Source organism: Pongo pygmaeus, chromosome 10, assembly GCF_028885625.2.
Source record: "Pongo pygmaeus isolate AG05252 chromosome 10, NHGRI_mPonPyg2-v2.0_pri, whole genome shotgun sequence".
Lineage (NCBI taxonomy): Eukaryota > Metazoa > Chordata > Mammalia > Primates > Hominidae > Pongo > Pongo pygmaeus.
This window is the reverse complement of record NC_072383.2, coordinates 92,576,781-92,865,138: the sequence shown is the minus strand read 5'-3', so window position 1 is coordinate 92,865,138 and position 288,358 is coordinate 92,576,781. Positions and strand designations below refer to the sequence as shown.

The 288,358-nt window shown below is 41.2% G+C and overlaps 2 protein-coding genes, 1 long non-coding RNA gene and 1 pseudogene across 21 annotated transcripts in view; 2 read left to right on the top strand and 2 right to left on the bottom strand.

Annotated features, from left to right (window-relative positions):
- CEP83 (centrosomal protein 83) overlaps positions 1–116,865 on the top strand; it is a 154,947-nt gene extending 38,082 nt beyond the window's left edge. For 5 of the 17 annotated variants that reach the window (XM_063646574.1, XM_063646575.1, XM_054442106.2 and 2 more), the window contains 15 exons: positions 16,051–16,324; positions 16,792–16,942; positions 25,369–25,461; positions 27,638–27,769; positions 49,674–49,925; positions 52,672–52,803; positions 58,644–58,758; positions 60,483–60,627; positions 60,741–60,890; positions 89,440–89,515; positions 91,470–91,627; positions 93,304–93,433; positions 112,115–112,218; positions 115,050–115,239; positions 116,236–116,865. In XM_063646574.1, coding sequence (XP_063502644.1) covers positions 16,152–16,324; positions 16,792–16,942; positions 25,369–25,461; positions 27,638–27,769; positions 49,674–49,925; positions 52,672–52,803; positions 58,644–58,758; positions 60,483–60,627; positions 60,741–60,890; positions 89,440–89,515; positions 91,470–91,627; positions 93,304–93,433; positions 112,115–112,218; positions 115,050–115,239; positions 116,236–116,340 — 2,106 coding nt within the window. In that variant the 5' untranslated portion in view covers positions 16,051–16,151 and the 3' untranslated portion in view covers positions 116,341–116,865. Of the gene's footprint in view, positions 1–16,050; positions 16,325–16,791; positions 16,943–25,368; positions 25,462–27,637; positions 27,770–49,673; positions 49,926–52,671; positions 52,804–58,643; positions 58,759–60,482; positions 60,628–60,740; positions 60,891–89,439; positions 89,516–91,469; positions 91,628–93,303; positions 93,434–96,810; positions 96,914–112,114; positions 112,219–115,049; positions 115,240–116,235 lie in introns of those variants that run through there. The other 12 variants (XM_063646576.1, XM_054442108.2, XM_054442109.2 and 9 more) reach the window with 5 other exon arrangements.
- Positions 116,866–117,483: 618 nt separating this feature from the next.
- On the bottom strand, positions 117,484–276,350 carry PLXNC1 (plexin C1). Of its 3 annotated transcripts, XM_054442098.2 has the most exons (31): positions 275,283–276,350; positions 256,071–256,211; positions 243,945–244,079; positions 239,070–239,170; positions 215,695–215,809; positions 205,192–205,339; positions 201,048–201,135; positions 198,647–198,749; positions 198,114–198,200; positions 187,557–187,696; positions 184,696–184,875; positions 181,320–181,407; positions 177,241–177,444; positions 176,935–177,120; positions 173,831–173,933; positions 170,482–170,583; positions 170,074–170,177; positions 166,084–166,122; positions 165,726–165,850; positions 164,134–164,332; positions 159,727–159,873; positions 145,511–145,688; positions 142,776–142,879; positions 130,634–130,688; positions 127,960–127,991; positions 127,757–127,864; positions 126,380–126,543; positions 124,086–124,233; positions 121,254–121,394; positions 121,099–121,173; positions 117,484–119,970 (listed from the first exon to the last, which is right to left on the bottom strand). In XM_054442098.2, exons 1-31 carry the CDS (start codon positions 276,342–276,344, stop codon positions 119,866–119,868), a joined length of 4,707 nt encoding a protein of 1,568 aa, XP_054298073.1. In that variant the 5' UTR covers positions 276,345–276,350; the 3' UTR covers positions 117,484–119,865. The 3 variants fall into 3 exon arrangements, with proteins under 3 accessions (XP_054298073.1, XP_054298075.1, XP_054298074.1); XM_054442100.2 differs by lacking the exons at positions 117,484–119,970; positions 121,099–121,173; positions 121,254–121,394; ... (3 more) ...; positions 127,960–127,991; positions 130,634–130,688 and adding an exon at positions 135,272–136,886; XM_054442099.2 differs by lacking the exons at positions 117,484–119,970; positions 121,099–121,173; positions 121,254–121,394; ... (3 more) ...; positions 127,960–127,991; positions 130,634–130,688 and adding an exon at positions 135,273–136,889.
- Positions 122,635–133,747, top strand: LOC134737611 (uncharacterized). The gene is made up of 3 exons (XR_010122663.1): positions 122,635–124,446; positions 129,701–129,839; positions 130,463–133,747. It is a non-coding gene; the product is annotated as an uncharacterized LOC134737611 (long non-coding RNA).
- A 7,467-nt stretch (positions 276,351–283,817) lies between the features above and the next one.
- On the bottom strand, positions 283,818–287,310 carry LOC129010759 (REST corepressor 2-like; annotated as a pseudogene).
- Positions 287,311–288,358: the final 1,048 nt, after the last annotated feature.

The following is a 288,358-nucleotide window of genomic DNA, read 5'->3' as shown; positions in this document are numbered from 1 at the left end:
CATATTCTAGGAATTGTTTTTCTGATTTCTTTATGTTATTTTTCAGTATTCTCTTGTATCTCACTGAGCTTCTTTAAAATCAATATTTTAAATTCTTTTTCCAGAATTTTGTGAGTTTATTTTTGATTGGGATTTGTTGCTGGAGAATTATTGTGTTACTTTGGAGGTATGATATTTTCTTGCTGTGATGTTAGTAGCTGGGTGGGTGAGCCCAATCTCAGGTTCCTGGGAAGAGTCCTTAGTTGCCAATGGCAGCTGAGTTGTGTGATCTCCAGGCCTCTGGATTGTGTGCTCTGGCATGGAGGGGTGGGCGAGGCCAGGTGGGCTTGTCTTTAGACTCCCCAGTGGTGCGTATAGGTGCTGGCTGTGTTAGGAAGGGGTGGGGTGATCCTTAGGCCCCTGGCACAATGTTCATGTTGTGAGAGGCAGTGTCTGTGCTGCAGCCCTACTGCTGGGGAGGGCAGAGTTGCTTTCAGTGATACCAGCTATATGCAGGCAAGTATTAGGAACATGCATTTCACTTGCATTTTAGCCCTGGTGGTGGCAGACCATACTTGGCTTGTGTTTCAGCCCTGGCGGTGCAGCCTGTGTTTCACTCACATTTTAGTCCTGGTGGTGGCAGCTCATGCTTGGCTTGTGCTTTAGCCTGGGCAGTGGAAGCTCATGCTTTGCTTATTCCTTAGTCCTGGTAGCACAGTGATGGCAGCTGTGGGTGAGGGACTCCGGACACATGAAAATGAGTGGTGGCTCCACTGCTGGAAGCAGTGGGTGAGATTGGAGCCAGAGGCATGCACTTTGGCCCCAGCATCAGGAACCAGGCATGGTGGTAACTGTGGGCTGGGTATGTCAGTGGGACTCCAGGGATGTGAAGAGACAGGTGCTGTTAAGCCCAAGCGCAAGGTGCAGTCTGTTGGGACTGGGTTCTCAAAATGGTGTCTTACTATAGCTGCAGGACTGGGATGGAGAGTGGAGAGGTTGGTGTGCCCCAGCGTGAGCTCCCTCTCTGGAGCAGTGCTGTTGTGCACTCTTCATGCAGCTCCCTTTGTTAGTTTCAGGGCCTATGAGGGTCCAGGGCCTCTACTGTGGCTAGGATTGCAGGTATCCATGGTGGGAATGTGGACCCCTGGGCATCTCTCATTTACCCTTTCCCCAGATTGGGGAGTCTCTCCAGGCTCTTAGCTAATCTCAGATAAGCAGGCTGCCTCACTTCTCTCTCCTTCCTTGATTTAGGTGTTTCCTGTTACCTCTTTGTTGAATACCTTAATGTTTTACAACTTAAAAACTTTTTGTATTTATGACTTTGAATAGGTAATATGTGCACATGGTAAAAAAATTTTAAGTCCAGAAAGTTTAAATAGTCCATTTTCTCTCATCCTTATTCAGTCAGCAATTGTTGGTTAACGAGTATATTCCACTGACCATCATAAACTCCTTGAGGACAAGGATTTTCTTTTATTTATTTGTGTATTCCTGTATCCAACAAAGTGTCTAGCATATTAAAGGTACTTAGAAAATATCCATGGAGTACTCTGAATATGGGCAGGCTCTTCTTTCCTCATGAGAAGTGTGCTTGACTTGATGGTCTGTATATTTTTTTATATCTCTCAAAACTCTTTTACTATAAGTAGACCATTCAGTAAATATGGTATAGTAGTCACTTAATAAATATTGGTTGTTTAATCAGTTTTTAAAAGTATATGGTTTTAACATTAACCTGTGTGTCTTGAGGATGGCTTTTATTTATCTCCTTTTTCTGGCTGTGAAAAATTTTATACTTGCTTTGTGACAGATTCAAAATAATGAAGAGAATGTTTGTGTTAACTGCAGTAAAATATCAGTTAAACTCAGTTTTAAGTATCAATTTATCTTTAACTTTTCAGATTAAGGCATAAATCTCATGGAAATAAAATTAAATCAGTATTTACTTAAAAAACAATTTTCAGGATATGCTGTTGCATCAGTAGACAATCTTTATTGTGTATTAGCAGCCATATTATGGGTAGCCTTTTCTATTTCAGAAGAAAGGTGGGACTGTGAGCAAAGAAGAATATACAACTCACACAGAGGTGCTAAGTGCTCATAAATCTTCTGGAAAGTCCCCATGTTATTGTAACAGACCTTACATTAAGAAATGTTAAAATGAATTCGGACAAGAATCATTTTTGCCTTTCAGATCACAACTTTCAGAGACTTTGGTAATTTACACTAAGCATTTGAGGTTGACTCATTACTATGTCCTACTTTCTAGAATTCTTTTGTGTGAATTAAGCTGTGCAGAAGCAGACAGTATAATCGTAAAAATAGAATAACATTTTAATTTAGAGTGCTTGGTGGTTGATTGCTAACCACTTGAATACATATCTTCTTCCTTTTCTCATTCCTTGCTCTCTCTTGTTTCTTTCTAAATCACAATTACAGAGCCTGGCACCTTACCAGGGCTTTGAAGGGTCTGCTCCCAGCTGCACTTCAGGTTCTGGCAGGGCGTCAAGTTGTGACTTTTTTTTGTACGCAAGACATCCTGGATGGCTATCCAAAGGCTGTTTGGGTGACTAGTGCAGGATTATCTCTGGATTTTGAAGAAATTCATTTCTAATGTTTTGTTTATAAGTAAAGTAAATGCCTGGTGTAGGTCCTCCCTAGACTTTTAATGTTGTTTTTAAAAAACATCATTCACTTTGAGGGCATGTAGTATTTAAAACATTGTTTTGAAATATTCAAAGGCATAGCATGTGCTTTTAATGGAATGTGTTTTGGAAGCTTTCCATGAGCATCAGCAGCTGTGCTTTTTTGAATATTTTGAATTACCGTACTTTGGGGCAGACATTGTACTACTCACTGCTTAAAAAATACAGTGCCTATGCAAAATAAAATGTCATATAGAGGTCTGTAAAGCTGGGACTAGTCAAAAGAAGTGGTAGGAAGGACACATGGATGCGATTATGTATTTGTAATGGTTGCAAAGAGGAGATGAAGAATTTGGAAAAAGGTTGTACTAGTCTTTTAAAAACTGCCTTTCACTGAGACTAGCCCAACAAGTGCTCACTGATTAACAGGCTGATTGAGATAATGTTTCACTTTTTTTCGCTTATTACTGTTTGAACTTTGTACTTTACTTTAAAAAATTTTCAATATGAATTTCTGTATTTAGTAAACTCTGCACAGTAGGAGATGTTTTATTGTGTATTTCAAGCATCTAATGTATGTGTAAGTGTCTTGCAGGTAATTGTTAGCTGTGTATTGACTGATTGAAATCAAAGAAGTCTAACCATGGTAGGAATTTAAAATTGTGTTAGAAATTTTGAGTTTGATAAACCTTATTGTAAGTAAATATTAATACAAGAGAAAGCCATTGTATTAGTTACTTGTGGCTGCTGTTACAAATTGCCATATAATAGGTGTCTCAAAACAACAAAAAAAATTATTCTTTCAACGTTTTAGAGATTAGAAGTCAGAAATCAAGTTGTTGGCCAAGCCACGTTCCCTCTGAAGGCTCTGGGTTAGAATCCTTTCCTTGCCTTTTCCAGCTTTTTGTGCCTGTAGGTTTTCCTTGACTTATGGCTACATCTTTCCAGTCTCTGTCTCCGTGGTCACATTGCCTCTTCCTCTTCAGTCTCAAACTCCCTCTCCTTCTCTCTTAGAAGGATACATGTGATTGTTTTGGGCCCACTTATATAATCCAACATAAGCCTCTCCTCTTAAGATCCTTAATTTAATCACCCCACCCTTTTTTTAAAACTATATAAGGTAATATTCATAGCATCCAGAGATTAGGAAATGACATATTTTGAGGGGCTAGCATTCAGCCCACTATTGTTTGGAAGACTGTTTCTGAATTTGGAGCAGAAAAGTGAATCGAGGCTAAAGTAGCATCAGAATGGTGAGCACATTATTTGTTCATTTGTTATTTTTGAGCTCGTAATATGTGCCTGTGGTTTTTTAGGTGCTGGGGTTATGAACATGAGTAAGACATGTTCCTTGTCATGGACAAAGTTACATTCCATGTGTTATGTATACTAAAATGCAAGATAAAACACAGAATAATGAACTATATATGTTTGGGAGGGTCTTTACTTCATGGAGGAAGTAATGCATTCCTGAGCTGGGTTTTGAAGGCTGAATAGGAATTCACTAGATCAGAGTACAAAGAGATGGAAAAAGCGTTCTGAGCAAGGAAATTAGCATTTACAAAGCCATGGCGGTAGAAAACAGCATTATGTGCTCAGGAAGCTAAATGGTAATTAGTACAATGAGGCAAATTTTAGATTTGTTTTCATTTCTTTTTTTTTTTTTGAGACAGAGTCTCGCTCTGTCACCTGGGCTGGAGTGCAGTGGTGTGATCTTGGCTCACTGCAAGCTCCGCCTCCCGGGTTCACGCCATTCTCCTGCCTCAGCCTCCTGAGTAGCTGGGACTACAGGTGCCTGCCACCATGCCCGGCTAATTTTTTTTGTATTTTTAGTAGAGATGGGGTTTCACTGTGTTAGCCAGGATGGTCTCAATCTCCTGATCTCGTGATCCGCCCGCCTCGGCCTCCCAAAGTGCTGGGATTACAGGCGTGAGCCACCACACTGGCCTGTTTTCATTTCTTATATACACATTAGCTGTTAAAATCTCCCATTTTGCCAGCTACAGCATAAATATTCTTTGCTGTGATGGTTCTTAAAGCAAAAATCTTTTCATAGATTAAGACGGTCTGTGAACAGCATTAAATACATGAAAAAGTGCTTCAGGAAAATGTAAATTAAAATAATAAGGAGATACCACTTTGTGCCTCCTAGAAGGGCTACAATTAAAGGGACTCACAACATCACATTATTACTCACATGACAGGTGGGTTTGGTTGTTTGGCAGGTATCATCAACTCAGTGCTCACAACCAAAGAGGATTTAGCATGAGAATTTTATTACTTGCAACAAGTAAGGAGAACATGGAGATAGTTCCCAAAGCAGGGGCCTGAGTCAGGTTTTATAAGTGTAGGATAACAAGGCATGATCTGATTGGATCTTGCAATGAGGTGGTACTGGAGGCATGATCTGACAGGATCCCACCATGGGATGATGCCAGAGCTTGATCTGATTGGATCCTGGATCCTGCCATGCAGTGTCTGCTTCTTAATTCAGTCCCCATTTCTTGGTCCAAGCACTTAGGTTCCTCCTGAGATTGCAGTCTTGGCTCATCTGAGCATGCTCAGGTTATGTGAGCTGAGGGTCCATGGCAGCTGAAAAATAACTCACAATTTATTACATAAAAGTTGAACCAGATTGGTCTGGTGCAGCTACAAGGTATTGGGAAAAATGTGGAGCAAACAGAATTATCAATATGTTGGCTGGGCATGGTGACTTACACTTGTAATCCCAGTACTTTGGGAGGCTGAGATGGGCAGATCACTTGATGTCGGGAGTTCGAGACCAGCCTGACCAACATGGAGAAACCCATCTCTACTAAAAATACAAAATCAGCTGGGTGTGCTGGCACATGCCTGTAATCCCAGCTACTTGGGAGGCGGAGGCAGGAGAATCACTTGAACCTAGGAGGCAGAGGCTGTGATGAACTGAGATTGTGCCATTGCACTCCAGCCTGGGCAACAAGAGTGAAACTCCATCTCAAAAAAAAAAAAAAAAAAAAAAAATTCTTGTATGTTTTTGGTTGGAATAGAAAATGGTACAACCATGTTGGAAAAAGATTTGGCAGTTTCTTACACAAAGTTAAATATAAACCTGCTCCATGACCCAGCAATTCCACTCTTAAATGTTTACCACCACCCACCCCCAAACTGAAAATGTGTCCACAGAAAGTCTTGTATAAGAATACTCATAGCAGCTATATTCATTGTAACCAGAAACAACCAAATGCGCATCAGCAGGAGATTGGATAAATAATATGTGGTATATTTAAATGATGAAATGCTATTCAGCCTTAAAAAGGAACAGACCACTGAGATACACAAAAACATAGGTGAATCTCACAGCTATTTGGGTGAAACAAGGCAAATACATGAGAGTACGTACTCTATGATTTCACTTTAATATATTCTGGATCAGGTGGAACTATGGTGAGAATAACCACAAAAGTGGTTGCCTCTTGTGGGTGGGTGATGGGGAAGGAGTATGAAGGAACTTTCTGGAGTGATGGGACTGTTTTATATCTTGATGTAATTGAGGCTTTCTTGAGTTCTTCCTTTTGTGAACTCATGAAATTGTGTACATTCATGTGCTGCATATAACCACATACACAACAGTGGTACCATAAGATTATAATGGAGCTAAAAAATTTCTATTGCCTAGTGATTTGTGTTACAGTTGCTGTTGGAAACGGGTATTCAGTGTTGCAGAAATCAACACTAAGATAAATGATCTCTCAGCAAGGCTAATTTACTTTCTGCAGAAAGGGTGCCACTCACTAGCAGTCTTGCCATGAGAGCACACACAAGCAAAGGAGACAGGGTCATTTATAATCTAATGCGCCCACCCTATGGCTGTGTCCAGTTTCCATTGGCTGGAATGGGACTTCACATTCTGTTCTTGTCCCGATTGGCTAGCAACTTAGAACCTCCCAAAAGAGGTAAAGGTAGAGGAGAACAAAGGAAAGGAGGAAGTAACTTGTGGAATGCTGAGAAAGGCCAAAACACCTCCAAATAAGGAAGAGGAACAGGCTATAACCTAACGCTTGCTTGGGCCTATATAGGCATGCCAGGGCAAATATCTAGGCCAAAAGGTGGGGGCAAAGAACACAAAGTATATTGCTTTCTTTATTACGGCTAGCAGATATTTAAGAATATTACCACAGGTCTTTGAGTAAATTTTGCTTCTAAGAGAGGCTACTATTTATTCTCAATTAGACTGGAAGGAAAGTCCCTTTGAAGAGGAACCTCTACTTCATTTTGTACAGTTGCCTCCAACATTTAGTACAGTAACATGTTGTACAGGTTTGTAGCCTACAAGCAATTGGCTATATACCATATATCTTAGGTGTATAATAGGCTATATCATCTAGGTTTGTGTAAGTACCGTACATTCTTTGATGTTCACACAACAATGAAATCACTTAACAATGAGTTTATCAGAGCATATCCTTGTTAAGTAATGCATGGAGATAATATTTGTGCATTTCATTATATGTAAATTTTACTTAAAGGACTATAAACAAGCACATGAATAAAAGAGAACTAGTAGAATAAATTTTTTAAAAATGAATATTACATATCCATGTGGTAGCCTCACAACCATGAGGAGAATTAAGCCAACAGGATTTGTTGGAAGAAAAATGAAAAGGACTACAGTCCTTGACATGATGCTGAGCCCAATTTTTGAATCACTCTCCCTTCCAAGTCCCTTTTTAAAAAATTGTGAATTATAAGGTTGGTTGCTGTGGCTCATTCCTGTAATCCTAACATTTTAGCAGGTCAAGGTTGGAGGATGGCTTGAGTGTGGGAGTTCAAGCGGAGCCTAGGCAACATAGTGGGACCTTGTCTCTACAAAATAAAAATAAAAATTAAAATAAATAAAAAAATTTTTAAAAGCCAGGCCTAATGACATGTGCCTGTAGTCCCAGCTACTTGGGAGACTGAGGTGACTTGAGCCTGGGAGATTGATGGTGCAGTAAGCTGTGATCATGCCATTGCACTCCAGTGTGGATGACGGAATGAGAATGTCTCAAAAAAAAATTATGAATTATAATATACATATAGAAAAGTATACAACAATGTACAGCTGAGTGATTTACAAAGCAAGTTACAAAGCAAACCTCCATGTATCCACAAAAATCAAGAAGTAGAACATTACTAGCCTCATCAAGTAATATTTTCCTGACTTTAATGATAGTTAGTTCCTTTATACATGCTTATACCTAAGCATGTATCCCCTATATACTATAGTGCTTGTTTTTAATTTTTAAACTTTATATATTTGTAATAATCTATTTGTAATAATTTAGTGTATATTCTTTTATGTTTGGCTTCTTCTGGACAATATGTCTGTAATAGTCACCCTATGTATAGAGTATCTATAGCAGGGGTGTCCAGTCATTCGGCTTCCCTGGGCCACACTGGAAGAAGAATTATCTTGGGCCACACATAAAATACACTAACAGTAACGAAAGCTGATGAACTAAAAAACAAAACAAAAAAAACACGCAAAACAAACTCATAAGGTTTTAAGAAAGTTTATGAATTTGTGTCGGGCTGCATTCAAAGCCATCATAGGCTGTATGTGGCCCATGGGCTACAGGTTGGACAAGCTTGATTTATAGCTTATTTTTATTGCAGTATAGTACTAGTTCCATTATACCACTATTCATTTCTTCAACTGTTGATGGTCATTGGATTTGTTTCTAGGTTTCAGTTGTTAGGAACAATACTGCTATGAACAGTATCATATAAATCTTTTTGTGGACCTGTGTATACCACATTTCAAGTGGATATATGCCAAGGAGAGGAATTACTGAGTCATAGTATATGTATTTTTTTTAACCTTAGTAGATAATGCTAGTTTTTTTCCCAAAGTGAATATGCCAGTTTACATTACAACCTTTGTTTCCTCTCCTCTCCAGACTTATCGTCAGTCTTTTTGGTTTTCTCATTGAGATTTAAATATTATGAATAATTTTTACAAATTAGTAATTAAAAAGACAATTCAATAGAAAAAATTGGACAAAAGATGCAAATGGATATTTTATAAAAGAAGATATCTAAATGGCCAGTAAACAAAGAAAAGGTGCTCGGTCTCATTATTTATCTCGGAATCACCTTTTAGATTTTAGACATACTATTTTTCCTGCCTTGAGTTACTGAATATTTTTTCCTATATTGTGGCAACTTTGTGCTTCTGCTTTTCACATTTAGATCTTCAGTCCAACTAGAATTAATTTTAGTGTGTAATAGAAAGGCGCAAGTTTCTTTTTTTCTACAAGGTTATCTAGTTGTCCCAGTGGCCTTTATTGAAGACTCTTCTCCTTATGGTTCGGCAAAACCACCTTTCTTCTGAATTATCTTATATGGGTAGGTCAGTTTATGGGCTGTATCCTGTTTACTGTATATTTATAGTAAGTATTGATATATAGTAAAGTCTTCTCGTTTTTTTTCTTTAAAATCATTTCCACTGTTGTTGGCCTGGTCTTTTGTATTTCCACATAAATTTTTGAATCAGCATGTTAAGTTTCTCATACATAGAGACACACTCATTTGGATATTAATTGATATCACATCATCTGTAGATTGGGGAGAATTTGTCTCTTTAGAATGTTTTCTAATCCATACACCTAGTCCATATCTCTATTAGGTCTTTTTTAGTTTATTTCAGTAGCTAGCCACAGTTTTCCTATAATTAATAGTTTGCACATCTTTTTACCTAGGTTTTTGATATTTTTTGTTATTAAGAATGTCTTTAAACATACTTTGTTGTTAAAGAATATCACTATTGAAAAAAATAAAAAATATTTTGTTGCTGGCATATGGAATTCAATTAATTTTTGTATATTGCTCTATCTGCCAATCTTGCTAACTCACTTTTTCTAATTATTTTTCTGTAAATTTGTTTAGATTTTCTACATACACAATCAGAACGTGTGTATATAAAGATTTTTTTTTTTTTTTAGTTTTTATACCTTCTATTCCTTTGTTTTGTTCCAGTTCTTCAATACAATATTGAATAAAAGTGGCAATAATGTACTTTCTTGTTTTGATCACATTCTCAGAAAAAGATGTTTTAAGATTTTAAAGTCAGGTATGGTGTTTTAACATACTCTTTTTATGTACACCTTTGATAAGATTGATGCACTTCTAAGTTTCTAGTTTGCTAGGTTTATTTTTCTCTTTTTTTATTGAGGTGAAATTAATATAGCATAACATTAACTAGTTTAAAGCATATAATTTAATGGCATTTATTACATTCACAACATTGCGTAACAACCACCATTATCTAGTTCCAAAACATTTTACCACATCAAAGAAAACCTTGTACCCATTAAGCAGTCAATTCCCATTTCCCCATTCCCTTAGTCCCTGGCAATCATCAGTCTACCTTCTATGTATTTATCTATTCTGGATATTTCATATAAATGGAATCATACACCAGGAACAGGAATGGTAGGTATTTTCTGTTAGTTCTGACAGTCCCTGAACTGCTTATTTATTTTGTGTGTCTATTTTCTGTCTATTGTTCAGCTGAGTAATTTCTGTAGTTCTATCTTCCCAGTGCATTAATTCTTTTCCTCTTCCTCTCTATTTCTGCTGATGAGCTCATCTAATATTTTTATTTTGGTCATTGTATTTTTTTATTTTCTTTTTAAAGACAGAGTCTCAGTCCGTCGCCCAGGCTGGAGTGCAGTGGCACAATCTTGGCTCACTGCAGCCTCTGCCTCCCGGATTCAAGCAGTCCTCCTGCCTCAGCCTCCTGAGTAGCTGGACTACAGGCGCATGCCACATCACCTGGCTAATTTTTGTATTTTTGGTAGAGACGGGGTTTCACTATGTTGGCCAGGCTGATCTCGAACTCCTGGCCTCAAGTGACCCACCTGCCTCAGCCTCCCAAAGTGCTGGGATTACAGGCATGAGCCACCAGGCTTAGCCTGTATTTTTCAGTTTTAAAATTTCCACTTGGTTCTTCTTTTTACCTTCTTTTCTGAGACTTGTATTTCTTTGCTGTGACCCTCTTTTCATTTATTTCAAGCTTGTCATTGTTTGTTTAAGCATTTTTATCATCAGTGCTTTAAAGTCTTGTCAAATAACCATAACATCTCTGTCATCATAGTGTTGGCTTTCTATCTTTTTTCATTCAGTTTGAAATCTTCATTCTTGATATGATCAATGGATTTCTTTTTTTTTATGTATGTATGTATGTATTTATTTACTTTTGAGATGGAGTCTCCCTCTGTCGCCCAGGCGGGAGTGCTGTGGTGTGATCGCAGCTCACCGCAACCTCTGCCTCCTGGGTTCAAGCGTTTCTCCTGCCTCAGCCTCCTGAGTAGCTGAGATTACAGGCGTGCACCACCACACCCTGCTAATTTTTGTATTTTTAGTAGAGATGGGGTTTTGCCATGTTGGCCAGGCTGGTCTCGAACTCCTGACCTCAGGTGATCCACCTGCCTTGGCCTCCCAAAGTGCTGGGATTACAGGCGTAAGCCACTGCCTGGCCAACCAGTGGTTCTCTATCGAAACTTGGACATTTGGGATATTATAATATTGTGGATTCTATCTAAACCTTTTGTTTTAGCGGGCTTTTTCTGACACTTTTCTGGTAGAGGAAAGAGGGCATACTACCTTGTTTTTGCCAGGTGGGGATGGAAGTACAAGGTTTTTTTTTGTTTGTGTTTTTGGTTTTTTTTTAAGAGGTGGGAATCTTGCTTTGTTGCCTGGGCTAGAGTGTGGTGGCATAATCTGTTGCCTGGGCTAGAATGTGGTGGCATAATCATAGCTCACTGCAGCCTTGAACTGGGCTTAAGCAATCCTCCTATCTTAGCCTCCCAAGTACCTGGGCATATAGGCACATGCCACTATGCCCAGCTAATGACTTTTGTTTGTTTGGTTTTGAGGCAGGGTCTCACTGTGTTGCCCAGGCTGGTCTGGAACTCCTGGTCTCAAGCAATCCTCCCACCGCACCTTCTGAGTGGCTGGGATTTGCAGTCACAAGCCATAGTGCCTAGCAAGTTGAGGTTTCTAAGTTGGCCTCTGTTGACACCTTAGTTTTTTTTCGGAGGGAGGTTGCGGGAGGGATCTTTGTTATTGCCAGGTAGCTGTAGTTCTGGCTCCCCATGTGATCTTCACTGATACCCTGGAGAGGGTAGCCTCATTACTGTTGGTGGTTCTGCCTGTCCTAACTCTCCACTAGGCCTTCTGTGCCAGCATTGCAGTGGGGTGAAGGAGGTCCTCTTTGTTACTGTTGGTGGGGGTGAAAGTTTAGGTTTTCCATGTGGTCTCCTCTGACATTGCAGGATCATTGAGCTTTATTACGGTTCAGGAAGCAATGGAAGTTTCTGTTTTCTAGTGAGCCTTCTTGTGCACCATCTTGGCCCAGTATTAGGGTATTTTATTACAGCCTCGCTTGGCTTCCACCTGATCTTTGCTTGTGTGGATGGAGGTGGAACTACAGTTTTTTTTGTGTGTGTGTGTATGGTATTTGGATAGAGTAGATTGTAATTGTCTACATATTATCTTGCTAGGCTCCCTCTTTTTTGTTCCTTTGGCTAGAGAGTAGGCTTTTTTGTTCGAGACTTATTTGTCTGAATTAATTGGTGTTTCCTGGTTGCCAGTTTCTTCAGCTCTGTGTCTGAGATATATGAAGAAGAAAACCCAGGGAACTAAACTCACCACTGTATTTGTCCTTACATTCTCAGGTCCATAGCTGGTTGGCCTTCTAGTCTCCATTATTCATAGTCTTATGTTTGTCATATACCTAAATCCAGGACTCTTAGTTGTATTAATGAGTATAAAAGGAAAATGTATATCTGCTCCATCTTCCTCAAAGTAGAAACCTTTATTCCATAAGTTTTAAAGTGGAGTATCAATTTTCATTTAGTACTACATATTTTCTAATTTCTATTTTGACCTTTTCTTTGATTCATAAGTTATTTAGAAATGTATTTCTTCCCTTGTAAGCATATGTGGCTTTTCTGGTTATTTTTTGTATTGAGTTTAGTTTAAGAGCATTGTGGTCAGAGAAGGTATCTTGTAAGATCTTCGTCTTTTAAAATGTTTGAAATGTTTTTTAAATACCTGGCATGTGGTCAATATTTATAAATACTATGTGTATACTTGGGAGGAGTGTGTATTCTGTAGTTACAGGGTATAGTCTTCCATATGTCAGTTAGGTCAGCATGGTTAATTGTTGTTTAAATTATCTGTGTTCTTACTGATTATTTTTTTAAATCTTCTTGTCTCATTAGTTACCAAGAATAGTGGTGAAATTCTCCTCCTATCATTGTGAATTTGTCTATTTCTCCTTATAGTTTTGACAACTTCTGCCTTACATATTTAGTGGCCATAGTAAGTGCATATAAATTTAAACTTGTCACATCTTTCTGGTGTATTTAACCTTTATCATTATTAATTTCTCTCTCCATTTTAAATAGTGGGGGTTTTTTGCCTTTTAAAATCTACTTTTATTATTTTTTCATTGAGAGCAATCAATAAGAAAATCTTGTTTTAAAAGAGAAGATCAAATTTTAGTTTTGTATCAGTGTACTTTTGATATGAGGAGTCAATTTTAAGACAAACCTATAAACAATTTACTTTTCATTTTAGCCAATTTGTTCACAAATAAAATTTCTTTCATAAGATTCATCTCTCACAAACCTTTCATAATTTGCCCAGACCTTCTACAGCTTGCTCAATCCTTTAGTTTTGTCTTATATTTCTCTTTTTTATATTGAAACAATCATTTTACCTTAGGACAAAAATTTACTTCCCTTTTTTTCTGTCATTTCAACCACATAAGATTTTTTTATACAAAAATTACTGTCATTCTCTTTTCTTACCAAAAATACGTTCTCATAGTTTTTTGTGTCTGTTTTTTACTTGTTCCTTTCTGCCTTGTTTTCATGTTTTTCCAAATTCATATTTTGAAATAATCTTTCAATAACTTCTGAATTAGACAAATTACTTTTTAAATAAAAACACATTTTTATGTCGTTTAAAACAATTTTTTCACCAAAAACAAATTTTGTTTTTTTCTTGTACACTTTGCATACAGAATTCTATGTATTAACTAGAATTTTAACTCTTAGTAATCTTAATTTTTAGTTAAATCTTAGTAATCTTAACTTTTAGTGAAAACCTAGGAAGTAAGCAATTTTGAGCTGTCACATATCAACATTTTATAAATACACATTTTATAATCTTTAAAAATGTATTTTTCCATAGAATAATTTTTAATGTGGAGCCAAACATATTTATTAACCTCCAAATATTTTTTCTTCCTATAAAGCTTTAGAAGCCAAGAGTAAACCTAAACTTACATTTAGGAATTAGTGTTTCTTTATTTTAACTTATTTGGATTGCTCCTACAATAAAGCAAGTCACATGAATTTTCTGGTTTCTCAGTGCATAGAAAAGTTATGTTTACACCATACTGTAGTCTGTTAAGTTTACAATATAATTATGTCTTAAAAATGTAGATACCTTAATTGGAAAGTACTTTGTTGCTAAAAAATGCTATTGATCACCTGAGCCTTCCGTGAGTAATCATCTATTAGCAGGTGAAGGGTCTGGCCTTTCTGCTGATGGCTGCTAACTATTTAGATGGTTGCTGAAGGTTGGGATGGCTGTGGCAATTTCTTAAAATGAGACAACAATGTAGTTTGCCACATCAGTTGACTCTTCCTTTCATGAAAGATTTCTTTGGAGCATGAGATTCTATTTGATAGCATTTTACCCACAGTAGAGTAAAAATTGAATGCCAGTTTTATGATGCAATTCATTAATTCCTTGGCAAATGTATACTTTTGGCAGGATAATTTTGTGGTAGCTGCTACAGATAGCGCATGCTGTATTTACAAAGATTGAATCCCACTGCATGTTAAACCTAAGAGTAAGGAGTATAGTGTTCTTGAGGGACTTTTCCCTCTCTATTAAAATATAATTTCAGAGGAAACCAAAACAACTGCAATTGTAGTTTAAAGATTGTCTTAAGTAATACGTAGATATCACACTAATTTATCAGAGATGGTATAATTCAAGCAAGGCTGAATAATTTAATGATTGGTTTGCATAGGACAAAGATTTTTTTTGTTATAAGAAGTGATTTGTAATAACCCATGACTAAGGAAGATTCTATCAGGAAAAAAATATGTATGTATATGTGTGTGTGTGTGTGTGTATGTATTATGGAACTAGAGAAAGAAATTAAAGGAGACAACTATTTTAATTAAAATTTTTGTTCTTAGTTATAAGAACACTTTGAAACATCATTTTTTATTTCTAGATGAAATAAACAGTGACGTTCGTAATACTGAGTCAGTGCTTTTGGAGATAGGTGAGATTTAGTTTTCTCTTAACACAGTGTATAACATGTAGGAGTTGATCAATATTTATGTGTTGACTAATTTCTCATGTGAATCTGCAGTCTGGGTGCAGCTTGCCTTGTGTCAAGTAAAAGACCCTTCAAAGCATTAATCATAGGCATATTACTTGCTGAAGGTCACCTTTTGAAGACCTTGATTCTCCCTAGCCAGTTACCAAGTTCCAAATAGCTTTTCCTCTGATTTGGGAGTATGGATTTTGTACCAGGATCTGTACTTGAAGCTTACTGCAGTAGCTTCAGGAAACATGACTCTGGTTTGTGAATTTAAGACTACCTAAACTGGGAAAGTCTGTGCTTCTAGTGGAGCTAGGTTAATACTTGAAGATGTGATTTTGATGGTCACAGAAGCTGTATGGAAGTAAAGAAAATTGTTCAAAAGCTGAATTGTGATTCAGCTTTATATTTGTGTTTTGTTTTATGAACAATTAAAATCTGAGAATTGGGCTTTGTAATAAAAATGATAAGGAGAGGCTGGGCATGGTGGCTCACACCTGTAATCCCAGCACTTTGGGAGGCCAAGGCAGGCAGATTGCCTGAGGTCAGGAGTTCAAGACCAGCTTAGCCAGCATGGTGAAACCCTGTCTCTACTAAAAATACAAAAAATTAGCCAGACGTGGTGGCGGGCGTCTGTAGTCCCAGCTACTCAGGAGGCTGAGGCAGGAGAATGGTGTGAACCTGGGAGGCGGAGGTTGCAGTGAGTCAAGATAGCGCCACTGTACTCCGGCCTGGGCGAAAGAGCGAGACTCCGTCTCAAAAAAAAAAAAAAAAAAAAAAAAAAAATTAGCCGGGTATGGTGGCAGGCGCCTGTAATCCCACCTATTCAGGAAGCTGAGGCAGGAGAATTGCTTGAACCTGGGAGTGGAGGTTGCAGTGACCCGAGATCGCACCATTGCACTCCAGCCTGGGCAACAGAGCAGACTCCTCTCAAAAAAAAAAAAAAAAAAAAAGGAGAATAATAAAAGTGATAAAAATATGTAACATTAAAGGAAGCTTACATTTACTGATCGCAGATTATGTAATGATGTTTATTTCTCTGTGCAGGTATAATTTGGCCTCCTGAGATTCTGCCTTAGCAAGAAAGGAGTGGGAAATACCCTTGGAAAGAAAACTAAAACAGTAAGAAAGCCAAAACTTATTTTTACATGGTTGCCAGCACATTTACCGATATGGACACTTTTCCCAATAATTTTCCTCCTGCTGGAGACAGTGGATTGACAGGTTCTCAGTCAGAGTTCCAGAAAATGTTAATTGATGAAAGGTTACGATGTGAGCATCATAAAGCTAATTATCAGACGCTGAAGGCTGAACACACAAGGTAAATTACTTAAATCTAGAAGTGGGGTTTGGTTTTAAAAAGTTATTGGCATTATCTTGGCTGAATGTTTGCTATAGAATATAGTATACTTTTGTTATTTTGCAATGTATACATTTAAAACTTTTTTAATACAGTAAAATTTTTACTTTAAAATTATTTTGTTCCAAACTAAGTATATCAAGTGGGTTATGAATTTATAAGCCTTATTTTGAAAGTAGCAAGACATATAAGATTAAATGTATCCGGATGGCTAAATGTGTTCCCCATCTCCCACCAAAGTAAAATTGCATTCCAAAACTACAGTGTTAATAATTAAATGAAACTCTGTAAAGAAAAGATACTTTTGGGCTTAAAGGAATGTGTGATATTGGACTTGTTTTTCTGTGGTGTTGATTGACTTTACATAAAGTAATGCAATTAGAAAGAAAGGATTTACTCAAAATTGAATTCTCTTTAAAAAAAACCAGGTTGCAAAATGAACATGTAAAGTTACAAAATGAACTCAAGCACCTGTTTAATGAAAAGCAAACTCAGCAGGAAAAACTTCAGCTCCTGCTTGAAGAACTAAGAGGAGAATTAGTAGAGAAAACTAAAGACTTAGAAGAAATGAAACTGCAGGTGAGAAAATATATTTGAGTTTTGAGTTAGTATAAAAGCAGTCAGATACGTAGTGGAAGTAAGTAGTTTTGGTGAATTTGGCAATTTCTGTCTATATCCTTAATGATTACTTTGCTGTATCTCCAAGTGGCACAATTTAATCTTCTTTCATATATCTTAGAATGTTAGCTACCATGTAAGGGAGCCATGAAACTGTTATTTGATGTAAATTGGTATTATATTGCCTATTCTGATATAAATAATATTTAACCATTAAGAATAATTAGGGAAAAAGTGAGTTTGAATTGATAAAAATTCAGAATTAAAGAATTTTTTTAAAAGAGTTACTAATATTTGTATATGCATTATAACTGAAAGCTAAAAAAAGACAGCTGTTCTTAAGGAGCTTCTTAAAAGAGACTGTAAAAACAGTATGTGCACATAATTTATGTGTACATTGTAAAGCAAATGGGTTTGTAAAGCAAAAGATAGTTGTCTCCAAAGTGCTGAAGTACAGTTTCTTTAAATCATTTTCACGCTATTCATTTTTTCATTTGTCTGGAAAATAGAGCAAAGCCAGACTTTAAACTCCAGTCAGATTTCCTGTAAATTTCAAATTAGTGGGTTCTCAGGAACAATATTTTCCCGTATTTATTTAATCTCTGAAGAGCACCAGCTATTTATTTCTGCCTAACAATCTGCTTGGTACAAATAATAAGGTATTATTAATATTAGAGTCAGAAGTTCATAGAGTAAGAAGGCATCTTTCAAGTCACCTAGTCTGGCATATCACCCAACTCTTAGATATCCTTTGACGGAAGCCTTGTAAGTTTGTCATTCAATAACTTTTTCAAATCTACCATTGCTGGGAACACCACTAAGCCTGGCTTGGAGCCTCCACTATGCTCACTGTTTCATTCCTAGGTATATTTAGGACATTTAAATATACAAATAGAAACCTCAGAAATGTAAATTGAAGAGGGAAATGTAATTTAAGCCTGTAGAATCAGTGCATTAATTTGTTTTGCAAAAATTTAGAGCCCTGTATGAATGGAAGCTGTGAATGCTGAACCCAAGATATTTGAGAGATTGTTCAGGTATTGCAAATTTAATTATTCTGTTTCATGAGAGTGACATCTAAATGTGATTATTTGTACCAAGCACATCCAGAAAGTAAGTAAAGCACATCCAGAAGGCTGGAGTAGTTATATTAATTCAGATAAAAGAGACTTCCAGACAAAGAGTATCACTAAAGATAAAAAGGACGTTTTATAATGAAAAAAAAGGGTCAATTCTTCCAGAAGATGATACCTTCAACAAGTAACTACGTCTCTATGCCTAGTTTTCACATGTGGTAAAGGGGATAAAAGTTTCTGCTTAACAAGAGTTGTGAGGACTAATGAGATAACATCTACATTTTTACTACCATACTTGCCACATAGTAAATATTCATAAATGATGACATGTTTATTTGAATTCAGGCTCCATGAAGGCAGGAATTTTTTTTCAGTGTGTCTTCAGTGTTTAGGATAATGCCTAGTAAACATCTGTTTGTTGAATGCATGACGTGAAAAATTGAAATAAATGAATGAATTGGGATTGTTGTTCATATATTGCACTGTCTGTGTCAAACATACCTACAGCCTCAGCATCTTAGAGTTGGTAATCATCTAGTTTTTCTTTGAATCTATTATGGGTTGAGTTGTATCCCCAACCAGGATATTTTGAAGTCTTAACTCCTAGTACCTCAGAAGGTGACCTTATTTGGATGTAGGGTCATTACAGATGTAATTAGTTAAGCTGATGAGGTCATATTGGAGTATGATGAGCCTTTAACTCAATATTACTGGTGTCCTTAAAAAAAGAGGAGAAGAGAGATGGAGACAGATGGGGTAGAGAGGAGCACTATGTGATGGTAGAGGCAGAGATTTAAGTGCTCCAGAAGCTAGAAAGAGGCAAGGAAACTTTCTTCCCTGCAGATTTTAGCGGGAGCAAGGCCGGTCAACACACCTTGATTTCAGACTAATAGCCTCCAAAACTGTGAAAGAACAAACTTCTGTTATTTAAAGCTGCGTCGTTTCTGGTATTTTATTATGGCAACCTAGGAAACGAATACACTGTCCAAAGCAGAATCCTTTTTAGAACATCTTTCAGACAGGACTCTCTTCATTCTCTGCTTCAGTGCTTTCAGTGCTAGAGAACCTGGTGAACTTTTTAAAGTGATCCAATTGTATTTATAGATTAAAGTATGTTAAACATTTTCTTTCTCCTATTAAAATGAAGTCATCTACCCTATAGCCTCCCTGTTGGTAACTTTGGATGTTCCTCCATGTGAAAACTTCCCAAATGTTTGCTCACAAATATAATTTATCTAGTAAGGCTTCTGTTTTTTAAGATAAACATATCTAGTAAGGCTTCTGTTTTTTAAGATAAACATATCTAGTTTCTGTGTGATATTTATTTGGCAAAAATAAGCTAAAGATACATCATGTATACATATAAACACACATTTTGAAGCAATTTAGCTATTTGTTTAATGGATGCTTGCAATTTGTACAAATTGTAAGTTTAGAAAAGTAAATTCAACAAAGATCAAGAAATATTTCAATGAAGGTTTATGAAAGATGATTATTTTTAAAATATACATGCATTATCTAGTCTGCCTATAAAAATGCTTTTTCTAAGATTTAATGTCATCTCTTTGGCTTTTATAGGAAAAAGATATAAGAGGTATTCGTTTAAAGAACATTTCTGCATCAGTAGTGAATGGGAATGATAATAGTGCCTAGCTCATAGGATGACTATAAGGATGAAATGAGACAGTGCATAGAAAGTGTTAGTTCAGGCTGAGCATGGTGGCTCCCACCTTGAGAACTTCAGGAGGCAGGAGGATCACTTGAGGCTAGGATTTCAAAACCAGCCTGGGTAACATAACTGGGTAACTCTGTCTCTAAAAAATGAAGTAAAATAAGTTAGCCTGACATGGTGGCATGCACCTGTAGTCCCAGCTACTAGAGAGGCTGAGTGAGGAGACTTGTTTGAGCCTAGGAGTTTGAGGCTTCAGGGAGCCGTGGTTACACCACCACACTTTACCCTGGGCAACAGCACGAGACCCTGACTCAAAAAAAAAGTATTAGTACGGTACTTTGATCTAGTAAGTGGTCAGTACATGTTGTTATTGTGTTACTATGTACCATGTTAGCAAAACCTTTTTAAATATGGGGATCATTTGATATATTCTAATAAAACTAAATGGAAATTACTTTACCAATGATTAATATGCTCTTTTTGTGCTAATGAAAACTGTATAACCTAGTATACAGTTTCCCATTTTGTTTTGGCTGCTGGGAAGCTCAGATCAAAGTATAATACTCAGTTTCACTCATTAATTTATTAAGAATTTTTGGCATAGCAGTATTTGCCTTCTTAAAGTATTCTTTGTAAAAGATTGGCCTATTTTAGATTATTAAATGGCAAGTACTGCAGTGTTAAAGATTTGTTTTTATAGATTTAAAATAGGTAATGACACCTAGACTGTTGTATGATAAAGCATTCTTATGTTTCTTTGGAGACAAGTAGTGGCAATATTCCATTAGAAGTCTAAGACACTGCTGGGTGCAGTGGCTCATGACTGTAATCCCAGATCTTTGGGAGGCCGAGGTGTGTGGATCACCTGAGGTCAGGAGTTCGAGACCAGCCTGGCCAACATGGTGAAACCCTGTCTCCATTAAAAATACAAATATTAGCTGGATGTAGTGGTACATGCCTGTCTTCCCAGCTACTCAGGAGGGTGAGGCATGAGAATTGTTTGAACCTGGAGGCAGAGGTTGCAGTGAGCCAAGATCATGCCACTGTACCCCAGCCTGGGCGACAGAGCAAGACTCTTCCTCTCTCCAAACAAACAAACAAACAAACAAGTAGCCTAAGAGAGAATATTTTTTCCTAAAATGGGATGGGAAAAATCCTCTAATTCAGTCAGTGTCTTGGTTTATGTGTGCTTTGGAGGTATAGGGGATAGGAGAGGGAGAGATGGGGAGAGAGAATTTATTATGTGTGTATTTGTTTTTAATAAGATTCCTAGGAGGTAAGAAAAAGTTAGAGATCCTTTGTCAGAGACCTCAGATCAGAAGACCCCTAAACTGTTGTATGCTGTTAGATTGCACAGGCCAATGGTGAGGTGCACACTATTACAGGATTTAAAGCACTGTTGTTTCCAAGAGGCATCTGTGATGTAATTGAACATATAATACTGGAAGCTGCATGGATATTGTGCAGCTGCATCACTCTACAGGGTAGTGAGCACAGGTTATCTTTGTTCTTTGCAATGCACTTTGTCTGGTTTTTTGGCTGCTGTTCTCTTTATTGCTGGTTTTAAGCAATTTGATTGACATACTTTGCAGTTTTCTTTATATCTGTAGTGCTTGGGGTTTATTGAGTTCCATAGGTCTATGGGTTTACAGTTTTTATCAAACTGAAAATTTTTGGAGATTACTTCTAAAAATATTTTCTTTCTCCTCTTTCACCTCCTTTGGAGACTCTTAATTACATTCTAATATTAGACCACTTAAAGTTCTCCCGTAGCTTGCTGATGTTGTTAATTTATTTTTAGTATTTTTTGTCTCTGTGCTTCATTTTGGTTAGTTTCTGTTGCCATGTTTTCAGATTCATTGATTTTTTCTTCTGCGGTATCTAAGCTGCCATTAATTCCATGCAGTGTAATTTTCATCTCAGAAATTGTAGTTTTCATCTCTGGAAGTTCAATTTTTTTTTTTTTTTTTTTTTTTTTTTTGAGACAGAGTCTCTCTGTGTCGCCCAGGCTGGAGTGCAGTGGCGCGATCTCGGCTCACTGCAAGCTCCGCCTCCTGGGTTCACACCATTCTACTGCCTTAGCCTCCTGAGTAGCTGGGACTATAGGTGCCCGCCACCACGCCTGGTTAATTTTTTTATTTTTTATTTTTAGTAGACATGGGGTTTCACCATGTTAGCCAGGATGGTCTCGATCTCCTGAGCTTGTGATCTGCCTGCCTTGGCCTCCCAAAGTGCTGGGATTACAGGCGTGAGCCACCTTGCCCGGCCTTAGTCTTTTTATCTCTATCCAACATGTTCAGTCTTTTCTCTAGTTCTTTGAACATATGGAATTCAGTTACAGTAACTGTACAATAAAGTTTTAATGACACCTGTGTCATTTCTGGGCCTGTTTTAAGTTTATCCCCCCTGCCCCCACCACACACACACACACACTCACTCTCACTCTCTCTCTCTCTCTCTCTCTCTCTCATGCTTCTCTGCATGCCTGGTAAATTTTTATTGGATGTTAGATACTGCGAACTTTCTTTTTAAAATGCTGGATTTTTGTTGTTGTTGTTGTTGTTTTTGTTTTGTTTTGTTTTTGAGATGGAGTTTCACTCTTGTTGCCCAGGCTGGAGTGCGATGGAGTGATCTCAGCTCACTGCAATCTCCACCTCCCAATATTTTTATATTCTGATACATGTTCTTGAGCTTTATTTGGGGACACAGTTAAATTATTTGGAAACAGTTTTATCTTTCTGGGTCTTGCTTTTAAGATTTAAGTGGGAGCAGAGTAGTATTTAGTGTAGTGCTAATTATTTCCCACCACTGAGGCAAGACTCTTCTGAGTACTGTAACAATTTCTTTATGAAACAAAGGATTTTAATCTGATTTTGGGGAACAGAAACTATTCTTAGGTCTTTGTGAGCTCTGTGTATTCATCCTTCTAATCCTTTCAGGTGTTTCTTTGCCTAGCCTTAGGTAGTTTCCTTGCACACATGTGTTAATCAGTACTCTACTGAATGAGTCAAAATTTTTTGTAGGTCTTCATAGTTCTCTTTCTGTGCCCTCTTTTCTCTGCTACCCTGTCTTAGGACTCTAACCATCCCACTGTCCTTGGATGCTCAGTTTCATCTCCTCAACTCAGGGAGTCCATCATGACTGCGTGGGTATCCTTTCCGGTGCCAGGTCCTGAAAACTCTCAGGACTCATCTTCTATGTTTTGTGTCTCTCAGGGATCTGCCTTTTGCTGTCTTATGTCTAGTGTCTTGCAAACTGTTTAATTTTTGTCTGTTCTTTTGATTGTTTCAGGCAAGAGAGTGAATCTGGGCTCTTATTCTATCTTGGCTGAAAGTGGAAGGCTTTTTACTTTCAGTTAACTTTCGGTTTTGGAAATCTCAAACATGTAATGCATTCTCACATACCCATCATCCAGCATTAACAATTATTCATTCTGAGCCAGGCTTGTTTTATCTACTACTTTCTCCCACCCACTTCCACTTTTTTCCTCAATGTTTCTGGATTATTTTGAATCAAATAATATTATTTCAATAAATAATTGAGTATATATCTCTATAACAAATCAATGCAGTCTGTCTTAAAAGCATAATCACAATACCTTTGCCATATTTAAAATACTTATTCATTAATACCTTTTAATATCCCACCTTTGTTCAGATTTTCTTAATTTTCCCATGGTTTTGCTTGCCTAGTTTTGAAGTTCGATCGTTTGAAACAGGAGCCATGTAAGCTTTACCTATTAATCTCTTCCTTTTAATTGCTACCTCATCTTAGTTTGGACTCTTGATGTTGTCACCCAGACTTGATACTTGATACCGTAAACCAGATTATGACGTGAGCTTTCTATCTGGTTTCTTTGGCTCCATTTACTGCCTCTTCTTCCCACAGCTACAGCTACTCTCCCACTAAAGCTTTTGATTCATCTTGCTTCTTCGTAAAATATAGATATGGTAGTGTCACTCTTAAGCTTAAAAACCTTCAATAAATAAGGTACAGAAAAATATATGTACAATATCCTTTTTGTATAGAAATCAAAAGTGATATACATGCTTGTGTATCTGTAGATTGTTTTAGGAAGGGTACATAAGTTATTAACAATGAGTGCTTCAATAGAAGGAAATTGGATTACTGAAGTGAGAAGAATTTTAGTCTTTTGTTTGAATTATTTTATTTATGTAATTGTATATATTCATTTTAAATAAAATAAATTTTTAAAGTAAATACTATTGAATACTGAATAAATAATAAGAGTCTAAACCTGGTATTCAGGAACCTTTCACTCTTTGGCTGCAACCTATTTTCCTTTTGTTTCCAGCCAGAGTGCAGCCCTCCAAGGTGGCATTTGGAAATGTTACAGTGTTTAGATATTTCTACCAGTGTGAATATGGGGTCCCACGATTTTAAATTTTCTATAGTACTTAATGTGGTCCCATTCAAAATGGCTTTAACTCACCTTTGAGAATCACTTTTCTCCCATACAGTCTCTGACACCCAGGCAAATTAAAATGTTACCTGGCTTGAATTTGGGTTCTATAAGCTTTCTGTATAAGGGTTCTATATAAGCTTTAGTTTTCCCATTCCTTTGATGTGTCATGCCTTCTATCCTAAATGTGTTTTCTCTTTTTTACCTGTCTGGTAAGCCTGTATTGCCTACTTTTATAGTTATTTGTGTGTATGAGTTATTTTTAACACCAGAGTTTGAAGTTTTTATGGGGAGATATGTGCTTCATGTGAGTTTTTGTGATCTTTATAAGGTTATTTAGATACCTTGTGTGCCTCAGCGTAGCTATACTGTGGCATTGTTGTAGGAATTAAATAAAGTAATGCATATAATGTGCTTAGAACAGGATGGTATGTAGGTTACAGTGCATTGTACAGTGCTTTATATATAGTAAGCTCTCCGTTCAGTAAAATGTAATATTTTGAATACAATATTTGGACTATTCATAAAAAAGGAAACTGAACATTATCATTTTTATAGAAATTAATATTAATGCAAACTTTAGATTTTTTTTTAACAACTAGTATTTGTTCCTCCTTCATTCATGAAATAGTAGTTGAGTGGTTCCTGTGTGCCAAACATTGGTGGGAGGTATTGGGAATACAACGGTAAATAAAGACTGTGTCTTCCCATGTGAGACTTACATAAATATTTAATTACTTATTAAAATACGAGTTCTATAAAAGAGTGTGACAAGGAGAAGCCTAAATTAGGTACAGTGTGAGAGTAAAAATGAGCCTTTTCTAATTGAAAATAAGTCTGAAAGGTTCTCTTTGGTATAACAAATTGTTACACCTTTATTTTGCCTGCTTTGGAAAATAACTAGACTATTAGCCATTGTATACAACATGATAGTCTTAGCTGCCAACATAGTTATTCCTAACAATAGCAATAATAATCAGTAATTGTCTTTACTTCATGTTAATGGAATTTTTGACATCTCCAAGAGCCTGAAATTGAGATTCTTAAAGTATTATTTCAAATGATGATTCTATTTGTATAGTGATCACTGTAAAAATAACTATATTGCAAAAACTTTCATGAATTCCATTGTCATAATTAGGAGAGAGGCTTTGAAATATGGAGAATTCTTGATTTTAATGTGATTTTATATTGTTCGCATTTCTCTACATATTAGATATTAACTCCACAAAAATTGGAATTGCTAAGAGCCCAAATACAACAAGAATTAGAAACTCCAATGAGAGAACGTTTTAGGAATCTAGATGAAGTAAGTAACTTACGTTGTTTACTATGTATTTATCCTCATGGGATCAAAGTCTTGATGAAAAGCATCATTCCCCTACCCCAAAACCCTGCAGTAGTTCCCCCTTTTACTCAGTCATTACAGTGGCCTCTAAAGCTTCACAGGATTGAACTCCCATTACATCTCTGATCTCCTTTCCTTTTTCCACATTGGCCTATTGATGTTTCTTTGGCACTCCAGAATTGGTGCATTTCTTTATTTTTATTTTTAATTTTTTTGAGACAGAGTCTGGCTCTGTTGCCCAGCTTGGAGTGCAGTGGTGTGATCTCGGCTCACTTCAACCTCCGCCTCTCCGGTTCAAGCGATTCTCTTGCTTCAGCCTCCCAAGTAGCTGGGATTACAGGCACGTACCACCGTACCTGGCTAATTTTTGTATTTTTAGTAGAAACGGGGTTTCACCATATTGGCCAGCTGGTTTTGAACTCCTGATCTCAAGTGATCTGCCTGCCTTGGCCTCCCAAAGTGTTGGGATTACAGGCCTGAGCCACCATGCCCAGCCTAATTGGCCCATCTGTTTTGCCTTGAATACTCTCCCTCCAGATATGTCGTGACCAACTTCATCTCTTTTAAGTCTTTGCTAAAATGTCACTTTCTCAGTGGGGCCTACTTTGACTGCTCCCATCTACCTATTTAATATTGCAACCTGCCTTTCCCATTACTGCTTAGACCTTTAGACCTCCTTACCTTGCTCTGTTTTTTATTTTTTTTTTCTGGTATACATACCTTCTACTGTGCTATATAATTTGCTTATTTATTGTGTTTATTTTCTGTTTTACCACCTCTAGAATGGAAGTTGCATGAGAGGAGGAACCTTTACCTGTTTTGTTCATTGTTATATTCCAAGTTCCTAGAACAGATTTTGGTATACAGTAGGTGCTCAATTAATATTTGTTGAAAGAGAGAATGAGTTTCATGCCACTTCATAAAAGTAAAAATCTGTTACAGTTTTATTTCAGGTTGAGACTAGTCTCCTTTGGTGAAGTGTTGATATAATATGACTAAATGCTTAATGAAGGGGACAGGATAAGACTGCAGATAATAAGTATATTAGATATTTGGTAGACATTTTATATATGTTACCTTATTTAACAAATATACCTGGCCTTATACATACAAATAATTATTGTCCCCTTCAAAATGGGCCCCTTTGGAGAGCTGTAGTCTAGTGATGCGGTAATTGCCCAAAACAGTTGTAGAATCGTCTTTTATAATGGCTTACTGGCTTGATAATATGATCTTTCTAATACACTCCTAGTGGCAAGCCATTATGGTTTGGGAGTAGATTTAATTTTTGTAAATAAACAAGATCAGACCCAAGATAAGTGATCAAGTTCAATAAAAACTTTTTTTTTTTAAATCAAAGCAAAGTATATCTGCAGTAAAATAATGAAACCCATTTTCTTGGTTTACAGACTGGCTTAGAAATCTTTGAACTAAAGATTTATGGTGAGCTGGGTATTTTAGGAGACATGCTTTCCTTGTTATCGAATTTCCTGTTAGTGTCTCCTGTATCTTTCTGCTTTGTTGCCTGAGTTTCTTGTTGGGTATTCAGAATGCCAGCAGCTTTCATAGAGTACTGTTAGGAAGCAGGATGAGAACACTCCAGGGAATTGCATGTGTTCCTGGTTAGTCAGTAGAGATGATGCTGCATGTATTCTTCAGGTTGGTGTGTTGAGTTAAACTATCATTGTAATATTTAATTCAATGTTAAAATGCTGTACTAAATATTACAATAACCTTTTATCTCTTTTGAATTTGTTTTACTTATACTAAATTATACATTTAAAAAATCTGTATTTTGAAAGGTGTGCTACATTCTTACATGTTATTTTAAGTCCAGAGATCAACACTTTCCTCATACTATACACTTTTATTATAATGAGAACCAGTGAAGAAATAAGATTAATTGAATGGTAATTTACTTTTTGGATATCTTTTCAGGAATGTACTAATTCTTTATGTAGGTACTTGTTATGAAGACTTTTCCAAATTCATTTGTATTTCTGTTAAATTTATTTTTTACTTTTAGAGTGGCTGTCATTATAATGTAATTTAAAATTATATTTGTAAAAGTGATTATTGGAGTGAGTACAAATTTTGTTTATAAATCTATGATAAATGCATTCTCCCTTTAATTTAGGAGGTGGAAAAGTATAGAGCTGTGTATAATAAGCTTCGCTATGAACATACATTTCTCAAGTCAGAATTTGAACACCAGAAGGAAGAGTATGCACGTATTTTAGATGAAGGAAAAATAAAATATGAATCAGAGGTAATTGATTATACGAGTTTCTTCATTATTGTTCTGGTCAACACAATTTTATAATTATTTTAAAAAATTTCAAATTAGAGTTGATTGTATAGTTTTATTAATTAATGGTGGAGTATTCGTCATGATTTTCATCAGCTCCATATCAACAGTTTTCTTGTGAAAATTCTGTTTTGGCTGTAGATTTTTTAAATTCTATTTATCGTTTATTTTGTCCAGCCAATGGAGATAGACAACTTTGGGGAGTTTCATTATACAAAGTCTTTTGTCTCATGTAGCCACAGAGATGGACTTCTCTCTGCAAATATAGTTAGTGTGATTCCTTACTTAGCATTGTTCTTTCTGCTTCTTGGAACCAAACCACATATAGGAAAGCACTAGCTGTCAGCCTGTTCACTTTGATATAAACAAGGGGTTTATACCTTAAAGTGTACCCATCAACTTCAAGAAATAGACTTTGTTTTTTCTGCCATTTGCAACTGGAATGTTCTCTCTATGCTGCCTACAGCATACATTCCCACTTCATCTCCATTGCTTTTGGCAGCCTTTCTACTCGTTTTGTGGTTTGTCTCCTAGTTTTGCCCAAAATGGGGTTTCTGTTTTTCATTGGTCGTGTTGCTTTTGGAATACTTTTCAAATGGAAAGAGAGGAATACTAATTTTATCCTGCCATATTCATAAAAAATAGGTTGGTATCTATAGTTATGTGAAATATTCTGTTTACAAACGTATCTACATTTTAAATTTATTGCATTGTCTTTATTTAGAATTAAGAGTTAAAATATACTTACCTTCCTTTACCAATTACTAAATATTTACAGTGTTCTAGGCATCTAATAAAAACTAAAACTGTTCTGTTTGGATCGGACTGATTTATTCTTATTAGTGAGCAAAGTGCCATGAGTGTTTCATCTGTAAGAAGCTATATGAACCTTAGAACATTTGTGTCCATTGACAGTGTAGTACCAGAACACTATAAATATTTATAATAGTTTTTCACGTTAAAAAAACTCTTTATAGCTTTAAGGCTTTAAGTGCTTTATTCACATATTATCTCACTTCTATTACAATAGTGAGATGGGGCTGAACTGTCTTATTTTCTTTGATTGATTGATTGAGAGGAGGTCTTGCTCTGTGGCCCAGGCTGGAATGCAGTGGCACAATAATAACTCACTATAACTTGAGCTCAAGTGGTCCTCCTGCCTCAGGTCCCCAAGTAGCTAGGACCACAGGCATGTACTACCTCACCTGGCTAATAAAACAAACAAATAAACAAAAAATACAAAAACTCTTGTAGAGATGGGGTCTTGCTGTGTTGCCCCAGCTGATCTCGGACTACTGGCCTCAAGTGATCCTCCTGCCTCGGCCTCTCAAAGTGCTGGAATTAGAGGCATAAGCTATCGTGCCCAGCCCTTATTTTCTTCATTTTACATGAAGAAACTAAGGCACAAGATAAGTGAATTTATTGGGGGAACCCACCCCCAATATTTCAATGTAGGTTCTTTCTATTTTCCATAAGTGTTGGCTGGCTGAGAAATAGAGAAAGAGTACAAAGAGAGGAATTTTACAGCTCGGCCGCTGGGGGTGACATCACATATTGGTAGGACCGTGATGCCCACCTGAGCCTCAAAGCCAGCAAGTTTTATTAAGGATTTCAAAAGGGGAGGGGGTGTAAGAACAGGCAGTAGGTCACAAAAAGATCACATGCTTCAAAGGGCAAAAAAGAGAACAAAGATCACAAGGCAAAGGGCAAAAGCAGAATTCCTGATAAGGGTCTATGTTCAGCGGTGCATGTATTGTCTTGATAAACATCTTAAACAACAGAAAACAGAGTTCGAGAGCAGAGAACTGGTCTGACCCCAAATTTACCAGGGTGGGGTTTCCCAATCCTAAGAAGCCTGAGGGTACTGCAGGAGACCAGGGCGTATTTCAGTCCTTATCTCAACCGCATAAGACAGACACTCCCAGAGCGGCCGTTTATAGACCTCCCCCCAGGAATGCATTCCTTCCCCAGGGTATTAATTATTAATATTCCTTGCTAGGAAAAGAATTTAGCGATATCTTCCTTATTACACGTCTGTTTGTAGGCTCTCTGCAAGAAGAAAAATAGGCTCTATTTTATCTGACCCCGCAGGCAGTCAGACCTTATGGTTGTCTTCCCTTGTTCCCTGAAAATCGCTGTTATTCTATTCTTTTTCAAGGTGCACTGATTTCATATTGTTCAAACACACATGTTTTACAATCAATTTGTACAGTTAACACAGTTATAGTGGTCCTGAGGTGACGTACATCCTCAGCTTATGAAGATAACAGGATTAAGAGATTAAAGTAAGATAGGTGTAAGAAATTATAAAAGTATTAATTTGGGAACTGATAAATGTCCATATTAAAATGAAATCGTCACAATTTATGTTCCTCTGCCATGACTCCAGCCGGTCCCTCCATTTGGGGTCCCTGACTTCCCACAACATGAATTGTTCAAAGTCTCAGAGAATGTCAGCAGCCAGGTTATAGTAGAACTCAGATATACCAACTCCCAGCCCACAGCATGTTTTATTTGTTTTAGTCAGTTCCCTTATTGTTTTTATTTAATGCCATTATATTATATTGGCATATGCCATAACATTTACAAAATGCCTGTTCTCTCCAGCTTCAGCTTAAGAAGGAGTGGGGGAGACCATACATAGACTAAGTCCATGTTCAATGTTGTACTCCTACACTTTGCACAAAGAAGAATTTGTAATCTCCCACCCAGACCCTCAAACCCACAAACCAGTCCACCACTCATATTCCATATGCCCTAAACCTGGGTCTTGACAATGTGTGGTCAACACAAAACCTGGGCCTTACTCATTCGAAGGTGACCGGCAGTTTGAAGTTGCCACTCTGATTATGGGCCATCCAGCAACTGCAATTTTGTTAAGTAGCCAGTAATACATACGCTACATGTGATATAAAGGGTTTTGAATCCATAATTATGATAGACTTAAAGGAATTGCATGTAAAAATTTGTGGAAAATAGGAATGATAAAGATTTCTAGCCTAAAACGAAGATTTAGTATATTGAAGAGAAAACCCTAACGTTTCATATAGTGGTGCTTTATTTTATATTTTCCTTTTAAAATCTAATGATGATATTTATCTGGTAAGGATTATTTGTATTCTCTAGTTCCTTAGTTTTGTTGTTTTTGAAATAATGAAACCTGCATTTGAAATCTGATGACTAATCTATTTTTCACTTATGAAGGACTAAGTGATATTCATTAAAATTTTTAAGGGGTTGGTATAGTCATTAATTTATCATTATTATTATTATTTTTGAGATGGAGTCTTGCTCTGTCGCCCAGGCTGGGGTGCAGTGATGCAATCTCGGCTTACTGTAGCCTCTGCCTCCCAGGTTCAAGTGATTCTCCTGCCTCAGTTTCCCGAGTAGCTGGGATTGCAGGCGGGTGCCACCATGCCCAGCTAATTTTTGTATTTTTAGTAGAGATGGGGTTTCACCATGTTGGCCAGGCTGGTCTCAAATTCCTGACCTCAAGTGATCCTCCCACCTCAACCTCTCAAAGTTCAGGGATTACAGGCATGAGCCACCACACCTGGCCATCATTAATTTTCATATGTGATGTTTTATGATAGTCTTAAGAATCTGAAGATAAACTGCAAGCTAAGAAGCCATAATTAGTAGAGAGTGGAAAAATAAGACTGAAGTTTCTTTCATTTTACTTCCCAATTAATTATGTAGGAGCAGTATTACTGAGTGGATAATTGTGGATTTACTTTTGTTCAATCACCTTCATACTTCATTTTCTATATACAAAAACAGTAAAACCTGGTGAGATGATCGTGGATCATGAAACAGCAAATAGTTTCAGATATACTTTATAGAAACAATAAATTTAGTTTGAAAACTTCAAAGTAGAGCTGAATCTTGTCATCTTCCAATTTTACAGTTTAAACTAGTGTAAAAGGGATTCATGTAATAAAAATAATTGGATTTTCTTGTGTTAATTAGGACTTACACAATACTTGCGCATTTTTACTTACACAGATGAAAGTAACAATATTCTTTAGTGTGTTGGTTCTTAGGGGAATACTTTAGGAAGATTTTTAAAGTTTTTCCTGAGAGGGACTCCAGGAATACACATGTCCCTGATATTATAAACTAAAAAGAATATATGAAATAATATGTGAAAGAACATATCTCATCTTATGAATAAATACAGTGTCGGCCAGGTGTGGTGCCTCACATTTGTAATCCCAGCACTTTGGGAGGCCGAGGTGGTAGGATCACTTGAAGACAGGAGTTCAAGACCAGCCTAGGCAACATAGCAAGACCCTGGGTCTACAAAAGAAATATATATATATTTTAATTAGCTGGATGTGGTAGTGTGCAGCTATAGACCTAGCCACTCAGGAGGCTGAGATGAGAGGAATGCTTGATCTCAGGAGTTCCAGGCTGCAGTGAGCTGTGATTGTGCCACTGCACTGCAGCTTGGGTGGCAGAGACCCCCATCTCAAAGAAAAAAGAGAAAATAATGTCACCCGGGTGCTGTGGCTCACACCTGTAATCCAAGCACTTTGGGAGGCTGAGGCGGGTGGATCACGGGGTCAGGAGATCGAGACCATCCTGGCTAACACAGTGAAACCCCATCTCTACTAAAAATACAAAAAATTAGCCTGGTGTGGTGGCACGCGCCTGTAGTCCTAGCTACTCTGGAGGCTGAGGCAGGAGAATCACTTGAACCCTGGAGGTGGAGTTTGCAGTGAGCCAAGATCGTGCCACTGCACTCCAGCCTGGGTGACAGAATGAGGCTCTGTCTCAAAAAAAAAAAAAAAAAAAAGTCATTCTTTTTCATGTGACTGTAAGAACATATTAAGTCTGGGACTTCATACAGGTGAAATGCTGAAGTTGCATATATAGTCATTATTCAAAAGTGGGACTATTTTGTTTTTATTATATTAGGACTCATTTTCTGGAAATAGTAATGACAATACAGAGTTGTAGGCACAGGTAATTATAATGGTAGACTGAGTGAAATAATCAATGGTAATTTAGTGGAGACAAAATATTAAGATCTCGGGAGAGAAGGACGAGGAGCACTACATCCTATGAAAAACCATCAAAGTGACAGTACATAATGACAGGTCACTGAGTTTCTTCCATCATGCTTCGCAAACTGGCTGTGCTCTTCCTTGGCTTTATGTGTCAGGTGAGGAGCCAAAGTTCCTATGGCAAAGAGAGAACTCCTCTGGTTCCCTGGAAATGCTGGGGTTTATTTCTTCTTTTTTTTTTCTTGAGACAGAGTCTCGCTCTGTCCTCCAGGCTGGAGTGCAGCAGCGCAATCTTGGCTCACTGCAAGCTCTGCCTTCTGGGTTCATGCCATTCTCCTGCCTCAGCCTCCTGAGTGCTGGGACTACAGGCACCCACCACGCCTGGCTAATTTTTTTGTATTTTTAGTAGAGACGGGGTTTCACTGTGTTAGCCAGGATGGTCTTGATCTCCTGACCTCATGATCTGCCCACCTTGGCCTCCCAAAGTGTTGGGATTACAGGCGTGAGTCACCACACCCAGCCAAAATATGAACTTTAAGTATGTAAGTAATTTAAGTGATATTTTCTTCATGTAAGGAATGACAAAATATTTTTGTATAAAACATGCCATCATTAATTTAGGAAAAATAAATGATACTACATAAAAGGGAAAAAGAGGAAACTCACTATAATAGTGATTTTTTTAAAATTTGTTACTTTTTCATATGTCTGATCTTTTTTTTATTATAGTTTAAGTTCTAGGGTACATGTGCACAATGTGTAGGTTTGATACATAGGTATACATGTGCCATGTTGGTTTGCTGCACCCATCAACTCATCATTTACATTAGGTATTTCTCCTAATGCTATCCCTCACCCACGCCCCCACCCCTGACAGGCCCCAGTGTGTGATGTGTCTTTATAGTAGCATAATTTATAATCCTTTGGGTATGTACCCAATAATGGGATTGCTGGGTCAAATGGTATTTCTAGTTCTAGATCCTTGAAGGATTGCCACACTGTCATCCACAGTGGTTGAACTAATTTACACTCCTGCCAACAGTGTACAGCATTCCTATTTCTCTACATCCTCTCCAGCATTTGTTGTTTCCTGACTTTTTAATGATTGCTATTCTAACTGGTGTGAGGTGGTATCTCATTGTGGTTTCGATTTGCATTTCTCTGATGACCAGTGATGATGAGCATTTTTACATGTGGCTGTTGTCTGCGTAGATGTCTTCTTTTGAGAAGTGTCTGTTCATATCCTTTGCCCACGTTTTGATGGAGTTGTTTGTTTTTTTCTTGTAACTTTGTTTGAGTTCTTTGTAGATTCTGGATATTAGCCCTTTGTCAGATGAGTAGATTGTAAACATTTTCTTCCATTCTGTAGGTTGCCTGTTCACTCTGATGGTAATTTCTTTTGCCATGCAGAAGCTCTTTAGTTAAATTAGATCCCATTTGTCAATTTTGGCTTTTGTTGCCATTGCTTTTAGTGTTTTAGTCATGAAGTCCTTGCCCATGCCTATGTCCTGAATGATATTGCCTAGGTTTTCTTCTAGGGTTTTTATGGTTTTAGTTCTAACATTTAAGTCTTAATCCATCTTGAATTAATTTTTGTACAAGGTGTAAGGAAGGGATCCAGTTTCAGCTTTCTACATATGGCTAGCCGGTTTTCCCATCACCATTTATTAAATAGGGAATCCTTTCCCTATTTCTTGTTTTTATCAGGTTTATCAAATATCAGATGGTTGTAGATGTGTGGTATTATTTCTGAGGCCTCTGTTCTGTTACATTGGTCTATATATCTGTTTTGGTACCAGTACCAAAAGCTGTTTTAGTTGCTATTGCCTTGTAGTATAGTTTGAAGTCAGGTAGCATGATGCCTCCAGCTTTGATCTTTTTGCTTAGGATTGTCTTGGCAGTGTGGGCTCCTTTTTGGTTCCATATGAACTTTAAAGCAGTTTTTTCCAGTTATGTGAAGAAAGTCATTGGTAGCTTGATGGGGATGGCATTGAATCTAAATTACCTTGGGCAGTATGGCCATTTTCACGATATTGATTCTTCCTATCCATAAGCATGGAATGTTTTTCCATTTGTTTGTGTCTTCTTTTATTTCATTCAGCAGTGGTTTGTAGTTCTTCTTGAAGAGGTCCTTCACATCCCTTGTAAGTTGGATTCCTAGGTATTTTATTCTCTTTGTAGCAGTCGTGAATGGGAGTTCACTCATGATTTGGCTCTCTGTTTGTCTGTTAATGGTGTATAGGAATGCTTGTGATTTTTGCCGATTGATTTTGTATCCTGAGACTTTGCTGAAGTTGCTTATCATCTTAAGGAGATTTGGGGCTGAGATGATGGAGTTTTCTAAATATACAATCATGTCATCTGTAAACAGGGACAATTTGACTTCCTCATTTCCTAATCGAATACCCTTTATTTCTTTCTCTTGTCTGGTTGCCCTGGCCAGAACGTCCAACACTGTGTTGAATACGAGTGGTGAGAAAGGGCATCCTTGTCTTGCACTGGTTTTCAAAGGAAATGCTTCCAGTTTTTGCCCATTCAGTATGATATTGGCTGTGGGTTTGTCATAAATAGCTTTTATTATTTTGAGATACATTCCATCGATACCTAGTTTATTGAGAGTTTTTAGCATGAAGGGCTGTTGAATTTTGTCAAAGGTCTTTTCTGCATCTATTGAGATAATCATGTGGTTTTTGTCTTTGTTTCTGTTTATATGCTGGATTATGTTTATTGATTTGCGTATGTTGAACCAGCCGTGCATCCCAGGGATGAAGCCAACTTGATCATGGTGGATAAGCTTTTTGATGTGCTGCTGGATTCGGTTTGCCAGTATTTTATTGAGGATTTTTGCATCAATGTTCATCAGGGATATTGGTCTAAAATTCTCTTTTTTGTTGTGTCTCTGCCAGGCTTTGGTATCAGGATGATGCTGGCCTCGTAAAATGAGTTAGGGAGGATTCCCTCTTTTTCTATTGATTGAAATAGTTTCAGAAGGAATGGTACCAGTTCCTCTTTGTACCTCTGGTAGAACTCAGCTGTGAATCCATCTGGTCCTGGACTTTTTTTGGTTGGTAGGCTATTAATTATTGCCTCAATTTCAGAACCTGTTACTGGTCTATTCAGAGATTCAACTTCTTCCTGGTTTAGTCTTGGGAGGGTGTGTTTGTCCAGGAATTTATCCATTTCTCCTAGATTTTGCAGTTCATTTGCATAGAGCTGTCTATAGTATTCTCTGATGGTAGTTTGTACGTTTGTGGGATCGGTGGTGATGTCCCCTTTATCATTTTTTATTGTATCTATTTTATTCTTTATTAGTCTTGGTAGCAGTTTATCAATTTTGTTGATCTTTTCAAATAACCAGCTCCTGGATTCATTGATTTTGAAGGGTTCTTTGTGTCTCTATCTCTTTCAGTTCTGCTCTGATCGTTGTTATTTCTTGCCTTCTGCTAGCTTTTGAATGTGTTTGCTCTTGCTTCTCTAGTTCTTTTAATTGTGATGTTAGGATGTCAATTTTAGATCTTTCCTGCTTTCTCTTGTGGGCATTTAGTGCTATAAATTTCCCTCTACACACTGCTGTAAATGTGTCCCAGAGATTCTGGTACATTGTGTCTTTCTTCTCATTGGTTTCAAAGAACATCTTTATTTCTACCTTCATTTTGTTATTTACCCAGTAGTCATTCAGGAGCAAGTTGTTCAGTTTCCATGTACTTGTGTGGTTTTGAGTGAGTTTGTTAATCATGAGGTCTAATTTTATTGCACTGTGGTCTGAGAGACACTTTGTCGTGATTTCTGTTCTTTTGCATTTACTGAGGAGTGCTTTAGTTCAATTATGTGGTCAATTTTAGAATAAGTGCAATGTGGTGCTGAGAAGAATGTATATTCTGTTGATGTGGGGTGGAGAGTTCTGTAGATGTCTATTAGGTCTGCTTGTTGCAGAGCTGAGTTCAAGTCCTGTATATCCTTGTTAACCTTCTGTCTTGTTGATCTGTCTAATATTGACAGTGAAGTGTTAAAGTCTCCCATTATTATTGTGTGGGAGTCTAAGTCTCTTTGTAGGTCTCTAAGGACTTACTTTATGAATCTGGGTGCTCCTATATTGGGTGCATATGTATTTAGGTTAGTTAGGTCTTCTTGTTGAATTGATCCCTTTACCATTGATCCATTTACCATGGCCTTCTTTGTCTCTTTTGATCTTTGTTTTAATGTTTGTTTTATCAGAGACTAGGATTGCAACCCCTGCTTTTTTTTTTTGCTTGATCTACCTTTGCTTGGTAGATCTTCCTCTTTCTCTTTATTTTGAGCCTATGTGCGTCTTTGCACGTGAGATGGGTCTCCTGAATACAGCACACTGATGGGTCTTGACTCTTTATCCAATTTGCCAGTCTATGTCTTTTAATTGGTGCATTTAGCTCATTTACAGTTAAGGTTAATATTGTTATGTGTGAATTTGATCCTGTCATCACGATGTTCGCTGGTTATTTTGCCCGTTAATTGATGCAGTGTCTTCATAGCATCGATGGTCTTTACAATTTGGCCTGTTTTTGCAGTGGCTGATACCGATTGTTTCTTTCCATGTTTAGTGCTTCCTTCAGGAGCTCTTGTAAGGCAGGCCTGGTGGTGACAAAAATCTCTCAGCATTTGCTTGTCTGTAAAGGATTTTATTTCTCCTTCATTTATGAAGCTTAGTTTGGCTGGATATGAAATTCTGGATTGAAAAATCTTTTCTTTAAGAATGTTGAATATTGGCCCCCACTCTCTTCTGGCTTGTAGGGTTTCTGCTGAGAGATCCGCTGTTAGTCTGATGGGCTTCCCTTTGTGGGTGACTCGACCTTTCTCTCTGGCTGCCCTTAACACTTTTTCCTTCATTTCAGCCTTGGTGCATCTGACAATTATGTGTCTTGGAGTTGCTGTTCTCGAGGAGTATCTTTGTGGCATTCTCTGTATTTCCTGAATTTGAATGTTGGCCTGCCTTCCTAAGTTGGGCAAGTCCTTCTGGATAATATCCTGAAGAGTGTTTTCCTGCTTGGTTCCATTCTCCCTGTCACTTTCAGATACACCAATCAGACGTAGATTTGGTCTTTTCACATAGTCCCATATTTCTTGGAGGCTTTGTTCGTTTCTTTTTACTCTTTTTTCTCTAACCTTGTTTTCCTGCTTCATTTCATTAATTTGATCTTCAGTCACTGATACCCTTTCTTCCACTTGATCAAATCAGCTATTGAAGCTTCTTGTGCCATGGTGAAGTTCTTGTGCCATGGTTTGCACTCCATCAGGTCATTTAAAGTCTTCTCTACACTGTTTATTCTAGTTAGCCATTCATCTAATCTTTTTTCAAGGTTCTTAGCTTCCTTATGATGGGTTTGAACATCCTCCTTTAGCTTGGAGAAGTTTGTTATTACTGACCTTCTGAAGCCTACTTTTGTCAACTTGTCAGAGTCATTCACTGTCCAGCTTTATTCCATTGCTGGTGAGGAGCTGCCATCCTTTGGAGGAGAAGAGGCACTTTGATTTTTAGAGTTTTCAGCTTTTCTGCTCTGGTTTCTCCCCATCTTTTTGGTTTTATCTGCCTTTGGTCTTTGATGTTGTTGACCTAAAGATGGGGTTTTGGTGTAGATGACCTTTTTGTTGATGTTGCTGCTATTTCTTTCTGTTTGTTAGTTTTCCTCCTAACAGTCAGTTCCCTCAGCTGCAGGTCTGTTGGAGTTTGCGGGAGTTCCACTCCAGACCCTGTTTGCCTGGGTATCACCAGCAGAGGCTAGAGAACAGCAAATATTGCAGAACAGCAAATGCTGTTGCCTGATCCTTCCTCTGGAGGCTTCGTCCCAGAGGGTCAGCTGCCTATATGAGGTGTCTGTCGGCCCCTCCTGAGAGATGTCTCCCAGTAACGCTACATGGGTGCCAGGGACCCACTTGAGGAGGCAGTCTGTCCGTTCTCAGAGCTCAAACGCCATGCTGGGAGAACCACTGCTCTCTTCAGAGCTGTCAGACAGGGATGTTTAAGTTTGCGGAAGTTGTCTGCTGCCTTTTGTTCAGCTGTGCCCTGCGCACAGAGGTGGTGTCTAGAGGCAGTAGGTCTTGTTGAGCTGCGGTGGGCTCTGCCCAGTTCGAGCCTCCTGGCCGTTTTGTTTACCTACTCAAGCCTCAGCAATGGGGAACACCCCTCCCCCTGCCAGGGTGCCGCCTTGCAGTTCGATCTCAGACTGCTGTGCTAGCAGTGAGCAAGGCTCCGTGGGCGTGGGACCCACCGAGCCAGGCATGGGAGAGAATCTCCTTGTTTGCTGGTTGCTAAGACCTTGGGAAAACACAATATTTGGGCGGGAGTGTCCTGTTTTTCCAGGTAGTCTGTCACAGCTTCCCTTGGCTAGGAAAGGGAAATATCCCGACCCCTTGCACTTCCCAGGTGAGGTGATGCCCCGCCCTGCTTCAGCTCACCCTCTGTGGGCTGCACTCACTGTCCAACCAGTCCCAGTGAGATGAACCAGGTACCTCAGTTGGAAATGCAGAAATCACCCATCTTCTGCATCCGTCACACTGGGAGCTGCAGACCGGAGCTGTTCCTAGTTGGCCATCTTGGACCACCCTTCTCCTATTGTTTTCTTAAGTAATATAAAAAGTTAATGTAACAATTTAAAAACTAAGATCTGGGAACTTGAAACTTCATGTGCAAAATACTTACCATAATGCCTGACACATAGTAGATACTTAATTAATGGTATTAGTATCATTCATACCTAACAGTTATTATCATGGTACCAATTAACATAATAAATATACAGATACTTTTAAGTTGATTTCAGATTTGTAAATCAGAATTTACAGAAGTTGAAGAAGTGAAAGAAAGAAATAGAGACAGGAGACCCATTTACCTTTAATTTATTGAGTGAAACACTTTATATATAGTTTAAAGATTATTACATATTTATTTCATGGCATTTTCTTTCTTTCTTTTTTAAGACAAAGTCTTACTCTGTTCCCAAGGCTGGAGTGCAGTGGCGTGATCTTGGCTCACTGCAACCTCTGCCTCCTGGGTTTAAGCAATTCTCCTGCCTCAGCCTCCTTAATAACTGGGAGTATAGGTGTGCATCACCACACCCAGCTAATTTTTGTATTTTTAGTAGAGGTGGGGGTTTCGTCATGTGGTCTAGGCTGATCTTGAACTCCTGACCTCAAGTGATCTACCTACCTCAGCCTCCCAAAGTACTGGGATTACAGGCATGAACCACTGCACCCCGCCACATTTTTTTTCAATTTAGCAAAATCACTATACTCTTATAAAGAAGCTTTTTACATGTTTGTTTTCCATTAATAATAACATGTAGAATTAAAATGCAATTGTATTCAAAATGTAAAAAGTGAAATGTATTTTCATCAAAAGCACAAATTAAAGTCAGTGTAAAAAAGTTTCCAAATTATTTTCTTTTTTCACTACTTACAATACTTTATTCTACTTAACTTTTTTTAAAAAATAATTTCAAGTTTTATTTTAGATTCAGGGGCTACATGTGTAGATTTGTTACACAGGTATATTGCATGATGCTGAGGCAGAACTTTGGGGTAATAAAGATTCCGTCACCTAGATACTGAGCATAGTACCTAATAGGAAGTTTTTGAGCTCTTTCCCCCTCATCCTCTCCCCTCTCTGGTAGTCCCCAGTTCTATTGTTCCCATCTTTATGTCCATATGTAGTTAGTGTTTAGCTCCCACTTATAAGTGAGAACATGTGGTATTGGTATTTGGTTTTCTGTTCCTTTGTTAATTTGCTTTGGATGATAGTCTCCAGCTGTATCTGTGTTGCTGCAAAGAACACGATTTCATTCATTTTTATGGCTGCATAGTATTCCGTGTGTATATGTACCACGTTTTCTTTATCCAATTCACCATTGATGGGAACCTAGGTTGATTCCATGTTTTTGCTATTGTGAATAGTGCTGTGATGAACATATGAGTGTGTGTGTCTATTTAATAGAAGGATTTACTCTCCTTTCAGTATATACCCAGTAATGGGATTGCTGGAATGGTAGTTCTATTTTTAGTTATTTGAGAAATCTCCAGACTGTTTTCCACAGTGGCTGAACTAATTTATATTGCCATCAATAGTGTATAATGTTCCCTTTTTTCTGCAGCCTTGCTAGCATCTGTTATTTTTTTTTTTTCCTTTTAATAATAGCTATTCTGACTGGTGTGAGATGGTATCTCATTGTGTTTTTTAATTTGCATTTCTCTGATGATTAGTGATGTTGAGCATTTTTTTTCATGTTTGTTGGCTGCTTATATGTCTTCTTTTGAGAAGTGTCTGTTTATGTACTTTGCCCACTTTATTATGGGGTTGTTTTTTCCTTGTTGAGTTACGTAAGTTCCTTATAGATTCTAGATATTAGAACTTTGTCAGATGCATAGTTTGCAGGTATTTTCTCCCATTCTGTGGGTTGTCTGTTTACTCTGTTGATAGTTTGTTTTGCCAAACAAAAGCTCATTAGTTTAATTAGGTCCCAGTTATCAATTTTTGTCTTTGTTGCAATTGCTTTAGAGCAGTGGTCCCCAAAGTCCCTGGTGGCATTTGACACTGGGGACTGGTTTCGTGGAAGACAATTACTCCATGAACCAAGGCTCTGGGAGGAATGGTTTCCAGATGAAATTGTTCCACCTTAGATCATCAGGCATTAGGGCATTAAATTCTCATAAGGAGCATGCAACCTAGATCCCTCGGATATGCAATTTGCAACAGGGTTCACACCACTATGAGAATCTAATGCCACTGATCTGACAGGAGGTAGAGCTCAGGCAGTAATGGTTGCTCACCTGCTGCTCACTTCCTGCCGTGTGGCCCCATTCCTGACAGGCCATGGACTGGTAATGGTCCATGGCCTAGGGTTTGGGGACCCTTGCTTTAGAGGGTCATAAATTTAGTCATAAATTTTTTTCCAAGGCTAATGTCCAGAATGGTATTTCCTAATTTATTTTGAGTTATCTTTTGGGTGTGGTTAAAAGTAGAGATCCAGTTTCATTCCTTTGCATATGGCTAGCCAGTTTTCCCAACACCAATTATTAAATAGGGAGTCCTTTCCCCATTGTTTGTTTTTGTCAACTTTGTTGAGCATCAGATTGTTGTAGATATGCAGCTTTGTTTCTGGTTACTGTATTCTGTTCCATTTGGCTATATGTCTGTTTTTGTACCAGTATCTTTATATATATTTTAAAAAAATCATCTCAACAATGCTAGGAGTTAGATAATCATCTTCATTTTATAAATGAGAAGATAAAAACACTGAGAGACTGGCCCAAGGTCACACAACTAGTATATGGTCAGGATTCAAATCTAGGTAGTCTGGGGATTTCTGCTTCTGGCTAGGATGGAATAGGAATGGAATTTACTTTAAGGTGTTTACTGAAAACTGGGACAAAATATAGGAAACCACGGTTTTCAGACATTGGAAAATAGGCAGCACAGGGCAGATCTGAGGGAAGGAAAACAAATGATAAGAGCTCTATGATTGCCCCATCTTAAGTTCTGGAGAGAGTTTCCAGGCCACCGTGCAGAGATAAAAAACCTAAATTGAGCTACATGATCTTTGAGCTGAGGAGTTGGAGTTCAGAATTTGAGAGGCCAAGGAAACTAGAATTTGAAAAGCAGAGTATTGGAGAGCTCCAGAGTTCTGCAGAGGGTAACTTTGCAGTATTGATTAGCGCGTGTGTGGACGAAACTACACAAGGCCAGAGAAAGAAAATTATTTAGGTGGGACAGTCTCTAGAGTTCACATGGGACTGAGAAAATTTATTTTTCCGTTAGACGGAGTGGAAAGATACTCTAATGCATAGTACTTTGAGTAGAAATCTCGGAAGGATTTTGCCTCAGTAGCAGGGCTAAATTAGCCATAGACTAAAGGCTATTCTGGTTCTGGTTAACAAGAATAAAAGTAAGATTTGAAAAGATCAGACTGTTTCTAAGTACACTAACGTGTTGCTTAATGACAGGGATATGTTCTGAGAAATGTGTCATTAGGCGATTTTGTCATGTGCAAACATCATGGACTATACATATATCCACCTAGATGGCACAGTATACTACATACCTAGCCTATATGGTACAGCCTATTACTCCTAGGCTACAAACCTGTACAGCATATCACTGTACTGAATACTGTAGGCATTGTAACATAATGGTTAATATTTGTGTACCTAAACATCTAAACATAGAAAAGGTTTAAACAGTAAAAATACAATATTATACTCATGGGACCCCTGTCATATATGTGGACTGTTGTTGACTGAAACTTCATTATGTGGCTCATTACTGTATCTTAGCTGCATTCCAGAATGAAGATTCAGAAATAAGTAAAGGAAAACAAAGAACCCAGCTCTGAAAAAAACATTAAATTCACAATGTCTGACGTCCAATCAGAAATGACTGGGCAGCCCAGGTGGGTTCATTGGTGAACTCTATCAGACATTTAAGGGAGAATTTATGTTAATTCTCTATAGTCTCTTCCAGAAGACAGAATCAGAGGAAATGCCTCCTAACTCATTCTACAAGGCCAGCATTATCCTAATACCAAAACCAGACAAAGACATCTTCACCTGGGTAATAAGAAGGGCTCCCATCCTCTGGTGTCACTAGAGACAGTATGAGGAGCTTGGACATCCACTCTCAACTGGCAGTAATGAGGTACCCTGCCCTCATCCTGCTTGGGTCATGTCAGAGGAGGCCTAGTACAGGGTCAGGACTTTAACCACTACCCAGCTGTGTGTTGTCAATGGAGGCCACATCTGGCCCTGTGGTATCAGTAGAGGTAACATGAGGAGCAATAATAAATTACTCCTATGCTTCCCATCCAGGGAGGTTGTCAGTTGAGGCCTAATGGGGAACCAGAACTCCCACCCCTGTTCAGCATGGGTATCATGAGGAGCCCTCCCACCTCGGGTATCAACAGAAGTAGAGTGGAAAATCGGGACTACTACCTCCTCATGGTAGTAATGAGGTGGTAACACCACCCATCCCCTACCATAGCAATATCACAAAAAGCCAGCTAATACAAACTTTGTTTAAGATCTGGAGTCTCATAACTTAATTCCCCAAATGTCCAAGTTTCCGTTGAAAATTGCTTGTCACACCACGAACTAGGAAGGTCTGAAACTGAATGTAAAACACACTAATAGATGCCAACACTGAGATGCAGAGGTGTTAGAATTATTTGACAGACATTTCAAAGCAGCCATGGTAAGAATGATTCAATGAGCAATTACAAACGTGGTTGAAACAAACAAACAAAAAAAGCAAAAGACTTAGCAAAGAAACAGAATAAAGAGAAGAAAATTGGAAATTTTAGAAATGAAAAATAGAGTGACTAAGAAAGCCTGAGTTGCCAGGCTCAACTGCAGAATGGAAGGGATAGAGGAAAAAATTACTGAACTTAAAGGTAGAACGTTAGAAATTACCCAATCTGAACAGACTAGAGAAAATAGATTTAAAAAGCAAATAAACAGAGATTCTCAGTATCCTGTAGGACTATAACAAAAGATCTAAGATTTCTGTCCTTGAAAGGAGAAAAGAGGGCAGGGTGAAAAGGTAATGGAAGAAATAATGACTGAAAACTTTCCAAGTTTGGTAAAGGCACAAACATGTAGCTTCAAGAAGCTGAACACATTCATAGCAAGAGATACCATAGTCAGGTTTTAAAAAACTATAGGAAAATCTTGAAAGCAGCCCAAGAAATTATATCTTACCCATTGGGGAAAACAATTAGAAAACTAGCTCATTTCTCATCAGAAATCATAGAGGCCAGAAGGAAGTAGCACATTATCAAGTGCTGAAAAATAAGGACTGTCAACTCATAATTCTATATCCAGCAAAAATATCCTTCAGGAATGTAGGGGAAATCAAGACATTCTCAAATGAAGGAAAATGAAGAGAACTTTTTGCCAGTAGACCTATCCAAAAGAGAAGTTTGTCTAAACAGGAAGAAAACAGTAAAAAGAAGGAATCTCAAAGTATTAGGAAGGATAAATGTACATGGTAAACAGAACTGTGGGTATATGTAATAGACTTCCTTTTACCTCATGAATTTTCTAAATTTTGTTTGGTGGTTGAAGGAAAAATTTTAACTCTGATGTGGTTCTAAATGTATAGAGAAAATATTTTAGGTAATTATATTATAAATGAGCAAGGGCAAAGGGATATAAAAGGAGGTGAAGTTTCTACATATCACTCAAACTGACAAAATGAATTCAGTAGACCATGATAAGTTACATAAATATAATAACAAAAGTGACTTAACATATCAATCATAATAAATGTAAATGGTCTGAATACATGAATTAAAATACAGATATTTACAGTGTAGATTTTTTAAAATGACCTAACTACTGACAGTCCCCAGATTACAATGGTTGAAGTTGAATGATTTTTCAACTTAACAATGGGTTTATTGGGATGTAACTCCATTGTAAGTCAGGGTGCTCCTTATGACATATGGTTTCTACTAAATGCATGTCACTTTATACCATTGTAAAGTTGAAAAATTGTAACTTGAACCATCATAAGTCAGGGTCCATATGCTGTGTTGCCGGCATAAACTGCATTTTTCACTTTTCATGAGTTTATTGGGATGTAATTGCATCATAAGTCAAGGGGTAACTGTATGATGTCTATAAGAAACTCCAAGTATAACAGTATAGGCAGTTTGTAAATAAAAGGATATACAAAGATATATCATGGAATCATTAATTAAAAGCAGGAGCATCAGTATTAATATCAGATAGAGCAGACTTCAGGGCAAAGGAAAATACCAGATTTATATAGAAAGAGATTATATAATGACAAAAGAGGTCAACCCAGCAAGAAGACACAGGAATACTATATGTGCACCAGAGGTGCAAAATGTTTGAAGCAAAAATTGATAGAACTAAAAGGTGAAATAGACAAATCTATAATTATAGTTGGTGACTTCATACCCCTCTCTCAACAAGTGATAGAACAATTAAAAACCAGCAAGGATAAATAAGAACGCAATAACACCATCAACCATCAGAACCTAAATAACATTTATCAAACATGCCACCCAAGGAGAACACCCAGACATATTCTTTTGAAGTATTCACTGAATGTATATAAGTGCTTACTGAACATACACAAGATAGACCATATCCTGGGCTATAAAATAAGCCTCAACAAACTTATACAACTTGAAATCATAAGGAATGAGTTTTCTGACCACAATAGAATCAAACTAGAAATTAATAACAGAAAATAACAGGGAAATCTTCAAACACTTGGAAATGAAATGACATACTTAAAAAAAATTTATGGGTCAAGGTGGAAATTTCAAAGAAAAACATTTCAATGAGATTACATTTCAAAAAATACATTGGATGAAAATGAAAATGCAGCATATCAAAAATGTTAGGACACAGCTAAAGCAGTGCCAAGAAAAATTTATAGCACTAAATACATGTGTTAGAAATGAGGGAACAAGTCAGTAATGTAAGCTCCCACCTCAAGAACCTAGAAAAAGAGAATCAAAAGTAAAGCAAGCAGAAGGAGGGAAATAATAAACATAGCAGAAATTGAAAACAAAAATAATAGAGAAAATCAGTGAAACAAAGAGCTGGTTCTTTGAAAAGACAATAAAATTGACCAACTTTTAGCAAGACTAACAAAAAAGATGGAAGATACAAATTTTACCTATCTCAGGAATGAAAGAGTGTCACTCATGACCTTGCAGACATTAGAAGGGAAGTAAGATAATCCTTTGAACAACTCTACTCTAATAAATTTGACAATGCAGGTGAAATGGATCAGTTTCTTAAAAGGCACAAACTACCACAACTCATTTAATGTGAAATTGGCAGTTTGTATAGACCTATTACTGTTAGGGAAATTGAATCTGTAATTTTAAAACTCCCAAAATGAATAGTTAACTAGAGAATTTTACCAGGTGTTTAAAGAAGAATTAGTACCAATTCTACATAATGTCTTCCCCAAAAATGGAAGAGGAATGTTACCAATAGAGGAATCTTGGTTAAAGGATATACAGGATCCCTCTATATTAATCCTGATAATAATTCCTTGTGAACCTACCATTATCTGAAAAAGTTTAATTTTAAAAGAAGTAACTGAAGAAAGAAAAGACATCTTATACAGAGGAAAAAATAATGACAACAGACTTATTTTTACAAGTAATACAAGCCAGAAGACAGTAAAGCAATATCTTTAAAATACCAAAAGAAAAAAGAAACCTAGGCAGTTTGATTCTAGAGCCTTTTCTCTTACCCATATCCCTATGTTATATCGTAAAGGTAATAAAAACAAAGAAGGATGGAGTAATTAGGTAACACTACCTTTCCCTCTCGTGTGCCTTGGGGAATTGAAGTGCTATCATTTTTTGAAAAGGAAATCAGTCACTATTCCTAGTCCCTATTGTTTCTGTTTAGTTTCCTTTACTTCAATAACTTTTTAAAAAGTAATATTAGTTAACACATTGTTTTATCTGTCAAGTAAGTTTATATTTAGAATAGAATAGAGTAAATGTAGTGGTAACTGCAATACAGGCAGATTTAAATAAAGTTTATAAAAGAGAAATTTAAACAAAGCCCTTTGGAAATTTAGAGGAAAGATTGAGAGCACAAGAAATTGAGGACATCAAGGAAGATGACATGTGAGTCTGATTGAGAATGGCAGAAAAGGAAAGAGCTGAGGCTGTATCCAAGATCTGTGCCAAATGTCTGGGACACAAGTGGTGTTATGGCAGTGATTGAATGTAATAAGCTCTGCATCAGCAGAGGTTTTGTGTTTGCTTATCTACTGGGTTGTATCCTTACTACCTAAAACAGTGTTGGGTACTTAGTAAGTACTCAGTAAATATTTGTTGCCTGAATAAATAAATGAATAGCAAAATTAGATGGCAGTTTTGTAAGAATGATTTGATACGTGTGGTTTAGGAGTTATAAACATGGAATCTAATTCTCAGTCATCAGCTAGCTGTCATCCAGTCTCATAGCTTCAACTATCACTTCGGCTGTCACACAGATGCCTCCCAAAACGTGGAAAGAAAGCAATAATATAGGAAGTATGCAGGTCAAGAACATTGTGAACTGTGTGACCCCATGTGTAAAATGGGGACTACAAGAAAAATTATTGTTAATGTCGATTTTACATGTAGAGCACTTAGCTCAGTATTTGATCCATAGTAAGTACTCAGTAAATGGCACCATTGTCTGAACTTGAGTTACACATTGACTCCTGACCTTAGATGAGCCATCACACCTCTAATATAGCACATTAAAACCATATCAAGTTACCTCATGTAAAAGGTAAACAGTATCTTAAAGATCAGCTAGCCCATGTTCTTCATTTAAACCGAATTTATATGACAGAATACAGTGGATAAAAAGGTAATCCGGGACCAAACCAGGAAGTAATAGTTATTTGTAAAGCGCGGGAGGAAAAATAGGAGAGAAACACTAATTAGCTGGGCTTTTGAGGGCTTAACTCTAAATGCCACAGCTGCCTTCAAGGATAAATTTTATTCTCTGGAAAATAATATTTGCCTGCTGGATAGCTCTACCTATATTTCTCATCGGCATTTAAATTCAGCATGTCCAAAAACAAACTGGAATCACCATGTGTTAAAACTAAAAAGGTCGTTAGAGTGCATCTAATTCAGTTTCCCATTTTACAGGTGTGGAGAACACATCCTGCCCTGGGGTGGAGGTCTTGAACTTTTTAGATTCGTTGGTAGTGCTGTGATCAAACAGTTGTTTCTTGGACCACTTTTGCCTAGGTTTTGGAGCATTTCTTTAGGTTTTTTTTTGTTTTGTTTTGTTTTTTTGTGAGGCGGGGGGGCTTACAGTGAGCCTTTGATGTTCATCCTGGCTACAAACAACCTCTTGTCCTGTTTTGAGCAGTGGTTTTCAACTTCTTCTTAAAAAACAAAAAACCCAGCTGAATCATTTACTTAAGTTGAATCATTTGAAGAAACCCCAAAAGAGACTAAAAATAGAAGCTTATGGTTAATGCCAGAGATTTGGTGGGGGTGGTGGCAGGGGATAGATAGTTGGGGAGATCAGGAAAGGGAAAGAATGAGTTCTAGACCCTGATTGCTTGCCCCGGGTCTCCAGAGGTGAGGAGCTTCTGAAATACCTCAGAGGTTAGGAAACAGTTTGAAACCCACTGATTTGGAGGCCCACGAAGTCCAGCAGTGATAATTGGCATGAATGACAAGACCACTGGTGTCTCTGCTCTGCAAGTTCCCCAGTGACTTTAACACTTGCCCTGGAGTAATGATTTTTCAATTCTTCCTTGAATCTAAGAACTAAGATCTAGGCCGTCATTACAATTAGGACTTTAATAAACTCTCAGCTATCATTTAAAAACTCTCATCAATCACATTTGCTTTTATGTACACAGACAGGCAGTTTTTGTGTGAATTAAGTTGCCCTGACATAGATAATTTTATTAGTATAGACTAGCTCAAGAATTACAGTCATGTGAGGAAAAGCTTAGGAGTAGTCAGAGTTTTGGTCATGAACCCCTATAATGTTATGACGAATTTTAAAATACCTGATGTATTTTTAATACTTATTTTTATAGTATTATAATTTTAAATTTTAGTCAGCAACTGATTAAGCCCTGTTCTAGACACCACGTCGAGGTACAGGGAAAACAGGACACAGTCCTTGACCTCACATTTGAGTCCCACTAAGAACAAAAAGATAGTGATACTTAAAATTTTTTCCTTTATACTTTGTTTCAGCACCTGAGCTTTGATTTTGTGCATTTTTTAATTTTACTGACTTGTAAAGCATGTTCATGACTGAAAATTTAATAATTTAACCTTGTATGCTTTCTTTAAAATTATTATTAGATTGCAAGACTGGAGGAAGATAAAGAAGAACTACGTAACCAGCTGCTTAATGTTGATCTCACAAAAGACAGCAAACGAGTGGAACAACTTGCTCGAGAAAAAGTCTATTTGTGTCAAAAATTAAAAGGTTTAGAGGCTGAAGTAGTGGAATTAAAGGCTGAAAAGGAGAATTCTGAGGCTCAGGTGGAAAATGCCCAAAGAATACAGGTGCGGCAGTTGGCTGAGATGCAGGCTACAGTCAGATCCCTGGAGGTACGATTCTAATTACTTCCCAGTAGAGTATGGCATACTTTTTTAAAGTGCAGTTGACAAGCCTTTGATTTTTAGAGCATAAATATATGCTCTCCAAGCTAATGCTGATGCATTTGTGTAATCCCAAGAGTATTTATTCTTTTAGTAAAGAAGAAAGCTATTGATTCATAAGCAATACGTATGCTACCACATTTACAAAGGGATATTTATTCTTTGGGAATCAAGTCACCTATCTGAAGTGTCTTAACTCTTAAAATGCCACATAATAGAATATGCAAAATAAAAATATATGTATTTGAGTTTCTGAGAGTAAAGTCATCTCAAACCAGAAAGAATAATTTCTTTCAAGATAGTACATTCCTTACACTGGGATTTGAGGTCTTAAAGTCACAAATCCTGTTTGAACAGAAATACCACACTGATGTATCTTATGACAGCTTCTTGCCAGAGTAGTAAAATCTAACTGTAAAGGTATACATGCCTTTACAGAATTATTTCCCTGGGTTCATTAGAGAAAGATAAGTGTTGGCAGACCTGACTGGTACTCCTACGGGTATTGCCTTATGAAAATTCTTGGTTTCCATTTTATTCAGATACACTTATTCTTCTTAGTTCTTAGTCCCTAACTTGTAGCAAACATACCTGTTTAATTGTTTTTATTTATTTTGTACAGTTCAAAGTGTTTCTTTTTCCTTTGGAATAGTTATAAAATGATTTGGGTGGGGGGGACATTAGCGGGCGTTTATTTGTAGTTAAAATCAATATCCAAATCCAAGATGGTGATTTTTTTTCCCCAGCCAGTGGTACAGGAGTACATTGGTACGTTTTGAAGAGTAGAAGTTACTTTTTTATTTTGTTACATGACGATCTGTCAGTATTTACTGGTTTTCTGAATTAAAAGTTGTCAGTATCATTGTGCCTTAAACATGAAGCAGTTCATTGTGAGATTATGTTGCCATCCTTCCATCCTTAATGTATTTGACACAGTGACAGAATAAGTGAGATCATTGCAGTTGAATATAGCATACAGTCCTGATGTGAAACTTTCCATTGAGGTCCTTTAGAGTGATTATTTTCAGGGCAAGTTGAATGATGACAAAAGATTTATTTGTGACATTTTCAGAAGAGCCTATATTTAATTTTATCATTTGTCAGATGAAATGAAAATAAGCATATGGCAGCAAGCATTTCTTTCTTCTTTAACTTTCTTGGCTATCATTGTGCCCAGAGAGTATTATTTCATATATGAAGAAAATAGTTTTTTTCCTTAATTGTTTGTCGAATATAGTCCTTATCGTATTTAAGGTAGATGTTCCCCAACTTAAGGTGGTTTGACTTATGATTTTTTGACTACACGATAGTGTGAAAGCCATATATGCATTTATGTACTTTGAATTTTGATCTTTTTCTGGGTTACTGATATGTGGTGTGATACTCTTAATGCTGGGTAGCTGCACTGAGCCACAGTTCCCAGTCAGTCATGTGATCATGAGGGTAAATAACCTCTTTACAGAGTACTGTGTTGCCAAATGATTTTTTCCAACTGTAGGCTAATGCATGTGTTTTGAGGATGCTTAAGTTAGGCTAGTCTAAGTATGGACTTAGATATTTTCAATTTGTGATGGGTTTATCAGGATGTAACCCCATCATAAGTCGAAGAGCATCTATATGTATGAAATGAGATGTTATAAAACTGAAATTTATCCTTTAAATGCCAAAATGTTTTCATTTTAATTATGTTGAGGTCGGGTGTAGTCGCTTACGCCTGTAATCCCAGCACTTTGGGAGGCTGAGGTAGCTGGATCACCTGAGCTCAGGAGTTTGAGATGAGCCTGAACAACACGGGTGAAACCCTGTCTCTACAAAAAGTACAAAAATTAGCCAGGCGCCATGGTGTGCACCTGAAGTCCTAGCTACTCAGGAGGCTGAGGCAGGAGAATTGTTTGAGCTCGGGAGGCGGAGGTTGTGGTGAGCCAAGATCGTGCCATTGCACTGCAGCCTGGGAGACAGAGCAAGACCTTGTCTCAAAAAAAAAAAATATATATATATATATATATGTGTGTGTGTGTGTGTATAAATATATATATTTTGTTGAATAGACATGTTTTTTTAAAAAAGATTTTAGTTCCCCTCCCCTCATGAAAGAGTACTATTGATATTACCATACAGAAACTTTTTTGACAACCTACAGACTTCATTAACAATCTTAATTGTGTCATGAGATCAAGAGCCTCTTTGCTCATACTTAAAATGTCTGCAGATCAGCTGAGGATTTTGAAATCATATCTTTCCCTGTTTCTTTTTTTAAAATCATTGATTTTAGATTTTCAATTTTTAGTTGTTACTATCAATGAGCCCTGTCTTCTACTTTCTAATACGCTTTTTCCTATCTGTTGTAGACTGGAAACTTCCAAAATGTTTGAAATAAGTCAGTGTTAAGAGTAAATAGACATCAAATGAATGCCTTAGGTACTTTCTCTCATGAGAGAAGTATATAAACTTTATTTTGTTGATGGTCATTCATATGTTGTTTGTCTAGATACCTTTGTTGCATATTTCCTGGAACACTATCTTTCGTTTGAATTCTACCAATTAGTTTGAGAAAATTTTTGTTACATTGATATATGTTAATGTTGAGGTTTTGAATAATTTTTGTATAATTATAAATGTATTTTAAATAGTGCTTATTTGATTTTGAAATACTTGAAAAATGAATGAATTTTAAAATATTTTGTTTGAATGAAAGGCTGAAAAACAATCAGCTAATTTACGGGCAGAACGCTTGGAAAAAGAGCTACAATCAAGCAGTGAACAAAATACCTTTTTAATTAATAAATTGCATAAAGCTGAACGAGAAATAAATACATTGTCCAGTAAAGTAAGTTGTTTTATGTTTCTGTTTCATTCTTTAGAATGTTTGTTACTATATAATGATAAATTTTATTTTTAATAATTGATTTCTTTATACTGAAATGTTTTATTTTATCATTCTACCTTCTAAGAAATAAATACATTGATCAGTAGAGTATGTTATGCCTCTATTTCATTCTTTAGAATGCTTGATACTGTACAGTGACAAATTTTGTGTTTAGTTCTCTGTATTGAAATATTTTTAATCCTTTCATTCTACCTTCCAAATACATGCAGAATCTGATCAATTCTTACCACATCCACTCTGACTATTCTAGTCCAAGCCATGATTTTTCTAGGCTCAATTTCTGTGCTAGGTTGCTAACTGGTCTTTCTGCTTTATACCCATTCAGAGCTCTGTATGATCTGGATCCTGCAGTCTTTTCACAGCCATGACCATATATTTTTCCTCCTGTTCACTTTGCTCCCTTTGGCCTTCTCATTCTTTGAGCAAACTCACTTCTTGCTCAGGGTTTCTGCACTTGTCTGAGCTTGGCTCAGTCTTCCCTCATGTATCCACATAACTTGCTTCCTCACCCCCTAGATGTTGCCTAACCAGGGAGGCTTTCCTTGTCTTCACATTGTAAAACAGCATCTTCCTTCTTCCTCTGTCTTTCTCTCTATCTTCCTTACCTGCTTCATAGCTCTTAATACTATCTGATATAGTTATTTGGTTTTTATTTTTTGGTCTCTACTTTTCTTTCCCACCACCTTCCCCTCAACCCAATGTAAGCTCCAAGAGAGCAGGGACATTGTTTTCATCACTACTGCTTTTCCAGCTTCTAGAATGGTGCTGGCACATAGTAGGTACTCAATAAATATTTCTTCAATGAATAAATTAGTAGTAGCAGCATGATCTACATTTATATTCTCCTTAACAGACTGGATTCAAATTCTGATTTTTCCGTTACTAAAAAAAGCTGTGTGACCTTGGGCAGTTCACTGTCTCTCTGAAACTTAAGTGCTTTTGTCTATGAAATGGGACTAATACCTACCTTATAGAGTTGTGGCAAAAATTAAATGTAGCTGATGATGAAAATGATAATAGCAGTGATTATACACTGATGATATCCTTAAATAAGAAAATATTGTAACATAAAGAATACAGAATTTTTAGTCCATTGACTAGTCTGTATCTCACTGTCTCAGTAACTATGTGTAACCTTAGGCAAGTTACCTAATATCATTAGGATCCAATTTCCTTATATCTGTAAGAACCCTTCCAGTCTACTAAGACTGTGTAAGAACTACTAGGAAATAATTTGATTGCCTCCTGATTAACTGTAAGTAGATTTTATATTCAACAGATACACATTGAACGCTTATAACTATAGAGTATACAAAAAAAATAGATATAAAACACAAGTAAATTCAGGATATAGGGAGTTTCCATGCTTTTCTTCCAATTCCAGTATAAATTATTTTCAATTTTGTAAAATAATATTGAGTACCTAGTATTTGCCGCACATTGTTCTTGACCTGAGTAGCCAGACTACACTGCTGGAATAATTGGAACCACAGATGTCGCAATAGGACATGGGATGTGCTGGCTTCTGCTGTGGCTTCTCTCTTGGGGGGTCACCAAGTATAATACTTTTCATGCAGTACATTTTACCTGAGCTCCCTAGCTCACCTGTGTGCTGACCCTGATTTTTCTTCATTTTTTTCTGTATATATACTCTTCCCTATTGCTCTTTCCTTTTAGAGTTAGAGCATAGGTGATTTCTCCTACTCCGCTGAAGAAAGAACAGCAATCTAGTATAGTATTTATTTCTCTGTGCTTGTTTATTAATACATGTGGCTAAGAGTTGCCTGTCTTTTTAAAGGCACACTTGCATTATTTTGCGTATAAATGGAGTATTAAATACCATCCTTCAACTTTAAACAAACCAAGTTTCATTTGAAATCTTGTATGTAAAGATTCCATTGGAAGGGTAAATTTTAAAATAATATTTCAAACATGACTGCCACAGTTTTCTTTGCAACTTGAAGTTTTCATCAACATTTTGCAATTCTAGCAAATGGTTGTTTGCAGTGCAAAGGAACACCCGGGGTGTGTTTGTCTAAGTTACTCAAATTCGTAAATGTTTGTCAGATTTTAGAACAAAGTTATGTCAGTGTGAGTATCAGTGTCTTGGATTAAAAGGTATTACCAAAGATGGCCTGAAAATGATGACCTTAAAGAGATTTCACATTCAGTGAGGTAAATTCTTCTAGTTCCCTCATAAGGTTTTTCATTCTCAGAATGCCAATAAAAGGTAGTTTTAAGGAAGCCACCCAACAGAGTTGTCCTTATTTACCTAAATTAAGTGGGTAATTACATCTCAGAACTTTGAAAAAGATCAAGATTTAAGTACCGTCTCTTTGGAATCTGTATCCAGAGCTTCTTAGGTAATACATATTGTCAATTATATTTCCATTTCTTGCTTATTTATACTGTGCTCTTGTGTGTCTTTCTGTGAGTATGTGTACTTTAACAGATACTGACCCCCTGTAAAATGCCCAGTATTGCCAGTTTTGACATTTATTAAAGTTTTGTTAGTAATATCTGAATACTTCCATTGTGTCAAAAACATAAAGCAAATTCACAACATGAAGGCCAGAATCTATATGGCAGACGTTCTGTGAAGAACAGGGTGACTTGGTCCAGTGGAGCTTCAGGAGACCATGAATTGCTTGAAATTTTATGCAACATTTTAACATGAGCATTTTATTTAAAAAAAAAATCCCTAATTTTCCTAGGATTTGGGACTTGATCGCAAAGAAGATTAAGAACCAAGGATCTAGGGGCAGAAAGAAACTTTATTGTAACATTTGGAATTTGGTTCAGATTACTCATAGAAAAGTGCTATTATTTGTCATTACTGGGTAATAAACTTTCATACGTTATTTTAAGTAAAATTCCTTTTAGTATATTTTTAGGAAATTAACAGTGTTCGTATAAGTGATGCATCAGTGATGTTAGGATAATAGAAATAAGGCAATAAAGAAAAACTTAAGATCCATAAATGAGTACATTTGAATGCAGAGAGGACAGGTAAATTGCTTGAGCATATACCACTGGTTTAACAGCAAAAGTAGGCCTGAAGACAGACCTCACTTGTTGCTTGACTTCCTATTCGGTGTTCTTTCAGTTTCAATAATTATAGTTTAGTTAAAAATGTCTTCTCATTTCAGTAAATTTCAGGGTGAAATGAATAAGAAATAAGTTTTTGTAGATCTTGAAGTTACCATGAGATGAATCAACTTCCTATGAAATAAGATGGCTCTAATTTTCCACCTCATGCAGCTATAGTATGTTTGTTAATGAAATGCTGTGTCATTCTTAACCTTTTACAGTTAGTATATAATGGCAGGTTATAATTACATTTGTCATAGTGATTGGATTTTCTTTGTAATTGTATTTCTTCAAAATTTTAAAGTATTTATAATTTAAATTCTATCTGTCCATGAAATTATAATGTAGTAAAATCCAATCTACAGAAAGTTTAAGTATTAAAACAAATTATCAGCTGCTTTCATGTAAACATCATTTTATAAAACTTACTTTTATAGAAAATAACTTCCAAAAGGAAATTAAAACTACAGGCCAGGTGTGGTGGCTTAACGCCTGTAATCCCAGCACTTTTGAAGTCCGAGGCGGGTGGATCACGAGGTCAGGAGTTCAAGACCAGCCTGGCCAAGATGGTGAAACCCCATCTCTGCTAAAAATACAAAATTTAGCCAGGTGTGGTGGTGCATGCCTGGTAATCCTAGCTACTCAGGAGGCTGAGGCAGAGAATTTGCTTGAACCCAGGAGACGGAGGTTGCAGTAAGCTGAGATTAAGCCACTGTACTCCAGCCTAGGCGACAGAGCGAGACTCTGTCTCAAAAAATAAATAAATAAAAATGCAAAACTGATGTCAGCACAAGGTCGCCATTTTATGTACGGTCATTTAAAAATCTACGAGTTAATTTGGAGGGATGTCTTATTGTAGTTACCAGTACATAAGGCAGTACTCACTTTTCTGTTTATTTCCTTTGGATGAGGATTTTGCATGAAACTATTCCTTGAAACATTTTCAGGACCTTTTGTTGATGGAGTATCTTCCAGTAAGACACTTCTATTTCTTATCCTTGCCCTCTTTGGCTCTAGGAGCTCTTTTTGATTTGTGTCTGACTCCCAACTCCAGTATTTATGGGGTTTTATTGGACTCTTAAGTAAATTGTCTTTTACTTTCCTGTTTCTACCATCTCACATTTTCTATATTTGACTTGTATGTATTTGTAGTTTCCTACTCTGATTCCATACTTTTATATATTTGGATAATATATCAGAAAACGGGTTAATCTAACCTTTGTGTTTGTATTGATTAAATCCTTATTATATGACTATATCTAATTTTAGAAACTCCTTACCAAAGAGAAGGGCTATGAAAAATGAATTTATATGATTTATACTTGTTCCTGCCCCCATCCCCTACCTAATACTTGTGCACATGCACACACAGACACAATCTATACACATACACTGTCACCAGATTCAATTGATTCTTCCTTCCCCCCTCCGTTTATTCATTTCTTGCCTCTTAATTGATTTATTTACCTTCAATTTCTTAAGCCAACGGACTCACGTTAGTTAATTGTGCCACCTTCAACAGCTAACCTGAAAAACAACCCTTTTGTATGGTATATAAAGTTTATTCCCTGCCATTCCTCCACAGATTTCACATCTTCCAGTGCTCTACATGTAATACATAGCTTGTTTTAAGAGCAGACCATGTGATGTTATACATATAATAACATTTTGTATGCTGTTCCTTCTACCTAGAGTACCTTCTTTGTCTCCAACACATTTTTTATTCTTAATTTTAATTTTTTTTAGAGATAAGATCTCACTCTGTCACCCAGGCTGGAGTACATTGGCACAATCATAGCACTGCAGCCTCAAACCCCTAGACTCAAGTGATCCTCTCACCTCAGTCTCCCCAGTGGCTGGGACTAAGGGGCATGTCATGTCTGGCTAATTTTTAAATTTTTTTTTAGAGAAAGGATCTCACTATGTTGCCCAGGCTAGTCTCCAACACGAGGCCTCAAACACTTCCTTCTGCCACAGCCTCTTGAGTAGCTGGGATTTTAGGTGCAAGTTACTGTGTCCAGCTGTGGACACTTTTTAAAAGGAAGGTTTCCGGCCAAGTGCAGTGGATTACAACTATAATCCTAGCACTTTAGGAGGCCAAAGCAGGAGGACTGCTTGAGGCCAGGAGTGTGAGACCAGCCTGGTCAACATGGCAAGACCCCATCACTACAAAAAAATTGAAAAATTACCTGAGTTTGGTGGTGTGCACCGGTAGTCCTGACAGCTACTTGGAATGCTGAGGAGAGAGGATCACTTGAGCCCAGGAATTTGAAGTTAAAGCGAGCTATGATTGTGCCACTGCACTCCAGCCTGGATGACATAGCGAGACCCTGTCTTTTAGAAATATTAACAAATTTTAAAAGTTTCAGGATTTTTTCCCTGCAGATTTTTCAATCATTGAGTATTTGATTTTAGATACTTGTAATTAAGTCTTTAAGGCAAGATTAAGCCAAAGGACCATACACAGATATTCGTAAAGAAATGCCTCTCTTCTGTTAGGAAAGAACAGTGTTTTCTTGATGTCTCCTTATTTGAAGTACTGTTGCAGGCACTGACACTCCTTTCTTTTGGAAGATACTTAGACTCTACTTTACTACCAAAGCGTTTTCTTGTTTCCACTTATGTTTTGGGGTAAGTATTGAATGGCAAGAAAATGACCAATAGTAATTTCAGTTTTTAATTATCAACAGGTAAAAGAACTTAAACATTCAAACAAACTGGAAATAACAGACATCAAACTGGAGACAGCAAGAGCTAAGAGTGAGCTAGAAAGAGAAAGGAATAAGATTCAAAGTGAACTGGATGGTAATATGTGATTTCCCTTCCTGCTGCTGCTGCTGCTGCTTATTTTCAGATGTGAACTCAAATTATTAAAATAGTTGAACCTGAATTTTTATTTCCAAATTTTCAACTTAATTTAGTTTTAATTTTGGAGTACATATGAAATGTTTATTATATGTTGAGTGTTTTGTTCATTGTAAGATTTAATAACTTTAAAAAATCAGTCTTATGTTTTTATCATAGTTATTGGATACATAAATGAATTTTGTAATTGGGATGCCATACTTCCTGATTTATAAGTTTTAAATCTATTTATGGTGTCGTTATTAGTCCCAGGACACTTTAAGTCTAGAGAATGTGAGAAAGATAATTGGGTTCCAGGCTTAATTTTTTTCAATTAAAAATTTTTTTTTATGTAGACCCCAGGCCAGTTCATTGTAGCCTAGTGCAGAGTAGGCTTATTTATTTATTTTTTATTTTTGAGACGGAGTCTCGCTCTGTCCCCCTGGCTGGAGTGCAGTGGCATGATCTCGGCTCACTGGAAGCTCTGCCTCCCAGGTTCACGCCATTCTCCTGTCTCAGCCTCCCAAATAGCTGAGACTACAGGCGCCCACCACCAGGCTGGCTATTTTTTTGTTTTTTTAAGTAGAGACAGCGTTTGACTGTGTTAGCCAGGATGGTCTTGATCTCCTGACCTCGTGATCCGCCTGCCTCGGCCTCCCAAAGTACTGGGATTACAGGCATAAGCCACTGTGCCCGGCCGAGTAGGCTTATTTTTAAGTTCCAGTTTAATCTTAGAACATCCGTCTCATCAGATTTCCTCATTATTTATGTTGTTTCTAACTTGAAGTATTTAAATAAGCTTACCTTTGGCCTGTAGCTATCCTTGAGTTGATCTGTAGTTGAACTCATTTCAGAGTTTATGATGAATGCCTTTCATGTTTTGAAATGGGGTCTTACCTTGTTGCCCATGCTAGCCTTGAACTCCTGGGCTCAAATGGTCCTCCTGCCTAAGCCTCCTCAGTAGCTGGGACTACAGGTGCTAACGCCGTGTCTGGCTGCTATGAATGATTTTTTCCAATTATTAATTTCTATTTGTTGACTCTTGATTTCCATAGAGTTAGGGAGTAAATTTTTTTAGGAACTTAAAGAATGCTGCATTTTGTTTTTACGTTGAGTTAGATGTGAATTTGCTTTAGTTATTCCATCTGCAAAGTATTTGCCATTTCATCACAAAGATTTCTGAATTCATTGTACAAACTTGAAAGTGTCCATGTTATTTATACTTCTGCTAGAGATCTAGCAATTCTGCTAGAATCAATAGGTTTTGAAGGGTTTTGTGATTTATTTCACTCTGCTATCGGCCAGCTTTGTCTATGATGCTGTCTTAGAGGCTTAGGTCACAGAACCTCTTTAGAGGTGAAGTAAGTAAACCTCTGGTTATCATCCAGGTTGATCTCAACTCTCAATGTTCGAATGAGTAAATGTATACAGCCTTTTATTAAAGTTTTTATATGTGTATGCACTAAATAAACAGTGACAGGAAAATTTGCTCTGAGTTTTAGCCTGTTTCATTCTTATTTTAAGAGTGTTTATTAATGATGTGAGTATTGTTGAGAATATATATTTGTAGAGACTTTCTACATTATTTTAGTTGTCTTACCAGCTTATGAATGCTTGCTGTTAAATGTGATTTTTCATCTTAATAACATTGAATATAGTACACTTTTCTCCTTAAAAAACACTAGGATTACAGTCAGACAATGAAATTCTCAAAGCAGCTGTTGAACACCACAAAGTGCTCTTAGTAGAAAAGGATCGTGAATTAATACGTAAAGTACAAGCTGCCAAAGAAGAAGGTTATCAAAAACTTGTGGTATTACAAGATGAAAAGTAAGTACTTAATTACCTTAGTTTGACTTAAATATCCTTGCAAATGAAAACATTTTGCTGTCATATCATCTTTATTATAGTTCTTGTAACATAATTATGATCTCTTGTTTTAGGTTAGAACTCGAGAACAGATTAGCAGATTTGGAGAAAATGAAAGTGGAACATGATGTCTGGAGGCAATCTGAAAAGGATCAGTATGAAGAGAAATTGCGGGCTTCACAGATGGCAGAAGAGATCACCAGGAAGGAGCTTCAGAGTGTTAGGTTATATATACATATATATTTAAAGTTTTTCATGTTGAAATAAGGTCAGAGTTAACAAAATGATGTACAACTAGTACAAAGAATTCCCATGTGCCCTTCACCCTGATCTCCCAAATACAAATACCTATGTAACCATATTATAATAATCAAGATTAAGAAATTAGTGTGAATATAATCAGGAAATCAGGCATTACTATTATAAAATCTATTAACTGTACTTAAATTTTACCAGTTGTCCCACTGATGTCTTTTTTCTGGTCTAAAACCCAATTCAGGATCACATGTTGCATTTAGATACTTTTAATCTGGAACATATGAACACTTTGACAAATACTTGTCAGTATTTTGTATATCCTCTCTCAATTTGGTTTTGTATTGCATTTTTCATGGTTAAATTCAGGTTAGGCGTTTTTAGCAAAACATCAAAGTCATGTGTCCTCAGTGAATCATATTAGGAGTTTCATGATTTGGCCCCTTAACTGGTGATTTTAACCTTGATCAGTTGGTTAAGGTGGTATCTGCCACATTTTTCCCCTATAAAATTACTATTTTTTCCCTTTGTAATATATAATTATCTTGTGGTTGCCTATATGATATTTCAAGTCTGTGTAAATATTCTCATATTTTGCCTTTATATAATCTTCCATTAATTTTAGTATCCATTGATAATTCTTAACTGAAACAGTTATAACTCTAGCATTTGCCAAATGGTGGTCTTTCCATTTCTGTGATCCTTCCTCATTTATTAGTTGGAATTCTCTTGAAAGGAAGAGCTTTCCCTTCTCCTCTAAATATATTTATATCATTATGGATTTATACATACATTTTTTTCTATAGATTATAAAATTTTGTTATTTTTTTTGTTGCTCAACTTTTCTCGGATTTGGCTATTGGAAGATCTTTCAAGTTGAATCCCATGTCCTTTTGACATAATCCCACCATTTATTGTGACTTTTTTCTGTCATTACAGGATGTTCTGTGATTCTCTTTCACTTTCCCTGCCCCAGCCCCGGAATTAAACATTTCCCTGAGGTGCTTTGATTCCTTTTTAATTGGAGAATGGTATTTAGAAACCAAAATCTCAACTCTAGGTATGCTTATTGGTACTAGAGAGTCATTGCTTCTAGGTCCTCCCAGTGAACTGAAAAGTACATATTTACATCTATTTCTTGATTTTTTCTCTATATTAATAATCTTGAGTTTACACTGATATTTCCAGTTCTGTTCCAGCACCATGGAGTTCATTCTGGCCTTCCTCTTTTCATACTTGCAATTCTTTTGACAGTGAGAAAACTGGCATTCATTATTCATACCATATTTACTTATTTCCTCAGTCTTAAAATATAAAGTTGTTTTAGAATTGCTAACTCATCACTCAATGAAAAACAAACCTATTAACTTACATGTAATATTTGTATATAGTTGTTTTTATCTTTAGCCTTAGAGTATATAGTCAAAATATTGTTTTCCAAAGTTACTTAGGATTTTTCTGACCAAATTCTCCTTTAACGTGGTTTGTTATTCACTTATAAAGCAGGTTTATTCTTTCTATTCTATTCTATTATGAGTCCATACCTCATCCTTGTTTATTTATTTATTAATATATTGGGCATTTGAAATGTCTACATGGTTCTAAAGGACAACTATAACACACCAAAAACAAAAACAAAAAACCAAAAAAACAAAACCCTCAAAAAAGTGCCACTTCCCACATCTACTCTACCCTGTTCCCATTTCCCTCATCTTTTCTCATCTATCCTGCCCCATGTGAGATTAATCTCATTAGTTTCTGGTTTAGACTTCCTACATTTTTTGTTTGTTTGTTTGTTTTTGTTCCTCACAAATATCAGATGTCATTGAATTTTTCCTTCTTTCTTATCAGTGTACCCTGGAAACTGCTTCAGATTAGTTCATAGAGATTAACCTCATTCTTTTTTATGGCTGCATAGCACTCCGCTATGTGTATCTATCAGTGTTTAGTGAAATAGTCTCCTATGTTCATTTAGTTTCCAATATTTTGTCTTTTTTTTTTTTTTGAAACACAGTCTTGCTCTGTTGCCCAGGCTGGAGGGCAGTGGGGCGATCTTGGCTCACTGCAGCCTCCGCCTCTGCCTCTGGGATTCAAGCGATTCTCCTGCCTCCTGAGTAGCTGAGATTACAGGTGTATGTCACCACAACTGGCCAAATTTTGTATTTTTAGTAGAGGTGGGGTTTCACCATGTTGGCCAGGCTGCTCTCAAACTTCTGGGTTCAGGTGATCTGCCCACCTCGGCCTCCCAGAGTACTGGGATTATAGGTGTTGAGCCACTGCACCTGGCCTCCAGTATTTTGTGATTACAACTAATGATGCAATCAATAATGTTGTACATGTAAATATTTTCATTTTCTGGAGGTGTATCTTCAGGGTGAAGAAGTAAATAGGTGGGGCAAAATGTAAATCATATGCAGTTTTGTTGGATATTGCCAAATTTCCATCCAAGAGAATTATATCACTTTGCATCTTAGTGCAGTTTAATTTGCATTTCTCATATTATAAATGAGATTGAACAATGTTTCATGTGTTTAAGGGCCATTTTTATATCATTTTTGTATGTATTGTTTGTTCTTGTCTTTCCCTATTGTACTTGGTTTTTTTGGCCTTTTTTCCCTTGCTTAAATTTTTTTTTTTAAATTACCTTACTTTTTAAGAGTTCTTTATGTATTAGGATTATGCTGCAGATATTTTCTGCCAGTGTGTGTCAGCAGTCTTTTGATTTTGCTTCCGTTATTTTTTTGCCATGCAAAAATTTTTATTATGTAATCAAATTTAATCTGTTATTGCCTCTGGGTATTAAGTCAGAGTTAGTAGTCTCTCCCTGAACTGAGGTTAAAGAGGAAGTCACTTCTTTTTGCTTGTATGATTTCATTTTTTACATTTTGTTCTCTGATCTATTTGAAGTGTATTCTTTTGTGTGTTGTGAGGTATGGATTTAATTAGTTTTTTCTAAATGGCTAATTGATTGTCCCACACTTTTATTAAAAACCTATCTTTGCCCCAGTGATTCATGATGATGCTTTTATTGTATTTTAAATTTCCATATATACTTGGGTATATTTCTGGATTTTCTCTTCTGTTTCACTCATCTGGTTGTCTGTTCATGTGCCATTTTACAATTTAAAAAAAATAATTTTGTTTTAATTTTTATTTAGAGACAGAGTCTTTCTTTGTTGCCCAGGCTGGAGTGAGTGATCATGGCTCACTGTAACACTGAACTCCTGAGCTCAAGCAATCCTCCTGCCTCAGCCTCCCAAGTAGTTGGAACTTTAGGTGCCCATACCATTATTATGATACTTTAATTATAGAGGCTTTATAGTATGCTTTAATAACTGGTTGTGGTACTCAGTCATTATAGTTTTTCTCTCAGTATTTTCCTCGCTATAATTATATGTTTGTTTTTTCATAGCAACTTGAATATTAATGTCTAGCTGCATTAAAAAGTTTGTTTGCAGTTTTATTGGGATTTCATTAATTTTTTTCCAATATTTGAAAATTGATAAAATACATATAAAAATAAAATCTACCATCTTAACTATTTTTAAGTGTACAATTCAGTGGTATTGAATACATTCATATTGTGGAACCATGATTACCATCCATCTCTAGAGTTCTTTTTACCTTGTAAAACAAACTCTGTACCCATTAAACAATAACTCCCCATTAGCCCGTCCTCCCAAACCCTGGTAATCACCATTTCACTTTCTGTCTTTTAGGATTTTTGACTACTATACATACCTTTGTAAGTGGAATCAAACAGTATTTGTCTTATTTATTTTTTTTTTTTGACTGGGTTATTTTACTTAGCATGATGTCATTACTTTTTTTTTTTTTTTTTTGAGACAGCGTCTCACTCTGTTGCCCAGGCTGGAGTGCAGTGGCGTGATCTCAGCTCACTGCAACCTCTGTCTCCCAGGTTCAAGCCATTCTCCTCCCTTAGTCTCCCAAGTAGCTGGGATTAAAGGCGCCTGTTACCATACCTGGCTAATTTTTGTATTTTTAGTAGAGATGCCATTTCACCATGTTGGCCAGGCTGGTCTCGAACTCATGACCTCAGGTGATCTGCCCACCTCAGCCTCCCAAAATGCTGAGATTACAGGCGTGAGCCACCACACCTGGCCTAATGTTCATTACTTTCTAAGGCTTAATAATATTTCAATTCTACATATATACTATATTTATCGATTTGTCTATGGACACCTGGATTTCTTCCACATTTTAGCTATTAATAATGCTGTTATGAACATGTGTGTACAAACATCTCCTTACGACCTTGGTTTCAGTTATTATGGGTATATATCCAGAAGAAGAATTACTGGATTATACTGTAATTCTGTTTTTAATTTTTTGAGGAACTGCCATTCTATTTTCTTCAGTAGCTGCACCATTTTAAATTCCCACCAAAAATGCACAAGACTTCTAATTTCTCCATATCTTCACCAGCACTTATTTCATGTTTTTAAAAAACTTAATTGACACACAATTGTACATGTTTACAGGGTACAGTGTGATATTTTGATTCATGTATACAATGTGTAATGATCAAATCAGGGTAATTAACATATCCAATCACCTCAAACATTAAATGCATTCTTTCATTTGGGAACATTCAAAATCGTCTCTTCTAGCTCAAATATACAATAAATTAGTGCTAACTGTAGTCAGTCTGTAGTGCTGTAGAACACCAGAAATTATTCTTCCTATCCAATAGTAATTTTGTATTTGTTAACCAACCTCTGTCTTCCTTCCTCACTACCCTTCCAGCCTCTAGTAACCACTATTCTACTCTCTAGTTCTATGAAATAAACTGTTTAGCTTGCACATGTGAGTGAGAACATGCAGTATATATCTTTGTGTGCCTGACTTAATTAACAGTTGTCCTCCATACTTGTCCATGTTGCCATGAATGACAGGATTTCATCCTTTTTTATGGCTGAATAGTATTCCATTGTTTATATATGCCACATTTTCTTTATCCATCCGTTGATGGGCACGTAGGTTGATTCCATATCTTGCTTACTGTGAATAGTTCTACAGTAAACATAGGAGTGCAAATATCACTTTGACATACTAATTTACTTTGCTTTGGGTATATTCCTGGGTCCTGTGGTAGTTCTGTTTCAGTTTTTTTTGAGACAGGGTCTCACTTTGTCACCTAGGCTGGAGTGCAGTGGTATGATCTCGGCTCACTGTAACCTCTGCCTCCAGGTTCAAGTGATTCTCTTGCCTCAGCCTCCCGAGCAGCTGGGATTACAGGTGTGTGCCACCATGCCTGGCTAGTTGATTGATTGATTGATTGTTATTTTTAGTAGAGATGGGGTTTCACTGTGTTGGCCAGGCTGGTCTGCAACTCTTGACCTCAAGTGATCCACCTGCCTTGGACTCCCAAAGTACTGAGATTACAAGCGTGAGCCACCGCACTTGGCCTGTTGTTAGTTTTTTTTGTAGAGCTTCCATACTGTTTTTCTTAATGGCTATACTAATTTACATCCCCACTAACAGTGTATTAGAGTCCCTTTTCTCCTCATTCTTGACAACATTTGTTTTGTCTTTTTGACAGTAGGCATTCTAGCTGGTGAGATGAAATCTCATTGTGGTTTGATTTGCATTTCCCTGATGAATAGTTATGTTGAACAATTTTTCATAAATGATCCATTCAGATCATTTGCCCATTTTTAAATAGAATTACTCGGGGCTTTTTGCGGTTGTTTGAGTTTCTTGTTTATTCTAAATTTTAATCCCTTGTCAGATAAATAGTTTGCAGGTGGGCCAGGTGTGATGGTTCACATCTGTAATCCCAGCACTTTGAGAGGCCAAGGTGGGCAGATCACCTGAGGTCAGGAGTACAAGACCAGCCTGACCAACATGGTGAAACCCTGCCTCTACTAAAAATACAGAAGTAGCTGGGCTGGTGGTGTGCGCCAGTAATCCCAGCTACACGGGAGGCTGAGGCAGGAGAATTGCTTGAACCTACGAGGCGGAGGTTGTGGTGAGCCGAGACCATGCCATTGCACCCCAGCCTGGGCAAAAAGAGCGAAACTCTGTCTCAAAAAAAAAAAAAATTAGTTTGCAGGTATTAATGTTTTCTCCCATTGTATAGGTTGTCTCTTTACTCTGTTGATTGTTTCCTTTGTTGTGCAGAAACTTGGTTTGATATGATCTCATTTATCTATGTTTGCTTTTGTTGCCTGTGTTTTCTGTTGTTATAGTTGTTTCATTTATTTTGTTTTTGTATTTATATAAGGGATGGGATTTTGCTGTGTTGCCCAGGCTGGATTGCAGTGGGTATTCACAGGTGCAATGCTACTATTGTTCAGCATAGAGTTTTGACCCACTCTATTTCTGACCTGGGTCAGATCACCCCTCCTTAGGCATTCTGGTGGTCCTCTACTCTTGGGAGGTCATTATCCTGATGCGAAACTTAATGTGAATGCCCGATTGCAATAGCACACTACAGCGCCTACAGCACAAAATTTCTGGACTCAGGTGATCCTCTTGCCTCAGCTTCCCAAGTAGCTGAGACTATAGGCACGTGCTACCATGCCCAACTTGTTGCCTTTGTTATTGAGGTCTCACCCGTAAAATCTTCCCCTAGGGCAATGTCCTGAAGTCTTTTCCTTGTGTTTTCCTGTAGTAGTTTCATAGTTTGGGGTCTCATACTTAAGTCTTTGATTTTTATATATGACGAGAGATGGACCTAGTTTTATTCTTCTGCATTTGGATATGCAGTTTTCCCATAATCATTTATTGAAGAGGCTGTCCTTTCCTCAATGTATTTTCTTGGTGCTTTTGTTGAAAATCAGTTATCTGTAAATATGTGGAATTATTTTTGACTTCTCTATTCTGTTTCATTTGTGGGTGTATCTGTTTTTATGCCAGTACTATGGTGTTTTGGTTACTACAGCTTTGTAGCATATTTTGAAGTCAGATAGTGTGATAGATATCTCCAGCTTTGTTCTTTTTACTCTTTGGAGTCTTGTGACTCCATGCAAATTTTAAGATTTTTTTTTAAATTTCTGTGAAGAAATTCATTGGTAATATGGTAGTAATTACATTGACTGTAGATCACTTTTGGTAGTATGGTCATGTTAACAATATTAATCTTCCAATCCATAAGCATGAGATTTCTTTTCATTTTTTGGTGTCTTCAATTTCTTTAATCAGTATTTTATAGTTTTCCTTTTAGAGAGCTTTTACCTCCTTGGTTGAATTTATTCGTAGGTATTTTAATTTTTATAATTATAATAAAGAAGATTTCTTTCTTTTCCAGTTAGTTTAAGTATGTAGAAATGCTACTGATTTTTGTATGTTGAGTTTTTTTATCCTGAAACTTTAATGAATTACAAATTCTAAGAGCTTTTTGATGGGATCTTTAGGTTTTTCTATATATAAGATAATGTCATCTGAAGTGGACAGTTTTGACTTCCTCCTTTTTTATTTTGAAGCCATTTATTTCTCTCTCATGCCTAATTGCTTTGGCTGAGATTTCCAGTGCTGTGTTGAATAAGATTGACAAGGGTGAACATCCTTGTATTGTTCCAGTTCTTAGAAGAAAAGCTTTCAATGTTTTTTTGTTCAGTATGATGTTAGTTGTGGTTTTGTCATACATGGTATTCATTGTATTGAGGTATGTTTCTTTTATACCTAATTTTTTTTAAAGTTTTTGTCATGAAGGAAAGCTGAATTTTTGTCAGACGCTTTTTCTGCATGTATTGAAATTATCATTTTTTCTTCATTCAGTTGATATGATGTATCACATTTATTGATTTGCATATATTGAACCATCCTTGCATACCTGTGATAAATCCAACTTGATCATGGTGAGTAATCTTTTTAACGTGTTGCTGGATTTGGTTTGCTGGTGTTTTGTTGAGGGTTTTTGCATCTGTATTTATTAGGGATACTGGCCATAGTGCTCTTTTTTTTGTTGTGTCCCTGTCTGGTTTTGGTGTCAGGGTAATGCTGGCCTCGTAGAATGAGTTTGGAAGAATTCTCTCCCTTTCAATTTTTTGGAACAGTTTGAGAAGAATTAGTATTAGTTCTTTTTTAAAAATTTGGTAGAATTCAGCAGTGAAGCCATCTGGTCCTGGGCTTTTTTTCTTGGGAGACTTTTTATTGATGATGCAGTCTTGTTACTCATTATTGATCTGTTCAGGTTTTGTATTTCCTTCTGTTTGGTTCAGTCTTGATAGGTTTTGTGTGTTTAGCAATTTATCCATTTTCTCTAGGTTTTCCAATTTGTTGTCCTACAGTTGCTCATAATAGTCTCTAATGATCTTTAGTATTTCTGTGGCATCAGCTGTAATGTCTGCTTTTTCATTTTTGATTTTATTTATTTGGGTCTTCTCACTTTTAGTTAGTCTAGCTAATGTTTTGTCAATTTTGTTTTTTCAAAAAACCAACATTTTGTTTTGTTGATATTTTATAGTTTTTTAGTCTCCTTTTTGCCGAGACCGGCTCAGTCGGGGAGACCCTAACCCAGCGGCACTAGAGGAATTAAAGACACACACACAGAAATATAGAGGTGTGAAGTGGGAAATCAGGGGTCTCAGCCTTCAGAGCTGAGAGCCCCGAACAGAGATTTACCCACATATTTATTAACAGCAAACCAGTCATTAGCATTGTTTCTATAGATATTAAATTAACTAAAAGTACCCCTTAAGGGAAACGAAGGGATGGGCCGAATTAATTGCAGCGGGAATACGCCCTTAAGACACAGATGCTCAGGGTTTTGTTTGTGGCTTAAGAATGCTTTTAAGCGGTTTTCTGCCCTGGGCGGGCCATGTGTTCCTTGCCCTCGTTCCTGTAAACCCACAACCTTCCAGCTTGGACGTTATGGCCATTATGGACATGTTACATTGCTGCAGAGATTTTATTTATGGCCAGTTTTGGGGCCAGTTTATGGCCAGACTTTGGGGGCCTTGCTCCCATCATCTTTTTGTAAGTTTCTGTACTGATTTTTATGTTTTAGTTCCCCTCTACTAACTTTGGGCTTTGTTTGTTCTTGTTTTTCTTTTCTTTTTTTTGAGACGGAGTCTCACTCTGTTGCCCAGGCTGGAGTGCAGTGGCGCGATCTTGGCTCACTGCAAGCTCTGCCTCCTGGGTTCACGCCATTCTCCCGCCTCAGCCTCCCGAGTAGCTGGGACTACAGGCGCCTGCCACCACGCCTGGCTAATTTTTTGTATTTTTAGTAGAGATGGGGTCTCACGGTGTTAGCCAGGATGGTCTCAATCTCCTGACCTCGTGATCCACCCGCCTCGGCCTCCCAAAGTGCTGAGATTACAGGTGTGAGCCACTGTGCCCAGCCTATTCTTGTTTTTCTAGTTCCCTGGGGAACGTGATTATGTTGTTGATTTGAAGTTTTTGTACTTTTTTGATGTAGGCATTTATTGCTATAAACTTTCACTCTTAATTCTGCTTTTGTGGTATTCATTGCATAGGTTTTGGGTATATTGTATTTTTATTTTTATTTATTTGTTTTTAAGAAATTTTTTGTTTCTTTTTTTTTTTTGAGACGGAGTCTTGCTCTGTAGCCAGGCTGGAGTGCAGTGGCACGATCTCAGCTAACTGCAACCTCTACCTCCCAGATTCAAGCAGTTCTCCTGCTTCAGCCTCCCGAGTAGCAAGGCGTGTGCCACCATACCCATATAATTTTTATATTTTTAGTAGAGACAGGGTTTCACCATGTTGGCCAGGATGGTTTCGATCTCTTGACCTTGTGGTCCTCCCGCCTCAGCCTCCTGAAGTGTTGGGATTACAGGTGTGAGCCACCACACCTGGCCTTCAGTTTATTTTTTAATTTCCTCCTTGACTCATTGGTCATTCAGGAGCATGTTATTTAATTTTCATGTATTTGTACACCTTTCAGAGTTCTTCTTGTTACTGATTTCTAGTTTTACACTGCTATTGTCAGAAAATATACTTGATATATTGATTTTTAAAAATTTATTGAGACTTGTTTTGTGGCCTAACATATGGTCTGTCCTGTGGAATGCTCCATGTTCTGATAAAAAGAGTGAATATTCTGGCCAAGCATGGTGGCTCATATCTGCAATCCCAGCACTTTGGGAGACCAAGGTGGGCAGATCACTTGAGGTCAGGAGTTGGAGAGCAGCCTGGCCAAAATGGTGAAACCTTGTCCCTACTAAAACTACAGGAAAAAATTGATTGGGCTTGGTGGTGCGTGACAGTAATCCCCGCTACTCGAGAGGCTGAGGCACAAGAACCCAGGAGGTAGAGGTTACAGTGAGCCGAGATTGTGCCACTGCCCTCCAGCCTGGGTGCCAGATCAAGACTCCGTCTCAAAAAAAAAAAAAGGAAGAAGAAGAATGAGTATTCTGCGTTCTCCAGCTACTGGATGAAATGTTTTACAAGTGTCTGTGAAGTCCATTTGGTCTACAGTGTAATTTAAATCTATGTTTCTTTCTAGGTGATCTGTTTAATGCAGAGAGTGGGGTATTGAAGTCCTCTACTATTATTGCATTGGTGTCTATCTTTTCCCTTAGATAATAATTATATTTGCTTTAATATATCTTGGTTCTCTGGTGTTTGATGCATACATATTTACTATTGCTAATCCTCTTGCTGAATTGGGGTTTTTTCCATTATATAATGAACTTCCTTGTCTCTTTACGGCTTAAAAACTTTTAAAAAAAAAGAACTGTAAAAAACAGTTCTTTTTACAGTGTGACAAACTGTTCACAGTTTTTGACTTAAAGTTTATCTGATATAAGTAAGTTACTTCTGTTCATTTTTGGTTTCTCTTTGCATGGAGTGTTTTTTTTTTTTTTTTTTTAAACCACTTCGTTTTCAGACTATATATGTCTTTATGGATGAATTGAGTTTTGTTTAGGCAGCTTATATTTGGGCTTTGAGTTTTAATGCGTTTATCCAGTCTATATGTCTTAATTGGGGGATGTAATCTGTTTACATTCAAAGTTATTCTTGGTAGGCAAGGACTTAGTCCTGTCATTTTGTTAATTGTTTTCTGATTGTACTGTAGATCTTCTGTTTCTTTCTTGCTCTCTTAATTGTTTATCTTTGTGGTTTGGTGGATTTGTGTAGTGACAAAGTTTGATTTCTTTCTCATTTGTATATCTATCTGTTCTACTAGTGAGTTTTATACTTGCATGTTTTCATGATGATAGTCATTGTCTTTTCATTTTCAGTTGTAGGACTCCCTTAAGAATTTCTTGTTGAGTAGGTTTAGTGGTGATGAATTCTCTCAGTTTTTGCTTGTCTGAGAAAGACTTTGTTTCTTCTTCATTTCTGAAGGATAGTTTTGCTGGGTATAGTATTTTTGAATGGAAGTTATTTTTCTTTCACTACTTTTGAGTATATCATTCTGTTCTCTTCTTGCCTATAAGGTTTCTCTTGAGAAATCTGCTGTTTGTCTCATGGGGATTTTCTTATATGTGACTTGATGCTTTTTTCTTGTTGTTTATAGAATTCTCTGTTTGATTTGATTTTTGATGTTTGAGTATAGTATGCCTTGGAGAGGACCTTTTTGGGTTGCATCAGTTTGGGGTCTTTGAACTTTTTGGATTTGGATGTTCATCTCTCTCCTAAGACTTGGGAACTCTATAGTTATTATTTTGTTTACAACGTTTTTGATACCATTTCCCATCTCTTATTCTTCTGGAATTTTTATAATGTGAATATGTGTTCACTTAATGGTGTCACATAAGTCTTATAGGCTTTCTTCATCCCTTTTATTCTTTGTTATTATTTGCCTGACTGGATTATTTTAAAAGACCTGTCTTAATGTTCAAAAATTCTTTTTCCTGCTTGATCTAGACTGTTACTGAAATTCTTGATTGTATTTTTAATTTTGTTCATGGAATTCTTCAGCTCCAAGGATTCTGTTTGGTTCTTTTTTATGATATCTATCTCTCTCAAATTTCTCATTCATATCATGATTTTTTTCTGATTTTGTTGAATTTTGTATCTGTATTCTCTTGTATCTTTCCAAGTTTCCTTAACATTGTTATTTTGAGTTTCTTTTTAGGCATTTTTTAGATTTCTTTCTCGTTAGGGTCTATTACTGGAGTATTATTGGGTTCCATTTGAGGTGTCATGTTTTCTTTTTCATGTTTCTTTTTTTTTTTTGAGACAAAGTCTCGCACTGTCACCCAGGTTGGAGTGCAGTGGCACAATTTTGGCTCACTGCAACTTCTGCCTCCCGGGTTCAAGTGATTTTCCTGTCTCAGCCTCCCCAGCAGCTGGGATTACAGGCGCCCACCACCAAGCCCAGGTAATTTTTTGTATTTTTAGTAGAGACAGGGTTTCACTATGTTGGCCAGGCTGGTCTCAAACTCCTGACCTCGTGATCTGCCTGCCTTGGCCTCCCAAAGTGCTGGAATTACAGGTGTGAACCACCACGCCCAACTTTTTTCATGTTTCTTGTGTCCCTATGTTATGGGTGCATCTGGTAGAATAGCTTTTGTAAGGAAGGACTTTTTTCTGTATATTTGTCCTGCAGTATTGTTTGGGTAGTTGCTTTGGCTTTGTTTCTAGATTAGTGCAGTAATGTAGTCTCCATGTGATATCTTTGGCTGTAATTCGTGTCAGCAGTGTCTGCAAGTACCTCAGTGGTCTCTGCTGTGAGTTTTTGTAGAATGAGTCTCATGTCTTTGGTGTTGATATCTAGGTGGAACAGTTCTCAGGCCTTGGGTGTTAGGTGCTCATTGGGTATGGTGGCTTTGCCAGTTGTGGGGTGGAATTGCCAGTGGTGGCTGTTGCCATATGGGCCCATCATTGGTCCCTACAGGTATGTGGGGTGCATTTCTGCTTCACCAGTTGTGGGAATGGGATTGCTGGCAGTGGCTGGCAGCTAGTTCTTAAACCCTAGGGACTGCATGCACCAGCGCCCTTGGTCTTGGAGGTAGCCTCCCTGCTGTGCTAGATTGCTTGTTCCTTTAGGTCTACTATATCAGCTCAGGTTCTGGAGTTTTGGCTTTACTGCTCTGTGTAGCTGAGGTTGTGGTGTTGGACCCTTTTATTTGGTTGTGGTGTGATTACAGTGGGACCCTTCAGATGTGGAAATACCAGGTCTGTTGAACCCCATGGCAGCATGTATTTCAGCATTGGCTCGGTTCTCAAAATGGTGCCATGCTGTAGCAGCCTGGGTCACAGGGAGTGGGGGGACCCAGTGTGCGTTCCTTCTTTGGAGCAATGTAACCATGTGGACTCCAAGCAGCTCCCTGTACCGGATTCAGGGCCTGTTAGGACTCTAGGGCTCTTCTGTAGCTAGGTTTACACATGTCCACAGTGGTATTAGGGATTACTAAGGAACTCTTACCTACCATTTCTCACACAATGGGGAGTCTCTCTTGGTTCTGAGCCAATCCCGGCTGGGTGCTTTGCTTTCTTCTCTATGCTGCCACCTCAAGTCTCCATGATTAAGTGGATTTTTTTTTCTCTTTCATGTGAATTCTGTTGTTCTCCCTTAGAAACTCTACCTGAAGTGCAGTTATTTACTTGTTATTTTGGGCCTTTGTGGAAGAGTGTTTGGTCCTCTAGTCAGTCATCTTAATGATGTCTTCCTCATGTTTTTTTGATAGTAGCCATCCTGATAGGTGGAGGTAGTAAGTATCTCATTGTAGTTTTGATTTGCATCTTTCTAATGATTAGTGATGTCGAGCATCTTTTAATATGCCTGTTAGCCACTTGTGTATCTTTTTTGAAAAACAGCTAGTCAAGTTTTTTGCCCATTTAAAAATTTTATTTTTTATTCTTGTTTAGTTTTTCTCTGTGTATTCTGGATATTAATGCCTTATCAGATATATGATTTGCAAATATTTTCTCCTATTCTGTAGGGTTTTACTCTGTTGATAAGTATCTTTTGTTGCAGAAAAATTTATTTTCATGGAGTTCATTTTGTCTGTTTTTTTTTGTCGTTGTTATTGCCTATGCCTTTCGTGTCATATCCAAGAAATCATTATCAAATCAAATTCCATGAAGCCTTTCCCCCATCTTTTCTTCTAAGAGTTTTATAGTTTTAGGTTGTACATTTAGACCTTTGATCTATTTTAAATTAATTTTCCTATATAAAGAGAGGTCCAAGTTCATTCTTTTATATGTATATATCCAGTTTTCCCAGCACTGTTTGTTGACAACATTGCCCTTTCTTCATTGAATGACCTTGGTACTCTTGTCAAAAATCATTTGACCCTATATGGGAGGGTTTATTTCCTCATTCTGTATTCTATTCCAGTTGCTTATATGTTGGTCTTTATGTCAGTGTCACACTATTTTGATTATTATAACTTTGCAATAAATTTTGAAATAAGGAAGTATGAGTTCTCTAGTTTTGTTCTTCAGGATTATTTCATCTACTTGGGTTCCCTTGAGATTCCGTATGAATTTTAGGATGGATTTTTCTATTTCTGTACAAAATATTGGGATTTTGATAGGAATTGCATTGATTCTGTAGATTATTTTTGGTAGTACTGACATCTCAACAATATTAAATCTTTCAATTTATGAACATGGGATGTGTTTCCATTTATTTATATCTTGTTTAATTTCTGTTAGCAGTGTCTTTTAGATTTCTGTTTATAAGTATTTCAGCTCCTTGGTTCAGTTAATTTTTATGTATTCTTTTTGATGCTATTGTAAATGGAATTATTTTCTTCATTTTCCTTTTCATATTATTCATTGTTAGTGTATAGAAATGCAGCTAACTTTTGTTTGTTGGCTTTGTATTCAGCTACTTTGCTGAATTCATTGTCTTTCTCTTGCCTAGTAGCTCTGGCTAGAACTTCCAGTTTCATGTCAAATGGAAGTGGCAAAAGTGGGAGTACTTGTTTTATTCCTGATCTTAAAGGAAAACATTTCAGTCTCTCACCATTGCTTATGATACTCACTGTGGCTTTTTCATATATGGCTTTATTATGTTGAGGTAGTGTCCTTCTATTCCGAGTTTGTTAATCATGAAAGGGTGTTGAATTTTGTCAAATGCTTTTTCTGCATCAGTTGAGATGATCATGCATTTTTTTCTTCATTCTTTTAATATGGTGTATTATTAGGTTGGTGCAAAAGTAATTGTGGTTTTGGACCATGAATTTTAAGTCGTGGCTCAAACACATCTTTATTAATCAAAATAGGAACCATTGCTGTCAACACATTTTTGCCAATGAGAAATAAGTTTATTCTTGTAGTATAAAAATCCATGCTTCGGGATTCGACAAACTTCTTTTTTTTTTTTCTTTTTTTTTTTTTGAGACAGAGTCTTGCTCTTGTCGTCCAGGCTGGAGTGCAGTGGTGCAATCTTGGCTCACTGCAACTTCCACCTCCTGGGTTCAAGCGATTCTCCTGCCTCAGCCTCCCGAGTAGCTGGGATTATAGGCACCCGCCACCACGCCTAGCTAATTTTTGTATTTTTAGTAGAAATGGTGTTTCACCATGTTGGCCAGGCTGGTCTTGAACTCCTGATCTCAGGTGATCCACCCACCTCGGCCTCCCAAAGTGCTGGAATTACAAGTGTGAGCCACCACACTTGGCGGGATTAGACAAACACTTAGAAAGCATTTTCTGCATCCTGCTCGTTGTGGAAGCATTTTCCCTGCAAAAAGTTGTTGAGATGCTTAAAGAAGTCATAGTCAGTTGGCAAGAGGTCAGGTGACTATGGCAGATGAAGCAAAACTTCGTAGTGCAGTTTGTTCGACTTTTGAAGCATTGGTTGTGTGGCATACAGTTGGACCTTGTCATAGAGAAGAATTGGACCCTTTCTGTTGATCAATGCCGGCTGCAGGCATTGCAGTTTTCAATGCATCTCATCGATTTGCTGAGCATACTTCTCAAATGTAATGGTTTCCCTGGGATTCAGAAAGCTGTAGTGGATCAGACCGGCAGCAGACCACCAAACAGTGACCATGAGCTTTTTTGGCACAAGTTTGGCTTCAGGAAGTGCTCTGGAGCTTCTCCATCCAGCCACTGAGGTGGTCATTGCCGGTAGTCGTATGCAATCCACTTTTTCTCGCATGTCACAATCTGCTTGAGAAATAGTTTGTTGTTGTTGCATAGAATAAGAGAAGACGACTCTTCAAAATGACGATATTTTAAATTTTCACTCAGTTCATGAGACACCCACTTATCTAGCTTTTTCACCTTTCCAAATTGCTTCAAATGCCAAATGACCATAAAATGGTTGACATTGAGTTCTTTGGCAGCTTCTTGTGTAGTTGTAGAGGATCAGCTCCAATGATTGCTCTCAGTTGGTCATTGTCAACTTCTGATGGCTGGCCACTATGCTCCTCCTTTTGAAAGGTAGACCTTTTTCTTTTTAATTTTTTTTTCTGTTTCAATGCTTATTTCCCCTTTGTTATTTTTTGTTCTATACGTGTGCTTTCTTCCTTTCTTTCTCCGTCAAGTCAGCCACTGCTTTGTGTATATATATATATTTTTATTGTGGTAAAATATACATAAAATTTACCATTTTAACTATTTTAAAACATGCAGTTCAGTACATTCATTTAAATTAGGATTTTGGTTTATTAATTAGATCAACTGGTTTCCCATTTTCTAACTCATTAATTTCTGCTTTTATCTTCTGGTTCTTTGCCCTTAAAAAGTTTTTATAGTTTTATTGTTGTCATTTAATGTACCTAAAGTAAAATTCACCCATTTTGTATACAGTTGTACAATCCTCACCACAATAAAAATATGGAATAATTTCATCACCCCAAAAGTTTCTTCATGTCTCTTTATAGTTGACCTCCTTTCCTGAGTCCCAACATTAGGCAACCCAGACTTATCCATGCTCTGAGTGTATCAGTAGCCCATGTCTTTTTATTGCTGATTAGTATTCATTGTATAAATGTAATATGATTTATTTATTCTTTTGTTGGACAAATGTTGGGTTGTTTTTAGTTGGGGGCTATTGTGAATAATGCTGCTGTGAACATTCATTTACAAGTCTTTGTGTGGAAATATGTTTTTATTTCTCCTAGTTAAATACCTAGAAATGGGATTACTAAGTCATATGTTAAGTATATATTTAATTTTATAACCTACAGAAATACTGTTTTCCAATGTAGAAACACTTGACAAAGTTTTTTCATTCCAACTAGCAATATATGAGGATTTTGTTTGTTTTACATCCTTACTGACACTTGTTATTTTCAGTCTTAATAATAATTCTAATTGGATATGTTGTAACATGTCACCTGTGGTCTTAATTTTATTGTCTCTGTGACTAGTGGTGGTTAGCATCTTTTTGTGTGCTTATAAGCTACTTTTGTGAAGTTTCTGTTCAAATATTTTGCCCACTTTTTACATTCAGAAGTTATCTTATTGATTTATAATAGTTATTTATGTGTTACGCATAAAAGCTCTTTCTTAGATACATATTTTACAGATATTTTCTCCTTATCTGTGACTTTCCTTTTCATTTACTTAATTGTGTGTGTGTGTGTGTGTGTGTGTGTGTGTGTGTGTGTGTGTGTATTTGTTAATTTTTTGATACAGGATCTTGCTCTGTTGCCCAGGCTGGAGTGCCATGGTGCCATCTCAGCTCACTGCAACCTCCGCCTCCTGGGCTCAAGCGATCCTCCCACCTCAGCCTCCTGAGTAGCTGGGACTACAAGTGCATGGCACCGTGCCTGGCTAAGTTTTATATTTTGAGCAGAGACAAGGTTTCTCCATGTTTCCCAGACTGGTCTTGAACTCCTGAGTGGTGTTTTGTCCTGTGTTTTCACACCACAACAACACAGAAAACTTCTGTGACCAAATGTATGGATTTCTACCCATCAACAAGCAAGCATTCAGTTCTGCAGTGGACAGCAGTCTGACATCTTCTAATCTAATTTGATTCTACTGCTCTGTACATGGAGATAGCATCAGATCCTGCGGGTTGAAGGCTTGGTCCCACAAGATTGCCACCATTTCAGACACCAGTCTCACTTTCAGGCCTCTGGAACTTCTGATCGACCAGGTTTTTAAGTTGGGGTTTCCATAACCTTCTCTTTCAGCTAAATTTACTAGAGTGGTTCACAAGCTTAAGGAAACACTTTATGTTTCCCAGGTTATTGAAGAGGATTTTTTTTTTTTTTTGAGATGGCATCTTGCTCTGTCACCGAGGCTGGAGTGCAATGGCGTGATCTCAGCTCACTGCGGATACAAATAAACAGCTAGATGAAGAAATAATAGGCCAGGTGCAGTGGCCCACGCCTGTAATCCCAGCACTTTGGGAAGCTGAGGTGGGTGGATCACCTGAGGTCAGGAGTTTGAGACCAGCCTGACCAACATGGTGAAACCCCGTCTCTACTAAAAATACAAAAAAAATTAGTTGGGCGTGGTGGCAGGTGCCTGTAATCCCAGCTGCTCGGGAGGCTGAGGCAGGAGACTTGCTTGAACCTGGGAGGCAGAGGTTGCAGTGAGCCAAGATCGGCCATTGCACTCCAGCCTGGGCAGCAGAGCAAGACCCTGTCTCAAGAAAACAAGAAGAAAGAAGGAAATAATAGGGTGAGGTCTCAAGGGTCCAGAGCTCAGGAGCTTCTGTTCCTGTGAAGTTGGGGTGTGCCATTCTCTTAGCACCTGGGTGAGTTCTTATTTACTTTCATGTAATCCTCCATGAGTTCAGCTGTCTGGAGGCTTGTGGTACCCTGTCCTCTTGTGTCTTTTTTGGAGACTTCATTGGATAGACATGATTGAAGAATGGACAATCGTATGGAAATCTTATTGGACAAAAAGGGCATGATCTAATACTAATAGACTGTGCAGAGAATCGTAACAAGTCCTGTGCGTTTAGATTCTTCTTGGCCCCTCTGTGTAGCATTATTTCCTCCTGGGTAAGGAAGGGGCAGGACCCCTTCAGAAATGCGGGTCTTATGACCTACTGTCAGATAAGGTAATTCAGAGGATTTTTTTATGACCAGTTCCAAGACAGATAGGGGAAGATTGGAGTATATTTTTAGTGTGTGTGGCCTGCCTTGGAGAGAAAAAGGCGCAGGTAAAAGGAGGACAGAAGGTCAGAGAGAGATTCTGTTTTCTGAGGTCTGTTTCTGAGGCCCAGAGCACCCCAGTGTTATAACCAAAGACTGTCTTGCACCTTTATCACTCTGAAGCTGTTCTGAAGCTGCCTCCAGAGCCATGAACAAAGGGCCAAATATGGTAACAAAGATACATGTATTGTTTTAGTCGCTTAGGAAATGTGGACAAGGGCTATGGAAGTTACAAGCCAGGAACCATGAATGTAAAACCATATATATATGTAAACCAATATATATACATCATAATACCACACCACTTTATCATTTTTTTCTTGTTTGTATTTTTTGTGTTCTCTTCAAGAAGTCTTTGCCTAATTCTGTGTTAAAGAGATACTTGTTTTCTTCTAAAAGATTAATATTTGGTTTTTACCTTTAGGTTTTAAGGTCTAATTCATGTTAACTTTTATGTGGTGTAAGGTAATGGTACACATATGCTTTTTATTTTCATGTGGGTATCCAGTTGTTCCAGCACCATTTTTTGAAGACTATCTTCTCCCCCATTGAATTACAGGTGTGAGTCTATTTCTGGACTCTGTTCTATTTTACTGATCTTTGTCTTTACAGCAGTATCATACCATTTTGATTACTGTAGCTTTATAGTAAGTTTGATTCAGGTAGTGCACGTCCTCTACCTGGTTCTTTTTTATCTAAATTCTTTTGGCTTTTCTAGGTCCTTTGCCTTTCAAATATTAATTTTTTAATCAGTTTTTTACCTTTTTTAAAAAAAAATCTTGTTAAAATTTTAATTGGGATTGCATTGGATTTTTAGGTCAATTTGAGGAGAATTGTTACCTTAACAATATTGAGTCTTCCAATCCATGAATATCATACATCTCTCCATTTATTTAGGTTTCGTTTCTTTCATCAGTGTGTTGCAGTTTTCATTGTATATATCATGTTCATCTTTTATTCAATTTTATTTCTAAATATGTTATAAATTGAGTTCATTTGACTTCTTAATTGTTCGTTGCATATGGAAATATAGTTTACTTTTATGTATTGATCTTGAATCCTGTGACTTTGCTAAAGTCATATATTTTCTAATAGCTGCTTTGTTGATTTCTTAGAGTTTTCTAAGGTCATGTTGTATACCTTGGGCTTTCTTTTAGTTTACTTTGTTCATTTGGTTGTTTTTGATTTGAGAATTTAATTTTACTACAGTTTATTCTTTCATTCTTATTGGTAAGAGTATTTAGTGCTAATAATTTTCTTCTCATCACTGTTTTAAGTGTATCCCATAAATTATATAGTGTTTTAATTATTATTTTTAAAGAAATTCACTAATTTTAATTTGCATTTTTCATTCTGCCAAAGAGTTGTTTAACAGAAGATGTAGTAGTTTGCTAAGTCTGCCATAATAAAATACCACAGACTGGGTGATCAAACAACAGGAATTAATTTTCTTACAGTTTTGGAGACTAGAAGTCATAGATTAAGGTATTGCCCGGCTTGGTTTCTCCTAAGACCTCTCTTCTTGACTTGCAGGTAGCCACCTTCTTCCCTCTTTGTCCTCACATGGCTTTTTCTCTGTGCATCCCCTCTTGTCTATCCTTTTTATAAGGACACTAGTCATATTGGATTAGGGCCCACCCATATGACTTTAACCTTAATTGTCTCTTTAAAGGCCCTATCTCCAAATGTAGTCATATCTTGAAGGAACATGTTTCAGTCTATAACAGAAGTTTTTTTAATTTCCAGGTAGGAGAACCTTTTTAAAAAGTTAATTTCTAGTTTTATTGCATTGTGATCAGAATATTGTTTGTACTCTTTCTACTTTGTGGAACACTCTGATGTTTCTTTGTAACCTAATCTATCAAAGGCAGGACTAGGGTAAAGCAAGTGAAGCACCCAGGGTGCAAAATTTAAGGCGACAGTCTCATGTGCCAACTCTGCACTTGCAGGAGTCTTAGAATGGGTGTCTTCTTAAGTTCGCATTCTGGACATGTCACATGCCCAGCGACTATAGGACTATAGTCACTTAGTCCCATAGTATATGTCAGTTAGTGTTACATAAACACATGGAGTCTTATAAGAGTATGAAGTTCTATATATATATACATACACACACAGACATACATACACACATATATACACACATAGGATCTACCTTGTTAACTGCGATGTTTAGGTCTTCTGTATACTTGCTTATTTTTTGTCCACTCGATTTGTCTTGTACAAAGAATGATATATTAAAGTCTCCTATTATTACTGTGTTTCTGTATGTGACTCTTTGTATATCTTGTAGTTTTTGTTTCATAAAGGTGAGTTTCATGGTATTTGATACAGAATATATAAATATTCATAGCAGTTCTGTTTTAAGTGTGAATTGTAGCTTTTAGCATTAAAAAGTGCTTTTTTTGTCTTTTTTTTTGCTTGACTTGTCTGATATCATCACCACTTCTGTTTTCATATAGTTTCTATTTGCCTGATATACTTTTATCCTCTTATTTTTAAATTTTCTGAATCGTTTTGCTTTTTAAATGTGTGTTTTATATGTAGCGTTTAGTTGGGCTTGTTTTGTGGGCCAAATTTTAATAAATTAAACATTTTATTTTAATGGGCGAATTAAGTACATTCACGTGCAGTGAGCCCTTGCCTGCAAAGATTTGCAGGTGGGAATGGGAGAGCTCACTTGCTGGGATTTGGTATTTTTTCCTTCATTTTACTTACAGTTACTTTGAGGTTTTAGGCATTTTTTGTCTGCCAGTTATGCTAAGGGTATGGTTTTGTGTGGCTTTATTTGTTCTCTTTGCTTTTCTGTATTGTTTTTGCAGAATAATATGGATAACACAGAGCTAGACCTCTGCTGTTATCTTCAACACTTGGAAATTCTTTATGTCTGCTTTTCAAATTCTAATATCTTAGTGACGTCTCTAATTATATAAAGTTTGAGTAGCTTTTAAAAATCATGTTCATTAAGTGGTAGGCTATGTTTTGAGACAGGGTTCTTGATCTGCATTACTTAGGAAAGAATTACTTCAGGCAGAGGTATACGTATTATTTACTTAGGTTTTATAACTTTATTTAAATTGTTAGTGGCTGTGATTCTGAAAGCATGAATCTGTAATAGATTTTAAGAACCAATCTTGTCTGTCCTTTTGCTTTTAGGTGGGTACATTTTTTAGGACATATTCAGGACAGGTCGTTTTTAAATCTCTCTTTGACAGTCTCCAGAAAGTGGGGGGAGACCCTCCCCAGGCATCCTACTCTAATGTTTTATTCTATTATAATCCCACAATTTGGCCAGTTATAATCTTTTCTGTTAGAATTTAAGCCTGTTTCTCCTGCTTTGGGTTTCTGTTGCCATAGTGATAAAATGTTCAGCATTCTGTCATTACTTGAACACAATAATGAACTTGACCCTTAGGTTTTGTTTTGTTTTGTTTTTTAGTTTTTTGCTATATAAAACAGCTTTCATTCCTTTAGCTTTTCTTAAATATGAATAATTTTCTATTCTGTTAGTCACATTGATAATTTTTCTTTGATTCCTCTGTAGTTTCACTTATAATGTGTAAATGACCTCAACTTATTTTAAAATAAAGACATAGTAACCAACATAAAATCTAGCAGGATTAATTTACACGATTTGCATGGCTTTTTTTTTTTTTAATGTTCAACAATTGTGGTATTTTTTCCTTGACAGTTATGATTTACTGATTTATAAGTCCAGCTACATCAACCAGGTCTATTTTGATCATTCATTAAAATGGTCATAATTGCAGCACCTCCTATTTAGATAACCCGTGACAGATTGGAGACTTATCTGTGGAGCAAAAGGTCTTATTAAGGAAATGGAAATTATAAATCATGCAAAGCAGAAATATCCATTTATTTACAAATAATATATATCTGTGATAAGTAGATATTAATCTATTACATATTAATCACTGCTTTGACAGATCCTTTATTAATTATATACCAGTCTTTTCTTTTGATGAAAGTGTTTTTTTAAGCACTAGCTTATCATAGTGCCAAGAATAATAAAAATTATTTTTATAAAAGTACTGTATTTCAAAAGGCTGCTCCGCTGCACATTTATTCAATTTGCAAATTAAAACCATGTAAAAATTAAAGGAGTTTAAATATAATAGAATATGTAGTCAACTTTTGGTTATGACAGGAACCCAACTCCAACTAATGCAAGCAAACAAAAGGGACTTTCTTGGTTTACACAATTGTGGGAAAGATAAGGGTTATGCTGGTTTCACGGACACCTGGATCTAAGAACTCAAATGCAATTAGATAATAGTGACTGTTCCCCTCCTTTTCTTTTATTCCTCCTCTCTTATTTTCTCTCTCCTCTCTTATTATCTCTGTCATTTGTCTGCTGTCCTATCTCTGTGATGCTGGGAACATATGTTGAAGCCAAGAGGACAAAGTTCTTGTTAGCAAACTCAAGTTTAAAAAGTCTAGAGTTGAGGCCGGGCATGGTGGCTCACGCCTGTGATCCCAGCACTTTGGGAGGCTGAGGTGGGTGGAACACCTGAGGTCAGGCATTTGAGACCAGCCTGGCCAACTTGGTTAAACCCCATCTCTACTGAAAATACAAAAATTAGTGGGATGTGGTGGCAGCCACCTGTAGTCCCAGCTACTCAGGAGGCTGAGGCAGGATAATTGCGTGGACCCGGGAGGCGGAGGTTACAGTGAGCCAAGATTGTGCCACTGCACTCCCGCCTGGGTGACAGAGTGAGACTCTGTCTTAAAAAAAAAAAAAAAAGAAAGAAAATCTAGAGACAAGTTTGGGTCTAGTTCACATGCTCATCCCTGGACCTACCACTGCGACCGTGGTATCAGGCACTCTGGCTCAGCCAAGGTTATATGCCCATGTCTCTGTGTGGAGTGGGTGAAGGAGGAAGTAAATGATATACAGTTTGATATCAAAAGTAAGGGGAGGTCTTTGGGGAAATAGCAATAACCAAGGGAAAGGGAACCTGAACATTTATGATATCCTGTAGTCAATACCTCCTTAATTTATTTTTTGCGTGGCTTAAAGCCAGGGCTCTTATTTCCCATTTGGGGCTTTCTGTTTTTTTCTTGAGCTTTTAATGAACGTTTAAATTTCATCAGTTTGGATTTCTTTGCTGCCAGTGTTGGATATTTGCTTTTTTAAAAACAAACCAAAAAACTATCATTTACTATATCCACCTTTCTACTTAGACTGCATCTTGAGAAGAATTATATTGGCCCATTGGACACGTTTTCTCCCAAGAATTTAAACTGTGAAGTAAGGGATGAAAGGATATGTGTCAGTGTTTGAAGGACCAGGCAGGGCTGTGGCATGTCTTTGCCTGTGATTCCTGTCAATTATTGTATCCTGGTTTTGGTTTTCTAGTTCTCTTTTGAGTGGGTTCTTATATTCTTTCAGGCAAGTTTATTTTTGCTAATAATGGCCAGTATCAATTTCCAGTGCTCACAAGCAAGAACGATGCTTTCAGAAGGTTGGTATAAGAAGGCCACTGCCATTCTCATGAGACTTGTAGGACTCTTTGACAGTAGAGAAATCACAAATACAACTTCTGTTGTTTGCCCTGTATGTTGCTTCCCCTTGATAGCAGAGACTCACATTAAATGAAGCCAAGAAGTTACATTAGAGCCTTTGCTGCCCAATATGATATTACTAGTCACAGATGACTGTTGAAACCTAAATTTAAATTTAGAATTTTAAAAAATTAAAATTCAGTTTCCTCAGTCACACGAAGTACATTTCAAGTGTGCACTAGCAACATGTTGCTAGTGACTATCATATTGGAAGGCACAGATTATAGAATATTTCCACCATCAAAGAAAGTTCTATCAGACAACACTGTTGGAGTATAAACTCAAGGTAGGCATTCTGTCCTTGGTATTTTCTGATGTATCCACAGCACTTAGAATGGGCTCAGCATGTATAGGTACTCAATAAATATTTGCTGAATGTCAAAATAGCATATATTGGGAGGCCAAGGCGGGCAGATCACCTGAGGTCGGGAGTTCAAGACCAGCCTGACCAACATGCAGAAACTCCATCTCTATAAAAATACAAAAAATTAGCCAGGCGTGGTGGTGGATGCCTGTAATCCCAGCTACTTGAGAGGCTGAGGCAGGAGAATCACTTGAACCCAGGAGGCGGAGGTTGCGAGATCACACCATTGAACTCCAGCCTGGGCAACAAGAGTGAAACTCCATCTCCAAAAAAAAAAAAAAAAAAAGAAAAGAAAAGAAAAGAAAAAAAAAGAAAAGAAATAGTATATATCAGTGTATCAGCTGCCTGCCACAGAAGACCTAGACCATGATCCTTACAGTTGACTTCCCTATACTTTGAAGGGAACTTGAAATAGTTCCATCTTAATGTTATTCCAAAGTTTCCATTTAAACTTATTCATAGCTACATTGTCTGTTGTAACTTGGCCCTCCAGTTCACCTACTATTTCTGCCTTCATAATTACTTTAAAAGTATAAAGTACTTGATCTCATAGTTACTTTTCCCCCAACTTACTCATCCTTCACCCTCTGATTTCTCCCTATCACCTACTCATTAAAACTTTTAACAGTTTCCACTGTAGCCTCTGGAATCCCTTTTCTGATACCAATAACTTTTTTTTTGCAATCTCAACATTTTTTTAATGCCTCTCCCCCTACTGAAAACTGCTTTCTTCTTCTCATGGCATATAACCTGGAACGCTTTTTAAGTAGAAATTACTCTTCCTTCCTCTCTCCTGCAGCAAGAGACCAAGAAGAGAAATCAGCATTTGTAAGCCCCGTTTGTGCTTCCAGTTCATTGTTTGAGTATGGTTAAAGTGATTTTTTTCTTTGATATTTGTGGCATCCAGTTTTATACCTGTCTTTTATCTCTTCCAGTTAATGACCTACAGTGTATTCCTTAACAGTCACTGAGGTCTTTGATATCTGGCTCAACTTTTTTCTGTTTTCTGTTTCTCTTGCCATCATTCTTAGTGACTATGTATTCATATTGTTGAACTACCCAACACCTTAGCCTTATAGTTTATTCTATCTGCACTCTGCCATTCTTTTATCTTTATCCTACTTTAGCATCTTGTACACCTAGACGCTTCTTGGACCTTGTCGTCACCTAGAACTGATCACTTCAAAGACATAAATATCTTCTCTTTCTCTTATCCATGCTACTGTCACTAAAGATACTGAAATTAGTAGTCTTTGGACTTCTCTTTTTCTTCCAGCCTATTAACCTGGCTCCCTTGCTTCCTTTTCAGCTTGGAAACTGTTCAATGTTCTTACTTGTACATAAGCTAAGGATATGAATTTTCTCAACTTCTTGCCATCTTATAATTCTGGTACCTTCATTCATTCTCTCCTCCCTTTCTATTTTGAAAATGTCCTTTTCCCCTTTACTTCTTAAGTGAACAGTGCTTTTAATCCCATCTCTCTACTTCCTCTACACTCTTCGTCACCTGTATCTTTAATTTCTCTATCTCGGACTCTTATTTTTCCTTCAAGATCTAGTTCAAATTGCATCTCTTTTATGTAGCCTTAACTTATCCTCTAATGAAAGTTAATTGCAGTTTTTTCTGTTCCTTGTACATCTATTATAAGGTATATATTCTTTTGACTTATTGTGACACACCTTGAGTATTCAAAACCTAATAAAAAGAGATACTGTACTTTACTCCTAAATTTACAGCACTGTCTTTTGAAACTATCTGCCTTTTTGAACTTTAATACCATTAGTCTTATTCCTATCTTATTTATGATTCATTATCCCATAGAATCCTAAATGTAATGATCTTAAATCATGGACTAATTTTCTCCTAAAAAAAAAATTAGTTTTAGATTCTAACCCAGTACTGCTTCAACAAAATGACCTGAAGGAAGGTCTTGTTGTATATCATCTTCTATAGTCTACCACAATGGTGCTCTTACTTAGTTCATATTTCATTTAGTTTTTTTCCCCATCCTTTCATATTTTAATGAATTTTCAGATACTCTTTACCATTGGTTTCTTTGGTTTCAGCTTTTGTATGTAGGGCACTATTGTTTCTCTTCGTGTCTGTGTAACTTACATAGAAAGCATTAGGCCATAACTTTCTTAACTCGGTCATGTTTCTTGTTAATTTACCAATTGTATCCAGATTCTCAACTGGAGCTAGGATATACTTAGGGCCTAAGTTAGTTCTAACTGTGGACCTGAGCTGGGACCCACAGTGTTCTGTCTTCCATTTTCATCTTCATGATTTTGTGGAAAGAAACCTTTATAAGTCAGTAACCTAAAAGCCCCAAGTTAGCCACTCTGCTACCTGAGAGGCTGAAGCAGGAGGATTGCTTAAGCCAAAGAGTTTGAGGCCAGCCTAGGCAATATAGTGAGACCACATCTCTTATTTAAAAAAAAAAAAAAGGCACCCAGTTGATAACATTCATAAACATTTAGTGGAGGAAGTGCACAGAAAGTTTGAATGAGTAATCATGTAGCTAGAATTATGAAATAAGAATGTGACTGGTACTGACGGTGGAGCAAAAGGAAAAGGACTGGCCCTCTTTAGATTCATCGTTTCTGGCATTTGTATGTAAATGTCTCAGGAAGCAATGGGTCGTATCTTCAGGTTTTTTATGTTATATTATCCAATCATCTCACACATGTAAACAGCTAATCCATGATTTGGGTTGGTTCATTCAGTCTGCCAACAAATGTTTATTGAGTCCTTATTGTGTTTAAAGCACAGACCTAGGGTCTTGAGAGTGTTGTCCAGATAAACACATTCTACTTGGGCAGATAAGACATGCTAATAATACCAAGCTATAAATAGGTGCCAAGTGAATTATATTTGAGATAGGCGTTTGAAGAGTTTTGAAAGGAAGGAGGCTGAAGGGCCTATCCTGCCAAACCTAATTAGTGTAATGTCTTCCTCATGAGGTTACTCATTTGTTCACTAGAACTGCTCTGCGTTTTAAGGCTCTGGCTGTAGATGTATTATTCCCTTTGAAGAGTCTGCAAATGTGTAAGTATTCATTCATCTCAGGGATGAAAAGCTCCATAAGATATTTTATAGAATACAGGATGGTGTGTTGTATTAGTTTTCTTTTAAATCTGTAGCCTTGTAGAATGAAAATGAAGTAGCGTGTGTCTGAAAGAATTTTGTAAATTGTAAAATACTATATGGATGTAAGTTGGCCTCTCCTAAACTAAACTACTTTCTGATACCTTAGAAACACATTCTATAATTTTCCATGAAAAACCACTTTTTCAGGCTGTTCTTTATGTATATCAAAATCCTGCCTGTTAGGTTTTTATCCATGTAGCATTCCCCAGTACCCCTGGACAGACTTGATTTCTCATCTTCTCTATGCCCCTAGTTTGTAGATTTTCCTATCACAATAGCAGTAATTTGTTTTACATTTTTGTTATACGTGAACACAACGTAGTTTCTTGAAGTCTCAATCTTTGGTTGTGTTTGTGCTTTTGCACAGTGTCTGGTGTCAAACAGGCATTCAATAAAATGACTGTTTAATTCAGTGAAATAAATGAATCATGGTTTCTTAATAATGTCTTTTGTTGGGTTGTGATTTTTAGGTTAAAACTTCAGCAACAAATTGTGACTATTGAAAATGTAGAGAAGGAAAAAAATGAAAATTCTGACCTAAAACAGGTATGATTTTAGCAAAGATTTTCCTTTTATTTTTTCAAGTGCTTCTTTAAATTTATGTTTTGCAAATTTTAAAAAAATTTTGCAATCAGTATTTTTAGAATCTAACCACAATTGGTAACATATTGTTGGAGGTGATATGTAAAGATAAAATGTTTTAAAATGTTTAAACTTCTATACTTTAATAAGCTTCTTTGGCTAACTGCTATTATTCTTAAGATATATATATATATATTTGTTAAATGCTGTAGCCCATGATAATTTTTAATTACAGTTATAAGGACAGTATTTTAATATTCAGAATTTTAAAAACTCAATAGAAATATCATCCAGGTTTTAAGTTACTTGTGTGATTGACTTGTAACTTTATATCATGAGGTATTTTTTGCCATATCCCTATGAAATCCAAGATTTGTATTTATGGAAGGAAATTTGTGTTTATAATTAAAGTTATTTGGATTCAGGAAGGATTTGTATAAAGTTGGGTAAAACGTGGAATAGTGATCTTTTCTGAATTCTATTTTCTTTTTTTTTGTTGTTGTTTTCCCTATAAATTATGAAGTAGGATTCCATTTTTAGAATTCGTGCTCATATGCTAGTTGGTACTGCTTTTCATGTGCCGTTATGGTTTCTAAGTCTTAACTAGATGGACATAACGTTTGATACTCAGAGAGAAGTTACTTAGTATCATTAGCATTTGGGCTTTCTGTCATGCTATGCATATGGAGAGGTATTAAGTTCTTTGAAGGTTGCTTATTCAAGCAGCTGTAATACAGATTTAATATTTGCCACTCCAGTTAAAAATAAAGAGTGAATAGTTCTACATGGATAAATTTATTCTAAAATAGAAATCTGAGACATACCGTTTAGTTTTATTCTGCTAAAAATTGCTCTGTGGACATTCAGAATCCTATCTGAATTGTTTTGTTACCATTAGGAAGTAATGAGATTATTACCCATTTATTTAGTTTATTATATAAGAATCTTGTTTCTTTTTACCCTTGAATCTCATAATAGGTTCTTTTGATCCCTGTCTCTTGACTGTCTTTGCTTTGAAATGTCTCTCAGAAAATGGCTAAGAGAGATAAAAGGAAGTGAAAGGAAAATAAGGACTTTTATTGTTTACTAATTGGTAAAATAGCTTGTGGGGGAGGTATGTGTAACTGTCCCAAATAAAGAGATTTGGATATAATTTAGAAGAGGTAAATCTTTCTAGCCTGTTAATCTGTAACTAGACTTCTCATGAGAAAAAGTGCTCCCAGATAAAGGTAAATTGGGATGGAAAAAAACCTTTGAGTGACATTATGTAGTTTGGTAAATGGCTGTAGAGGCCAAGAAATCTGTAGCATTTATTAGATTTCCCAGAGCATCTTTCTTCTGCCCAGCACTGGACATACAGAATGTTTGGAAATCTTTTAAAAACAATGTGAGGAGTGATCCTTCCCACATTTACACTGAAAAATTTTGATTGCTCGGAGAGTAGAACTTCTGGAAGGTTGCTGATCTCAGGGTATGTGGGAAGAGGAGGATGGATTTTTTTTTTAGCTGCTTTCCCAGCTGACTTGCTTTTAAAATCAGTTTTTTTTCCTAGGAGGTGAGGAGAAGGCTAGAGTGGTAAGGAGACTCACTCTAATCGCTGGATTCCCTTTTCTCATCTCACTGCTAATCCCCCTGATAACCCTTCTCTCCATTCCCAATACCTCTCCTGGCCTGCATATTTTGGAAATAAGAGGGAGGGGACTCAGTGACTGAGGAATATAGTTCTTGATAGACTCTGATTATAATAAGAAATGCTCCTGGGTGCTGCTATTTGTTATTTCCTTTAGGGGTCATCTTCAAGGACACACCAGCTTGAGGGAGCATTTGCAAAGGGAGATGCTTAGTATCTTCTGCTTCTCTCATACCTTAGCGCGTTTATTTAGTGGCCTTTAATTTATCTTCTTTCTTCTCTTTTAAGCAAATCAGTAGTTTGCAGATCCAAGTGACCTCACTTGCACAGTCAGAGAATGACTTGCTGAATTCAAACCAAATGCTGAAGGAAATGGTGGAGAGATTAAAACAAGAGTGCCGAAATTTTAGAAGCCAAGCTGAAAAAGCACAACTAGAAGCTGAAAAGTAGAGTTTGCTCTTTATGTACAAACTATTTTTTCTTTTTTCTATATAACATATAGTTATTTTAGTAATGATTCCAATGTTGATTATATTTTAGAAACTAGTTACAAATACACTTTAATAGTGTACAGTGGTCTACTGAGGTAATAATGTACTTTATGTTTTTATAGAATTAACTGACTCTTGAATTGTTTTAAAAAAAAATTAAGACATTAAAATTCTGACAGCATAGTATTCTGAAAAACCTCAGAGAAAACTTTTTTTATTCATTGATTAAACCAAAACATTTCTTCAAAAATCTATTCTTCTGAATGCCAGAGAACAGAATGGGTTTTTTGTTTTGTTTTGTTTTGTTTTTGATGTGCAAAACTTAATTCCTTGAATTAGAACTAGTCTCTTGGATTTTCTTTGAAAAGCTAATTTATTTGTTTATTTTTTTTTTTTTTGGTCTTAAAATTTGTTACTAGTAGACAGTATGGAGTAAAACTGGTAGGGATAAAATGATTGTGGTCATGTTCAAGATCTTATACCCTCTGGAAAAATTTGTGGTAGACGTGGTAGAACACATTTTGTATTTTGTATTTGCTTTGTCTTTATAACATGTTGGCCTTGTAAGTAAGTTTTTATTTTAATCTACAAAACATTATTATTTTCAAATTTCTTCTTCTGAAGGCCACCATGCCACATAAAACTGTATTTCTTCAGTTTTTCTATTATTACATATTCAAAGGTTTGTCCATGCTTTTTTATATGGGGTTGAATTTCAAGAAAAGGAAGTAAGCAAGATAAATGTCCACAGCATGTGACATTTCAGATGATCCAACTTATTTTTCTTTTATTTTGTAAAAAACAGAAGCATGTGCTTGGATTTCTCAAGTGTTTGATTGAAATGAGCTTAATAATTCTAATGACAGTATAACTAGCAAATTTAAGTAATTAATCATTGGTTTCTAAATAATATTCATAGAATTGCATAGAAGAAAATAGCTGGACTAAGGATCAATGGGATGTGATTTTAGTTCTAGCTAAGATACTTAAAATCTTGTATGACCTTAGGCAAGTAATCTAACTTCTCAGGGTTTGTTATTTTCATTAGTACTGCCTATAGTAAGAATACTAAAAAAATCATATAAAGTATGCAGAATAGCTTTAAAAATATAAGTTGTTATGATGTTATTTTAAGATATCATTTATATGCATTTTACTCTAGTCAGAAGACATACTGCATTAAGATTTGATACCAGGCTTGATTTTCTTAAACCAAATTTATGAGGACAGATATTTGTAGTTTGATGGTTATTATACTTCACACCTGGTTATCAAGTGTTTGTCTTGCCATTAACTAGATGTGAGCCCTTAAGTTAGTTAACTGCTCTAATCCTCAGTTTCCTCATTTATAAAATGGACAGAAGTATAAAGGTGACAGAAATACCTAACTCAGGATTTTTGTAAAGAACAGATAATATAATACACATAGTATTCTAAGTCCAGTGCCTTATTCATAGGAAGTGCTCAGTAATGGTGGGTATTTGCAAACAAGTGGCCATACAGGAGGGCCTGCAGTTGGATAATTAAGAATGTGGTCAGACAGGTAGTGAGTTTGCTTATACTTGTGATAATATCTATTTAATCCTAAGAACTTATTTAACTAACATGTTTTACATACATTCTTCTGACAGGACATTGGAAGAGAAACAGATACAGTGGTTGGAAGAAAAGCATAAGCTTCATGAGCGTATCACAGACAGAGAAGAAAAGTACAATCAAGCTAAGGAGAAACTGCAGCGAGCTGCAATTGCCCAGAAAAAGGCAAGTGGTTCTTATTAAAGTGATCTCTGGCCAGGCATGGTGGCTCACACCTGTAATCCCAGCACTTTGGGAGGTGGAGGCGGGCAGATCACGAGGTCAGGAGATCATCGAGACCATCCTGGCTAACACGGTGAAACCCCGTCTCTACTAAAAAAAAATACAAAAAAATTAGCCAGGCGTAGTGGCGGGCGCCAGCTACTCAGGAGGCTGAGGCAGGAGAATAGCATGAGCCTGGGAGGCAGAGCTTATAGTGAGCCTAGATCGTGCCACTGCACTCCAGCCTGGGCGACAGAGCAAGACTCTGTCGCAAAAAAAAAAAAAAAAAAAAAGCAAAAAAGGTGATTTCTATGGAATAAAATATAATTAAATCTTTTTTTTTTTTTTTTTTCCTGAGAGTCTGACTCCCATCACCCAGGCTGGATTGCAGTGGTGCGATCTTGGCTCACTGCAACCTCCATCCCGTGGGTTCAAGAGATTCTCATACCTCAGCCTTTCGAGTAGCTGGAATTATAGGCACGTGCCACCACGCCCGACTAATTTTTGTATTTTTAGTAGAGACAGGGTTTCTCATGTTTGCCAGACTGGTCTCAAACTCCTGACCTCAAGTGATCCTCCCACCTCAGCCTCCCAAAGTGCTGGGATTACAGGCATGAGCTTCTGCGTCCATCCTGATAAACTCTTTTAGGAGAATAAAATATATAGTTGAGTCTGAGATTTTAGTGATATGTTTAATTTGATATATAAGCATGACATTTTGCTGTCAACCTTGCAGAAATAAATTGGGAAAATCCAAACTGTCCAGCAGGTTTGTTTCTAAATTTTGTGTGTAAGTCAGTTGTTTTGAGCTGACATGCATTTTTCCATACAGAAGGTGTTTTTCAGAGTGATAGTTTCCAGGCCATCCCATGGAAGTCATATTTAACACATTCTCCAGTTAAATTATAGTGTGTTTAAGCTTGTTTTATTTATGCCTAATATCTGTTTTATTGCTTTTGTGGTTAAAAGGCTTTTTTGTTTCCAATTCAGAAATACAAGAGCAAGTATTTCTTTGCTCCAGCAGGAGGAACTGGGACTCCCTTGGCTTCTGAAACTGCCACAGTAGTTCCCACAGCGTTGTGATCCTTTTTAAGTTTTACCTTTGCAGGCATACTTTTCTCCAGAACCTAACTTTGTTTTCTTGGAAACAATCCAGGGCATCATGGAAATAATGTATCTATATGGATCTTCTAAATCAGTGACTTACAACTTTTTTCTATTTCAGCAAACCCAAGAATAATATAACAGGTCCCATTAGTAACCATGACTCATGGTGGTGATTAAGGGAGGGGACGGACATGGTAATCTTTTCAACAGGATTAGAGGAAGAGGAGGGACATGATAAAGTGTGTGTGTGTGTGTGTGTGTGTTATATGTAAAGTCCCACAAATGATTTGAGTTGTGTCCATTTGATAAATTCCCTTAATAGTAGCATTTGTTGTGGAGAGGAGAGAAGATCTGAGGTAAGAGGAAAATGCTTCTAGGTGCAGGAACCATTATCTTAATATCTGTTTGTTTATTGGAAAGGTTAACTGTTTATATTTGGATAAGAGAAAATAACTGTAGATCGTTCAGTTATTCTGAATTTGAAAACCACACAGCAGTCCCTAGACCCCTTTTTATGTAATTGGATATCACTGCCAAATGTTGCTGATGGTTGGAGTGACAACATGAGTAGTCTAAAAGTCATTCCTTCTCTACTTTCTTGGTCTCTGAATATTACTTTTATCTTCTCATAATGCTAGAAGTAGTATTATTGGAAAAACAGCATTTATTATATAGGGATCCCAGTGTTTTATACCCAAAATATGCACACTTGTTTGTTTTTCTGTATATGTCACTTTTCTTCCTTTCTGTCGATGTAGGTACTGAAAAGTATATGAATATTAATGGGATTTCAGAGGATTGTTTTATGACCTATGATCTCAGAAATCCTACTGATTTTCGTTTGCACTGTGTTTGAAGCCTAGAAACATCTGAAGCCATGTTACAGCAAGAAATTGTAAGAGCTAAATTTTGAGGCTTTAGGGATAAGTATCTTACAGATAAAATTCTAATTATTGAGGTTAGTTTGGGTTGAATTCTTTTGAAGCAAAAGTGACACCCAGTGGTGAGATTATCAGCTAATCATAAGTATACCAGAAGGAGCGGAGGAGGTTATATTTTTAAAAATCTACAAAATATAGCCAGACCCCATCGCTGTAAAACATGAAAAAACTGCACATGGTGGCACATGCCTGTAGTCCCGGCTACTTGGAAGGCTGAGGTGGGAGGATCGCTTGAGCCCAGGAGTTCAAGATTGCAAAAAGCTGTGATGGCACCACTGCCCTCCAGCCTGGATGACACAGCAAGACCCTATCTCAGAAAAAAAAAAAAAAAAATTAAACAAAAAAACCCCAAAACACTACAAAGTAACATTTCATTAGTATTGTGACAGGATGAATTTTTTTTTCTACTGAAATGTCTACCAGATGATGAGTGTGAAGATAGTAGATAGTCATTTTATTTTTTAAAATGTGATCTATGGATTGTGATTTAAGTCATAGTGAAATTGTTAAGGTCAATTCAGTGAATGATTATGACCTAGAGTTGTCCTACTATGTGGGACACTGCACTAGGAGCTTACAAGTTTACATCAATTAAAATAGAAAAACATCATGCGTAACTTAGAAATACAATTAAAAAGTATATAAGTGTATATAATTTTAGGACTGGAAGGGATCTTAGCATTCAGATAGCTTTACAAGTTAGCAGACTAAAATAGGAGGTACCCAAGATTACTTAACTAGTAAGAATCAAAAGTTGACTAAAATCTACGTGTTTCTGTTCTCAGTCTGGTGCTCTTTCCACTGCACTGTTAGGCTTTAATTTCCTACTTTCTTTGATTCCAAATACTTCACAACTTTTCGCTTAATATAGCTATGGTCCATGTGAGTCGTTTCTTATGTCAGAATAATCACTGTAAATTAAATTAACTCATACCCTTTTCCCATTCAAGTTAAAGATAATGCTTCTATTTGACCATTTTGGCTATCAGGTTACATAAATATAATTCATAAGAGTGCAACAGACTTCTTAGGTTCTTTAATGCCAAAAGTCATAACATTTTTTGCCATAAGACTTAACAAAAGTCACAAATTATGAACCCAGTGCAGAAATAATCCTTTAGAGTTGCTTTCCTGTGAAAAGTTCTTTTTTCCCTGAGGCTGGATAAGATGGCTCACTGCCATCTGTGTTTACTCAGAGCTCCAAGCTCCTAAGCACAGAGATTGTCATTTCTGCTGTTTTTAAGTAGTCTTTGGTGTAAATGATGTTTTGTTGTGTTGATTTGTTTGGAAAAGCTTGACCAGGATCTTGAGTTGGGATGCCCTTCTATGACTGATACATACAGAGAGAGTGTATTCCCCCACCCCCACTGAAGAGAGATCTCTTGAAGTGAACACAGTGAGTTGGGTTTTTCTTTTTTCTTGAGGAACCTGAAATAACAACTTGTTATTTTTATTCTAAGGTATACATCTCTGAAATAATTCTTGGTCAGATACTATTATGAATGTTTTCAAAAAAGATGAATCATAGTCTTGAAGTTGCAAAATATCTGATTGAATATGTTGTGTGGCCTAGATTACGCTATACACTGGGGGGAAATAGAAGCCATGATTACTCCTTGGCTTTGATAACTATATAATCTTGTTGGAGAAATAAGATAACATGCAAGAAACACCTAAATAATCCCACTAGTCACTCCTGGGTGATTTATGCGGACTCTAAAGTTTGAGAACCACTGTGCTAGACAGAAAAAAGTCTGAAGACAAGGAGACCAGTTAGGAAGCTGTTATAGTAAACTTAAAGTGAGGTAAGAAGTCTAGAATTGGGGCTTGGCATATAGGAATGAAGGTAAAGCGTGACTGCCAGAGGTATTCCAAAGGAAAAAATGATTGCAGAATATATTGGTAAATAAGAAAGAAAACTATGAAGTATTTTAGCTGTGAGAAGATGTAAGTGGAGTTATGATAATGGATTGAAGAATGTCAGTTGAGTAGAAAGATACAAAACACATGTCAGATAGGAAATGATGGCGGTGCATCCATGTAGACATTATGTAGACCCTTAAGTAAAGATATTATCTAGGTAACTAGAAATAATAGAATGTGAAGTACAGAGATGAATAATTCAAATTAGAGAAATATAATTAGAAACTCAAGATTTTGCAGATCGCTGAAGAATACTAAGTTTACTTAGAACGAGGAGCTAGGTGTGGTGGTGAACAGAGGTAGAAGATATATTGTGATGTTATGGGAACCAAAGGTAAAGAAAGGTATCAAAGATAAATGGTCATTAACATGATCATTGAAAAAAAGTTAATTGGATTTGACTAGAAGGTGGTAAAAGGGGAATCCCAGCCTTAATTCTTGTATCTATATTGTGTTAATTTTTCTATTAATCCTTTGTGTCATAATGTTTACAACACTAAGGCATCGATTTGACTATCCTGTGATTGTGTTGGACCACTCAAGTAAAAATTAGAATCATTCGTTTCCACTAATTTTCCCTCTGGACTTTTCATTTCTTTCAGTAGAAATTATTCTTCCAGTCACTTAGGCTTCAAACCTGTGATTCATCCTGAGGTCTGCCTTATCTCCAAATTTAGTCAGGCACTATATTAGTTTCCTAGGGCTGCTATGACAAATTACCACAAACCTTGTGGCTTAAAACAACAGAAGCTTATTCTCTCACAGTTCTGGAGCCTAGAAATCTACAGTCAGAGTGCCAGCAGGAGCATGCTTCTTCAAAAGGCTCTGGAGGAGGATGTTTTTTCATGCCCCTTTGTGTAGCTTCTGGTAGTTGCTGGTAATCCTTGGGGTTCCTTGGGTTTTAGACAGGCACATCACTCCAGTCTCTGCCTTGTCTTACATGATGGTCTCCCTGTGTATCTGTAGCTCTGTGTCCAGATTTCACTCCTCTTATGTAAGGACACCAGTCATAGTGGATTTAGGGCCCACTCTAATCCAGTCTAACTTCATCTTAACTTGATTACATTTGTAGACCCTATCTCCAAATAAGGTTACTCTGGGGTGTTTTCCAATACCAGCAATCATTTCTTTGTTCTCTGGATAACAACCAGGTGTCCAAAAATTCAATTCTGAAACTATCTACCTGGAGTTAGAGTCAGATCCCACAAGTTAAACGGCTCAGTCCCACAAGACTGCCCCAACTGCAGACACCAGTTGCAAGTCTGAGTCACCTATATTCTGACTGACTAACTTAGGGGTTCCCATGACCCCCTCCTCCAGTTTGATAATTTGCTAGAATGGCTCACAAAATTCAGGAAAACACTATATTTACCAGTTTATTGTAAAGGATAAAAGGAATAGCCAAATGGGAGAAATGCATTGGGCAAGGTGTTGGGGGTCGGGGATTGTGGTGCAGAGCCTCCATGCCCTCTCTGTGTGAGCCACCCTCCCAGCAAGTCAATGTGGTCGCCAGCCCGGAAGCTCTCAAAATCTCATTGTTGAAGAGTTTCCAGCCGAGTGAACCTGAATGCATTCACCATCTAATCACTTGGTCTTTCTGGTGACCAGCCCCCATCCTTAGGCTATCTAGGGACCTCAACTCTAAGTTACCTCATTAACATCAACTCAGGTATGATTGAAAGGGACTTGCTAAGAATTATACAAAAACCTCTCCTATCACTTACACAATTCCACAGGTCTTAGCAGCTTTGTACCAGGATCTGGGGACAAAGACCAAATATATTTCTTCTTATACCACAGTCACATTCTGGGTGCCCGTGAATTTTTGGGAGACATTATTCAACCTAAAATAAGAACTTATAAAGCCTATGAATTCTTTCTTTATGATGCCTCTCAAATTTTGCCCCACCCCATATTTCTTTTCATTCCTATTACTAACATCCTTGGTCAGACTGTCTTCCCTACAAGGTTTATCTGTATTCATTTATCCAATTTACTCAACATATCTGTTAAGCATCTATTATGTATCAGGTACTTACTCATTCACTAGAATACAGAAGTAAACAAAGACCCTGCACTGTGGAGTTTACATTGTATTTTGTTAGGAGACATAGAATAAAGAAAGAAATACTATCAGATGGAGGTGAGTACTAAGAGGAAAATTGACAGGAGTAGGCTGGGCACGGTGACTCACGCCTGTAATCCCAGCACTTTGGGAGGCCAAGGCGGACAGATCGCCTGAGGTCAGGAGTTCGAGACCAGCCTGGCCAACATGGGGAAACCCCATCTCTACTAAAACTACAAAAATTAGCCAGGCATGGTGGCGGGTGCCTGTAATCCCAGCTAGTCAGGGGGCTAAGGCAGGGAGAATTGCTTGAACCCTGGAGGCAGAGGTTGCAGTGAACTGAGATGGTGGCAGCACATTCCAGCCTGGGCAGCACAGCAAGACTCCATCTCAAAAAAAAAAAAGGGAGAGAAAATTGACAGGAGTAGGGGGTGCTGTTTTATGTAGGTGGTGAGGCAAGGCTTCTCTGGTAAGGTAACATTTGAGCAGAGACTGAAGGAAAGGAGGGAGGATGCCATGTTGTTATATGTAAGGTAAGGGTGTTCCAGACAGAGGGAATAGCAAGTACAAGAGAGGCAGGAATCTGCTTGGTATGTTGAGGGAACACAGGAGGCCCAGGGAGCTAGAATGGAAAGAGGTATGGTAGGAGGCCAAATTTATGCCATGACTTCAGCTTTTATTCTCAGTTAAGGTAGGAACACATTGGAGGTTTTTGAATTGAGAAGTGATATCTGAATTATATTTTTGAAGAATCTCTGGTTGTTGTGTAGAGAGGCAGAATAGGAGTCAGGGAAATCGTGTTTTAGTGGTCCAGGTTACAGATCGGCACTAAAAAAGATGAGTTTAGAACTAAAAAAATACAATAACAATAATTAACTCAATGGATAGATTTAATAGCAAACAACATCACCATCATCAAGAGATGAGCACAAATCAGTGACAGAGACAGAAGATGTACAGTGAGGAAAATAGAAATGCCAAGAGTTGGTTTTAAAAAGATTATGAAATTGATAAAGCCTTGGCAAGACTGATTGTCCTCAAACTCCCCACAAAGTAGATGAGATTAGAGCCACAAATGAACAATGTAGTGAATGAAAAAAGGGATATCTATCTATAGATATTAACTATCTGCATATAGATATTAAAACAAAAGGAATAGTATAAAAACTATTATGCTAATTAATCATGCAATTTAGAATAAATGAATACATTTCTTTAAGAACATCTTAAACCTAATACAAGAAGAATTAGGTCATTTGGATAGTCCTGTATCTATTAATGAAATGAAATCTTTAGTTAAAAACCTTCCACAAAGAAATGCCTCATTTGGCTTCACTGGTAAATTATTCCAAATACTTAAGGAAGAATTAATACAAATCTTAATGCAAACTCTTCCAGATGATAGAAAAGGAGGAAACACATCTCCATTTATAAGGTTAGAACCTGATACAATCAATATAAGAAAAATTGCATTATAAACATGTAAAAATCTTACTAGCAAACTGAATTTAGTGATATAGAAAAATGATAATATAGCATAAGCATTTAGGTTTTATTCTAGGAATATAGGTGGCTTAACATGCAAAATTGTTCAGTGTAATTCAACACCCTAACAGAACAAAGAAGGAAAACTATTGTGATCATCTTAAGAGACAGAAACATAATTTGACAACATTCAGTACCCATTCATGATAAAAACTTTTGCCAAACTGGGAACAGAAGGGAATTTTCAATCTTATAAATGGTATCTATAAAAATTCTGCAGCTAACATCATACTTACTGATTAAAAATATTGACTGCTTCCCCTTACTTACCCAAGGTCAGGAACAGATGTCTGCTATCATCATTTTGTTTAATATTTTATTGGAGGTTCTAGTTAGTGTAATAAGGCAAGAAAAAGAAATGGAGGGGGAGGCTAGCCAAGATGGCCAACTAGAAGCAGCTAGTGTGTGCTACTTTCATGGAGAGAAATAGAAGGAGTAAGTAAATACAGCACCTTCAACTGAAGCATCCATGTACATGCATTGGGATTCATCAAGAAAACAACTTGACCCAGAAAGAATGGAGAAAAGCAATCAGGACAATCACCCACTTGGGAGTGACACAGAGCCAGAGGAGCCTCCTCTTCCCAGGGAAGTGGTAAGTGAGTGAGTGACCCCAGCGACCCACGCTTCTCCCTTGGATCTTTGCAACCCACAGGTCAGGAGATCCCCTTGTGAGCCCACTCCACCAGGGTCTGCAGCCTGATACACAGAATTACGTGGAGTCTCAGCAATGCAGCCGCTCAGATACACATAGAGCCCTGGGAGCTTTGGATACCCAGGTTTCCCATCAAAAGCAACTGCAACTCCAGCCAAGCGGGATGTTAGACCCCTGTACATACCCCTAGGAAAGAGGCTGAATCCAGGGGATACAGCAGTGACAGTCTGCAGGCCCCACTACCATGGCACCTTGCAGGATAAGACCCACTGGCTTGGAACTCTAGCCAGCCACTGGTAGCAGTGTTACACCTCTCTGAGATGGAGCTCCCAGAGGGAGGGGTGGTCTGCCATCTTTGCTGTTTTGTAGCCTTAGCTGTTGCCTTCATTGCCGCCACCCTATGGAAAAGCACCCAGACTGCTTTTTTATGCAGGTCCCAGACCCTGCTTTTCAATGGGTGGGGGACCTCCCGATCAGGGTCACTAGTCACCCTTGTTGGTGTTTTCCAGCTGGCAGTAGTTCCAAGCCTCCCTGGGACAGAGTTCCCAGGGGGAGGGACGGGGCTGTCATCTTTGATGTTTCACATTCTTAGCCATTGTTGCCTTTGGGCTCTAGGGAGTCTGAGTTGGTTAGGGACTGGAGTGATCCCCTGGTACAGAGCAGCAGCTCTAAGGAGAAGTGGTCAGGCTGCTTTCTCATGTGGCTCCTGGATCTCATTTCTTCTCACTGGGTGGAATCTCCTGACTGAGGTCTACAACCATACCCCCACCAGTGTTTTCTGGCCAGCAGCAGTTTCAAACCTCCCTGGAATGGATCTCCCAGAGAGAGGGGTGGGCTGCCAGCTTCACTGTTTTGCAGGCTTATTTCTTTGCCTTTGGGATTTGGAGAGTCTGAAGCAACTGTTCTTGAGGATACCCCCTCACAGCGCAACTGCTCTATGAAAAAGTGGCCAGACTGCTTTTTTACATGAATCTCTAATCCCATTCCTCCTCAGTGGACAGGGCCTTTTGACCAGGGTTTCCAGCCACTTGCACTAGTGTTTTTTGGCTAGCAACAGTTTCAAACCTCCCTGGAACAGAGCTCCCAAAGAGAGGGGTGGACCACCACTTCTGCTGTTTAGCAGCCTTAGCTGTTGTCTTCAGGCTTTAGAGATCTCGTCTGAGGTGACTAGGGGCTGGAGTGGACCCTTAGCAAAGCATGGCTACCCTATGGAAAAAGCCAGACGGCTTTTATATGTGGGTCCCTGATCCTGTTACTCCTCACTAGGTAGGATCTCCCAACCGAGGTCTCTAGCCACCTCCTGTTAGTGTGTTCTGCCGGCAACAGGTCCGTGCCTCCCTGGGACAGAGTTCCCAGAGAGAAGGGCAGTCCTCCATCTTTGCTGTTTCACAGACTTCCTTGTTGATGTCTTCAGGTACTGGAAAATTTAAGATGAAAAGGGATTGGAGCGGACCCCCAGCATACTGTAGCAGCCCTATGGAAAAGTGGCCAGACTGTTATTTGGGTCCTTGATTCTATATCTCCTCATTGAGCAGGTCCTTCCAACCTGGATCTCCAGCCATCCCCACCAGGGCCATCAAGCCAGTAGCAGCTCTGTTACTGTCTGGGACAGAGCTCCTAGTGGGAGGGATGGGTTGCCATCTTTGCTGTCTTGTAGCCCTCACCCTTACTGTCTCCAGGTTCTGGAGAGTCTGTGGGTACCAGGGGCTGGTATGGATGCCCAACACAAAGCACCCACCTCAGAAAAGTGGCCAGACTGTTCTCTATGCAAGTCCCAGTCCTCACTTCTTCTCCCTGGGCAGGGTCACCCAACCTGGAACTCTAGCACAACTACCCTGAGCTTGCCTGACCACTTCAATCAGAGGCAGCCCAGCAGTTAAAGGAACACCCACATGCAGAGATGGAACCATCAGACAGAAGGAATCAACGGAAGAACTCTAGCAACTCAGATGGTCAGAGTGTCAACTCAAATGGCCACTAGTTCTCCAACAAGGGTTCTTAACCAGGCTGAGTTGGCTGAAGTGACACAAATAGAATTCAGAATATGAATAGACATGAAGATAATCAAGATTCAGGAGAATGGCAAAACCCAATCCAAGGAAACTAAGAATCACAATAAAATGATACAGGCACTGACAGATGAAATAGCCAGTATAAAAAAGAACCTAACTGATCTGATAGAGCTGAAAAACACAAGATGTCACAGTGCAATCACAAGTATTAACAGCAGAAGAGAGAGACCAAGCTGAATAATTTCAGAACTTGAATACTGGCTCTTTGGAGTAAGACAGTCAGACAAAAATAGAAGAATAGAAAAGAATGAACAAAACCTCCATGAAATATGAGATTATGTAAAGAGACCAAATCTACAAATCATTGGCATCCCTGAAAGGGTTAGGGAGAAAGCAGACAACTTAGGAAACATATTTCAGGATATTGTCCAAGAAAACTTCCTCAGCCTCACTAGAGAGACCAACAGGAACTATAGAGAACAAAATTCTACACAGGAAGATAATCCCCAAGACACATAATCATCAGATTTTCCAAGGTCAAAATGAAAGAATATTAAAGGCACTTGGAGAAAAAGGGCAGGTCACCTACAAAGGAAACCCCATCAGGTTAATAGCTGACTTCTCAGCAGGAACCCTTCAAGCCAGAAGAGACTGGGGACCTATAGTCAACATTCTTAAAAAAATCTTCAACCAAGAATTTCATATTCAGCCAAACTAACCTTCCTCAACAAAGGAGAAATAAGATCCTTTTTAGATAAGCAAATACTGAGGGAGTTTTAGATAAGCAAATGCTTGTAAAATGGAGACCCATCTCACAAGAGATCTTGACAGGAACACTAAATATAGAAAGATGGTTACCATGATTCTGCTGAGAGAGAGCATTAAAAAAAAAGATGGTTACCAGCCAATACAGAAACATACTTAAGTACACAGATGAGCCACACTATAAAGCAACCACACAAGCCAGCCTAATAACCAGCTAACAACACAATGACAGGAACAAATCCACAACAAATCACTGACCTTGAATATAAGTGGGCTAAGTGCCCCCATTTAAAAGGCACAGAGTGGCAAGCTGGATAAAAAAGCAAGACCCAATGATATGCTGTCTTCAAGAGACCCATCTTATATGCGATGACACCCATAGGCTCAAAATAAATGGATGGAGGAACATCTGCCAAGCAAATGGAAATCAGAAAAATGCCGGGGTTGCAATCCTAGTTTCAGACAAAACATTTTAAACCAACAAAAATAAAAAAAGACAAGGGATTACATAATGGTAAAGGGTTCGATTCAATAAGAAGACGTAACTATCCTAAATATATATGCACCCAACATAGGAGCACCCAGATTCATAAAGCAAGTTCTTAGAGACCTACAAAGAGACTTATACTCCCACACAATAATAGTGGGAGACTTCCACATTCCACTGACAGTATTAAATCATTGAGGAAGAATGTTAACAAGGATATTCAGGACCTGAACTTAACATTGGACCAGATGGGTCTGATAGACCTCTACAGAACTCTACATCCAAAAACAACAGAATATACATTCTTCTCATTGCCACATGGCACATACTCTGAAATTGACCACACAATCAGACATAAAACAATCCTCAGCAAATGCAAAAGAACTGAAATACCAAACACACAGCACAATAAAAATTGAAATCAAGACTAAAAATATAATTGCTCAAAACCATTTACATGGAAGTTAACCTGCTCCTGAATGACTTTTGAGTAAATAATGAAATTAAGGCAGAAATCAAGAAGTTATTTGAAACTAAGAGAACAAAGATACAATATACCAGAATGTCTGGGACACAGCTAAGGCAATGTTACGAGGGAAATTTATAGCACCAAATGCCCACATCAAACAGTTAAAAAGATATCAACAACCTAGCAGCACAACTAAAACAATGAGAGGACCAAGAGAAAACCAACCCAAAGCTAGCATTAGAGCTGAAGGAGATCGAAACATGAACAGCCATTCAAAAGATTAACTAATACGGGAGTTGCATTTTTGAAAAAATTGTTAGGCCACTAGTTAGACTAATGAAGAAAAATGAGAAGATCCAAATAAACACAATTAGAAATGACAGAGGGGATGTTACCACTGACCCCACAGAAATACAAACAACCGTCACAGACAACTATGAACACCTTTCTGCATACAAACTAACAAAGCTAGAAGAGACAGATAAATTTCTGGACACATACACCTTCCCAAGATAGAACCAGGAAGAAGTTGATTCCTTGTACAGACCAATAATGAGTTCTGAAATTGAGGCAGTAGTAAACACCTGCCAACCAAAAAAAAGCCCAGGACCAGATGGATTCACAGCCACATGCTACCAGATGTTCAAAGAAGAGCTGGTACTGTTTCTCCTGAAACTGTTAACAAAAAATAGAGGAGCAGGAAATCCTTCCCAAATCATTCTGTGAAGCCAGCATTGTCCTGATAACAAAACCTGGCAGAGACACAACAATGAAAACTTTAGGCCAATATCTTTGATGAACATTGATGCAGAAATCCTTAACAAAATACTTGCAAACCGAATCCAGTAGCACATCAAAAACCTAATCTACCATGATTATGTAGATTTTATCTTTGGGATGCAAGGTTGGTTCAACATGTGCAAATCAATAAATGTGATTCATCACATAAACAGGACTAAAGACAAAAATCACATGGTTATCTCAATAGATGTAGAAAAGGCTTTTGATAAAATTCACCATCCCATTCTATTAAAAACTCAATAAAGTAAGTATTGAAGGAACATACTACAAAATGTAAGAGCCATCTGTGACAAACCCACAGCTAACATCATACTGAATGGGCAAAATATGGAAGCATTCTCCTTGAAAACCAGCACAAGACAATGATACCCTCTCTCACCACTCCCATTCAACATAGTATTAAAAGTCCTGGCCAGAGTAGTTAGGCAAGAGAAAGAAAGAAATAAAGGGCATCCAAATAGGAGGAGAGGAAGTGAAACTATTCCTGTTTGCAGTCGACATGATTTTATGTTTAGAAAACCCCCATAGTCTCAATCCAAAAAGCTCCTTCAGCTGATCACTTTAGCAAAGTTTCAAGATACAAACTCAATGTACAAAAATCACTAGCATTCCTGTACACCAACAACAGCCAAGCTGAGAGCCAAATCAGGAATGCAATCCCATTCACAATTGCACAAAAAGAATAAAATACCTAGGAATACAACTAAACGGGGGTGAATGATCTCTACAATGATAATTACAAAACACTGCTTAGACAAATCAGAGATGATACAAATAAATGGAAAAACTTTCCATGCTCATGAATAGGAAGAATCAATATCATTAAAATGGCCATACTGTCAAAAGCAATTTATTGATTCAGTGCTATTTCTATCACACTACCAATGGCATTCTTCATGGAACTAGAAAAAAACTTTAAAAATTCATGTGAAACCAAAAAAGACTCCAAATAGCCACAGCAATCCTATGCCAAACAACAACGACAAAAAATGTGGAGGCATCATGCTACCTGACTTAAAACTATGCTATAGAGCAACAATAACCAAAACAGCATGATATTGATACAAAAACAGACACATAAACCAATGGAACAGAATAGAGTAACCAGAATTAAGGCCTCACACCTACAATCATCTGATCTTCAACAAAGCTGACAAAAACAAGCAGTGGGAAAAAGGACACCCCATTCATTAAATGGTACTGGGATAAACAGCTAGCCATATGCAGAAGATTGAAACTAGACCTCTTCCTTACACCATATGCAAAAATCAACTCAAGAAGGATTAAAGACTTAAATGTAAAATCCAAAACTATAAAAACACTGGAGGACAACCTAGGCAGTACCATTCAGGACATAGGAACTGGCAAAGATTTCATGATGAAGATGCCAAAAGCAATCATGACAAAAGCAAAAGTTGATAAATGGGTTCTGATTAAACTTAAGAGCTTCTGCACAGCAAAAGAAACTGTGAACAGAGTAGACAGATAACCTACAGAATGGGAGAAGATATTTAGAAGCTATGCATCTGCATCTGAGAAAGGTCTATCTAGCATCTATAAAGAACTTAAAACTTACAGGATAAAAACAACCCCATCAGAAGTGGGCAAAGGAAATGAACAGACCATTTTCAAAAGACATATATGTGACCAACAAGCATATGAAATAAAGCTCAATATCACTGATCATTAGAGAAATGCAAATCAAAACCACAATGAGATACCATCTCACACCAGTCAGAATGGCTATTAAAAAATAAAAAAATAGCAGATTCTGGCGAGGTTGTGGAGAAAAGGAAATACTTTGATACACTGTTGGTGGGAGTGTAAATTAGTTCAACCATTGTGGAAAGCAGTGTGGTAATTCCTCAAAGAGCTAAAAACAGAACTACCATTGGACCCAGCAATCCCATTACTGGGTAAATATACCAATCCCATTACTGGGTAAATATACCCAAAGGAATATAAATCTTTCTGTCATAAAGACACATGCATTTGTTCATTGCAGCACTATTCACAATACCAAAGACATGGAATCAACCTAAATGCCCATCAATGGAAGATTGGATAAAGAAAATGCAGTATATATACACCATAGAATACTATACAGCCATAAAAAAGAATGAGATAATGTCCTTTGCCAGGTACATGATGGAGCAAGAGGCCATTATCCTTCGCAAACTAACACAAGAAAGGAAAACCGAATACTGCATGTTTTCATTATCATAAGTGGGAGCTAAACGATGAGAACACATGGACACAAAGGGAAACAACAGACACTGGGGCCTACTTGAGAGTGGAGCATGGGAGGAAGGAGAGGATCAGAAAAAATAACTTGGGTACCAGGCTTAGTACCTGGGTGATGAAATAATCTATTTACCTATAAAACAAACCTGCACATGTACCTCTGAGCCTAAAAAAAGTTTTAAGAATAAAGAAATGGACATAAAGAGTAGAAAGGAAAATAAAATTATTCACAGATGTCACTGTGCATGCATAAAAGTCAAACCTATCAATAAACTATTAAAATTAATGTGAATTTTTAAAATTTCTAGGTACGAAGTCAAGTAACAAATAATATTTTTCTTTACACACACAATTAGAAAATATTTAAATGCCATTTGCAATAGCATAAAAATACATAAAATACCTAGGAACGAATCTAGTGAAAGATGTTTATGACTTCTACACTGAAATACAAATACTGCTAAGAAAAACTGAAAAATGCCTAAAGGAAAAACTGTACCATGTTCATGACTTGGAAGATTCAATATTAAGGTGTCAGTTCTTCCCAGATTTATCCATAAGTTGAATGCAGTTCTAATCAAAATCTTAGCAGGTTTCTTTGTAGAAATTAGAAAGTAGATTCTAAAATTCATCTGAAAGTACAAAGGACTAGAATACCCAAAGCAATCTTGAAGAACAATAAAGCTAGAGGACTGAAAACTACCAGATATCAACACTAAATATAAGCTACAGTAATTTAGTGTGGTATTGGTATAAGGATAAACAGGCAAATGGAACAGTATAGAGTCCAGAAATAGGTTTACACTAAAGGTACCACTGCATTTCGATAAAGGATGTTCCTTCAGATAAACAGTAGTGAGTCAATAGATTAAACTCAGTCTAACCTCACAACATAGATAGAAATGAACCATACACCTAAGTGTGACAGGTAAAAAAAAAATAAAGCTTCTAGATGAAAACTTGGGAGAAAATTTTAGGATCTTGGGATAATAAAGATAAGCAGGATGCAAAAAGTTCTTACTATAAAATACATGATTGATGTAATTGATTTTATTTAAATTAAAATCTTTTTATTAAGGGATACTCTCAAGAGGAAGAAAATGACACCATAGGCTGGAGAAGGTCAATCTGCAATACATATATATCTGACACATGATTCATATCTTGAATATATACAGAACTACAAATCAGTAGGAATCAGGTTACTCAAAAGTTTTAATGGACAAAAGACTAGGATGGACACATCACAAAGAAGGGATATCCAGATGACTAACATGCATAAAAAAAGATGCTCAGTACCTTTAGCTATCAGGAAAATGTAAATTAAAACTACAGTGAGATACTGTATTTCACCAAAACAGGATGCAAAAACTAAAAGACCGACCATACCAAGTACTGGCAAAAATGTAGAACAGCTAGAACTCTCACATATTGCTGGTGGAAATGTAATTCGTAAAACTGCTTTAGAAAACTGGCAGTATCTACTAAAGCTAAAACATGTATACACTATGACCCACTCATAGGTATATACTCAAGAGAATGAGGTACTTACATCTGCCAAAAACATGTTTAGGAATGTTCATAAAATATTTATGATATCCCCAGACTGGAAAGAATTTAAATTTTCATTAACAGGAAAATGTATATAATGTGGTATATTTGTACAATGGATGACAACATTACAATGAAAAAGAAGTACTATGACAATACATAACCATGGCTTAGTCATATAGATAAAATGTTGAGAAAAAAGTCCAGATACAAAAGAGCATAAATTTATGATTTCTTTCATATGAATGGGTGGATAGATAGACAGATGGACTCCTTAACTACCTATAAATTCATAAATAAATACTTATGGTGATAAAGGCCAGAAGAGTGGTTCCTTTGCCAGGGTAGACAGGAACATAAGGAAGCCTTCTGAGATGTTGGAGGATGTGAGACAATCAAAGCATGAGAATGAATGCTCGTAGCAGAGTTATTTGTAATAGTCCCAACTGGAAATAATGCAGATAACCCTTAACGGTGTACTGAGTGAATATACTAGGTTATGCAGTAATCGTAAGTGGAATATAATATGTGGGAATGAATGAAGTATATCTGTAAGTAACATAAATCTCACTAACAATGTTGAGTGAAATAAAGTCATTAATAAGAGAATACATACTATGATTGTATGTATATGAGGTTCAAAAATAGGCAAAAGTAAATATAGTTTTGGAAGTAAATTAGTTGGTTACCTTTTCAGAGGATGACAGGGCTAGTGATTGGAAGGGGGAAAGGTAGGGGCCCTTCTGGCATGGCAGTGCTCTTGACCTACAAGGAAATCATGCCAGCATTTGTTTTGTGGTTTTTCACTGAGCTTTACATTTATATTCTATGCATTTTGCTATAAGATTATACTTCAGTTAAAAAAGAGTTAGAAAATACCTAAAAGGTTTGCATCGACTAAATGAGTTTTAACATTATAGGTGTTTTTCTATTAAAAAACAAAAGGCCTGTGTATAAAAACTGAAAAAAATACTACTTTTTTCCATATACTCCTTTTGCATTTTACCTGGACTTTTCCGTATTATTTAATGAAACCATACAAGATTTACTTAGGAATTTTTTCCTTTGTATATTGTAAAGTTTAAATTTTTTCCTTTTAAGATTTAGAAAGGCAACTTTTAAACAGATGCATCCATATCTATCTTAGCTTTCTGATCCTTCAGTTTATTAATTTGGTAGTACTTTATAAATTACAAACATGCTTGTAATTTTGAATTTTGTTTCAGTTCTTTTTTTCTTTTCTTTTCTTTTCCTTTTTTGAGACGGAGTCTTGCTTTTTTGCCAGGCTGGAGTGCAGTGGCGCAATCTCGGCTCACTGCAACCTCTGCCTCCCAGGTTCAAGTGATTCTCCTGCCTCAGCCTCCCGAGTAGCTGGAACTACAGGCACCCACCACCACGCCCAGTTAATTTTTCTGTTTTTAGTAGAGACAGGGTTTTACCATGTTGGTCAGGATGGTCTCAATCTCTTGACCTTGTGATCTGTCCGCGTCGGCCTCCCAAAGTGCTGGGATTATAGGCGTGAGCCACTGCGCCTGGTTCCCCGCCCTTTTTTTTTTTTTTTTTTTTTTTTTGAATGGGTTCTTGGTCTGTTGTCCAGGGTGGAGTGGCACAGTCATAGCTAACTGTAGCCTTGAACTCCTAGGCTTAATCCATCCTCCTGCCTCAGCCTCCCAAAGCACTGGGATTACAGGCATGAGCCACTGTACCTGGCTCAGTTCTCTTAAACACATGCTATCTTTTGGGACAATGGATTGCTCATTATTTCTTACCAGATGTACAGGCAGACTCAGTAGTAAAATTTGACTCCTTCCCTTTGTAGATATTTTTTTTTTGCAGCAATTATTGATACCAGTTTCTTTGGCATTCATAATTAATTGTCACATTGAGAATATTGGATAGATTTGTGGTTTATTATCTTTGCAATTTTCAGTAAGAGCCATGTCTACTAATCTTTGTTTCTAGTATTCACTGAAAACATTCATATCTAAATACAGTTTTTGGTGAGTAAAACATTTTCTATATAGTTTTGTTCAAATAAGAGATTATGTATTAACATACTTGTTCATATTTCTCTTTTTAGAGAAAATCTCTTCATGAAAACAAATTGAAAAGACTACAAGAGAAAGTAGAAGTCTTGGAGGCAAAGAAAGAAGAATTGGAAACAGAAAATCAGGTCTTAAATAGGTAATGTGTTTGTATGTGTATCTTCCCCATGTGGTTATTTTGATGTTATAGAACTTTGTCTCTAAGTATAACGTACCTTCTTTTCTTTTAAAATGTACATTTAAAAGATTTCTAAAACAGCTTGATAACTCCTAATGTACTATCCTTTTTTTACCCCCTAACTGAATGTTTCTTTAAACCAAAAGGTCTCTGTCACATGCCAGGTGTTTGCCTTATGATTGGGACTAACAGAAAATGTCACTGGCTTTGGTAGCAAGGAGTGGTGTTAGTTGTTGCTGCTGAGACAAGACAGTTGTAGCTATTGCATAGTTCTGAAAATTGTGCCTACAACTTTGAATCAAAGGTCAGTTTTGGTTTCCTGGTGTGGAGATATTATTGAGCTGTAGTTTCAGGTTTTGCAGTCACAGCCAAGCACATCTGATAATCAGGATCATCAGCATTTTTAAAGCAGAGATTTGTCATATTAAGTTGTTGGTAGTGGCATTATATGACACATTTGATTCAAGTTAAGAAAAATCTTTTTAATTTAGTGAATTAGTGGTAGCCTTCAGCATCTTGGCTATTCAGATATAGATTTTTCTGTAATGGAAACTGCCTATAATATCATGCAGTGATGTTTTATGATGTGCACTGGTGTTCTTGGGTGCAATTATTACCAAAAGATTAACAATTGTTTTTTAAAGAACATTCTAGAGGTTTCTAGACTGTAGAATTAGTGCCAGCCTTACAATACTCTATTCCAAAGTAGGAGGCCACCTTTAGTTTATTAATTTGGTAGTAATTTGTAAATTACAAACATGCTTGTAATTTTGAATTTTGTTTCAATTCTTTTTCTTTTTCTTTTTTTTTTTTTTTAATATGGGGTCTTCGTCTATTGTCCAGGGTGGAGTGCAGTGGCACAATCATAGCTAACTGTAGCCTCGAACCCCTAGGCTTAATCTATTCTTCTGCCTCAGCCTCCCAAAGCACTAGGATTACAAGCATGAGCCACCATTTCCGGCTCAGTCCTTCTAAAACAGAATTCAACTTACTTCCTCTTCCATAAACATTAATATTGAAATGTTAGCAATTCAAGATTGACCAGTTGTGGTGCAGATCATCTAGAATTTTGAGTGATTTTGAAATTATATTTGATTACTGGATGTCATGTCCAAAAAGATGATGATCTGTGAAGGCCTGGAAAGTTAGCCTTTTTCTCCATGTCATTTTTTCCTAAAGTTGTGTAGCTTCACCTTTGTGATTACCTTTTATAATAGGAAAAACCAGTGTTTTTCCTATTCTCACACAGTCAACACAACATTTCTGACACCAGATGTTTGGGGTTTTTTCCTATACATGGAGTAATCAATTCTCCAGTGGACACGAGCTAGGTGTCCTGTAATTCAGGTCTGATCCTGTCTACCTGGATTTAGCATCAGATCCCACAGGTAGAGGGCTCAGTCCCACAAGACTGCCCCCCACTTCAGAATGTAGCCATAAGCCCCAGGTTGTAACCCGTGCTTCTGACTGGCTAAAAATGGCTATAAATTGGGGTTCCCATGACCTGCTCATCATGTTCAATTAATTTGCTAGAGCAGCTTACAGAACTCAGGGAAACTTACGTTAACCAGCTTACTAGAAAGGATATTACAAAAGATATAGATGAGCAGTCAGATGAAAGAGATACATAGGAAAAGGTATGAGGAAGTGGGCATGGAGTTTCCATGCCTTCTCTGGGCATGCCTGCCTGCAGACACCTCCACATGTTCAGCAACCCAGAAGCTCTCTGACTCCATGCTTTTGGGTTTTTATGGAGGCTTCATTACATAGGCATGATTGATTACATCATTGGCCATTGGTGATCAACTCAACCTTTAGTCCTTTATCTTCCCAGATGTCATGGGGTGGGGTTGGAGAGTGGGGCTGAAAGTTCCAACCCTCTAATCATGCCTTAGTCTTTCTGGTGACCCGCCCCATCCTGAAGCTATTCAGGGGCCCCCAGCCACCAGTTATCTTATTAATATACAAAAGATACTCTTATCACTTCAGAGTTTCCCAGAGTTTTAGGAGCTGTGTGCCAGGAACCAAGGGCAAAGACCAAATATATATTTCTTACTATAATATTACACTGACATTTTAAAAATTAGATTGAACTATGTGAAAATCTCTATATTTGACCATAGTTCACCTATTTAAAAATGGCAATTTTGTAAGCTTCAATTCAGCATTTTCTTTACACTTGACCCTTGACAACATGGGCTTGAACTGCATGGGTCTACTTATATGCAGATTTTTTTTTCGGGCAAACATGGATAGAAAATATAGTATTCACAGGATGTGAAACCCGCCAGTTCGGAGAACCAACTTTTCCATTATGAGGGTTCTGCAGGGCTGACTGCAGGACTTGTATGCACAGGCTTTGATATATGAGGGATGTCCTGGAACTAATCCCATGTGTATACTGAGGGGTGAACTGTATTTTTATTTGATTCTTTCTGTAAGATAAGGCACTCTTTTGGTTTAGAGTCTCCCTTTAGTTTCAGGATTCATGAATGGGGGTGAGTAGGAGGGTAGGAGTGAGTACCAAAGTATCAAAAGATTTTAGATCTTTAATTAGCAAATAAAACTTTATAATGAGTTGATAGTCTGCAATGCTAATGATTGCTAATGATTAAGATGTTATGTCATGTTTCTGTTTATCTTTCTAGGTAAACAGATTTTTTTATCTATATATTATATATAGATCTCATAATTTAGAAATCCTCTTCCAGTTTAAAATTATATTCTGTGAATCATACTATGCTTCAATAGGGTATAACCATGTTAAAGAAACATTTCTTTTTCTTTTTAAGACAAAATGTTCCTTTTGAAGACTATACGAGGCTTCAAAAAAGACTAAAAGATATACAGAGAAGACATAATGAATTTCGAAGTCTAATTTTGGTTCCTAACATGCCTCCAACAGCATCTATCAATCCTGTTAGCTTTCAGTCATCAGCCATGGTTCCAAGCATGGAACTACCATTTCCTCCTCATATGCAGGTATGAGCATTTATTTTAGGGGGAAAAAAAAAGTCATACATTTTTGTAGGTTTTTATGTTTAAATATGGTGATAAAACTCAAATTATAACTTTGGTCAGTGCTCAAAATTCACCACAAAAATGGCATAAACATTTAAAACTAGTTTTAACTTCTTCCCTTTCATTTAGCATAGAAATTTGCTGAATTCAGTTTGAATCATGATCCTTTAGTGATGGTGGTGAGAGTGAAATCTCTTACTGGACGATAGAAAAGAGGAGACTTGATTGAGTCATTGAGTAACCTAGAGTCTGTAGCTTATTCATAATGTTAATACTAATTACTAAGAATTTACTAACGCAGTGAACTGTGCATGTTCCGTGCAATGTCTAATACTAACGAAAATGCTTTGAGGGCAGATATTACTATTCCTAATTCATAGATAAGGGAACTGATTCAGAGTGAAGTGACTTGCCTAAGGTCATAGCTAATAAGTGACAAAGTTTCAAATCTAAACCTGTTGAATCCAAAACCCGGGCTCTTTCTATTGTATCAGGCCCCTGAGGTATTGAAGGAATCAGATTGATTCTTTTTCAGAAGATGGGAGTATTAATAAGTAATTATGTTTTATAACGTAAGCACAGAAGATTTTAATCACTGAATTGAATCTCAGGCCAAGTGCTTTGTTTATAATAAACTGCTGTTAAACACCAGTGTTGTTGGAAAGTTACCATGTAAGTATACCTAGGCCCTGCATTAGTATTTTCTAATTCACTCTCTGGTGAATTTTATACCTAGAGAAGAACAGACTGTGGGTTTTGCTTAAGGCTAGAGCCTGAGGCAGGAGAGAAGCAAAACGAGATGGTAGTTTAGCCCGTGCTACTGTTTTTAGACTGCTACAGTGGTCAGCATTTCCTTGCCAAATGTTATAGGCATATATAAAAGAGGCAGTCCAAGGCTGCTACCTAACAGTTTTTCTAATAGTTTCTTTTGCTATGCTTTCTCTACATCATTTTAAGGAGGAACAGCATCAAAGGGAACTCTCTCTACTTCGCAAAAGACTAGAAGAACTGGAAACAACACAAAGAAAACAACTAGAGGAACTTGGATCTTCTGGAGAATGATGTTCTTGGAGAACAGGCAGATCAAAAGAGGTGAAGTTGGTGACTCAGTAAAACTTGACATTTTAACCTGTGGCATTTACATACTTTTTACTGTTTGCCAAAACACTTGAATGTGCCTCAAGAAAAGGTACCTACTACATGCTGTATTGTATGACTGTCGGGATTTTAAGATTATACAAGTGAAGCATTACAAGAGAAAGTCTCAGAGATATTTAGAATATTTGACAATGGTTTGAGAATGTAAAACAAAAAGGAACTAGTTAGAGTCAAGTTTTAAAATTTTTACTTTGTTGAATTTTTTTGGCATTTTGAGTGAAATATAACTATCATTAATTCTCTCTTCATCTTTGAGATGCTTGGCAATAACAGGGTCCATACACATCTTCTGGTTTACTATATACAAAAATTGTAGTTGAAAAAAGACAAAAGTCAGCATAAAGAATGTAAAGGTATCTATATACAAAAGACTACCTTTTCTAAAATCTGTGTGCACATAATTTATTAAAGAGCTTAATTTTTTTTTAATCGTCTTGTGTTTAATTTTACATCAACCATATAGCATATATTTAGCAATATGACAGTCTACTGATTTTGGCTTTGTTAGAATAGAGAATAAGTGCAAATAATTAAATCCTATGGCTGTATTAACAAGGGGGCCATTGATTATAAAACTTGAAATCAGGTCCCTTTATAAACATTGTTGGTATTTAACTTTACTTTCCATTACTGTGGATCTAACCAAGTAATTATGTGTTTTGTGTCCCTAAGTATGCTCTCATTTTTTTTGGTCTACACCCATTGGAAGCCTTTTTAATGTGACATCTTTTAGAGGAATTCTGCTGGAATAATTTCATGTTAACAAGGCTAAAGCTCAAGTCTCCCAAATTAAGTGGAATGTTCATTATCCCACGGTGTTCATAGTCAAAAGTCCCAGTTGATAGTGAAGAAGGCCAGGACTGTAATTGAGCAGTCCTTAGCACCATTTAGCAAACTAGGTTTACTTACTACATAATATAGCTGCTTATTCACAGCATATACAGTGACACCTTATCTCTGAAAAATAATTTCCATGGAGCCACTTAGAAGAAAAAAATCTATTATAACTAACTAACTAGAAAATTGAAAAAAAAAAACAGGCCACAGTTACATCAAAATGTTTATTTTTTGGATAGAGACATTTAAAACATTCATCTCCAAGAACAGCTTCAATCAGGTATACAATAAGAAATAGACTTTAAATCCTAATACAGAAAAGGTAACAGAATTTTTTAAATGCTGCTGTAGACACTAGTGTTAGAAAAAAAAGTTTATAAATGGTTTTGCACCAAAAAAATATGCAAAGAAACTTGAAAATAGAAATTGTTTGCCATTTGTTGCTCTGGTTGCTGTTTAATATAGACCCAGTGACTGATTGTCTTCAGCACACATCTAATTTGGCCATTTACTGCATTTGGCTAATGTGATCCAAAATGTGATCTAGATAGTGCTTTTCACTGGAGGATTGACAAACACGCTACATACATTAGTGAATCTTCATACCACCTCAGTGAGGTAGCTTAGAAATATTATACAGAAATTGAGGCACAAAGAGGTAAGTGACTTGCCCAAAGTTCCCAACAGCACAGTCCCTGGAAGAGGAGGTAACTCTCCACACAGGACTCAAGTGCCAGAAAGCTGGACAGGGACACCCTCATGTAGCATTTAGTAAATACTTAGATAAAGCTGTAGCTGATCCTTTGAGTTGAGTTTTCAGTACCCTAAAGTAGTAGGGGAAGTCTTTTGGGCAACTCTCCTACCCTTGGCTCTCAACTCTCCTACTGTTGTTCTCTTATGAACTCCTTCGCCTCTTTGAAGACTGTAGCAGCCTTAGATGGGGACCAGACCTCTCACCTTTATTCTGATCTGTCATCTATTTGGTAGTTTTGTTTGTTTGAGGTGTGTCCGTTGGACAGACAATGGTCAAAAGCAACAGGATTGGGAAGGTGCCTATCAGGGTAGTAACTGCTTATTTTCTCTGATCAGTTTGTTGAGGTGTCACCTCTCTTATGCTTTTCCGGATAATACAGAAGCAACAAGGAATTGCCTTTAAGACAAATTCATATTTAAATCCTAATGCTCCATACAGTGTTGGTAGATGATTTCAAGGAATATGTGATCAATGTTATTTGACTTGAAAAAATTTCTTTCCTAGATGGGGGATTTGGAGCACCAAGGGTAAAAGGTGCCTGCCACAAGAAAAGCTCAAGAGTTGCCAATTATGCTGTTTACTTCTTCTGGTTTAATAGAAGGAAAACACAGTGGTATTAAAACTGGTCATGAGCAGCAAAAATTCAGGAATAAAAAATCAGCACTAAAAAGACTACAGTATAACTGGATAGAGAATTCTTTAAAAAGAAAGGCATGAATAAAATGGGTATTTTGAATTCTTTCTCCTGCGAGGAATACTTTCAAAAAGTACATAGTAAGACTAAGATACCAAGTTGTATACTAATATTTTTTAGGCCTTGGGCCTCAAATATATATATTTATATATAATACTCCAGTGTGAACAGCAATTCGATGAAATGTAAAATGTATCTTTTTTTTTTAAATCACACACAAGTATTCATAACCACAGGGTTCACCAGAAATCTAAAGCAAGGAGACACTCATATAGAAATGGAGTTACTCTTCCACAGATCGTTCTGATCAAAGGTTTTGGAACAGAAATGAATTAATGATTTTTTTGTATAATATCCAACATGTCCACTATCAAATACATTTAGTATGAAAAAATAGATGAAGAAAAGGAACATACATTAGGTCAAAGTATCTGGTTAAAATGCTGTTCATTTAAATAAAGCCCACTCTCCTTACTTTAGAGCTCCTTGGTGAAATGGAGGTGAGTTTGATGGAGTGCAGTTGATGACCACTGAAAAACACGAGCCCTTTCAACAATGTTGCAACACTGTTAGTTTTTGGTTTAAACACACACACACACTCACAAATGCTAAGTGTACACTACCAAATTCTGCGGTCGGCTTTTCCAAGAACTACTGGGGAAAGTTTCAATGCTGCAAATCCTCGAGGTTGCCCTAACACCCCCACCTTGTTTCCAAATGACTCATTTCACATTTTGTTTTGAGCACTGGCAGTATCCCTTTACAATGCAGAGGTGCAGTGTAGCACAAGTGCTACATAGCTGTAGTTTTCAAACAAAACCACTTATATCATTGTGCTTAAGTGGAGACTGTAGTTACAATACTGACATTCGCTTACTGGCCCTGTATTCTCTGTAAACAAGGAGGCTGTTTGCAACAACCACTTCAACTCTATTTACAGAAGGGTTCCCACGGTATACACACAGGCACAAGGGTTGGTATGCTTTCTAAAAGCTGTGCATGTGCCTTGGTCTCTTAAAAAGACAGTGCCCAAAGTGGAACCTATGTGCAAACAAGAAATTAACGACACAGAGTAGCTCAAGCAGCCATTTTGCTCCCAAGTCGTCTGAAGAACTTTGCCAGATTAAGCCAGGCCCCAGAGTGCTTACATCCACTTGCATTTCTTCTTTTCATCAAATAAGACTTTTACATGCAAGAGTTGTTTCTGAGCTTCTTCCAGCCCTCGTTCTCTTTCTAGTTTATTTAGAATCTGTTGACAATTAGAACAGTTATTTTAGATATTGTGGTTTTAGCATTACAATTCTGTTTTTTGCATACCTGATGCTATGAGTGGTAAAATCTGTATGAAACAGATGCCAACATTTTCTTCCATCATTTACGTACTCACTTTGCAAGTTGTTTTGCTAACTCCTTATCACAGGATCAACAATACCTTGGCTTAAAATAGAAGCTCGCAAGAAATACCAACTATTTGCTTACAAATATGGGGCCAGGCTTCCAAGGCCCTGCTTTATGCATTATGTCACAGCCATTCCAAGCACAGCAAGCATTCCTGGGCAGCCAACATGCAGGCAAGTATTTCTCCTTAAATGCAGCAGGCAGGGACATCCTGGTCAGAGACAGATCCTTCCCTTCCCTCCCATCTGGGCAGTGTAGTCCCTCCTCGTGCTTCCCTTCTCTCCCCTGACCCCTGGAACGAGGGATGCTTATCATGTTTAAGAACTCATTGCCTCTACCCTACCTTAGAGCTTCACTTCATCTTCAAGTAGCAAATGGAATTGGTGAGCTATTCTCACCATTGACATGGATAGCCTGTCCCAGCATGATTGGGGGGGAATCAGGGAAGGGGGAGTTAACATTTGTTTGGAAACAAAGCATCTGATGAATGTGTCTGTTTGAATTTCCAAAGAAAAAAAACCCAGATTAAGGAGAATTAATCATAAAGGAGAATGGTTTATTGAAATAGTCGCTTAAGTTAGAAATATGTCATAATTTCATATAACGATTGAATACAGAATCTAGGCAATTTAACAAGCTTAGCTTTCGTTTTTAGCAAATTACAATCAAGCATAAGCTGACCCCATTTAATAGAGCCACTACTTACTCATCAAAGTTAACTTGAGTCAGTGTGGCTGTAGGCCCCATGAACTCAAATGTAAATTCAGGCTGGTCCAAATGTAGGCAGCATGATAAAACTAAGAGGGGCAGCCATGTACAGGGTCTGGCTCAGTGCCAGGATCCCCCATCTCAGACAGGCTTCCTGGCTTCCCTTTCTGGCCTTTTGGGATGCCAGAGCTGTTCTGAAACTGACAGAATGCTATAACCACATCCTTATGCCTGATTCAAAGGTTAAAAACAATGTTATTTAAAATCTTACCTCATCAAAATATTTTACGATGTATTTGTAAATTTCTGTCAAGGCCACTTCTTCATTAAATTCATTTTCATGTTTCTAAAAGAAAGACTTGTTGAGAGATTCTGAAATGACTTAAAGTAACCAAATATAAGCTTATTTCTGCTTTCTAATGATACCTTAGATTCCTGAGTTAAAAATTCTTCCATTTCTGAGGATGACAATGGAGGCAAATCCCTGATTGCTTTGTAATAAGATTTTACTTCTTCTTTGTAGGTTGGGATATCCTTGGCATAGAGAAGCTTATTAGTTGGTGCTTCCTGGAAAAAAAAAAAAAAGCAACCATCACCAAAAGAGTAAAAAAAAAAAAAAAACAAAAATGGGGGAGGAATTTATAATATTCCAATGTAGCTGAACCCCCACCACCAACTAGTTTTACCTCTTGCTAACAAGGCTTCATGCAGTAGGCCTTAAATGTTGTTGACTGAATGACTGACTGCCATCTAGATAGTTCTGGTGAGTCACTGTTATTTTCAGGCAGATTAAATGCTAATATATTCTGCCTTCCTCTCATAAAAGAACTAAAATTATTATTTTTGCATGATTTTGAGTTACTGTAACAATGGAACTTATTTCAATCATAGTTCATTACTAATGGTTGTAAAAAGCCTGAATTAAAACATTTGCTCTCATCCTCACCCACCAGTGAATTTGGCATTTATAAAAGACTTGATTGTAGGTCTGATTGAGCCCTTTATATAACCATGAAACTGGTAAGTAATTGGCAGTGGCAGATTTTCCAGCTTGTCCCTTTTATTTCATTAGATTATAAACATCTTCCAGTTTCTTCAAAGAAGCACATGGTCATTAGTATTGGTGGCTCTGATGTGTGATTTTGCAAAGGTCCTCTGGCAGTTTGAATGTTTCTACATAATTATAACTGATATTTAAAAATTAAATATGATTTTTTTTTAAAATCATTATTTTTCACAAAACTTTAAAAAATTCTACTCAGGGAAGATAGGTAAGTTAATGATAGGGCTAATGTCTCAGCCCATGAGGCTGAATCAATGGCTTGATGAATCATTCTTAAGGATGCCTAGAGACTGAGATATTATTGAGATTTTCTCATTTGTGAAATTTAAGTGGAACCCAGAAATTGTGCTATCATTCATTCATTCAATAAACATTATTAGGCACTGGAGCAGGCATTGAGAGTACAATGATAAAGACTAGTGGCTGCCCTTGAGAAGCTTACAATCTAGTTGCAAAGACAGATTTATGAAGTGCTTACTGTGATACAAATAATTAGCAGCAGGAGTTGACAAAAAGAGTTGGACAAATCAGAAATCATAATTCTGCTACTTTGTGTGGTTTCAGGCAAGACTTGTAACCTCCCAGAACATCAATTTTCTCATCTATAAAATGAGGGTAATAATAACTACCTTATTTGGTACTTGTGAGGATTAAGTGAAATGTGTCAAGAACATAATTCAGAAACAACTGTTTTTAGTGTGAATAAACATTTAAGTGCCTTTCAGTGTGCTGCAGGCTAACATGAACTTTATTAGTCAAATGAAGAAAGTGCTGTAGGAAATACATTGGGGAAAATTCACAAAGTAGGCATTTGTAGACTGATCTGAGTCTCCTACAGTTTCTGGTCCTCATTAGGAAATCATATTTGTCGAATGAATAAAATGTTTATGATGAATGAATGGGTAGGATTTTACTAGACAGAGGGATTGTGAGACAGGAAAGATGAGCAAAGGGGTGTGAGAACAAGTTCATGGTGTGAACTTGGGAAAAGTACAAGCTGTAGCACAGTGGGTATGTGGAGTGTGCAAGAAAATAACGAGGCCAGCCAAGAGGGCTGAAGCCCATCAGGAAGCACTATGTGGCACTGTGAAGACTTTAGCTGGTAGGTAATGGGAAATAGTTGCAATTTTTAAGAAGCAGACTGACATCATCAGATTTATGTTTTAGAAAGATTACCTGAGAGACAGTGAAAAGGAAAAGTTTAGAAGGATAGGTGGACAGCAGGGGCAAGGACACCAATTAGGAAGCAGTTATCCCAGTAGGGATGGGATGAAGGGATAAGGCTAAGTGATAAGGCTAAGGAAAGAGGAGGGAGGGACAGACATTTGAGACAGAAGTCAGTGGTAACCAATAGTTTGGGGATAGAGGTTGGAAGGAAGAGGAGTCAAAGATAACGTTGAGGATTCTACCTTGAGAGACTAGGCAATGCTAGGGAAGACGAGTAAAAAACAGGTTTGTTTTGCAGAAATACTGCTGATAAAGAGTTTAGATTATGACTGGGAGTCTGAGGCACCCATGGAATATCAGTCTCCATTCATTCCAGGTACTCTTGAAGTCCTGCCCAAGAACAACTCCTCAGTGTTCAAAGATCCATTAGGCACAGATATTGCTCAGTTTAGTATATTTTGGAGCACTCAAATAAGACCAAAACATCTCTTTCGAAGTTTGCTCTGATTTTTATCTTTCTTTGCGTTCTTGCGACTATTGATCAGCAAAGAAAACCATAGGAAAACAGTACTCATGCTTTGATTAGAAACTGACAAACTGGTATTGTTAGAAATCTTGGGCAAGATTTTCTGTCCCATAAGCAATGTGTTATATTCAAATAGACATTTTATGTATATCAAATAGAATTGATTTAGGCAAATTTCAATAGTTGCATATTTTGGGTTAATAGTTTATCAGTGTCCATAGAATGTTTTTCTAGGAAACAAAATGCATACTTTGTGATAAAGTTTTTCACAGGCAGAATTCTGCAGTCGGGTGGGGCTAATTATTTTGTTTTTCACTTTAAAAAAATTAGATTAAAAATAATGAGACAGATTTTAAATAACAGCAAATTTACAGTGGCCCTTGCTATCTCATTTTAGCTGGTGTAGCTTAGACCAATTGTTTATTATTTGAATGCTTATCAGAAAGACAAGTGTGTCAAACTCATAAGACTACATACAAGAAATACTCAAGCTGGGCCTTACCTTCCCTAGTTGCTGCTCTGTGAGAGAAAATGCATCCATGAATGCCTGAGCAATCACTGACAAACAGCCGTCTATATGTGGTGTCTTCTTAATGTCAAAGACAAACTGAGGGTTCTTCAGGATGTTTACCCAGAAGCGAAGAGGAAGGCTGTTCAAAGAGAGAATAATCTATTTTCAAATAGGGCCATTCATGAAGCCAGTGGTCTGTTTATCGCAGTTTGTAAACGAGTGTTTTTGTCCTTGTTATTGAAGTATACAACTCTGCTTAGCCCAACATACCAAGCAACAGACAGAAGCGTCACTTGGAGAGAAGAAGAAAGGGTTAACTGGCAGAGCTACTGTAAAAGAAGGATAGAGGAGGGTAAGTTTGAATGTGGCCATGGACAAAAATTTTCTCCAGACAGCTCTTGATTATATATCTAATACTCTCTCACCTGGATTATTTCCCATCTCCTGACAGTTTGTTCTCGCATAACTATCAGCAGTCCTCTCAACACAGAATCAGACCATGTCTCTCCTCTGCTCCAACCTTCTGAGGCTCTCCATCTCCCTCTGGATAACACCCTGCATGACCTGGCCCTCCTATCCCACTGCTCCTCACTGCGCTCATTCCAGCTCTCCTGTTCTCCTTGCTGTTCTTCATGTGGGCCAAGCAAGCACGCACCTCACAACTTGTGCTCTTGGCGTCTGCCTGCCTGAAACTTTCTTGCCTCAGGTAGTCTCATGGTTTATGCCCTCTCCTCTTTCAAGACTTGGTTCAAGTGTCACCATCTCTGTGAGGCCTTCTCAGATCACCTGGTCCTGACACATACTAGCCTCCTTTCCTACTTTCTCCACTGCACTCATCATCTGCTAATGTATTACTGTTTGCATATTGCATTTAGTGTCTGTCCCCAACTATTAGAATGGGACCTGGACTTTCATCTGTTTTGTTACTATATCTCCAGCAACTAACTGCTTGGCCCATAGTAGGTACTCAAATACCCGAACATGATCTTGGGACTGGTTCAAAGTCCTTCCATTATCTCCTTTTCAACTCTGGCCTAGCTCATTACCTCCCCCATATGCTGCTAGGTCTCCCAACAGCTTTACTGTCCTGGCTGCTGCCCCTGCTCAGATGCCATAATCTTCAAGGTGGAATGGTGGCCCTCAGCTCCCAGTCTTGATGTGTGGGAGTGGTTGGGAGTGGCAGGGACTGGAGATAAGAGGCTAGAACAGGCCAGGGGCAGTGGCTCACACCTGTAATCTCACTACTTTGGTAGGCTGAAGCAGGAGGATGGCTTGAGTCCAGGAGTTTGAGACCAGCCTGGGCAATGTAGTGAGACCTCATCTCACAAAAAGTTTTAAAAATTAGCTGAGTGCGGTGGGCATGCTCGTGTAATTCCAGCTACTTGGGAAGCTGAGGTGGGAGAATTGCTTGAGCCCAGTAGGCAGAAGTTGCAGTGAACCAAGATCCCACCACTGCACTGCAGCCTGGGCAACAAGAGTGAGACCCTGTCTCAAAAAAAAGAGGCTAGAACACAGGAAGAGAAGGGAGCAAGCCAGCGTAAAGAATTGGGATAGGCCTGGATTAAATGGGAGATTAGACCTAGAGCTCTGGAACTTCAGCTTTTGATACTCATTTAAAGTGACCTGGCTGCCCTCAGTGCCTGGAAAGCCTCGAGCTTGCACTGAGAAGTTCTACTTCATCATAACTCTGAGTCTTATCCAGCCCATGCACACAGCATTTCAAAGAGAGATCATGAGCTACATTTCTTTACTGAGGAGGCAAAATTTGGATGCCTTGCCTGTCCTTAAGGTAAAATATTAAAATATAAAACAGAACACAAACTTTTGGTTAATTCTCATAGTATCTGAGTACGGCACTTGATAAAAAATTTCTGTACAGAATCAGAGTATAGACAGATAGCTTGGAGACTGCAAAGTAACTGATTAGGAACAAAAAATGGTTTATCATAAAATTTTGTCTAACGCAAAAATGATATAAAACCACAAATGTTAATTTCTCATTCTTTACTGGTCAACTTAAATTTGTTTTAACATTCTAGACTAAGTATCATGCACCAAAGATAACAGTTTATCTTCAAGAATAGGATTCTTGGCATAGGAATGGTTTCCTTTATTGTTTAAAAACAGTAACAGAATAAGAAACTACTTTGACATGATAGCTTACCAAGCTCAAAGATTCTGATATAGAGATAAAATGAATCCTTCTGTAACTATCTATGTCTTTCTTTTAGTTAATTTTCTGTCCCAGATTCTTGAAAACAGTCAATAATCACCTACATTCCCACCTGTTTGTTTTCCAAATATGTACGACGTCAGGATCTGTGATTTTTTTGTTTTCAGCCTGGGCGTCCAAAAAGTCAAAAAAGTATTTTATAGCAAATGGAGCTCTGCTGTTGGGTAAACTCCAAATGCTTCTAAAAAGTTTTTCAAGCACAGAATGAATTGCCACCTGAAAGATAGACAACATCAGATTTGGGAGATTAAAAACTGTGGTAGTGGTTTTGAAAACGTAATAGCAAAAGCAAATCCAAATTCAGGGAAAATAATGTACAAAACAGGGAAAAACAAACTGAAGAGAAAAATGTAAAATTGTCAAATGTGGCCAATGCTCACAGTATAGGTCAAAAGTCTTGAAAATCCATGCCCAGGTTTAGATTTGGTTCATAAGCTTCTTGCTGATAACAACATTGTTTAGTCAACTGGGAGGATATCAGAAATCTCTAGCAGTTGAAATGTCAGTTGTTAGGGCTGTTTACATAAACCAGGAAGCCACGGATATTTGGCTTTTATTAGTTATGTTCAGCCTGGAAGAGCTCAAGTGATGCTGCTCTGTTCCCAGAATTTTTCCTGTTGCATGTATTTCTATCATAAGGTTTTATTGTGTACTTTCCAAAGCATTTGAGTATTTTACAAAAGCCAAATAGGCTGAGCTCTGTGGGACAGCTGAGAAAATCAAGAGGCTTGGGCTGTCCTCTGCCCACTAAACAAATCTCCTAAGCTCTAAGCAGATTCTTTGTTACAATCTGAAGAAGCATGCCCATCAAGTTCCTGGGGCCAAGTGTAGATAATAGCATTTATAGTGCTCATCATTCCAGAGGGGGAGGAAAAAAAAGATCACCACAGACTTCTGTTAATTCCACTAAAAGCCAGATAAAGTAAAATTTGCTCTCAGTTTGGTATTCCACCGGCTTTCACATCTGACACTTTTATGTGTGAGCAGAATTCTTAATTTTAAAATGAAAAACAAAAATTAAGATTTACTAGGTTTATAGTCATTGACCCTTCCCATCTCCTTCATTTTATTTGCAATTCAAAAAGGGAGTTTTATTGCTCATCTATAATAACAAGTAAACAAAAAGGAATAATTATGCTGTCAACCTAAAAAATAACAATAATAGTGAAATGGTGGGGAAAGAGACTGGGAACAATATTAAATCCCTGACTGAAGATACTAAAGTACAAATCTGTAAAGTGCTGTTATCTTTGTAGTGTATAAAAAGAAGAGGAACGGGGTAGGAAGTGTTTACAATTTAAACTTTTCATTTTGCTTTGCTAGAAGGCACAAGGGATTTGTAACATTTTCACACTTCAGTGGAAATTAAGTCAAACATATCATACACCCCCTAGGTAGCCATAAAGTGCTCCCAGAACAGTAAGTGTACCTTGGTCGACAGCAGCTTTGTCAGATACATTTCTTTTACTTTGAACTTGTGCTTCCCTCGATGTCTCTTTCCTTGCACATCTTGGAATGCTTCCGAATCTGGTAAAATCTGAAGGGAAGACAGCAGAAGCGTTACCCAAGGAGACCACTCATGCTACCGAAGGCATGCAATTCAGCGGTGAGCACAAGAAAGCCTGAACTCACCAAATGGCAGTGATCATCCGAGTATTCCACATCTGAACGCCAGAGAAAGAGGGAGAGAAAGCAGTCCATTAAAAAAAGCAACCATGGGCTAATCGGCCTTCTCATAAAAGGCCCCATTTGTGCTATATACTGAAGTTACTTGAGCTTTTTGACTTGAGCTCTCCATAGCTACATTTTTCCCCCTGCTGCATCTTAAGATCTTAAGAACAGCGTGAAGATGGGACGGGTGAGGGATTGGAGGAGGAAGTAGATTCCCTAGTGATCTCTGATCTCTTGCTGGTAGGAGAGGCTCAAGCCTCATTAATTTAACAAATGCACCTAGAACACCTCCTATGTGCCAGGGACTACTGGGCATATAGCAATGAATAAGACCTAGTTCCCACCCTGATGGAATTTGCATTCTGGCCAATGAGAGACATCAAACTTCTAGGTACACAATTATTATAACTGTGATAAAGGTTACGAAGGAGAATTATATGCTAAAGAATTAACGAGACCAAATCTAGTCCAGGAGTTTTTGAGGAAGGGATGTTTGAGCTGAATCTAATGAAGAGATAGAGTCAGCTAGGCAAATTGCAGGAAGGTCCAAAGGTAGGAAGGAGCTGACCCTTTCTAGGATCTCAAAGGACAATGAGGTGGTGGTCACAGAGCAAGCCAAGAGTAGCACAGAGTGAGGAAATGTGGCTGTAAAGGGTAAGGGAGTGGTAAATGGAGAGAAGAGAGGAAGTAAGGCATTTGGTTTGTTTTAAAGTTGAGAGAGGCTCAGTGGCTCACATCTGTAATCCCAGCACTTTGGGAAGCCAAGGCAGGAGGACTGCCTGAGCCCAGGATTTCAAGACCAGCCTGGACAATATAGCAAGACCTCATTTCTACAAAAAAATTTAAAAATTATCTGAGCATGGTAGCACACTCCTGTAATCCCAGCTACTTGGGAGGCTGAGGTGGGAGGATCATTTGAGCCCAGCAGGTTGAGGCTTCAGTGAGCCATGATTGTACCACTGCACTCCAGCCTGGGCGACAGCGAGACACTGTCTTAAAGATGAGAGAGACTAGCACATCTTGAAATGCTAATGGAAAATGGGGAGTAGATGGAGTGGGAAAGAAAGTACAGGTGAGAAAAGAGATTACTGGTGGCGTAAGGATACTGAGAAGGTTGGAAAGGATGGTGGACCCAAAGCATAGGTGAGAGACTGGCCTTGAATGGAAGAAGGTCAGCCTGCAAGCATCAAGGAGGAAGGCAGGTGCAGGTAGGTTGGTAGGTTTGGTATTGGCTGTTGAGGGACTTCTGATTAGTTTTCTCTGTAAAGAGGGCAGGGTGAAGTCATCTGCTGAGAGGAGAGCTGTGTGGGTCAAAGCTTTGAGGAGAGAAGGTAGACATTATGGACAACACAGAGCTGAACTGCCCAGAGGAACCCAATGAGAGCAGGCTGTGTGGAGGGCCCTGGTCAAGTTGGGTACCATGAACTTATAGTGACCCCCTGGTGTGCCATTATGTGCCTTTCTTCTGTGGCTCCCTAGCTGTAGTGTCAGGGAAGGATAATCGTTGGGTTCATCCAGGGTTGGGATTTTGACAGAGGGGCTGATGATAGGACAGAGGTACAGGAGGTTTAGAGTATTAGCAGGATGATAAGATGGTGGCTCTCAGTTGCAATGAATGGAAACTAGCAGCAGTGTTGACTGACTGGAGGGCCCACGAAGAGATCCAAACCTAAGATTCTGCTATTCAATCCCCAAATAATAGGCTCTTCAAAAGGCCCAATCTTTGAAACCTGAAAACCACAGCTCTTCCACTTTTCAACACAAAGACACCATCCCCCTTAAGCTGGAATGATAGCAACTCTGCAAGATGGCTTCACCACAGCCCCATGTAGTGATGGAAGGTGGGTTTCCCCAAAGGAGTCCTACCCAATTATCCTGTCTGTATAATCAAGAACCCCACATTCCCTGTTTGCACTGACCAGATGCTCCCTGCTCCTTCTAATAGTGAATCCAGAAGTCAGGAAGCCCTACCTCTGGCTGTGTGTGTGAAAGGAGCCTGTTTGGGAGGAGCTCAGAACCTTTCCAAGGGCTGAGAGCTGATTGTCTTGACTAGGGTATAATTTCTCTGGAGACAAACCTGGAACAGGAATTTCCTGCCCCAGGGCTATCAGGGAAGCAGAAGATCACTTTAGAGACCAGCCTATTGACTTTCCCATAAAAGCTCGCCCTTTAGTTTGTCTCTCTCCAATTTCTGGAAATTTTGCAAGTGCTATCACAGGAAACTGGGACCTTCCAAGTGGACTGTTTTTTTTCAGCGCTTGCTGCGGGGCTCTGTGATGATTATCTGTACTCTTCCCTCTCAGTTTGCCAGGGGGATCTCCTCCGTTAGCCTCCATCCTTCTAAAGGGTTGAAAAAAAGCTATGAGATTCTGCCCTGAGTTTAGGGCTATAAAGAGGCAGCCACTTCCTCAGTGCTGGGCAGTCCAGGCCAACCACCATTTATAGTTTCCTTTCCTTCTTGCAGGAATCACATTCTTAGGACTGGAAAGAGATCAAAATGGCTTTTCTCAACTTTCAGAGAATTACATAGCAACAACTCAGTCTCACCTTTGTGACAATACAGCTGAGAGAGGCAAAAAGCAATACTTTATGAAGCTGGGTGAGAACAAAAGGTTAACAATATTATATGGGTTACCTGAAGTAAAATTTGCTATCTTCTTAAAGACTTTTATAGTAGATCCATTTGATATCTGAAACCAAAGATAAAAGATATATGAGTTTTCAAAATTTAATAGATTTCTCAACTTCACCCAGGAATTAGATGGCTGGATGGATCTTACATGCTCTCACTTATTAAATCAAATATTTATCAAGAATTACTATGTTCTGGGCACTGTGCTGGAGGCTGGGACTAAATGACAAGCAAGACAGTGTCTCTGTCCTCAAGGGGCTCATGGTCCTGTGGAGGAGGCTGATGAGGCCATGGGAGGCAGTGGGGTAGGTAGTACGCAGAAGGTGGAGGCCAGGACCCTGTGGGACAGATGGGAGGTGGGCCAGCCCTGGAAGAGGGGAAGACTGAGCTGTGTTAGGACATTCCCCCCAATTCGCAGAGGTCAGGAAAGACCTAGGCCAGTTTCATTTTTTGAGGTTAAAAAATTGTTACTTGCTATGGACTGAATGTTTGTGTCTCCTCCAGATTCCTATGTTGAAATCCTAATCCCAGTTAGGAGGTAGGGCCTTTGGGAGGTGACTAAGTCATGAGGTTGGAGCCCTCATGATGGGAATAGTGCCCTTATAAGAAGAGACACCAGGGCCAGGCGTGGTGCCTCACTCCTGTGATCCCAGCACTTTGGGAGGAAGAAGAGGAGGATCACTTGAGTCCAGGAGTTTTGAGACCAGTCTGGGCAACATAGGGAGATCCCTCTCTATAAAAAAAATTTTTTAAATTAGCTGGGCACATTGGTGCACACCTGTAGTCCCAGCTACCTGGGAGGCTGAGGTGAGAGGATCACTTGAGCCCAGACATTCAAGGCTGCAGTGAGCCCTGACTGTGCCACTCTACTCCAGCCTGGGCGACAGAGTGAGACCTTGTCTCTAAACAGAGGAGGAAAAAGAAGAGACAGCAGAGCTTGCTGATCCCCTCTGCTTTCCACTACACAAAGATACAAGAAGACGGCTCTCAGCAAACCAGGAGGAGGGTCCTTACCGGGCTACTAGTACTTTGCCCAGACCGTGAACTTTCAGTCTCTGGAACTATAAGGAACAAATGTTTAAGCCACCCAGTCAATGGTATTCTGTTATAGCAGCCCTAACTATGACACTACTCTATTAAGAAATGCTGAAACGGGTTTTCAGAAATTGTGGTATATAAAGTTGGTGTCTACCCTATGACAGAGCCATTTCACATGTAGGTCCTTAGTCCACAGAAATAAGCATAAATCCTGATAGGGAGCTATTTGTAATTGTCCCATACTGGAAACAACCCAAACATCCATCATTAGAATGAATAATTTGGGGCATATTCATACAACAGATTATAAAACAATGAAAATGAGCAAACCACTGTTACACGCCACATGGGTAAATCTTACAATCATAATGTTGAGCAGAAGAAGCTCAACAGAAAAGAAAGTATACTGACTGATTCCATTTACATAGAGCTTGAAAAAAGCCCAGACAGTCAAAACTATCATGTTAGATATTTGGAGAAGAGAGCAGCGGTAGTGATTAGGAAAGCCCAGGAGAGGGCTTCTATTTTTTGACATGGGTGGTAATTTCAGGATATGCTCACTTGATGATAATTCACCCAGCAGTACGCTTATAATTTATTTGTTTTTCTGTAGGTATATACAGGTTGAGCATCCCTAATCCAAAAATTCAAAATGCTCCAAAATCTGAAACTTTCCGGGTGCTGACATGGTGCCACAAGTGGAAAATTCCACACCTGAACTCATGATAGCATGTGACAGTCAAAACCCAATAAAAACTTTGATTTGTGCACAAATTATATAAAATTACCTTCAGGCTCTGTGTATAAGGTGTATATGACACATAAATAAATTCTGTGTTTAAACATGGGTCCTGTCACCAAAATATTTCATTATGTGTATGCAAATATTCTAAAATCCAAGTAAATTCCAAAATCTGAAATACTTTTGGTTCCAAGCATTTTGGATAAGGGATATTCAACCTGTGACATTTTTTCAAAAGCTTGTAAAATCACAAAATTTGCATATACTTTTTAATAAAAGCTTTGAAATGTAAGCATAACGTGGGCCATGCTTAACTTTTGCTAATATTAAGTGTGCAGCTCAATGACTATTCACATTAAATATATACTGGCATAACCACCACCTTTATCAAGACATAAAATATTGCAAGGTCCTGAAAAGTGCTCCCATTGTCCCTTCTGAGACAATGACCACCCCATCTTCATCCAGAGGTAATTACTTTTCTGTCTTCCATCACCATTTATGAATTTTGCCTGTTCTTGGGTATCATATAAATAGAATCATACAGTATGTACTGTGTCTAGATTTTGAGGGTCAATATAAGGTCTGTGACATTTATTCCTGTTGCAACTACAAGTAGTTCATTCTTTATTACTATGTGTTAGTTCATGTAGTATGAATATATTACCAAAAATTGCCATACAATAAAAGGAAAGAATTACCGATACATGCTACAGCATGGATGAACTGCAAAAACATGCGAAGAAGCCAGTCACAAAAGACCACATATTGTATGGTCCCATTTATATGAAATGTCTATAAAGATGGGAGCAGTAGACACAAGGGACTCCAAAAGCGGGGAGTGGGCTGGGGCAAAGGCTGAAAAAGTTCCTATTGGGTACTGTGTTCACTGGGTGATGGGATCAATAGAAGCCCACACCTCAGCATCATGCAGTATACCCTTGTAGCAAACCTGCACATGTACCCACGAATCTAAAACAAAAGAATATATGAAATGTCCAAAACGGACAAATTTATATAGACAGATCGTAGATTACTAGTTGGCTAAAGCAGGGGTGGGGGAAATAAGGAGTGACTGTTAATGAATTCAAGGTTTCTTCAGGAAGGATGAAAATGTTCTAAAATTAGATTGTGGCAGTGGTTGCTCAATTCTATAAGTATACCTAAAACCATTGCATTGTATACTTCAAACGGATTAGCTTTATGGTAATATAAATTATATTTTGGCTGGACACAGTGGCTCATGACTGTAATCCCAGCTCTTTGGGAAGCCAAGGCAGTAGGATTGCTTGATCCTAGGAGTTCAAGACCAGCCTGGGGAACTCAGAGCCCCATCTCACCTCAAAAAAAAAAAAAAAAAAAAGCGCTGAGCATTGTGGCACATGCCTGTAGTCCCAGCTGAGGCAGGAGGATGGCTTGAGCCTGGGAGGTCAAGGCTGCAGTGAGCCATGATTGTGCCACTGCACTCCAGCCTGGGCAACAGAGCAAGACCCTGTCTCAAAAGTTATGCTTCAACAGAACTGATAAGAATTGCCACAGATTTTAAATGTATACATTTGACAAAGAAAGGCCTCTGTATATATTGCCTCTTTTGGAGTTAAAATCAAGTGTTCTCACGTGAGACCTTTTGGTACCATGGAGACCAGGGTCAAGTGGCCTTACAGTGCCCCTCCCCCACACCCTGATGGGCACTCGCACATCCCCAGGCAAGGAAGTGCCCTTCGGGCAGAGGGGGACAAAGATACCAAGATGCTGGGGGCAGGCCTGGCTCTGTGGGAGGAGGGGCTCATTCACAAAATTACGAGACAAAGGGGTGGCAAGAAGGAGGCAGGTCAGAGATCCACAAATCTCCTTCATTCTGGAACTGTTTCTGCAGGACTGACCCTGTCACTTCTGAACCTTATCAGCTAAGTGACTTTTCCTTCCACTCTAAAGCTCCAAAGCTATTCTCAATTCTGATATTAATTTGGACCTTGCCTTCCCAGTTTGGAAAGAGTGGAAACCTAGAATTTCTCTTCTGGCCTGCTGCACATTGGTTATCAGAATGTACAAGCCCACTTAGCAAGCACCAGAGGATTAAAACCTAATCTCCTTCAGGTTACACCCACAGGGAGGAACACAGAGCAAGAGCCAGCCCTCAAGAGGCCCTCAAACACAGCTGTCCAGCCAGCCACTAAGTTTAGGCCAGAGCCCTCCAACTGCTGATGTGCATGATATCTTGGTGGTGGGGTGGGGGCAGCACTGGGCAGGGGCCGGCTGGGGCCATCAGGCCTCTGCAAAGTGTCTCCAGCAGGGATTCTTAACTCTTACTGAGCTCTTTGACCCTGCTCCTATTACCGAGTATCCTCTCCTTTTCCCCTTGAGCTATTCATTGTTTGCTGGCTGATTTTTCAATTCTCCTCCATATTTGATGCAATTAAAGTAAATGCTCTGTGCAGGCACCCCCTTAGCAATACTCAGACACCAAGTTTATGAGAAGCTTTGAACACAGTTACAAAATTCCTCCCCACGAAGAGCTGGATATGCTCTGTTTCTAAGCCAATAAATATATTTTTATAAAAGGAAGCTGGTGATTCATTCTGGGTAATTGTCAAAGAATGAATCCCAAATGTCTCCCATTGAGTGTTGAGCCAATACTTCACTACTGTCAGACGCTTTGTTTTGCCAAAAGCGAGCACCCTTACTCTATAATCACAAACACCGCGGATGGGCCTTCTGATAAGGAGTGCTGCCAAAAGTTCAAATGTCTCTTCAAGAGCTGGCAACAGCCCGCTGCTAGTGCTGTGCTCAGGCATTAAGATAGCATAGACACAGCTTGTACCAAGGAAATTTTACTCTGAAATTATCTCCCAAGAGCAAGTGTAGAAACATTTTATTAGTGGATGAGTTGTGTGTGTGAGTGCATATGTGTAAGTGCGTTTCTAACTTTCACAGCTGCTCTAGAGCTGGAACATTTCACCCATGTGACACTTTAACACGATTATAAAGACAGAAAAATAGTTTATTTACAGATGTTTGTGGGGGAAAGGTTTCCGTTTTCTTTTTAGCACAAGTCAGCTGCTGCTGAGGTAAGGACAGAAATGCCTTTTTGAAAAGTGCCCTGGAATGCAGAGTGTTAAAAAGATGATGCCGTTTGTTCCATCTGAGGAGCTCCAAATGCTCTTCTAAGAGTGACTCATTAATCGTCCCCTAGTCCTGTGAGGCAGGGAGCGTCCTCTGGGCCTCTACTTTAGGGATGAAAGCCAAATTAAATCAAAGAAAGATTAATGTCACTAGATGGATCTGCAGCAGGATTGTTTCTCCAGCCCAGAGCAGAACTGGTACGCACGGCAATTTCAAATTAAATTCCTTCCAGTCTCACAGGGTTCTAGGATTCGATGTGACAACAGGCGATTCCCCTCCAATCATCAATGGAGGGGAATTGGGGCCACCCCACGTTAGAAGTGGCAGAGATAACTGTAGACTTTCCCATCATTAGAATGAGGAGTTGTAACCACTCAGGGAGAAACAGACCCGTATCAACAACTTAAAGTCATTTCTAAAATAAACAGGAGCTACACATCCTCCAAACCATTTGCAAGTGAAGGTAAGATTTCTTTATAAGATACCATGTTTACGGCATAGCTTAGAGAGAATTCCATGAAAAGAGATTTTCTAGAAATGTAAGGTTGAACTTATGTTTAACCTTATGAAACTACCACTTTTGTAGGTAAAAATGGTCACCTATTGACAATTTCATATGGCTCCACCTAAGAGAAATGCTAGCATTGTAGCTATAAATTTTATGAAAAATTATGAATGTTCTGAATATTGTGATAATTTAAAGAAAAAAATCTGAAAACATGAGAATCAAATCACTACACAGAAACTCTGATTGAAATCTCTCATTCCTAAAATCACCTTTTCTGCTGAAACAATATTATGTGAAAACAGAATTCTATTCCACGTGCTGTCCCAGCAGCCACGCGCCAACATTGCTCTCCCTCCGTCAATATCGTCTTCTCCCTCAGCTCTTCTCACTGATGCCCCAAGGCTGGAAACTGATGAAAACAAAATCTTGTTTCTCAGGGCTTGAGGGATAACCTTGCTGAGTCCTGCAGCACAGGGGTTCACCAGTGCATTGGAAGGGGCCGTCAGAACGTTCTCCACAGGCTGGTCAAATCACACAGAAGGTTCTGGACATCCAGGGGAGGGCTTACAGGATGCTGAAAACCAGAGAAAATGCCACAGGGCTCCTGCTTCTCTCTTATTTACTTGAAATTAACCTTCAGGCCACTAGCCAGCTCTCTGCGGCCTATTAGTGATAGCCCTGAGACTGTCTTCCTCCTGAGGGAGTTGGGCCACCAAGAATGTGTGGGAAACTGCGAAGAACTGAACACTTAAGACTCAAGAGTGATCCAGTTGGGTTGGAGTTGTCAGAGCCCGGATGCCTGAGAGAGGCTCCCTTTGGATGAAGGTAACTGTCATCTTCACGGACTGCTGGCCAAAAAGAGGGTTAAAGTAGAAGTAGGGAAGCATTTTGATAAACTCACAGACACGAGATTCACTCTGGGATTTTAAGAGAAGTTACCCTTTATGAATCTGACATCAGAGAATGTAACTACCAGGATTTCTCCTCAATCAGGCCCAGCTCTCTAGCCAGGCTGCCTCGGAGGTTAGGAGCGTGGGCTGAAAGCCTGGATCTGGGGAAGGTATCCCTCAGGCCCTGCGCAGAGCCAGTCTTTAGAGTGCTTATTTCGTCTGCTTTCAGCCTTGAGGCATCAGTGAAGGAGCTCTGTGACTCTGGCCAAGTTTCTTAGCCTCCCTGGGCCTCAGAATGGGGCTGATAGTATTCACCTCATGGAGCGGTAAAGAAGATGGAAAGAGCTGCTATTGGTCAAAGCCCTAGAACAGTGCCCAGTACACAAGAAGCATTATACGTGTTTGTTAAATGAATATCTAAAGACATTCACACTGCAACGGACCTTTAGCGATTGTCCAGTCCCTTTTAGTGTCACAGATGATGGACTTGACCAGAAGGATTGCTGACCTTACTTAACAGACCCTTTGGGACATTCCTATGAGCTTTAAATATCTTTTGAATTACAAATTTGTTAGCAGTGACCACTTCTGCATTAGTACACATCTGTTAACGACAGCGGTTAAACTTTTCTGCTTCTCAAAACCTTGCAGCTCAGAACTTGAAGTGTAATCTTTAGAGAAAATTTCCTGCCCAACGCCTGTCCTGCATACTCGCCGCTACTGCATAGCAGGGTGCGGGTGTGATAACTCAGCCCAGCCAAATGTCACAGCAGGGTGCGAGTGAGAGGAAGAAGGCTGGACCCCAGAGAAACCACCCTGCCACAGTCCTAGGGGACGAGCATGCCCCACTCCCTGAACATGCAGGTGCACATGCCCCAGACCCTGTTGGCACCAGAGCAAAGCACAGTCCCTTTCATAGTCAACACACACAGGATGACATCCAGTTAAGGAAGCGTGCCAGGAGGGTTTAATTATAGGGGAGAAAGACTCCTCTAGCTTCATGTGTAAAGACACGCTTAACCCTTTGTCTGCACAGGACAGAATGACACTGGAACAGAAATGCACCCTCCTCTGTGTTCATCAGATGGAAAATGGGAGTAAGGAAAGCACCTGCCTCCCAGGGTTTTTGTGGACATTAATTGAACTAATGCACGTGAGCAGTGCCAGGCACTGGCTGCCATGGTTATCATCATGGAAAGCAATTCCCTGGTGCTGGGGGTTGCCAAGGGTGTCAGCCCAGTAGGTGACAGGGCCCTGCCAGCAATGTGGGGCTCTGGGGGCTGCATCTAGTCCATGAGATGCTATATTTTTGTCATGCCCTCAAATCCCTTCTAGAAACCTGTTCTTCAAATGTGCTGAGAGTAAATCATTCAGAGGAGACCAGCTACACTCTGTTTGCCCTAAGGACAGACAAGGAAAGAAGAAACAGGCTGGCTCTCCAACAGCAGGGACTTTGTTTAGATAGTAGGAGGAACTGGCCGCCACTACAGATTAACTTTAAAACCTAACTAATATGGACTAATTGGAGGGAGGCGAGTCTGATTCACTTAAAACTCTGAATTAGACCCGATTTTTAAATGAATTTTTTTTTTTTTTTTTTTTTTGCTTTTAAGCACATACAGTGACTCAAACTAGGGTACTTTAGTAAATGAATAAGAGTGATCATTAGTATCTTGTCTCTTTGGAGGGAAATGCTAGCGCTCAAGAGAAAATTTTTTCTTTAACGAAAGGGTAAAAGCAAACTTCAGCCCAGCCCTGTCAAATTACTCCCAAATTTTGAGTCTGCGGAGGCGCTGCTTTATCAAGTATAGATGTAGGTGGCTGAGGGTGGTGGGGGATGATTTTCTCCAAGCAGCCTTTAAAAAACGGCTTTTGAGATGGTCCAGGCATAGAGAACATGGAGCCCAATGACCTCCCATTTCCTTCAGGCTCTCTGGTTTATTTGCCTTATGGCTTAGCTTTTTAAACATAAGGAGAATCCTTTAAGCCTTCATGTCCTAGGCTTGTCATTTATTACCACCATGCAGCAACACTGGGGTATGAGGCCAATAAATCATTTGGACGGGAAGTGACTACAGGCCGGATTAATTTCATTATCATCCTTAAGCAGATAGGTGTCTAGCACGGCCAATGTCTGCAGTGAAGACTGATGTTCTATCTCTCCTGACAGGCCTTCCCCTTGCCTTGCAGACAGCTGTGGTGGTTCTTCATTCTCCCTGCTGGAGAGACTTGCCCTGCCTCCTCCTATTAATGGCAGTGAGTAGCCCCATCCCCTGCCTCTGGGGCCCACCCCATGCCCCACAGTGGCTGAGGGATGCTGAGAAGCCTGGCAGGCGAGGCACAGCTGAGCAAGACAAGAACTCCAGTCAACAGCACCAGAGGAGGGCCTTGGAGTCTGTATCCCCTCCTAACTCATGAAGACAAGCCTGCCACCCAGACACAGGGAGAGGTGCTGGCTTGCAGGTCTAGAACCCTGAACTGATGCCATGATAAGCACTTCCACTCAGCAGGGCAGTATCTCTGACTCCGACCTCCTCCTGGCCATTACCTTCCCTCTGGGGCTGTGTTTTTCCAGATACAGCCAAAGATGCCCCTGATTCCTGAGCCCAAGAATACACACTTTCAGAAAACTCCCTGGGGATTTTTACAAACTCCAAAAGCTAAGAACGACTGCTCTTGGCAAGATGATTCCAGGGTTGGCAAGTCTGAGCTATAGGAGAGTGAGCATGGGGCAAGTTGCTAGCCTGCGGCTTTCTCTGCTAGACTCCCTCCAGCAATGCCACAGGGGCAGCACCTCCTTAGTCATCACCCAGCGCAACCACTTCCAAACTGGGTGACCCACTCAGCCAAAAAGCCCAAGGATGGGTGTTCTCTGTCCCTGGCCATTGTCTAAGAAGCTCTGCTCAGGAACAGTCTCACTTTTTCCTGGGCAAGGGGAGAACCTGGCAGAGTCCTAGGTCCTTCCTGGTGCAGACCTGTCACCCTGGGACTGTACAGCCGTGAAAAACAGGGGGTGCCTACCCTCCCAGTGTGCTGGGAAGCTGCTCCTCCTTCTGTCTTCTCCATCTCTAGGAAAGCACCTGCCTCCAGGCATCTGCACAGTCATCCCCAACTGACATCTTTGACCCCACCCTGATCCTATCCCTCCCATCCACGTGACTTGTGGTGTCCTCCTCCTGAGCATCTGATTCCGTTTGTGTCTCTGTGTCTGTCCAGAGCCACTGCATTATTGTTGGACAGCACCAATCCTCACCAGAAATCCACAGCTTCTAATGGGGCTCCCTATTTCCAAGTTTGCGCCCCTTCTATCTACATCTCACACACAGCCCCAATCATTTTCTGAAATACTAACCTCCCTGCTTCAGGACCTCCCATGGCTTCCCACAGTTCTTGGGATAAGACTCAGAACTCCTGAAGAGGCTACCCCCATCTGTGTGATCTGCATCTTCCCTGCTTGCCTCCCTGCCCCTACATCTTGTAAGAGGCCACAGCATGGACTGGTTCAGCCACAGACCCTCCAGCCAACTATCCAGGTCCGAATCTGGCCTTGCCACGGACTAGCTGTTACCAGACTTCCCGGAGCCTCATCGTACCCATCTATAAAGTGGGGTTAATAATAGTACCTATCTCATAGGACTGCTATAGGATAGAATGGGGTGAAATACTGAAACTGCCATTGCAAAACTATAACAGTGAAAGACATCTGAAAGGTGAACAGTGAAAGACATCTGAAAGGTGAACAGTGAAAGACGTCTGAAAAACACCTTTCAGATGCCTTTCACTGTTATAAGACGGTGAAGCAGATGTGTTAGAAGACAGTGAAGAGATCTGACCTAACCAACTCCATCTTGCTTCTAACCTCCAAGCTGCTCTTGCTCATTCCTGGATGTAGACTGAACTAACTTTGGGAGGAACTTACAGTTTAAAACAAAGACAACAGCCCTTTCCCAAAACCACCTTCTTGCCTGGGGACGAGACTGCCTTCATAGGACTAACAAATTAGCCATAACATTGGGATTATGGTTTAGGAATCATGCAGCTGGAGGCTACAAGATTCTGACTCTCCCCAAATTGCTCCTGGGGATAAAATCACTATTGTAAAACCTAAGACCAGTGCTTGAGATATTTTGCAGACCCTGTTTTGTTTTGTTTTGTTTTTGACATGGAGTCTTGCTCTGTCGCACAGACTGGAGTGCCATGGCACCATCTCAGCTCACTGCAACCTCCGCCTCCCGGGTTCAAGCAATTCTCCTGCCTCTTGAGCTACTTGAGCCAAGTAGCTCAAGTAGCTGGGATTACAGATGTGCACCACCATGCCCGGCTAATTTTTTGTATTTTTAGAGGCAGGGTTTTACCATGTTGGCCAGGCTGGTCTTGAACTCCTGACCTCAGGTGATCCACCCACCTCAGCCTCCCAAAGTGCTGGGATTACAGGCGTGAGCCACCACACCTGGCCCAGACCCTGCTCTTGATGGATCAGTTGGTACCACCCAGATCAATAAACTGGCTCATCTGATCTTGTGGCCCCCACCCCAGGAACTGACTCAGCGCAAGAAGACAGCTTTGACTCCCTATGATTTCATCTCTGACCTGACCAATCAGCACTCCTGGCTCACTGGCTTCCCCCAGCCCACCAAGTTGTCCTTAAAAACTCTGATCCCTGAACGCTCAAGGAGACTGATTTGAGTAATAACAAAACTCCTGTCTCCCGTACAGCCGAATTACTTTATCTCAATTCCTGTCTTGATAAATCGGCTCTGTCTAGGCAATGGGCAAGGTGAACCCGTTGGGCAGTTACATTACAGGGACATGCTGGAAATAGTACCTAGTGTGGTGTAAGTACTTCACAAGCACTGACTATAATCAGCTGTCACTACCCTCCTTCCCCCTCTCCATTGCCCCTCTTAAGTTTTGACTAGTCTAACATGTATGCTCTCCCTTCCCCGCTGGATGTGCCTGCACCCTAGCCCAGTCTGGCTAAATTCTCATTGTTTAGGTCTCAGCTCAGTCATAACCTCCTCCAGGAAGCCTCTTGGATTCTCCAAGCCACACAGCACTATTACACGCAAGGTGTTGCCTCTTTACTTGTCTCTCCGTCCTTTTCTGCACCCCCTCCCCAGGGCTGCAGGCTCTGTGAGGGCAGGGACCTGGTCTTTGCTTCTCTCCCATGCAGCCCCAGCTCTTATCAGAGTGGATATTCAACAAAGATTCAGATAATACTGCTAAGCAAGTGAACCCCAATATCCCAGTGTGTTCAGGAACCTTCCTTGCCTCCTCTGTCTTGTTATGTGCAGGCTTCTCTGGCACTCAGATCTCTGAGAAGTCACGTGCACCCCTCACCGCCCTCGGCACTCACCCAGTATGTGGGTTAAGAGGCCAAAGGAAGTATCGCTCAATATTGCAAACAAACAGGAAATTTAGAACTTCTTCAGGAAGCAAGGACCTACACAAAAGGTTACAAGGTCTACTGTGAATGTTGTGGAGGGAGACGAGGCTTGGGACTTCCAGGGCTTTGTTTAGCATCAACACACTTGTCACCCAGTGAAGGCTAAAGGATAACTCTTCTCTGGCTTTCCTAGGTTCTTTTCTGCTGAACCTCAGGGTAGAGAGAGTTCAGGAGACAGGAATCATAGCCTTCTGAGAAGGGAATACGTGACAAGTACATTGTGAGAGCCCTTCATGGGCTTGTCTGCTCAAGCAACGAAAGAAAACTTCAGCCCCAGACACAATCGATCTGCAAGTTATTCCAGGAAATGGGTGGGAGTCCTGGATGTTTTAAAAGAATGTCCATGGGACTAGGATTGGAGATGAGGAAGGAGACACGGGGTCAAGTCTTGCTCTTACCTCATAGTGGCCAATGGTGTTTAGCTTGGTGATTCCATCTTCAAGAATCACAGAGGAACTGTCGATGTCCAGAAGTTCTTTCTGTCGTGTGCCCACTTGAAGCTCTGAAAAAGAGCATTTTGTTCCTTTTTAGAGAGTTTTAAAATGCTACCACTTTACTTTCACAAATTTACGGATAACTAAAACTTGAATAAAGTGGTAAATCTTTGTTTGAAGGTGTAGAGATGTATCAGCCAGACTGGTAGCCTGAATTCTGAGTTCTGTTTTATTTTGTTTGTTTGTTTAGGGCTCTGATGTTTCAAACCACTTTTTCCCTGATAAGCCTGGAAGTAAAGCCACTGAAGACAAAATAATGCATTCTATGAGGGACGACTAAGCTCTTCAACAAAAATTCCAGAAGCAAATTTGTATATGCTCACACTTGTGTGCCCATGTTCACAAAGAGAGGCGTGATATGAACCATCTCTGTAGGCTCCTGTTCAGGGTGGAGGGGGAGGCATCAGTGTGCAAAGGTCCCAGCACCACAGGGTGCAGACTCTCTGGCCAAGGCTGCTAACCTATGCCTAGGTCAGCATGTGGCGCACAAATGTGATTTTTCTTTTTTTGGAACCTGCATGTTGTTTAATTATTATTTTAGTGTCAACTCAGTGCCAACATTTAAAGATTAAAAGATTGCACATAGGCTGGACATAGGAGCTCAGGCCTGTAATCCCAATACTTTGGGAGGCTGAGGCAGGGGGATTACTTGAGGCTAGGAGTTCAAGACCAGTCTGGGCAACATAGTGAGACTGTCCCTATAAAATTTTTTTTTTTAAGTTTTTAAGTTGCATATAAAAAACTGGATATCTGATTTCTTTAAAAAAAAAAAAAATCGAACAGTCTAGTAACACAATCTGCAGTCCACATGGCAACCACTGAAGCAAATGGCACTGTCCCCTTGGATGGCGAGTCCTTTCCCATTAAGTCAAGCTCCACTGCTTTCTGTAGTCGCAGGCGGCTGACACCCCTTATGTATTTTCTGCCCCTTTGGGCATCTGCATTTTTGAGTCTCTGCTGTAAGAGCTCCAAGCATAGCTGCTTCTGGTGTTGGATTTCTTTTTTTTTGGTTTTCGTTTTTTGTTTGGAGACAGGGTCTCCCTCCATTGCCCAGGCTGGAGTACAGTGGCGCAATCTGGGCTCACTGCAACCTCTGCCTCCTGGGTTCAAGCGATTCTTCTGCCTCAGCCTCCCAAGTAGCTGGGACCACAGGTGTGCACCACCATGCCTGGCTAGTTTTTGTATTTGTAGTAGAGACGGGGTTTCACCTTGTTGGCCAGGCTGGTCTCCAACTCCTGACTTCAGGTGATCCACCCGCCTTGGCCTCTCAAAGTGCTGGGATTACAGGCGTGAGCCACAGTGTCCAGCCTGGTGTTGGATTTCAGTACAGTTGATGGCTGGTTTCTGGAGGTAGTCTGGGAAATCAGCAGGCACGCAGAAGCCTGACACGGCTGATAGGCTGTGTCCCCAGGCCCCCTGCCTGGGGGCCTTGCTCTGCTCCTTGCCTGCCTACTTTAGGAGGCAAGGGACACCCAAACTCAGGAAAAGAGTAAGGATGCTACTACCTGCTCATCAGCGGCAGGACCAAGACTGTCGGGCGGGGTATGCCCATGTCCTTTGTAGTGACAGCCACACATCTGCAAGATGTATGCTCAGGGCAAGGAAGCTGGGGGTCTGGGGTCAGGGTCATGGTGTCCTGGCTGGGGATCCCCCTTTGATCCTGTATCTAACCAAATGAGCTAAAATGGTCCTTAAGTGACTCAACAGTCACCCAAGGAAGGAAGCAGAAGAGGGGTGCCTTAGCAGCCCTGCTTTCTTTAAAGCCACATCACCAAGTTGCCCCACATTTGCATGGTCTCAAACTTCCAAGACCCTGCCTCAAGGCTTTATCAATGGCCTTTTAGCAGGGGGCTGGACTGGGAGGGCCGAGTGGGAGGATTTTAATTGCCTGCTTAGTCAAGGCCTATAACTGTACATCAAGGGGAAGTGAACCTCGTTACACTGTCTGTCAACACCATGATTTTATTCTTCGTTTCTGTCCCATTATCTGCTATAAAATCCCACGACAGTCTCCTGGGAGGACTGCACGGAGCTCAACTTTAAAATGTTGATGAACATTTGAGGGAAGTGGGGCCCTGTTAGCTTGCTCACGCATATGCTCTCCTTTGCAGTATACCAGTAGAGCCCGAAAATGAATTCATAGCAGATGCTGCTGCACACTGGGTGAGGACGGAGCATATACTTAATACAGGATGCGATTAGCAGAGGAAGATGACCTTTCTAGCAGGCTGGAGTTAACACCCAGAGTCTGAGCCACCCACTAATGACCCGCTCATTATCACAACAAACAAATCAAATGCCAGTGTGAAATGCAACACATGCAGAGGGCACTGTGTTGACACCTTTCTGTACTTCATGATGCAAGGTGATTCCGTTCAGTCTCAGGGTTTGCAATCTCATGAATCTGATTTACAGACGTAATATTTAAAGACAACAGCAACAAACGCCATCTTTGAAGGACCGTGCTTCCTTCGAAGAATCAGGATGCCCATGAGAGACCAAAGCAGTCTCTTGGCCCCTAGACATGCCCTCCAGGAACAACCTGGCTGTGTAAGTGTCACTGAACGGAAGCTGGTGGGGGCAGGGAGGGAGGGACACTCATCAGGGCCTGGGACCACATAGCTCCCGCACCGCCTTACCAAGACCAATTTCATTAAGCTGAAGTCCATAAGGAGAGCCATTTTTGCTTAAGAATGCTTGGAAAATCTTTTCTTTGGCTTGGCCAATGGTGTCACAGTCGAGAACATTGACTGAAATATTCCGACAGACATCTGCACTCTCGTTTTCCGGGATTTTTTCAAAGACGACGTTTAATGCCTGCAAGAGTACAAACAGGTTTCCAAGTCTATTAGATAATTGCAATCTGAAAGGCATTTCATAAAAGACACAAACCTTGGCAAGTCCCACTAATACCTCTGACAGCACATTAGCAAACACTGTGTTGCATTAGACTACTTTCATCTTTTCTCCATAATCCATTCTTTTCAGGGATAATGGAAAGGAAAACAGAAAGTTAAAACTCTCATTATAGAGCAAGCATTGAATAAATATATCTGAGAGGAAAAAATATATATACACATAAATAGTCGAAAAATGGTAATTTGGTGATTTCTAATTTCTCCTCAAAAGAAAAAGAAAAAAAAGAATTGGAAGGGTTTCACAGTAGATGAGGCAGATGGGTGATTATCTTTTTTATTAACAGGACCACAGAGTCCCAGAAGTGAAGTTCTAGGTGACAGGGAAGGTTACGAGGTCCCCATATTGACCATGCCAGAGGTCACTTTTTTTTTTGAGATAGAGTCCTGCTCTGTCACCCAGGCTGGAGTGCAATGGTGCTATCTTGGCTGACTGCAACCTCTGCCTCCTGGGTTCAAGCAATTCTCCTGCCTCAGCCTCCCAAATAGCTGGGATTACATGCACATGCCACCATGCCTGGCTAATTTTTGTATTTTTTTTAGTAGAAATGGGGTTTCACCATGTTGGCCAGGCTGGTCTCAAACTCCTGACCTTGTGATCTGCTCACCTCAGCCTCCCAAAGTGCTAGGATTACAGGCGTGAGCCACTGTGCCCGGCCCAAAGAGGTCACTTTTTTAATATGCAGCATTAATTACAGCAACATTCATCTACCCCTCCGCTTTCAACATCCTCAATCAGATGGTTTCCCCAGCCCTCATTAAAGCACTGAGATCCCCACCCCATACTATGATTCTTGCATTAATTACTTTACATTTCAGCACCATTACTTAAGATTTTGTCAGTGAACATTCTCCCAGTGCAGCAAAACTTCAGAATCAGACTAATGGGGGAAGTAAGGCCTTTGTGCACGTGTGAGAAAACAGAACTAGGGAATATTTCAAAACAAACTGAAAAGCAATTCCAAGTTTACTTTGTCTAAGAACAAATAGATCTAAAACAACAAAGTTTTACCTGATACATACCTTCACGGGAATTGATTCAGGGAAGAGCCAAGAGTATTTTGCAAATAGCATAACATAGCAGTTTAGATTCTAATGCACCTTGGTAATCACAAAGTCAGAAAGGCTTGGGTATGGTGTGAAATGCACAGTTATTTAATGTTTTGAGCCTGGCTTAACAAGGGAATGTAAAATGATCAAGTAATGGGAATTTTGTGGGTTTTTTTTTTTTTTGGTTTTAAGGAGCGGAGAGTTTAATAGGCAAGAAGAAAGGGAGAAGACAGAAGGAAGATGCTCCCCCATACAGAGACAGGGGGAGGGGGGCTCCAAAGCTGAAAAGAGGAGGTCCCCAAGTACTGTGGACACCAGCCAGGTATATATACGCAGAGGCTGGAGGAGGCAATGTCTGATTTGCATAGGGCTCAGGGGAGAGATGAAAACACAAATAATATGGAAGATGGGAACCCTCAGGCCTACCTCAACTTAAAAATGGGTGTAATAACAGTACCAGCCTTCTAGCATTGTTACGGAGATTAAATGTGATCATGCATTCAAGGGCTTAGCACAGGGCCAGGCTGCTGGGAAAGGCTTGATGATAATATTGGTAATAAAACCTGTTACTATTGTTGGTATTAGTATCCATTCATTTGCAAACAGATTCAGCCCACATTGAACAGCTAGGACACCCACTCCATGCTCAGTGTCTCTGAGTAAGGAGGAGGCTGCCAGCAATGAACCCAGTGGAACCCAGTAGACTCCTGGCTTTCATTCCAGTCCACCGCAAGCCAGCTGGGTGACCTCTGAGCCCATCCCTAACCAGCTGTGTAACCTCTCTGTATGTTGCTTTCTCATCTGCAAAGAGGGCATAACAGTAACTGCATAGTTCTTAGAACAGCATCTGGCATGTGAGCCTGTGACTTATGGACCACTGATGTGGATGTGGGGCTTCTGAAATTTCGGGAGGTTCTCAGGGGTGTATCTTCTTTAATGCTGCTATGGTCTGAATATTGATGTCCCCCTAAATCCAGGCATTGAAATCCTAACCCCTAAGGTGATGGTACTTGGAGGTGGGGCCTTTGGAGGGGATTAGATCATGAGGGCAGAGTCCTCATAAATGGGATTAGTGCCCTTATAAAAGAGGCCTCAGAGAGCTGCCCTGCCCTTTCCTCCATGTGAGGACCCAGCAGGAAGGCGCCATCATGAGAAAGGGGGCTCTCACAGGACACCAACTCTTGATCTTGGACTGCTCATCCTCCAGAACTGTGAGAAATAACTTTCTATTATTTATAAGCCACCCAGTTTATGGTGTTTATAAAGAGCTGAGACAAACACCACTAAATCTTGCCCTTATAATCCTGTTGATAATTATGCAACAGTAAATTTTGTTCTGGTCTCAACCAAATGATTAAAACTCCAAATCAGTGGAATCTGAACTCTGAGGTTAGCCGGTGATCTCCGTTTGGCCTGTACGAGTTTCCCTCCTACGACAGAGTCACTCCCTTGCCTGCTCTCAGAGAACCTTTGTGTTCTGGGCCAGCCACCCACTAGGAAGGGGTTCAAAGGCCTGTCTGCTCACAAACAAGAAACAAAAAATACCAGACAGGAGAGAAGGCAGGGAGCTGGTGGGCAGAGTGTCTAGAAGGAACCAACATGTGAAGCCTCACACTCGAGCCCTCTCCTCACCTCCCTTTTCTAGAAATGTTTCCTGGGGCCTTTGGGACCAGATGCTCTGCCAAACACATTTCAAGACCTATTTCTCTGAATCCTCCCAACATTCTGGTACAGGAGGTTGTATTATTATTGCCATCCCTGTTGTAGAGTGAGGGAACTGAGGTATGGACGGGCTGAGTAACTTGCTCCAGGAACAGCTCACCAGTGGCAGAACCAGGAATTGAAGCCAGATTTGCCTAACTGCACAATTGGTGCCACAAACCCCTCGGCTATGCCATCCCCGCTTTACCGCCTGCCCTTCCTCCCTCCTCCTGGTTCCACCTATAGCCTAGGAGCCCTCCTGACCCTCCAGAAACCCTGGCTTAGCCCAGGCTGTAAGCAATGTCCTAAGCTAAATTCCCCACACCAGTGGGAGGGGTGGGTGTGAAGGGGTCAATGCTGGTCCCACCACCTATGATCTTGTTGGGGTCTTGCCTTATTTCTCTACAAGGTGATATTCTCATGGTGGGGGATAATTGCAGTTAAGCTACTTCAGTTTCTAAAGGGAAAGATGAATGGGAGGCACCTTTTAATCGGACCTTCAGCAATCTCAGCTTGTTTAATAGTTTTATAAATATTTGTGAAACAGCATTCTATTACTACCTAAAGGCACTATTGTCTTTAACAAAAACACCTTTTTATGAGCAATAAATGTTCTTTTTAAAAACATAACCAAAAGAAAAAAAAAACCCTTAACTGGATGTAAAATAATGTAAATCTGCCACTGCCTCCACAGCTAGATGGGTGGAAAAGAGGTAAAATGGCATTTTACAGAGTCCACAGGGAATTCTGAGAGTAAATTCAGACACAAATTGATATGTGTTCATTTTTTATGCTGCTAACACTTAGTGCTCAAACAGCAGTTTCTTAAGGCGTAAGTACAGTCAAGGCCCTTGGGGTCAGCTTCTTAACACCTCCACCCCCAGGCTGGGAAAGCGCACACGGGCCTCTGCTCTGTGATGGGGAGCAGATGCCTGTGCCATGTCAGACAGTGTGACATCACAGCATCTGCCCTCAGCCACTGTACCCCATCGGGGGAGATACCTCGATGGAAGCGCCATCTCTCCGGCTCCCATACTCCCACCAAAGCCCATTTAACCAGCATGTTCTCCTGCCCTATTTGGTATTAGGGCTGGGATGTCAGAGAGATGTTATGACATAGTCCTTGTTCTCAGATAATTCATGATAAATTTCAGAGACAAAAGCATCACCTGTGGGACAACAGTCACCCATCAGTGACTATCACCCTCAGCAAGTATCCACAGAGGATTCTGAGTAGGGAGGACAGCAGGGGTCAGGGCCCTGAGTTCCAGGCCCAGCACCGGGCCACCTGGACCCTCCCATTCTCTGCTGCTCACCAGCTGAGGGAATGTCGGGAAGTCGTCTAACTTCGCTGAGCCTTAAAATCCTCATTGTTCCTATCTCAAAGGAGTGACAGGATCACTAAATAATGACATATCATAACAGCAAATTAAGGAGTGCTTTATAGGTGCCAGACACTGTTTTAAATGACGTGTGTGTATTTGTATACGTAAATCTCAGAAACAACCCTGTGAGGTAGATTCTTTTACTCATCCCCTTGTGGCAGATGAGAAACTGAGGCACAGAAAGGTTAAATAAATGGCACAAGGTCAGGCAGCAAGAAAATGGTAGAACCGGGTACTGCAGCTCTGTGTTCTTAAACACTCGGTGATCCTGCCTTTCAAAGTACAAGAATGTTTTGTAAAGTAAGCATGGTCCAAATCTATGGGATGGCATAATACTCAGAAAATACCCATGAAAGGCTAAAGAGCTGTGAAATGTACACTGGTCCCTTCCCCAGAAATCTGCCCTCTGTTTAGAGGGACTGCCCTGCCTCTTCCTATTTCCTTGGCAGAAAAGTGTCAGTAAGCTGCGGTGGCAGATCTGGTTTGTCGTCCAGCCAGCAGTCATCCCTTCTCTGCTAACAAAAGCCAGGTCTGCACAGCAGTGTGTCCAGCCTGGGTTGGGAGGCATGATCGGCAGCAACTCCCTTCTCTTTCACCAGGGACTGGTCATGTAACCCAGCTCTGGCCAACACATAAAAGCAAGGGTTTTCTTTCTTTCTTTTTTAATAGACAGGGTCTCACTCTGTTGCCCAGGCTGAAGTGCAGCGATGTGATGATGGCTTACTGCAGTCTCGACCTCCCAGGCTCAGGCAATCCTCCCACCTCAGCCTCCCACGTAGCAGAGACCATGTAGCAGAGGCTACAGGTGCACACTGCCATGCTTGGCTAAATTTTTTTTTTTTTTTTTTTTTTTTTTTTAGAGACAGGGTCTTGCTGTGTTGCCCAGGCTAGTCTTGAACTCCTGAGCTCAAGTGATCCTCCCACCTTGGCCTCCCAAAGTGCCGGGATTACACGTGTGAGCCACCACACCCTGTCGGAAGTCTTCTATCCAAACAAAAGGGGGAGTAGTGCTTGGAGCGGTGGCAGCCATCTTGTGACTAGGATGGCAGGGCCAGGAGGTACTGGGAGATGGTGATGCAGAGCTCTGACACCACGGAGTGTATGGACCGGCTTGGAGCTCCTTCCCTCCAGACTTTCTGCTCTAAGAGGCAAGTCATGCTCTTACTATTTCAGGCATCCTTAGTTCAATTTTCTCTTACTTATAGCTGCATGTGCCAAACTGCCAGAGCTCATTTTGTGGATGCTGAGGTAGATAGATTCGTCTATTGATGACCATTTACTTTGCACCTATTGTGTGCAGGGCACTGTAGGTGATACAAATCAGAACCTGTACTCATCCTGCTTGGGAAGTACTAGCAGACTAGTAGAAGAACTGTGGAGCATATACAACAAATTCTAATGCCAGGTAGAATGTGGGAGGTATAGATGGAGCATTTTAGGGATTTAGAGAGATACCTCTTTTAGATCGGCAGGGGGTTTTCAACAGAGAAATCAAGGAAGGCTACATGGAGGAGGTAGCATTTGAATTGGGTCTGCAAAGAGCTGCAGTTCATGAGGGAGGCCCCTGGACCATGGAGACACTTGGCTTCCAGTCTCTAATTAGACTGGTGAGCAGGAAGCTTCACTCACTCACTCAGGCTATCAGGTCAGGAAGTCTACAGAAAAAAATTCCACCTTCTTTGGGTGGAAGTAGGGGTGGAGGACTTGTAGCCCAGGCCTGCCTTCCAAAACCACCTCCTGCCACCTGAAAGAGAGTCCCCGTACTATTCATAGGAAAAAAATATGATAAAGAAAAGAATATGGTTCTAGATTTGTAATAATAAGGACCAGCACTTATTGCTTACCATGTACTGGGAATGCAATTATAGGTTCATTCAGTCCTCACAACTGCTCTATGAAGTAGGTGCCATTATTAGCCTCATTTAATAGATGAGGAAACTGAGACACAGATTTAGAAGCATGTCCAAAATCATGGAGCCGGGGGGAGTCGTAACTAGGACGTGTCCTGACTCTGAGCTGCAAAGCGAAGAGGCCAGCCAAGGTGATGAGCCTCCCAAGGGCAGTTCCCCTCTGCTTGAGGGCCTCAATCAATGCTCTCCCAGGAGACAGGCTGGACATAAGCAATCTGGTAGAGGAGGCTTGACATCCTCACCCCAGCTTGATATTGAACCCCACAGAACCCACAGAATCTGGAACACCCTGTGCCTCAGGTGCCACCTAAGGACATTTTTACAGAGCTCCTGTTCACCCAGAATAAAGGTGACATTTCCCAGCCTCTGCTGCTGCCAGGTGTGGCCAGTGTGCTCCAGATTCAGTGGGCTCAAATGATCCTCCCACCTTGGCCTCCCAAAGTGCTGGGATTACAGGTGTGAGCCACCACACCCAGTTGGAAGTCTTCTATCCGAACAAAAAGGAGAGTAGTGCTTGGAGCGGTGGCAGCCATCTTGTGACTAGGATGGCAGGGCCAGGAGGCACTGGGAGATGGTGATCCAGAGCTGGCCTCTTGGCTTCGCAGCTCAGAGTCAGGACATGTCCTAGTTACGACTAAGTCCGAGTTATTGACTGAGTCCTGGCCAATGACATTAAGTGGGTATGTTATGTGGCACTTCCTTAAAAGATGGCTGGTGACCATCTGCCCTCCTTTCTACAGCCCTGCTTACATCCTGCTGGCTGGGATGGGGAATGAGGCTGGGGGTAAGGAGACACTTAGAATATGAGGACAAGAGAGGAGCAGCTGCTCTATCAGCCCAGCACTGCCCACCCAGAATGCCACCAGGGAGAGAACTCAGCTTCTGTGTTGCTGAAGCCACAGACATCTTGGGTCTCTGTTCCGTACAGCTGAACTGCATCCTGATTGATTTGGGAATGATGCCTATTACCAAGGAGGGTTATGAGAAAGAAAAGGCTGTTGGAAAATGTATGGTCCAGAAGGCCTGGGAAGAGGGCCAGGCTGGAAGGGCCTGGCCCCTTTGTAGCATGTCAGCCATCAGCCTCTCACAGGTTATCACGGTCGCCTCCTGTTCACATCTGCCCAATGGGATATTGTCTGCCACAGGTTGTAAACACCCCATTACAGGTGTCGTATGTAACATTTTTTACAAGAACATAAGCACACAGGCACCCAAGAAATGCTTTTCATGATGATGGAATCAGCTCATCAACTCCCCCATATCCCACATCATCAATAAATAACCAACTAAAAAGAATACTGAGGGGACACTTTCTGCTTAGCGAAGCTTACAGGAGACAAGAGAAAAGCACACCTCAGACAAGGTAAACTGAATGAAAAAAGAATGAGCACCTACTTCACGCCAGGCAAGATGGGTAGATGTGGTACATGTATTATTTTCTGACCTCATCACAAATATGGGAGGGCAGGTTTTGGTCATTGCCTGTTTACAGAAGAGGAAACAGGTTTCGAGAGGTTGAGAGACTTGCTCAGAGTAAAGTGGCTGAGCCCAGATTCAAACCCAAGACTATCAGACTCCAAACCCCACCTCTTCTGCACACGGCCTGGGAACATGTAATTGCATTCCCCTTTCACTACCGGTTTTACCCATCGTCTCGTCACATGATTTGGTGGTTTTGGGTATTGAGGAGGCAGAGAGGTTAAGGCTGCATGGGGCTGGCAGGATGAATCGAGGGCAGGGAACAGGTCTTTTCCCACATGGGAAGATGATCTGGCTACCTCACTGTCTCCTCAACCATATTCTTGGTTAATAAAAGCAGGAATGTTGCTGCCTCCTTTCTGTAATACCTTATAATGCCTAGAAAGTAATTGTAAAAGAATTTATTACAAACTGGCAACTTTATCACAAAAGGCCTTGGAGGAATAATTGCTTTCATTAAATAAAACTTATAAAATATATTTCTAATTTTATTTCAGGGCCGAATGAAAGTCATGAGAAGAGCCTAGTTCTCATACCAACCTGAATTAAAGAGAGAAGAAACAAGAAAGAAAATTCAGTTTCAGAAGTTCCGTAGAAGCAGCATGAGGCCAGAGTTAGAAGTGCAAGTCTCAGGGAAACTTCTGATCTAAGCTTCTTTCCAAGCCAGAGTCAGCAGCCCTGGGACATTCTGCCTGATGTTCCCCTTTGAGCTGCACTTGCCCGTCCAGCCTCCCCCTCTTCACTCTGCTCCCCTTTTCTTTTCCCCACAAAGATCCATAAATCACAGCTTCCTGGAACAAGGGATCTGCTACCCTAACAGAAAAGTAGGGGGTGGAGAACAGGGTAACGAGAGCCTTTTTCCATTTAAAAAAAAAAAAAAAAAGTAATGGAGATAATTTTCTCAAATTTAGGTTTCTCTCACCAATTTTTCTATACTTGCTAGCATTTGCTAACGTTTTGTCCATCCTAGAATCAAGTATGAAGAGCTGTCTGATTTAGCCCAAGATAACTGATTTCAGTATTCACAGTATTTGCGGGTGCAGGGTGGGGGGTGGGGGTGGGTGTTGTGTGTTGGCAAAGAGCCCCATGAGTTTCAGACTTGTAAATAGTGGCAAGGCATTTCCATTGCTGTGTGCCAGAAGGGGAGGAAAGAGGCCAAGCCTGTTTGTGGGTTTGTGGGAGGGAGGATTCTAGTTCTTATTCTCTACTATGTCAAGCTCTAGATTAAAGGCCAGCAAACTTTCTGCAAAGGGCCAGAAAGTATTTAAGGCTTAAAACCCATATGGTCTCTGCGACAACTACTCCACTCTGCACTGTAGCAGGAAAGCAGCTATAGACAATAAGGAAATGAACAGGTGTTCCAATAAAACTTTATAAAAATAGGCAGAGGGGCCACATTTGGCCCACAGGCTGTTGTTTGCTGGTCCCTGCTCTAGATAACAGTACCTTCAAATGGAATGCTAACTTTGACAATGGCAACAAGACAAATCTGGAAAATGCTTTCTATCTCCGCCATGACTTGTGATAAAATTTACCATTCTCTGAGGGGTACAAATATAAATAATGATCCTAACAATAACATAATAGAGTCACATTTGAGCTATAAAGAAAAAAATTAAATACTTTTATATTTAGATAACTAAATTATTTTCTAATTCCAAGATTACAGGCATGAGAAGAAAGTGTATGAAGAGGAAAGTCATTTAAAGCATCTATTACACGTTAATTTTTCATTTTCCATGACTTGCCATCAACGAGGGAATGACTTACCTAAAATGATTATACAAAGTGGTTTCACTCTTTGATCAGGAAGCTCAGAACACTAACTATGAAGTTAGTAATAGTTTCAGTACTATTGCAAGTCATAATGGAAATGATTTGCACTATGGTAGAAAAAGAAAAAGCTCAAGAATTGTTAATTAACTTCACTGTTTCTCCACAAATGGTAGGAGTATTAAAAACAAGATTGCTGAAGTGCAAACATCAGGATTTAATGAACAATGGGATGTAATTGAAGTAACAGAGAATGACTTAGTCGGGACAGTGGGTTGTTTAATTACGGGGCTAATGATCTTCTGCAAGGACAAACTAAATGGAACAGAAGCAGCCAGCACTGGTAGGCAGAGCACTGTTAAATGAAGTATACTAGTAAGAAACTCCTGGTAGAGACACCTAGGGCTCTGTTATATATGAGATATTTTATTAAACGTAATTGTCCCAAAATGGTAACTGCTAGAGAAAGAGACAGACTGGGGTAGGCTGGCATAAACCTTCAATAAATCAAATTGGAGGCATTAATATTTCTGCAGGCATGTACTTGTGCTTTTTCAAGAATTTCTAATAATCTTGAAAACTTTCTTATAGATAGGAGAATGAAGGCAATAATATTTTTGTCGGAACAGTTTTCCAGGGTGCCAAGATGCTATCTCTCAGATACAGCAGATTGGCAAGCTCGTTTTCTGAGTTTAAGAGTTCAAAAAACCATTTCACACTTAACTTTGATTACAAGTCAACCTTCTCTTGCTAATTCAGCACGCTTGCTACGAGTTATTGGTTTTTCTCATCTCTTCCTGAAAGTGAAGCAAACGTCCCTTCTCCCATGTGAAATCCTCAAACTTTCACTAACTCCTCCAAAGTTCCACTCTTGACAAAACGCAAGCTGAGTCTGAGACACTCCATCAACAAAATCAAACATGTTCAAAATTTTGCAAAGGGGAAAAAAACCCAGCAGAGCAATAGGTCTTATTCTTGGCTGGATGCAGTTGCTCACACCTGTAATCCCAGCACTTCGGGAGGACAAGGCAGGTGGATCACTTGAGGCCAGGAGTTCAAGACCAGGCTAGCCAACATGGCGAAAACCCATTTCTACTAAAAATACAAGCATTAGCCTGGCATGGTGGCAGGTGCCTATAATCCCAGGTACTTGGGAGACTGAGGCAGGAGAATCGCTTGAACCCCGGAGACGGAGGTTGCAGTGAGGCGAGACTGTGCCACTGCACTCCAGCCTGCGCTACAGAGTGATACTCCTTTAAAAAAAAAAAAAAAAAAAAAAAAAAAAAAAGGTCTTATTCTCTTCCAGCTGTCCGATCTGAATTCCTAGATATTAAGGAAAGACTAAAGTCCTGGGTGTGCACAGCCCTACCCCTGGTGCTGACATTAGGGAGAATACAGATATCAGGGCGTTCTATCTCACTGTTGCCTTATTAAACACCAGCCTGGAATGCTTGATAGAGTGGGATGATTTCTTATGGTCCTGGAGGAAGCATGGCTCTAGGGGACTTTGCTTGGATTTTTGGCAAGACAGAGGAATTTTCTTCTCCATATGCAAGAAGAGAGCATTACTTCCCAGGGCCCATTTGTTAGTATCATGATTTCATGTATAAGAAATTGGCAAGATGCCTTTATGTTCTAGAAAACCCCCCACACCTCAGGGAGAACACATCCTCATCTGAGAGGTGTGAAAGCTAACTTTTAGGTTGCTATATGAGGTGCTGCGCTTCTGAGCATTTAGCTGAACACGAGCTTGGGGGCCTTTTTTCCAAACGTGTCCCTGCCTTGGCACCAGGTTCTGTCATTTCAAGTGGTTCGTGAGGATGCTCTTGATTTCTGACTTTCCTTTCCTTGAAAGAATCTGCCCCCAACCTCCCGCCTCCCCAGCACACACAGACACACAGAATCAGTTTGTTCACCACACCTTGGTTTTCAATTACATAAACCACCTCAGGCAAATTTGGGAAATCAAGTCCTAAAATGGCTGGGTGTACATGCTTGGGAGGGGTAGGTGGGGGAAGTGAAAAAGAGGGGGAGAAGGGAAGGGAGGAAGAAAGAAAATTAGAAATATGGTGGTTCAGGCTGGGGGAAATGCCTGAAAGGAAATGAAAAACTTAAATTTTTTATATTGACCTTCTGCTAACAGTTTGTCACACAAGCATAGAACGGATCATGTGCCTTCTCTGTAGTTTCTCATACAACCGCCAACCATGAAAGGGGGGCCAGGCCAGGCCCCATAAGAGGCACTAACAATCATTTTTAAAGGCAAGGCCCCTAGAAACAAGTGGCCCATTCCTTTTCAAGGCTCAACTCTTATGTACCGGCAAATCTGAATTTGAAAAGGAAGATTTATGTGGATTTCTGAAATCATGATTTTCCATTACCCTTTTCCCCAGGGGCTATAAAGAAAAAAAAATTTTAAGAGTCGACATGAATTTCTTCAGCATCAAGTAACATTTTGATGATGAGTTGAGTGTTAACAAATCAGAAACACATGGTCTTAATTGACTGAAATAATGTTTCAAAATGAAAAGGAGAAAACACGTTCAGATGTAAAGCATTAAAAAGGCTTCAAAACCTCAAAAGTTGCCTCAGGCATCTGACTTCTTCCTGATTCCATCCCATCTTCTCCTTTCCTGTCCTTCCTGTTTGGGTCGATGTTGTCTCGCGACTGAAATGCTGGAGGATTCCCCTGACTATATTCATTTGCAAATATTTCTCTTTGGAGACCTTTGGGGCTTCTAAAACGTCTTAAAGGCATGAACATCTTCTAGGTTAGGAATGACAAGCCCAGGATCAGTGAAAGGTGAGTCAACAGGCCCTGTGCAAAGTTTGTCTCTTGTTCTCCAAAGATACCCAGTGGTGTCCAGGCTGAACACACATCAGAGTTATCTGGAAGGTTTACAAAATACATCCATGCCTGGGCTTCCTCCCCAAAGATTCTGATTCAGTCAGTCCCGAGGGAGAGCCCGGGCACTGGTTTATTTGGACCTGCATTTTAAACAAGGGTTCAATGAGATCTGGATCAAATGGAATAAAGTTTTAGGTAGCACTCATGTGCCAGGCAATGTTCTAAGTGCTTTTTATAATACTGACTCTTAATCCTCAAAACACCTCATGAGATGGGTAGGAACCGTGACCATCATTTCCATTTCACATGTGAGGAGAATGAGGCATAGAGAGGTTTAGAAACTTGCCCAACATTACACAGCTAACCAGTGGCAGAGGCAGGATTCCAAAATGTCTGGCCCCAGAGTCCATACTGTTAACCACTCTACCAACAGTTGTCAAGCAGCACCGGCAGCATCAGGAAGCTGGTTAGAGAAGTGAATTCTCAGGCCATAGCCTGGATTTACTGCATCAGAAACTCCAGCATGCTGCCTAGTGACTGGTGTTTAGTGAGCTTTCTGGGCGATTCTGCTAGATGCTCAAGTTTGAGAACCACTGCAGCCCACTCTCCGGCCTCTCAGATGCGGATGGGTATATTGACACAATTCAGAACGCTGAGAAGTGTTGACTTTCAGCTCAGCTTCCCGCTCTCGGATGGCAGTTGCGCATGGTGCCATCTCTGATGGAGGGGTGAGACGCATCTGGCAGTGGCAGAAAACTTGAAACAGCTGACCTACGGACTATTCTCCCACCAGAGGACATAACCATAACACGCTCCGCGGCAAAGTGGTGCCTTCTCCAATTAGGGAATGAATTCTTCCCAGATGATACTGCAGTCCGCACCATCCAGAGTGAAGCCACAGGAGACTCAGCTCTCTTAATGAGCAATTCCCAAACCCCACTGTAATCTTTTCCTCCTCCACTAACGAGATCGTGAAGAAGCCCAGAATCTTCATAAAGCTAAAGATCAAACCAAAACGCAGCAATCTCTTCTCCAAGTCTCTACTAACAGAAAAGCATAGAAAATTCCTAATTCTAAAGTTCCTTTCCCTGCTTGGCTCCCTCTCTGAAATTCCCAAATGTGCCCCAAATTGGGCTTTCTTTCTTTCTTTAGGAAGGGCATGGGGTGGGTGCAGTGGGGATGAATTAAAAAGAAGTTCTCAAGCGGGTGAAACCCTCCAGCAGCTAGGCAATCATCTTCCTGTAGTGATTTACAGCGTTCCTCTAAAAATATCTATGAGATCACAGTACATTAAGTGCATGACACCAAACATTTGTAACTAATCCATGAAAATAAAGGGCGTCACGTTGCATGGGAAACGTGGTGGAATTTGTCTTGTGTTATCGTTCTAAAATAAGACGGCCTCAATTTGGTTGAAATATATCTTCACACATTGTCTTCCCAGAGCAGAGCCATTTGAGAAATTCTGATTGCAATTATAAGTACTGAATAGGGATTACTTTGCATTTCCTTTGACGACACTGAAAGCTATAAGCAATCCTGATATTAAAATCTTTGGAAATTGATGAGTACCCCAGGCATCATTACAATATTTTCTCCCCCAATCTCAGTAATTAAAATCTATTATGTGAACACGTGTTAATATTTTTATCAACTACTGTTTTTAATTAACTAAACACACAGGGCCTCCCGCAGTAGAGATGATACCGTTTCATTGTAAATGACCCACCCCACCCTCTAATTCCCCGCCAGATTTATTTGGGAGTCTGGCTGGGAGCTTTATTGAAAACATACCACAGTACTGAATTCTGGAACCTGCCACAACAGCCAGTCTTCATTAAGTGTGTACAGGGCTTTGCAAGTGATTACATCCACGGGACCCTTGTTAATTTTCTGGTTCAGAGTCGTCACCAGCAAATAGAAGGGCTCTCCAACAGTCTCCTTGGAAAAGACACAAAAGTGACAGTTAGCTTTCTGTGGAATCCACTGTACTTTCCAAAGAATTAAAGTTTCTGTTTATGGCAGTAAGGCAGGAGACAGGGTTTTCTAACACTCAACATGAAACTCCCAAGAAAATACACGTTGCTCCACTTGGGAATGGATGCAAAACTCAGAAAACCGCCTCCTCTCTCCATCGCGAATGCACATCTGCACATGCGCACGCGTGCACATTCATGGCAACGTGCAGTACCCACAGTATCCCTTTTTATGTTTAAACTTACATATGGCAGACTAATGCTCATCAGTGGGTTAATGCCTAGGAACAGTTAGATGTGGAGAGTGTACCTTTGTTTACATTCGTATTTAATCGCCCTTTAGCAAGCCAGAAATAAACGACATTTTAAAAAATGCACAATTATCCTTAGTAACAAGGATAAATGTAAGAACATTTTATACATTTGCCAAATACAATGTTTTTTTGGTGTTAACAGCACTTCTCGAAGGAAGCGGCCTGCCGTTCAACAGTTTGCAGCCTTATCTCCTCCCCATGGGCCAGGCCCAGCTCGGAGAGTTCCCAGACACACACTGCACAGTCCCACCTGGACATGTTTTCCGGTGCCGGGCCAGAGGGACTCCATCTTCTTCCCTGAACCAGAGCCAATTCCATTTCCTCTAAGGTTTTTCCTCAAACACTCGGCCCATCCTGATTGGCTCTTTCTTCAAACTTAAGCCACATGCATTTTTCCTGGCTGGGGGTGGGACTGCCTCCCCTGCTGTGATGGAAATGGCTCACATTGGCAGACACGGATGTCTGCGTTCCAAAGGACTCTGAGCACCTCAAGTGGGAGGCTGTGTGTTCTGTTTCCACGGCATCCTCCCAAGGCACTTAGCCCTGGGTCAGCTGTAGAGTATTTGCTAAATAACGAACCTTCCGTAATCAATGGACATTAGGCCTCTGTGGTGGAGGAAGAACCGTGCTAGGAAGTCAAAGTGCCTTAGTGATGATGAAAGGCCAGCCACGTGGCTGGGGCTCGAAGCGCCAGTTAACAGAGTAAAGCTTGACAAGCGATACGTCCAGCTGGGAAAGGAGGATTCCACTGGGTCTCACCTGCTTTCCCTTGCGCAGGCAAGTTACCTAAGACATCTTAAGTCTCTCAGCATCCCACCCCAACCCTGTCCCTTCCTTTATACTTGCTGCAGGAATATCTGCCCTCCCCAGTCCCCGGGCTTCCTCTTGCCACCTCCTGCCACTCCCTTTCAGTGGAGCTCCCTCCCTGGAGCTCCTTTTTGGCTTCTGTCCCCGCTGTGATACCTCCTTGAGTCCCCTCTTCAGTGCAGGGCAGAAGTGGAAGTTCAGAAATTTCCAAGGTAGGGAGGGCAGCAGGACTATTGCATGACATTTAATTCTCATGAGAAACTTCCTTTATTTAGTGGTTTACAACCTCACCCCTTCTCTTTCCCTCCACCGCCCACCCCCCCCCCCACCCCAAGTAATGCCCTGACCACAAAACTAGAACCTCTTTTCCTCCAGCACAGATCAGAAGGGAGGCTGAGAACACTTGGACAGGGGCTGCGTATTCCCACAGGGGTTGGAGTCGGGGGCCAGGTGAGCTCTCAGGGCTGTGTAAAGGGGCAGTCGTTGACTCAGGAGGCCCATGGTCAGGAATTCTCCAGAACTCTCTGGAGGGTAGCTAGACTGAGCTAAGCAACATCTGGTCCTACACTCTGCCCATGCTCCTGGGTCTAACCCTGGCTAATCACCAGAATCCCTTGGGGGCTCTTGTTAAGCATTCAGATGCCTGGGCCCCACTCTAGACCTACAGAGCTGCCATCTCTCTGAAGAATGAGGCCTGGGTATCTGTAGTTTTCATACCTTCCCGGGGCCGGGGGCAGGGAGGCGGTGGGGGAGGAGGATTCTGATGTGTGGCTGATTTGGGGAATCACAGGGCCATGAGGTTTCTTTGTCACCACTGAACACAACTTTTAGGCGAGCCACAGCCACTGTGTACACGATTCCCCTCCCCCAGGGGCCAGGCTTCGACACTTTAACAGACCAGGGCAGATTCCATCTTTTCAGTGCACAGGGGGGCGGCTAAGAGCTCTCGGACCCTGGTGCTGTCCCACAGTAGCAGTGAGATCTGGGGAGAGTCACAGCTCTTCTGTGTTTCAGTTCCCCCATATACAAAATGGTCATGAAGACACTCAGCTCACAGGACCCTTAAGGGGATGAAATGAGAAAAGATAGGCAAAGCCCTTAGCATGCTGTCTGGCACATTCAATAAATGGCATTATTATTTTACCCACAAAGCCTTGGTGTCTTGGAAGGGGAAGTTACCTGGTGGTCACGGAGCTACTGTCACCCACTAAACGTCTGTGGGGTAGGACAGGAGGACTAGGGCTGTCGGTATCCCAGACCCCCTTGAGCACCTGGTGGAGGGACATCAGACCCCTGCACCAGCGGGAATTATTCCACTGAAAGTGAAAGTATCGCCGACTGGCTGGATGCCACTTCCTCCTGGCAAGCCGAGCCGCCCCCTCACCACTCACAGTGCTCGAGACGCTCTTGAATCAGCACTGTGAAATCTTGACCCAGAATGCTTTGCTCAAGGAGGCCGTTTGGGCTCGCAGCCCAGATTTTCTGAACATCTCACCCCTCTAGTGCCCAAGAGCAGCCCTTGAAAGCTCAGAGTGAAGAATCACAAAATCCAGTAGAAAGAGCTGGAAAGGGATTTAAAGGCAATGCCCACGCACGCCCCTCATTTGGTGGATTGAAAACAGATGCCCAGATGGAACGAGCCATGCCCAGGGACACACAGCTGACCCGGGCTAAGATGGTTCCAGAGCCCAGACCTGCTGCTTCTAACCAAGACCCCTAGTCTGGTGCTCTCTCTACTATCCCAGGGGCTTGTGAAAATCATGGATTACTGGGCTCCACTTCCGTAGCTTCTGATCCAGTGAGACTGTGGTGGGGCAGGAGTTGGCCTTTGAAGACCAAGACCAGGGAACTGGGTGAGAGTCCTGGTGCCTCCATCTAGCAGCTGTTGTGGCTAAAGCAAAGACAGTGGGAAACAAAAAAATATTCGTCCCAGAAATAACTGGCTCAACATCTCCCCAAAGCCTCTGATGATTTATACCAAGTAAACAGAAAAGAAGGCAGATTTCATTAATCTTAATAAATGGGTATTGCCTTAGGGAGAGGAAGGGGTTGGTGAGAAATAAAAAAAAATTGTTGTGCATCTACTTGTAAGATTGCATTAAACATTAAACTAAGCACAGTCTATTTAAAGCACTGCTGTTGGATCTAAACTTAAGTAGCACTGTTAAAACCTGTGGCAAAGCAGTGTATCTTATTCAAAGTTTAATTAGATTTCGGAACTAGCTACAAATACACAATTATGCAGTTTTGCTGGAATCTGGATGGCTGGTAAAATTAAAGGATAAGAATCTTCTGTACCAGGGGCCTCCTCAGAGGGCTGGGTGAAGATTGAGTTCAACAGGACACCCTTATTTTCACATTAATATTTTATAATAGTAATGGCCAACATTTATGGAGGCTTCCTTAGGGCTAAGCAATTGCATATGTTTTCTCATCTGTACTTCAAAACAGTCCTAAAATCTTCTTCCAGTTCTCTAGTTTATAAAACCAAGTAGGTGGTGAAGTCTAGATTCAGATCAAGTAGCGGACTTTAGGGCCCACCCTCTTCACCACTGGAATCTATAGAAAGTTTGCATTTGAAAAGATTTTGAAGTTCAATTAGATGACAACCACATGCACACAGTAACTCCAACAAAGCAAACTCCAGGGGGAGGCAGCTCTTTGGAGAGCTGCTTTAATGCGGAATGACTGGTAGGAATTGACTGCAATTAGCTTACAGCATATTGGTAGGTAATGGGTATTTCTACAATGCTTCAGAGGGCCTGAAACAGTTTGTTCTCTTTGGTGTTTGAAATATTCCCTTTTCTCAGTACATTTTCTTAAATGGGCTGACTGGGCTCTGGGTGTGAATTGATGTGAGAAGGTAAACTCACTTGAAAAGTCTCACCTGAGGAAATTCTAAATGAATTACATTTGCATAGGCCAGTTGCAGCAAAAACAATGTTTACTTTCCCTCTCTGTTCTGGGTCAGGACCAAGATGAAACATGGTTAAATGCTGACACCATCGAGCATTCAGGATTTATCCTGGCAAAGGCATCAGAGTCTGCTAAAAATAACTGCCTATTGTCTTACCTCTGACACTGCTGAGGGATGTGACACTTACCCGGAGAAAACCAGAAAGGCAGACGGACATCCAGTTTGTGAGAAGTTTTTCCACCACGGACTCCGTGCGTCTCAGCATGAGTTTCGGCTGCATGTTACTACACTGTTCCATCAAGTCCCTGGTCAGCACCTCTAGGATGCTGGTCAGGTAGACCAGCTTGGTTTGCAGTGCAATGGTTAGGAAGGAGGCAAACAGACACCTGTTGAAAAAGAGAGCTAGGTGAACCATCGGCTGCAGGCCTAGCTGGACACTCATGGGAGTTTCCATGGAAGCTCACTGGCAGGACAGGGAGCTGGCCTGTTGGGTTGGGAGCTTTTTTTTTTTTTTAATGTTTAGATTCTAACCACTTCTATCTCTAGAACATTTTCTGTGTTTTCAGCATTTAAACTAGAGTGGTAACAAGAAGTGAGTCTTCCAAAGTTTCAGGATGTTTTAAAAATAAAAAATAACACTTCTGCTTTTTTTATTAAGAATTTATGGGCCGGGCATGGTGGTTCACGCCTATAATCCCAGCACTTTGGGAGTCCAAAGCAGGCAGATCACCGGAGGTCAGGAGTTTGAGACCAGCCTGGCCAATGTGGTGAAACTCTGTCTCTACTAAAAATACAAAAATTAGCCAGGCGTGGTGGCACGCTCCTGTAGTCCCAGCTACTGGGGAGGCTGAGGCAGGAGAATTGCTTGAACCCGGGAGGTGGAGGTTGCAGCAAGCCTAGATCGTGCCACTGCACTCCAGCCTGGGCAACAGACCGAGACTCTGTCTTAAGAAAAAAAAAGAATTTATGTGGGTTTTTTTGGGGTGTTGGAGTTTCTCAGGGTTACTTGGGGGTGGGAGGGTTGTGTGTGTGTCTTCAAAATAGACTCTGTATTGGGAGCTGGGGGCAGGAGGCTGAAGCAGCAAGATCGCTTGAGCCCAGGGTTTGAATCCAGCCTAAGCAACATAGCAAAACCCTGTCTCAAATTTTTTAAAAAAGGGCTAGGCACAGTGGCTTATGCTTGTAATCCTTGCGGAAGGGGGTATCGTGTGAGGTCAGGAGTTTGAGACCAGCCTGGGCAATATAGCAAGACCCCATCTCTACTGCAACAACAACAAAACATTAGCTGGGTGTGGTGGCATGCACCTGTAGTTCCAGCTACTTGGGGAGGCTGAGGCAGGAGGGTAGCTTGAGCCCAGGAGGATGAGGCTGCAGTGACCTATGATCACACACTTCAGCCTGGGCCACAGAGTGAGACTCCAACTAAAACAAAAAAAAAAAAATTGTGTTGGGTGGTGTGATCTAAAATGGAGATAAGGCTGCATAAACTCCCAGTCAAATAGCCTTTGGAAAAGTGCATGTTCTCAAGATACCAAGTTCAGATAGTGGTTTGGAAATAAAATATGGGACTCAGGTTTGATTTCTCTCTCTCTCTCTCTTTTTTTTTTTTTTGTAGACACAAGGTTTTGCTGTGTTGGTCAGGCTGGTCTTGACCTCCTGGCCTCAAGTGATTGCCCGCCTTGGCCTCCCAAAATGCTGGGATTACAGCCATGAGCCACCATGCCCGGCCTGATTTTCTCTTCTTAAAGGCTTTTAAAACATCAAAGAATGGACTAATACCTGTCCTTCACAGAAAAGTTCTTCTGCTTTTCAAGGGTGTGGATGACAGTAACAAGAAAGCTTTTATTACAGATTAGGGCATCCAAAGCTGTGAGACTTTCATTCTTGTCGTTGGCGTCTCTGTTCTGATAAAAAGAAAAAAATATATAGTATAATACAAAATCATATATAAGTTTAAAGTTAGAAAGTAGATCCACAATGGGTTTTCCAAGACAATGAATTATTTAATATTGAATTCATGATCCAAAAAAACCCACAATAAAAATTCAAAGTAATAATAATGGAGATGATAATGACGATGATAACACTATGAACATCAGGCAGTCACTGGGCTAAAAATGAAAACGTAGAGACTTACATGCATATCTTCAGTGAAGATGTGAGTGAAGCCACCTGACTGAGAGGAAGGAGACACTTTTGTTATTCATAACATCCAAAGGAAATGAAGAGTGTATTTTTGTTATAATACCCAAGTCCGTTTTAATAAAGTAGAGACACTATTTGCTAATCTGAAGTGCCCCTGGGTTTATGGTGGCTGCGTATTCTCTAATACATAATAAATAATTATTCAGCTTTCAAGAAACGCCACTGAATTCCGAAAGCCTCTAAGAATAATAATTATCATGGCATCAGTCCCAGGTTTGGTAGATGAAGGTATCATCCCACGTTTTAGAAGAAGTGATTTAAGAGTTAAAGAAGGGGTCATTGATGAAGATTATGCAAATATCAGACCCCTCTTCAAGCAATTTACCTTCTAAGATAAAGACTAAATTACGTTGCTAAGTTTTACAAGTCTTACCTAAGTAGCATCTACTGTTTCAATACATAATGATATTGAAAGACAGGGGGTAGTTAAAAGCATAGAATCTGGACCAAACTACTTGGGTTCCAGTCCTGGTTTTAATCACATACTGGTCACATGACGTGGGATGTGTTACCTAACCTCTCTGTGTCTGACTTGCCTCATCTCTGAAATGGGGACAATAATGGTTCCCACCTCAGAGGTTTAGTGTGAAAATAAAATGGGTGCAGAGTAAGTGCCCTGTGTCAGTTATCATTACCGGTTTTATTCCTAATTTATAGCAAACTAGACCCAATGCTATCACCCCACTGGTTTCTAAATGCTAGGTAGCTCTGGAATATAAAAAGAGTTTGTAGTGTATCATCAATCTTATTAAAAATCAATGGTTAAACTTTAAAAGTATGTTAAGCAATACTTTGAGTCCACAGAATGAGATTCTAAACTCAAAACATTCAGGTTTTCCTTCTTTTTTGATAATAATAGAAACTTTGAGCTAATTTTATATCTTGTGAAGTAAATTTCTTCTGTAGAGAATTTTGCTTCATAGTTTCAAATTTGCAAGCCCAAGCAAAAGACCTGAAACTATTTTGGCCATATCCTCCCCTAGTAAAAAGCAAAAAAGCCCCCAAAAAAACGAACCAAAAAAACCCCCACACCCTAGGTTTGCATTTTCTGGTTCTTAATATTTTTCTGCTGAACTAACTTCATGTAAATAGACAGGAGAAACAGGTTGATTCTTAATCGTAAATATGGAAGTGCCGCCCTGGCTCTTTGTTTTTTTTGTTGTTGTTGTTTGTTGTTTTTTTTTTCTGAGATGGAGTCTTGCTCTGTCGCCCAGGCTGGAGCGCAGTGGTGCGATCTCGGCTCACTGCAACCTCTGCCTCCCCGGGTTCAAGCAATTCTTTTTATTTATTTATTTATTTATTTATTTATTTATTTATTTGAGATGGAGTCTCGCTCTGTCGCCCAGGCTGGAGTGCAGTGTGGCGCTATCTCGGCTCACTGCAAGCTCCGCCTCCCAGGTTCACACCATTCTCCTGCCCCAGCCTCACGAGTAGCTGGGACTACAGGCGCCTACCACCATGCCTGGCTAATTTTTTTGTATTTTTAGTAGAAACGGGGTTTCACCGTGTTAGCCAGGATGGTCTTGATCTCGGGTTCAAGCAATTCTCTGCCTCAGCCTCCTGAGTAGCTGGGATTACAGGTGCACGCCACCATGCCTGGCTAATTTTGTATTTTTAGTAGAGACGGGGTTTCACCATGTTGGCCAGGCTGGTCCCTAACTCCTGACCTCAAGTGATCCACCCGCCTCGGCCTCCCAAAGTGCTGGGATTACAGGCGTGAGCCACCGTGCCTGGACCCATGGCTCTCTGTGTTTTAAGGCTGCTTCCTCCTTTCATTCAAATTTCCGTTTTCTTCAGCTTAGATCCTCTGCCTACCCTTATTTCTTCTCCTATTTTATGCAAAGCAAAGAAGAGTCAATATAATAAAAAGCAAGGCTTTAAAAGCCAAAACCAACAGGCAGAGCAAAGAACCCTGGCCTCCTTTGAGAACCTACAATCTCCTCTGGATTTTGCCTGTTGCTTTTTTGTAGGTGCTGAACACCCAAATCCTTCCCCCGCAGCCTCCAACCTCCAGGCCTAGAGGATTTGGCTTCTGATCAATCCATAAAGAGCCTAATTAATACCAGGACTTATCTGCAGCCTGGAATGCATTTCAAGTGGCATTGTCTTCTTATGATGTGTTTCCCTGTTCTATCTTTTCTTAATTATTATAAATTCAATTTTGACTTAGGTCTTCTTGAAAGGGTTCTGACAAATTTATGCATGTTTTTTCCTGGGTTCTCTCCTTTAAACAACTTCTGACTTCAATTTTTATGACTTTCCCAATTGTTTTTCAAGATTATACATAACACTGAGTTAAATCAGTTTGGCTCCTTTGCAACTATCTCTCTTCTCCTAAAATAAGGTAGCATTGTTCCTGGGATCTTTTTTTTTTTTTGGGAAACATTCAACTTGCAACAGTGTTCCTTTACATTCATTACTCTATCTTGTTCTTGATTACCAAATTTAGACGATAAGAACATTTCTTTTTTCAGGCCACAGATGACTCTATTCAGCACTCAAGGGCAATCATTAACTGTAAAAGCCCACACAGCATTCATGCTGATAGTCAAAAATCTCCGTTATTTTATTGCTTTTAAATTCTTAATGGGGATCTCAGATAGCTCGGAAATAGGACTCGTGATGCAACCTTTGCAGAGGCCCCACACAGTCATCCTGATTCGGGGAATCGAATTCCCCTCTCCAGGTGGTGTTCTGCCATAGAAATGGATGAGGTGGCAAATGGCAAATCTCGGTGCCTCTGTACTCTTGGAGGATAAGTTAAAGGAAACAAACTTCACCAGCACAAAAAGCTGAAGTCTTATTTACAGCCTTCTTGATTTATAACACTAAGGCTTGGACCAAAAAATATGGCAGGTGTTTTATGGAGGCATTCCAACCTCCAGACCCCGCATTACATATCATGGTGTCCTCTTCTAAATTATAGAGAAACTGGAAATTGCTTACTGCATGTGTCTGGGTTTCTGAACTCTAGGCTTCTGGCCAATTGTTCCGGAGAAGCTTCTAGTAAGATGATACAAACTCTCCTTTGGCCTGGAGAGATTTCAGCCGTTGCTTAGAAGTCTAGATTGAAATGTGATCATTGGTATTGATGTGTTTAAGAGGTTGGGCCTCTATGTGGTCATCAGACCGCAAAAAAGAAGGGCAATTTGGCGGAGCTGGGGTATCAGGACATGGCGGTGATGATACGTAGGATGAGTGTACCTCGCCAAAAACTTGGGAGGGTAAATGGAGAAGGCTGAGTGAGTGGGTGAGAAAATGGAGGCGTGAGAACATAGGTAAGACCAGCAACCCAAAGGGTTAAGTAGACGACTCCTCAGAGCCCTAGAACAAATGAATTAATCAGTTCGTGCATCTATGTCTACTAAATGAGGACGATACAAACTGATCAGCTAAAGAAAAACTATCAAAGAGAACCATAAGAACTCTAAATGGCTAAAAATGCCTGTTTCCATCCATGTCTACTTTCCTCCCTTTTGACCGGTAGTATTTTTCCTCTCCAATTGAGAAGTAATAGTGAATAATCTAGTCACTGCAATGTAAGTCATGCAGATAAACACAACAAATTGGCTAGCTCACAATTTATTGATTTTTAAATAAACTAGCTCACTTCCCAGCTACACGTTCAGTTCTACATTGGGAGTAAAAGAAAGCAAAAATCATCACTCTGAGCTGCTGTCCCTCCTAGGTTTTTGTTACTGGGCAAAGAATAATCACCAGTGACCCATCACTATTTTATACCCTAATCAATGCAATTAATAATTACCCTCCTCCCTGCTCTGCTCAAACTTAAGCCATTATTTTGTACCAAACACATTATCTATAGCTGCCTTGGAAGCAAACACTCGTTTTGACAACAGCAACAAGCACCTTCATTATTATTCAAGACTCAACCTTCGGAATATGATCAATGCTCTTTTACCTCAGGGAAGAAAGTTCTCAGAGCAAAATGTTTGTAGTCAAGGAAGGGAACAGTTCCAAAACTATCAACCACATCCAATTTATCCATCTGCAGCTCAGCAAAGCCTGCAAAACAGAATCCCAAGAGCAATATTTTAACTAAACAAACAATGGATAAGATCTTCTACTGTTTTGTCTAACACAGAGTATGACCTTGGTTTTCATTAAAGAAGAAACAATAGATAATGACTTGGTTGGCTGCAGAGAAGAACTGAAATAAAACACAAAGCCAGGCCCAGGCCCTGCTGTTCTGTTTTCTTCTATTATACAAACAGTTCTCATTACTGTGGCCCTCTCCATGTAAGGGTAAAAAAATAAAAATATAAATATAAAAGACTTATTTTTCTACAAATACAATTTTGGAGCCTACCGTCACGTATCTCTTTCCGGAGCTCGCTTTCCAGCAATTCTAGTTGTTGACTCTGTTTGCGACTCAGCTCCTTCGATTTGTGCCTGGTCACCCCCACGGCCGCTAAGAGACAGAGACGCTGCATCAGAGGGACATGGTAACTCAAAAACCAAAAATGAAAACAAACAGCAACCTTTACAGTTCTTAAAAACAAAAACAAAAAACAGATAGGGACAGACAGCAAGAGATAGAATGAAACTAGAAAATAGCATTAAAGAGCTGGATCTTATAAAAAAGAAAATTTCCCAGTGAGGGGTCACTCTGAAGAGGAAGATGCTAAAATGCAGCAGAAAAAAACCAAAGCCTTACTCATTCTACAAGTGAAAGCTAAATCAAATAACCTTCACTTGTAACCAAAGATCCCAGTTGGCTGAAATGTAATGAAACAAGCCAAGTTTCTTCCCCACAGCTGCAGCCACTTGCATTGTTCCATTCTTTTTGAATGTTTGTAAGCATCCCTGGAGAAATAAAGTTGTGCTGCAAATGCAGAAAGGAACCGCAGATCCACAGTTGGCTACATGGGCCAAACCTGCATAGAGCTAATGGGGTGACATGATGAGCGAGCCACAAGGAACTCCCATACCTCCATATTGCTTCTAACTGTGCTGCAGAGGCCATAAACCAACCCAATTTGGTGCTTGGGTTCATGTCCTTGCACTGCCATTTACTAGCTATGTGACCTGGGTTAAGTTCCTCAGCATCTCTGTGCCTGGCTGCCTTCTCTGTAAGACTGCCTATCTCACTGTGATGCTGGGAGGATTATAAGAATTAACTCACAAAAAGCATTAAGAATGTATTATTTAAAAAAGTATAGGTATTCAACAGTCAACCATCGTTATTCTAGGAAGCTTCTCCTCACTTATACAAATTACAGCCAGTTGCAGTGGCTCACGTCTGTAATTCCAGCTCTTTGAGAGGCTGAGGTGGGAGCATGGCTTGAGGCTAGGGGTTTGAGATCAGCCTGGGCAACAGAGAAAGATATTTTTCTGTCTCTAAAAAAAAAAAGAAAATTAGATGGGTGTGATGGTGCATGCCTGGAGTCCCAGCTACTTGGGAGGCCGAGGTGGGAGGGTCACTTGAGCCCAGGAGGTCAAGGCTGCAGTGAGCCATGATCGTGCCACTGCACTCAGCCTGGGCAAAAAAGTGAGACCCTTTCTCAAAAAAAAAAAAGAAAAGAAATTACGTAATAGACGGGCTCTGCTACCAATAATGCTGGAGGAAACAAATATGGCTCTTCACTGGACTACTTCATAAAGTCAACAGTCTTAATAACATGCATCGTGCATGTCTAAGAAAGGGTGGAGTATGATGTAGTGATTCCCAAACTTCCTTGACCATGGAACCCCTTTTTCCAGGACAGTCACTTGGGACCATTGTTCCTCAGGCCTCAGTTTGAGCAACACTGGCTCATGCACGCAAAGGCTCATTTTTTTCTAGCTCCAGAGACTTGTACAGTTATCAGCAACATAACAGGTGCTCAATGAACATAGGTAAATAGATGCAGGGATCAATGAGTGAATAAATGAGTGTATGGAAGCAGACACTGGCAACTGCCTGTACTAGCCATCAAATTTCAGAAAGGCAGTACCTATGTTAAATCAAGAAATACAAAGGACTTTTTTTTTGGAGACGGAGTCTTGCTCTGTGGCCAGGCTGGAGTGCAGTGGCGCGATCTCGGCTCACTGCAACCTCCAGCTCCCAGGTTCAAATGATTTTCCTGCTTCAGCCTCCTGAGTAGCTGGGATTACAGGCACGTGCCACCACACCCGGCTAATTTTTGTATTTTTAGTAGAGATGGGGTTTCACCATGTTGGTCAGGATGGTCTCGATCTCCTGACCTCGTGATCCACCCGCCTCAGCCTCCCAAAGTGCTGGGATTACAGGCATGAGCCACGGGGCCTGGCCAAAGTGCTGTTTGTTAGTGGATAAGAGTTCCTTTTTCAAAGAAGGATGAGAGAAAATAGACTTCAAATGACAAGCAGCTCAGAACCAGAGTCACAAACGAAACGGCTGCAGATATCAGGTACATAGATGACTTAAATGGCCTAGGTGGAGACAATAGGGAGTGGTGGCGACTGTGGTCAAAACCTAGGGAGCACATTCCCTCTCTCAAGGGCGTAGCTGCTACTCAGCTCTAATAAACTGATGCTATGGAAATTGGGGATCCAATGATCCAAATCTTTCACATTTTCAAGAGATGTTTCAAAATGTGAATCACTAATTTTTAAATGTTATAAGCTACTTAATAGTTTTAGAAAATGCTACACGGGCAAAACAAAATATATTGGTGGGCCAGATTTAGCCAATGAGCAACCACCGTGGGCTCACTGTGTATGGATGAGCCCGGGACCACTTTAAGAGATGACATAGATCACACTTCTATTTAAAAAAATAATTATTTACTTTTTAGACACAGGGCCTCATTCTGTTGTCCAGGCTGGCATGCAGTGGCACGATCATAGCTCACTGTAACTTCAAACTCCTGGACTTATGCAGTCCTCCCTCCTTGGCCTCCCAAAGTGTTGGAACTACAGGTGTGTGCCACTGTGCCCAGGCATGACCACACTTCTAAAGTGTGGTTCTGCCCAGAAAATCAAGACTAGGATGAGAATGGGGTGATGGGTGGTGGGGGGTGGTCAAGACAAAATAACCAAGTCCTGGGAGCCCAAAATCCCAGAGAAGTTCTTAGGGAATTGCATAAATGAACATTTGTCACCACAATTCGAAGGAATGGAGAAGCAAAGTAGATTATATCCCTCAAATCCCAAGATACCATCTATGTAATCTAGCCTTCTATTAATGAAGCATCCTTAAAAAAAAATTTTGTTTTTTGTTTGTTTGTTTTTGAGATAGAGTCTTGCTCTGTCACCCAGGCTGGAGTGCAGTGGTGTGATCTCGGCTCACTGTAACCTCCGCCTCCCAGGTTCAAGCAATTCTCCCTACCTCAGTCTCCTGAGTAGCTGGGATTACAGGCACCTGCCATCACACCCAGCTAATTTTTGTATTTTTAGTAGAGATAGGGTTTTGCAATGTTGGCCAGGCTGGTCTTGAACTCCTGACCTCAAGGCGATCTGCCTGCCTCAGCCTCCCAAAGTGCTGGGATTATAGGCATCAGCCACCATGCCTGGCCAAAAGAAATGTTTAGAAAGCCCTCAGCGTGTACCTATTATTCGTTTCTCAAAGTTTTGATTTGGGCTTTCACCCATTTATACTTAATTGAAGCAAACAGCCCCTGAAAGCTGAAAGTCTGCCTGCCTGGCGAGAGGCCCCAGGGAATAATTTCTCTGACAAAATTAAACAGGGCACTTACCAAAAATGACAATCACTAGCAAGACAGGGAGCACAATCAGAAAATACCACGTGGAAGGAACTGACTCCTGCTCGACGTAGAGCTCAAGGTTTCCCAGCTTGACCTGATGGGACAAAGAATGTCATTAGACCTAATGAGTTGGGGACTGTATTTATTTACATAATTTCCCCCCTAAAATGGCTTCACAATACAAAAAGAAGCAGTGAGCTGGGTAGGATATCTGAGTTCAACTCTCATTTCTGTGGCAGATTAGCTATGTGTCCTTGGGCAAATCCAGAATATTCACTGTGCCTCAGTTTCCTGAAATGTCAGTTGAGGCGTGCTGGACTAGACCCTCAGAGTCTTAATTTTGGCCCTCTTTGCTCTGGGGGTCTTAAGCTGCAGGAGTGGAGGCAATAAAGAGGCAGTAACCTGTAGGCAAGAAGCCCCTGCCCTTTATTCTAAGGGAGAAACTCAATTTTTAGCATTTTTACAGGCAGGCTTATTTTATTTTTGTTTTAGAGACAGGGTCTTGCTCTGTTGCCCAGATTGGAGTGCAGTGGTGTGATCATAGCCCACTGTAGCCTCGAACTCATCATGGGCTCAAGTGATCCTCCCACCTCAGCCTCCCAAGTAGCTGGGGCTATGGTACACACCACCACACCTGGCTAATTTTTAAATTTTTTGTAGAGACAGGGTCTCACTATGTTGCCCAGTCTGGTCTCGAACTCCTGAACTCAAGCGATCCTACCACCTCAGCCTCTCACACTGCTGGGATTACAGGTGTGAGCCACTGTACCTGGCATCCTATTTTGAATAAAATATTCTGTGGCAAAAACCAGATTGGCAGTGCTGATCAGATCATCCCTGATGGATTTTTCCAGTTTTAGCATTTTTTGGTTATATTTTGTGAAACTTGTCAAGGGAAAAACTCTACAGGAAGCTTAATTATTTCATTGATGTACATACAAGTATTAAGGCGTGTTTCCATCCTTGGACCCATGCTGCCCCCATGGAGGCATTTGAGCACAGTAGCTGGAGGATGGATTTGGACCCGGATAGCTGAAGCTCTCCATACCAGCTCTGCCACCTGCTCTGCTTCTCAGCTATGGAACCCTGAATTAGGTACGCACATCCAGTCATCTTTTTCCTCATCTCTGAAATGGGATGTTGAGTGCCTCTTGGTAGGCTGTCCTGACTAAATTCATGACGTCATCTGAATAAGTCAGCTCATGGCACCCTCCTCAAAACTCTCCCATGCCTTCCCCAGCCCACAAAGCCAAGCCCTCGCCATGGTCCACAAGGTCCTAATCATCTCCTGTTCTCTCCATGAACTTTCTAACCTCAGAAGCCTCTGCTCTGCTCCCTCCACTCCAGTCACACTGGCCTCCCTGCTGCTCTTCAAACACGCCAGGCAGCCTCCTGCCTCAGGACCTCTGCAACCTCTGCTCCCTCTGCCTAGAACGTTCTACCCCAGACAGCCCATGGCTTGTTCCCACTCCTCCTTATACAGATGTCACCTTCACAGGCAGGGCTTTTCTGCCCACCATTGCAAAACCTGCAGCATGGCCCCCCTATATGCTCCTATTCCCACCCCCCCCACCCCCCCGCACTGGTGCTTTTTTTCTCCATAGCAACTGCCACCAAGTAACACAATTTTTATTTATATTCTTCACACTGTGTCTCTTCAGGGAACCTCCATAAAGGCAGATGTTTTTGTCTGTTTTATTCTCTGTCTGTCCCCATCACGGCGTAGGCTCTTAGGAGCTATGTCGTGAATGATAAAGAATGCTAGCATTTGCTCTTCTCAACTAACAGGAAAGGTAGGAACACTGGTTAGTTGAGTTGTTGTTCCTTATTTTTTTTGAGACAGGGTCTTACTATGTTGCCTAGACTTCTAGGGGCTCAAGTGATCCTCCTGCTTTGGCTTCCCAAAGTGCTGGCATTATAGGCTTGAGTTGTCTCTCCCAGGCTAGCTGTTATTCCTGATTTAAAACTTACTATTGGCTGGGTGCGGTGGCTCACACCTGTAATGCCAGCACTTTGGGAGGCCAAGGCAGGCAGATCACTTGAGGCCAGGAGTTCGGGACCAGCCAGCCCAACACAGTGAAACTCCGTCTCTACTAAAAATAGAAAAAATTAGCCAGGCGTGGTGGTGCACACCTGTAATCCCAGCTACTTGGGTGGCTGAGGCAGAAGAATTGCTTAAAACTGGGAAGCGGAGGTTGCTGTAAGCCAAGATCGTGCCACTGCACTCCTGCCTGGGTGACAAAGTAAGACTCTGCCTAAAAAATAAATAAAACTTATTATTAACCCCATTTATCATACAGATGGACAAAGAGAGGCTCAGGAAACTCAAGTGATTTACCTAAGGCCACAGAGCTATTAACTGGTGCCACTGGGACATGAACACATTTTTGTTGTTGCCTTCCAGTCTGAAGTTCTTTTTCATTGTCTTTTATCCAATTATTTATGATGATAGATCAAAAAGAATTTATATAGGCTGTACAGAGCCTCATATGGCATGAACACTATAAAGGGTGACTTCTAATATGTTTCCCTTCTCAGTGGTCTCACATCTTTATTATGGGACATAAATATAGCAGTGATGCGTCCCCCAAACATATCTAGGAAAAGATTAATCACAGAAAGTATGACTTCATGGTGAAGGAAGCAGCCCGTGACCCAGAGATTATCTGGTCTCCATCTGATTCTAATGCTACCCAGAGTGTGCTGAAGAGGCCCTTGTTTGTTTTGGGTTTCTGCTAAGACATGTCACCTCTGCATTTGAGAAAACAGTGACAGCTCATTTGTCAATGGGTCTAGAGATTTTGCTTGCCGATGCTACTGTATAAATGTATGGCTAGAACAAAAGCTATCAAGACTCATTAGGATTATAGACAATGGTGTGTCCAACGCTTTGACATTCAAACAGGCACAGGGATGGATTCAGCCAGCTATTTTGGAGCTATTTTGCTTGGGCTCGCAGTACCAGCTTTGTTTATCTTCTATTTAAAGTGAGGATCTGAAGATCCATGCAAGATTCCATTCTGGCCTCTGGTTTAGCCAAGGAATTATCACAAAAATCAGGTAAAGACAGCAGGTGGGACTGCCAGGTCACTTACCCGAACTTTCTTAGAAGAGTTGGCAATGGTGCTTGCAGTCTTGATGCCTTTAATTTTGCAAAGGATGGTGGTGAGATCTTGATTTCTAGTAATATTTTCAAAACTGCAATTTAATTGCCCATTTTCCCCATGGAAGAGAGTAATTTCAATGTCTTTTTTGGAAATGTTGAAGTTGTCATTTTCTTTCTGTAAAGAACAAAATGAAGATGAAGAAATCAGAGCACGTGTAGAAACTCACAAGCATAAACACACCTTTCCAGTCAAGGGGGCAGGGTGACATCCCACCCAGAAAGAAAACAAACATACTTGAATTTTCACTTCCAATTCTGTGTCCACCTCGGATTCCACCCGATACCCTGTGAATCTGGGGTCCTCCCGATACTGCAGGGTTCCACAATCCAAGTAGGTGTCTTGTACTCTCAGCTTCACAGTGACATTTGTGCGCACTTTTGAACTCTTTAAACTGGGGGCTAAAAACCCGCAGTAAGTTGCCACACAATATTCAGAGACCTGGGAGAAAAGAAAAGAACATTTTAGTAACTTTGTTAATGAATCCCAGCTCTGATCTCTAAGAGCTAAGTGACCTGAACAACTTAACTTCTTGGTGCTTCTGTTTTCTCATGTGTAATATGGAGACCGCAATACTACCTCCCTCACAGGATTGACTTCACGCTACATTACATTAAATGAGGGCTACGTTAAATGAGATTATACTTGCTTAGAACAGGGCCCAGCACACAGTAAGCACTCAAAACATGCTAGTTAATATTATGATTAATATCATGAGTGACAATGAAAGCAGCTGGAAGGTTATGCCATGGGAAAAGAGACTAGGCTGAAAGCAGTAGGCTAGGGAAAGGGGAAGATTCTGACCCAAGGGGCTTAGGTGTCCTTGGGGTCAGCCTGTCTGAGCCCTGGGAAACCATGAGAAAAGAAAAGTGTCCAACCCCCAGCAAGGGCCAGCTCCTGAAGCGCTTGTTGCAGCTGAATCACTCTTTGTTGGGGGACCCTCCTGCAGGGCCTTAGCAGAAGTCACTAGCCACAAGGAGGAAAAGGGTTTTCAGGCGTAACAGAAAACAGGAGAAAACAAAAGTAAAAGGAACAATGCATCTCCCATGAAATGAAGAGCATGAAGACTGAAAACAATGCAGAAAAGGTGGCCTGATTTACAGGATTAAAAAAACAAAACCAAAAACATAAATAGGCTAGGCGTAGTGGCTCACGCCTGTAATCCCAGCACTGTGGGAAACTGAGGGAGGAGGGTTACGTGAGCGCAGGAGTTGGAGATCAGCCTGGGTAACATAGTGAGACCTGGTCTCTCTATATATATATAAAAAATAAAATTTAAAAAGTTAGTAAATACATAACATAAATATATTGTCCTGTTTAGGTGTACGGAAGGACAGGCAGAGGAGGCTGGTGGGTTAAGGGAGGATGGCAAACATTCTACAGAAAAGCAATTATAACTCATAAAAAGAAATTTGTCAGGTGGGAGAAACTATTTTTCCCCCACCCCCCCCCCACCCCCGATACTAGAGCATAAAAAAGACAATAGGAAGAGGCAATTGGTGGGAAAATATGATGTAAAGAGCTGAGATTTGGACAAGCACAACCTTCCTTTCCCTTCACATCTTTCCAAACTATAGCCCTGAATCTTCTGCTCACATTTCCATCCTCAGGATGAAAACCACTGTCTCTACTGCCTCAGCAGCCTTAACTCGCAGGCTGGCTTTTTACTGAAGATGCCTTCTAGAAGGATTGCTGGCGAGAGGATCACCCAACCTCATTATCCTCAAGACTCTACAGTTCCATACTCGTGACAAACTCGCACCATGCGATTTACTCTTTTTCACTGGTTTCTAAGCACTTTCTCGGCCACCTTCACGGCTCATCCTACTGTCTGTCATTCCTTAAAATGAAGCTTTGCCACCAGTCCTAGGTGCTCTTTTCTTCCTCCTCTGTGCTCTCACTCCCATGATGTCACCTCCGCTCTCCCTTTAATGATACTGCTATAAAGACAAGCTGGTCATCTCTAGCTTCACCATGCCCCAGCACTTGAGACCTGCTCTGCTAACCACAGCCCAAAGGGACCTGCTGTCAGCCCAGGGAGACTGTGGACGTCTCAGACCCACCTGCACTGGCATGAGCATCCTCACTGGGCTCCCAGCCTTTCTTCAGTTCTTGCCTCTCCAAACTCAGCTGTGCACCATTGCCAAAATAATAACCGCCCTGCAGGAGGCTCCCCAACAAAGAGTGATTCAGTGGCAACAAGCGCTTCAGGAGCTGGCCCCTGCTGGGGGTTGGACACTCTCTTCTTTTCTCGTGGTTTCCCAGGACTCAAGACAGGACACCGAAGCCTTTTGGGTCAGAATCCTCCCCTGTCCCTAGTCTACTGCTTTCTGCATAGTCTCTTTTTCCATTGGTAACCTTCTGACTGCTTTCATTGTCACTAATTGTCTCGGTCCAGTGTGAGTCCAGTGTACCTAGACCTATGTCACTTCCTGCTCAGAGATCTTCAGTGGCTCCCTGCTGCCTACAGAATTAAGGGCAAAGTTTTCAGCCTGATGCTGCTTTTTGTGGCCCCAACTCAGTTTTACAGCTATCGCTCTTGGTCATTCCCAACCCACCCTCTAGGTTCCCACTAAGCAGGATTGAGTGATGTTCCCAGCACGGGCCTGCGAGGACTCTGTCCTCTGTACCTGAACTCACCTCCCTGCTTCCACCCACACCCCTCCATACTGCAGGCGTACTTAATCCCATCCATGTTTAATTTCTCTTTCATGTGAAAATACATGGTGTCTTCTTGGACTCACAGGGTTTCTAAACAGTTAGGGAACCAGAGGACCTAGAACCTGATGATACTCTGTGCTGTCAACTTTTTTTATTTTTATTTTATAGAGATGGGGTCTCACTATGTTGCCTAGGCTGGTCTCGAACTCCTGGCCTCAAGCAGTCTTTGTGCCGTGGCCTCCCAAAGTGCTGGGATTATAATCGTGAGCCACCACACCCAGCCTCAACTTTCAATCCCAGTGTAGATTTGCTGCCTTCCTCCATGAAGGCAACATGACTATCTCACTTATCTTTTGTCCCTGCACCCAGCAAATGTTTTGCCTGCAGTAGGTGCTCAAAAACTTCAACTTGATTTGGGAACAGCAAGTGGGAGGGAGAGCAAGTCCGTGACAAACTCAGGCAATGCCTCTGGTCAGAGGGTCAAAGTATACGAGTCATTCAACTGGAGGTGTTCACACCATGGAGATGAGGCCTGGAGTCAGATACAGTGTGAGGCTTGGAAGTGGCTCTGAACTGTGTCAGCAGGCGAATGTGTGCACAACAAGGCTGTAAGGACGGCCTATCAGGAGGCCCCCGGAATTTGGGTCTGAACCCACACTGCTCCCGAGGAGGGAGTGTGTCAGCCTTGGCAGGAAGTGGTCAGGTAGGGCCCCAGAGAGGCAGCCACCTCACATATCTCATCAAGGAGAGGGAAAAAGGGGAAGAAAGAATGGGGAAGGGTATTTAGAAGTGTGTGCAAGTACACTTGGAGGCCTGACTTGTATGTGAAATCCCTCATCTCCCCTCCTGGCATCAGAAGCTTCCATCTAGAGCAGCCGTGTCCAGCCTTTTGAATGTGAGGACTTTTTTGCTTATCTGTGGTGGTGGATATCACGGAAATTATGCACAAACCATTTTTTAGCTCATTAGCTATCGTTAGTGTTGGTGTATCTTATGTGTGGCCCAAGACAATTCTTCTTCCAATGTGGCCAAAGGAAGCCAAAAGGTCGACACCCCTGCTCTAGAGGATCCCCATCCGGAGCCACCGGTGGGAGAATTGGGCAAGGGTGGAAAACAGACCCCTCCTACCATTTATCCTGCGGGGAGATGAAAGGTAAGAGAAGGTGACATCAGATGGTAGGGAACAAATTGGGTCGAAGAGAAGGAGAAGCACGTGACAAGATTTCTGGGACCTTTGCAAGTCATCTAATCTCTGTGAACCCAACTCTCTCTGTGCAGTGGGAACAATACCACCTACTCTTCACAGAAATGCAATTCTTTATATCACACCTTAACCATTCACGGAGCATTTTCACACATATTCATAAGCACTGCCTCAGTAGGGTGACTTGCCACAAATCACATAAAAAGAAAATGTCAGGTCTTATCGTACCAAGTTCATTTCTCTTTCCTCATTGCTGCAACTAGAAATACTCAGCTACAAGGATAAGGTCTTATTATTTCCATTCTAGCACGGATAGAATATATGATAGCATAGGTAAAAGTTTATAACACCAAAGTCACAGAAACAAAAAATACCTCCAACATAGCATAGTGTGATGAAAATAGAACCATCCTTGAAAACAACTATTATTACAAAGCAGCTGGAGACTTACATTTATGTTTCCTTTTAATTCATGTGAAATGATTAAGTTGTCAATTACATCAAAATTTCTGCCCATCATGGTTATATTTTGACCACCACTGCAAGGAATAAAAGCAACAATAAGGGTTTCATAGCTAACACACAGGCATTTTGCATTTATGAACAAAGCTATCAATTTATTCATGTTTAATATTAAACCCAATTATGTTTGAGAGCAAATTAATGAATTTTAATTTCAAATACAGGACAATTTTAGAAATCTTTTCAGGATACCAGCCACAAATTCATGGGTTTCAAGATGCATAAATATAAAAATTCAGGTCAGATCCTATTTTAATTCTAGGAAAATGCCCAGATTCTTTGATAGAATTTGAATTTTGTTTGTATCATAATCAGATCAGGAGCTGTACCTTGAAAAGGTTTCACTAAACAGAATTTTGTTTGATTACTGTTTAATCTATATAAAGAGGCTTCAATCTAACAATTTTCAAAATCAAACTCCTAACTTACCAATGGTATGTTATTTAGAGAGACAGGAAACACTTTGGGCAAGGTAAAATTACAGATGACATTAAAAGTGTAAATTCCTATTGGTACGCCATATAAATAGCAGCTACATTCTATCTCTCTAAAACCAAGCCAGATAACTTCGCGTTTCTCAGTGCATATAAGCAAAGCGGTCACTGGGTGTGAAAGAAACAGCTGTCCACAGCTCTGGCTGCCCTTGCACCCCTGTTCACGTAGGTCACCAGACACTCATTCTAGGGGACAAGAGCCTGGGTATGTCAGGTCCAACAGCCAGCTGAGCCCCTGATGACAAGACCAGGAGGTGGGCCTGAACAACCCGATTTGTGTAGGACAGAGAGAAGACACTGATCTCTGAATCCTCCAGCCACAATGGGGAAGGGCTGAGTTGGCCTCATGCCAGTCTGTAGCCATTACTAGAAAACCAAGCCAAGCGTGCTCTCCTGATGGCCAGCATTTAGAGCCACATTCTTGCTCAAGGCACAGTGACCCAGGAGCAGCCAAGACACACAGGCTCAGAATGTCGCAGGTGACAGGATAGTAGGGAGCCTCTTACTTTACAGCAAAGCAGGATACTGCAGTGGCTCAGAGCCCAACCTCCTAGTCCCAGCTGTCTGGGAGGCTGGGGTGAGTTGTTTGAACCCTTTTTCTCCCCCAGTTCCCTCATTTGCAAAAGGGACAAGCCATAGCAGATCTCATAAATTTGTTGTGAGGATTAACCTAGTCAATAGATGAACACACCAGGCACACGGGGCATGCCACATCAATGTCTCCTTTTATATGGAGAATGGAATTGGTCCTAGAGTGGGGGATGTCATGCTAGAGCCTTGGTTTTGAAATTTCAGTTCTCCTTATCTTACTATTATGGATGGAACTGTGTCCCCATAAAATGTGTATGTTGAAGCCCTAACTCCCAGTGCCTCAGAATGGGACTGTATTTAGAGATGTGGGTGGTTAAAGAGGTAAGGAAGGTTAAACAAGGTCACTGGGGTGGGCCCTAATCCTACATGGCGGATGTCCTTATAAAAAGGGGAGATTATCCCAGCTACTCGAGAGGCTGAGGCAGGAGAATCACTTGAACCCGGGAGGCGGAGGTTGCAAGCCAAGATTGCGCCACTGCACTCCAGCCTGGGTGACAGAGTGAGACTGTCTCAAAAAAAAAAAAAAAAAAAAAAGTGGGGAGATTAGGAGAGAGATACAGAGGGAAGACCACGTGAAGACATAGAGAGAAGATGACCATCTACAAGCCAAGGTTAAGGCCTCAGGAGAAACCAACCTTACCCACGCCATGATTTCAGCCTCCAGAATTGGGGAGAAAGAAATTTCTGTTGTTTAAGCCACAGACGCTGTGGCACTTTATGTCCACCCTAGCAGACTAATATAGCCACCTCTCACTTGATCTTAAATAAGAATATTAAAAGTGATTTTTTTCTTCTCTACTTTTTTTCCTTTTTCTCTTCCCCTCCTTTTATTCTTCTTCTTCTTCTTCTTTTTTTTTTTTTTTTTTAACAAAGCTTTGTCTGTAGGTTTACCTAGAGAGTACTTTGAAAATTAGCTTCATACTGTGTCAGGCAAAGAAAATATCGTTAGGATTTTAGTCCTAAAGAGATTTAGGAATAAAAATATTATGAAAGTGAATTTAAATTCAACTAGGGGGAATCTTTATTGCAGCATTCTTCACAATAACCAAGATAGGGACTCAACCTAAGTGTCCATCAACAGATTAGAGGATAAAGAAAATGTGGTACCTATACGCAATGGAGTATTATTCAGCCTACAAAAAAGAATGAGATCCTCTCATTTGCAACAACATAGATGGAGCTGCAGGACATTATGTTAAGTGAAATAAGCCAGGCACAGAAAGACAAATATTGCAGGTTCTCACCCATACGTGGGAGCTGAGAAAGTTGGTCTAATGGAGATAGAGAGTAGAATTATAGGTATCAGAGGCTGGGAAGGGTGTTGTGGTGGGGCCAGAGAGGGATAAAGAGGGGTTAGTTAATGGCTACAAAAATACAATGAGATAGAATAAGATCTAGTGTTCAGTAGCATAGTAGGGTGTCTATAACTCACAGTAATTTATTGCATATTTTAAAATAGCTAGAAGAGTGGAATTGGAATGTTCCTAACAGAAAGAAATGATAAATGCTTGAGGTGATGGATATTCCAATTACCCTGATTTGATGATTACATATTCACTGTATGATCATAGAAAAAACATCACATGTGTCTCATAAACATGTACAAGTATTATGTACCCATGAAAATGTAAAAAATACATAATAGTAATAAATGAAAAAATTCAACTAGGGAGATAAATGTTTTTCTTAACATATTGGATTTATCTGGGGGAGTTTATTTTGGGGTTTCCATCTCCCCCTTAGGGAACATCTTGAAAATGTTGATTCTGCTTTTCATTTTGATAGCTCCCAATATTTCCCCCAAAGAATTCAAAACGCCTTACTAGTTTTCTAATTAGTTAGATAGACTAGTTAGATAGACTAGTATCTAAAGCCTATAAAATGAAAGAGGTAAGAAAGAAGCCTTTTATCACGAGCAGGAGGGACACATAGTAAAGAGTGTCATATATCTATATCAAAAACCTAGGCAAACATTTCAGCTGTGAGTTTCTCAGCAGCCATGGTGAAGAGAAAAAGATGTGCTCATAGCATTCACGATGAGTATGGGAAGCAAATGCCTTGTCAGGTATGCATTTTTCTAGGAGTAAATCCTAAGGAGAACTTGGTGAGAGGAATTTGGAATGACTACTGTTTCTGAATTTACTTGAATAAAATCAATGATCTTTGGGCATATGACCTTTAACCACAATGAGAGAAAAAGATTATGAATCTAGAAAGTACCTGATCCAGGTGGTAGCAGGAAATATAAGGGAACAATGTGGCAGAGCAATGTAGGATAAGGATCCCACAGAAGAGCAGTTCCCACCATCAAACTGGATACACACATCCTTCATTTCTTTCCGGCTTGATGGAAGAGAGAATTTCATGTGGGTGTCATTTAGCACATGGCTAACCTGTATCCTAGAAAGGAGTAGAAAAAGAACTCTCACATGACACAGACACTTAGCACAGTTGATTACCCAAGGTGACAGCAGATGAATTTCACTTGAACTACAACACTTCATGAAGGAGCAGAACAGCTGCAGGCAACTACTGACTCATGAGGGGCCAATGACCCAAGCTGGTATTATTAGGGGCTGGGTTCCTCTTTCTTTAGTACATTTTTATCTTTCTTATTTGCATTGCCCTTAGAAGTGGGAAAGGAAGGAGGTGTAACCATTGCCTTGAAGAAGTACTAATAGAAAGCAGAACATGAACTGGGGGTTACATTATATTAAGAATTATGGATAATTCTGTTGAGTATCATAATGGCACTAGGCTTATCTGTTAGAGAGATACTGAAGTATTTAGCAGTGAAGGATATGGTGTTTGGTTCTCATCATGCCCCCCCAAAAACCCCAGATAAGATAGATGAAGCAAGACTGGCAAAATGTTGATAGGCTTTGAAACCGGGAATGGCTACAGAGAGGTTCATTACACTCATCTCTCGTGTATTATGTTTGAGTTTCCATAATAAAAAGCTCAAGAAAAAAAGCCCTAGTCAAGCACTGAGAGGGTAAAACCCAGCACCAGACAGAGATGGAAATTCTGCTGTTCAAAGGGGACCTAAACCAAGAGCCCAGGCATCTCAGAATCAATCAGCATTGGGGCCAACATGCCCCCTAAGGAGTCTCCAGGCTGGGACTTAGCTGGGGCTGTCCAGGGTGCTCCTGACGTCCAACAGCTGATGCTTGGCGCCCTTTCAGAGTCAGAGCGAAGCTTTCTCTGACATTCCCACTGTCACCTGCAGTTCCTCTGTGTGTCTACAATGACCCTCTAAAGCACAAATCATTAAGCCTGGGTTGTGTCTGAATAATGCTCAGTATAATCATGCTACATGAGAATCTATTATTACTACTTAAAAGCCATGTGCATGATGATTAACTTTAATGCTATCACTAACCCTTTAGGATAAGGCAAATTCAAAAACATCTGAGTCAGTTTGTACTTACACCACCTCAGACGTACATTTTCAGGTTTATATTCAGAGCAAAGCTCTAGGAAATTTATCATAAAGTGGTTGAATATTAAAATTCAAACTTGTTTATAAATTTTAGAAGAAGAGAGGTGAAAATGTAGGTCATTCCACTACTAGTATTTTTCTCTTTAAAATAATTACCCACTTTAAAAGTACCATATTAAAAGAGCCTGGGATTACAGCCTGGGCTCAGGTATAGGATTAACTGAGTATTATGTTGACTGCTTGTGAACTTGGGTTCACCACACAGATGTGGTTACTGAAATGCTACATGCAGAAAGGTCTCCTAGTCATTTAATTTAATAACTGCAGTATCTCAAGACACATTCGGAATTAAAATGAGAACATAAAGAGTCAGAAACAGGGTAATGCTCTGAAAAACTACTTATTTTCCATGAAGTTGATTGCCTTTCAGTGAATACACAGGTGTCTAACTTCACAGATTTCGCTACATAAAATGAAAGTTTTTTGCAATAAGGTATTTAGCCAGGATAAACAGCACAAAAAAACCTATATTGCACAGATACAGCCTCTAATGTGTGTTTGATAATTCTGGCAAATAGCAGAACACAGGCAAGCCACCAATGAGCAGCTTTTCTCATCAAGATCACAGATATTCCAAATTTACTGCTATGAGGGGAAGGGCATGGCAGTGATGTGCAGAAAATGAATTAAAGCGGAAAATTCAGTAAATAAGCATGGCAGATTAGAATGCTGTACAAATCTGTTTTAGTAGTTAAAAATCAAAACATCACGCTTCAGCAGATTGTCTTAAATGCATTTCCATGATGAAAATAAGCTTAGTGTTATACTCTATGTAGACTGTAATATCTTTTACTTCAAATTAGCCCAAACTTATACGAGTTAACAAGCAGAAAACTCAAATAATCTGTTGTGTTATTTAATAACTGCAGTTATCACATCACTTTTTTTTTTTTTTGAGGGGGGAGTAACCATTTGTACAAGGACATCGGTAGAAATCAAAAATTCTTTCTCCAAGTTTCACTGATGCGATGAGTTTGGGAAAGAAGTGACAGAAATAATAATGTTCAAGAGATACATTAGCCAGATATTTATGTTGGGGTGTTCTTTTTTACTACCATTATATGTAGTAGTAATTTCATTTTTGGAGGCTGAAACCAAACCAGTAAAGAGAAGGCTACAAAGAATACAATGTCCACATAAAATGGATCCAAAAGGTTTTGTTTTTTCAACTTTGGGTGGCACACTGGAAGAGTTGCTCCAAAAAATTCCCCATCAAATTTCAAGGTACTCAACTATTTTTCCAAGTGCATCACCTAAAGAATGATGTTTGCTACTCCATATACTTGATTTTGTTACTGAAAATGAATCAAGACCCCAAACAGGCAACATCCTGAAATGACGATATACTGAGATTTTTGGGGAATAACATGGAACAGATTCTCTCACAATGAACTTCAGATCTGTTGTGAAAATTATTTTACGTGTTGGAATTATATTATGTCAAATACTCTGACTAATTGGCCTGCTTTGGTGCATGGCAATAATTTGACTATATAAAGGTTATAATCACACTGATATTCCTTCGGCACAGGTTTGAGCGTTATGTTACCAAGGATAAATTATTAGTATTTCCACTCACACATCCTTATCACAGGTACTGGTTCCTTTCAGGATCATTGTGATGTTCGATGCCTGGGTAAAGTTTGCCCCTGTTACTATCACGTTGCTTTTCCCTAATGTCGATACTTTCTGTGGCTCAATGGACTTAATGTAGAAGACCTATTGGAAAGAAAAGATTAAAACAGGAGATCAAAGCTAAGAAATGGCATCGCTCCAAAAAAATCTGTTTATGCGCTGCAGTTCGAAGAAATCACTTGGAAATTACAACATTTTGCAAACACAAGCAGACGGTGTTTAATGAAATCAATGAATTCAAGGGAGAGTGCTGCAGATTCATGTCTCTCAACATGTGACAGCATGAGGTCAAACCAATTAGTCTTTGTCTCACAAGACAGTTGAAAATACAGTTGAAGAGTCTGATATTCTGTCCGAAGAGTTAGGTATCACTAGAGTTTTGAAAATGTTTACTGCCTTACAGCCTCTGGAGGCTCACAATGTAAGCAAAATCAAGGAAAAGAAAGAGAGTCCATTGACCGTAGGCCTATGACAGACTCATCGTTAAGTTGAAATAAATGTCATTCCAGATAAATTCAATCCCCAAGAAAGCAGTCATATTTTTGTTACAGTGAGGCTATTTGAATCCAGGAGGACACTGCAGGGGGAAAAACCTCAAGAAATCAACCTGTTCAGTCACCTAATATCAAGTAGTTGGATGTCTAAACCACTGTGGCCAACCAAGGTTTGTAGATACCACAACCTCCTTCTTGCTACCCAGTTTCAACAGACTTTATCAGGCCTAAGGTCAAGAACATGTACCTTCGAGTCCCTTGCTACCTAGCTTCATACCATATAGGTGAATGCCACCTTACTTCTCCATTTGTGATGTCTAATCAAATGCTCCCTTAAAAAAAAAAAAAGCCCTTTATTTGATAGCAAGATCATTTTCTCTTTTCAAGATAAAACAATCCTGATTTCTTTCACTTTTATGTTACAGATGCTACTGTCTATCATTCTGATAATTTCACTCTTCTTTTGTAGACCATTTTCAGCAAATCTGTATTCTTCTATAATACGGTGACCAAAACAGGACATAAGATTCTAAGATTCTACCCAATATAAAGTCCAGCAGATCTTCAGCAAGAGTGAACATCATACTCACGCTCTTTTTTCCCCCTATATCCTCTACCATCACAGAACATACTCAGTCTTGATATTTGAAAATGACTCCAAGGTCCAGAGATGCTTAATCACATGACATTTGGTGAAATTCTAAATGCTGAGTGCATCCACTTGGAGGACCAAGTCCAGGAAGAAGCCCCTGAGCCACTGGGAGAACTCCGTGATGTCCAACACCTGTCTAACACCTACTTGTTGAAGCAATTGAGTATCCTCTGCTCCTTTGTGCATGGAACACTCATCGGGGTGGCATTGCTGGGCTACAGGGGCTGCCCATCCTGCTGAAACAGACATTTTCTCATTCTGCTCCTCGGCACACACAGGTGCTACATGGCACAGTGGTGCCCATCACTCATCAGTGCTTTGGATTAGTTTTGCAGATTGAGGTAAATTCATCGTTAATGTCATCACAGCAATGATGTAACGTGACACAGAATTGATTTTGGTAGCAGAATTTATTTTAATCACTTTGTGAAGGACGTTAGCCCTGTATTTATAGAATCACTAAGGGCCTGAAAGGGTCACTTTAATTATTCTGTTATACTTGACTGCATTTTATGGGGGAAATTATCTGCTAGAGTGGTACTTGGAATGGGGGGATTAGCAAAGCCTTCAAGATTGCAAATGTCAAGTGTGTGTTATATAGCAAAAGGCTTACTCTTTGCTCTTACATGGTGACAGCTAAGAGAACAAGTGTTTATTGAGCACCTGCAGGGTCCTTAGGCCAGATGTTGTGGGGGACACATGATCTATGTTTGCACTTGATCAGGAGTTGGCAAACTATAGTCTGCGGGCCAGATCCTGCCCGCTACCTGCTTTTGCATGGCCCACGACAAAATGTCAAAAGAAGAATAATATTTCATGACATATAAAAACACATGAAATTCAAATTTCAGCACCCATAAATACTCGTCTGGGTAGTGTCTCTGGCTGCTGTTGCACTGCAGCAGTCGAGTGGAGTAGCTGCAGCAGAGACCATACGGCCCGCAAAGCCTAAAATATTTACTGTCTGGCTCTTTGTAGAAAACATTTGCCGACCTCTGCTCTAGAGGAGTCCACTGTCTTCTTAGGGGAGCAAGATAGAATTTTGTTTCTTTTTTTATATAAACCTCATTGCAGACTCACATTTACATCCAAGTCAACTATGATTCCCAGGATTCTTTTCTTTCTAGATAGTCCTTCCTGCTTCTTATATTTATACTGTTGATGTCTGCTCAAGCAAAATTTTCAAACATGCCAAGTAAATGCTACTTCTCCATTCTCTGCAGAGGATAAAGAGAGCCTTACAACTAATGTAAAAAAGATTTTTTAAGGAAGTTATATTTTGCTCCTTAAATGGCTCTACGAACACCATCAGACGACTTGCCACATCATCTTATTAACTTTTTATTTCCCTGAGTGGAGACCGCCTTGCTACTCCAAAAAGATTTTAAACCCCTATTGTTTAGAGAGGGTTCTCTTGGCCATCTAGGATGGAATCCAGCCCTGGCCTGTCTTGTGAAAGTGGGTGCTTCCAGTCTGCTTTCAAACAGAGTCAGATTAGTTGTCTTTTGTTTGCTGGTAGAACCTCTTCTAATCTTAATAAATGGGTTACAGAGCTACCAAGAGGACCCTCCTAAATAAATAGTGCAGGTATAAAACAACATTTTTAAAACAAAATATAGGGTCAGCTCTATGGCTGCCCTGTATGGTTGCAACAATTCTTAGAAATACATTCTTTCTTTTTACCAATAAAGATTTTGAAAAATCCAGTACAGACAAAAGAGCAAAGAATCATCTCCCCATAAAGGTTCTACACATTCAATATTTTAGATCAATTTTTGTATTTTCATCAAGAGTTAATTCATAAAACCTGGCATATAGTAGCCAGCCCTATAAGCTTATACATTTTAGAGGGAGTTAATTGTAAAACATAATTGAGCTCAATACAAAGAGACAAATTCTTACAGCCCTATCGTGGGATTCCTCCCTCACTGTATGTCCGAGATTTCTATATATTCAACTCAAAATACCATTGACTATAACCATCACAGCCTTATGTTGTCCAGCAATTAACCTCAGAATAGTCTACTTCCTGTAGGTTACATTTTAAAGACTTCAGCGTTATTTTTAAACGGCTGCACAATTTGAACTTATTTAATAAACTACTATGAGCTCTGGTTTTCACTCCCTGTTTTGTATAAGAAAGCACATTAGAAACTGGTTAATTAGGAGATTTATAGAATACCTGATCCTTTTTATTTTTTATTTTTAACTAAGTCATTATAGGATATTGGAAATAGAACAACCACTAAGAAATAGTTATCTTTCAAAAGGTCTAAGAGGATTACTTCTGACAGTAAGAGTACCTTTTGTGAAGTCTGACGTCAACACAATTCAAATTACCATGACATTAATGGAGAAAATACTGCTATGATTGAAAAGAATATTGGAAAGAGGTGCATTAGGAGGGCTCAGTTTATTAAGGCCAAATTGTACTCTATTAATCTGTTAAAAAAAAATCTGAATATAGCAAAGCTCTCTGTAGGCCTGGACCTGAATCAACACTCAGTAAAACATCGCTCAGATTTTCACTCGTGAAATTAGTTCAAACAGGACTAGATAAAAAGTCACATGGATTCAAAACCAGCTGGAAATCTGAAACCGAAGGACATTAGATAGATGAAAGGTAGCACAACTAATTAAAGGAAAGAGTCCTGTAGGGCCCTACAGGAGTGAGTATTCGGTTCAGGATTATTTAACATCTTTATTAATGACTGAGAAGAGGATGGAACTAACATATTAATGAAATGTATAAATTGTTAAGAGTGGTAACCAGCAGTGGAAATGGCAAAGAGTAAAAGGAGGCGAGATATGGAAAGAAAATAGCAAAATACAGGTCCACTCAAGAAAAATTAGAGCGTGAAATGGAACAAAATGGTTATCCATTTGATGCTTAGCCCCTGGGACAAATGCCTTTTCACGGGGGCCCCTCGGTACAGGCTCCAGGGAACTTGAGATGTGATTTCAGTTGGCCCTGGAAATGCCAATAGTGAGCAATGCCTCTGGACACAGAGCTTGAGACTTCCACGGAGAAGGTGACAGACCAATGCCCTGTGAGAAGAGATCAAGACTCACTTCTCTGAGCTGCAGACTCTAAAAGGAGGCTGACTTGGCTGCCAAGCCCACCCTCTGAACAACCCGCTATTCCTCTTGGCCCTTGAGCCTTCTGAATGTGGCTCCCCAGACCTGGACTGGGTGACCAAAACTCTAGGGCCAGGGAGCGCAGCTCTTCCCAGCCAGTGGAGGGCCCTGATTCCAATTTAAACCCAGCCCCTCAAAGTCCGCCCCTTGGCCAAGATTCGACTCATGCATGAGATTCTTGCTGCTCCCCTCTCCCCAGGGCCTCAGTTGCCTCATTAAGCCTCTTCTGCTCTCCCTGTCTTGGAGCAGATGCCCAGCCATTCTGGGTCTGACTCCTTCCCTCTGACCACACCCTGTCCTTTCTCCCCTTTCTCCAATGTCTTTGAGGTTAATACACTCCTCCCACATCCTGGCCAGGTTGGAGGTCTTGCTCCCACCCTACATGTGTGGCATGGATTGGGGGCAGGCTTTGACAGTCTAATGCCAAGAGAAGCCAGTATTAGAGTCCTTTCCAGACTGACTTTTATTAATATCATCAGTAGTATGGTTTAACCAATGTTTATATTCAATTTAGGGCATACAATGTAGGGTAATGGTTAAAACTCTGTTGAGTCAGATTGCCTGGATTCATATTTCTTACCTACTATTTGCTCTCTCTGAGCTAAAATTTCGTTATCTATAAAATGGGGAAAATAGGTCCATTGTGAGGCTTAGATACTCTGAGCTCAGGGCATGGCACAGGCTCAGCAAATATTAGCTACCACAGTTCATTTGAGTACATTCTGGCATTCTCTCTTGTATCTTTTTCTCTTGTGCACATGCAACTGTTTCATGAAAATGAATCTTATTTCCTCCAAAATATTATAAGTTCTACCATGTAAGCTCCATGCAGCCACACACTTTGCCTGCCTGTCTAGCACATAGTAGTTGCTCAACAAATTTTGAATGAATGAATAAGTGAATGATTGTAAGTTAATTCTACAGTACCTGGCCCTATGCTAGGCCCATAGAAGCTACTCAGCAAGGTATATGTGAAATTTAATTTCATTCTTGAAGGCAAGGTCCCCAAAAGCATTCATTTGGATTACCTGTGAGAGACCAAAAATGCATATTCAAAAGTGATGGAGGGGCCAGGTGCGGTGGCTCATGCCTGTAATCCCAGCACTTTGGGAGGCTGAGGCAGGCAAATCACCTGAGGTCAGGAGTTTGAGACCATCCTGGCCAACATGGTGAAACCCTGTCTCTACTAAAAATTGGAAAAAATTAGCTGGGCATGGTGGCGGGTGCCTGTAATCCCAGCTACTTGGGAGGCCAAGGCAGGAGAATCACTTGAAATGGGGAGGCAGAGGTTGCAGTGAGCCGAGATTGTGCCACTGCACTCCACCCTGGGCAACAAGAGTGAAACTCCATCTCGGGGGGGAAGAAGTGATGGAGGAAGAGAAGAGGAGGTGCAAGGAAGAGAAAGAACCATTTGAATGTAAATTGCCAGGGGATATGACTTTGTATGCTTTATTTCTGCCCTATGGTGATAAGCATATTGAGGGTAATAACAAATATTAGAATGACATCATATCATCAATCTTCACAATCCCTCCTTGAATGCACAAAAGAGAGGGGAGCTATCTCTGGTCTCAGTGAGTGAAGGCACCAGATATGAGAATGTTAAGAAATGGAAGGGGAAGTGGTCAGGGCAGGGTGACAGGGCCAATGGTCCCTGACAAGGTTTCAACTACTAGATATGTGGAGAGAAACAGACAGACGGTCAGACACTGGCCTTTATAGCTTGAAATACTCCTCCTCCAAGGTCATACATAGATTTTTGAGCTCATTTCTCTATTGTGGTCACACTTTTCTGTAACTCAGCCCCCTTGGCAGATGATGCTATACGTTTCAGGGTCAGGACACAGGGGTAGGTCTTGGGGTCATGAAACAGTGTGAGTGCTACCGGCCTAGTAGGGACTGAACCAGGACCCTACCTCATGAGTACCAGATCCTTGGATTAGCAAACTCATACACTAAAAAAATAAAATAAGATACCTTGAATAGCATTCCATTGCCACTGAAGAATAAAGTCAGCACTCATAGGACTGGTATGTGAGGCCCTATATATGCAGGCTCCAGGGTCATTTCGACCTTGTGTCTCATAACTTCCTGCATCCTCTGTGCCTACTTAGGGTTTCCTCTAGCGTGTGTCCTGGAATCTTCTGGCTCCTATCCCCACACTGTGCTTATGCTGCTTCCCCTGCTTCGAATACCCGCATTCATGTGTCTGGATGCTTCTCGTCCTCAAAGGTGGGCTGAAATGCCATCTCCATCAATCAATCCATTGTCAATCAAAGACTTAACCAACCACACTGATTAAGTGTTTTCAACTTCAAGGCACTGGGTTTAAGCAAAAGGAAGGACTAAAACAAAGCCCCGGGCATAAAGAGGCTCTCTGTATACTTTCTTGTACTTTCCCTATATTACTATTTTTAAAATCTTGTATTGTTACTTATGTACTCATGGATAAGATTCTTGAGACTGATGGCCAGAGATGTGCCTGATTCATCTGAATCCTCCTCATGGAATCTGTGGAGATCGGTATAATTGCATCTAATAGGTGTGCAATAAATGCCTCTAGAAAGAATCAACTCAAGTTCAGGATCCTAGGTGCCTAGGACAGTACCTGCTCCATTCCTAGTGCTAGCACACAGGAAGTACTCGGTACATATGTAGTGTGGGCAGATGCATTGAAGCAAAGCTGTGAGTGACTTCTCTGGTAGAAACAGAATCACAAAGACATTGGGTGCTTTGTTCAAGGCCAACATGAAGGCCCAAAGTGGAAACCAGAATGTTACACATTCCACCTGATAATGAAAGACAGCAGTGTTTGACAGAGCACGAGAAATCCCTCCTGTGACAAATAACACTCCATTCCCTATCAAACAAAAGAGAGATTCTGCTCTGAGTCACATATTTAAAGAAAACATGTCAGTATCAACAAAATGTCTTTCTCCATACTTAGAGGGGTAATCCACAGAGAAGCACTGAAAACAGATCTGGGCTTTTGTTTATTTCAGCCTTCTTCTTCTCTTGTGGTGACCCCAGTTCTTTTAACCACACAGTTCAAAGGGTGCACAGAGATACACTGCAGGAAACCAGGATGTAGTGACTTTATGATATTTATCTTTAAAATTAAAGAAGTTTAAAAAGCCGCTGCCTGGACCACGACTCAGCGATAAAAAGGAATGAATTATTGATACATAAAAGAACTTGGATGAATTTCCAGAGAATTATGTTGAGTTAAAAGAGCCAGTCCCCCAAAGGGTACATCTGGATGATTCCGTTTATATAAAATTATCGAAATGATAAAATTATAGAAATGGAGCCGAGATCAGTGGTTGCCAGGCATCAAAGACGGAGAATGGGAGGGAGGAAGGAAATGGATGTGACTGTGAAAGGGCAACCTGGGGAGCCTTGTGACGATAGAGCTGTTCTGTGTCTTGACTGCTGTCAACGTCAATATCCTGACTGTGATGTTGTGCTATAGTTTTGCAAGATAATACTATTGAAGGAAACTGGGTAAAAGATGTTAAGTATTATTGTCTCACAAGTACATGTGAATCTACAATTATCTCAAAATTAAAAGTTTATTATTTTCTAAAACAATCTTGAGAAAGAAGAACAAACTTGAAGAATTCACATTTCCTGATTTCAAAATCTACTTTACAAAGCTACAGTAATCAAACAGTGCAGTACTGCCACAAAGACAGACATAGACCAATAGAATAGAAAAGAACACCCAGAAATACACTCTCACAAATACAGTGAAATGATTTTCAATGAGGGTGCCAAGACCATTCAATGGGGAAAGGACATTTTTTTCAACAAATGATGTTGGGAAAACTGGATATCCACATGCAAAAGAATGAAGTTAGACCCATTTCTTATGCCATATATAAAAATGAACTCAGAATGAATCAGAGGCCAAAATATAAGTGCTACAGACCTTTACAAATAGATGTAGAAAGCAAGTTTCATGACATTGAATTTGGCAATGATTTATTGGATATGACACCAAAAGCATGGGCAATAAAAGAAAAAATAAATGAACTGGACTTCATCAAAATTAAAAACTCTGTGTATTATAGGACACAGTCAACAGAATGAAAAGGAAACCTATGGAATGGTAGAAAATATTTGCAAATGATATATCTGATAAGGGGTTGATATCCAGAATACATAAAGAACTCCTACAACTCAACAACAACAAAAATAATCCAATTTTAAAAATGGGCAAAGGACTTGATTAGACATTTCTCCAGAGAAGATATACAAATGGCCAGCAAGCACATACAAAGATGCTCAACATCATTAATCATCAAGGAAATGCAAATCAAAACCACAATGAGATACCACCTGACACATATTAGGATGGCTACTATCAAACAAAATTGAAAATAACAAGTGTTGGTGAGGATGTGGTGAAACTGGAACCCTTGTGCACTGTTAGTGGGAATGCAAAATGGTATTGTTGCTATGGAAAACAGTACAATGGTTCTTCAAAAAACCAAAAAGAGAATTACAATACAATCCAGTAATTCCGCTTCTGGGCATATACCCAAAAGAACTGAGAGCAGGGTCTCGAAGAAATAGCAGCACATCCACGTTTCTAGTAGCATTATTCATCATAGCTAAAATGTGGAAGCGACCCAAGCGTTAATCCATGGATGAATGGATAAACAAAATATGGTATATACATACACTGGAATATTAGTAAACCTTAGAAAAGAAGGGAATTCTGACCCATGCGACCACACAGATGAACCTCGAGGACATCATGCTAAGTGAAAGAAGCCAGCACAAAAAGACAAATTCACTTATGTGAGGTACCTAGAGTGGTCAAATTCATAGAGACAAAAAATTAGAATGGCGGTTTCTAAGGGCTGAGGGGAAAGAGAGATGAAGAGTTATTATTTAATGAGCATAGAGTTTCAGTTTTGCAAGATGAAAAGAGTTCTGGAGATGGGTTGTACAACGATGTGAATGTACTTACCACGACTAACTGTACACTGAAAAGCAATAAAAATGGTAAATTTTGTTTGTGTATTTTATCAAAATGAAAAAACAAACAAACAAACCCTGGAACAAAAATAAAGTTTAATTAAAAAGAAAAAGCCACAAAGCCACTGTCTCCCTGATCCAAGTCCTTGTCGCTGTGTCTTAGTTTTCCAAACCAATGGGATGAGAAAAGGAGCCCATTACTTAACAAGACCTCAAAGACTGCTAAAGTCTGGAGACACCTGAGCATCAAGCTTTTCTAATGCCTTTACTTAACTTCATAGCCATTTGATTTACATTCCCTCTGCCTGTTACTTAATTCACCTGAAGTTACTATAAACTTTTCAGTCATAATTCAAAATGTGCTGCTTATTTACCTTTGCACTTGACCTTAGGTAAGCAGCAAGTGGAGAAGTCAAAACCACAGATTAGAGAAATGGAAAATGGAGCCTTTTTCTCCCCAGAGCTGTCATTTTTAATTTGTTTATTTCTGCTAGACTCCAAGGTTAGCAAGGGCAGGACTTATCCTCTTTTTGTGTTTATAGAGCATATAGATGCTCAATGAACTTTTGTTGACTGAGTGAAGTTGTAAGCACAGTCACATATGTTCCGCCCAGAAATGTTTACGTTGTCATGTCCCCTCTTTTCAAACATGACTGACATGGGGACTTAGTAATTTACTATGAAGAAAATAAGGGGCATTTCCAAGGAAAGTTCATGGATAAATAACTGCTTGTGAGAAGGCAAGAGAAATACACATTCTATAACAATTCTGGTTTAGCAGTGTTCACTACTGGTTAGATGTCCCTACAAAGTTGAAAAAAACAATGGAATCGAGGTTAGTTTGCACACTTTGCGCAGACCCCCATCCACACACATAACCCCCAGAAACGCAATTATATAAGGTGCAAGTTGAAAGCCCTCAGATGGAATGCTAAAACTTCCTTCCAGCTCTTCCCCAGCGAGCCGCAAAGTCACCTTTACAATTTTATTTCGACCACAGCAACATCATTTTTCATAATTACAGAATTTTAATTTATTTTATGTGAGTGTCCAGCCTTTGATGTATTGAGCTAATTAAGTGAAACTTGGTTAAAAAACCAAAGATAGAAAAGGGAATTTTGGTAGAAAGTAAAATAGAGAATTTTTTTAAGGAACCCAGAGTAGTACGAGTTGTTGTTACGGTCATTCAAAGAGAGGTTTTCCCCTCAACCACACAAAAATAGGGTCTGACCTGTAAAGCCTGGTTGGTTCTGTTCCCCTTGTTCTCCCTGGGTCTTCCTCCTCCTGATGTCTTCTCGACAGCCACTGGACACTGTTCCTGGAATGGAGAACATCCCTTCAACATCCAGATGGGTGGTAAATTCAAAGTGTGCAACAAACATAAAAGAGAAGGTAGGACCAGGCAGTCACAGACATTTATTTTTGGTTAAACCTTTTTTTTTTTTTTTTGAGACAGAGTCTCACTCTGTCACCCAGGCTGGAGTGCAGTGGTGCGATCTCGGCTCACTGCAACCTCTGCCTCCCGGGTTCAAGCGATTCTCCTGCCTCAGCCTCCCGAGTAGCTGGGATTACAGGCATGCGCCACCACGCCCCACTAACTTTGTATTTTTAGTAGAGGCAGGGTTTTGCCATGTTGGTCAGACTGGTCTCGAACTCCTGACCTCAGTTGATCCACCTGCCTCGACCTCCCAAAATGCTGGTATTACAGGCGTGAGCCACCATGCCCGGCGGTTAAGACTTACAATACCAAAAATGTCACTTTACCTGGTTTCTCTCATAATCAGAAGGGTCGCAAGCTGTGAAGGGGTGGATACACCTTCTTGCACTTTTACACCACGCGCAGCCAGTTTCTACGCATGCTGGGCATCTAGCAACACAGAAAACTGACTTAATTCCTGCGTTTTAGGACAATGTTCACATCCTAGAATTTCCCTCTGTGATGTGGCATGCAAGCATTTAAAAGAAGACAAAAAAAAAAAAAAAAAAAAAAATCCCTGGACAGACATTCCTGTGAGGCTTTGTGCCCTGCTCTTGGAAGCCCTCAGGTTGATGGGCCGGAATGGCACCTGCAGGGGTGTTGCCATGGAAACCTGAAGCTGGGTCACCTGCTGGTCTGTAGATAATAGGAACCCAATGAATCTGTTTCTGAATCCAGTTCTGCTATTTGTCTACCCTCAGGTAAGTCCCTCTGGAGATGGATCTCTCTCTCTCCCCGCCTCTACCCACCCTGCCTTCCAAAATCAGGAAGCCCTCACTCACTCCAGCAGTCACACTGCCAACTGCCTGGAAGATGTGAGACAGAAAGTGTTAGCTGGCAAGCAGAGGCAACGAGGTGCCTGTGTTTGCTTTATAATCAAATTAAGGAAGAATTGTGTTTCTACTAATCAAATCACCTATCATGATTGGGTAAACTGTGGAGGACTTGAAAAGCACTTATGAGAAGGAATGTTAAAAAGGGAAATCAGGGTTGATCTGGAAACAGGGCCAAGGGAGGCCAGAGGAAGCCTTAGCTCTAGCAAGGGGTGCTAGCGCAGGGCCGGGGGACCCAGTTTGTTTTATACCTTCTCCAAGAAATGAGGAAACATTCTGAGATTCTGATCTACAGAAACTGCAGTTTCCATGGAAGGAGAAGACACATTGGCTTTTTCGTGGATCTGGCCACCTAAGTGAGCTAGAAGCGGGTTTGTGATTTGCACGCTTCTTCTACCCCCGGGGTGTGATTACTGTACTAAGTGCTTTCCTAACAGGAAGCAGTTACCTATGGAAAGGGCGCTCACCCTCCCCAGGGGACCTAGGTCTGAGGTCTGGTTCTTAATTACCGAGTTGTGGGACCTGGGGCTAGTCGGTTCCTTTCATCTGGCCTTAAAGTGGGCATCAGGGGAGCTATGTTATCTTTCAACTGTCTTTGAGCTATATAATTCTATTTAATTCTCACCCTTTTTTCCTATTTTCATGAACTTCTGAGGCTTTCTGTAGCAATTTTTGTATTTTTTCTCCTTAAATTCATTCTGTTTCTTAGCAATAATTGAAATGGGCCTTGTGTCATCTTCTTCAAAGTGCCTCAGTGGAAGAGATGAGGCCCAGGGGCTCCTGTTCTAATCATTCAAGAGCAGCCTCCCAGCTCAGCTTCAAGTTCAAATTCATTTTCCCCATAGAAACCATGGTTCCCAGGCCAGGCCAAAAGAAACTCCCATTTGGTGCTCACATAACTGGTCAATCAAACCATGGAGTGATCTACAGCACTGCTACTCATGCAGCCTCCCAAGGTGCCCTGCAGGCCTCCGTCCCAACTTCCAATTGGAAAGTCAGGCATCTGAGAAACATATTTCCTCTGTCCTCTTGCTGCTTTAGAAGCAAGGAGTGAGGTTTGGCACTAACTCAGGGGCCTATGTAGCTCAAAGAGGCCAAAGATGGTGAAAAAGGGGGGCAGCAGGAACATGTTCTTTTGGTGAAAGGGACTTCACCTTGTCCTTCTCTAGTATGACTTTTTACCCCTACACTCAAGGCTTCTCACTCCGCCCAAATTTCCGAAGCCATTCCAATCAGAAGAGAACCTAGCAGTGCTCCTTCTTTCTGTTGAGACAATCTCACTCTGTCACTCAGACTGGAATGCGGGGCGCCATCCCGGCTCACTGCAACCTCCATCTCCTAGGCTCAGGTGATCCTCCCACCTCAGCCTCCCAAGTAGCTGGGACTACAGGCACACACCACCATGCTTGGCTAACTTTTGTGTTTTTTGTAGCGATGGCGTCTCACTATATTGCCCAGGCTGGCCTCAAACTCTCCTGGGCTCAAGCGATCTGCCCACCTCAGCCTCCTAAAGTGCTGGGATTCCAGATGTGAGCCACCACACCTGGCTTGTCCCTTCTTCTTTACTTACTTCAAGGCTGCCTCTCGGTCCTGGGAAGACATATTTCCCTGCGGGTATGAACACTTAAGCACAGTGGATCTCTCTCCCTCGCGGCGCCGGCTTACTAGTCGGGGCTAGAATGTGTGAGCAGAGCTTATTAGCTCAGTGGCTCTCCTATCTCCCATTACACCATGCTTCAAAAGGCATTTTGGAAAGTTCTGTCTGACAAAACAGTTCTTTAGGAAATCGAGGAGTCAAACAAATAAGTAAATTAAGACCAACGAGAGAATATTCAAATTTCAAATAAAATCTTACTCTTCTAATGATGAGCAGTTGGTAAAGTTGAATCTGTCTGATAAATTCCAAGAACCGAAGGAGAACATCACATTGACAACTGAAACATCTGGAGGGAAGGGGGGAAAAAGTCATTTATGGTGGAGTCCTGCTATAGTCAAGCATAGCTGTAAATGCAAAAAAAGATAAATATTTTTGCCTCCTCTGCATAGTGGGCGGGAGCGTGCCAGCTGTTTGCTAACATTTCAATCAGTATGTGGTTCCTTCCCCGTGGGCCATTCGCATCAGGCAGCCGAAGTGCACAGCTCAAGCCTCCAAACAGACTGAAGCCACCTCGAGTTCCAAGCCTCCCATGGATAATCACAAGGAAGAAGCCATTTTACAGCTCATTTACATCTCATACTCTCCTAGGGATCACTATCTCAGCTTTTAATTAGCCAAGGCATAAGAATAAAACAAGTCACCGAGCAAGAAGTGCCTAGAACATGAAAACCGGAGCATTAGAAATCCTGCACCTTCAGAAAAATCCATGCTGCAAATATTTACCTAACATACTCTAAAGTGTAGTTTCCATGGGCTGGGTTCCATGATCTTCTTGGGGTCAACTGTCACCAAATCTGTGATAAAGGTTTTCTTATTTGCCTTTGAAAACCTACTCATTGGTTAGAAAACCCCAAAAGAACAAAATAACAAGGATTTCAAAACTACTAAATCAGCATTAGAGAAATGTAGTATTTCCTGTATTTCTTTAAACATACATACTCTATCCAAGGTAGTGATTCTCAAACCCAGTTGTCTATCAGAATCACCTGAGAAATTTACAAAGATATGGATCCCAGGGCCATGCCCCTAAATATTCTGATTTAGCAAGCCTGGGGTGGACCCAGGAACCTGTGGTTGCATTGCTCCCCATGGAATGATTGTATAGAGCCCAGGTTTGGGGCCACAACACAGAGTATCACCTTTCAAATCCCCTTCTGTCCAGGGACCAGTGCTAATAACAAGGTATTAATATCTTTTCCCTTTGGTGAATTAATAGGAATAGGAGGTGGTGCTATTTATTTGTTTATTTATTTTAGTTGAGACGGGGTTTCACCATGTTGGCTAGGCTGGTCTTGAACTCCTGACCTCAAGTGATCTGCCTGCCTCAGCCTCCCAAAGTGCTGGGATTACAGGCGTGTGCCACCACGCCTGGCCGAGAGGGTGCTTTTTAATTCTAAGTCTTGACAAAATAAGAAGGTGGCTTGACTCTGTTGGCACCCCTAATTTTCTAATTGAAATTTTATTAGTGTGTGTTTCCCAAAGTCTAAAAACCCTTATTTTAAGGTCCTTCTCCACAGCAATAACACTCCCTCTGAAAGTCAGAATTCCACATAAAATTCGGTTCACGTACAAAGGGTGTGTGTGAAATGATCATCTGCTGTTCTCAAGACAAAGAGGCTTGGAGGGCTGGCATGACTTCTCTGCAAAAGCCTCTGAACAGACACTTGATACATGTGAGTAGAATGAACACAGGGACAGTCAGCTCAGAGGGACTCCCCGTGAAAATACACTCCAGTGGAATCTATAAGTGTCCGGTGATGAAGACTGCAAAAGTCATACTTTTTTTCAAGCACCAAATAGGCACAAAACTCTATTTGGAAATATCACAAGGAAATGAATATTCATGATTTCTTCTAGGAAAGCATTTACAGTTATTCTGGAAGAGGTAAAATAATTTAGGTGATGACAGCACAGTCAAGGAAACAACCATACGAGTGGTTTCAGTTCCCTCTGGTAACCTGGGTACCAAGACAGGGGTGTGCATGGAGGACCAAAGGGGCGTTAGAATGGCTGAGAAAGTCAGAGCAGAATCCGGCAAGGGCATATGGAAGAGGTGATTTTTCTCCAATGTTTCAAAGCAGAAAGGGAGAAAGGATTTTGTGAAAGGGGGAAGCCATTCTAGGTTTAAAGAAGGCCATGGATAAAGGCTTGGCAATGGTCACTGGCTGGCTGAGTACAAGAGGCTGGGAAGCGAATTTGTTTGCCTGTTCGGGATATGTAAGATATTCAGAAAACGGCAGGTGAAGGGTTGGGTGCAACTGATGGAGGCTCTAAAAGTAACCAGCTAGCTTTACAAGGTGATCTCAAATACTTCAGAGGCATATTTTATAGGTGAGCAAGGTCTGCGTTTTAATGAACAAAATTAACCAGAAATGCATCACAAAGGCTGCACAGTGTGGACAAAGTAAAGTGGAAAATTGAGGTGATTTTCCAAGCAATCAGACCCAAACAGCCACCACCCAGTGGCTGAGAGCATTTTTAAGCTCACATCTCTGGCCTGGTGCATTAAATTGCCTTTTGAAGGATTTAGGATCAATTGGGTGCTATGGTCTGAATATTTATGTCTCCCCTAAATTCATAAGTTGGAATCTAATACCCAATGTGATAGTATTAAGCCATGGGGCCTTTGTGAAGTGATTAAATCATGAGGGCTGCACCCTCATGGATGTGATTAGTGTCCTCACAAAAGAGGCTTAAGAGAGCTCCCTTGCCCCTTCTGTATGTGAGAATACAGCAACAAGCACCATCTGTGAAGTCAGAGGCCAAGCCCTTACCAGACACTGAATCTGCTGGAGCCTTGACCGTGGACTCCCCAGTCACCAGGGCTGTAAGCAATACATTTCTATTGTTTATAAATTATCCAGTCTAAGGTATTTTGTTATAGCAGCCAGAATGGACTAAGATATTGGGTAACTCCAGCTCTCACCACAAAACCCACTCAGCTCCATTAATGATCATCACTCAGTCCTGGAGACCTACTCCATGAACTCAACTCTACTTCTAGTCTTTCTCATTCGAAGAGACTCAGGAGTCCTCAGTCTGCCCACCGTACCTCCTGACCATCTATTGAATCCACTTCTCTCCATCCCCCTTGGCTTTTCCTCCAGCTCTCACTTTCCCTCTCACCTGGACCCTCCAGTAGCTTTCCGCTTTCACTTTCCCTCTCACTTGGACCCCTCCAAGTGACCTTTTGGAACTCAGTCTTTCAGTCTTTCCCTTCTTTGGTTCATTCTCCACCTTCAAGCCATTCACTCATTCAAGAAACGTTTATTGATTGTGAATGCCTACATTGTGCCAGACACTGTTCTAAGCACAGCAGTGAAGATGTCTTCTCCAAGTCCCTGCCTCCATGGGGCTCACATTCCAGTAGGAAAGACAGACAATGCACAATGGAACCTTTCTGTAATAAAAATCTGATTGTGCTGCCAGCCTCCAGCTTAAACCTTTCAGCATCTCATCACAGCTCCCAGGATTCACGGTTCACAAGGCCCTTCATGGTCCCCTGGCTGCCTCCTTTGGTATCTATCTTCCCTCTTTCTCCCCTTTCCACCTTCCCCTACCCCACGTGCCTTGGCCATGTAGAAGCTCTTCTTGTTCTTCAAATAAAGCTTTTTTTCTCCTGCCCATCATGCAGGTTGGTCTCTGTCTGAAATACCCATCCCCGTCCTCTTTGTCTGGCTCAACTCTACCCTCGCCTTGTCTGGACATCACTTCCTCCAGGAAGCTTTCCTTCCCCCTTCCCCCTCCGCCATGTCCAGTAAGGTACATTTTTCATGTGCTTCTCATGGTACTCTATGTTCCCTGTATTTACACACTGCATCGTAATGAGCTACTTACTTCTCTCTATCCCTGTGTACAGTCTTTTTTTAGGGGCAAGGGGGAGTCACTGTATCCCTAGTACCTAGCATAGTGCCTCACATATAGTAGATGTTCAATAAATACTTCCTGGATGGATGTATGAATGCAATGAACTCAAACTGATAGAACATTGGTTGTTAAAATTTCTCATCTCACCCAGGGCATTTCTTGCTTTTCAGATCTCTGAATTATCTAAACTATTTGGGTACAGTCAGCCCAGTGCTATCTGGCTTTTCTGCACTCTCCTATCCAACTTGCCCTCCTCTTGTCATTGTCCAGGCATATCTGATAGTGGGGTCTTGGAGTCAATGAATGAGGTAAACCAGAGTTGAGGAGGACCCAGAGGAAAAGTGGGAACCAGGGGGTAGTGAGGGAGTGAGTCTACAGAGGGGGAACTATTCAGATTCCTTGGGCAAACTAAACTCAGGTGGTTCCCTTGTTTTTTTGACTTTATAACAAAAATAACCCAGAAGAATCCACATACCTTTGTAGGTTGCTCTGGTTGGGATGCTACAGGTGCAGGTCCGGTTGGGCTGACTTTTATTCTGGCAGAGCTCCCTGCTAGAGTCCACATTCTTCACCATGCACTTTGAGTGTCTTGGAGAGAAGCTTCCCACCATAGTCACTGTAGTCTGTGCGGGGAAGATATGGGGAAAAAATGATGATTTTTGCCTCATTTCCATCCATCATAGAGCCTCATATGATCTCACCCTTTGACCTGCCACAGGAGGGAGAATTTCTCAGAAGAGCTGATGTAAAGAATAGATGTTTCTGGGTGACAGAGCAAGACACTGCCTCCAAAATAAATAAATAAATAAATAAATAAATAAAAATATAAAAGAATAGATGTTTTGTTGGCTATTTGGTTTGCTCTTTTGTAAATTGCATATTCTTATTCTTTGACCATTTTTCTGCTTTGTGTGTATATTTTTCTTATCAATTTTCAAGAGCTCTCTGCATGGTGTAGATATTAATCTTTATCTGTCATATTTCTGACACATATTTTTCTCCTAATCTATTGTTTGTCTTGTAACTTTTGCTTGTGGCATCTTTTACCCTTACACAATGTGCTTTTAAGTAATCAAATACAGGGTTTCTTGTCTCGGCTATAAACTGCTTCCCAAACTCTAGCTTACGGACAAATATAAAATTATTCCAACATCTTTATTGCTTTATTTTTTAAGCTTATGTCTTCAATCCATCCGGAATGTATTTTTATATACAGTGTAAGATAAGGTCCAACTTTATCCAGATGGTTAATCAATTATGTCACAGCCATTTATTAAACAAAAACAAACCTCCTTTTCCCACTGAACTGAAATATCATTTTGTCCTATATTAAATTTCCATTTATCTGGAATCTATTTCTGAACTCTGCTCTGTTCTAATAATCTATTGATCTACTTCTATTCCAATGTCATTAAGTTTTTACTCCTGTGATTTTAAATATATTTAGCATCTGATAAGGCAAATCTCTCCTGCTTTATCTCTATTTTCATAATTTTCTTAGCATTTCCTGGACATTATTCATCCATATTCATTTTATCCAAAGGGGTTGAGGGGACTGAGTCTAAATGAAATTGTATTAAATATATGCCTTAATGTTAGAAAAATTTCTATCTTTATGATATTAATTATTCCCATCCAAACACATGACTTTTTTTCATCTGTTTCTCTTTGATCTAGGGTTCATTTAAGACAGCGTGCCTTGATGATCCTAGGTGTGAAGATACATTTGTCAACTATTCCTTATTGCTAATATTGTTAGATGATGATTAAAGAAGGTGGCCTGTGAAATGTGCTTTAGAATTAGTTAAGGTTTTGCTTGCGGTCAAACATATGATCAAAATTGGGTGGAGGGAGTGTTTTTGTGTGTGTGTGTTTGTATGTGTACAGGGATACATCTGTGTGCCTGTACGTGTGTGTGTGTGTATAGTAGGGACACAAAAAGACAATCCTGAAATGTCCCCAAAGTAACTTTTTCCCAAGAAAATGGTCCAAAGGAACAAGGCAGCCAGGTGTCCTGTTCAGAAGGAAAATTATAGGAATTAACATGCCAACAGTGGACTCCTTTTGCATCAGGCGCATGATGGGATCTGGTGGGAATGAGGGCTAAGTAAAAGGAACCTGGGAGTGCAGGAAGTGGTAACCTTATCACCCCCTATGAAGAGCCATAGTCTAGACAACCTGGCAGCTGTCTGTCTTCTGTTATACTTCTCACTTCCTCCCAGACTTAGGCACTGCCACCTAAGACTCTGCTGTCTCCCTGGTTCTTTGATAAGCGTGCTAAGTCTCATCTAGTCCCTGGAGGTCACCCCTATCTTTCCATTTTCAAAAAGTTCTGGCCATATTATCATGCTGGAAGAAGGCAAGTTCTTTCAGTCCACTTCACCTGGACTGGAGTTCAATTATCTTTAGGGAATTCTGAGCACAGTGAAAGATCCCAAACCATTCCCACTAACTCATCTTCAACAAATGCCTGAACTCTCATTCATGCTGAATCTTCAACGCAGCATTTATATCCGCGCCACATATCTTATCTTGTATACATATATGTCTTAAATTGAATTCACACTCAAACGTTATAACAAGATTATCAGAATTTTTTAAAATCATATTTTCACCAACTCTTTTAAAGTTTCCACATTTCCTTCTAGTTCTCACATATGTAGCTTTTACATAACTATAATTATTCCATTTATTTATTCCATAAATATTTATCAAGCTTGCAACATATGCCAAGTGCTGCACAATGTACTGAATATACCAGTGAACCAAACAGCTATGGTTCTTGCCCTCAAAGAGCTTATAGACTAGTAGAAGTATAGAACATTCCACCAGAATAAAACTGGAAGGTCACATGGTATCAAGGAATCATCAAGAAATGACTGAGCTAAGATGGTACAATGGAAAGGGAAAGAACGAGGCAGTCAAGGTACCCCTTAGAAGTGGCATGGGGCAGGACTGGAAGTGGGGGACGTGGATATGGAGGATGCTGGTGAGCAAATGGACAGATGGAGGTACCATACATGGAGATGGGGCATACTGATGGACAGGCAGGTGGGTAGAAGATTCAAGACTTCAGCTTTGGGTGTATGTAGTTCAAGATACTTGTGTGATACTCAAGCAGATGTGTCAAGTTGGGTATAGGCCTGGAGCTCAGAGGAGCAATCTGGGGTGGGGATAAAGGAGACATGAACATACAGATGATTTATAAAGCCATGGAAGTGAATAAGATTGTCTACAGACGAAATGTAGAGTAAGAAGAGAGGAAGAGCCAACACTGGGCCTTAAATGGCTCCAATATTTAGAGACAGGGAGAGAAGGGGCCAGCAAGGCCCAGCAAGGGAATTGAGGCCTGGCCACAGAGAAGGAAGAGCGCATGGAGTGGACATGCCATGGAAAGCGATGGAAAAGGCAGTTTTAAGAATGCTGGCTATCAGCCAAGTTAGATGAGGACCTTATAGTGTCCACTGGAATGGCTGCATGGAGTCCACTAGTGACCTTAGCAAGAACAGGTTCAGGGGAACAGTGGGGCAGAAACCAGGTTGGAGTGGACCTGAAAAGAGGAGACAGTATGTTTTTTTCAGGTGCAGTGGAAGGAGAGAGGAGCCAGTGAGGTGAAGGTATTTTTGTGTAACTTGAGGTCCAGGCGAGTACAGTTAAAAAGCTGAAGCTTTGTCCTAAGAAACCCAGTATGGGACTCCTTACCAGGCTGATGGCTCTTTCGTGAATCAAGCTGGATAAGAGGGAGTGAAGACTTAAAGGGCAGATGGGATGCAGAGGCAGCTGGGGTGTCAATTAGCTGGCAATATCCACAAGGCCAAAGAATTGCTTGCTGCACAACACTCTTACCAGATTGACATAACTTATTTTACTGAATCATTCCTTATTGCTAAACAGTTTCATTCTTTCCAGGTTTCTAATTCTATAAATGCTATGGCAAGAGCATCTTCATGCCTAGGGATTTTCTTCTTTCAAGTTATTTCCTCAGGATTCTAAGGCTGAAATTAATGCTTCAAACGGAATGAATATATTTATGACTTTTGAAACATGCTGCCAAATTGCTTTCCAAAAAGGTTGTGCTAATTGGCATCACCAACACTGGGTGTTAGCACAGCTTATTATCGCTTTAATTTGTATTTATTTGAAAACTAGTGAGGTTGAACATATTTCCATATTTATATCTACTTTCTGAATCTCCTCTTGTGAGAATATATGTGTTTTGGCCCACTTACTTTTTGGTGTATTGATGTTTTCCTTTTTAATTTTTCTTAGTGTTATTACATTATGATGAATATTCTGTTAGTGGCAAATATTTTCCTGAAGTGTGTGCTTTAGTTAACTCTTTTTTTTTTTTTGAGACAGAGTTATGCTCTTGTCAGCCAGGCTAGAGTGCAATGGCACGATCTTGGTTCACTGCAACCTTCACCTCCCAGATTTAAGCGATTCTCCTGCCTCAGCCTCCCGAGTAGCTGGGATTACAGACACCTGCCACCACACCTGGCTAATTTTTTTGCATTTTTAGTAGAGACAGTGTTTCGCCAGGTTGGCCAGGCTGGTCTCGAACTCCTGACCTTCAGGTGATCTACCCATCTCTGTCCCCAAAGTGCTGGGATTACAGGCATGAGCCACCATGCCCGGCCAAGTTAACTCTTATTTTTTGTAAAAGAAAATCATGTATATGAATATTTTTCTTTTGTTATTACACACTATATTGCTTCAGAGGTAAAATAAATGATCATACTTTCAAATTACGTTCAACTTCATTTTCTGTTAGTTCTGTGACTTTTCTTTACATATCAATTTCTTAGTCTAAATTTTATTTTCATATTTAATGTAAAATATGAAATTATGTTTCCATAGTATAAACCAGTTATCTCACACATTTTATGAAATAATTTTTGTTTCCTCTTATTTTATGATAACTGTTCTTTAAAATTTTTACATCTATTTCTGAGCTTTCCACTGTATTCTATGAATCTATATTCCTATTTTTAAACCAGAATCATGGATTAAATTACTGTTGATATCTATCATATCTATCTATCTATCTATCATCTATGTTTGCAATCTGATGGGAGTGGTCTTGCCTAAATCAACTTCTTTTTTTTTTCAAAATATGTTTTAGATATTCTTGATCAGCTCATGACATTCCAAATGAATTTTATATTAATTTTAAATAAACACTAATTCAAAAATCATTGGAATTACATGAAATCAAGAAAAATAGGTGAGGAAGAAGTGACATTTTTGTGAAGTCTTCTCACCAAAAAATGTAGAACATGCCTGAATATGTTCAAGATGTTTTCCATATATTCTAAGAAAATACTTGGTGTATTTTTGTTTTTATTTTTCTTTATGCTTATGTTTTTAATTGATATTTTTGTTTTTATTTTTCTTAATGCTTATGTTTTTAATTGATAAGGTTTTGCTATGATAAATTATAAATAGCCTTAAGGCTGGGCACAGTGGCTCACGCCTGTAATCCCAGCACTTTGGGAGGCCGAGGCGGGCAGATCACCTGAGGTCAGGAGTTTGAGACTAGCCTGGCCAACATGGTGAAACTCCGTCTCTACTTAAAATATAAAAAATTAGCCAGGCTTGGTGGTGGGCACCTGTAATCCCAGCTACTCAGGAGGCTGAGGCAGGAGAATCACTTGAACCCAGGAGGCAGAGGTTGCAGTGAACCACGATCGCACCGCAGCACTCCAGCCTGGGCAACAAGAGTGAAACTTTGTCTCAAAAAAAAAAAAATAGATTTAATACACCACTGCTCTGCTATCTAACTACTATTACAAAGAACGGCTTAAGCTAAGTCGTTCAAAGCAAAATCGCTATTTTTGGTAGCTGATTCCAACACATATCTCTTAGTAAAAATGGTTTTAAAGCAGGATATGTACCTTGCTCTTTAAGTTTATGGCTGAGTAGTTCTGTTGTTTTTATGAATAGGACTGTTTATTCATGAAGTTAAAAGTTTGTTTTATTTAACATGTAGTAAGGTTATTGATATTTAAATATTTATTGAACATTCAGCACTTCATTTAACTTTAATTCATTTGAATAATTTTTAAAGCTAACATATTTAGATTCTGCAGATATGCAGCCACTTAAGATGAGTAAATAATTTTTTTATATTTAATTTGAATAATTATTTGTATTACTTGTTTCTTGAATTACTGCAGTGGACAGAGCTTTACAAATAACGTCAATAGTGTTAGCAACAGTGGAATTCCTTGTTTTAGTTCTGATTTGTAAAAGAATGTTTCTAGGATGGGCATGGCCACTTATGCCTATAATCCCAGCACTTTGAGGGCTGAGGTGGGAGGATCACTTGAGCCCAGGGGTTTGAGACCAGCCTGGGCAACACAGGGAGACCTTATCTCTATAAAAAATTTTTAAAAATTAGCTGGGTGTGGTGGTTCACACCTGTAGTCCCAGCTACTTGGGAGGCTGAGGTGGGAGGATCCCTTGAGCCCAGGGGTTCGAGGCTGCAGTAAATTATGATCACGTCTCTGGACTCCAGCCTAGGTGACAGAGGGAGACCCTGTCAAAAAAAAAAGTTTCCAGTGTCTCTCCTTTAGGAACCATATTGTTTAAGAAATACTTTTATTCCAATTAGCTGGGCGTGGTGTCACGTGCCTGGAATCCTAGCTATTTGGGAGGCTGAGGCAGGAGAATCGCTTGAACCTGGGAGGTGGAGGTTGCAGCGAGCCTAGCACACACCACTGCACTCCAGCCTGGGTGACAGAGCAAGACTCCATCTAAAAAAAAAAAAATGTAGAAAGCGGAAACTGGATCCCTTCCTTACACCTTATACAAAAAATTAATTCAAGATGGATTAAAGACTTAAATGTTAGACCTAAAATCATAAAAACCCTAGAAGAAAAACTAGGCAATACCATTCAGGACATAGGCATGGGTAAGGACTTCATGACTAAAACACCAAAAGCAATGGCAACAAAAGCCAAAATTGACAAATGGGATCTAATTAAACTAAAGGGCTTCTGCACAGCAAAAGAAACTACCATCAGACTGAACAGGCAACCTACAGAATGGGAGAAAATTTTTGCAATCTACCCAACTGACAAAGGGCTAATATCCAGAATCTACAAAGAACTCAAACACATTTACAAGAAAAAAACAAACAACCCCATCAAAAAGTAGGCAAAGGATATGAATAGGCACTTCTCAAAAGAAGACATTTATGCAGCCAACAGACATATGCAAAAATGCTCATCATCACTGGTCATTAGATAAATGCAAATCAAAACCACAATGAGATACCATCTCACACCAGTTAGAATAGCGATCATTAAAAAGTCAGGAAACAACAGATGCTGGAGAGGATGTGGAGAAACAGGAACGCTTTTACACTGTTGATGGGACTGTAAACTAGTTCAACCATTGTGGAAGACAGTGTGGCGATCCCTCAAGGATCTAGAACTAGAAATATCATTTGACCCAGCAAATCCCATTACTGGGTATATACCCAAAGGATTATAAATCATGTTACTATAAAGACACATGCACATGTAAGTATATTGCGGCACTATTCACAATAGCAAAGACTTGGAACCAACCCAAATGTCCATCCATGATAGACTGGATTAAGAAAATGTGCCACGTAGGCCGGGCACGGTGGCTCATGCCTGTAATCCCAGCACTTTGGGAGGCCAAGGCAGACAGATCACAAGGTCAGGAGATCGAGACCATCTTGACCAACACGGTGAAACCCTGTCTCTACTAAAAATACAAAAATTAGCCGGGTGTAGTGGTGGGAACCTGTAGTCCCAGCTACTTGGGAGACTGAGGCAGGAGAATGGCGTGAACCCGGGAGGCGGAGCTTGCAGTGAGCCGAGATTGCGCCACTGCAGTCCAGCCTGGGTGACAGAACGAGACTCCATCTCAAAAAAAAAAAAAAAAAGCAAAAGAAAAGAAAATGTGGCACATATACACCATGGAATACTATGCAGCCATAAAAAAAGATGAGTTCATGTCCTTTGCAGGGACATGGATGAAACTGGAAACCATCATTCTCAGCAAACTATCATAAAGACAGAAAACAAAACACCACATGTTCTCACTCATAGGTGGGAACTGAACAACGAGATCACTTGGACACAGGGCGGGGAACATCACACACTGGGGCCTGTCGGGGGGTGGGGGGCTGGGGGAGGGATAACATTAGGAGAAATACCTAATGTAAATGACGAGCTGATGGGTGCAGCAAACCAACATGGCACATATATACCTATGCAACAAAACTGCACGTTGTGCACATGTACCCTAGAACTTAAAGTATAATAAATGATAACAATAATAATTTTATTTCTGTGTCTTTTCTATTTTTATTACATATCTCCGCTTTCCTTCTCCACCACATCAGTCATTCCACCAGGGGAGCCCATGTTTACAACCTTGTATGAATTCTTCCATATTTTTGCCCATGCTCAAATAATCATATAGAGACATATATACATAAACATATACAGGGACATTTTTTGATCAATATAAGATCACGCTAGGAACACTTTTATGCATCTTGCTGTTTTTACTCAACAAAACCTCACAGAAATCCCTCCAGGACAACTGGAATTGCTCTAATTATTTCTTTTTAATGCTGATCCCATAGTGAGTATGAGGATATACTATCTTTTAATTGTTTTGTGGAAAGAAACAAAGCTTCTGTGAACAGAGGTTCTTATTATATGGAGGTTTTTCTCTGCCTACAAAGTGACTAGAATGTTACTAGGTATATGATAGGCAGGTAGCAAATAGCCTTTGAATAGAGCTAATAGATGGAACCGAACACGACCCTAGACTGCCGTCTCCATAGGTCAGGGTCAGGTTTATTTAAACAAAGACCTGAGATTTTCAGATAAGCCAAAGGTGGCAATAGGGTAGGAAATATTTTGAAATAATGTGATCAAGAGATAGAATCAGATGGCTTATCAACACTATTAAAATAATTAGTCCGAGGTTGGTTTCAAAGGATAGCTTTAGTCAAATTACGAACTTCTTATCTTCTTTGAGAATGGTGGTGAGCTGGAGAGAGTGAGGCAGTGGCTGTGTGGGAAGTCTCTGGGAAGATTAGGGTAAACCACAGTGGGACTTAGGCGAGGAAGAAAACACCAGTGGTTGTTTGGGTGGTAAGCAGTTTTTGAAATGTTCCAGACCAGATATAAACAGTGACTAATTTGTAATAGTGAGCCCCTAGCTAGGTAAGGAAGTTGTATAAGCAGCACTTTTTATTTAATGAACAAGCTACTTCCTCCCACTACATTTAGCTGAAGTATTATCCTTAAATTTTTTTTAGTGACATAAGAAAAAAATCTTCCAGAATCTTAACCACTTATCAGAGTCCTGGGTATATTCAAGGATTATAGTATTCTACTTTCTACTATTCTCTATTAGCGCCAAATTTGGCTATTTTTCAGACTGATGAGAGAAATTAGAATTTGGATATACCTATGTTTAGATGCCTAAGAATCTTTTCCACCAAATCTATTCACTCTGATTCAGGGCTGGTAGAAGTTTGTATGAAAGTTATTATTATTATTTTTTTTCTCCAGGAAGACAACAGAAAGTGACAACAGCCAAATAACTTTAAATCTGTTAGTTCTGATCAGTTACGACTGATTATTTTATTATTTATCACATAATTTTCACTTATAATTTATCACTTATCACAAATTATTATTGATTATTTTATTATTTATCACTCATTAAATACTTTGGCTCTCCTTTATTAAATGTTAAATCATTGTAAGTGGTAAAGTTATTGCTATTTCTCTGAAATGGCAAAGTGTAAGGGAAAAGAGAAAGTGGCCCATTTCCTTGTTAATGTGGCATTCAAACAGAACACAGTGAGCTCAACAGACAGGTCAGCTAGCTGCTGTACAGTTATTCATAACAGAGGACTCCGTACAATTATTCCTAACACATAACATATAATTTATCACTTATTATTTATCACTTATAATTTATCACTTATCACAAATTATTATTGATTATTTTATTATTTATCACTCATTAAATACTTTGGCTCTCCTTTATTAAATGTTAAATCATCATAAGTGGTAAAGTTCTTGCTATTTCTCTGAAATGGCAAAGTGTAAGGGAAAAGAGAAAGTGGCCCATTTCCTTGTTAATGTGGCATTCAAACAGAACACAGTGAGCTCAACAGACAGGTCAGCTGGCTGCTGTACAGTTATTCATAACAGAGGACTCCGTACAATTATTCATAACACAAGAGCCGTCATTAGGGAGAAAATGTCTCCTTATAGCACCACTGAGATTGCAAGGCAGGAATTCTCTTTTCCCGTAGGGCATGGTTGGCATGTGCATTTGAAAATGCTTAAATACTCTCCTTGCTCCCTTCTCTCATCCAGTGACAGGACTGATGTGTTGTCAAGAGTGGTGCTACCATAGCAAAGGCCCACTGGCTTTCCAAAGGACCTCACTTGCGATAGTCACTGCCCATGTTGGTCTTCTCTCCATCTCTACCAAGACGGTTGGAAGCTATGTTCATAAGATGGTTACTGGGGAAGCCTCAACACATTAGGATAAGGGACCATTACACTAAACAAAATTTTGCAATTAAGCCACTTTTAAGGAATCTCGTTGACCATGAATCTGAACTTCTTTTTTCTCTATTTTCAAAAGCAATATGTATTTCTACAACACTAGAAGTCCAACTTTTCTTCCAGTTCAACCATTGAGAGTCATCTTCAGCTCCACAAGATGACAAACTCCACGACAGCAGGCCCATGATGTGACTTGGTTACTGCTATATCCCCAGCACCTTGCAGAGTGGATGGCATCTGGTGGGGACTCAATATTCGTTAATGAGTGCTAAATGAATGGAGTGCTATCACTAAGCATGTTTGATTGCTAACAGATATTTTACACACAGAAGAAATTTAGCATCCGCTGTGCAAAATGAGACAATACAACGAGGACAAATTAAAATCTTTCCTCTTACCTTGTCTTTACTGCTTCGAATTATCTGAATTTTAGGGCACTTTTTTGCTCCAGACGAAATATCCAGCCAGTTTTCTAAGTTCTCTGAATGTACACAATCTCCTTGAAAAGTGCACCTAAAAAAACGAGGCAACAAAACAGCAATCCCATATGTGTGTTAGTTAAAACAGCGACCCCATAAGTGCGTTAGTTAAAACTTTCTTATACTTGGCTTCAGTACAAAATGCCAGACTTTGTACAGTGGATTACTGATTTGAGCGAGAATAGGAACATGATGCTAAAACCATGAAAAGCAACAAGAAAACAGCAGAGCGTTTTTTTTCCATCATGTCTAGGAGCAAAGAACAAATGTAGACAACATATTGAACTTTGACTCCTGAGCCATCTCTCAAGATGACATCGCCAAATATATCCAAAACATATCCTCCCATGGATTCTGAAATAAGGAGCTCCCTTTTAGAAATACCAAGCAAAGAACATCTCAAGGAAGAGTTCACATATTGTATAAATTTTAGGTTTGCTATTCATTCTCAGAATATCAACCTATTGTGTAACTTGATTTTGTTTAAAAAAAAAATAATAGTTACTATTTAGTGCTTTGCAGTTTGATAATTAAATAGAAATATTTCAAGGGCAGAGTCTGCCTAAGAATTTGATAAGACATTCCATAACCATCTGCTACATAACATTTATTTAGACAGATACCAAATTATATCAAAAGATATAGGTGAAACATTTTTCCAAGGCCATTTTCCCAAGTCAGCCAGCTCAGAGGATGACCCAGATAAGTCTTAAGCTGTGGCTAGGGCCAACTACTTTGATAAAGAGATGCTCAGAAGCTGAGTGGTGAGATCACTGGCTTGCTTGATGTGTCAGTCACTCTAGGTCCCACTAACTTGGGAACCCTTGCCTCACCAGACGGGGCACCAACCTGGCAAGAAGAACAAATACCAACAGCATGTTATTGCCAAAAGGTGTTGGACTCCACAGATATTCCATTGAATAGTGTCAAGGAAAGAACAAAATATTTCTAGTACTACACCTCCTCAAGGCTGAAGATTAAAATGCAGGGGTGGTAAACCAGTGATGGTGAATTTTTAAAAGAAACAGAAAACACATGAATCATAAGATTGAAAAGCAACCAAATGATGACCACATTCAGCTACGGGGAGTCCCAGAGGGGATCCGAGCGGAATGAGGAATGGATGGGCCCAAATAGTGTATTTGGCTTCCTAAAGGTTTTATTTTTTCTCCTTTCTCTACTCTCTCTCTCTTTTAATTCTTAAGAATTTAGGCCTCATGGCTTCATCTTTGAGCTCTGTGTTAATTTGAATATGGCAAAAATAGAACAGGAAGTCAGTGAGTTTCACTAAACGTCATCCCCAAGCACAATACCTTTAGCATGTCACCGGCTTCTGACATTCGGGGAACCCTGCTCCCAATAAGCACTCCCACTACATCTGCGTCAGTTTCTTCTCCAACATTATAACCATGGCGATTTTCATCAGCAATTCTCCAAAGCCGTAAATTTATCTGACCCTTGATGGCTAGCTCGTCCGTCATGGACATTAAGTTCAAATTAAACCGCCTCTCAATGTCAGAGAGAGTTTGCAACGGAGAGACAAGCACTGCTGGATTGAAAAACAGAATGACGAAGCTGGTTCTTTCGGTTGTATCTGAAATAGATCATGACTGTCAAAAACTCCCTGCCTCTCATGGGCACTCCGGTTTCTGTAAGGCACTTCCTCTGCCTATAAGAAAAAAAAAATAAGCCAATTCCGAAGAGACTGGAGTACAAATATTTTTGTTGGCTCTTAATGCTGCCTGGGAGTCAAAGCCTAAGGCTGCCAAAAAAACAAGTGTAAAATATTTCATACAAATAGTGCTACAATTTGCCAATTTGTAGGCAGAAAACAGTAGTGCCACTGAGTTATCACTCCCTTTTCTGAACTCCTATAGCATTTCTTGTTGGAAGTACATATTTCGGTATTTAATCATATGCTGCCTTGAATTACAACTTAACTGTTTCATAAGTCTATCTCAGTTCTCCCCAAGTAAGCTCTAAGCTCCTCAAAGAAGGGAGAAGGTCTTTAATATTTCTTTAGCAAATCCCTCAGTGTCTGGCAGCATGATATGCAAATACTAGGGTTTCAATAAATATTTTTGAATGAAAGGATGAAATATGAAATCTCTATGGGTCTTTTCCATTGCTGATTTTTCTTTCTAGAGTTTTAATTCATGTCTGACTCCTCCTTATGCCAAAGAGACTATTTTTAAAATAAGCTAAAAGTTTAAATCTGGGGACCAAATTAGGGGGTGAGGTTTCCATTTTACTTTTTGAAAAAAAAGAGAAAAGAAAATATATAATGAAACTCTCATTTTTTATTCTGCATAAGGCAAAAACAAAATCTAACCATGTTAAGGAACTAAACATAAATTCCTTGTTTTTATATATATATATATAAAAACAACCCACCACCTCTGAACTCCTATTCCTTGCCTCTCACCAGTAAAAATAAAAAATGAAAAAGTAAAAAGCAAACCATGACACCAAGTATGTATAACCAGATGGCCAGCCAACAACAGTATCTTATTACTTCTCAAATACTGCAGATTATAAAATCTTCATGACAGCATATTACTCATACATTTACATTTCTTACAGAGCAGATCTTATAGCTCCCATATTTTAGTAAACAAAGCTAGTTACTCTGAAATAATTCCTTTTGAAAGCTATCACTCTAATTCCTGCGTATCAACAAGAGCAATGGTCAAGTGCATAAACACTTGAGCCACTGCCCTAATTAAATTAAAATCTCATTGTCACACAGGTCTCTTAGTGAGGCTGATTCTTCAGTGATGTACTCTCAGATAGGCTGATATCTTAATGGCTTCATTTCAATTTCTTCAGGCCAAGAATAGGAGGAAAATTGGATTTGGATAAGAATGGACATATTCTAGGGAAACTGGTAGAGATATGTTTGCTTTCTTGACTTATTATTACTTTTGCTCCATCCTCTACTGAGGATCTATCCCAAAGTCCTCAGACTCAGTCAGTATTTTATTTTTCTAGTCCTTGTTTCCAGTTAGAGCTAATACTTTCATGATAAAGCCTGCAGGCAGACACAAGCCTATTTGCAAATTAGAAAACAGAACCTGCCCAAATGCAAAGAAAAGATTGCCTGAAGAAAAAAAAAATCCCCCAAACCAAAAAGTTAATTTAAAAAGACTTCACTTATGTGAAAAACACTGTATGTAGAAACAATTCAGTCAACGAAACTATTTAAGAAAGCTGTTCTTGTTAGTTTGCTATAAAATCTGCTGTAGAGCTTAATGTATTCGAGATAATACTAGAGTTTGATATTGGTGTTCAACTATATAAGTATGTAACGGCCCCCTCCCTCACCCCCAATAGATTTAAAAAAAAAAAAAAAAGTTCCAAACCTACTCCGGCCCCAAGTCATAAACAGGAAGGTCCCAGACACTTGTTCCTAAGTTCACTGTTTGAAACTTAGAAAGTCTTTCTATACAGTGGGTTTGCTTCCTGGGTTCATAGAAATATGTGTAACCCATAATATCCCTGAATAATTACCCCACCACAGACTGGCATGGAGGGAACATTACTGTGTGCCAGGCACTGCTGGGAGTGTTTGCAGTTAGTTCTCACAACAACCTCACTCTTTACGGATGAAACAGAAGCTCAGAGAAGTATAGTAACATATCAAGGCCACACAGCTGCCAAGTGGCAGAAGTCTGATTTCAGAGCCCACAAACTTGGCCCCCTGGCTTCATGCTTTCCTACAGATCCTAACCACCACTTAATAGAGGACATTCATAGTTCCTCCTGGCTTCCTGGGACCTCAACCAGTGGTTGGAGGGTGGTGCTGGGCCAGGATGAGGACACAGGGATGGGGACCCCAGAAACAGAGAAGACAGAAGGTAAGGCAGAGACTGTAGGATGAAGAGGGTAGCAAGGATTTGGGGGAGAACACAGAAGTGGGGATTCTGAGAGGCCTCTAATTTTCCTCTATCACTAGCTGTGAATACAACACAACCACACAACTAGCAAGAGGTTAAAATTTCAGGCGGCCCTGGACTTAGAAATCCATTCTACTCCCAAAAAATTTTTCTTGCAAACCATCTGTTTCTAATATAAAATGCATTTTTCCCCCATAGAAATAATGTTATAAACAGTGATTAGGTTTCCAGGTTAGCCCACAAAACCTACTTATCCATAATGTAACTTTACTACTATATATTTGCAATAAAGAATAGCAGAAAACAATGAGATTGCAGCCATTTGCATTATATAGCAGTTTTCTTCTTTACTTATTTGTGTTTCTGCTCAGCTGGTAGTCTGGGAACAGTGCCCAGCTGGATCGACTTTTAAATTTATTATTACAGTATTGTATTTATACAGCATTTCTATTTTTTTAATGGGCATGGCTTAAATTATTAATTGTTTTCATGCCAACATAAAGAACAGGGAGGCCCTCTGAAAAGGAGCTAAAGTTTCCAAGCAGGTGAAATACCCATGGGCTGGGCTGGGGGACCTTGACTCTATTAGGCTAGAATCTTGCAGTAAAAATTTACCACTTACTCAACCTTGAAATAGAAACTCTGAACTCAGAAATGTAACTTCTACTTCCTGCCACTCAAATTTCATCAGCATCCTCTAATCTAATTGTTCACCAAGAGCAGACAGTCCCTGAAGGAATCTGATAACTACATATCAGGTACGTGGCTTGAATGTGGGGGTTAGTGTGAACTGTTCCAAAGATTCTACACTGATATAATATCAGAAAACTTTTAACAAGGAAACAATCCAGCTTCTCTCTCTCCCAGGAAACAAGAGACTGCATCCATGCTGGGGGAGGGCTTTGCTATAAGAGCATCCCAAGGTCTTTTGCTAAGTGATTTGAAACAGATGTCTGCATTTTTAGGGAAGGCACAGAGCCCAGTGGAGGGGCCAGGTGGTCTCCAGAATTGGGGGACTTTCTTTACAATTGCCAGTCCACGAGATGAGGAAACCAAAGTCTACTGAATGGAAAAGAATAGGAAGTCTGTGACAAACTAAACTTCAAATGAAAGGCCTCCAGACTCTTTAAGAGGGGAATGCCAAAACGTAAGACCAAAATAACTTGCTGGGAAAGCTGAAAAATTGGATCTTCATCACCGAAGCTGAAAGTCAATCTACATGATAAAATTATGCTAATAACAGAGACAATTTAGAAGATTTTTTTTAAGCAAAAACATCTAACATGCCAGGCAATGTCTTTTCACATGATTTGATTCATTTATTATTCACAACAGACCTCTAAGTAGCTGCAATAATTGTCCCTGCTTCACAGATGTGGGAAACTGAGGCATAGCTGGTTCCATATTGCTTTCCTAAGGTCACAGGGATAGTAAGCAGAGGAGCTGACCTACTAAGTCAGGCAGTGTAGCCTCAAAGCCTGTGGTCTCATCAGCTACCTATATTGCCTCTCAGAATAGCTAATAGTGACTGAGCCCATCTGTCTTAGTCTGTTTTGTGTTGCTATAATAGAATACCACAGACTGGGTAATTTATAAAGACAAGAAATTTATTTTTTACAGTTCTGGAGGCTGGAGAGTCCAAGGTCGAGGGGCCTGCATCTGGCGAGGGCCTTATTGCTGCATCATCCCACGGCGGGAGGTGGAAGAGCAAGAGAGAGCGAGGGCATGCGCATGTGAACAAGAGAAAGAGACTGAATTTACAGCCTGAAGCCCTTCTATGATTGGCATTAATCCATTCACAAAGGCAGAGCCCTCATGACCTAAACACCTCTCATTAGGTCCCACCTTTCAACAGAGTTGCATTGGGGATTAAATTCCCAACACATGCTTTTTAGGTGACATTTTCAAACCATAGCACCTTCCTAGTGCCCACAGGCCAGGCACTGTTTCTGGGGACTTCTGGGAATTAACACAGTAATCCTCACAACCAGCCCATGAAGTAGGTGCTATTGTTACCACCTCCATGTCAGAGGATGAGAAACGGAGGTGCGGAGAAGTTAGTTAGCATGGTGTCTGGCACTGGCATCTATCTCTTGCTACTACACCTAATTGCTCAAAAATTTTAAAGGTTTCCAGGGTAGCGACATCACAAATGCCAGCATAATAGTAAGTAGATTCTTCCAAGACATGGCCATATAGGAAAATACAAGTTTTACTCAATTTCTCAGCATTTTTCAAACTGTGTTCCTGGAGTTGTTTTGGGTGTTAATATTGAAGTAGGGTTCTATTGCCAAGAAGCTTGGGAAACACTAGTTAAATAAAATTAAACAAGTCTCTCTGCTGCAGGACTTCTCAGAGCCTTGAAGATGCCACTGTGCTTTGTAACTTTCAGAGACAAGAATGAATGATGTACCATCTTCCAGCTTTTTTGTTGAAGGATGTTCTGAGGGATGAGAAATTGTAGTCACACACGTTGGGAACCACTACCTGGTCTGGTTTAATGAGCAATAATCCACATGGCGGATCAAATTAGAAAACTTTGTGCCTATTTTGGCTAGTTTGGGTAACTCTTGTACCCAAGTGATCATAGCCTATTAATTCTAAGCATCCTCTACAACCCATGCTTACCCTCCACCTCTCACCTGGGTTCCTGCAGTAGCCAAATGAGGCCTCCCCATTCCCACTTCCTGTTCCTGTCATCAACCTCCACATCAACATCTGGGTTACTCTTACGCACAGAGCTGATGATGTTACTCCCTGCTTAAAAATCTCTCATGACACCCTTTCCCCCATACCAGACTCTCCTGTCTACATGCCTTTCAGCACCTCAGCCTGCAATACATGTTTCCATGCTCATCTCTGACCCTGACACTGTGATCTGGCCCCTGCCTTCCTCTTCAAACTCATCCCCAGGTAAGTTTGGTTAATGAGTCTGTCTCTCTATCTAGACTGCAAGCTCCTAAAAACACCCATCCCTGATATCTATTCTATAGTGCCTCCTGGAGAGCAGGCATTTGATAAACACATACAGGGCAAACAGGCCAGGCCCTCCCGAGCTTGTGCTATCCTCACTGCCCTGAACGCCCCTGGGCCTGCAATACTTGGTGAAATCATGTTCCTTGTTCAAGGGCTATTTCAGTGTCCTCCTCTATGATGTTTGCTCAGACTCCAGGCAAAGCAGTCACTCTCTCCTCTGTGTCTCCATGACATTTACACATGCTCCTACTCTACACAGCATACTGCATTAGTTGCTGATTGCCTGCCTGTCTCTCCAGCTACACTGTAAATCCCCCAAAGGGAAAGGCCCACCTTATTCACCTTTGCACCCTCAGGGCCCAGAATCATACCTGGCATTCATTCTACAAATATTAACTGAGAGCCCATCGGACGCCAAACACTCCACTAGGCACTGTAGACACGTCCACGGATAAACCAGTTAAGTTCCTTCTCTTATTGAGCTTACAGTCCAGAGAGGCATACAGACAAAAACCAAACAAACAGACAATCATTTAAAATAATTTCAAATTGAGGTATGTCTTCTGCAGAAACCAAAGATATAGTAGAAAGGAACCCATTTTAGACAGGCTAGTGAAGAAAGATGGCATTTCAGCTAAGCATTCAAGGATGAGAACCATGTAGTAGGGTCAAGAGTAGTGGGAAGAGGCCGGTGCTACTGGCTCATGCCTGTAATCCCAGCACTTTGGGAGGCCAGATCACTTGAGGCCAGGAGCTCAAGACCATCCTGGCCAACCTGGTGAAACCCTGTCTCTAATAAAAATACAAAAAATTAGCTGGGCGAGGTGGTGCATGCCTGTAATCCCAGCTACTCAGGAAGCTGAGACACGAGAATTGCTTGAACTGGAGGCAGAGCTTGCAGTGAGTCGAGATCATGCCACTGCACTCCAGCCTGGGTGACAGAGCAAGACTCTGTCTCAAAAAAAAAAAAAGGAGTGGGAAGAGCATTCCAGGCAGAAGGAACAGCATGTGCAAAGTATCTGAGTGCACTTAAAGCATGGTCTCTGCAAGGAACTGATGAAATAGACCAGCTTGGCTAGAACTTAGTGAAGGAAGGAGGATAGTGATTGTGCCATTTGCAAGCCGGTGACCTCAAGCAAGACATGTGCCCTCTCTTTCAGGCTCTCCATCTGCAGAAATGCAAATAATAGTTTTCACCTGATGAAGTTGGGAGAAAAATGTACATCTGTTCTAAGAGTTTACAGTTATGCCTCAATAAATATTTGTTATTATTATTATACGGGAAAATGGAACAGAAAATTTAGGGAAAAAATTGGATGACATAAGCCAAAGACAAAAACATAGTGATGAGAAAGGGATTTGGGCAATGAGGTTGACCAGATGCCCTTTGGCATTGCTCACATACCAGCTCAATGCCCAACATGCCTTTTCTATGTAAGGAGGCAGACACAATTTGAGGCTTCTTGGAGGATTCTTAATCACAACTCTCTTTCCTCCTAAATATTAAAGGGTTCTTTGGAGTCCTTTCATACTTTGAGTACCAGCTATTAGAGCATTTTGCACAGTGTATTGAAATTATTCCCACACTCACCTGTGAGCTTCATCAGAGTAGACCCTCATTCATCTTTGTTTCCCCCAGGGCCTAGTACAGGACCTGGCCCATGGCTGGGATTCAACAAAAGGTAGCTGAATTGGATTAAGAAGGAAATTTTAAAATGGCTAAATTCTTGCCTGTATTTCAGTGATACCAGCAGAAGTCATTTCATTGATTTTTGTTCACTAGGTTGGCCTGTTCACTGGCGTGGTGGAAAAACAGCCTTTGTCTTGAAACTTTGAGCTATTTAGCACACAAAAAACACATTTGCAGACTGAAACACTCACACAAAATGGGTTTGTGGCCTTTGCTCCATGTGGTTCTTCTGTGGGCGATGAGTGTACTAAAAGTTGGTGTTTATTTCCAAATGCAAACCATGAACTAAATAATTTAGGGGAGCCATTTAAAAAAACAGCAGCATGGAAATAAAAATGGGAAAATGACACCTCTTGAGTCAGAAAGGTCTGGGTTCAAAGCTGCTCTCCCATATACTCCCTGTGTAACTGGGGGCCACATTCCTTAGCCTCTGTGGGCCTCAGTTTCTCCACCACTAAACAGGTGGCAATGATATTAAAACCCGATCCTCCTGAAAGCAATATCAAATCCCACATTTGGCCTATCAGAAACAGTGCACCCTCCATATAGCAGAATAAAAGCAACAAAATGGTTAAAAAGCAAAAAACAAAAGACTGGCAGGAAGGCTTCGAATGAAGACCTGAACATTGTGTTTGGTTATGGAGGAGATGCTGGGAACAGGACAAATACTAGGTCACAGAGACAGATGAAAACATTTGAGGAATATTTAAAGGCCAATCAATACATTCTTATGAAAGTGCATGCTGCCTGAGATAAGGTCATTTCAAAAAAAATCTATTCCATTACAACATATATTTACTAAAAGGGATGTTCTTAATGGTGCTTGTTGGAAGTCAGAGAGCATCCATTAGAGATGGTGCAGGTAAGTAGTATGGAGGCTGAGGTCCGAGAATGTCAGTTACCAGCTCTGCTAAACAAAAAACAAACCCGGCTGGGCATGGTGGCTCACGCCTGTAGTCCCAGCAATTTGGGAGGCCAAGGTGGGGGGATCACGAGGTCAAGAGATCAAGACCATCCTGGCCAACATGGTGAAACCCCGTCTCTACTAAAAATACAAAAATTAGGCGAGCATGGTGGCACGTGCCTGTAGTCCCAGCTTCTCAGGAGGCTGAGGCAGGAGAATCACTTGAACCTGGGAGGCAAAGGTTGCAGTGAGCCAAGATTGTGCCATTGCACTCCAGCCTGACAACAGAGTGAGACTCCATCTAAAAACAAAAAAACAAAAAACAAAAAACAAACCTGGCTTCTGAGCATGGCGAGCACTTTCCTGGTGCCAACTGTCTGGGACACCAAGGGTGGAGAGGTGCCCCTTAGCACTGCTATCCCCTCTTTGCCTTCTGCTTTGAAATACATAGAACTCATAGCTCCTCTCATAGCTGAAAAAGGAGGTGGAGAACCCACAGGACATAGGTTGACTCCCAGACCCCTTCCGGTGTTGGAAAGCCCCCCAAATCCCTTCCAGCATTCGCAGTAACCCAGATGCATGGATTCAGCCCACACCACGGTAATTCAGTAATTCCCCAAGGCCCAAAGAACATATTCCTCTTTGCTCCCCACCGCTTCCACCCCACAGACAGTTGTCCTACTTGCTTCTACACAATTAATCGGCACAATGGGGTCCTCACACGAGAAGGAGAGGCCGTTCCCAATTCCATTATTATCATTATTGCTGTCATTAGAGCCGCACTGGACCATAAAGAAGTGTCACTGCACAGACGTCAAGCTTGAGATCTGCACAAGGACACATCCCGGATTGGAAGGAAAGGAGGAAGGCTCTTCTGTCTCAAATTGTCAGCCATTCCGCTCAATAGTGCAATAGCCTAAGAAGGCAGATAGCCCCAAAACTGAGTGTGTCCCTTCGGGTCTTGGCTCAGATGCCCCTTCTCACTGAGGCCTTCCAGGGCCCCCTGTTTAAATTTAGCGCCCCCTGCCTCCAACTAGCGCTCCCCATCTCCTTTTTCTGCTTTATTTTTCTTCACAGCCCTGTTTACTCTGTGACATGTTCTCTCTTTCCTCATTTATTTTTACACCGTCCATCTTCCCTCATGTTGTGCGTTAAAGAGTGTTCCCCCAAATTCGTCTCCATCAGAACCTCAGAATGTGACCTTATGTAGAAATAGGGTCTTTGTAGATGTAATGAGTTAAGGATGTCGAGATGAAATCATCCTGGATTTAGAGTGTCCCAGTGAATGGGAATTTTCTAGGAGAAAGAAGAGGGAGACTTGGACACACAGAAGAAGGCCATGTGAAGACCGAGGCAGAGATGGTTATCCTACCCCAAGCCAAGAAACACCAGGAGCCACCCGGAGCTGGGAGAGGTGAGGAAGGATTTGTCCGTATAGCCTCCAGAGGGAGCCCGGCTCTGCTGACACCTTGATTTCAGACTTCTGGCCTCCAGAACTGGGAGAGGATAAATTTGTGTTGGTAGTCATTTGGCATGGCAGCCTTGGGAAACTAAAACACCTCACTAGAGGGAACTCCATGACGGCAGGGATTTTTTTTTTTTAATTTTTATTTTCATTTTAAGTTCCAGGGTACATGTGCAGGATGTGTAGGTTTGTTACATAGGCAAATGTGTGCCAGGGTGGTTTGCTGCAACTATCAACTCATCAACTAGGTATTAAGTCCAGCTTGCATTAGCTATTTATCCTAATGCTTTCCCTCCCCCGACCCTACCCCCTAACAGGGGCCTATGTGTGTTGTCTCCTCCCTGTGTCCATGTGTTCTCATTGTTCACCTCCCACCTATAAGTGAGAACATGCGGTATTTGGTTTTCTGTTCCTGCGTTAGTTTGCTGAGGATAATGGCTTCCAGCTCCATCTACATCCCCAAAAGGACATGATCTCATTCCTTTTCATGGCTGCTCATTCCCTTTCATTCCATGGCACATATGTATCACATTTTCTTTATCCAGTCTATCATTGATGGGCATTTGGGTTGATTCCATGTCTTTGCTATTGTGAATAGTGCTGCAATGAACATATGTGTGGAGGGATTTTGACCTGTGTTACTCACTGCTAGTGCTTAGAATCCCAGTGCTTAGGACAGTGACTAACACATATCAGGTACTCAGTAAATACCTGTTAAATGAATGCATGGTTGCCTAAGCTTTCAAGATGGAGGGTTTTCTCCAGCTCAGGTGGGACCTGAGTGCCGGGTCTTTCTTATACATAGCAGTTATCACAAATGCTCCATTAGGGCCATTTGCTCCAGGCTCTCCCCTCTCCACCCACTGCCATGAGGGATAATGTCCCTTGCCTGTTTCTCTTTGTTTTGCTCTAATGGCTTAGGAGCTAGAGCTAAGCCTAGAGTTGAATCCTGCTTCCACTACTTGTACAACCAGTGGTAGGCAGAATAATGGCCCCCAAAGATGTCCACGTCCTAATCCCTGGAAAGTGTGACTGTGTCACCTTACATGGTGTCTCAGTCCGTTTTGTGTTGCTATTACAGAATACTACTAACCGGGAAATTTATAAAGAAAAGAAATTTATTTTTTACAGTTCTAGAGGCTGGGCAGTCCAGGGTCAAGGGGTCTGCATCTGGTGAGGGCCTTCTTGCTGCATCATTCCATGGTGGAAGGGCAAGAAAGCACGAGAGAGAGAGAGAGAGAGAGAGAGAGAGAAGAGGGCCTAATGTATCGTTTTATCAGGAACCCAATCCTGTGATAAGTAACCCACTCCTGCAATAACTAACCCACTCCTGTGATAATGTCATTTAATCCATTCATGAGGACAGAGTCCTCATGACCTAATCACGTCCGAAAGGTTCCACCTCTCAAAACTGTTGTACTGGGGATTAAGTGTCCAATACATGAACTTTGGGGGATACATTCAAACCATAGCACATGGCAAAGGGGACTCTGCAGATGTGAGTAAGTTGAGGATCTTAAAATGGGCAGATTATTTTGGATTATCTGGGTGGGCCCAATGTAATCTGATGATGCCACACTGTTGGTTTTGAAGATACAGGAAGGGACCATGAGCCAAGGAACGCTGGCTGCTTCCAAAAGCTGGAAAAGGCAAAGAAGGGCCTCCAGAAGGAGCACAGCCCTGTCAATGCTTTGGTTTCAGCCCAGTGAAACCCATTGCAGGCTTGTGACCTCCAGAACTGTAAGATCACAAGTGCATGTTGTTTTAAACTGCCAAGTTTGTGGGAATTTGTTTCTGTAGCTGTGGGAAACTATACACAAGCTAAGGCTGTTCTCTACAAAGTGGGGATTGTAATAGTGCTTACTTCATGGGGTACCAGGAGGACTAAATGGAACATGGCACAGAACGTGCAAGGTAGTGTCTAATGTATGATAAGCATACTCTTCTCCACCCATGCACACTGTCTCCTGGCCAGGCCTGGACTCGAGGCAGGCTCCCTGTGGAAGGGGCACTGCAGCCGCCTTCTGAATGAGAAGCAGTCACATCCATCTGGACTTTTCTACTGCAAAGCCTTCTGTGACCCTGTGTTAGTCCATTTTTTGCACAGCTATGAAGAAATACCTGAGACTGGATAATTTATAAAGAAAAGGGGTTTAATTGGCTCATGATTTTACAGGCTGTACAGGAAGCATGGGTAGTGTCTGCTCCTGGTAAGGGGCTCAGGAAGCTTCCAATCATGCTGGAAGCGAAGGGAGAACAGGTGTGTCACATGGCTAGGGTGGGAGCAAGAATGTGAGGGGGCAGGTGCCACACTCTCTTAAACAACCAGATCTCCTGTGAACTCAGAGTGAGAACTCACTCACTATTACCGAGGACAGCACCAAGCCATTCATGAGGGATCCATTCCCATGACCTGACCCCTCCCAGCAGGCCCACCTCCAGTACTGGAGGTCAAATTTCAACATGAGATTTGGAGGAGACAAAACATCTAAGCCCTATCAGGCCCTCTCTGCTGTATGTAGCTCACCTCTCATGATGATAGAACAGACTAACTCAGGCTACTGAAGAATATGGCCATAAATTACTGTGCACCATGGATTATACTGGTCAAGTTTCAGGGCAATCACAGTCCTGGTGGGAAAGGTCCCTGCAGGTTAATGATAGGCCTGGGGGGGCTTGAGGAAGGAGTGTCACTTGGAGAAGAACCCTCAAGACAGGAGAACAAGATAAAAAAAGGAGCTGGGATGTGTCCACAAGCAACTCATGTAATTCTTTTCATTTGTTACTCTGGGGTGTTGGGGACAAATATGTTTAGCATTCAGATGGCAGTTTTCTCTCGTGTGTTAAAAATACCCTTCTGTTACTCCCAACCCTTCAGAAAGTCTGATAGGAAGACTGACCACAGGGCCCTGCTGTTAGGCCGAGCGAGAAATGATCTCTTTCACGATCTCATGAGTGGAACAGCCTAACAGCAGCTGAAGACCTAAAAACAGCCACCAGGGGCTGCTTGAAGGTCTTCCAACTGTCAACATGGAAGAAACATGTAGAAAAATATGGAGTGAATGTGAAATTTGTACAGATAATTGAAGGACGCATACAGATACCTTATAAGCAGCATGCCTGGGGGCCTTGCCTCCACTTGTGTGTACCCTGTGCGGGGTGGAGCACGAAGGGTTGGGAGGGTGAATGCAAGTGTGCTCTTTCCTGTAGGGCCCATTTTCTGAAGAGGACTCAGCCCTGATTCCATCGTGGCACTAAAATCAGAGCAAGTGGGGCCTCATGGATGCAATGGGAGATGTACTACCTCTCCCAATGGGGAGGTACATGAATTCAGAGAATAGCCACCAAGTAACTGACTCAGGAAGAGATGTGACATAAACTCTCTCTTTACAAAACACACCAGAGGAAAGCGACCCAGGAAAGGTGGGGTGGGAGGCCGGGAGAGCCTTGGATTAACGTGGTTCATCTTCCACATTGCCAGCGGGATAATCTTTTTAAACCATAAATATGGCGCTGGAAGGCCTCTGCTTAAAACCCTGTCATGAGTTCCCAGCACCCGCTAGTAAAGTCCACCCTGAGAGCCCACCCAGCACCTCCACCCACTTCCTTCCTTCTAGAGCCAGTGTATAGAACTCCATCTGCCAGTCTCTCCACAGACCTCTCACTGCGCTGGTTCTTCTGCCCGAAATGCCTCCTGACCACTCTTCCCCTGGTGAAGGTCTACCCAGGCTTCAAGGCCAATTTTAAGGCCACCTCCTCGTTGAAGCCTTTCCCAACCTCAGGGACAAGTAATGACTGTCATTTGGGCTTCCACCAAATGACAGTTGACACAACTTCATTGCCTACCAGGAGCCAGGCACTGGGCCTACGATGATGTACGTTATGGGATTTAATTCTCTCAGTAAACCTCTGAGGCAGGTACTATTATTATTATTATTATTATTATTATTATTATTATTGAGACAAGGTCTCGTTCTGTCACCAAGGCTGGAGTGCAGTGGTACAATCACGGCTCACTGAAGCCTCAACCTCCTACGTTCAAATGATCCTCCCACCTCAGCCTCCCGAGCAGCTGGGACCACAGGCATGCGCCACCACATCCAGCTAATTTTTGTATTTTTTGTAGAGACAGGGTTTCACCATGCTGCCCAGGCTGGTCTTGAACTCCTGGGCTCAAGCGATCCACCTACCTCGGCCTCCCAAAGTGCCTGTAATCCCAGGATTATGTGCCTGTAATCTCAGCACTTTTTGCAATACCTGGCCAATTATAAATGCCACTTTATAGAAGAGGAGAAGTGACAGAGGTAAGAAACTGGCAGGTCACACAAAGCCCAGATTCTATCCAAAGCAAAAGGCATTTGGGACCTGATATGGTTTGGATCTGTGTCTCCACCCAAATCTCATGTTCAATTGTAATCCTCAATGTTGGAGGTGGGGCCTGGTGAAAGGTGATTGGATCATGGGGGTGGGTCCTTCATGAATGGTTTAGCATCATCTCCTCAGTGCTGTTTTCGTGATGGTGAGTGAGTTCTCTTGAGATCTGGTTGTTTAAAAGTGTGTGGCACCTCCCCAACGCCCCTTTCCGCCTGTTCCAGCCATGTAAGATGTGCCCTGCTTTCCCTTCACCTTCTGCCATGATTGTAAGTTTCCTGAGGCCTCCCCAGAAGCTGAGCAGATGCCAGCATCGTGCTTCCTGTACAGCCAGCAGAACCATGAGCCAACTAACCTCTTTTCTTTATAAATTACCCAGTCTCAGGTATTTCATTATAGCAGTGCAAAAACAGACAAACAAAGGACCTTTCCTCTGTCCTCATAGGCTGTCCTGCCCATGTTGCCAGTGTGGAAGTCCACCCCCTGCGTTTCCCATGCAGCCCAAACAGGCCACTCCTTCTACACTCCCTACTCAGTAACTGACACCTCCGTGCATCTGGTCACCCCAACCAGATGCCTGCACTCCTTCCTCTGTAATCTCAACACCAGCTTCAGTGCAATAACTCACCCCACTGCACACTCTGAGACTCAGCGCTGGTGTCTCTCAGAAGCCCTCCCACATTTGACTCAGGTGCCCATCTTTTGGGGTCTAACCTGGTGCCTAGCCCAGTGCCTGGGACACAGGAAGAATCAAGTGTACACGTGGGTATCACTTGTTTGTTTTCTTCATGAAGACTGAGATCAAAGGAGAAAGGATACATCTTCCAGAAAAACAGTGGCCACCTTGAGATTTTATTTTTCATTTTATGGCCCTATTTTTAGTGTGTCAGACTCAAAGGGGAATCTAATTAATCACTAAGCCCTGTCAATTCTATCTTCCAAATAGCTCTCTAATCCACCCACTTCCTTCCCTCACCACTACTATCACTCTAATTCAGTCCCTGGTCTCTTACTGGTTTACAGCCACCTGCTAATTGATCTGCCAGCTCTTCTCAGTCCCCTCCAGTCGTCCACCTTGCCCCCCAGAGTTCTCGTTCTAAAACACTCACCTGATCTGGTCGCACTTTTAATTAAAGCCCTGCAATGGCTCCCCAAGGTCCTTCCAACAAAATTCAAATTCTTTAATGTGACTTGCAGGGCCCTCCCTTCATCTGCCTCTGCCTATCTTGCCACCCTCATCTCCCAACACCCCCCAGCTCTCCTGTATGCTCGTCCACACTGAGCTTCAGGCCAAGCTCTCCTGGCCTTTGTACAGCCTGATCCCTACACCAGTTTCCCGTGCCTCATCTTTACCTAGCTGATATCCCCCTACCCTTCAGGTCCAGATTAGATATCCCTTCCTCCAGGAAGCCTTCCTTGACCTGTTAAGTTTGGGTTAGATATTTCTTATGTGCCCCCATGAAACCCTATACTTCCCCCATGCTAGCCCTTATGACACTCTATTCATTCATCTCCTTTACTTATTGATAAGAGTGGATTATTGTTCCCAATTCTTCAATCCATCCTGTACGAGAATGACACACCCACACTACATTTTTGCCAGGTCACTTTGCAGAATCTTCCACAAGAGTAGGTGGAAGATATTTCCCTACTCCATGGATATTGGGCTTGGCCATGCAGCTTGCTTTATCAATGGAATATTGGTCAGCATGATGTCAGCCAGAGCTTAGAACATGTTGTCTAGTTTAGCTTGGTCTCTCATGGTATTTCTATTTGCCTTAAGAAGAGCATGTACAGAATGAGAAACATGGGAAACAGACCTGAAATCAACCTTCAGCTTGACATTGACCCCACCCTTCTTCCCATAGCTGACAGGCTGACCCATGAGCAAGAAAAACAAATGTAAATAAATGTTTGCTCTTTTAGACCACTAAGGATTTGGGGGTTGTTTGTTATACAGCATTACTAGATCAGAAACCTAACTGATACACATTATATCCCTCATTAGATTGCAAGCTCTATAGAGACAAGAAAGAACTGTACCCTGAGCACTGAGCATAGGACTTAGCACATTGTTGTGCTTAAAAAATATTTGTGATTGGATGTAGGATTGAATGAATGAATGTTGGCCATTGATAAGTCTGCCTTCCCATCTAGCATGTGAGTTCCTTAAAGCCAAGAATGGCATCTGATTTCTCTCAATACTACCTAGCTATCTCATGCTGCAGATTAGGCTCTCATTAGGTATTCAATAAATATTTGTTGAAATTAAATAATTTTGGATTTTATGGGCTGGCTTGGGAATCAAACCTTAATTTATGACATTGTTTCTATGGGAAAATGCATTCTGCATGCCAAACAAACTTGCAAATGAACTTTTGGAACCTCACCCGTTCATTGGTTCGGGATTGCCAGTTTTGTGGAAATCCATAACTGAACACATGTGCTATGCTTTGCAATATGGGAGAAACTGAGAAACTGCTTCCAAACCCAAGATATTCAGCCTGCAAAAATTCACTTTCCACCCACACAGACAAATTCAGCACAGGTTGGATCTGAGGTTCCAACAATAAAATACTAGACTTTTTAGAGCTCATTGTTTATCTAATTGCTTTTTATCTACTTATACTAGATGCCTATTCCCTTTTTTTTTTTTTTTTTTTTTGAGATGGAGTTTCACTCTGTCACCCAGGCTGGATTTTGGCTCACTGCAACCTCCATCTCCTGGGTTCAAGTGATTCTCCTGCCTCAGCCTCCCGTGTTGCTGGGATTACAGGCATGCACCACCACACCTGGCTAATTTTTGTATTTTTAGTAGAGACAGGGTTTCACCATGTTTGCCAGGCTGGTGTTGAACTCCTGATCTCAGGTGATCCACCTGTCTCAGCCTCCCAAAGTGCTGGGATTACAGGCGTGAGCCACCATGCCCAGTCTGGATGCCTATTCTTAACATCTGATCAAAAGGAAGTGCAGATAGTTTTCTTGCCTCTCCCCACCATTCCACTTTCTAGACATGTATGCAAGAAAACTCAACCTTCTCAACAGAGAAAATAAATTATTTTTCTAAATAAATCCATGACATTTAAAATAAACAGAGTGGGATGCTCTACCGTTATAAGAAAACATCCCCCTTTAGAATTCCTAATTTTGAATGGTACTGGGAGCTTCACATGAGTCACAGATATGAGATTTAGTTTCATTTCATTGTAGGCCAGAACCCAGGCTGTCTGAAACCAAGTGATCTGATGTGGCTGTGATGGGCCATTGCTCCATGACTTCAGAATGTCTTATAAGACTTAAGGCACAAGTCTTAACCTGCTATTGGTAGAGTCGACCAATCACTCAGCCTATCTCATTCATTTAACTTATGTTTTTCTGAGCACATTTCAATAAAGAGAGGTAGAGAAGTAAGGTCATTCCTAATAGTGATGGGCCATGAAGAAAATAAAACAGTAATGTCACTGTGAGTAAGGGGAGGCTACTGAAGACTGGGTAGGCAGGTGCAGAGAGATGTGTGCTCTAGGACCAGACAGTCAAGAAAGAGTCTGCCATAGAAAGATGTGGGGAAGAATGCACTAGACTGAGGAAACAGCACATGCAAAGGCCCTGGGGCAGGAACATGCTTAGCATAGTCTTAAATCAGGATGTCTGGGGTTAAGTAAACAAAGGAGAGAATGGCATGACAGGTCAGAGAAGTGGTGAAAGGCCAGATCACGGAAAGCCTGGTATGCAGGCCCTGGCAGCAAGGGAGTCAGACTGAGTTCTAAGATGGAAAGCCAGCGGAGGGTATTAAGCTGGGGAGTGACATAATCTGATTTGTATTTTAAATGAATCACTCTTCTTGGAGCACATTGGGATAGGGGTGAGGAAGCAAGAGCAGAAGCAGGCTTTTGGCCAGGCGTGGTGGCCCACGTCTCTAATTCTAACACTTTGGGAGGCCCAGGAAGGAGGATTGCTTGAGCCCAGGAGTTCAAGACCAGCCTGGGCAACCTGGTGAAACCCTGTCTCTACAAAATACAAAAAAAAACTGGGCATGGTGGTGCACACCTGTGGTCCCAACTACTTGGGAGACTGCAGTGGAAGGATCACCTGAGCCTGGGGAGGTCTAGGCTTTAGTGAGCTGATTGTACCACTGCACTCCAGCCTGGGTGACAGGATGAGACCCTGTCTCAAAACAAACAAAAGACTATAACTTACAGCCAGTTATCAACAGAAGCCCCCATGTCTTCAACCTCTTCTCTGATTGTTCCTTTTCCCTTCTCAATATTACTGAAACCAGCTCTCCCTCGAGGCCACAGCTTCCCCAGGCCCCTCTCAAGGCCTGGCTGCTTCCTCTCCCTCATCTAGCTGTCCTACTTGTGTCTTGCAGCCTCTTCTGGAAGATCCTTCTTCTCTCTTTCCAACATTTCCTCCCCAGCTTCGAAGCCCATGCTGTCAGCTCAAACCACCCCAGGTCCCTCCTCACTGTGATCATTACAGACCACCCCAGCCCTGGTCACTTCCCTTCATTCCTTGAATATGTAGCTCCTCACTCTCTTGGTGACTGCGATTTCCACACAGATGATGGAGCCATTTAGTACTCTGGTAACCACCTCAGTTCCTTGACCCCTCTCTGCCAATGATCTTGACAATTACATGGCAGACCCTGTCACTGCCAATAACTCCACCCCTCCATGACCTCAATATCAAGCCCCCACAGTCCAATAATTCCCCTTTCCAATTCTCTAGTTCCAACAATTTTTTTTTTTTTTTTTTTTTGAGACAGGATCTCACTTTGTCATCCAAGCTGGAAAGCAGAGGTGTGATCTCAGCTCACTGCAACTTCTGCCTCTGGGACTCAAGCAAGCCTCCCACCTTAACCTCCCGAGTAGCTGGGACCACAAGCACATACCACCACATTCAGCTAATGTTTGTATTTTTTGTAGAGATGGGGTCTTTGCCATGTTGCCCAGGCTGGTCTCAAACTCTTGGGCTCAAGTGATCCACCCGCTTTGGCCTCCCAAAAAGCTGGGAATATAGGCGTGAGACACCGCGCCTGCCCCTAACAATCTTTAAACTCAACCTCAACTTCCAACACAGACCCTGCCACCTTTTCACATCCCTACCCCCGTCAGGTCCTTACTTCCCTCCTTAGAGCCCAAGTGCCATCATTATATGAATCAACATCCATATCAATATCATCACCCATTCCTTACATGCTCCCTCAGCTCCCTGGCCACTCTCTCCTTTCTTGATGTATTTTCTGGCAAAGCCCCCAAACTGGCTAAAGCTAACTTTTCTGAGTCTACAGCTATACCACCAAAGCTGAACGCAGCTTGAGAAAGACAAAACCATGCTTACGGCTCTCACTTCAAACACAAGACCAGCAACCTCAAGCGGGCCCTAATGCTGCCTGGCAACCGCTTGATATTTCCCTACTCTATTCTCTCTCCCAGTCTTCCAGTTCACTCCTTCTCTCTCTTTTTTCCTCAAACCTCCTGCCTCACCTCATTGCTTCCTCATGCTTCCTCCCTCACCTCATTCTCAATGGCCTTACGCCACTGAAAATAATGTGAGCAATAGGAGAAGACACCACACAGGCCCCTGCCGCCTCCCCATGCTCGGGCCCAGAGTCCCTACCTTCCCTCCTATCACTGAGGGTGAGGGGCTAGTGCTCCTGTCTGAGGCTGGCCTCCCTACTGGCACAACAAATCATATTTTCTTCCACCTGCTGAAAGACAACACTCCACAACCCTTCTCTCTCCTGTATCATCCGTTTCTCCTTCTCTTCTGGAATTTTCCCAACAGTGCAGACATGCACTGTTATTTCATGCATCTTAAAAAGACAAAACTGGCTGGGTGTGGTGGCTCACGGCTGTAATTCCAGCAATTTGGGAGGCTGAGGCAGGCGGATCACCTGAGGTCAGGAGTTCGAGACCACCCTGGCCAACATGGTGAAACCCCATCTCTACTAAAAATACAAAAATTAGTCGGGCATGGTGGCACGTACCAGTAATCCCAGCTACTCGGGAGGCTGAGGCAGGAGAATAGGCTTGAACCTCGGAGGTGGAGATTGCAGTGAGCCAAGATCATGCCACTGCACTCCAGCCTGGGAGACAAAGCCAGAGTCCAACTCAAAAAAAAAAAAGACAAAAAGACAAAATTCTTTGGACTCTACTTTCGCTTTCAGTGTCTGCTTCATTTTTTCAGCTGCCTTTCTCAGTAAAGCTTCTCTAAGCTGTCCCTGCTTAAGGTCTTATTTTCCCATTGTCTCTTGTGGATTTAGCGCCACTCCTAACAATGGCATTCCCAGCAGTCACCCACTGTCACAGGCTAAGTGCAATGGATCCATTCTTTTCTTCTCCTGCTTGACCTCTCAGCTGAATCTGACCCAGTGGATCACTTCCTCCTCCTTTCTTTCCTTGGCTTCCAGGAGACCACCTTCTCTAGTTTTTCCTCTTTCCCTTCTGACTGCTCCCTCCTTATTTCTTGTTCTGTTTCCCCTCCTTCTCCCCAACCCCTAAACACCACAGCCCCTCAATGCTCAGTTCTCAAACTTCTCTCCTCAATCAACACTCACTCCTTCATCTGGTCTTAAGGCTTCTCTAAGTACCATCTAAAATACTACCAACTTCCAAATTCATATCACCAGCTTGGACATCTCCCACAAGCTCCAGAGCTGAGCTTGTTGATGCGTTAGCCGCTAGCTCCATGTGGCTATTTAATCACCACCATCGTCGCCACCATTATCGAATTGACTCCTGTATACAGCTCTACAAATACAGACAGGATGCTACATAAATGAATGGATCTAAAAGATTATGGCAAGACTGCTCAGTGAGTGTGCAACAAATAAATCCCGTTCATGATCAGTGAATTATTCATGAGCATTTTTCTGGCCCTTGCTTCGTTTGTCTGCCAGTGACTCTGACGGAAACAGCCCGGTAAGGAAGCGTAGCAAATGGCAGGGGCAATTATTCCTCTCGCTGCAGCTCGGATTGCGCCTTCCCCCGTGAACTCTTAATTAATTCCATCCCCATATTTTTGATTTGTTTCCTAAACCTCTTCCTTGTATTGCATTTCCCCCTCTCCCTTCATTTCTCTTGGCTGCCTCCCACTTCAGTCACCAATTCTTTTCCTCCTCCTCTTTTCTATCCCCAAACTGTCCCCTGGTTCAGCCTTCAGCATCTCTCCACCTGCTCTGCTCTTTCTTATCCTTTTCACCTTTAAAAACTGAAAGCACCAAACTGACAGACACTGTTACGGGTTTTTTTGGTTTTTTTTTTCTCTCTCTCTCTCTCTCTCTCTCTCTTTCCTGCCTGAGCTGCAGCGAAGGCTCTCTCCTCCTTTGCTTCTCCGGCAAGAGCCCCAGTACTGGGTTGCCATGGCGACGGCGAATCCAACCAGGCCGGGCCCAGCGACGCTAGGAAACTGCCATGGCGGGGAAGCCGCTCCGAGTCGCCCCTGAGCCTAGATGGGTCGTGAGCATCGTCATTCCAGACCAGGCTGGGCAGATTCTGCCCGGGGACTGAGATTGTACATCAGGCCCACAGCTGCGCGGCGCATTAGGAGACGGCGCCATCAATAACGAGGCTTCTGCAGAGCGAACAGAATACATGACATACATGATGGGGATTCAACTGAAAAATTTTCAGACATCTCTATTCTTTTATCTTCTCGGAGGGTGGGCCCTTTTGCCTCTCTCTTGAGTCTTGGCGAACTCTGGAGAAAGTAAAAGCCAAACCTGCCTGCTCTCGCCCGTTCTCCTGAAGGCTACACACCTGCCCCTCCCGCCCCTAGACTGGGGAGTCCCCGGGTCCAGTGACTGCATAGCACGGACGCTGCTGGAAACATCTTCGAGAATTCATTAGGACTGCACAACGAGATTTTAGTCGAGGAAGAGATCAGTTCCCTCAGGTCACTGGAATGGATCGTTAAAGTAGGGCAACAAGTGTTCTGCCTCATGACACTCTTTCGAAAATGCGAGTTGGTGAGAAAGAATTCAGGAGATACCTTTGTAGCGAATGGCACCAACCGCAGTGAGGGTCTGTGGCTGTTAAACACTCCGAACAGGATTTATGTTTATTGCAGTTTGCAACACGAATTCTCCTCACCTAAAAGGAAAGAGGACAATGGTTCAGATGGAATTATAAGCAACAGCAGGAAAACTACAACACCTTCTCTAATGAAGGGCCAAAAAGAGCCTGTTTATCAACTTGAACTCAGAACACCTCTATATTGGCACTGGGCAGTGGGTCTCAAGTTCCAGGACATGAAGTCGTTGCATCAGAATCACCTGGGGAGCTTTTGACAGTGCGTATTCCCAGGCCTCTGCCGCAGAGACTCTCGCTAAGTCTGGGGGCGGAGCCTAGGAATGTGTATTTTTTCATTTAAAAGATTTTTTTCTTAAAGACACAGGGTCTCACTGTGTTGCCCAGGCTGGTTTTGAACTTCTGGGCTCAAAGCACTCCTCCCAAAAGTGCTGAGGTTGCAGGCGTGCACCACTGTGTCTGGCCAGGAATCTGTATTTTAAGAGCTCTCTCAGGTGAGTCTGACGCGCAGTTGGGTTTCCGATCTGCTAACGATTTCCATACAGATTATGGAATCAGGTTGCCTGGTTTTCATACAGAGACAGTCCATCTGTGGCCAATGGCATTTTGGAAATGAGTATTAGGGAATAGCAAAGGCTCTGCCCCAGGAGTGTCAGCAGGAGGTTGGCACTCAATGTGGAAATGAGGAGGACCAGGGACCAGGCCCTCCCACACCCCTGCCAGGGGCAGCGCCGTCACCTCAGCTCCTGGCTTGTTTTGCTCACACCCCTCCAATGGAGTTGAAAATAAAAGAAACGGGGAGTAGTCAAATCATTTCCCCGTCCCTAGAGCTGCCTCTTGCCATTGTCAGGAAACAGCAGCCCGCAAAGAGGGCACCCCAGCTGGGCAGACCCAGACATCTAGGCAGCCAGTCAGAGCCTCCAAGTAGGGCGGTGAGAGGCAGGGAGTAACTGAGCATCACACAGAGCACTTTCTGCAGGCAAAACCACACAGCAGGTAGTAACGGAACTTGTAGAACTCATTATGCCAGGAAATTGTACATGCTAGATAGTATAAATAACTTCTTTAGCAGGTTAGAGAAATAAAGAGTTCTAGAAGGGAGCTCTCTATTTTTCTCTATTTTGTGAGGAAAACAGGGACTATCCTGAGGTGGATCCTTCAGTTCCAAGTTGACTTCATGAAGGATAACCACGCCCTTCCATTTCATAGTCCCCAACACTGCTGACAGATGCAGCCGGCAGCCCATGATCCTGAGCCGGAATTAACCAGAATGGAGGTATTTCCTTGTAGTTCACAAATGCCTCTGTAACACTGACGGATTTTAATAAGTGCCATGCAATCTCTCTAACCTTGTTTCCTCACCTGTAAAATGGATCACGACTTCATGGGGTTATTATGAACTATTGTCTGCCAGGTACTAAATGTTCAATAAGTATTGGTTACTGCTATTATGCAAGAAAAGGGTTCCATGATCCAGCAAACATAAAACCTTAGACCGAAAAAGCAAAACAGGTTTCCTTAGCACACGGCTTCTCAGAGCCTTTGAATATGCTGAGCCTCACAGTATTCCAGGAGGGGTATAGTATGTAACAGCTGGTTCTGGGACCACTTTTGCTCAGAACATTCTGTGGAATATGGGTCTCCAGAACATTCTCTGAGAACTATTACTCAGTCTATTTAAACACACAAATATAACTCTGTATAAGAGGGAGGACACTGGCCGGGCGTGGTGGCTCACACCTGTAATCCCAGCACTTTGGGAGGCTGAGACAGACAGATCACTTCAGGCCTGGAGTTCGAGACCAGTCTGGCCAACTCTGTCTCTACTAAAAATACAAAATTTAGCTGGGCATAGTGGTGGGCACCTGTAATCCCAGCTAGTCGGGAGGCTGAGGCAGGAGAATCCCATGAACTCAGGAGGTGGAGGTTGCAGTGAGCCAAGATCACACCACTGCACTCCAGCCTGGGCGACAGTGAGACTCTGTTTCAAAAAAAAATGAGAGAGGGCCAGGCGAGGTGGCTCACGCCTATAATACCAGCACTTTGGGAGGCCGAGGTGGGTGGATCACCTGAGGTCAGGAGTTCGAGACCAGCCTGACCGTCTCTATTAAAAAAAAAAAATACAAAAATTAGCCGGGCATGGTAGCGTGTGACTGTAGTCCCAGCTACTAGGGAGGCTGAGACAGGAGAATTGCTTGAACCTATGGAGGCAGAGGTTGCAGTGAGCTGAGATTGCGACACTGCACTCCAGGCTGGGTGACAAAGCAACACTCCATCAAAAAAAAAAAAAGAGAGAGAGGACACTAAAAATACTACATTAGACCTGCTCTCTAATTTAATAACAGACTGTAGTGACTATTCCACATCAATGCATACATCTTCATATGATTATTTTTAGCGGCCCCATATCATACCATTTTATGGATATCCCATAGCTTATTAGTTTGGCTGTTCTTATCTCCCCAAGAATCTTCCTTGGACTTTGTCTCTTTAGGGGTTATATTTGCTCAGCCAGAGTTCAAATAGTAGGATCTCTAGCAGTAATCCTCAGTGAAGAATTCAGGGCTAACCAGCTTTGATGCCCAGTCAAAAACTCTCCCCAGGACTTCAGGCTTTGAATGACCAGAGGCTAGAACTTTTTGCTTTCTAGAAAGTGGGAACCCATTAACTACTGGTGGCTTTTCATAGTGGTTCCCAGCCTAGGGTCCAGAGTTCTGGGGTTCCATTACTATCCATGAGGAAGTAATGGGGACTTATGAGCTATGTGCAATATTTCAAAAAGCTGAATGGAAAAACATGCACGGATTAAGCAAGATATCAAGTTTCTTTGCTTTGGGTTGGAATTTTATCAGCTCCATGTGGGAGCACAGTCAGTACTCTGACCGGCAGTTTTGAGATGCCCTTGATAAATAAACCCTGGGAATGGGAACTGTTACTTAGTATGTGCAGTTTGTTAGGTAGACAAAAGTCTTCCAAAGATGGGATCCCCAGGGAAGAAACAGAAACACCAGTGTCTGAATGGTGAACAGATTGGCATAGGAGATTCTATATGGTGAAGGACTGGTTTACAAGCTCTGTGGGAAGATGTGGCCATCTCAATGCGGTCATTTTGATATAACTGACTTTTCAATGTGCAAAGAACAGTATCGTCTTTATAAGAATACCAGAAACTACAAATTGCTTGCACATCTTATCTGTGACTCAAAACGCATATGTAGATTGCTGTCATTGCTATTCTCCTTAGAATGACTGAAAGGAAAAGAATGGAAAACCAGGGTTGGGCTGAGAGTATCTGTTACATTCATTATATAATTATGTAAGTCTCAATTATCTTCTTTGCATTTTCCATGTTCAAACGGTCATAGATCAAAACCACTGAGCCAGGGAATGTCCAGTTTTCACAAATTTTAGATTTAATATCATTTATCACAGGCTTTGGAATCAGGGTTGAGTTTTTGTCCCAGCCCTGCAAAGGCTAACCTATAGATAGATAGATAGATAGATAGATAGATAGATAGACAGACAGATAGATAGACAGACAGATAGATAGATAGATATAGATATTCTTGAACAAGTTATTTAACCTCTCCAAGTCTTAGATTCTTCACATAAAATAAATTAATAACACATTTCTTTTTATTGAATTAATAACACATTTCTTTTTCTTCGTCTTTTTTTTTTTTTCTTTTTTGAGACAGACTCTCACTCTGTTGCCCAGGCTGGGGTACAGTGGTGTGATGTCAGCTCACTGCAAACTCCATCTCCTGGTTTTAAGCGATTCTTGTTCTTCAGCCTCCCAAGTAGCTGGGATTACAGGCATGCACCACCACGCCCAGCTAATTGTTTGTATTTTTAGTGGAGATGGGGTTTCATCATGTTGCCCAGGCTGGTCTTGAACTTTTGAACTCAGCTGATCCCTGCCTTGGCTTCCCAAAGTGCTAGGATTATAGGCGTGAGCCACCATGCCCAGCATTTTTTTTTTTTTTTTTTTTTTTTTTTTGAGACAGGGTCTTGCTCTGTCACTCAGGCTAGGGTACAGTAGTTTGATCATGGCTCACTGCAGCCTTAAACTCCTGGCCTCAAGTGATCCTCCCGCTTCAGCCTCCCAAAGTGCTGGGATGACAGGCATGAGCCACTATGCCCGGTCAGTAACACATTTCATTAACACTGTTTTCTACACTTGTGTGTATGTGTATATACACAATTCTATGCATCTAGACAGAGATCATGCAAAGAAAAGTGACTAATGCATAGTAGAGACTCACTAACAATTAGTTTCTTTTCCCCTTCCCTTCGTGACAGCACTTGGTAAAGATGAAGAAAATATAAAAATACATTACTTTTATTTCAGTAAGCAAAAGCAAAAGAAAAGCCAAAACAGCAAGATAAATGAAGAGGGGGAGGGTGAATACCATATATTTCCTAGTTCATGAATGTGTATGAGACTGTGGCCTGATATTAACCCCAAATTCCAAAGCCAGTCCCATTGGGTATATTCATAAATGCATCTAACCGTTCAGTGCCCACACAATAAATGTGTAAATTCAGTTACCTTGCTGATTATGCACCCATTTGCAAGCACGCCCTCCTCTGAAAAACTTGGCACTGGAAATATAGCCAATAATAAAATTGTCTAAATAGATAATATTTCTTGCTTACTTACTGACAGTCAGTAAGGTTTTTAATTCCGTGCCTGTGAACCACTGCGGGTCTCCTCGAAGCCTGGGGCACTGCTTAAACTCTGTAGTTCAAAGTAAAAGCTTTGCTACTAGATAATGACATCAATTAAACTATTTTTATTCATAAATCAGAAGCAATAACTAGTATTTCTACCTACCTCTTTCCCAGCTGTTAGATAAATGTAGATATTCTTCACAGGATCAGGAACGAGTTTGTAGAAAACAGGTGTCTCTTCTTTAATTTCATAGATAACTTCTGGACAATTTGAAGTCAAATTCTCACCAAGAATAACCTATTTTTTTTTTCAAAAAGAGAAACATGATTTCTATTTAATACTTCTTCTTTTTTTTTTTTTTTTTTTTGAGACGGAGTCTCGGTCTGTCACCAGGCTGGAGTGCAGTGGCATGATCTTGGCTCACTGCAACCTCCGCCTCCCACAGGTTCAAGTGATTCCACTGCCTCAGCCTCCCAAGTACCTGGGACTATAGATGCACCAGGCCCGGCTAATTTTTTTTAGTAGAGATGGGGTTTCACTATGTTGGCCAGGATGGTCTTGATCTCCTGACCTCGTGATCCACTTGCCTCGGCCTCCCCAAGTGCTAGGATAACAGGCGTGAGCCACCACGCCCGGCCTCTATTCAATACTTTGAATAGCAGGGTGGCAAAAATTGTAGCTTAATCATAAAGCTACACCCTTTTTCACTCACTATAAATACTGCCTAAGGTACCATGCTCCTTAATCATCCTCCCACATCTCAGTCCTCAACAAGGTTGGTAATAACAAGCATAATATTTCTTCTTTTGTAAGGGCAAAGTCACCAAAAATGAACAAACAAAAAAAGTCACTCTTCAGGGCTGGGGTAGTATCCTCATATGTGGAAGCTGGCTGACCACAATTTCTGACCATGTCTGGCCCTATAGGAAGCCACAAGTGACAGCTTCATTAGTGCTGTCTCAAGAGAGACTAGAAATTAAAGGAAGTAGCTCCCACATGTATTTGCACAGGATACTCTGATCATCATACAGTCAGAAGTGACCCAGATTAACCTGGCAGATACAAGTGGGTTTGTGTTCATATATAAAATATACACAAGTGTGACTCAGTACTCAGTGGTTTTGAAGTTGGACACATCTGAGCTTCATCCATCTTCAGTCAACAAACATCTACCCGACACCCATTATGTACCCAGCACTGTTCTGGGTGTTTGAAAAATGGCAGTGAACAAAATGGGGAAGGGAGAGCTCCTGACCTCATAGAACTTACATTCTTGTGTGTGTGTGGTGGGGTGAGTAACGGCAGACTATTAATAAGAAAAAAGTAAATTATAAAATATAGTGGGGTCAGGGGTTAAGAGAATAAATGTTCAGGGTAGGTGTCATTGAAAAGGTGATATTTATTTAGACTTGCAGGAGATGAGTTATTTTCATACTTGAATGAAACATGTTCTTAAAAGCAGCCCTGCCAGTGCAAAGAAACTAAAATGGGAGGAGGCCAGGGTGGCTTCAGTGGAGAGAGGTAGAGGAGTTAACAGGAAGATAGTAAGATAACAGGGGAATGATAATCAAGGGTCTTGTAGGCCCGTGTAAACAGCCTGCCTTTTACTGTAGATAAGAGAGAGGAGGCCCTGGCAGGGCTTCGAGTCGAGGAGCAAGAGGAGATGGTGAGAAGGCAGGGTTTGAAGTGTGGGTATGAAGACCCATTGGGATACTCTAATCCTATAGTGCTAGAGAAGTATAATGGTGGCTTAAGCTTGAGTTTGCATCCTGCCTCCATCCTTTAAGTAGCTGCACTACTTTGAACTGGTAACTTCATCTCCCTAGGCCTCAATTTCCTCATCTCTAAAATGGGGCTAATAGTGCCTTCCTTATTACAGTTTTGTAAGGATCAAATAAGAACTATGAAAGATGCTTAGCACATAATCAATAGTCAATAGATAATAATCTGTTACTAGATTGCAAGCTCCTTTTGGGCAGGGACCATGTCTTTTTTTTTTTTTTTTTTTTTTTTGAGATGGAGTCTTACTCTGTCACCCAGACTAGAGTGCAGTGGTGCGATCTTGGCTCACTGCAACCTCCGCCTCCCAGGTTCAAGCCATTCTCTTGCCTCAGCCTCCTGAATAGCTGGGACTACAGACATGCGCCACCACACCCAGCTAATTTTTGTATTTTTAGTAGAGACGGGGTTTCAACATGTTGGCCAGGCTGGTCTCGAACTCCTGACCTGAGGTGATCTGCCCACCTCTGCCTCCCAAAGTGTTGGGATTACAGGCGTGAGCCACCGTGCCCGGCCTGGGACCATGTCTTAATCACATTTGTACCTAACCTTTAATCATCTTTGTACCTAACAGAATTTGTACCCACTACTTTGAAAAGTGAAGGTGTTCAACATTTTGTCAGTTTGAACACATCCAGATGATTATCCATATTCATATCTCTACCACTGTAGACATCAGCCACATTGGGTGCATGGTTTGAAAAGAAAAATTTGGCACGTGAGATTCTTTTTGGACAAAGTCTACTTCACACATCTACTAATCAATAATATGCCTGTTCCCACATATCCTGATGGCAGTTAAGTATTTGCTGTTTAGCCAAAGGCTTTTTATCAATTTTGCACACAGAGAACTTCCCGCATTCACTTCCCCTTTCCAGGACCTGGGCCCGAGTCTAGCTTTGCCCTGCGATCAGTGACTTCCTTCCATCATCTGCTTGGGCCAAGCCCAGGTGGATTTGGTGCAAATAGTGTCTCACTTGAAGCCCTTGGACTGCTCACCAAATTCAGCAGCAGCTTTGTAAAAGTCAATCTCACTAACCAAACATATGAAATACGACTTCTTAAAAGCTCTTTTTAAAACAGAAGCAGTTAGGTCCTAAGGGAGGCGGGAAAGGTGTGTGTCTCAAGTCATTTTAAAATGACTTTATAGCTGCACTATCAAATATGATAGCCACTAGCCACATAATGGCTATGTAAATTTAATTAAAAATTTACATTTAATTAAAAACACTAGCAACATTTCAAGTGTTCACTAGCTACCTATAGTGACCATATTGGAGAGTACAGATGTAGAACATTTCTATCACCACAGAAAGTTCTCTTGGCTAACACTGCTCTACAGAACCCTGTAAGTGAAGCCAAGGGACAGGCACTGACCAAGGTATGGGCTTGCCAGGATTTGCTCTCTCTAATTCATTAGCTGTATTAATCAGCTCAGATTCAGCTGATCTGGTTCTGGAAAGCAGTTGTATAGGGAAAGAGAAACAGGAAGCCAGTTTTTTTTTTTTTTAAACAAACACTGATAGAAATATTCTTAAGGAAGGATCAAGAGAAGAGAAGCTGCTGCCCTGGCATCTCTTCAGGAATTCATCACGGCAAAAGCATCATTGGGCAGCACCACCCATAATGTATTCTTGCCAATAAGGTTGAAACTGAATCTAATCAAGTCTTTAGCGCTAACTTCCATTTAGCACTAGGAAGCAGGAGTAGAAGAACAAGCTAAATGACACCACAAGGAAGCAAAAAGCCGAACATATGATAAGAGACATTCTATAGGGCAAAATACCTGGTTTTTTCAGTGAAGTCAGTAGCAGGGAATAAAAGTAAGGGAGGAGACTGCTCTAGATAATAGAACAACCAAATTTGGTTTGAGGACTTTGTGCAGATACCAATTTGAACAAAACCATTTAAAATACCTTTTTGAATCAGTTGGGAATATTTAGTTACACAGACTGGATAGTAAGTGATCCTAAAGAATGACTGATAATTTTATTAGCTGTGATCATGGCATTATGGTTACAATTATTTAAGAAAATAACTAGTTTTTGAGAGATGCATAACGAAATATGTTGAGGTGAAATGACATCGTGTCTGTGGGGTTTGCTTTAAAATAACAAAGTAAAAACATACTTTACACCACCACTCATCCATTTTACGTAAATTAGGAGCTGCACTGCAGTTTTTATTGAGGGCTTATTTTATTTACTCTTGGAGTATCATTGATGCAGATGGTCAGCACCTGGAAAGATCTAGTTGGGTGCAACATTGATTTATTTACTTGGTACCTTGGAAATGAAGCACCAATATTCTCTCTAGAACTCTGAATTGTGGCAAAGAAGCTTTTCCTTCCCTTCCCTTCCCTCCCCTCCCCTCCCCTCCCCTCCCTTCCTTTCCTTTCCTCCCTACCTCTCTTTCTTTTTCTTTCTCTCTCTCTTTCTTTCCTTCCTTCCTTTCTTTCCTTCCTTCCCTTTCTTTCTTTCTCTCTCTCTGTTTTTCTTTCTTTCTTTTTTTACAAGTTATCAAAAAGTTCTGTGGTCCAGGATTTACCAATCAGTTTCCTGAAAAAGCTACTTAGCGTGGCTTGCACTGAAGCTCGTCCTGATAGCCATAGTTGCTGGGTTTAAATTAGTATGTTTCCTCAGTGGTGGAAGCCAGACCTCTTTAGAAGGTAATTTGGCATCATCTATCAAAATTATAAAGCACATACCCTTGGACCCTGCAGCCCCTCACATATATATACACACACACACAAACACACACACACATATATATATGAAATGACATATATTCATTGTAGCATTGTATGTTATAAAGAAAAGATTAAAACAACTTAAATCTCCAGCAATAGGGAACTGGTTAAGTAAACTACAGTACAAACAAGGAAATACTATTTAGCTATAAAAATAATTAGAAAGCTCTTTGTGTTATATTTAAAGTTATATGAAATATGTACATATATCTATAAATATAGACATATTTACATATACAGGTATTTTTACATATATAACATATATGTTTACTGTGTTTTATGTTTCAACAAAAGGGAGGAAGAATATCTTCACTCTTTTGCATGGAGACAGATATAAACTATCTCTGGAAAGATACCCATGAAACTGCTATCATTGGTTGCCTTGGAAGTCAAGACCAGGTGACTCTCACGGAATATTTTCTTGGTTCTTTTGAGTTTTAAACAATATCACTGTATTACCTTAAAAATAAATACATAAAATTTAAATTTAAAAATCCTTGAGGGTGAGTGAGTCAAATTGTTTTTCTTTTTGCTAGATTATGCAAACAATGCTCTCCATAATACTGAGGACAGACAAGAGGAAGTTTTAGTTTTCACCACAAAGGTCCCAAATGTGCTACACAGAGGGGTGAGGGATTTCTGCTTCTGTGGCCCCTGGAGTCTCATCTCTCTCAGATGACTAAAGGACAGGACGGTGTTCATATCATCTCTCACCTAGCCCGAGCCCCAGCCCACAGGCACTAATGGAACACTTGGACTTTCTAATTGCAAACTTCATGAGAATATCAACACAGAGACAAAAGCCAGCAAGACTGGAGCAAGGGAAACGTTCCTTCCTCAGCTCAGTTTAGGTGGGCAGCCTCGGAAAAAGAATATGATCAGTGAAGCAATGCAGGAAGTAACAATGAGTCACAAAAACCCAAAATGGGTTGAATTTTGCATAAGAGAAATCTCATCCAATTCACACACACACTCCTTGGGCACGATGTGGATTTTTATCTTCCAGGATACGACCTTAATATAGATCTAATCTGAAGTCAATCTGAACCTTCTCCATGTGTATGCTTGTATACTCCTTCATCTTTCAAGTCACCAACATCACCTCCTCTGAGAAGCCTTCCCTGATCACTTCTCCGCTGAACACCTCTGTCACTCTCTACCCATCACTGTATTTTCTTCATAACACTATCTGACGTGTCTTTATCGCTGATTAATCCATTTACTTGTTTTCTGTCTTTTTCTTCCCACCAGGAGAGCAAGGGCATTGTCTGTTTTGTTCACCTTTGTATATTCAGCACCCAGAACAGTGCCTGGCACACACAAGGTGCCCAATAAATATTTATTAAATGAAAAACGACGCTATTAGCATTCAAGATTTTATAGGGCTCTTCAGCTTTTTCCAGCTGAAGCCTGTGTAGAAAACAAATTTTCTCTGATGGAGAATTTCAGTTCATGTCAACATATTGTTTCTGTCGACGTCTTCCTGCAGCCTCACGGTAGACTATTAACTAGCCTTGGGATTTTTATTGCATAGAAAACTCCCAACTACACTGCTGAAATGAACTGAGTGGAGACTTCAACACCATACAACTGCAAGACAGGTTCAAGACCACCCACAGGAAGGATACCATGGTGAGGAAAAGGAGGGGGGAGAAAAATTAAACAAAAGACTATTTTTTTTTCTTTACGATTACCATGAGATGGAAAAGCCACGGGTGTTCAAAAAGCTATAATATTTTATGCCAAATTTAATTTCCTATGCCTCACTCTGTGGGGCTAACCAGTTGAAGGGCAAGCAAGCCAACCCTTTCATTTATTATTATTTTTTTCCATAAGCAGTTTCTGAGAAATGCTGGGAAGGAGACTTAAACCACACATACACACACACAAGCTCACACACACATATGCACGTGCATGCCTACATACACACACACACACACACACGCTCACACACACACGCACACACAGGAGAAAGCAAGGTAAGTATTTAATGTGCCTCAGTAGTTAGGAGTAACAAAGATGAAATATAAAGATTAAGGCAAATTTCTCTTTTGTTTCCAATCTATTTATTGCAGTGTAGGTAGTAAGAGAAGCATACAGTCTGAACCACAGGTTCTAGATTTGTGGATTATATGGGACTAAAAGTTTCAAACTGGGGAGTCCCTGCAAACTCATAAATTGGAATTAATGAGGTGGGGAGAACTTGAAGTAGGCTTCACATGACATCCTAAACAGCCAACTAATGAACCCACTTCCAAGTTTTGACACTTCCTCCTGTTTTAACTTTTTGGTCTGTTAGCTCAGTCATCCCCACCACCACCACCACTTCCGGTCCCAGGTCCTGTTCTAGGTTCCCCAAGTTCTCCTATTCCTTATTTGAACATTTTCTGGGTATATAGTACAGCTTGTCTTTACAAAAGATTTTTTTCTCTTACGTCCATTCAAAAACTTCAATAACCAGAGTCAAGGCAGACTCTTTAGGTAGTACAGAGTTTTTGCTCCTGTTTGAATTCGGACAGAACTTTTTGGAACTGGTTTAATTTTGCTGTTATTTGAATAAACGAAATCCATGAGTGGCGCCGTGTGCAGTGGCTCATGCCTGTAATCCCAGCTCAGAAGGCTGAGGTGGGAGGATCTCTTGAGCCTAGGAGTTCGAGACCAGCCTGGGCAACATGGCAAAACCCTGTCTATACAAAAAAATTAGCCAGGTGTGGGGGCACAGGTCTATAGTCCCAGCTACTCAAGAGGCTGAGGTGGGAGGATCGCTTAAGCCTGGGAGGCAGAGGTTGTAGTGAGCCGAGACTGCACCACTGCACTCCAGCCTGGGCAACAGAGCCAGACCTTGGCTCAAAAAAGAAAAAAAATAAACAAAAGAAAGCCATTCAGTGGGAGTAGAGGGACACATAGGTAACCAGTCTGACCCCAAGCACATAGGAAATACCTCAAGACTGGATATGGGGACAGGATAGAGCTGTGTGATACAGCTTCCCGTGTCCCGAATCCTACTGCAGTCCCTGGGAGGTCGGGGAGACACTAGTCTTTACTGCTGACACCATTCAAAACAGCAACTTGAATATAGAATTCCTACCTTTCCTATAAAGGAGCCCACTGGGGTAAAGCTGGGGCCCCAAAGGAGATTCAGAGACCCCCATGGACTACGTGCAGCTCAGAGAGGAGCGGGCTCTGCACTCAGCTGGGTTGCCAGGAAGCCATCCCCAAATAGGAACAAACTAAACCACAGGGTTCCCGGCCCCTTCTTATGAAACCTCAAACATCTGCATCTTGGTGTCAACCCTTATACCCCAGTATTAGAAAGAAATATAACAAAAACCAGCCCTCAGACTCTACTAAGCTCTGCAAGAGTTAATGCAGTTTAGTTGGGGGATAGAAGCTCGGGCTCTGGGACAGATTATTTTGGTTCAGAGCACCTTGAACAAGATACCTAACCTCTCGAGGCCTCAGGTTTTTTCATTTATAAAGTGGGGATGGTGAGAGTATTGACTGGTAAGGATTAAACCAGTTAACCCGTGCAGATGCTGGTTCTAATGCCCAGCACACAGGAAGAGCTCAGAAATGTTAGCGATTATTCTTCCTTGCCCATTGCCTTCTTATCTTCTATGCTTACAAGGAAGGTTAATGGGCATGCATAAAGTTACAAATTTCAAATTTCATGCATATTCTGTTATTACTTACTTTACCACCTGGAAAAGCTCAAAATATGCAATTCTGCCTTTGAAATAAGGACAATTTTCTATGGGCAACAGAGTCAGCTCAAAGGAATCCAAAGCACATGATAGGCTGTACTATAATCTGGAGAAAGACTTGCTGTGTGTTTACAGAAATGCGTACACTGTGCAACACGTGCAATGTGAATTCCCCAAAGCTGAGTTCAGTGTGACCATACTTTTCAGCTGATCTCAGTGGAGATGCTGACGACTGAAAAAAATCCAGCATGCAATCATGTTCCGAAAAAGAGCAGGATGGGGAAATAACTGCGGGGGTGACTAGACATAACTCACCTCACGACCATGGGACCGTACACCGATAAAATAAAAGAGCAGATTAGGTGCTCTCAAAGGACGCTTTGAGCTCTAAATTCCTTCTATTTCCCCAAAATCTTATAAAGGGACTTAGGTCTATAGGCAAGAGAAGGAGGACAGTAAAGGTACTGGCATACTGTAGCCTTTAGTTTCTTCATAGATTATCAGTGAAATCTTACCTTTGGAGGTAATGCCGTCTTCCTTGGAAAATATATGTCTTTAAAGATACTTTAAAAGTGATCCAGTATCTTAGCTTAAGTTCAAAATAATGTACCCAGATAACAGAATATGATATAGTTATTTAAAAATACTTTTTACAAAGGGTTTGCAATAACATTTTAATATAAGCATTTTCCCTCACTAACTGAAGAAAAGGATGCAAAATCCGACCTCAACTACGTAAATAGAGAATCCAAAATGCTGACAGCAGTTGCTTCTGCACAACACGATTAGGGGTAATTTTTTCTTTGTTGTCCTCTCACCCCCCACGACTCTGCAACTTTTTACATGAGCATATATTACCTTTACAATAAGGAAAAATTATTTAAATAACATGAGGCTTAAAATTGCACCAAATTATATTAAAACTCACAGGATTTGCAGAGATTTAAGAAGTCAGGTTTTTACCGGTGGTGGTAAAAAACAGCAGTTGGGCCCCAATTGCTGTTTCCTGACTCTCATTCAACAAGGTATACACAACAATGCCTGGCACATGTCAAAATGCCATCAGCTCATGATCACTCAGAAACTGATGAGTCAGGCTGTGGCTGATCCAAGCCCTCTTTCTTAACCTCCTCCTACTGTCTGCGTTGGGTTGAGTTTTGTTTTTTGCCGCTCATTAGTTCCCCCACGCTGTGGCTTAAGGAGCCAAGCTTGTGTCTATCAGTGTTCGTCCTTTCTAACAGTTCTGGTGACAAGCCTTGGCAAGGGAGAAGCTCAAAGCTTCTGAATAAAGGGATTTGAGAATTATCGGTAGTTTCCAAATCATCCGCACGATCCTGGGTCTTCAGGATTCTGGGTAAATTCAGGGGCTACATCCAAGAGTCTGTACACAGGATACAGGGGACAGGCTTGGGCATTACTGAGCTGCCCTAGGGAGCCTGGTGAGGCAAGTCAGCTCAAGTTCATGCTTCACACCCTTCTCCTGAGTGAGAGAACTTCTCTCTTATTGGGGGCTTGGGGGTGGGTGTTAATTCCCAAGAAGTTACCATGCCAGTGAGGTATTTCCTCAATCAGATGGTCTGCCTTATTCTCAAGCTGGGACTCTTTCCTGAGCCTCTAAGAAGCTTGACTCACCCCAGGAGCATGTGTCCCCCGCCAGGGCATGGAACCCTATCCACATGTCTCCCACGTGCCCCCGGAATCCTCAGAGAGTAGTACCAATGTCTGCGGCAGAGGTTGCAAAGTCAGTGTAGCATAGGGGATCTTAGTGCAGTCTCTGAAGTCATTCCAGGTTCAAATCCCTGCTCTGCCCCTGTGTGACCTTGAGCAACAATTATCCCATTTCTCTGGGCCTCGATTCCCTCATCTGTAAAATGGGAAGAGTAGGCCTGTCCCATTGTGTCATGGGGAGGACTGAATTCATTAGAAGATATAGAGTCCCTTGGCATCTAGGAAGCACTGTGTAAATGTTAGCAGTCACAAAACAAACAACAAAAAGCTGCCTTTGTTATTCAAACCCTAAAAAAAACAACGAGGCCACACAGGTGGCTTCTGAATGGGTACCCCATACAGACCCTGAGGAGAGCGAGACTTCGGTCGGCCGCGGCCTCCTCAGCAGCGTGAAGCTGCAGCTTGGTCCACTCCCTGGTTGCCACAACATCACTAAAAGCTGGCCAGCGGCATGCAGGCTGCTGGATGAACACACAGGACGGGCAAAACCAGGCCATCCCATGGGGAACTATTTATAGATGAGTGTTCCTTCACCTCCAATTCACCATGTAGCAGTTTGGTTGGCTCGGCTTTGGGTAAACAGTGTTCTTGTCAAAACACTCATCAAAAACATCCCAAATCTGAAGAGATAATTGGTGAGGAGGCCCAGAAAGGCTTGACGGAAACTCCTGCCAGGCAAATGGGTCCAATAAGCCTGACCAGGTTGGTGGAGCGACAGACATCACCTAGTGACTTGTGTAGAATGATGGATGGGTATTTACCCTTCCCCAGGAAATAAAGCTAACACAACAGGAAAGATGATCAATGTATATTTTAAAAGAATGTGTATACAAACAAACTCCCTCCCATATGTTACTGGGTTTCCTCCAAAGAAAACAGATTAAATCAAATGCCTACCAGGCACTGAGCACTGTATTAGGCTGTGGGAATTCATGGTCCCCTTCTCACGAGGCTTAAAATCAAGTTGGAAAGGCAAGACAAACACCAGTGAAAAGGTGAGGTCTCCAGGCAAGACATTTGGAATGAGCCACAAGAATGACACAGATCATGAGTATTTCAGGAAATGAGAGGGGAGCAAGGTCACTCCAGGCTTAGATGTCATCAAAGAGGAGGTGGGGTTTGAGCTGAGCCACAGCATAGATACATAAGGTGCCATAAATAAGAGAAAAAAGAAAAAAGCATTTCAGGCTGGAGGAGGTACAGTGTGAGCAAGTGTGGAAACAGGATCATATTTGGAAACAGGATCAAACAGGAGCAAGTAAATAGGTTTGGCTTGGGGATGGGGATGGTGGAGAATACGTGTGCAGAAGACAGAATTAGAGACTATCAGAAGAGGAAAGGGTTCTTCTGGGTTGTCTAGTAGAACTGTATTTTACTGGTAAGGAAATGAAGGCTCAGAGAGGTTAAGCAATTCACCTAAAGTCACACAGCGAGTTATCTGTGGGAGATCAGTTGAGGGAAACAGATCTACCATTATTCAATTAAGAATCTGAGCTGAGAGTAAATGGATGGCTGCAGAGAGGCCAAAGAATCTCAGTCTTTAGTCATAGAAATGGTGCAGTTCCTGACCAGGAGTGGTGTTGGAGACCACAGAAGGTCTTCAATAAATGCTTGCTGATGACATTGATAAGATGACCGCTAGATAACTTCAGACAAGTCATTTGGTATCTCTGATTTTATTTTCTCCTCCTCCCCTCTTCCCCTCTCATAAGTGAATAAAAACCTGCACTTGACCGGGGTGTGTCCATACAGTGGAGAAAAAATAGTCCTCTGAGATAAAAGTCAAGAGAAGTCTCAAAGGATTTTAGATCTCTAACCTCTCTGTGGTGTGTGTGGGTACAAAGGGCAGAAAACAAACCCCCTCTGTGGGTGGTAAGTGGGCTGGAGGGAAAGAACACCTGTTTTTTCTTCTTTTCAAGCCCTATAGTCTCTCATCTCTTTCAAGTTGTGAGAAATCAGGTGCTTTGTACATTTCCATGATAAAGGAGCTAGAACTAAAAGGTTACATGTCTTGGGAAGGTGAGTCAGGGTTGGGGCAGGGACCAGACCTCCATTTACCTCACCCAGGTGGCTTATGAGTAAGGAAGGAAGAATATCTTGGTGCACTCCTGGGCAGCAAGGTAGCTGATACTTCATTACAAGGCTACGGGGCATTCTTACATACAGAATTCCAGATTTTCTTCCAGGCCATTTCTGGGGGTCTTTAAGGAGTTCACAAAGTTCTTGGTTTGGTCTCATGTATAACCCAGAAGCATTAAAAAAATGTTTTTTTAAAGCACAAAATATCACCATTAAAATAGACATTTGAAGAAGGCACAGAAAACCAACCTTAAGTAACTGGCCATCTCCAGTCCCCAAGAACAAAACAGTCCTGTTCATTACCACGGTGCCATAAACGGATGTCAGGTCGGAATGGATCAAGGTAGATGATGCGATTGGTTGGACTCTTTCAGGTTGATCACCTTCTTTCTGAACATGCACACAAACGCACAAAAAAAAAATAATAATTTTTAACAACAATACTTCTCATTATACTGATGAAATGTCACTCATGCCCTCCTAGGCAGGATCTCACTTCTGGGCCCCACATATATTTTCTTAGACAAGATTCCCCGGGAGCAGCCTTTCATTACCTTGCAAAATCACCATACCTGCCAACCAAAGAAAACCCGTTTGCTATGTATGAATAGGTACTGAGTGCCAAAGCGAGCTGGCCATCTATTTAACATCCCCCAGCTGATATAAGAAGCTGAATTCCACTTTAGTGCCAAGAGACAGCCCACCGCCGAATTGGGAGGCACACTATCTTATACTTGGCTGTGTTCAAAATCCTGCCGCCAATTCATTTTAGCTAGGCGTTGGCTTCTGTGAGGTTAAACACAAACATTTCCCAAGATGTGACACGGACGATCCTGTTGGGTGTGACGGCAGAAAGGAGGGATTCTAGATTTACCAAAAGGGACCACAGGAAGCCCAAAGACAGGGTAGCTAATTCAGGGGGTGAAAAGGCAAAGATACTGTCACGGACGATGGGTAGGATCAAGCCACAGAGCTAAGGAGGAACCAAGTTGAAGGGCCGGCCCTGGTGCTGATGCTTTTAAAAGGGAAAACAAAAAGTCTAACTCCCAACCTGAAGGCATTTAAATTGTCTGAGGCTCTGAGCACATGTAATGACACGCTTGGTCCTGATCATTAAATAAAGCCCCTCTTTAAACCCAGAGCAGAGAGAGTGTCGACCAAAATGTCTTTTTCTTTTTTGTTTAAAAGGAATGAAGTGCTTCGTGCTGCGTCCTGCCTTCAACGACAGGAAACTGAGTTTGTTACACAAATCTCTGGAAGATATGGAGCTAGGAAGAGCCGTTGCCGTCTGCAGCTTCTGAACACAGTGTGATAGCACACTTTATCTGCCAGAGCTCAGTTCCCAACTGTACTAAGGTTTTTAAAGGCACATTGAAGTTGCAGCCAGCAAACTTCAGTAAGCAACACAGCAACTCCTAAAACAGCCCTATTTGGGGAGGGGGAGGTAGCCACGCAGAGGCTAAGACTTATTAACTTCATTATATTATTGCCAACAGTGTTTATGTCTTTCAATTTATGTCTTATTAAATATTCATTATTTTTAAACCCACCAAGTTTCATTAACATCTAAACTAAATGGATTATGGGCTAAATTGATTTCTGAAGCCTTTAAAGTGCCATCTATATTTCTTTGTTGAGGTTGCGCTGCAAGGAAAAGATAAGCTAGCCAGGATTTGTCCAATGCCCTGATCACTTTTCAAGGAAAAGATGTCATAACCTAAGAGAAGGCGATGTTTTTGCATAAAATATTCTATAGTGAACTCGGTTTAAGAAGATTTAGGGAAAGCTCATTAGAGTTTTTTTTTTCTCCCTTGTTGAAAGATACTTTTCACGCAATACGGGAAGATGAGGAGCTGTCCTGTGAAAATTGAAGTTAAGGAAAAAAAATTCTCTGTGGGTCTAAGGATTGGAACAATAGATCACTCTTTAGATAAGGAAGTCTCATGACTATGAGCAGAAAAGGAAAAGTCGGATGACCTTTAGGATTAAAAAAATAAGTAAAACCATGCCACACATCTTGCTTTAAAATAAATCCAGAATTGTGCAAACGTAAGATCAGCTGACCATGCCTGTTATTTTTATTAAATATTTGAGCACTGCAGAGAGGCTAACGCGGAGAACAGGGCATCATCTCTGCCTGGGTATCCAGAATGTTCTAATACCACTATCTCTGGCTAGAGGACTCCATTCCCTTCATCTCACAACACAGAAAAAGTAATGGATGTGGACTGTAGATTATCCACAAGGACCAGATGGGACAGTGTACATCCAGGTCTGGTATACAGTAGGTGCTTAATACTGTACCTGTTCTAATTCACCGAACCATGGGTAGCCTTTCCTGAGGTGGGATGAGAGATCCTGTTTGTGAAAGACTGGATCCAAGAAAACAGAGGCAGCCCAAAAGCTAAAACGGAACAAGGAAAAATCCATCCCAAATTACCATCTCACCTTTCCCAGTGTCCTTCTCTGATTTCTGGCTGTCCTCAACAATTGTAGTTTTTTTTCAAAGTAAGTCCGGGATCAGCAGTATAGGTAACTGAGGCGGAGGATCGCTTGAGGCCAAGAGTTGGAGACCGGCCTGGGCAACATAGCAAGACCCCCATCTCTACAGAAATAAAAAATTAGCCAGGTGTGTGGCACACACCTGTTGTCCCACCTATTTAGGAGGCTGAGACAGGTGGATCGCTTGAGTCCAGGAGTTCCAGGTTACAGTGAGCTATGATTGAGCCACTGCACTCCAGCCTGGACAACAAAGTGAGACCCTACCTTAAAAAAAAGTAGCATAGGTAAGTGGTGCAGCCATTAAATCAACATTCTCAAACTTGAGAGAACACCTGGCACTCGTTTACATTTGAGCTTGGTTCTCACTCACTGTGTGACCTGGGCAATTAATTTAACCCTGTTAGGGGTTAGCTTTCTAAACTATCTAATAAGGCTGATATGTCTGATTGGCAGGGTGGTTACGAAAAAGAGATGATAATAGTAATAATAATAATAATAATACCAGCTAACATGTATTAATACTTACTGTGTGCTCCTTAAAGTATTTTATCATCTTACCTAATGAAGGCAGTATAGCATAGAGAGTCAGCCAGACCACCTAAGTTTGACTCCTGGCTCTGTCACTTTCTAGCTAAGTAATTTTGTACATGTGATTTAATCTCTCTGTGACTCAGTTTTCTCCTCTATATGATGGAAATGATGATAAGAGCACAGACTTTTTATGCCACAGACTTTTTATGAGGACTGGGTGAGTTTGTGCGTAAGCCTCAGTAAAGCTTAGAACAGGTTTGGCACATAGCAACACATAACCCATGCTTGCTATCATTACTTCATTTAAAAACACAAGTTACTGCCACACCCATGGCAGTTATTTTCTCTTTGCCAAGAAGAAGCCTAATTTTCTTCAGATAGCAATGAACCCAAGCCTGGTGGAAGGTATCGTTGGGCCAAGCCAAATGGCAGCTCCATTCCCTATTGCCAGACACTGGCGTTCCTAACCCTTAGAGCTGAGGGTGGTCACGTGGCCCAGTCCTGGGCAGGGAGATGTGAGAAGTCCACTGGAAGGATTTCTGGGAATAAGTTTCCTCCTTGATAACAGAAGCCTCTTGAGGAGAATCCGTTTGCCCTCTTCCCTCACTTCCTCCTCTGGAATACAGTTGTGTGATCTCATCACGTGTAGACTCGTGGCAACCATTCTGTTTCCATGAGATTCAAGATGAAGGATAGAAAGCAACATGCTAAGATTGGTGCAGGGAAAAGAAAAGAGATTCTACATTCCTGGAGACACCACTGAGCCACAGGCCTTCAACTTTTAAACATTTTACTAAGTCAACAATAGTTGCCATGGTTTAAGCCACTGTTGGTTGCGTTTTCTGCTACTTGGAACCAAAAGCAAGTCACTGTTTAAGAAATGACAATCATAGCTTGTTGGAGCGGACACTAAACTGCAGTTCTTCCTCAGCTGCAGGGACCAGGACGTGGACAAGTGCTTGTTCCTCTCACCATCCTGGAGGACCCTGGCCACAGTCAGGATTTTGTAGCCAATTACAACAGTGAGCCTGGAAGAAAATAGGAGAGGAGGCTTGGACCTCATGAAAACTCCAGGGGCTGCTCTGGCTGAATGGAAATGGATTCTTTTGTGCTGGAAACACACAGAAATGGACAGGTCCCTGTGAATGGGAAAAGGAACCCTTTGAGTGGCTTTCTTATGTTTATCGCAGCAAATGAAAACAAAAGAAAGACAGGCTCCGGAGAAACATCCTCACAAAAGTGAGGTTAATACCCAGGGAGCCAGGCAGAAGAAGGGGGAAACAGTGCAGTCAGCCCCGTGTCCAGAGATTATTCTTTCTCTCTTTTTTTCGGGCCTATTTTCTATCTTGCCCTTCTCTCCCCTTAGGGCATAATCGCTAATGTTGCTCTCAGCCTATTCTGTCCAGTTTATTATGTGTAATTTATTTCTGAATCCCAGCCTCTGCTTGTTCGTCTCTGTGTAACAAGGTTAATGCCTTGTGATGATGCTTTTGCCAGTTCTGCCTTTCATGACAAAATCCGATCTTGATTTCGCTCTAAACCTTGTCTCCCCTTTGGGCTTTCTTGGTTCCCTCAGAGTTGTCACTCTGCGTCTCCTTCCTGCCATGTATAAGCATAACGTCACGCCTACACGTTTGCCGGCTCTAAGAGGGAAACTTTTCTCAGTTGGAGGAGAAAGCTACCTTGGCTCAAACGATGTTTGGGCTGAAAGAAAGAGCTTTGGGCCTGATATAGCAAACTGGGACCAAAGCTCCTGAGGTGTGTGTGTGTGTGTGTGTGTGTGTGTGTGTGTGCAGGGAGTCATGGGCATATCATGAGGAAAACAATTAGACTTCTTTGCAGCTGCTTCATATGATTTTTCATGGACACTAATAAACACTCCCCCATTGTGCGACTGCACAACTGCAGGGGGTGCCAGTCATGCATTCCAGGGTGTGAAAGGCATCCTCTAGAGCTGAGCCACAGCTTGGCCCTGCCCCTACCATGTGAAAGATGGCCCGGCTCATCAAGGTTCGGGCAGGGGGCTCGCAGCCATGCTCGATTTTGCGGCATCATCGGGAGGGAATGGGCACAAAACTGGGGCCTCCAGTGTTGAGCACCAAGCAAGAGTCAAGTGTTTTACCCAGAAGGTGCTAAAAAGATTCCTGTATGTTGATTTTACCTTACCAGCTGGGAGGAAATACCAACTGGGTACCTATCAATTTCTTGTATATGATAAAATGCCTTTCTTGGGCAGTTAATTTTATATTCTGTTCCTTTTGGGATCCATTTGTTTTGAAGCAGTTTCATCATTTTCTGTTACTTCCCAAGGGGCCCACTTGCCATTAGGAAATCCCTGAAGGAGCCCTGCACCCAAGTTCTGGCCCCTGCTCTGTGCCTTATAGACTGCTTGATTCCAGCAAGTTAAGTCTCCTGAACCTCAGTGACTGTATCTGTAAAATGGACCCAATAATACCACATGCCCTGCCTCTCAGTGTTGTTGTGAGGTCCAGATGAAATCATGTATTTGAAAATAATCAGATTATTTTTATCCAGCTAAGGAGATGGAAAGGACAACTATTTGCCCAAGTCGGACAGTGATTTTATTAGCCAGGAAGGCTCGGGTTGCTGTTCTCCATTCTAGTGTATACAGTGTTGACCGGGATCTGACTAAGTTATGGCAGCTCTCTGATCGTCTGAAGGAAGAATTTACACTGGGGACCCAAATGATCAAAAGGAGATGTTCAAAGTGTACTTAGGGACACAGCTGGGCAGCCTCTAGACCAGGCAACATCGTTGGTGTACAGCACAGCCGTGGGAAGCATGCAAGGTTGTGAAGCTTGTATTTCACCACCTTCTACCCTCTCCCCTCCCTCCACAGGCCCCAGTGTCCCCAGCCACCCAGGCCAACCCACCAGCAAAGTCCCACTCTCCAAGATTCATCCTTCCTTCTTCCTGCTTTATGTCCCTTCCCCACCCCCACCAAACCTCCTTCTCCTCCCTATGGCTAACTTCAGTCAATTACTTATAAAAAGACGACCTGACTCAAATAATTCACAAAAAGATATGAATGGCAGATAGTGTGAAAACTGCATTTTCCTAGATTCTTTTTTTTTATTATTATTATTTTGAGACAGAGTCTCACTGTGTTGCCCAGGCTGGAGTGCAGTGGCACGACCTCGGCTCACTGCAACCTCTGACTCCCAGGTTCAAGCGATTCTCCTGCCTCAGCCTCCCGAGTAGCTACAGGTGCCTGCCACCATGCCTGGCTAATTTTTGTAGTTTTAGTAAAGATGGGGTTTCACTATGTTGGCCAGGCTGGTCTTGAACTCCTGACCTCATGATCCGCCCACCTTGGCTTCCCAAAGTGCTGGCATTACAGATGTGAGCCACCACGCCCGGCCCTAGGTTCTTAGAATTGAAAGAGACTCAGTCCACCAGTGCTTTTCCAGGAGGAAACAACTGGCATTCTACATGGGATGGCTCCTCATCATGGGAGCTGTCCCGTGTGATGCGGGACTTCTAGCATTCCTCACTCCTGTCCACAAAGCAGTGCCCTCCATTATGTTGACTACTGTGAAAGTCGCTCCCCAACATTTCTCAACATCTCCTAAGTAAATGTCATCATCCCCTGTTAAGAACCACTGAAATCTGTGACATGGTTTCAGAGTTGCTGACAAATGGTTATCTAGACTTTTCTTCCCTCTGGCCCTGCTCCCCATCACGGTCAACGGCACCACTAATCACCCTCGACTCTTCTCTTTCTGTCACTCCCCACATCCAATACATTAAAAATCTCAGTTGAATTTCCCAATAATCTCAAATTCACCTTCTCTATCTCTACAGGCTCTATTCAGCCCAAGTGTCCATTCATTTCCCTCCCAATCTAGTGCAAGAGTCTCTTGGTGTCTCCCTTTTAACTTTCAATTTATTATCTGTCCAGTAGCCAAAGTGATCTTTTAAAATATGAAACAGGTCCTGTTACTACCTTGACTAAAATTCTCCAATGGCTTCCCATCACAATGCTGAGAACTGAATCCATATGCCTCCCCAGACTCTCCCTGAGCTGATCCCTGATGACGTCTTCACACCCATTCCTCGCCATTCTTCTCCTCCTGCACTCTGCTTCTGCGCTCCAAGTCCAGTCGCTTTCTTTCAGACTCTTGGACACATCGCCATCTTTCTGCCTCAGGGCCTTTGCACTTGCTACTTCTTCTAGCCCCACCCCCCTTCACTCCCTTGTAGGCTGGCTCTTTTCAATCTGTCAGGTTTCAAGTTGAATGTCACCTACTCGTGGACACATGACCATAGCTCTTCCCGTTCCTACCTCAGTTTTTATTCTGAATCACAGCACTCCATTTATTTCCTTCAAAATACTTATTATAACTATTGTTTTTAAAAACTTACTGTCTCCCAGTAGACTCCATCTTTATAAGATCGACTATCTTCAATAGTATTGTATTCTACACTTCGAATGCAGCATCCACCTCAGCATCTGGCATGGAGTAGGTTGTCAATAAATGCTTATCAAAGGGATAAATAAATACACGGGTCAATGTTTGAATACTTTCAGTCAATATCTCATCAGGCAACTATGATACATTGATAAGTAGGCCTAATCATTACTGAGTTCTTTAATTGAGCCAAGATTGGTCCCTTGTAAATAGTGGGCCTTGGTTCTGCCTTGGGGAGCAATAGAAAACCACCCCAGACCTCCCATTACCATGTAAATTGGCCTTCTCTGAATTTCACATCCATAGCTCATCGATAGCTTGTAAGAGACAGTTTCTGGGTCTCTCGCCATCTCAGTCCATCAACAGTCAACAGATTCAGTGTACTTAAAACGTGCCTCTAAGAAGTAAACAGAGTACTTTAGGTGTGCTCTGACCAAAGCAAATAATAATAGGATTGTCCTTTCCCATGATTCAAATGCATATTTTTAAGAACAATGCTCTATCATTGTGTTCTTTCAAATAAAAGTAGCTGATGGTAGCATGGAAGAATAGAAAGAACAAGTGATTTAGAGTAAAAAATATGTGGTTTCAAGTTCAAGCTCTATTACTTATGAGCTGTAAGTGTTTAGACAGTCATTTATCCTTTCTGAGCTTTCTCTACCCACCCATCCACTCATCCACCCACCCATCCACTCATCCACCTATTATTTATGGAGCACTTGCTGTTGACCAAGTACTTGATCTGTAAAATACAGATGGGAACAATCTCCCTATTGTCAAAATAAACCAGTCAAATGAGTTTTGAAATAAAATGCAAAACTTTGCATTTCGTGTCATTGGTTTCTGAAACACTTGGTAACCAAAATGAATGGTTAGAGTGGGGCTCCACTGATATCCACAGTTCATGAACAGAATTCAGGGAATCCATGAAACTGGATGAAAAAAAAAATCTTTATTCTAGGGAGCTCTAACTGGAACTTAGCATTTCCTTTAATCACGGATTCAGGTCACAGCAGTATTTACTGAACCTGTGACTTTGTCACCAAAAGAAATCAGATATTTTCATATTATTTGATAGTTGTGCAGATATCTCAAAGCATCATTTATGCTCATCTCTACTTTGAAATTATGGTAGTTACTGCCTCTAGATCTTGCTGTTGAATGTGTTAAGATATATTACTATACCTGTAATTGAAAAAACATTTTGGTAGATCGATATATTAATATATTACGCCTATTTTGCAATCCAATGTTTTCATTTCATGCATTAAAAAACATTATTCTGTCAGGGGGTCTACAGGCTGCATTAGAGGTCTACAGCACAAGAGCTCTGCAGGGTTATGAAGAAACATATTGCTAAGTGCGGGGGCTGACACTAGGTTACACCTACAGCCACCAGCTGCTCCAGGCTATTCCCTCCTCTATTGCCTCAGAGAAGCAAGGCTTTGCACTCGGAATCCAATTTTTAAAAGGGGCCAATGATAGAGAAAGGAGCCTCAGGAGAAGACCAAGGGGCGATGATCAGGAACAGCTGGTGTGTTAGGTAACACGCTTCCTCAGTCAGGTTGCGGGGAGACGGGATGACAAGGAATCCTGGCTAATTGGGAAGGGAGTCAAAAGGAAATACTCTTCCCTGTCGCTGCCCAGCTTTTACTTTTCCTCAAAACAGAGCCCCAGTGTCAACTCCTCTTGGACGCACTCATCTCACCATGCTATAATCACTATCTTCTCCACCAGATGAAGAGTACCTTCTTTCCAGTTCTAGAAACACTTACTGAGGGCTCACTCACCATGTGTTAGCCAACCTGATAGATGCCTGGGAAAGAAAGATGAGCCAGACCTGGCTACTCCCCTCAGTGCACATATAGCCCAAACAGGGATGTGTGGGGCCTGACACAGGGCCTGGCACATTCTAAGGTTTATGGAGCGGATCCCCAACTCCTAACTTCATTGCCAACTCCCTACTTAGCAACTCTTCCTGTCTTCCTGGATGTCCCAAGGCATCTAAAAATCAACAAAAATTAAACTTATCCTCTAATTGGTCCTCCACATCTTAAAAACCTATTTCACTTCATCCCTCCTCTCCATCCTCATTGCTGCAACCTCAGTTCAGCTCTTCAATGTCCCTCAGTTGAATGATTGCAATAAACAAAATCCATCTGTTTCTCTCCATATTTGTCACCACTGCTCGTGGCCAAGGTGACATTATTTCTTGCCTGGACTACTGCAGGAGCCTCCTGCAGGTTTTCCTTCTTCCACTGTGGCCAATCTCTCATCCATTCCCCACAGGGCAGCCGTTATTTAGGAATTCAAATCCAATCATTTCACTCCCCTTCAAAGGCTCTCCTGTGCTCGGAGAAGAAAATCTAATCGCCTTCCCACTGCCAAGGAGGCCTGCAGGCTAGGCCTGCTGCTTCCTTCTCCAGCCTCCTCCCCTCATACTCTCCCCTCTACCTCCCTAGCCTCAACCACACTAGCATTTTGCTCTCCACAACCACCAAGACCAGGATGTTCCATCTTTGAGTCCTTGCACGTGCCCTCCAGTCTGCCAGCAGTGCTCCTCCCAGATCTGCATGGGAAACCTGCAACCGGCCTTTCTTATATTCCTGGTGTCAATTCGGCCTCCTTAAATAGCACTTACCCCAACACCCACACCCCCAAATGCCTCTGCTACATTACCTGTTTAGTGAAGTGCCTCCGTTTCTTCATCTTTAAAATGGTAGTAATAATACAGCCCATTTTGTAAAGTTACAGTGAGGATTAGATGAGTTAATATTGGTAAAGTGCTTAGAATAATGATATACAGTAGGTGCGCTGTAAATTTTAGCTATCATATTAACGTAAAAGTAACTATTAATTTGCCAAATGTTTATTGTCTGCCCTATTTACCATGATATAAATATCTCCACACATTGCTTGGCACATAATAGGAGCTCAAGAAAGTATTTGAACAAATGATAGTCCTTCTAATAAGGTGCTTTGCCTCCAACCTTATTGCAGCCACTTTATGTTCTGAGTAATCTTTCTAGAACACATTCAGATTGTGTCTGTTTATAATCCCGCTGTTGTACTCCATCAACCTTAGCCATGGTTTTCACACCCTGCTCTAGAAGTTCCTTGGAGATGCCTCAGGGACAGGCCTGGATGGGGTGTGGCAAGTTGTAGGGCTCCGGAAACTCCCAAACCCTGCTTCCTCCCGTGTTCCCAGCACTTGGTAGTTGGTCTTACAAAGAGAACCAAGTCAATGATAATTTTTCTCAAGAGACAGGGTCGTGTTATGTTGTTCAGGCTGGATTTGAACTCCTGGGCTCAAGTGATCTTCCTGTCTCAGCTTCCCAAGTAGCTGGACTACAAATATGTGCCACTACACCTGGCTAAGATTTTTATTTTTATTTTTGTAGAGATGAGGTCTTGCTACGTTGCCCAGGCTAGTCTTAAAACTCCTGGGCTCAAGTGATCCACCTGCCTTGGCCACCCAAGGTGCTGGGATTACGGGCATGCGCCAACTGCTCCCTGCCTAATGATAATTTTCTAATCTTTTTCTCATATGGAGCTTCCGATTGATCATTTATTTTAAAGGCAAGGTTTGGGAAGTCTAGAGGACCAACCATCAGGATAAAATCCAACCACCTTTGCCTGTCTCATTAAGCCCTTCACCATCTGGACCTGCACACTCGTTTCTGGACATTCCGCAGCCTGGTGAGCTGCGTGTGGTTCCCAGGCTTACTCAACTTCCTGCTTGTGCACAAGCTGTGCCTTCTCTCTAGAACTCCCTTCTCTGCCTTCTCACTCAGCTTCAAGATGCAGCTCAAGCATTACCTCTCTGAAGCCTCCCGGATCCTCCCAGGCTGAGTGTAATGCCTCTTTTTGGGACTTCCACAGCAGCTTTTGGTCACATCTCTCTTGCCATGAGTATCAGACTGTATGGGAAAGGTTTGTTTTACTCTCATTCTTTCTATAATAGCAGGAGTCAACAAACCACCACCTGTGGGCCAAATCTGGTTTGCTGCCTGTTTTTCAAACGGCCCATGAGCTAAGAATAGCTTTTGCATTTTAAAATGGTTGAAAAGAATCAAAAAAAGAATAACTCATGACAAGTGAAAATTACAGGGAATTCACATTTCGGTGTCCATAACGTTTTAATGGAACACAGCCTTGCCTGTTCATTTATGTATTGTCCATGGCTGTGTTCACACTACAGCAGCAAAATTGAGCAGTTGTGATATGGACTGTATGCAGCCTGCAAAGCTGAAAATATTGATGACCTGGCCCTTTACAGAAAGAGTTTGCTGACCCCTGCATAACAGCATTGACCAGGGCGGTGGGATGGAAATAGGGCCAAATCCCCCTAGTAACTTCTGTAAGGAAAGCACTATGTGTAGCTATTGAACAGACAATCCAACCAACATGAAAATCAACTACTGAAACTGAAAAATGAACGTCACAGTTCTATTTGTTTTTGTGATCACATAAAAATTAGCATTTCATCAAGATAGAAAATCAAAACTAAGAAAAATGATAAGCACATTTCATAAAAAACAATAAGAAAACGTACCACTGCCATGGCCCCACTTTGATGAACAGGTTAGACCCATGCTGGCCACACACTGTTCCCAAGTTGACTTTGGGGTTTCCCGGTCTTCATCATCTGTGTGCCAATGCATGTTTGGGGAAGGGAGTGGTCATCAAAAAACTTTAAGGGAGGCAGATTTGACACTATTGTATGCTACTGTAGTCAAGGTGTTGGTCTTGGTGTGGCTCTTCCACCATCCTGTTCTAAGGGAATCCACCTGCAGCACCTGCTGGGGACAATTGCATGTTTGATCCTCTTCTAGTCGGACCAGGGGCCAGTACCTGCCCCAAGGCTTACAAATCCCTACACTGAACTCAGGCTCATCATCTGGTGTGAAAGATGAACTGGACTCAACTCTCTCTCCTGGCAACTTGGACTAAATAATACAGAAAGTCATTGCCAGTTAGTAGCCAAAGCCGAAGGTGACAGGCTGTTAAGATGTACAGTGGGAGGCAAATGTGCTGGCTTATGCCTATAATCCTAGCACTTCAGAAGGACCGCTTCAGCTCAGGAGATTGAGACCAGCATGGGCAACATAGCAAGACCTCATCTTTACCAAAAATAAAAATAAAAAATCAGCCTGGCATGGTGGTGTGTGCCTGTAGTCCCAGCTACTTGGGAAGCTGAGGTGGGAGGATCGCTTGAACCCAAGAGTTCGAGGCTGCAATAAGCTATGATCATGCCACTGCACTCCAGCCTAGGTGACAGGGTGAGACTCTGTTTAAAAAAAAAAAAGTTTCTAGTGTCTCTCCTCCAGGAACCATATTGTTTAAGAAATGATTTTATTCCAATTAGCTGGGCATGATAGCACCTGCCTGTGGTCCCAGCTACTCAGGAGGCTGGGGCAGGAGAATCGCTTGAATCCAGGAGGAGGTAGTTGCAGTGAGCCGAGATTGTGCCACTGCACTCTAGCCTGGGCAACAGAGTGAGACCCTGTTTCAAGAAAAAAAAAAAAAAGATAGACAGTGGGGATCAATGCAGGCCCGAGGCATACTCAGGTGGGAGGGAGTAGATGTTTGAGGAAGCAGAGGAGGTCATTTGGTAGGAGGATGGTGCAAAACAGCCAGGCTAAGTCATGTTAACAGGGAGACTAAGGAAGGAGCATCCATCATTTGCTGATGCTGACTGAGCTCCTTTAAGCTGCCTTGAATGTGGAACCACCTTCCAACTGCATATCAAGGAGCCTGTCCTAATACTATTAGTAGTAATGATGGTAATGATAGTAAACACAGACATAACATTTACTATGAGTCAAGCAGTTAGTAGTATTCATTCTATACTTATTAACTCGTGAATCCAGACAATAATCCTATGAAACCAAGAGGATCCCTACTTATAGATGAAGAAACTGAGGCACAGAAAGGTTGAATAATTTGTCTACAGTCCCACAACTGGTAACTGGTAGCTTTGGCCCCAATTGACCTGGTTCCAGTGACTGTGCATATAACCATTACACAGCATTGCTTTTATTCCTAGATTACCATGTAATTCCATGTGTTTCTGTCCACAGTATCCCTCATCCCTTTATCTGAGCTTACTCAAGTAAATCTTTATTCCATGCAACCAACTGTACATGACTAGGATAGAAATTGGTATCAGGATTGATGTTGTAAAGAATGGACCCTTGGAGAGAATGTCTGGTGTGTGGAATTGGTTCTGGTGTACAGCACAATAGAAGACTCTAGACATCCCCCCATATCTGGGAATGAAATACAAATAAACTGTTACATGCAAGAGTGAAGGAGCTAATTAAACTGTGGCTTATAGGTTTTTGAGATTCAGACTCTAAGCCCCAAAATGGCAAGTCTTTAAAGGGCTTTCTAGGTATTGCCTTTGATCAGTGAGGAGGGAATAAGGAATATCAGAGTGGTAAAATGTGTTGGTTACTTTTCATGGCCCTAAGTAAAACGCAAGGAAAAAAAATGTGACAAGTTCCTATCCCAGGTGCCTCAGTTGGAATACAAGGAAAATTGTTTTATTTTACAACAGTGGTTCTTAAACCTAAGCATGACTTCAAATCACTTTGAGAGCTTGCTGAAATATAGATTGCCAGTCCCACCCCAACCTCTGGAGCTTCTGATTTAGTAAGTCTGGTGTAGAGTCCAAGAATGTGCATTTCTAGCAAGTTCCCAGGTGATGCTCATGCTGCTGGGCCAGAGTCCACACTTTAAGGACCACTGCCTACAGCATAAAGCCCTTTCCTCTCATAGTTGAAAGGCAATAAAAAATTACACCATAGAAGTTCCAACCATGCTAGGTTTCCATGGTCAAAAGTAACTCTCAGATTGGCAACACCAGAAGCCAGGTATTCCAATGAATGGAAGTACCTGGGAAGAGCTGAAGGAGTGAAGGACACCATGTAACCTAAAACTACGGAAGGAAGGGGCCCTGACACATCAGGCATTAAGAAAAAGACAATGGTTAAGGGAGTATGAGGTGACCAGACTCCCAGAAAGTGTTGCTGCTGAGTATAGAAAACATTTCCAACATGATTCTCTACGATCCTTCATTTATTCATTCAACAAATATTTCTGAAGTCCCAACTACATACTGGGTACTATGCTAGGTAAGGGGGATTCAACAAGAATACCCTTTGAGATCATGTATAGGCCTGCATGCTCAGAACACCAACACTGTCTAGAAGTTCACAGTTAAGAAACTACAATCCTTCCAGAGTCAGAACTTCAGGTGGTCACCATGCAAACCTAGAGACTCAGCTCATAACTAAGGATTCTCTGCTGTATCCTATGCCTGTGTCCACAAAAAGCTGGTCTTAGCATAGCCGTTGTAAGGGCCTAGCTTGCTCCATACAGGATAGGGTTGACATCAGGACCTAATGTCCATGGTGACAGACTGTCCATAGCAGTGGGCATGTACACATTATTGCATGTAGTAATTATTTAACCCTTCGTGCTTTGGTTTCTTTATTTATAAGTGGGGAATCCCATTTCCTTGATAGCAATATTCTCTGGATTCATGAGTCAATGTGTATAGAATAAGCACTACTTGACCCATAGAAAATGCCGTGTGCTTTGGATGTCTTTACTATCATCACCATCATGATTATTAATAGTAATAGGGTAGGGCTCCTTAATATAGACTTGTAAGGTGGCTAAAAGCTCAGGTCCTAGAGCTGGACCACCCAGGTTCTAAATCCTCTGCTGTTTTCCAGCTATGGAACCTAACAGAAGCTCTCTGGGCCTTAATTTTCTCATCTCTAATCATCATGATAACTACAGTCCTTGCCCCATATGGTGAATGAGAATCAACAGAAAATAAGGCATGTAAACTGCTTCACACAAAACCTGGCCATAATAACTATTCAGTAGATAGTAGCTATGATTGCTTTCCCCCTCTTTCTAAGTGGGTGCTGTCACAGCAATTGTCCTTTTTGAATCCATTTTTGCATATCATATGTGTATATGAGGGTAAAATCACCATCTAGTCTACAGACTGCAAAATGGCTTGACAAAATCATAACAGAAACTGGAAGAGAAATAAACATCACAAGAAGACTGTGGATTTTGAGGTCAACAGGCTGCATCGCCAAGTGGAACTGGGATGTCACTTCTCCACACGTGATCCTTGGGTTGCTGTCTGTTGGACAGCATGTAAGCATTCTGTGGTTGTCTGTGTGAGAGTTAAATTATGTCAGGCTTTAGAATTATGTAAGTGTGGAAGAAAGGGGTGTGTCCCCCTACAAAGGGTAGAATGAACTACAGAACAAACTAGAATGATCTAGAGTCCTGTGGACCAATACTGTAGGAAAACGTACCACCTTCAATGTCTACAGAGGGGTGGCTGCCATGTCTAAACCACGAGTGACCCCAGAACCCAACAGTGGTGGCCAAACAAGTCTGGAGCCATCAGACTCCACAAACTCGAACACAAACACTTTCTATGTATCACGTTGCTGTGCCGGGGTAGTGAGAGTTCAGAAAGGGAGGAAGTCAAATTGATTAACTTGTGCATAATTAAAAACATTCATTTTTATACTAATCCAAGCACAGGTGTGTTATAAAAAAGAAAGAAAAAAGGAAAGAGACCACATGAAGTTCTAAAACACAACCCAAGATTAGGGGCATGTACTGCCTTCTGAGGTTACCCTCTAGCTTCAACCCCACATCCTAGGGGAGGTTGTTTGCTGCCAATTTGATTAGGGGACCTTCAAGGGAAAGTTCGAGAAACCCTGGGGTGGTGGGAAGAGTAGAGATGTAGACATTGGAAGACCTGGATTTAAGGTGGAGGGCTTTGGCACTTAACTATCTTGAACAAGTTGCTTAACGGATCTTTAGCCTCCTCATCTGGAAAATGAAATCATCCCCATAGAATCAACCTCAGACTTGACGCGGGGCTCAAAAGAAATAATACATGTGGAAGTGCTGTACAAATATCACAGAAGATTATTAGAGAGAGGGTCTACAGAAATCGGTTGCCTTAGCACATTTGAGAGCTGCAGTTAACTTGCTACAGTTGTGAAAGTGGATTCAAAGTTGGTGGCAAGGCAGAAAAAGTAATGGTCCAGTGTGTAAACAGCTGAGTACACACTCATTACACAAGCATCTCGTAAATCACTGCTTAGCAGAAGCTGGAGAGGAGGATCAGTGATAAAAGAGAACCAGGAAGTGGCAAAATAAAACCCAGTCAGTCCTGTCACTTTTCTACCTACGGATGATTGAAGATGGAAAATAAGAGCCAGCTAGGAGGAGAGGGAGAACGAAGGCAAGCAAATCGAGCCGCTTGTGCCTTGCAGCCTGTGGATTACTGTTAAAATTACTGTGTCTGCTCTAAAGGAATCACTGTTGGAATCTATCGAGGTTCCCTCTAGAGTGTTTCAAGTCCTGCTCCTGTTTTAGGCACCTATAATTCAGCATGCCTTTTCAAAAACACATTCAAGACCTGAAAATAAAATGCAGAACAAATGCAATCAAATGACATCATTCTTCTGAGTGACAGCCAGGGGCACACCGATCCCATGACCCCATTACACAAGGTTGCAATCTGCTATTGTCCTTTCAGTGGCAAAATCAGTGGCACCCAGCACAGAGCATTGCTTACACTAGCAGGCATCAAACAAATATTTGTTGAATTGAGTATCTTCTCTACCTATTTAATAGGTTAGAAAATTGTCAGCTTTTTCATCAAAACTACCACACTTTTTCATTCAAACTCCTCTTGAAATTCAATTCCATTAAGGCTTTTCAATGCATACTAGCAGCAAGGAATTTACTTAAATGAAAAAAAAAATGCAAAACTCCAAGCTCCCACCTGTGCAGCCATGACATGCTATTGTTTGAACCAGAGTATATTATTTAACTTGGCTGACAAGCTCAGGGGGTACAGACCCTGTCTTTCAGAACACACGGCTCTGAGCACATTGGGAGTTCTTGATAAATAGCAGCAGCAAGAAATGCTGTGGAGGGACCCATTTTAATTATTTATTTTTCCAGTTCCAGATTTTTGGCAGCATGTGTTTATCCCTTGCTTGATTTCCAAGGGGCAGCTCTCTCGCAGAAGCTCCGGTAAAGATGGACAAACAGCTCCGCGACTTCCTCTGCCACTGCCCCTCCCCATCCCGGCACAAGCAGGAACACCTGATTGAGCCAAAACATGGATTTTGAGTGCATTCAAGATGCTGGCTGGGTTTGGAAGGGCTAACTGAGTCTTCCAGGACCCAATAGGTAGAGAGACGCAGTCAAGAGAAATGTTTTGGCTCCACACATCGACACAGCTGTCAGATGGCAAAGCTTGGACTTCCACCCTCATTACCTGCTGTGGGCCTCTGAGCTGGCTTGTCATTAACCCCAGAGACCAAGTGTGTCTAAAGCTTGACACAAAGTAATATTTCGGGGGTACTTTCAAGTCTTTCAACAGAGAAGTAGGAAACGGTGATTTTACCAAACTTAAACCATTAGATTATAAAGAGCTAATAAAGACAGGAATCAAATATTACATTATATGTGTATGGCAACAGTAAGTCATTTAGGAGGCAAATATGTGTTCTTACATATTTTTAAAAATTATACCAGTAACAAAATGAAGGCATTATGTGTGTGTCCCAGCACACAGCTTGACAGGCAAAGCAGCAGCAGCAAGTGACCGTTCTAAGAAGCCTTGCAAAAGACCTCCTGGTTTTTTTCTCCCTGGCTCATAGGGCTAATATTTGGTAAGATGTGCTTTGCAGAGAAAGAAGAGGGTGGGGGAAGCTGTCTTTCTATACACATATTAATATACCTGGGAGCCAACGTGCCCCTGTACCAACATATTTTCCAAGCAGTGACTTCTCCCCTTCCTCTCTGACTCATTTTGTACCAAAACAATGGCAACACCTGTAGCCGTTAATTTCTGCGCTTTGATTTTTGTCCAGTTATAAAGGAGGCTCCCAGCAGGCTCCCCTCTCAGGAGCCATATGTGGAGTTGATGTGCCAGCCGCCTTGGAAGGGAAACGGCCTCCGGAGAAGTGCACAATGGCTCCATAATCCCCATCAACTGGACCCTCTTGAACTGCCTCTTTATTTTCCAGTCAAAGAAATGCCAGTCTCAAGATGAAAGCTGTGGCTGCCCTGGGAGCCCAGGGGAAACCTGTGTCGCTTGCCTGGTTCAGCCCAAGGGTAGTCCCGCCATCTAGTCTCGCAATCTGGAGCCCAGAAACTGCCTGTAGCACCCCCAACACTTTCCCTTGCGCTCCCCTCTAGGATGAGGCTTTTACCACAAGGCCACCTCCCACCCAGCCTCTCCCGGCGGCTGGCGACCACAGCGCACCCTGAGCAGAGCCACGGCACCGCCCCCTCGCACCGGGTCACGCCAGGGGTTCGGTTCCAGCGCGAGCCTCTGTTGCAGGCTGGCATTTCTCCACGCTGAGCGGGCTAGCAACTCTTCAGACCACAGCACTTGCGTTGTCGGTGGGGGGCGGAGACAGGGGGCCACAAAGGCTGGGGTGTGGCAGGGAGCCCTTTAGGTTCAATGGCTTCTCTGCCGAGGGCACTGTGTTGCTAACTGTTGACCAAGAGGGTCAGACCCACAAGCCTGCTGGGACTACACAGAAGGGGCACAGAGAAGTCTGGAGAAGCGAATGGGAAAGAGGGGCTGCGCGAGGAAACTCAGCCCCAAACAAGCGTCCCCGTTTGGACAGGGAAGGATGACACTGGGATGCAGCCACTAGAGTTTTGAGTCTAACTCCAACCCTCCCCGCCCCCCTTTTTACACTCTCCCTTTGGGGACCTCAGGCCGTGCTCCAGGTCTCGGGGACCGTCCGAGAGGAGCCTTCGGACGGCCGCCCGCGGTGTGAACCTGAGACCTGGTAAATGTCACCCGGCTGTACCCCCGCCCCGCCGCTCGCCCCCAGCTCGTTCTGCCTCGGCGGCGGCGGCGGCGGCTCCCCGGCAGCAGCGCTCCCCGCGGCGCCACGGGGGCAGGACTTACGCAGTGGCTCTCGGCCGTCTTGAAGTCCCAGCTGACCCTCTTGGCGCGCGCCTGGATCTCACTCATCCTGAAGAGGCAGAGCGCCGTGGTGGTGGGGGAGCGCCGCTCCTGGCCCTCTCCAGCGGCCGCGCTGAACACTCCCGCCCAGACGTCCAGGGCCTCCACTAGGCTGGAGGACAGGAGCAAGCGGCGGCCGTCGGGGTGGCCGTGGCCGCAGTCGAGGGATGCCTGGCCCTGGAACAGCACCTCGGTGCTCTGCGCGATGCGCGCCATGCTGGGCCAGCCGGTGGCAGCGCCGCTCGTGTAGTTGTAGGGGTAGTAGGGGAAGTAGATGCTGCCGTTCCAAAGAAAGGCGTCCACGAAGTGCAGGCTGCCCGCGCCCTCGCACAGCTTGAGGCGGCCCAGCTCCTGCGTGGCCAGGCTGCGCCCCTCCGTGTCCTTGAGCGCGATGGCCGTGTCGTGGTCGGATGCCGCGGGGTTGCAGCGGCTCGCCGTCTCCGGCTCAGGCAGCACGTAGGTGGCGGCCACCGCCAGGTACCAGCGGTTGTTCAGGCCCGCGCGGTACACCACGCCGGCCGTCGAGCCCTGCGGGTGGCACGACACCACCTCGGTGCCGTTGCGCAGGGAGCTGCGGCTCAGGTTGCCCAGGGGCCGCACCTCGCAGGCGCCCCGGTCGAAGGTCCAGCCGGTGAGCAGCAGCCCCCCGAGGCCGGCCGCCCCCTCGCGGTAGGGCAGCAGCAGCTTGCTGAAGCTGCTCCCGGGCCGGGGCCGCGCGGGGGGCGCCAGCGAGACCGGCTCCGTGCAGTTGCCTGCTTGGTCCCGGTACAGGCGCGAGAGGCTGTGCTCCAGGCTGTAGTCCAGCTGGTCCAGGCAGCTGCCGCTCGCCACAAACACGCCGTCCTCCCGGCTCGCCGCGATGGCTCCGATGGCTTGCTCCGACCGCCACACGGGCTCGTCCGCGCCCCGGCCGGGAGCCGCCAGTGCCAGCAGATAGGCGAGCAGGGGCAGTGGCGCTGCGGGGCGCGGGGGGCGCGGCGGCGCCTTCCTCCGGGAGACCTCCATGGGGCTGGGGGGGCCGCCCCCGGGCAGGGCGCGCGGCGGCGACGGCGGCTCAGGCGCGCGGCAACGGAGACGCGGGCGGCGGCGGCGGCGGTTCCTGCGCGCGCTCGGGCTCCCGCGGCCGCCCCATCCCCGCAGCTCGCCCGGGAAGGAGAGCGGGGAGGGCGGCGCGCGGCAGGCTCGCTCCGGCAGCCTGTGCAGCGGCGGCGGCGGTAGCAAGCCCTGCGCGCTCCGGCACCGTTTCCTCCTCGCCCTCCTTTGCCGGAGAGTTCCTGTGTGCAGCGCTGGCGCTCGCGGGGAGGCGCGGAGGGGAAGGGAGGGGACGGGCGGAGAGGAGCGAGGCGGGCGGGGAGGGCTGGAGAGGTTGGGTGCGCTTGTGCGTTTCACTTTCCCATTGTGAAAGTGGGATGCAACTGGCCCCCTTCCTCATCCTCTTCCTCCTCCGCCCTCCGCCTCCTGCCCGCCTGCCCGCCCTCCCTCCACGCCCATCTCCCCTCCCCTCTTGATTCGGTGAGATAGGGAGGAGGGAGGTCTCGTAATTTGGGTTACTGTGTAGGTGGCCTCTTTCATCTATTCATAACAAAGCTCAGCCGCCCGCCGCGGCCGCCACCATCGCCCCCTTGGCTCGCCTGGGGCTCCCGGGGCGCGCTAACGGCGCACGGAGCGGGCTCCCGCGCCCGTCCGCCCGCGGGGCTGCTCCAACGCCCGGTTTTGTTTACGACCGCAGCCGGGTCGGGGATACGCCAGGCGCGCGGAGCGAGGATCCAGGGTGCGAAGGGGTTGCAGCTGAGGCCCCGGGCTCGGGCCACAGGGCTGCTGCGAGGGCGGCTGACAGGTGTGGAGCGGCGAGAGGGAGGCCCCGGGGAGGCGCGCGGGAGACGTGGCCGAGCCGGAGACTCCGGGGACCAAGGCGCCCCTGTGACAGGGTGTGGGTTTCCCCGGGTCGGATGAGTGAGGTGGTAGAAAGGCAGGCGCCACACTCTCGTTCTGGACAATCCCCGGGGCCGGAGCGCCCATATTTGCAAAGGTTCTCTAATCTCCCTTGGCAACAGAGTCCCAGGCTCTCAAGCCTAGCACTTGGAAAGTTCTGCTCACCATCTAACCTAATGAGCGGGGCTAACATTTACTGAGCACTTACTACGTGCCGGGTGCGCTTGTAAATTCACCACATGGGTTAAGACTCATAATTCTCATAACAGCCCTATTAATTAGTGACTGTTATTGTCATCTCTACTTAGTAGTCCAGGAGAATGGTTATGAAAAGGCTGTGGAACGTGCTGGCACTCTACTGCTGGTAGATATCAGAGCCGAGATTCGAATCCATATCTAGCCCCAGGGCCTCTTACATACCTGGCTCTAGTTAAGTGCCACCTGTGGCCATTGCCATAATCCCCCAGAGATCATTCTCTGTAGTGAGACTGAAAAGTTCCTCAAGTTAAATGCACCAACCAGCCCCCGCCCTGCCGTCTACTATTAGACCCAAGTACCCGTATTTCCCTCGAGGCTCTCCATCTGTCTCATCATTACCACTTTTATCCTTTGGACCCCCTGAGGTCTCACCACCTCACCCAGAGGGTGAATAACAGCTGGGTTGCCCCCACAGCCGCCAAGAATTTCTGAAGCACAGGGAATCATTGCCCACTGGGGAATAGGTTCATGATTTCTCGGAATGGGGCTTCCCAGAGGATGCACAAATGCCTCCCAGCTTCCTGGGGCAGCTGGGGGCACCATCAGCAGCCTTACAGTGTGACAGATGAGCCGGGGGTGCATAGGAGTGGAGGGTGCTGAGGACCTCTATGGATCGTTGGGAAATGATCACTGTTCCTTCCCAGGCTATTTCCAGACCCCAGGCCCCAGGAAGGGCAATTGGCTGCTATCCCCTTTCTTCCTTCCCTCCAAGTTCCCCAGCTCAAGATGCTGTTTTGGGAAGGGAAAGGAATGAGGTGGCTTTTGTCCCATGCTGAGTCCTGCCGAAGGTTGCAGGTTTCAAACTTCTCCAACAGTGCTTCAAGTTCTCCCCAGTGCTGAGGGATATGGCAGGAGTTCTGGAAAGCTTAAGGAAAGAAGGGTGAGGTGGAGGGAGAAGCAGAAGAGAAGGTGAGTTTCTGCTCTAGATGTGAAGTTCAAGGATCCTATCATTTCAGCAGTGGCTCTCATACACTAAAGTCAGAGTGGTCATCTTTTCATTCATAAGCCTTTCATTTGCAATTGGATAACATTATCTTTGCCTGGCGGGAGGCAGAAAATGCCTTCCCACGAGATATGAGGTTGCCCTTTGTGCTGTGATGATGGTGTTGGAGTGTCCATGAGGAGAGGGGAGGAAGAAGGGGAAAGGCCTAAAGTACCCGGTTGGTGTTAATCGGGACATCTCAGGCAAGACAAGTCAGATGTTTCACCTGCTCCAAAATATCTGGCCTTGCTCCCCCACTCCCTGCCCTCCTGGAATGCTTTCAGAATTTTTGCACCTCTGGAAGTGGGAAGATCAATATTTTAAAAACCTCATGTGAAGCTCAGAGACCCCCTCCACAGCATAGTAGTGGATTTATGCACTGGTGTTTTGACAGTTTTCCCTGTGACTGATGCAGAACTCAGTGACTTTCACTGGCTCTGTGAACCGGCGGTGGCAGTGTCGTTATGTGCTGAGAAGCAACAGTTCAATTCCATTCCAGGGATAGTTTTACTTCACTGGTAACCAAGTCATTTCTCTAAGTCTCGTAGAGTTGGTACAATCAGTCGCAGACCATCTTGGGAGCTATTTGGATTAAACATACTCTGTGGTGCGGCATTTTGATCACTACTCAATTCATTGCTGCTTCATTTTGAAAAAGAAACAACATCTTAAAAATACTACCCACAAGAAGTATAAATGGCTTTGATGGCTACAGTTCCCTGCCATTCTACTGGGACCATAAGCCCCACTCTTAAGAGTGGGCTTCTTTTTCCTCCCGTTTAATTGTATGCAGACTCCTACGGTGAAAGGAATCAGAATCTGTGCTAACTTTTTGGCATGAAAAACGTAGGCGACGAGGAAGCATATAAATGCATTCTTTGCTGATTCTACCCCCATTTTGTACAAACATGTTTGCCCCTTCCCAATTTTCTTGTGTACTAAAGCTCCACCTTCAGGACACAAGTCCACATTTGAAAAGTGTGGGAAATACGAACAACTGAAATCAATATTTAGGCATGCGGGTTCTGTATCTCTTTGATCACTTTCTCTTGGACACCGCCATCTGGCCCAGGGGTGCAAGTCCCCTTGGTGACAAAGCTTCCCTCTCCAACTGGCCGAGCCCGTCTTGTTGGGTGTCACTTATAGCACATTTCGGAACTCCTTGTAACATAACTGGCTGAAACCCAAAAAAAAAAAAAAAAAAAAAAAGAAGATGGTGCAGATTTATCCTCCAGACAGAGGCCTGCTACCACGGAAACAGGCAGTTCAGACCGATTCTGAGCAGTTTTATTTGCAGCGTTCACTAGATGGGAAAGTCTTCATAATGAGAAAATATCAACTCCCTCAGGCACCGAAGGCAATCTGGGTTAACCAGGCCATCCACAATCAGACTCATTTCTGGCGGACAGGACTTTATAGATTCAATGGTTTCCTGCTGGGGCCCAGGACATTAAGAACTGTTCAGTAGGCAATTGGTCACAGTCACAAGATGGCTATCATTGGTGCTTCAGTTTTCTTTCTGATTTTCTTTTTTTTTTTTTTTTTTTCATCTGACAGTGGTCCGTAGCATGACTTGGCTGGCACAGATTGAAAGCAACTGAGAATATTTGTTCTGGTGGTCAGTGAATTCTCTCTAAGCCTCATCTACATAGCTACAACCCCCTGTACAGAATTTGGGAAATACCACCCAGTGGGTGGAATAGTACTACCTGTATTGTCCTCTTAGGTTTTAAGCAGACCACTTCTTCCTCCACAGTTTTGCTGATATCTATGTGGTCTTCCACATCGAGGCCCTTATCAAAGCTCCCAGGCCCTTTTGGTGGCTGACAGGAAAAAGAAATGAGCCAGTCTTCTTTCTAGTCTGCTGATGAGTAGATGATTGAAAAAAGATTAGAGGAAGAGCTGTTTAATAAGTTCGCATTGGTGCTGAGAGATGAGTTGGACACAGTTCAATCAACATGAAAAGTCTCTCTGACATGGCACAGTTAAGACGTGGCTGAAGGAACTCAGTGCCTCATCCTCTCTGCCCACCCAACATGGCCCCAGACGATTGCTGGGCATTCTTATGCTTGGTGATAGTGCCCCCATGCCATGGTTTAAAGTGAGGAAGGCTTGTGGTGTTCCTTCAGTAGGTGGGACTTGGGGGTCACTCCCAACATTACAGTTGTCATCTTTTTCTGTGTCATGATTTAATAGCTCATGGTCATTCGCCAGCAGAGTGCAAATGTACATTGGAGGGTGGAGTGGAACGTACAAGAAAATGATTCTTTACTCAAAGTCCAATGACTGTCTTTAAGCTAAATAAGAGCATTCACTCCGCTTTAGGGAGGGATGAGCTATTGCCTAAAAAGACATAACATAACATAACATAACATAACATAACATAACATAACATGTCAGATATGTTTAAGAGACTGCGAAGTCTAGGACATCACCTTAGCATTCTAGCACCACACTTCTCAGGGAGTATGTTTAGTGTCATGAAGTTTCTCTCGAGCCTTTTCTCCAAAACATTCACCAAAACCATCAGTGGTTAAGAATCTGAGACAATTACTGGTTGAAAGCAAAGTATGGTAAATCATCAACCATCACAGTGTTTTTCTAGACCGGCTGGAGTTCACCCTGCATGAAGTATGCAAACTCATCAGTTAATTACTTCTTCAGATTTGGGGAATCTCTGTAACTTGAGCAGTCTCTTGAAAATCAAGCTTTTCTCTGATATTCACAAGATTCCAGTCTGTCTCTCCTTGTATTTTCCTTGCTGTTCTTCGGAAATAGGGAGCCAAAAGGGCATCAAAGACTAGACACAAAACGCTGATTCCTCTTTAATACAACGTTGTTTCCCGTGTCTTTGCCCTCCCATCACAGATCTGAGACTCGCTGTCAGCATAATCCTAGGCTCTGAATCCTCTGATACCTGGCAGCTTGGCATAAACCCATTCTAAGAGAAGAGCTGCCAGAAACCAGGCCTTCATATTAATAATAACTCCAACTCTTGAAATGAATAGCAGAAGATAAGATAAACACGCAGATAACTTCACAGCCACTTGTACTTCTGCTTCCTTGAGATTCTGGTGGGGAGATGCTCTGAGCTGACAATAAAGTTGCTGGACTTCGCAGTGAGCCCTCTAGTGCTCTCCACCAAGCTGGTGTGCCTTCTCATTCTTATGTCCTTGCCACTCCCTAGAAAATAGCCCCACCAAGGTGGAGTGGAAGCAACCAATATCAGCTCTGAGCATGGGTTCTTGCGGTCAGGCAGCTTGGTGTATGGCCCCAGGGTGGGGGCAGCCCCACTCATCACCCATCCTGGGGAAGCCCCAGGAATATGACAGTCCAAACAGCATTTCTCAGGCACTCAGCCCCACGCACAGAATCCCAAATGCAAAGTTCGTGGAAGACCGACTGTTTGCCTCGCCCTCCTGCCCCTATTCTTTATTATTATTATTATTATTATTTTACAAAGCCTTCATTGAAGTATGACTGTCATACAAAAATCCGTACCTATTTATTATATACAACATGTCGTGCTTGGAGATAAGTCTACACCCTCGAAACCATCACCACAATCTCTTCCACCTCTTCCCTAGTCCTTCCTATTTATTTCTTCTTCCCCATCTGTGCTGAATAGTCTCTTCTTCTCCCTGCAGACCATTTCCCCACTCCTCCCCCTTTTGCTCGAGACCCAGAAGTTTGACATTTATGGACATCACCCTTGCCTTTTGGCTTCTGGTTGGATTCAGCCAATGGGAAGCCCCAGCCAGAGATCTAGGGGTGGACAGCTAGGGCGAAGTTTGAATATTTATTCTCCCAGCTCCCTCTCTGCCGATCTATGCATTGGCCATGTCTGTGTCCCTCTACAAGGCCACAGCTCCTGTGGGCTGTCCTCTCTCACAGCTACACTGAAGCCACAGCCTTTCGTGGGCCCAGTAACCACTCCCTCACCCTCCTCCTCAGGCCTGTGGGATTCCATGGTTGTCGCTATGGCTAGCCTCTGCTGGTCTGCCTTCATCCTGGCATGGCTCAGCCATGGTCCCTCCATTAATGTATCTGTTTGCATGTGTCACCTGTTTCCTGCCAGAATCATAACTAACAAACCAATCTACCTCCAAACATGGATCTAGAGGTGACCCCAAATGATGTTTAAACCTGTACATTCACTTTGTCCACTGATGGAAAGCAGAAAGGCTGCTCGTCAAAATGGAACTCCTTTGTTTCCAAATGGTTGGTTCCCCTGAATCTGGCAATGGAAAAAAAGCTACATTTTTATTCCCTTTGCACAGGCTTTCCTACACTAAATTCAACCCGGTGATACAGACAGATGGAAACCTGGCTGGGCAGGATTTTTTTTTTTTCAGTTAAAACATAAAACTAAAAGAATCTTAAAAGTAAATCAGAACTACTGGGGACTAAGGGTTCAGAAGGTGGTGGGGGCAGAGGGTGGTTATGATCTCTAAAATTCTGCTGAACGTTTGAAATATATTTTCAAACAAGATACAAAACCAAGCATGCCGCTTTTTCCTTTTTAGACATTTCTCCTTAAGTCTGAACTCCAGCAGTCCCTTCAATAAAGTTGAGAAATTCCATTGATATTCATTATTACCAAAGCAGGATTATTAAGAGATTTCTATACTTCCTCATCTCCAGACCTCACCCTTTGCCACCCCCTACTAATAATGAAGAGATAAATTGGATGTTTTTGGTTCCTTTATACTCAAGGAAACCTATGTAGTAGAGACAGAAACCCTCTAAAGATGCTACTTTTTTTTTTTTAGGAGGTTTTTCTTTTTTAACTTTTAAAACATGTTGAAAAGTAAATCCATGTCTGCATAAGTTCCCAACCGCCATTTCTCCAAGCTACTGGAAGGTGGGCCCGGTGGGCACCCTCAGCTCCTTAGTGTTTCCCAGCTGGCCCCTGAAGACAGAACTTCCCTTCCAGCCTCTGCTGCTGTAAGGCCCCTCTTCCCACCTCCCCCTGCAGCCTCCCTTCCCACTTCACCCAAGACTTATTGCTAAAAGAAGGGAAGAGGAATGAGAACAGCCAGCACACCCAACTGTCCTGTCCCACCCCCACGCTAAGGTCCCTACCTCCGACACACAAAGGGCAGGGCCCAGAGGCCTAGTTGACTAGGAGGCAGCCATTCCAGTCCCGGCAAGGAAGCGAAAGTGCCCTCAGTCCAGCTCAAAGGCCCCTGAGCCCGGGCCATGGCCCCAGGAGACAGGCCCAGCCGCCAGGATCACGTGCAGAACCCACAGGTCCAGGCTGGGCTGTCAGCAGCTCTGGGTCTTGGAAAGACCTGGCAAGAGCCCTAGCCCCTTCTGTCCTCAGTGACACCAGAGATGCCTTGGGATGGCCAGCAAAGGGGTCCTGGATCCTGTGGTTGGTGGAGGACCTCAGGATTCAGAGTGAGGGCACTGGGGGCTCCAATCAGGGTGGGTAGGGGCTGAGGGCCAGGATGGGCAGCCAGAGCGGGGAGGATGAGAGGCGGTGGGCACTGGTTGGGGGCCAACCGGGGCTGGAGGAAGCGGCCCAGCTGCATTGTGGGTGGCTGTCAGAGCAGGGTGGGAGCCGTGGGCAAAGGTGGCCTCAGCAGCAGGGGACAGCTAGGGCAGGGAGGTGGGAGGTGGAACGGGGGTGGTGCAGGGGGGCACTGATCGGGACACAGACATGGAGACCGATGTAATCTGGACCTCATCATCTTCTTCTAGGGCTGGGGCTGGCAAGGGAGCCCCTCTCCTAGCCTTCTCCATGGGGACTGTGGCTCCACCGGCCCCATCCTGCTCAGCCTCCCATTCCTGCAGCACCTCCTCCAGATTGAAGCAGCGCCAATAGCTCACAAAGAAGGTCTTCACCTGGGTCAGACTCTTGTTCCCAATCACCTCTGCAATAGTCCTAAAGTCTTTGCCATACCTCCGGATGGCTTGGGCAGCCAAAAGCTGTTCCTCTGTGGTCCAGCAGGGGTTGAACTTGGTGTTGGCCTCCAGGGGGCGGAGTGGATCAATGGCGCCCTCCAGGGCTTGGCGCAGGCTGCTGTTCCTCTGCTTTATACTCTGTACCCCTCTCTTGGGGTCTCCAGCATCGGGCTCTCCCTCACTCAGGCCTCCTCGACCCTCTTCGAACTCATCACTGTCTTCTTTGTCCTTGCAGCCCCTCAGCCGCCGGGCCTGTCTGTCCATCATACTAGTTCGGCTGTGGGTTTTCTTCCAAGAGTAGTGGTATTTCACCAGGCAGGAAATCAACTTGTCGGGCAACGTCTGCTGGATCCACACTTGCCATGGAAGCCAAAGGCCTGTTCAACCAGCACCTTGTCCTCTACTGTCCACTCCTCAGGGAATGGGGTGAAGTTGGCCAGGTCAGCCAGCGACTTCTCCACGTGGTGCTTATTCCAGAGTATGCCGAGCGTCTGCTCAATGTTGTAGCCATGCTTCTCCGTGGCCATCGCAATATACTTGTCAAGCTTGGCATCTGACACACAGTGGTTGGGTGACCACACCAGAATCCCCTTCAGCTTCTTGTTGCTGTAGCATGCGAGGCTCTCAGGCTTGCACTCTGGAATTACGGCCTGGTAATTGGTTCCAACGCGGATCACGCTGTCGTGCGAGTGCTCCTCCTCGCTGCTGTCATCCTCAGAGTGGGGCTGTCCGCCGTTGGGCACCGTCTTGGCCCAGCTGCAGGACGCGCACTCTCCATCACGGAGGGCATTACTCCGCTCAGCTGCCCCAAGGGGCACGGGAGCCTTCGGAGAGCGACAGTGGTTGCCACACTCGCCCCGAGTGCAGTGCCCGACCGGGCCTGGAGAGGTCCCAACGTGCTATCTTCCATCTTGCCCCTGCCCATAAGATGCTACTTTTTTAGAGGGTACTTTATTTTTATCCTGCTATGACTTCTGTACTTTAATCATCTGAACCAGTCAATTTGAAACCTGATTCCCATCATTTATTGGACATTCTTAATGGTGATTAAATATTTACGCTGTCGGAGGCCTTTTTTTCCCCACCATGAAAGCTGCAAATTTGGAACATTCAGGAGCTTTAATTGTGAGGACAGGCACACTTACAGTCACAGCCAAATGGATGAAGATGCGTTTCTCATTCTCTTTGGTTTGGTGGGAGGAGGAGGCATGGGGATGATGGCGAAAGGACAGGTGTGTAATCCTAGGGCCACGATCCTGGCAAACTGAATTTCTTGCTGACTGAGGACTGGACACAGAACTGCCCTAAGTCAGAATTGCCCTAAGTCAAGGGCCCCTTGTGGTTGTCTTGTAGGACTGTTGGAAGCCCACCCACATGCGTCCCAGAACTCATGGACCTGGGTTCCCACGTATCTCATTCCCAGCCGTGAGGGAGGTAGGGTTTGCCTTGCCAGCACTCACAGTCCCTTACGTGCCCAACTGATCCTACCTCGACGGTGGCAATGGTGTTACCCCTAGCCACCCCGGCCCACTGAGCAGTCCGGTGTAATTATTAAGAGCTTGGGCCTCAGCGTGGGTCACCCTGAGAGGCTTAGGTTTGCACAAGGGCACCCAGCTAAGGAGGAAAGAGGAATTAAAATCCAGTTTGTCTTCTGTTTACCAAACCTTGCACACTGGCTTGGGGCTGGGTGTTCCCAAAGGAAGTGGCACCTTTTTCTTTGTACAAAGACACTGTAGGCCAGCAGTGATCTCAGTCAGGCCTCGGTTCCAGACCCTGTCCCACCACTCAATAACTACGTAGGCTTGGGCTTTCTGACCCTCAGCATCCTCATCATAGGTTGGAAAAATAGCATCTATCACATGGGATTTTCATGCGTATTAAATGAGATAATATGTGTAAAGCATTTAGCACAATGCCTGGCACACAGGAAGTCACTCCATAAATAATAAACATTATTATGATGATTACCATTATTATTACCAGGACTCTAGTGCTGTGTTAACTCAGCACTATTAGTATTAGGAGTTTGCTAGGACTGCCATAACAAAGTATCACAGACTGGGTGGCAGTGTATTTCCTCACAGATCTGGAGGCTGGAAGTCCAAGATCAAGGTGTTGGCAGGGTTGGTTTCTTCTGAGGCCTCTCTCCTTGGCTTGTAGATGGTCATCTTCTCTCGGTATCTTCACATTGTCCTTCCTCTGTACATATCTGTGTCCAAATTTCCTCTTATAAGAACACCAGTCAGATTAGATTAGTGTCCACCCTAACGACTTCATTTTACTTCTTTAAAGACCCTACCTCTAAATACAGTTATATCCGAAGCTACTGGGGGATAGGACTTCAACATATGAATTCAGGAGATGGTGACAATTCAGCCTGTAACACACCTATTCTCCATCTCAAACCCTATCCTGAGGAAAACATTTTAACTGGCATTTCTTGGGCACATGTTTCTGCTCAGTACTGAGCCCATTTACTTCAGTTTCTTCATTTAGTTTTTGCAATAACCTCATAAGTATTATCTTATCATTTTGCAGATAAGCAAACGAAAGTGCAGAGAGCTTAATGACAAGCCAAGTTCCCATGGTACGGTAGGCCCAAGCTGGGCCTTGAACCCCTTCTTCTGGCCAAGTCCATGGCTTCTACATCAGGTTTGCTGATGGATTCTCACCATATGATATTAGTGGCTGATAACACTAAATCTGTTACCCTTCCTGGTTGTTCTGTTGCAGTAGCTGCTGGTGGCCAGCCAGCCACAGCAGAGCAAACACTCTGTTCTCATAGTCTCTTCCTCCATAAAGGTTTTCCTCACTTCCCATTGCTGTCTTCTCACTGGATGTCTCTGCCTCTTCATTTCTCACCTGTTGCACTATCCTGCCAACCCCCATATGTTCACAATTCATTTACCTGCCTCTTGGTCCTGCCAGCTTGAGTTTCATGAAGGTTAAGAGGGGATGCCACTAGTGTTAAGAGTGGATGTGGGTGTTAGGTACATCAGAACCAGCAGGAACAGGGGAATGGCAACATCTGCAATCAAGTCTACATCTGTAATTGGTGGATGAGCGGCTCAGAGTCATCTCGGGATATCAAGAAGATCCACGCCCAGGTGTGGTGGCTCACGCCTGTAATCCCAGCACTTTGGGAGGCCGAGGTGGGCAGATCACCTGAGGTCAAGAGTTCGAGACCAGCCTGGCTAACATGGTGAAACCCCATCTCTACTAAAAATACAAAAATTAGTCAGGCGTGGTGGTGGGTGCCTGTAATCCCAGCTACTCGGGAGGCTGAGGCAGGAGAATCTCTTGAACCTGGGAAGCAGAGGTTGCAGTGAGCTGAGATCATACCGCCGCACTCCAGCCTGGGTGACAGAGTGAGACCGTCTAAAAAAAAAAAAAGAAGAAGAAGAAGAAGAAGAAGAAGAAGAAGATACACAGATCTGTGATTTCCAAATGGCATAAAGAATAGGTCAGAAAAGTAACAACAGGAGGAGGGAGTGGAAGGGTTTTCAAGAAATGCAAGAAAGCCAGGGAGAGCAGCAGATTCAGGGCAGGTACTTACAAAGAGGTGAGAAAGTGATCAGGAAAACAAGTTGGTATAAATATTACAAGCAAATAGAACATATGAAGCAGGATGGCAGATGGCAAAGCTGCCCCTGTGCTTGGGAGTAGTCCTTTTAAGCAAGGGAAGAATCTTTATTAAATATTACATTTTGGGGTATACTGCTTTAAGAAATTTACCATAGAAAAAACCAGACTTTGAGAATAGGCAAGCATTACTAAAGCTTTATTACTAAATGCTATTTGCTGCCCATTGAATGTGTACCCCATGAATGCCGTGAACTATAAGGATGTGTGTGGGTGTGTGTGTGAAATCTGATTAAGGGTCATAGATACAGTACAAAGCAAAGAATGCTAATGGCAGTAGTATTATTTATCTTTT

What these genes read in the sequence shown, in the direction of transcription:
- PLXNC1 (XM_054442098.2), bottom strand. Translation starts at nt 276,344, where the DNA reads ATGGAGGTCTCCCGGAGGAAGGCGCCGCCGCGCCCCCCGCGCCCCGCA. An exon ending in AATTAAAAGGAAACATAAAT is followed by an intron (nt 177,445 to 181,319) that starts GTAAGTCTCCAG and finishes CTTTTCTCCCAG; the next exon opens with GTCTCTGAATATTGTGTGGC. An exon ending in TCTTCACTGAAGATATGCAT is followed by an intron (nt 165,851 to 166,083) that starts GTAAGTCTCTAC and finishes TCTTTTTATCAG; the next exon opens with AACAGAGACGCCAACGACAA.